Source organism: Sus scrofa, chromosome 8 (assembly GCF_000003025.6).
Source record: "Sus scrofa isolate TJ Tabasco breed Duroc chromosome 8, Sscrofa11.1, whole genome shotgun sequence".
In the NCBI taxonomy this organism is placed as follows: domain Eukaryota; kingdom Metazoa; phylum Chordata; class Mammalia; order Artiodactyla; family Suidae; genus Sus; species Sus scrofa.
The window spans coordinates 6,557,030-6,845,387 of NC_010450.4; the positions used below are offsets into that span (position 1 = coordinate 6,557,030).

Genomic DNA, 288,358 nt, shown 5'->3' on the forward strand with positions numbered 1-288,358 from the left:
CCGCCTAGGTTCCTGACAGACTGTGGACACAGCATGAATGAGAAACCAACATTTGTTCGGCTGACCAACTGAAGCTGCAAAACGAGTGACAAATCACCTCAAAAAGGCATGTGTGCAACCATTTCTTTAAAGGGTAGACAAACCTAGAACTAGAACAGCTTGATGGGCATCAATACAGAGCCTGGCACACAAGTGGCATTCCCTAAAGGTGAGTGAAACCGAGCCAGGGCTCCTCCGGTTTTAGAGTTACGCAGATAAATGAAATCCGCTCCTTCTCATCAAGAAGCCCAGACCAGTAAGCTAATGCCCACAATACGGTACTTTTTCCCTTGTCCTGTTCAATACACACTAGGCACATATGGGTCATGAACATGAAATATGACCAGGGTGACTGCAGAACTAAATTTTTAATTTAATCTTAAAAAAACAAAACAAAACAAAACAAAAAAAAAACAGAAGCAGGGGAAAGCCTTTCCACTGAACCCAACTTCCCAACTTGAGTGTTTTGGTAGGACTACATCTCATTTAACTGAAAATTTAGCATCAAAGTTGAAACATGCTTCAAGTTTAAAACAGCCACATTTCTGAACTCTTTAAAAAGGCCACATACTTCATCTAACATACACACACTGTTTATACACAGATGATATCTCAATAGATGTGATGCGGACTGAAAAATGCTTTAATCATCTTCTAGAATATATTGGGTCAGATAAAGCACTTGATCTCGGCTGCTTGCGCTCTTCTGCATGTGGCTACTCGGGAGTGAAGGTTCACAGACCACTAGTTCCGGACGGCTCTGCTCTAGAGCAGTCCGTGTGGCTCTCCTCCCACTGACAGCCGACACAGGAGGCAGTTCATGCTGGGTGTGACCCACGACAACAGACGGCTCCACGTACGGTAAAGCAAAAAGCCTTACTGACGCAAGGGGCCTATCCATTATTTCATTTGCCACACAAACCTAGTGAACCGGGCTATCCATCTTTATAAGCTAAAGTTTTCTTAATGATAAAAGGCAGATTAGACTGCCATCTTTTTTTTGGCTTTTTAGGGCCATACCTGCGGCACATGGATGCTCCCAGGCTAGGGGCTGAATCAATCAGAGCTGCAGCTACCAGCCTACGCCACAGGCACATTAGATCCAAGCCACATCTGTGACCCACACGGAAGCACATGGCAACGCTGGATCCTTAACCGATAGAGCAAGGCCAGGGATCGAACCCATGTCCTCATGGATGCTAGTCGGGTTCTTAGCCTTCTGAGCCACCATGGGAATTCCGCATCTCCGCACGTTTCGGCCATCAAGTTTCTGCCCCAGTTCCCTATTCCAGCCAGACTATGGCCACCCCTGATACAAAAGTCTTTAGGCTCCTGCTACCTTATCTCATCTCTACTCCCCTAAAAACAAAACCGTGCCAACTTATCAGACTAGAACGCTCGGATTACAGGGTGACTCAACTCAGATAATAAGCCAAATTGGTGAACTTCAGCAACTCACAGCTCTTCATTTTTTCCTGAGGGTTTGCCAGTATTCAACTCAGGTCTACTTCTCTTCTTTCTGACCCCCTGGGTGCTGGGATGAAATAAGGGAATGAGTTCCTTCTGCAAACATCCTCACAATCCTTCTTCCTAAATAGGTGTGGTGTTGGATGTCTATGACCCACTGTATTTGGACGGATGGCCCAGCAGGCTTGTGGGCTACCAGGGAACTCTCCCACCCAAGCCCCAGCCCTAGAGAGCCTACACATGGCGGGCAGGTCGTTTTCTGATGAGGACACTGACCACAGTACGAAAACTGCCACTGCTGCCCAAACCAGCATCTCTTGTGAACTTAAGCCAAAGCAAAACAGAACAGTAACTGGCCTCACTTCAGGGCACGCTTGGTTTACCAGCAGTGCACCCAATTCAATTTACACCCTCATGGAATTCAAAGCACCAGGGCTGTGCAGAAAGATGCCTTTATGTGGTTCAGAAATGCATCACCCAAGACAGGTGGTAGGATTCATAACCAACGTGCTTAACATGTGAAATGAAAGGACAGAGAAAATTTTATAGTTGCTTTATTTAACAAAATTTACGCCAACGTCTCTATCTATATACATACGTGTTTCAGAATCAGAGCAGCAGACACACAAACTGTTCACGCAGGACTTAGAATAATGCTTCTAACATTATGCAGTGTTTTCCGCTCATACTGACATTTACAGATTCAGAAATTATTCCCAAGGCTGAGCAGCATCACATCTTCATTTTCTGGGATGGCTTGTACAGTGTGTCCTAAAGAAAGAGGGATGGAACTTCGGAGGGTGAAAACGTTGTGTTTGGATTATTAGTTCACCAAAGAGCACTGGGCCTGTAAGAGGGGCTCCCAAAATGCTGTGGCCTGGGGATACAAATCTGAGTGAAACAGAATCCGAGTCTACCGTAAAAAAGATTGTTCACGCCGCCATACCGTAAGTATAACAAGATCGTCTCATTTCGGAGCCCCCAGAGGAAGAAAATCTACTTTAGAGAGTAAGTTGAAACGGATGTGAATAGTAAGTACTCTGAATGTGGGTAGAAGGCGTACAGATACTCAGGTCGGGTCTGCCCCCGCCTCCTCCCGTCTGGTTAGGAATGATGTGTTCGTTTCCTGACAGTAACCTACATGACACGCTCCTTTCTGAAGGTCTTTACAGATACAGGGAAGACGGATGGCCATTTTTGCCTTCTCGTGTTACGATTTCCAGGCGCCCTCAATTTCTTACAAGGTGCTGTGGGTCTGAAGATCTCCAAAAGCTCAGGTCCACAGCCTGTTCACGACATGTAGCTCTGCACAAGGACATGAGCCGAGTTTTGGGTAATACTTCAAAAAGAGTTGCTGCTGCTGCAAAGTGTAAATACGTCACTGGACACTCAACGCCGACCTGACTCTCGGTCACCTTTCCCGGCCCGACGGGAAAGCTGCTGCTGCGCAGTGAGGTAGAGAAGGAGGAGGAGAAAGCGTACACCTCAGCCCTTCCTCCTCCTCTCATCGGCTTAAGAGCCTTCTTTCATGCTGGGGCGGGGGGGGGCAAGAGGTCTAGGGACAGACCTCGAGAATGCCCTCCTTTCCGTCGTGAGGCCGGGCACACGGCCCATTTCCCCGCAGCGCCAACCAGAACTGCACGGGGACTAAGCACGGTACTGCGACAACCCGCAGCGGCTCCTGCTCCCACTTCTTCCCGTAAATCAGACCCCTCGCTTACTGTGCTTTCATTTTCTAAAAATGAGATCAGACCATTATAAAAACGTACTTCCAAAATAAATTATTTCTAGAGTATAAAAATGTTTTATATTTTTCCACCCCACAATTACAAGTTCATTATAAAATAGGAAATCAGAAAATTAGCTACTGTAGTTTTCATAGGGTAAAAAATATTTATATGTGTACACACACATACACATATAAAAAACCCCCAAGTTTTACATTTCCGTAAGGACTAACGAAATGTTAACGGTGATGGGCTGAACTACACACAAGCCGTAGTGATGATCTGTAATGAGAACCAACCACACAGAATTACAAGCTGAAGAACCAGGATAATCTGACTTTCTCAAGTGGAAAAAAAAACAACAACGAAAAACCAGGAATTCTCCATCTGACTCCCCAACACAGCAGAGAAGCTCACGCGTGCCTTTTTCAGCTGCAACAACCCCCGGCTTCTTTCAGGGCACTCAGTTCTGAGGAAGCAGGCCTGACAAGGAGGAAAACACGAGAGGTGGGGCTGCCCCTGCTGGGTGGGCAGGTGAGGGGTAAGGTCCAGCCAGCCACCTGCCCGAGATGTCGCCGCGGGGCAGAGCGCCCGCTTTCTCTACTGCACACAGAGGAGTGGCTCCCCAGGCGGGGTGTGCGGCAGGCAGGGAAGCTGAGGCAGGCAGAGGCTGAGATCAACTAGTGGCTGAAAACCAGGGACTGCCTTCCTCTAGCCTGAACAAAGAGGGTGGGAGGGCTACACTTTGCTCATTCCTGCCTCTTTTTAGGATTCGCACAAGGGAACACTTTAAGGGGCCTCAAGCAAAGAAAAGGGATGGGTGAGAGGGGACGCTGTCATTCCACAGGAGGGAGCAGGACTCGACCTGGGGCCGAGTCTGTGATGCGCTGGGACGGAAGCGGGGTGAGCGGCCTCTGCCGCGTCTGGGTAGAGTCCCACGTGGAAGCTGGCAGGTGCGCTAGAGCCACAGCTGCTTCGCAATCCTAGCCTGAACTGCCTCCCTGGACTTGACCATGTAGTCAGAAGCCTGTCCAGTTCATCTTAAAACTGGCTACTTCCTTGGCTTTTGCGTGAGCGGTGGGGGCACATGGAGACAATTTTAGATATTTTCCCTCTGTGACCATTTTTTTCTTTCCCTTTTCCCTTTCTTTTTTAGGCAGCTTCCCTCCCCAACTGTCATAAATCAAGATACTTAAAAAGAAAGCAAAAGCTTGAAAATGTTCCTTTCTTCCCCTAACACCTGCTGTTGTAGTACATTCAGACCGACCTTGGGACTCCTTCTTTAAAAGGGTCAACGAAAGCACAACCCCCCGTGCTACAGAGAGCATGGAGGAACACCGAAGGGTGGGTGAAGGATTTGTAAAAAACGGCCCCTTTTTTATAATGAAATTTAAGATAACCAACAAAGTAGAAAATATTTCCATTATGTACCAAATATTCAAAAGATGAGTTATTGCCAAAAAGAAGTGGATGTGCTCACCAGGACATGGGTTTAATTCTCCAGGAGCATTTGGTTATATAAGGAGCATGTGTAAACTGCTCTAAACCTGCTCCTCTGGATGGATTAGAAAAGATGTTTATTTACTCAGAAAAAGGGCGCTGGTCAAAGAAAAGTCTCAGCTCCCCACCGAAAATCTGCTCAGAGTTCCACTCCCCCCAGAGAAAGGCATGTCCGTGAACTTGTGCGTCGTCCTCAGGGGCTCAGACTCCTTCAGGGGCCTGGTCTCCAGGCTCAGGTTCAGCCGCTGGGCTGTCGACCTTCCCAGGAGGGACCTGCAGGCGGAAGCGTCCCCCGATCTCCCAGGTTGTGTTGCTCCTACAGAGTCAGGAAACAAAACCAAACAACCCAAACCAGAATACCCTAAAAGTAAGAAAACCAGTTTGCTTCGAAGACCGAGGTTTCCACTTATTTGCCCTTGGAGGAAAGGGCGTCCCAACCTCTGGTGGCCTCTATCAGATGCCGCTGGCCGTGACTCATCCACTCCTCCTGGTCTTCGTAGAGCCGCCCACAAAACCAGCACTTAAATATGCACTGCGACGAGTCATCCGGCAAGGAATCCACCACCTGGTAGTTGTTTTTATGAACCTTTTTGAGTTTCATCTTCAGCATCATCTGCCTCTTCACTTGATTGGCCTCCTCCGCGTTCTGGTAGGTCAGCCGCACGTGATGGCGCCTGATGCCTAACTGACACCTGGTCCTCTCCGACAGGACCACCTTGAGGACGTTGCCCTTGTACTTGTTGATGACCTTCATCACGTTGGACACTTCCGGGGAGTCAACATCAGGATGGTTTAGCACGATGACCGGCTGGTTCCGGCGGGGGCATTTAATCAGCTGGTCCGGTTTGGCTGCGATCAGCCGCAGCTGCCTGGCGACCTGAAAGATGGAAGGATCCCTGAAGTAGCGGCTGGGATCGGCCTGCATTTTGCTTTTCTTCTTGGATGAGTTTACGTGCCTGGGCTTACTTTTACTCACAGGAAGGCTTCTGGAAAACAGTCTCCCCTGCTTACTCACTTCGCCGCTCCCCTGGGGTCCGTGCGGAGGTCCGGGTCTTCTAGGCGCGCTGCCACCGTCGGCGCTCTCTCGCCTTGGTTTAGGCCGGGGAGCGAGGTCCAGGCCGGGGCACGTGTCCGCCAGCCCGCTCTCCCCTGGCAGCGCCCGTGACTCTGCGTCCGTCTGCTTCCCGGGGCGGAAGGGAACGGGTCTGGCCACGTGCGTCTCGCTGCCCGAGAGGCTGACGGGCGCCTCGCACGTGGCCTCGATGACGCGGGAGTCCTCGGAGGAATTGAGAAACCTCAACACGGCCCCTTTGGGGAGGAGCACGGGAGGAGCCCCCTGGGGCTTCCTGGCCCCCCTGCCTTCAGCTCTGCCACTGCCGCCTTCCACCACCTGCGGGTACACCTGCCGCGGGGCCGGCTGTCCGTCGCCGCCGGCACCGCCCTCGCCCTGAGGTCTGGGGACGGCCCCCGTGGGGAAGCCGGGGCCGGCGAATGACACGCTGATTTCCCGAATCCCGTCCGCGGCAGCTGCGGCGGCGCCCTTGGCTGCCTTCCCTACGGAACGACGGTGAGCGCCGCTGGCAGCGGGCGGCGAGGGCTTCCCGCAGGACTCAATCAGCTGCGCGATCTTTCGGCGCAGGAGCTCAATGGACTTTATTTTGGACGTCGAGCTGTTCCACTTCACACCCTCGGGGACGTTTTCGGATCCAGAGCTCAGGGAAAACACCGATGAGATGACCGGGCCGTCGAAGGGGTCCTGAGTCCTTTCGGGGTTCTTTAGTTCCAAGGGCTTCTCCCCCGGCTGCGGAGGTCGGAGCCGCTCTTCCCCCGTTATGTTTATGTGTAAATACTCACCTTTGGGCTGAGGGGAAACCGGGCCCACGTCGGAAACGGCCCTGGGGTCCTGGGCCTGGTTCTCCCTCGGCTTCCTGTTCGGAGGAACCATTTTTACAGGAATACTGATCGCGCCTCGAGCCTCCAAGTCGTTCTTTCTTGCGGGGGGCAAGTCCTTTTCTCCAGAGAAGGAGATGGCCGCGGATGCCGCGGCCAGAGGGAACAGGTGCCGGGAGTCACCGCGCACCCTCCTCCCGGCGTCGGGGAACGACACGGCGGCTTTGTAGGGGAAGGCGCTCGCGGCAGCTCCGAGACCACTCAGGAGGCTGCTTCTGACGAGGGATGACGGAGAATGGCCTCTGAAGGCCGCGGACGGGAGAGCGGTTCTATGTGGATACATGTACCTCCTTTTCTGCAACTCCTCGACGCCGCCGGGGTTCAGAAGCAACTCCCCGGCACCGTGCGTGCTGGAGTTCGACATGAAGAAATCGTAAGACCGCACCCATTTCACATTTTTAAGCTGTTTCTGAACTGACGCGTGCAGCTCATCGATGCCTGCGAGTCTTCCAACATCCCCCGCGACCGTCAGTGACTTGGTCTGGTCTCCTCCAGAAACCATCTCGTCGTGCTCCTTCGAGCCTCTCTCTCTAGCGGCACGTTGACAAGGCCCGCCGTCACCCCCACCGGCGTCAAGGCGACTGTTTTCCTCCAGAGGGAAGAGCTTCAGGACAAGCTGCTGCGTGCCGTTGACCACCTTCACGTCTATCAGCTGGGCCAGACAGTTGGCGGGGACCACCAGCTCCGCGGGCGCCACCACCGTCAGGGGCATCCCGGGCTGGACAGGCTCCTTGGCGGGGGACAGCACCTCCACCTCCACGCTCTTGTTCTCCAGCAGGCCCACGTCACTCGGCCCCGACGGGGTCGCTCTGTTCGGGACGCACACGACGTCTTTTTGGGGCTCCTTCGACTCAGGCAGCAACATGATGTTGTGGGTTCTGTCTTTGTGTGCGTGGAGGGAGAACCTTGAGAGCTGATCTGACAGCTTGTTCTGGAACGCAGTCCTCGGACCGGGAGCTTTGAACAGCTCGGGGTGTGGCTTTGCCGCGCCGACCCTTTTTGGCTCCAGCTTGGTGACGGTTTTGGGCAGCCGCTTCCCACCCGCCTTCTCGTGGACTCTCTTCCTGTGCTTGACAATGTAATCGTTCCTAATAGCACCGTAGTCGCAATACTCACACTGATACGGGAAAATGCCCGTGTGTTTCACCAAGTGCCTCTGGAACTCCCCTTTCGTGTACGAAATGTAGCTGCAGTGGGAACAAATGAATTTAATCTCTTCGTGCTGAAGCGTGTGCTTTTTGTACTGCAGAGGGTCCTTCGTGGAAAAGCGGCATTTATCACAATAGTACTTGCCTGGCTTAAAGTTCCTAACCTTGAATTTGTTACCGACAGAACTTGAGACGCTTTCCGTTCTATCTCCTACGTGAGCAGCACCGCGATTACTGTTCAAGAAATGGAACTGGGGCGGGGCTGCGCCGAGGCTGCACTTGAAACAAATGTATTTGTCCTCCTTCTGGCTCTGCCCAGCACCCTTCTTCAGCTCCTGAAGCGGGATCTCGTGCACACTCCTGCACTTGGCGCAGGTGGCAACAGTCACGGCCGCAGCCTCTGCCTCCGAGCCTTGGTACAAAACAGTCGGAGCGTCCTGTCCATCTGGTCGAGTTGCTCGATTAGCATTCGGCTGTTTGGGCGACATGGTCAAGGAGGTACGTCCGTCACTCACTTGGGGAGAGTACAACTGCTGGCCGATATCCTTCATCTTCTTTATCTGCATTTCTAAAAAGAGGCCACTGAAATCCAGGAAGGCGTCACATGACAAAATCCTTGGGCGCGTCCTTTAGTGCACCTGGCGGCTGGCAGAGAAGCAGCTGCATCCTGGGAACATATGTAACTATTTCATAAACCACCACGGGAGGTCATGACCCCCAAACAGGACTGTTTCCAACTGTCTGATTCTCCAGGCAACACTGAAAGGAAAAAAAGAAATCATAAAACATGATTAATACATGAACTTAAGGTGCAGCTAACCTATGTCCAAACTCACCCTATATTTTAATGACCTAGACGATTTTATGCCAAATCTTGACCCATATTCTTGAGACACATGTGGACAGTAATCCGTAATTACAACAGAACTGGCAAATAACAAGCCTGAACTAAAAACATGTTCAAACTCAGCTTCCTGGAACTCGTGACTTTAAACCGACTGTAAAGAGAGACGTGCCAGGGGCAAGGCAGGCACAGCAGTCACTGGGAACAGCCCTTGGTGAGTGAAAGTTCTCTTTAGGTGTCACTGAGGCCATTCTAGCCACTCCACAGTATAATCTTCTATTAGCCTCATGAACACCTCGTACAGGAGGCCGTTATTTCAGTTTCTAAACGCGACTACCAAGTCGGGCTCCGGCTCAGGTGTCCACCTGCTGCTACATTACAGTTCATCGCCTGCTTGGACCCCAGCTCTCTCATGCTCCCCCTTCGCCGTCACCAGTGGCAAGAAGCCAGTGACGCCCTGACGGTGTCAGCAGATCCGAACTCCTTCAATATCCTACTGAGTATCTACCACGTGCTGGGCCCTGCTCGTGCTCCAGGGCAGTGACCAAGAGCAAGTCCGTCCCTTCTCTCACGAGGGTACAGAGGGGAGACAGAGTCTGTATCTGCCAGGTGGATGGGGGAAACAAAGCATAAAACAAGGCAAGGGAGAGAGGGGCCTAACTACACGATAAGGTCGTAGGGCTGGGGCTTCGGGGCCTGGAGAGTGAGAAAGGCCCTGGGAAGCCAGCGCTGGGGCAGAGAGCTGAGGCGGCCTGGCAGAGGAGGCAAAGGTCTGTGGGAGGCGGGCCTGGAGCCAGCGCCTGAGCAACAGCATGGAGGCTGAGGCTGGAGGGCAGGGGGCAAGGCTGGGAGGGGGAGGGGAGACGGTAAATGGGGGGGGGGCGTCAAGGAAAGAGCTCCAATGCAGTCTCAAAAGGACATGGAGAGACCACAGCAGGGCAGACCCTGGCAGGATCTTTCATATTCCAACCAGAGCCCCTGTGCTGCAGGCACAGGAGCCTGTGAGGGCGACAGGGTGGCAGCAGGGGGCACAGGGGAGAGAGGAGGGCGCCTCACACTAGAGCCTGTTTTCCAAAACAAGTACAGCCACAAGCGTGATGCGGTGACCGAGTTTTACACTGAAGACTTCATCATCTTTACACACGCACTCTTTTTTCAGAGAGCACAGAACAAGGAGCCAAACAAAACCATTCTAGTTTGGGATCTGCTAAAAGCCTTTCTTCATGCCCTGCAAAAAAACCCACTTTCAACCTTTTGAGCCTCCATTTTTTCATCTGGCAAGCAGAAGTCAGGGCCCTTGCCCAGCTTTTTCCACAGGGCTGCCACGCTGACTAAAACGCCAAAGACGAGACAGCACTTCCGAGAGTGGAAGGTGCTCCTCTGAGCGTCAGGAGGCACATAGAGGCCTCCGTAAGTGTTTGCTCAGTGGCAGGCAGCGGTCTGACCAGGAGTTGGCAGCTTCCTCCTGGCACCTGCTAACGGGCCAAGAGCCACGGGAATTAGGTCGGAAGGGCTGATTTCGGGGAGCAGAAGTTCTCTGTGTAGGGTCGAGAGAAACAATTACTGCCTACTGGGATCTAGCAAACAGCCTGCCTTTAAAGCATTTGGGGCAGCACCGTAAGAACAGCACACATTGATAACAAGCTCTTTTCCTATTTTGATGTTGCAAAAGACAGTTGCCCCCCTTTCCAAAACAACTGCCAGTACACAATCAAGCATCCAGGGACAGTCAGACTGGCCCTCCCCTGAGTGTGTGTCATACTCACACACCAGGCTGGCCTGGGGGCTTGCAAGGGGCTATCTGCCCCCTTGATGTCCAGACACACACCTGGACAAGGGGACCGTGCACAGGACTGGACACGCGGAGGCTGCAAACCACAAACCGATAGGCGTGGGCAAAGACAAGGACGTTCACTTTCCGCTGCACTCCTGGTACAGCGAGTGGAGCTTCCAGAGGAGTCACTAGGAGAAGCCGATTCACTTTATCTTCCAGATTTGTAAACTGGCTTAGTGAAGGGAGACAAGTGACCCAACAACTTTTGCCACTTACTGAGTGGCTGCAAGCAAGCCACCCATTAGTACCCACTCACTCGTCTGTGCTCACCTAGACAACGCTGAGCCCTTGTTATCTGCTAAGACTTGTTATCAGCTAAGAATGCCACTACTGCCAACAGGCTCAAGCTGGCGTTTCCATCCTGTTACAGGAAGCAATGGCTACAACCAGAGCCTGAGAAAACCACTGGCCCAAGGGATGCAGAGGCTGACGAGGGGCTTTAAGGGGTCCTGGTCCAGAGGCTCCTGAATCTGGAGAAGCCACAGAATTGCAGCTACATACACTCTGGGCTTCGTCCCAAAGCTTGTCAGTCCAAATCTCAGGGGGAGAGGGAAGAAGGAGAGACATTTGTGGTTTACAAGAGCACAATGTGCGATTCTGATGAAAAGCCAGAAATCACTGGTTGAAACTTCCAGCAACACTCCACTCCTTTCAAACATCGTCACCAGCTGGAACTACAGTTTAATCCCCAATGGACCAGCCACCAATCTGCTCGTCTCTCATCTAGTCTCAATTTTGTCCAAAAGATGTGTATCTCTGATATACCAGCCTCATAATTCTGAGAGAGAGAGACAAAGAAGAAGAAAAGGAAGAGGACAAGGAGAGGGAGGGAGGGAGAGAGAGAGGAGAGAAAAAGAGCAAAAGTGGGGGAGGAAAGAAAAGAAAGCACCTGACCCTCTGCCACACCCCGCTGACCACTCTTTCCACGAACACCTTACACGAGTATGCTAAGAAATTCTGCAATAAGCCATGTGACAAGCTATCTCTGAAGAAGCATCCAAACTAGGACTCCATTTGTGCATTTTCAATGTTCCAGTACCATCCCCGGCTTCCGAGACTCTTAAAAAAAGAATCACAAAAGGCAGTTTTGAAATTTTTTTCTCCAAGTCTCTTAGCAAGAAGCAGAGAGCACCCTGGTAGAGGAGTCTCCAGAGAACTAACCAAGGAACTAATCAAGGCTGAGCAACGCAGAGAACTCCTGGCACTGCTTCTGCAAAACCATCTTGGCCGTTACTCTGAATTAAGAATCCACAGAAGCGAGTTCCCGTCGTGGCTCAGTGGTTAACGAATCCCACTAGGAACCATGAGGTTTCGGGTTCGATCCCTGGCCTTGCTCAGTGGGTTAAGGATCTGGCATTGCCGTGAGCTGTGGTGTAGGTTGCAGACACGGCTCGGATCCCGAGTTGTTGTGTCTCTGGAGTAGGCCGGCGGCTGCAGCTCCGATTCGACCCCTAGCCTGGGAACCTCCATGTGCCATGGGTACAGCCCTAAAAGGACAAACAAACAAACAAACAAAAAGAATCCACAGAAGCAAGGGCCAACAAGAAGCGTGAGGCTGTGATGAGCAAATGCAGTTTAACGGGGAGGCAAGACACCTAGGCTGAGGCTCAATCATCTCACCCGTTCAAAAACGCCTTGACTTTGAAACCATTCTCAAATGTCCAGGTGACACAGATGTCAAGCTCTTCCACTGCAACTGGTGGAGCTAGACATGGGGGCAAAAGATCCCGAGTGCAGCAGCACCCCTAGACCGAGCTACATGGACTCACTGGAAGAAGCCAGAGGGCTTTGATGATGGCACTGACACTTGGGCACTCCTGAGGCTGCACCAAGCACACCTGAGTAAGGGGCTCTGAAGGCCCGTTCCCTCCAGGAAACTTTCCCCACAGGTTCACGTTCAGGAACAAGCACCTGAGAAGCTGGATCCGCTCGGCAGGTTACTGCCCAGCATGCCGATGACGCAGGGTTACATAACATGCTGCAGGTAAAGGGCTGTGTGCACGCCAGACGCCGAGAGGACGCGCATCAATCACCACTGACACCACCTGGATCCAGGCTGACCTGCCTTCCAAACCCACCACACCTGTTACGAAACCTCTGCATTTGACCTTGAGGATTAGAAACAAACATATTTTAAAAGATCATTTAGGAGGGTTCCCCAAACACACCAAACAGTATTATTAATTTTGAACACAATAAATAAAATAGCTATTTATTGTTAAGTTGCCTGTTTTTAAACTGCAAAAAGTGAGCTTTTTAATGCAGAATCGCCTACAGCATCTGACAAAGTGACTTCCACACACCAAAGAAGGGCACAGCGTGTGACAAATGTGCTTTCTCTCGTCTTCCTGAGCAAAAGCCTGGGGCAGCCTCTGCGGGTGGTGGGTTTTCCTACTGACTCTGAGCTCACCCGACCTGGTTTCTTAAAAATTTATTACTGGGACAGATGGAGAAAAATGTTGAATTTGTTAGAAACCAGTTCCGTGACATTGAGGGCTATAAAAACCATGAAGGTCGTGTAAGTCTTTGTTAAAAAGGAAGCATCTGACTTCTAAATGCTGGAAACGTCAAGTGTGCAACATAATTAGAAGAGCAATCAGCCACCAAAGAGTATTTAAAGCCAAAGATTCCAAAGTCAGATGAGAGGGTCCCAAGTCCTAGTCCCACCACTTCCGAGGGTCTGATGGGGCAAACTGTGGGACCCTCATCCGTAAAACCGACAGTGACAGCCCTACCTCACAGGGCTGTCGCAAGGATTAGATGTGACTTTCACTACAAGTGCTTAGATAAGTTACCCACACGGAACTGTTAAGAAATATGATTTTTCCTTTTTTATGAAGAAAACACAAGAAATGATGCCTAGCCACTCATAAACAGTCAAAGGGGCTAAAATACAGGCTACTTTGCTGTCTGGCAATACACTGAATCTTATCTTATAATTTTAATTAGGGTTGCCTGACTGTACAGTCTAAAAGATAATTTATCTCTGGGGCCAAACCATCCGGCCTGCCTTTGTGGCAAAGGGGCTAAAAGGTGCTTATAATCACCACGGAAAAGATGCTTGACCTACAAGCATGCTCATTACAACGTAGGTTTACACAGCACCTAGTTACTGACCTTCTCCTCTCCAGCCCAGATGAACTGTGAATTAGCCCTGTAGCAAATGAGTTCCGCGCCAGATGTTAGCATAGAAGGTAGGAAAGACAAACAGCGGCTAGGACACTCCACCATGTATGTGCATGCCACATGGTCATCATAGGATATTCAACCATGTATTGGATGCTACACGGTCATCATAGGACATTCAACCACACACATGCTACATGGATCATCATACTTTCTTGTTCATGAGAGGCCCATCAAACTCAGTTAAGTTTTAATTGGCTATACCCTTTCTGGACAGAGAAGTGCACTTAGGAAGCTCTTCTGGAAATCCCTTCCTTGTGGCCTCTGCCAGCTCCATGGCTCGGGCAGGAATGAGCTGCTCTGCCCATGAGCACAGGGCGTGCAGTGGGCAGGTGTGCAGTTCAAACTCTGATTCTGTTCCTTACTTGCTGGGCCCTTGAGTAAGTGCTTTCTCTTATTGTCGGGCAAGGGAGCAAGCTTTACTATCATCACACCCAAAGGGCAATTAGGAGGGAACCAGAGTGAGGTGGGCAGAGCACGCGGCCCCGGGGGCACACACACTCCAACCTTATTCATCTGTCCTCCTGTCTATTTGGTCCCAGCGAGCCCAGGAAGGCTCCCCTAACAAATGCCTCCCGATAACTCAAATTTTGAAACATTCTATCCACAAGGGCATGTAAAGTGGTAACACTTGATCAGGGAAGCAATCCAACGCTGGGTATGTAAACTGCCAACATTTCCCCAGTAAGTTAGTGTTTAACAAGAAACCGTCGCCTCCCTCTGCAAGAACTTTTGCAGACAACTACAGAGAATCAGAATTGAACTGAATGGTAAATCGATCTAAACATGGAAAAATATCAATGAAGTATTTTCTTTCGGCTGATCTATCTTGCACTTGAGACTGAACTGAAAAAGTACTTGCACATGTTGCTGAAAAGGTACACCTTTGGGACCTTAGATTTCCTTCTGAAACCCAGGGTATTGCTTGGAGTGCAGAACAAGGCCAGAGGGCTGCACAGGAGCCCCTGCTCGATTCCTCTGCTTTCTAGGTAGAAAGTGTGCCACAGCAGGAAGAGAAACGACCTTGGGGTATCAGGAACAAGATCGGAAACCCAGGCTCTGGACTTGGTAGCTGCTCTTCTGGGTTCGATAACCTCTCTGAGCCTGGGGAGGACTCCTGACCCGCACAGCTGGGGTGAGGAAACAGTGTGTGCAGACAGCAAGGAGCCTGACACCTGGCGAACTACATGCTCTGTTGAGAAAGAAGTCAACATGTTTCTGTTTAAGAGTCCTTCAAACCGACAAGAGTCCAGTAACCTCAGAGCAGCAAAATCTTAGTTTAACAAACACGCCTCAGGAGACAAAGGTCTCTGGCTGAAGGGAGACCAAACCACCCCCCCCCCCCAAATACACAGGAGTTATCCTGGGCCAGATCCGATGCTGGTGAGCACATGAATTGAGAAACCACCAGAAGAGACAACATTTCTAAAGAAAGACTATGACTAGTGCTAAGGTTTTTAAGGTCTAAACTTAGAGTTCTATCTGTGGGAGGAACATGTTAAGAGGCAACTGTGTTCTTGCTAGTGTTTTAAAAAAGGTAAAAACAAGGTTAGTACTACAAGCGATCTTACAAAATTCCTTTACTAAACACACCTAGTGACTTCGGGTCTAAAGGTGATAAAATGAACAAATATATTTCTGTACTACCCCCTGTTTTTTGCCCTAAAATCAAAGTTTTGTTGACGAAAGGGAACAAAAGTTTAATAAAGACCAAGAATTCTCTCACTAAACCAGTGATTCCTAAACTCGGTTGCATTAGGATAATCAACTTGTCATAACATGGCCAGGATGTTAAATGTATTTAAAGAGGTTCCTGGGATGTTTCTGTTACCCTCCTGCACCCCAAGATTACCTGGGAGCTTCAAAAATAATGATGCCTGCCTGGGCCCCACTGTGTGTGTGTGTGTGTGTGTGTGTGTGTATTGGGGGCAGCCAGGGCGGGGGGGGGGGGTAGGTGTGGGAGTTTTAAAAGCTTCCCAGGTGATTTTAACATGCAGGCAAGATTGAGAACCACGGGACATTACAGGGGCAGAGATGCATACAGTGGAATGGTGACAGTCATATCAACACCTCTATGCGATCTTTCATATGCCAGCCCACCCAGGGGTGCCTGGAGGTGGGGCAAGATCACTGCCTTCAACTGTAATGATGTCATCAGTCAGGTAGACTCTGGGTCTGACCCCGGCTTATTAGCCATTTGACCTTGGAAATTCATCACTGATGCTCTCTGTCAAGTGTGCAAGGACAGACAGTAACCACTGTGTAGACTCCTGGGAACTTAAATGTGCCCGGCACAGTGTGGGCACAATGAGCACAAACCAGGGCTGCGATCTTTAAGGAGTAAGTAAACAGATGGTTTCAGTAAACCGGCAAATGCTACACCAGTGATGTGACCGGGACGCTTGGTGACTGGCTACGTCGTCAATCTGGGGGCACCGTGGCCCAAATCGGGTGGAAGGGGTGTGTGAGGAGGTGGAATCCTAATTCCCTCCATGAGTCCTCAAAGTACACCCTCAATTACCTGCTTCTTCTCAGCTGTGGAGAAACTGGTCAAACCGTGGTCATGGGGTTGGTCAATGGGGGTCTAAACTCAACTCTGCGTTTTCTGCTTCCCTGCTGAACTGCAGTCTCGGTCAGCACCTGCTGCCTCTCGGGCACCGTTCTTACTTCCTGCCTGAAGCCATCGAGCTGCTGAGTGAGTCAAAAGCATGGTGTGTCCCATGGGTTCTTCCTTCTCTTCTCGGGCACCGAGTCCCATCCGACCTCAACCTCAGGCCCTGGCATAGGCGTCTACATGCAGAACCCTGGGAGGCAGCAACACACTGCACGAAGGGCCCTGCAAAAGAAGCCAGACACTTGCGTTTAAGTTCTGGGCCCCATGCAGCCTTGGTTTTTCCAGGCACTTTCCTTTTAGAAAATAGCCCCCCGAGTGCTTCTCAAGCAAGGGAGCTTAAACTAAAACAGAAAAAAAAAAAAAAAAAGAAAGAAAAAGAAAAAGAAAAAAGGCTTCCCAGGACTCAGGCAAATGAATGAATCAAATGTGGTTTAAAATCCTTGCTGGGTGTTTCTGACGCCTCCTCACTGCCCAACCTATGAGAATGCCTGGATCAGATGGTGTCTAGCCACTTCCACGCCAAGGATGGATCCTGGAGACTGCAGTTGGCTGAGTCTGTACACATGAACAAAGAAAACGCAGTCGATGCCAGGCAGCTTGAGAACAATCGAGACAGGGAAAACCGCACTGGTGAGGACCCTGCTTTTATCACAGCCAACAGCGCAGGGCTTGGTCACAGAAGGCACTCAATAGGTGCTGGCCGAATGAATGAGTCAATGAATGAAAGAAATGTCAGCCTCCCGGGCCACAATAATAGCAATGTTCTTTGTTCTTCATCTTCCTTGAAAACTGGCCCAGATCCCCTTACTTAAAAGCAAATAGACCAGGAAAGACAATGTGTTTTTTCTTTTTTCTTTTTTTAATGTGCTTTACTGGATTTTTAAAAATCTACATTAGTTTGGCATAATACATCAAGGAGGAGGCCCAATAAATAAAATAATGCCTTCCTTTGTCTGTTTTCAAAAATGCACTTGCCATGACTGTTTATCAGCACAAGGAAACTGGATACAAACAAGTGTTATTTTTTTAAGATGGATGAAACAATTTTTTTTTCTTAAATGCATCCAAGCTTAAAGAAAACATTGATACAATTAAAAAAGCCAAACATGTGTATTCTGCATAAACGGACCATAGGACATTGGGATATAGGTCTTTAAACAACCATCTGCTAGGCCAATATCTCCTGCTGTGTACATACATTCTCGGCTGGAATGAACTTTGCATACCTGACTCAGAGATAAAGAAATACATTCCTGTCCTCTCTCTCTCTCTGCTCTTCTACAGCAAAGTACTACATGCTTCTGGACACCACAGTTTTATCTTGGTAACTTCAATTCTAAGCTTAAGGGAGAATGTTTAAGGGTTCTAACATATCATCACAGTTTAGCTGTGTAGACATTTATTTCTCATCAGGACACGGTGCTCAATATTTCACTTTATACTTTTTAATGTTAGGTTGATAAATTGTTCATCATCCCAGTTTTTAAAACCGGGGGTATTTTAACGCGATACACTGAATAACCAACGTACATAAAAGGACATCAGTGTTTTCTTTCACTCTCTCTTTTGGTTTTCCCTTTCCGATTAGGGCATTTTCTTTCTCTTGCACCCTGCGCTGTTTCCTGGCCTTAAGCTGCCCAACGACCCCAAGGCAACAAAATAAAAGGGCAGCTGGGGTGGGAATGGTCCCGCAAAAAGTAACACCAGCATTTAGAACCAGTCAAACCTTCATCATCTACCCTTCCCTTACCCCCCTCCAGCAAAAGATGCACAGGTTCTCAATGGACAAGCCCATCCCCGAGCACATGCCCCAAAACTCCCAAGGAAAGACAATGCCAGACTGGTTTTCAAGTTTATTGTTGGCACACTCACATCGACGGTACACATCGTCCAAGGCGAGTCCACATCCCACAGCGCGCCTCCTAGAAAGGGAAGGCGCGGGTACAATGGGATTACATCTTTGTCTCCCGGGGGACGTCCGTGCCCCTTCGAGGGGTGGCAGGGCTTTCTTCTAACTACTGAAACCCAAACCACGTCAACGCTGACCGCCGAGGCCCGCAGGAGGCTTTAAAAATGGCCTCCTGACGACACTTCCTGCTCCGAGCCGACCGGTAGGAACTCTCCCAGGAGATGCATCATTTAAAACGCTGGGGGCGGGCGGAGGAGGCCAGGCTCGGCGGCTCCACGCCAGCCGCCCCGCAGCCCGGACGCCGCCGCCCAGGGTCGCGACCCGGCGCGTTCGGGGCGAGCCTGCGGGGTCGCGGTGGCGGCACAAAGGCTGGCGAGCACAGGGCGCCGGACGCGCGCTCCCCGCCACCCCCGGCCCCCGGGGCTGTGCTCCCCAGCCCCTGCCCCAGCCCAGCCCGAGCCCCCGGCCCCCGCCGCCCCCATCCCCCGCCCCGGCCCGCCGCCCCCTCCTCCCACCCCCGGCCCGCCGCCCCCTCCTCCGCACCCAGCCCGGAGCCTGCGACCGCGTCCCGTCTGCCCCGGGGCCTCCTGCCACCACGTCGACCGGCGGCTCGGGCACGCGGGGCCGAGGCCCGCACCCCCCGGCCCCGGCTACCGGCTCTGGCTGACCGCCCCGGTGCGGCCTCGTCGGGCGCGGCCCCGGGTCACCCCTCCGCACCCCCACCCCGCCCGCCTCGCGCCCGCGGCCCCGGCGCCCTCCTGCTCGCGCTCGCTCACTCACCCGGCGGGCCGGTCCAGGTCCCGGGAAGGGGCGTCTACACCGCCGGCCACAGGCCGCCGCCGCCGCCGCTGCCGCCGCGCCCGCTGTAGGTCCCTACTCCGGGGGCGGAGCCCGGCGTCGCCGCGCGTGCGCAGTGCGGCGTGGAGGCTCGGCCGGAGCGCGCCCGGCGCCCGAGGTCCCTAAGGCTGCGCCCGCCCCCGCCGGGTCTCCTCGATGCGCGGAGCCGAGGACCCAGCCGAGCCCGGTCGTGGGCTTAGAGCTCGACCCAGCGCATCCACGTCCGCTGCGTGCAGTGTCCATGCTAAGCCTGCGTGTCCGCAAGCCCCGGGAGCCTCCCTGCATAAGGAGACGTCATTCTGCTTCAGTCGCTGGCCAAGCAGGCCGGTGGTGGGGCCCAGCTGTGTGCCCCTGCTGGGTCCAGGCGGCGGGCGCCCTGGCTTCTTGCCCCCATGGAGCTTAAAGTCCAGGAGCAGAAAAGGAGCGCTCAACATCCAAACTCTTTTGAAAGCAGCAGTGAAGGACACGGCCTTGAAGGCCCAGGTTCGAATCCCGGCTTTCCTGACTCCTTTACAGCCTAGCTGCGGGACCTTGGGCGAGGAAGTCCCCTGACTTCTTGGAGTCTCAATATTTTCATGTCTAAAGGTGGGGAAGATCAGACTTGAAGCCCAGGGTCTCATTTATCACGTGGGTTGTTTCGAGGGCCAGATAAGACAGTGGCTGTGGGAGAGCCTGGAGATGGAGTGAGCTTACTTAATGCCAGTGTTTTCCCTGTTTCTTGGACTCCAGTCCTCTTTGGGGGGCAGGCTGTGGCGAGGGGGCAGCGTCACCGGGAGGCGAAGTTTCTCCGGGAATAGCAGCCGAAAAGATTATTGCCAAGTTCCAGTTCCGGAAGGAGCAAGGCTGGTTCCCAACACCTTCCTTTTGGAGGCCAGAGGTCAAGGTGCATGGACATTCGGCCAGCTGCAGGAAGGAGACGCAGGGTTGAGACAACTCTTCAACATGGAAAACTGGAGTTCGGGAAGACCGTGCCAGCCCTCGGACCAGCAGCCGGCCGAAATGCCCACTACTGAAATAGCAAGAGCTGGGCAGAGAGAATGCCAACCCACAGATGGACCACAACGGCCGGTCTAACCCCTGCTGTGTGCTGCTGTGTTCATTGTTGATAAGGGAGCCCTCCTGGTCCTCTCTCTCTCAGGCCATAGAGAAGCTAGTGGACGTCTTCACGGAAAAACACATTTATGTCTGGTTCACATCAGAGAGAATGGAGCAGAGAGTTCAAAGTCTCCCTCAACAGTTGGGGTGGGTTTGGGAAGGGCATTTAGAGTTTAAACTGGCTACTGCCTGGAAATCTCTGATGCCAAAAGGAGCCAAATTAGGAAAAACTGTTAATTCTAAGTATCTGAGAACTTTTCCTGCCATTTAGCCCAAACCATGAGTAACTTAAACTCATGCATTACAGTTCTCCCTTCCCTTATTCTTTTCTTTCTTTTCTTTTCTTTTCTGCCACACCCATGGCATGCAGAAGTTCCAGGGCCAGGGCTCGACCCTGCAACGACCAGAGCCACAGCAGAGACAACCCTGGATCCTTAACGTGCTGAGCTACCAGGGAACTCCCAACAGTTCTGCCTTCTTGAGTCACTTAGAACTGATGAAAGACTACCTCCGGGTTTCCTGGAAATTTCTCTGGAGTTAGAGCTGGTTATACATCTCGGGCTCACACAGGCTATGAGCCAGCTCCCTAACTTGTCTGAAACTGGGTTTCTCCGGTAAAATTCCATGAATAGGACCTACCTCACAATCACTGAACCGGGAGAGGGAGGGTCAAGGCTTATTTATCCTCATCCCTGACAGATTTATATTCCTCAGGAGCCCAAATTCAGTCAGTGAGATCAAATGCTTTAAGGAGAGGGTCTGGAAACAGCCCGGAAAAGGGCCAAGGAGGGGTAGAAACCCTTGAAGTGTTGCCCCCTAAAAGTCTTTTGATACAGCAGAGTTTACCCGGAAATGTTATTTCTGGACAGTCAGGCAGCTCACATTTCCCACCCTTAAGGCTGTCCGTTTTGTCTTCCTCCTTAGCCTCCAGCTAGCTTTGCCTAAATCTGTGTTCTGTGGATCACCTTTGTTATAAAGTGGTATGTACCCTCTAAGGACAATAAAGCCCAGTGAATGTGAATAGGAATTCACACCTGTGAATGCCACCTTATTTGGAATTAGGGTCTTTGCAGAGGGGGGTTAAGGTGTGGTCATAACGTGGGTCATAATCAATCCAATATGATTGGTGTATTTAAAAGAAGACGGAGAAGAGATTTGGCGAGAAGGCACAAGGAGAAGAGGACCATGTGAAGACGAGCCGAGACTGGGATGCTGCCGTCACAAGGCAAGGGAGGCCTTGGGCTCTCAGATGCTGAAACAAAGCAAGGAAGGATCTTCTGCTATAGATGTCATAGGGAGCATGGCCTTGCTGACTGCTAGCTTCCAGAACTGTGGTAGAAGAAATTTCTCTTTGCTCCAGCAGCCCAAAGAAACGAATTCAAACTCCCAGATAGGACTGCTTGACATATAGGCGAGCGGAGGGAAGACATGTGAACAAGACCAGGCATTGAGTGTAAGGGCTGGGAACTGATGGTCATTCGTTTACTTATTCATTCAACAAACCTGTGTTGAGTGCCTATTTAGTGCAGGTGCAGGCTAGATCTGAGGTTAGAATGAAGAAGGCAGTCAGGCTCTGCTCTCATTTTGCTGGGGGTTATGGATCTCAAACAACTAATGGAATAGAATATATAATTAATATCAGGGAGTGCTCAAGGCTGGGGGGAAAATAAAACTGGGTAGGGTGATGGGGAGGGCAGTGCAAAGCAAGCAAAATGATCTGAAAGGGTCAATGAAGGGGACCCTGAAATTGAAATCTAAGTCATGCAGCATTAGAAGAGTTTTATACCAAGGGAAGACCGTGGACAAAGACTCTGCGATGGGTATGGGTTGGCCATGTTTGAGGAAGAAGGAAAGGCAGTGTAGATTTAGATCATTCTAGGCACCCACAAACTTCATGGTCTTAGGGCCCCATTGATCAGATTCTGCCGTAAGGACTCTGGGGTTCCTAGGAAGGTACTAGACCCCTCTGTGCCTCGGAAAACGGCCAGGTCCCTAACGGCCGGTCAGGAATTCCTGCTAATGTTTGGCGGGGGGTTGGGGTGTGGAGGAGCGGAGGTTGCCGCCAAAGACATGTAAATCCCAGGCACTTCAAGGCCATGGATAAACAGGAGCCCCATAAGCAGGGGACCCAAGGAAGCTGCTTGGTTTTTGAACGTCGTGAAATATGTCAAGAAAATGTCTGGTTAAGGTTGAGCCTTAGTTTTAGTTTGCTCAGCTATGAAAGGGAAAAAGGCCCCCTTGCCCTGGGTCCCCAAGCCTTGATACTCAAATTCCAGCGTATCCTCCCAATCCTAGGGCCCAGAGAGTGGAGGCTGCAGAGTCGGAACGGCCGTCCCATTACTCATCTATATCAGCTGTGTGGCCTTGGGCAAGTTACTGCCGGTCTCTGAGACGCTTTTCTCAACTGTAAGAAGGGAGTAACCTTTGGTGAAAGTTGTCAGGGAGGAAAAGGGCGCCCGGGGTTATATGCTAAGGCTCCAGACGCCCAGTTCCTCCCGGCGACACTGCCTACTTCTCCGGCGCTGCGGGCTCCGACGCCCCTGCTCGGTCGCCTCCCGAGCCGCGGGACACTGCGCTGGGTCCGCCTAGTAGCCGCGAGCAGCGCATCGGGCATGCGCGGCCCTGTAGAGCCCAGGGAGGCCGCCTGGACGTCGCCCCCGCCCGGCCCGCGAGCGCCGCGCGGTGCAGTACCGCGGGTGGCCTGTGGCGTCGCTGCGCGGCGGGCCCTGCGGCTCCGCCTGTGTAGAGCTCTACCCTGCGTCGGCGCCCGGCAGCCCGGCGCGCGCCAGGCCGTCGGGGCCGCCGCCCAGGCGCCCTTAGCCAGGGACACGCCCTCCCTACGACCCGGCTTCTGCGACCATCGTGCTGTTCTGCTTTGCTTTTGTTTCTTTTGTGTCGGGGGAGCCGGAGCGTCGGGGGCTGGACTCGCAGCGCAGGCGAGATCTCTGAGGATACGGCGTAGCTCTGGGCGTCCGCCTCTGTAGCGCTCCTGACCAATGTTTGCAACATTTGCAACGTTTGCATTTAAACAAATGCAAATGTCGCCCGGGAAGATCCGGAAGGCTTTGGGGTTAAAAGCGTTCTCGTTGAGTTCACAGCCCCCTACTACTCTCACTTTGTTAGACTTGCAAATAAGTGTGCGCCGCCTCCTCCGGGCGGGAAGTCTCCCCTGGAGACGCGCGTCATGGATATTTTGCTTGTTGTTGAGGCGCCAGGATAATGCACAGTACCAGCTACAGGACAGGCCCGGCTTCCAACACTTAGCTGGTCCTAGGCTAGATCAGCGCTAGGCAAAGCGTGGTGCAGAGGGGGGCCGGACCCCCGAGGAATGGGTTGGGTACAGAAAGGGAGAGGAACGTTTATAAACTTTCAAAGCGGACAGAACTGCGGCGTCCGAGCTAGGGGTCCGCGGATCAGGGTAAAGCAATTCTGGTGGAGTGTGCTCCAACCCAGCGGACGGTCGCTCGTGGCTCGGGCTGCGTTCTAGCCAGGCGCGGTAGACGCCCTTTTCAAAAAGGATTAGGGTGGAGGATAAGTCTGTCCTTCGTGGTAGATAGCCCTTAGCCTGCTGCGGGAGCCTCCTGTCTCCCTTCCTGCCTTCACGCGCCAGCACCCCCCAATCGTACTGCAGCATCCAGGGTGCTGCTTCCATGAAGCAGATGGGGTCGAATCATTCCCCAGCTCAAGGGTCCTTCCAGGACGCTCCAGTGCTGCACAGTCACCAACAGCATCTCTTACCGGCTCCCCAGCCTCTGCACTCCGCCACACGCTCCCTCCCTCTGCACCGCAGATGCACCCGCTTCTCCCGACTCAAGACACTTGCCCTGTCTCCTCTGCCTGGGGCGTCTCTCGTCTCTCATTTCAACGCAAAAACCACCTTCTTTCTATTTCATCTCACAGGACTGTCACCTCCCCTCACTCTGCCACATCTCCATGTCGTGCGTTCTTCATAATGAACCGAAATTATTTTACATTCGTTAACCTAAGCATTTTCATTCTCCTCCTCTGCAAAATAAGTTATCGTCTTGTTCACCCTTGAATTCCCAGGGGCCAGGGAGGAGAGCCTGGCACTTAGCAGACACCCATGATAGTTATCATTTTCATTTATTTTTGTTTTAGGGCTGCACCCGCTGCATATGGAGGTTCCCAGGCTAGGGGTCTAATCACAGCTACAGCTGCCAGCCTGCGCCACAGCCACAGCCACAGCAATGCCAGATCCAAGCCACAGCTGCGACCTGCAGCACAGCTCAGGGCAACGCCGGATCCTTATCCCACTGAGCGAGGCCAGGAATCGAACACACAACCTCAAACCTCATGGTTCCTAGTCGGATTCGTTTCAGCTGCGCCACTACGGGAACTCCAGTTGTCATTTATTAATGCAAGAAAAAAAAATACTAGTTTGAGTAACCAAAGTATGAAAGCAGACTTGAAATCCCCGAGTATTGACTTAACTATTAATCCACTCTTTCCTCTTTAAATTTTCTCATCTGGGAAAATGAGGGGAACAGAGGCATGTCCGTCCCTTCTTTTAAGAACACTTCTGGTTGTTCTGAGCTAATAATATTAGTTCTGCTTCATATGAGATGACTTAACTTTTATAAAAGACTTAGAATGATGCTCATATTGAAACACATAGAGGATGTGGCTATTGCATCAATTGGAATAAGCTAGGTTACACTCTAGTAATAACCCCGCAATCTCTGTGGCTTAAAAAGACAAAGGTTCATTTTTCACTTATACTATAAATATATGTATACATATGTGTGTGTGTGTGAAATATAAATCTTCAATTAGCTGACAACTTGCCTCCATGACATCTTTAGTCCAGAAACCAGGCCGGCCAACTGATGTGTTGTCAGTTGTCAAGGGGGGAGGAGAAGAGCTTGACTTCCTGAGCACTGACTCTTAAAATTTCCAACTGGAAGTGGCCAGTGACATTCATTCACATTTAATTGAACAAAGCAAGTCATGTGGGGGCCACACCTAACTGCAAGAGACAGAGAAGTGCTATTTTACCATGTGGCTCAGAGAACTGGAAATATTTCCTAGACAATAATGGCTATTGTTATTATTTGTTCTTAAAGTCTCTCTATGCTGTCTCTAAGGTCCATATGCGTTCTGAATGACAAAATTCTGGGAAGGCTCAGCTTACATCCACAAAGATTTTTTTTTTTTTCTTGTTCTTGGACACAGCCCCAAACTCTTGCTCTGTGTTGAAGAAATGGGTTGGTGACTGGTCTCCTGAGATCCACTTGTTCGCAAAATCTGGATAGTACCAGGTGGGATGGAAAGACCCATGAGAACAAACATCATTTATACTGTGCTCACTGTGGAATAGTGAGAATACGAGTATGGAGAGTATGGCCCCCAGAATTTATCTTTTCAATTTACCTGGGAACCCTGTAGAGAAAAATTTGGATCGTTCATTTGCTTAGCAAGCAAGCAGATTGGAAACACGACTTCAAGGGCTGGAACTAGACATCCTCTTGAGGAAAAGCTGTCTTTGTTAGGGAAAACAAAATTCCAGACCTTGACCTTGGGGTCCTCACTTTCCATTACCTAAAGCGGAGAGTTGATTTCTCATGCAGAATGATGCGGATGCGAGATTCTGTGCAGATTGGAGATTCTGAAGACTTGAGAGAAAAGATCAGAGAAGAGAGAAGGGGTGAGGCTGGGGGGTTCATCTTGAGGTGAAAGGTGCCCTGTGGTCACTTCCCAAGAGTTGGGGGTCACCTATTTCTAAGATTACAATCAACATTTTTCACTGTTGCATAGAAACATTGTCTGTTGCCCTGACTCTTTAGGAAGAGTTTAAGACAAACAATTTAGTTTTTTTTCATGGTTATGTTGGAAGATGCCGGGTTTCTTCCAATGCCTGCTGTCCTCTTCTTCCTTACAAGAAGTCTATCTTGAGCAAAGCACGTGGCCTTTTACAAGTTCCTTTCTGTAGGAGTATCTGTAAAATATTCATAGATGGCCCACTGGCACGTACATGGTTTAAGATGACAGTGGAAGAAGGGTTTTCTAGTTGTTCTCCCCCGCTTTTTTTCTCAGTAAATTTCTCTTCCAATTTCTTGCTGCTCAAAAGACATTAAATTTTCAAGTCTTGCTTGTGGCTAGTGATCATGCCACTGAATTCTAGACAATAAAAAGTAAGCAGACCTAGAATATACCTAACACTTCGAAGTGTCCTTAAAGGAAGGGACATGCACTTCTTGGCCCCTTTTTACACTCTATTGGCTTGAATAAAGGGATGGAGAAGCAATGGCTGGAGCTCAAACAGCCATTATGGACCACAGAAGTGAGTAAAACTTGCTGAGGATGGTGGAGCAACAAGGTGGAAGGAGCCTGGGTTCCAGATCCATCACGGAGCGACCAAACCTGCCATTGACTGACTACCTCCCTGGAAGATTTCTCCTCACACGTCTCCGAGGAACGGCATCCCTAGTTGTGTGAGATCAGGACCAGAGCTGGCTTCATGTACCAGTGACCAGGGTGTATAGTCACAGAGGACCCCATGGGCCCCAGGGTCTTACCCCTGGTGTAGTGCTCCACCTTCACCATTTCGAAATGTTGCGTAACTCTTGAATAACAAGACCCCGTTTTTATTTTGCACTGGACCCTGCAAATTCGGTAGCTTGCCCTCACCGGGACCGGCTCTTTGAACCTGAGAATAGAGCCACCCCTTGAAGGAAGTGACTGCATGTGGGAAGGTGGCTTCCTAACTATGACGACGACCACTTTCAGTAACGGTGTGACAGTGGGGCTTGGCGGGTTTGCACACAAGTGAGTTGACTGACAGCTCGGTTTTCAGTGTGAGTCATGATGCATGCAGAGCCTTAGTCAAGGGAAAGGATATGCTGGAACTGGAGAAAGCCAGTGTGGGGGGCTGGGACTGGACTTCCTTCCAGAAGCGGCTGCCAGGGCTCTTCTGTGGTCACATAGGATGGTTTCATCTTCAGATTGTGAACCACCCAAATATATGCCCTATGCTCTGGCCTTGGGATCAATAACATTTGCATTAAACATTACCCATGATTCTGGGGGGGGGTGTCTATCTAGAAGGGGGCAGAGCTTTCCTAGTTGTTCACCCTTGGCCGTAAGCATGGAAGGAACCATAAATCGTAAGATCTGTACCAGGAATAATAAAATCTACCTCATAGGCACCGCCCCAGTTATCTTCAGAGAGTGAATAAGATGGCATTGTATCTTATTTATTGAGCAAATAAGATGATAAAGCCACTTATATGTAGGAGTTCCCTAGTGGTTCGGTGGGTTAAGGATCCAGCATTGTCATTGCTATGGCGTTGGTTCGATCCCTGTCCTCAGAACTTCCACAGGCCATACCTGCGGCCAAAAACAAAACCAAAACCAAAAAATCCATTAGCATGTAACAAATGCTCACTCTGTGTTATTTTAATTTATTAAGATGAGTAATATTTGTTTTTCCACCTACAGACTTCAGTTTAAGCTATTATTTTAGATGTGGTTGTTTTCTTATAAAGAATTTGGACAATGCTTTCTAACTTCAGTTTCAAACTAAAGTCGAGTTTCTCCAAATTCATAATATTTACTCTTTAAAAATGCTTTAAAATGCCAAATATGTTACCAAAAGGGGAGAACCTAACAATTTAGGTTTCATAGTTTTCTTTTAAGAGAAGTTAAATTGGGGGATTTACATCGTATATAGACTTGAAAAGAGACTCAAGTGAAAACGGTGATTGCTTTTGCAAATATCATGAGAGAGTGCAGAGAGGTGTCAACTCTTAGTAAACCGAGAAAACACACAACACCGTTTTAGAGGGATGTATCATGAGGCTTGGTGTCAAAGACTCACTTTTTTTTTTTTTTCTTTTTTGTAACCAATCAAGATAATGTTCCTATTTTTCCAGGCTCCCTTCTATTTAGTCTTGTCCACATATGTAGTTGTACACATTTGCTGTTATATTAACAGAATTTTCTAGTTTACTCTTTGTCTTGCCCAATACCAGAGTATCTTTTATGTTGTACAATCTTTTTCTTCCCTCATCTGTCTCAAAACCATCTCTCCTTTCTCAAACCTGTCCCTATCCTACCTCCTATGGATTTTAAAAACCTAGTGCATTCTTATGTAACAGTAACATGAAAAATAGCCTGATACAACTTATGGATATAGTTTTTAGAAACATAGAGTAGTTCTATTTGTGTTTCTCTTCAAGATGCTTTCATCACTTACAAGCCATAAGGAATATTCTCATAGGAAAACTGATGCAGTGCTAAAGCATTTTTTTAAACAGTCGCATAGTATTTCATAACATGGATACCCTCTAGTTACTTTAACATTTTATTTTATTTTATTTATTTTATTCTAATTTGCTGCACCCATGGCATGCAGAGGCTCTCATGCCAGAGATCCAACTCACGCCACAGCAATGACCACAGCAGTAATAATGCCAGATCCTTAACCTGCTGAGCCCCCAGCGAACTCCCTAACCATCCTTTTATTAAAGAATTTAATTTCTCTTTGCTTTATTCCTTGGCAGACAATGTTTTAATTAGCACCCTTTATACATCCTGCTTCAGTAAATATACTTTTAATGCTATAGAATTTAATTCTATGGGATGACTTTCTAAAACTAGAATTGGTGAGTAGGATACACATATTTTTAACTTTAAAAGAGTTCGCCAAAGTAATTTTCAAAAAGCAGCAGTAATTCCAGACCCCATTGTTTATTTGTTTTTGTTTTTTGTCTTTTCAGGGCCACACCTGCAGCACATGGAGGTTCCCAGGCTAAGGGTCTAATCAGAGCTGTAACCACCAGCCTATACCAGAGCCACAGCAATGCTGGATCCAAGCTGCTTCTGCGAACTCACCGCAATGCCACTCCAGATCCTTAACCCACTGAGCGAGGCCAGGGATGGAACCCGCAAGCAACCTCATGGTTCCTAGTTGGATTCAGCTCCAATGCGCCCCGACAGGAACCCCCAGAGCCCACTGTTGGGAACGATGTACAGCCCCTCTGGCTTGCCCTTCCCATCCCCCTCATCTGCAAACCAGCACTGAGTATAACATTCTTTTGAACTCTTTGCCACCACTGGCAACTTGTTAACTCATTGCTACTTTGATTGGAATTTCCCTGCTGATTGTGAAGGTGAATTTCTTTTCCTGTGTTTCTGAGTATTAGGATTTCCCCACTTTTAAATTGATGGTTCTTACACTTTGACGATTTTTTCGTTGGGCTGTTTGTCCTTATGTTGTCAATTTATGGGAGTTATTTATATAGCATACATACATACAGAGGGGAGTTTCTGTTGTGGCTCAGGGGTAACGAAGCCAACTAGTGACCATGAGGATGTGGGTTTGATTCCTGGCCTCACTCCGTGGGTTAAGGATCTGGTGTTGTCCTGAGCTGCAGTGTAGATCACAGATACAGCTGTGGCGTTGCTGTGACTGTGGTGTAGGCTGGCAGCTATAGCTCCTATTCGACCCCTGGCCTAGGAACTTCCATATGCTGGGTGCGGCCCTAAAAAGACCAAAAAAAAAAAAAAAAAAAAAAAAGGAATACTTTATTTGAAATATGTGTTTTAAGAGTTTTCACAGTCTATTCTTTGTTTTCTGACTTTGCTTATTGTCTTTTTTGTCGTATTTTAAATATTTACACAGTCCAATGTTTCTTCATTTTCCTTCTTTTTTTGAGTTTCCTGTCTTGGGAAGCCCTCCTCCCCCAACACACATCACTGCCACACAAGCCAAGGGCATGCAAATGTTTTCATAGGCTTTCTTCTAAATGGTTATTGTTGTGTATTTTTATCTTTAAGTATTTCAAGCCTCATGGAAATTACTTATTTTTTTCTGTACGTGAAGGGAAGCATCCAGCTTTCCCTTCCTGTTTGACTGGCAATTGTTCCAGCAATCTTTATTTCAATGCACCACCCTTTTCCCACTGACTCGTATTTCGTATTTCCCTTTATCACATCCTAAGTTTCCTATTTGTGAATCTCTAGTATGTTTTAGCTCCAGTGGCTTAAAAAATGTTTTTAAAAAATCAGGTAAAGCAAGATTGCCTCCTCGCCTCCTCCCCACTATTTTTTTTCCCACTAGCGTTTTCTTAGATAGTGACATTTATCCTCCATATGAAATGTACTTTTTTCCCTTCACTGCTGGTCCTAAGGGGGATAGAATCGGACCAGTTTGATCAAGCATCCTCTGTAATGACTGGAGCATCGTCATCATGATATTCTTCCCTGCACTGCCAGGGAATGTGCTTGGTACAAGGTTGAGGCTATGAACGGGGCATTGGCACCTGCCGTCTGTCTCTACATGGATAGAACCCTGAGCCACTGCAACTGCGGAACCTCAACACCCCCTGAAAGAGCTCAGGGTGGAGATCAGGAGAGAGGCCCTTTGTGCTCTGGGAAAACCGGCAGAACAGGTCTCCAGAGAGTTAGATGTTTTCCGGAGAAGATTTAACGAGCCCAATTCTTACATCTCCTCGTATCTAGAAAAGCACTCAAATCCTTCATGGTGATGTCTGCTCCTCATGATCTGCAGCCCTCCGCAAGATGCTTGCTTGCATGTACTTCCCCGTCACCCAAACCACATATACACTGACACTTCCCCCTGCCTCTCTGGAGCTGTAGTTCAGAGCTCTCTGAAATGCTGTCTCCCCGGCCAGAGTCCTCCTGTGGCCCCAGTAAAACCTAACTCTCAACTTTCAGGTCGTGCATAATTTTTAGGTGGACATGGCACAAAAACTTCTGGGGCAGCAGGGAGGGCGTGGGGGTGAAATCTGGCCATGTTCTGACTTCTGATGGGTGTGTGTCACTAAGGGATCCTCTCTGAATGGTGCCTCCCAATTCACACAAAATCTCCCCATCAGCAGCAGTGGCCAAAACTTCCAGAGAACAGAGCTCACGCTTCAGTTTAAGCTACGAGGCCCAGTGGGTGGCCCTCAGCTCTTGGTTTCTCAGCAAACTGCTTGGTTTCAGCAGCTGGGTTGGCTCTGGACTCCAGCTTCCTGCAATGAATCAGTTTCTCTCTTACCGGCTCTCCTCACCTTCAAAATAGATGACCACGTTTTCCCCCCGCCCCTTAGCTGCATCCTGGCTGGGACAGCAACCTTGCTGTGCAGGGTGTTTCGGTGGCCTCCTAGCCCTTCCCGAAGTTCTGCCCTCATCCTTCTCCTGTCCATTCCCAGCTCGGCAGCCAGAGTGATCCTTTTAAAACTTGAGTCTTGTCCACTCTCTCCAGGGGCTGCCCATCCCCACTCAAAGTCAAAGCCAGTCTTTACTGAGGCTCCAATTCCACGTGATCCAGCTCTCAGGTCATCTCGGAGTTTGCTCCCATTCTTCTCCCTCTCAGCTAGTCATTCATTCATTCATCCTTTTCTACTGAGCACCTACCAGGTGCCAGGCACAGTTGTAGACACTTGGGACACTTGGGTACACACACAAGTGTGTGTGTGTGAGAAAGAGAGAGACAGGCAGGCAGACAGCTGACGCATGGGTCCCTTGGCTATTCTATGAACTTCTAGGCACATGCCTTGACTCAGGCCTCAACACCAGCTGGTCTCTGGGCCTGGCCTGCCCTTACCCCAGAAAGCCACATGCCTTAGGTCTTCCTCTTCTTCATGTTTCTGTTCAAGGTCACCTTCTAGCAAAGCCTTCCCCGACCACCCTATTTACAATTGCTAACTGTCCAGCCCTTCTTCCCCTCTCCCCTGATTCATTTCTCCACGACTCAGTTTCCTCCAACAGACTTTACAACTTATAATTGTAGACTGTCTCATTTATGTCTACCGTCTTTCTCCCACTCCGGAAGGCGAGCTGGGAGAGGGAATAATAACATCCCTGCTGTCATCTTACTGCCTGGAACAGTGCTTGGCACTGCATGAAACTCAACAAATATTTTCTGAATTAAGGAAAGGAGGAGTGGGGGATCTTGGAAGGGAGTTGGTCTTTCTGTGCTTCATTTTCATCCTCCAAAAATTAGAGGTTATAATGCCACTTACTCACAGGCTGGCTGAAAAGATTTAATGGTCTATCTTATGCACATAAAAGAGTATTTGACACATACTAGGGTTCTTGAAATACAGTTTATTGTTGTTTTCTCTTCCCAGTGTCGTTCCCTTGAATCCATAACATATAGGTAATAAGTCTACACATAATCCATGATTCATACTTTGTTTTTATATGTATCCATGAACAGTATGTATTATTGTTTTAAGTATTCTGAAAATTTACCGAGATAATATTAGATGTTTTTAAGACCGCTTTACTCTGAAATATAGCATCTATCTCTCTCCTCTTCACAGTTGTATAGTTTTCTGCCAAGAGAACACAATATTTTGCTGATATATACAATACTAAAGAGAATTATCTTGGGCATATCTTTTTGTGCAGGTCTTAACGCAAATGTGCAAGAACTTCTCAAGGGAGTATCTAGAAAGTGGGATCGATGATTTGCTGTTATCTGCCATTGGCTTTCTTCAACCTTGTAGTCTCCATCCTTATTTGGCTGCTCTATGTTGGGACGCTGATCCCTTCGGCTGCACTACCTACGCCTTCTCACTGGGTTTGGTCAATGGGAGGTGCTGGCAGGAGATCAGAGGGCAGAGAGAGGGGTTTGGATATTTGCCCCTCATTTCTTCTTTCAGTGTCAAATGAATGACAACAGCCCCGTTCCTCCTGGACCGAAGCTCCATCTGGGCAGCTCCCCTTCCCCTGTCCCAGCTCTCACCGGGCTCCATCACTGCTGTTTCCTCTCTTCATCCCATCAGCCCTTAGCACGGTAACAAGTTCCCACCATTCCTGGCTTCTGGGTATCTCACCATCCATTGTTTCCCTCACCCCGCTATTCCTCTCTAAGTATTCTCTTCATGAAAAGCTCTTGGTTAGAAGATCTGGGATAAATTTTGTTTCCTATGGGGACAAAAAATTAATGTTTACTTTAAAAAGTTACACACACACTCCCAGTTTTGAAAAGTCAAATGCTGCTAAAATGCTGCGATGGAGAGCAAGAGTCACTTTCCTTCTTCCTCATCTCTTTTCTCTAATTTGGCTTTCCAAAGGCAACCACACTTAACTGCTGTCATTTCCCTAATGACTAGTAATGTGAAGCATCTTTTCATATGTTTATTGGCCATTTTTAGATCTCGTTGTGTGAAATGTTCATTCGAATGTTTTTTATAATTGATTCGTATAAGTTCTTCATATCTTTAAATATAAAATATACATAAATATATGTAGTATTTTCTCTCAACCTGGGGCTTACCTCCTATTTTTTTAATAGTCTCTTTTGAAGAGCAGAGTTTTAATTTTGATGAAATCCAAGTTTTAAATTGAATCTAATTTATCGTTTTTCCTTTATGGGTGTTTGCTTTTGCTGTCATAAAAATATCATTGCCTGTCCAAGGTCAAAATGTATTCCTGTTTTCTTCTAGCACTTTTATTGTTTCAGCTTTTGCATTTATATCTGTGAAATTGAGGGTTTTTTTTTTTTTTTTTTTTTTTGTCCATATAGATATCTAGTTTTTCCAGCACCATTTATGGAAAGAACTATCCTTTCTTCATTTAGTAACTTTGGTGCTTTTGCCAAAAATCATTGACCATATATGTGAAACTGTTTATGGATTCTGGACTTATTTCAATTGATTGACTGATTTTTCTTCATGCTGATAGCACACTGCTCTAGCTACTATAGCTTTAATATAATGTCTTGTGTCATTAAATCAAGTAGTATAAGTCCTTCAGCTTTGTTCTTCTTTTTTAAAGATTATTTTAGCTAGACTTATATTCTTTGAAATTTCATATGAATTTTAGAACCTCCAATTCAATTTCAACAGAAGTCTGCTAGGATTTTTAGATAAATATGGGAAGGTGTGGCATGCTAACAACATAGAGCTTTCTTGTCCATGAGTATGGCAACTCTCCCCATTTACTTTGATCTTCTTTAATGTCTCTTGGCAATTATTTTAGTTTTTAGTGGAGAGATACTGTGGATTTTTTTATATATTAATGCTATTTATGATGGAATTAAAAATTGTTTTCTGGTCAATCGTTTCTAAGATTAGAAATACTTTTGTATGTTGACTTTCTGTCTTTTGGCTTTGCTAAGTTTATCATTCCAGTTGTTTGTTTTGTAGATTTATTAGGATTTTTTTTTTTTAATGGCCACACCTGCAGCATATAGAATAAGTTCCTGGGCCAGGGACTGAATCCAAGCCACAATTATGGCAGCACTGGATTCTTTAACCCACTGTGCCAGGCCAGGCATTGAACCCACATCTTCTCAGTGAACGGAGCTGCTGCAGTGGGAATCTTACCCACTGAGCCGCAGAGGGAACTCTAGGATTTTTTTAACATAGCATGTCATCTTTTACTAAAGGTATTTTTATCTTCTCCTTTCCTATTTTTATGCCTTCAATTTGTTATTTTTCTTGTCATATTGTGCTAGCTAGAACCTCTAGTACAATAGTAAGTAGAGGTAGTGAAGCAAACATTTTTACCTATTTCCGATTTTAGCGTGAATACATTTAAGATAACATAGAGATTAGATTATCAAAAAAGACACATACAAATCAGAGATATTAACTGGCATTAAGCTTTACAAATAATTTAAAGGCTAGAAGTAGTCAGAGAACATGGAGGCAGCAAGAACAGGTTTAGAACGATTAACAGAGCTCTTAGGTCCTTTCTTGCCACATCAGATTTCCTCTTGTGCTTTTTAATGAGTGCAGTTCACGTTATTTACACATAAATGAGCCATTTAAGTCTAGAAATGTCTCCATTTTATACTCAGATATTTATATGACATTTCCCAGGGAGCAATGCTCCATAGAGCCAATCCATCCTTCAAATGTATTCTATAGGTAAGGATTCTCCTGCCAGCAAATGCCTTTAAATTCTTTGTCAGGAGGCTTGTTATTTTATATTTATAAGGAAATTGAATCAGGTCGCCTGTCTTCTGTCTTTCCCAGGGTTTCTGCCAGGTAACAGGGAAGACTGGATTAAAGATGCCACTTAATCCTTTCCTTTTCAGTGTTTAATATTTATTTCATGAATAAGTATCATGTTAGTAAAAAGACTATGTTTTGGAAGATCTCCTTAATCAAACTCAGTAAATTTTCCATTTCTAGCTTGCTGGTAGTTTTATTATGAATTATTGGTGAATGCTTTTCAAATGCTCCCCCCTTCCCCCCACATTTGTCGATATGATCAAATAATGCTCTCGTTTAATTTGTTAATGTGGCAAGTCACATTGATTTTCAGATTCTCAATCAACAGTTCACTCCTAGAGTAAATCTTACTTGGTCATGAACGCCTCACTATATATATATGTACGTACCTATATCTGAATACACACACATTTTGCCAATTGCTTTTTTCATTTATTTAAAATTGTAGTAAATGCACATAACATGAAATTTACCATCTTAACCACTTTTAAGTGTACAGTACAGTGATGTTACTTATCTGCACATTTTTGTGCAACAGGTCTTTAGAATTTTTTCATTTTGTAAAACTGAAACTCAATACTCATGAAACAACAGCTCCCTATTTCCTCCTTCCTCTCAGCTCCTGTAACCACATTCTGCTTTCTGTTTCTATGAGTTTGACTACTTTAGATAAATCATGCAAGTGGAATCATGTATTATTTATATTTTATGACGACTGACATTTCACTTAGCACAAGTTTTCAAGGTTCATCCACGTCATATAGTATGATAGAATTTCATTCCTTTTTAAAGTTGAATAATATTCCATTGTATGGATATACCACATTTTCTCTATTTATGCATTGCTTGATGGACATTTAGATTGCTTCCACTCCTTGACTATTGTGAATAATGCTGCTATATACCAAGAAATGGGGTTGCTGGATCATATGGTAATTCTATTTTTAACTTTTTGAGCAAACTCCATACTGTTTCCACACCAGCCAAACCATTTTACATTCCCACAGTGTACAGAGTTTGAATTTCTCTGCATACTTGCCAGCACTTGCTGTGTTCTGTTTTGGTTTTTATTTTGATACAGATCATACTAATGGGTGAACAATTTTGATATGAATATCCCTGATGACCAGTGATATTGTTGATGGTTAGTGATGTTTTCATAGATTTGTTGATGATTTGTATATATTCTTTGGGGAAATGTCTATTCAAGTCCTTTTAAAATAAATTTGCAGAGTTCCTCTTGTGGCTCAGCAGGTTATGAACCTGGCTAGGATCCATGAGGATGCAGGTTCGATTCCTGGCCTCACTCAGTGGGTTAAGAATCCAGTGTTGCTGTGAGCTATGGTGTAGATTGCAGATGAGGCTCAGATCCCAAGTTGCTGTGTCTGTGGTGTAGCCCAGCAGCTGCAGCTTTGATTTGCCCCCTGGCCTGGGATCTTCCATATGCTGCATGTATGACTCTAAAAAGCAAAAATAAATAAATAAATAAAATCAGGTTATTTGTTTCTTGTTGGTGGTGTTATCAAGGTATAGGAGTTTTTTTAAAAAATATATAGTTTGTATATTTAATCCTTGTCAGATACACATGATTTGCAAATATTTTCTCCCATTCTCCAGGTTGCCCTTTCACCCTGTTGATTCTTAACTGCACAGAAGTTTTAAAGTTTGATGTAGTCACATTTGTCTATTTTTGCTTTTGTTGCTGCTTGTGGCGGCATATCCAAAAAACCATTGCTAAATCCAATGTCCTGAAGCTTTTCTTCTATGTTTTCTTCCAGAAATTTTACAGTTTTAGATATTATGTTTATTCTGTTCTGTAGTTTATTTTGAGTGGGTTTTTGTATATGGTCTAAGGTAAGGGTCCAATTTCATTCTTTTGCATGTGAATATCTAGTTTTTGCTGAAAAGACTGTCTTTTTCCCAAGGGTTGGTCATTCCCTTGTTAGTCTTAGTTCCCTTGCCAAAGATCATCTGGTTATTTATATAGGGCTTTATTTGTAGGCTCTCAGTTCTGTTCCATTGGTCTATACATTTGAGTTAATGTCTGTACCACACTGTCTTAATTACTATTGCTTTGTAGTATGTTTTGAAATCAAGAAGTAGGGGACCTCCAAATCTGTTCTTTTTGAAGTTGTTTTGACTATTTGAGGTTCTTTGAGATTCCTTATGAATTTCAGGATTTTTCTATTTCTTCAAAATCTCCACTGGGATTTTGATAGAGATTGCATCAGATCTGTAGCTCCCTTTGGGTAGTATGGCCACTAACAATATCAAGTCATCCAATCCATAAACATAAGATGTCTTGCCATTTATTTGTAACTTCTTTAATTTATTTTAGCAATATTTTGTAGTTTCCAATGTACAAATCTTTTACCTTCATAGTTAAGTTTTTTCTTAAGTATTTCATTCTTTTTGATATTATTGTAAATGGGGTCATTACCCTAACTTCCTTTTTGATTTTTTACATTGTAAGTGCATAGAAATAGAAAAGGATTCTTATGTGTTGATTTTGTATCCTGCCACTTTGCTGAAATCATTTATTAGTTTCAACAACTTTTTTGTGTGGAATCTTTAGGGTTATTTACATGTAAGCACAGGTTCATCTGGGAAGAGAGATAATATACTTCCTTTCCAGTGTGAATGATGCTCTGACCAGAACTTCCAGGACTATGTTAAATAACAGTGGCAAGAATGGGCATCCTTACTTTACTCCTGATCTTATAGGAAAAGCTTTCAGTCTTTCACAATTGAGTATGATGTTAGCTGTGGGCTTTTTTAGGGCTGGACCCTTGGCATATTGAAGTTCCAAGGCTAGGGGTCGAATCACAGGTATAGCTGCAAGCCTACACCAGAGCCACAGCAGCGTGGGATCCGAGCCGCGTCTGAAACATTCACTACAGTTCATGGCAACGCCAGATCCTTAACCCATTGAGCAAGGCCAGGGATCAAACCCACATCCTCATGGATGCTAGTCAGAATCGTTTCCACTGTGCCACAACAGGAGCTCCCAGCTGTGGGCTTTTTTTATACAGCTTTTAATATGTTGAGGAAATGTCCTTCAATTCCTACTATATTGAGTGTTTTTATCATAAAAGTGTGTTAAAGCTTTTTGTGCATCAGTTGAAATGATCGTATGGGTTTTGTCCTTCATTCTGTTAATGTGGTCTCTTAGAATCAATGATTTTCGTATATTGAACAGTTTTGCATTTGAGTATAAAAACTGTTTGCTTGGTAGTGTATAATCCTTTTAAAGTGCTGTTGAATCAGTTTGGTAGAATTTTGCTGAAGATTATTGCATCAAAATTCATAGGGCTCTTGGTCTGAGTGTTTTTTTTTTTTTCCTTTCACTTTTTCTTGTTGTGTCTTTGGTTTTGATATTAGAAAAAATCCTGGCCTCTTAGGTGAGTTTTGAAGTGCGTTTGTCTCTTCAATTCTTTGGAAAACTCTTACAAGTATTATTCCTTCTTGAAATGTTTGGGAGAATTCTCTAGTAAAGACATCTGATCTTGGGCTTTTCTTTGTCGAGAGAGGTTTTTGTTTTGTTTTGTTTTGGCTTTTTTCTGGTCACACCTATGGCATATGGAAATTCCCAGGCTAGGGGTCAAATTGGAGCTGTAGCCCCTGGCCTATGTCACAACCGCAACGCCAGATCCAAGTCGCATCTGCGACCTGACCTGCACCACAGCTTGCAGCAATTCCGGATCCTTAACCCCCTGAACAAGGCCAGGGATGGAACCCACATCCTCACGGATACTATGTTGGGTTCTGAAGACACTGAGCCACAATGGGGACTCCCCAAAAGACTTGAGGTTTTAAGTTTGCAATAAAATTGAGAGGACGATGCAGAAATTCCCCTATGCCTCCCGCCCCGACACACATTGTCTCACTTGTTATCAGCATCGCTCACCAGAAGGATATATACTTTTTTTCCTCTTTCTTTCTTTTTTACTTTTTACCCAAAGCTGAACCTATGTTGACACACCATAATCACTCAGAGTCTATAGTTTACCTTAGGGCTCACTCTTGGCCTTGTACATTTTAAAGTTGGAGAAATGTATATAATTACCTGCATTCACTATTATAATATTATTTAGGGTATATTCATCACCTAAAAATCCTCTTTTCTCTTCCAATTCCTCTCCCTCCGCACCTCCTCACACCCCCAACTCTGCGATCTTTTTATTGTCTCTATAGTTTTGCCTATTCCAGAATGTCATACAATAGGAATCATATGATAGGCAGCCTTTTCAGATTGGCTCCCTGTGCTTAGTAATATACCCTTAACATTCTTCCACGTATTTTCATGGTCTGATAGCTCAGTTCTTTTTAGTGCTGTATAATATTCCATTTCCCAGATGGACCCCAGTTCATTTACCCATTTACCAACTGATGGCCATCTTGGTCATTTACACATTTTGGAAATTATGATTGAAGCTGCTTTAAACATTTGTGTGCGAGGTTTGTGTGGACGTAAGTTTTCAGTTCCTTTGAGCAAATATCAAGGAGTGTGAGTGATGGATCATAGGGTAAGGGTAAGTTTAGTTTTATAAGAAACCGCCGACTGTCTTCCAAAGTGGCTGTACCATTTCGCATTCCTGCCAGCAGTGTATGAGAGTTCTTGTGGCTATATTTCTTCACCAGCCTTTGGTGTCATCAGTACTCCAGATTTTGGGCCATTCTAACAGGTTTGTAATGGTATCTCATTGTTTTAAATTGCTTTTCCCTTATGACATATGATGGGGAGCATCTGTTCACATGCTTATTTTTCAGCCAACTGTCTTCTTTCGTGAGGTATCTAAGAGTTTTGGTCCAGTTTTTAACAGGTTGTTTGTTGTCATAAGAAACGTTTGTTGAATTTTAAGAGTACTTTGTACATTTGGGATAACAATTCTTTATATCTTTTGCAAATATTTTCTCCCAGTCTGTGGTTTATCTTCTAATTCTCTGTGATTTTTGGTAAAGTTTGTTCTCTTTCTATTTCCCTGAGGTGTGAAGTTAGATTGTTGGTTTGTGTCCTTTCTTCTTTCAAAATATAATTGTTGGAGTTCCCGTCATGGCTCAGCAGTTAGTGAATCCAACTAGCATCCGTGAGGACTTGGGTTTGATCCCTGGCCTCACTCAGTGGGTTAAGGATCCGGTGTTGCCGAGAGCTGTGGTGTAGGTTGCAGACGTGGCTCAGATCCAGAGTTGCTGTGGCTGTGGCATAGGCCGGTGGCTACAGTTCCAATTCGACCCCTAGCCTGGGAACCTCCATATGCTGTGAGTGCAGCCTCTAAAAAGACAAAAAGACCAAAAAAAAAAAAAAAAAAAGGAAGTAATTGTTGATTGCTATAAATTTCATTCCTAGTGAATGCTTCTGCTGCATCCAGGTGTTTTAGTGTGTTGTGTTTCTCTTTTCACTTGTCTCCAGATATTTTCTGAATTTCCTTGTGATTTCTTCTTTGACTATTATTTGTTTAATAAGAGTGGGGTGTTTAATGTCCATATACTTGCGTATTTTTCTGTTTTCCCTCCGTTATTGATCTCTAGTTTCAACCATTGCGGTTAGAAAAGATACTTTGTATGATTTTAATTTTCTAGCTTTATTTTGTGGGCTAACATATACTTCATCTTAGAGAATGTTTTATGTGCCCTGAGATGAATATGCAGTCTTTTGATGTTGGGTGCACCGTTCTGCCTTTGTCTTCTGGGTACAACTGGTCTAGAGTGTTGTTTAAGTTCTCTGTTTTCTCAGTGATCATCTGTCTGGTTGTTTGATCCATAACTAAAAATTGATTATTGGCACATCTACTATTATTGCTATTGCTCTCTGTTCCTCCCTTCAATTCGGTCAATGTTTGTTTCATGCATTTGGGAGATCTATTAGGTATATACACAGATGTTTGTACGACATTAGACAGAACAGAGAATTCCCCTAGAACCCACTCCCAAATACGTCTGTTGTGAAGAACTTACATTAGTAAGACTGACATCTTACAAATGTATTCGTGCAATGAGTGAACCAATATCAATACATTATTATTAACTAAAGCCCATATCCACTTACATTTCTTTAGTTTTCGCCCCTTGTAATTTTTCTGTCCTAGTAACCAAGTCAGGATTCCTCATTGCACATATGTGTCGTGCCTTCTTAAGCTCTTAGAGACTGTGGCAGTTTCTCAGACTTCCCTTGTGTTTGATCTTCACCGTTTTGAGTACTGGCCAGGTCTTCGGAGGACTATTACTCACTTTGGGTTTGTCTGATACTTTCCTCATGATTAGACAGTGGCAATGGGGTTTGGGGAAAGACTGTCACAGAGACAAACTGCCGTCGGCATCATCTATCAAGGGTTCCTGCCATCCGAAGGACTTATCCCTGATGACACTCAGTTGGATCGTCTGGCTGGAGTAATGGCGCTCAGATTTCCTCACTGTAAACTTACTCACGTTTCCCCCTCTTTTCCACACAGTACTCTTCGGAAGGCAGTTACTATGTACAGTCCACGCTTAAGGCACGGGGGGCAGTGGTCCACCTCCTTGAGGGAGAAGCATCTACGTAAATTATTTGGAATTCTTCTGTATCATTTATTTCTATTGCTATAAACTTAATATTTATTTTATACTTTTGATCATAACCCAGTACAATAGTCTTTATTTTATTGCTCAGATTATGGCATTCAGGTGGATTCTGTGTCTTTTTGACATACCTCCATCATCGGACAGTTGTTTTGTGCACTTCTTTTCTAGCACTGCAAGATGCTATGGGCTCATCACATATGTTCCCTGCTCCAGCCCCACCATCAACCATGTGTCCAGGGAGCCCTGATTCTGGAGAATAGTATTTGAAATCAAGATCTGGGCACTGGGTGTGCTAATTCGTACAAGGGTGTCATTGCTTCCAGGCTTTCTGAGTGAACAGAGCTTGGAACTACGTGTGCATAGGTTAACATGTGTAGCATGTATGTCTAATTATTTCTGTATTTATCCATGTGTGTCTATAGTAAGAATCAAAATATGAATTCATGTTGATAACTCCACCTCTAATGAAATGTTACATGGCCTTGTCCTTTTGTTTATCTGTACTCTTCCACTTGAATAGTGAGAAGCCTGGCTCCCACCCACCACCTACCATCTATATACTTATTCATTCAATCCAGTGTGTATATATACATGTAACCACATAAGAAATAGTTTTGCCAGTTGGAGTACAATGCCGATGTACAATTCCTTTTGTTTGTAGTATTTTCGTCTCCACGCAGTTTCAAAATTACTTAGGTCAACAATTTTCTCCTCCCTGATTTGCTAATATTTTGCTAAGGAATTTTGTGTCTATGCTTGTGAGGCATATTAATCTGTCATTTTCTTTCTTTATATTATCTGAGGCAGGCTCATTTGCTTATTTGTTTGTTTATGATTGGGTTTATGGATTATAAAAATAGTTGAGAAGTGGTCCCTCTTCCTCTATTTTCTGAAAGAGTTTTTAAGTTTGGTCTTATTGCTTTTTAAAATTTTTCCTACATGAATCCACAATGGTCCATAGGTTTTGTTTTGTTTTGTTTCTTTTTAGGGCTTTGCCCATAGCAAATGGAAGATCCCAGGCTAGGGAGAGAAGGTCGAATCAGAGCTACAGCTGCTAGTCCTCGCCACAGCCATGGCAATGTGGGCTCCGAGCCGGGTCTGTTACCTATACCACAGCTCACGGCAATGCAGGATCCTTAACCCACTGAGCGAGGCCAGGGATCAAACCCACATCCTCATGGATACTAGTTGGGTTCGCTACAACTGAGCCATGACGGGAACTCCAGCAGAGTTTTGTTTTGTATGGGAAAGTTTCTGATTTCCTTTAAAAGAAGTGCTATTCGGATTTTTAATTTCCTTTTTGAATTTGTCTTTTATCTGTGGAGGTTTGTCTTAACTCTATTGGAACAAATTGCTTCTGATATTTCTTTAATATCCTTTCAATATCCGTAGGATCCAATGTGTTGTCTCTTCTTTTATTCTTTGATAGTAATTTGTGTGTTGTTTTACCTTTTAAAAATTATTTTAGCTAGACATTTATTAATTCTCTTAAATTTGAAAAAAGCCAGCTTTTGGCTTTGTTGGTTTTCTTTTCGTGTTTTTTGTTTCCTTGACTTCTGATATTATCTTTATTATTTCCTTCTCTCTACTTACTCTGGGCTTAATTCATGCTTTTTTTACAGCCTAAAGTGAAAATTAGGCACTTGATTATGCACCTTTCACTTCTAATATAAGCATTTACGTCTTTTAAGCTATATATGCTTATAGAAAACCATTATATTTAAAGGGTAGTTATATTCCTTAAATTTTGGCATGTTATGTTTCATTACCATTCATTTAGAAATATTTCTATATTTTTATTGTGTTTTCTTTTTTGGCCATGAGTGATTTAGAGATGTCTTGCTTAATTTCCAAATGTTTGGAGATTTTTCTAGATATCCTAGTGTTATATACTTCTAATTTAATTATTTTTACTTACTTTCTTGCTTGCTTGGTTGGTTGCTTTCTCTGTTCAGAAAAACCAATACTTTTCTAGTTCTTTAAAGAATATTAAAGTTGGAGGAGTTCCCGTCATGGCTCAGTGGTTAACGAATCTGACTAGCATCCATGAGGATGCAGGTTCGATCCCTGGCCTTGCTCAGTGGGCTAAGGATCCAGTGTTGCTGTGAGCTGTGGTGTATGTTGCAGATGTGGCTTGTCTGGCGTTGCTGTGGCTGTGGTGTAGACTGGCAGCTATAGCTTTGATTCGACCCCTAGCTTAGGGACCTCCATATGCCTCAGGTGCAGCCCTAAAACACAAACAAAACAAAACAAAAGAATATTAAAGTTGTTTTGGGTCCCAGGATAAGCAGGTCCCACAATGTGTCTTGTGAAATGCTTTGTAAATAACAATTAAGTCTAGTTGGTTGTTGATGTTGTTAACATCTTCTCTAGTTTTATTCTTTTGGCTGGCTTGCTTTATCAGTTTCTAATATTTTCTAATACAATAAAGCTTCTAATTCTGTATTAAAATTTCCAACTATCCCTCTGATTTTGTCTGTTTTTTTCCCTTTAGTGTCTCAATTTTTACTTCTTAAACTTTTACTTAAATAGCATCTATTCATATTTCATGGATCGGTGTCTTATCTCTCTGATCATATCAACTATATTTCTCTTTTCTTTTTCTTCAGCATCCAAGATTATATTTGTCCCGGTAAGTTTTGTTTTTTTCTCATTTGTAAGTTTTGTTTAATGTCTTTCATATCTCCTCCAAGGTTTTGACTTTTCATATTTAAGAGTGAGGTGCAAAAATGCCAGCTGGAACTTGTATGCTTAGGCGTGGCGACTCAGGAGAGAGTGGGGATCAGGCTCTCTTTTGGGGGACCAGCACATGGCAGTGTTTGTGGTAGAATTATTCTATCCTTTTGGATTGGGGGTTGTGATTCTCTCTGCTTCTCCTGAGAACCAAGTATTTAAAAAGGGTAAAGAGACCAAAAAAAATTAAATAAATAAATAAATAAAAATAAAAAGGCTATGCATTCTAAAAATCTGGAATGAAACTTTCACTTAAATCCTATTTTCCAGCACAGCACACACTTACCATGTTCTATATTGCTTGTATTTTCTGTTTTCTAAATATTTTCTGTAGGTGCATCTCTGGATGGCCACCAGGGTGAGAGAGGGAGAGCAGTCTGGCCGAGAAAGCCTCTGGTTTCCAGGGGGGGATGTTGACTAACACTTACAATGACCATCAGTAAATCCCCTCTTCACCCCAGCCCTTTACCAGCATTTGGGGGTAACGCAGGACTCCAGGCTCTGAGCCTTTCCAGATTTTGGTGATGACAACCAGATTGCTTCTTGCTGAGCTTCCTCGGGTAGGCTTACATTTTAGTTTTTATTTTATTTTATTTTATTTACTCAGCTACCATTTGTCCATTTAATTGCCTTCATCTGAAATTTTGTTGGCATCCTTCTTATTCTGTCATATTTTTTTTCTATTCTTTTTATCCTAAGTTCTTGCCTTTTCAATTCCCTTATTGTCACTATGGTGGAGTTTCCTGAGGGAGCAAAGATAAGTACATATTTAGTCGTGTTTTAATGGGAAGTCTCACTGCAGGGGGTACATGTACTTTGTATTTTGCTAACGATTATGAAATTGCTTTTCAAAATGCTGCACTGATTCATGTATGTTTTGAGTGGGTCTCAGCCTATCTATAGTGATGCTATTGGCTAGAAATGGCAGAGGGCACTCAACTGGGCTACTTCTAGTGAGCATCAGGGACATTTTCGAGCTAAAGCCACTGTGGAGGCTGGACCAGCCCTTGTGGTTCTTATAGTGGTGACAAAACACATCTCAGCAACAACCATCAAGGACCTTTGAAAAAACACGGTTTATTGCTCACAAATCCAGGAGGGATCCTCTCTCTGCCTTTATTGAGGTTGACAGTGGGAGGCCAGGGGTTTCGAGGTTGTGCTCTTTATTGGTGAAATTAAAACTTAAGAGCCGGAATTAAACCACAGGAAGGGAAGAGCAAGCGGTCCGTCGAACAGTTAGTTATCTAGGTCAACCAGAGCTTTCCAGAAAGGGGAACTCAAGGGGAAGGCAGCCTGGTTCTTTATCTAGTTGTGTAGCGTAGTGGTGTGTTTTTTCAGGACAGACGTCCTTGAAATGGACCCACACTTAATGTCAGGCACTCGCATTACAGTCAAGAAAGCCAGTGTCAGGTACACTCCAGCATCCCAACCAGTAGTTGAAATCTCCCCCAAACGACTTAATAAATCAACTGCCTTTTCCCAGAGATGCTGCCTCTATTGTGTTTGCTTATCCATTCACTGCTTCCCTAGGGAGGAGAATGACCTAGAACAGTGCCCTAAGATAAGAGTGCTCAGGAATAGACTGACAAGGTTTTTGTACTTGCAAAGCTTGTGGTCTAGCACCATCCTTTAACTTTGCTGCCATCTCCCCCGGCAGTGTTCCCTGACTGCACCCTCCCCACGCATCCCGTCCTACCAGTGCAAGGGTGGCACAAGGCAGAGGATGGCTAAATCTAGTCTTCTGCTTTGCATTGCGTGGGTGTCTCGCCTGCCACAAGGGATTGTCTCAGGGATTAGGTCTTTTTCACCTTTATCTCCGAAATGGAGCACGGAAGAGTACTCGTATGTCAAAATTGTTCTAGAATTTGTGTCATAAGTTTACTCTAAATGTGATTTCAAAAGGGCTTTGGGGATAGTGAAGCACAAATCAAACAAAATTAAACTATATTTTTGAGTTTATTTTAATATTCTGTAACAGATATATTATGAACTTTAATTACACGTCTGCTTTCATTTACGTTAGTACAGCTGTCATGTGTGTGCAAAAAAAAAAGAGTAAATGTTTTTAGCTAGAACAAATATTACTACTCAGGATAAAAAAGTACATGCACAAATATAGTGCTGATCATGTATTACACCGACTGTCTTATTAAAAATATGCACACGTCTTTGTCTTTCTGGCTCATTTCACTCAGTATGAGATTCTCTAGTTCCATCCATGTTGTTGCAAATGGCATTATGTCATTCTTTTTATGGCTGAGTAGTATTCCATTGTGTATATATAACATCTCCTCAGAAAAGAAAATCATGGACTTGGAGAAAAGACTTGTGGCTGCCTGATGGGAGGGGGAGGGAGTGGGAGGGATCGGGAGCTTGGGCTTATCAGACACAACTTAGAATAGATTTACAAGGAGATCCTGCTGAATAGCATTGAGAACTATGTCTAGATACTCATGTTGCAACAGAAGAAAGGGTGGGGGAAAAATGTAATTGTAATGTATACATGTAAGGATAACCTGACCCCCTTGCTGTACAGTGGGAAAATAAAAAAAAATTATTAAAAAATATGCGCACGTATACACACGACAATGAAATAAACTTGACAACAGGGTAAAATTTGACTCCTCTATAGCAATCTGCACAGAAGATTTAATTGATTTCAGCTATGACGTGGTTACTCAAACACATGTACAACACCCCAAAGAGGGGGCATTTTCCAAGTAAGTTGAGGAAATTTTTAAATTTTCTGGCTCAAAATTTTTAAAAGTCAATTCATATGAACTTCATCAAAATATCTAACATTGGCCTCGCTCACAAGCACTTGGTGATAAGTGTTAAGGAAATACAACCAAGTATGGGAAAGCAACTTCAGTTATCTTTTTTTTTTTTTCTTCTTTCTCTTTTTAGGGCCGCACCTGCAGCACATGGAGATTCCCAGGCTAGGGGCTGAATTGGAGCTATAGCCACTGGCCTACGCCATGACCACAGCAACGCCAGATCTGAGCGGCATCTGTGACCTACACCACAGCTCTCAGCAAGGCCCCATCCTTAACCAACTGAGCGAGGCCAGTGATCGAACCTGCATCCTCACGGACGCTAGTCAGCTTCATTTCCGCTGAGCCATGATGGGAATTCCCAACTTCAGTTATCTTATTTATTGTATACTTATTTGTTTTCTGTTTCTCCCACTGAAATCACTGCTATTATCCTAACATCTACAAGAATGCCTAGCAACGAATACATATGTAGTACACAAAAAGGTGCTTAAAATGAGATTTTATTAAATACAAGGAACATATAAACTGATCCAGAGCGGAAATTATATAGTCAAAAAGAAATATGAATGAAGAGGTGCTATAATCAGAAAGTTCCACTACTATATTGAGGCTAGCTTTTTTTTTTTTTTGTCTTTTTGCCTTTTCTAGGGCCATTCCTGCAGCATACGGAGATTCCCAGGCTAGGGGTCGAATCGGAGCTGTGGCCTCCAGCCTACACCACAGCCACAGCAACGCGGGATCTGAGCTGCATCTGCAACCTACAGCACAGCTCATGGCAACGCCAGATCCTTAACCCCTGAGCAAGGCCAGGGATTGAACCTACAACCTCATGGTTCCTAGTCGGATTTGTTAACCTCTGAGCCACGCAGGGAACTCCGAGGCTAGTTTTCAGGTGGTACTTTACAACTGAAAATGAAATAACAATTGAAGAAAGATTAAAGCTCTTTGGAATTCAGGCATGCCAAGCCCAAATAATTGAATTTTCAATTACAGATCCAATGATCATCTAGACACTCAATAGAAAAATTGCGTATGGAGACCTTAGCTCCAGCCCCAAGTATGTCACTCGAAGAATTTGGCCAAGGGGACATAGTTTCTTCAATTATAAAATGAGTTTAGAATACCTGCCCCCTGCATTCTTTACAGAACAGTTGTAAGAATCAAGTACAATTGAAATGTATATATCCCTATTCTTCAGGAATCTATTACAAGCAAAATGTCCTTCCTCCAATTAACACTGAAAATCAGAATGTCACTGTGGCAGGAACAGAGGGGGGTCCCTTGAGGTGGATCTCCCTTGGAAGAAGAACTTGCTGATCAAAAAATTATTTTTCAGCTTCCAGCTGCAGCATCTGTGGGGTCTCCCAGAGCATTTGAATGAAGGTCATGTTTTTTTCCTGGGCAGCCTTTGGCAGTGACTCAGCATGGCGATGTCCTAAGACCTGGCCATATTCCTACACAACACGAGGCTCTCCCTATGGGAAATCTTGGCTCTGGATCTTACCAGTGGGCTGGGGGCTGCCGGAGACCCTTCCAGAGCTGCATCTCCGTCTCTTGCATTTCCTGCTCATTCCTCCCTCCTTCCCGCTTCCTCTCACAGGTGTCAGACCAACATCATACCCTGAAGGCTCTCCCACTACTCCTGTTTCTTCTTCCCTTGATCTTTCTTAGGCACTGCTTCCCATAAATGTTTGCACTTTTTTTTTTTTTTTTTTTTTTTTTTTTTGATCTTTGTAGGGCTACACCTGCGGCAATAGGAAGTTCCCAGGCTCGGGGTCGAATCAGAGCTGTAGCTATCAGCCTACGTCACAGCCACAGCAACCCCACATCTGAGCCGAGTCTGTGACCTACGCCACATCTCATGACAACACGGGATCCTTAAACACACTGAGCGAGGCCAGGGATGGAACCTGCATTCTCATGGATCCTAGTCGGGTTCGTTACCCCAGAGTCACAGCAGGAAGTCCAATGTTTTCGCTTCTAACTCCTGTCTTGGCATTTGAGTTCTAGAAGACTCACCTAACATGGCCTGCAAATCCCAGTCCTCTGACGCAACCTCTGTCATTATTATCAATGTCATATTTCTTTCCAGAGATTTTCATATGTGTAATTATTGTGGGCATTTTATTCCAGGATGGCTCTATCTCTTCTTCCTTGTAGCATCGTCTCATGTGTTTATGAAGAAGAGGGAGGTGACAAAGTGTTTTTGGAAACATAAGCCTCATGCTGTGCTGACCACCAACTGATGACCATTGATTTTAACATCAACACTTGGGGAGACTCAAACATTTCTTGAGAACACAGCAATGGATGGCTCTGCCCCAGGGAGATGTGAATCCGAGTTACTTGGAATTTTTCAATAGCTTTCTAGGGGGAGGGTCAGAGTCTTCCTGCACACAAGCCTGTGTCCTCTCTGTGGAGTCTGTGTCCATGCTGGCCCCGGTTTGCTGAAGTCCATTTGATAGTGACCACTAACCATACTGCCTTCAGCTCTGAGCAGTGTGCTTCTCAGCAGTCAAGCTCCAATTTAGACACTTTTTTGGGGGTCTTTTTAGGGCTGCACCCACAGCATATGGAAGTTCCCAGGCTGGGGGTCCAAAGAGAGCTGCAGCTGCCGGCCCACACCACAGCCACAGCAATGCAAGATCTGAGCTGTGTCTTCGACCTGCACCACAACTCACAGCAATGCTGGATCCTTAACCACTGAGCAAGGCCAGGGGTGGAACCCATGCCCTAATGAATACTACAGGTTCGTTATGGCTGAGCCACAAGGGGAACTCCCAATTTAGACACTCTTGTCTCTTGGTTTCTATGTTTTCCTGCACAGGTGAGCTTTAAGATAGACTCAGGTGGGTGTGAAGAGTCCCAGCTTTACAAGGAGCTTGATCAAGCAGCCCTGATCTCATTTAGAGGCATCATTTCACAGTGACCCTGTATCTCACCTTCTAATTCTTTTCAGCTTTACCTCTGCATTAAAACAACAATTACATAAATACTCCATGTATTTCACATGGAAGCTTTGGTAACATTTGAGGTCATTGTGTACTATTAATTTCTATCAGGACTCGCTCTCTCTGTTTTTGGCCATGTCCATGACATGGAAGTTCCTGGGCCAGGGAATGAACCCACGTGCTTGTGCCACAACTGTGGCAACACAGGATCCTTAACCTGCTGAACCACAGGGGAACTTCGTTTTAAAAAAAATATTTGGAGTTCCTGCTGTGGCTCTGTGGGTTAAGAACCTGACATAGTGTCCGTGATGATTTGGGTTTGATCCCTGGCCTTGCTCAGTGGGTTAAGGATCTGGCATTGCCACAAGATGTGGCATAGGTCTAAGATGCAGCTCAGATCTGGTGTGGCTGTGGCTGTGGTATAGGCGGGTAGCTGCAGCTCTGATTCAACCCCTAGGCTGGGAACTTCCATATGCTGCAGGTACAGCCCTAAAAAGGAAAAAAAAAAAAAAATTTACCCCGCTTCAAGAGTTTATTTATTCATATATTTTAACATGGCTAAATCTGCATTTTCAAATTGTTTCTCTCTGTCTCTTTTAAACTTAGCTTTTCAACTTAATTACAAAATCCCCTAGGGCAGAAAATGTATGTGTGTGTGCTTGGATGTAACTAGGCAAAAAAATGGATAAAAATCTGGGGTCTCTTCTTATGCTGAGGAAGATCAATAAGGTCTTTGAGCCTGTTTCCTCATCTGTGCTGTAAAACAGGAATAAAATGTAATCCTCTTAGCTTTGAGAGGGAACAGTATCACTACCCATGCGATGTTCCTGCGAGATACCAGCACTAACTGGGGGGCAGTTCTTCTTTTCCTTTGAATGAAGTCCACAATTGGAATTAAAATATATATTATACATACATTCACTCAGACTTAAGGTCCCCTTACTATGGAGTCTTAGTATGAATTTGCTAAGATTCCTTACTTGCTAAGATTCCTTACTTCCTGTCTATGAATTTGCTAATCCCCTTGGGCTTAAAGCTACTCTAAACAGAGTAGGCTGGAGATGATCCGATGGCCATTTCACAACATATTAAAAGCTTTTTTTTTGGTCTTTTTGTCTTTTTTAGGGCCACACCCATGGCACATGGAGATTCCCAGGCTAGGGGTCTAATTGGAGCTGCAGCCGTCGGCCTACGCCAGAGACACAGCAACGCCGGATCCTTAACCCACTGAGCAAGGCCAGGGATCGAACCCACAACCTCATGGTTCCTAGTCAGATTCGCCAACCACTGAGCAATGATGGGAACTCCTCCTAAAAGCACTTTTGATTCCTGTCCTTCAAGTGATATTCACAAGGGATAGTCACAAGTGATCTGTTTTTCTATACTGCATCCTTCCCTATAATTGAATTTCCAGAATTACAAAAGGACTGCATCCTTCCCTATAATTGAATTTCCAGAATTACAAAAGGGCTAACATTCACCAACACCTTCAGCATAAGGAATCATGAAAACATTGTAAATTCCCAAGTCCAAATGGCTTTGAAATAAAGAAAGGCAGCAGCGGGTCCTATAAAGAGCAGAGATCTGGGACTCTGACTTGGACCTGCCATGTGCTGGCCGCAAACACTGAAGCAAAGGCTTCTTGTCAGTCTTGCAGCTCATCTGTAACATAAGCATCATGAACACGCTTATGGCTTTTTCTTTAGAAGATATGTTTTAAAAGCCAGCTTTAATTTTTACATCTGATAAATATTTCGTCTGCAGTCTGAGCTTTTGAAACCATGGTTGAAAGTTTTTTCCTTCTACGAAGTCAAAGCAGCAATCCCTTAAAGCCACAGAAAACAATCTTCTGAAATAAAGGAAAAAAATGATTGAGGCATTGGATCCACCGACCTGAAGATGAGACAAAGGCCAGGCTACCAAGGCGAAAAGTGTCTGTCGAGAGGGAGGGGCTGAGTCAGGTAACACTGTTCCCTGTGGATCCCGGTTTTATCTTTCCCGTCAACGAGTATGATAGGAAAATACTTGTAGTGTTCGATGATGTCCTCCACCGAATTAAACTTCTGAAACACAGAAAGTTAATGAAAATGTAGGTACCTTTGTGTCTGCAGGTTCAAGTACAGCTTGAGATGCTTCGTTTTACTTAGGGAAGAGGTGAACGCATTGGACATTTTAGGAGACTGTACAGATGTAACAGAAAGTGATTTTTTTTTTTTTTGCTTTTTAGGTCATGTGTGGCATATGGAAGTTTCCAGGCTAGGGGTGTAATTGGAGCTTGGACCTATACCACAGCTACAGCAACACTGGATCCGCGATGCAGCTGCAACCTACACCACAGCTCACGACAACCCCAGATCCTTAACCCACTGATTGAGGCCAGGGATTGAACCTGCATCCTCATGGATACTAGTTGGATTCGTTTCCACTGTACCACAACGGGAACTCCCAGAAAGTGATTTTTTAAAAAGGGTATGGCTGAGAAGCTCTTGAAAAGTGAGTGATAAGATTGATAAGATAACAGGGGCAACCCAAAGGGAGCCCTCTGCAGCTCTTGAAGCTTCCCACCCACTAGAAACAGGTCACAGGAATGAGTGTCAAAGACAGGTGTTAAGAACAGGTGGGCACAGACAGTAATTCTTCTTTTCTTTTTCTTTTCTTTTTCAAGCTCCACTCCGCAGTTACCGTAAGTTCCTACTTACCGTAAGCAGTTTAGGAGCATTCATCACATAGCAGTCAACCACGGAGAATCCCTGGTGCCACCCTTACCTTGCCCCCAACTGGGACAAACCAACATGTAGAGAAGGTCAAGGCCTGACCTTCACTTTGTAAACTGGTGGGAAAGACCCGAGGGAAACCTCCCTCCTGGACACCCCTTTGGTTCTAGCACATTCCAGGGTGAGCAGAAGGTGTGCTGATGACCACCAGGCTGCTGGTGGTTCTTAGCCAATGTAGCTTCCTTCCCTAAGCTTCTTATGAAATAACAGCAGATCCTTAGCCTTGGCTGTTTCTAGAGATGTGCAGATAAAGTGCTGGGTGATTTAATGGAAATAAGATGATTTCCACTGTAGGGGATACAGGAAGTGCCCTGTTGCAGATACAGACTTGAAATGGGCTACATATTCTGGGTGAGTCCAGTGAAGTGGACAGCTGGGTTTAAAGACACTAAGAGCACAGGAATGAGTGTCAAAGACAGGTGTTAAGAACAGGTGGGCACAGACAGTAATTCTTCTTTTCTTTTTCTTTCTAGGGCCGCACCTGTGGCCTACAGAAGTTCCCAGGCTAGGGGTCAAATTGGAACTTTGACGGCTGGCCTACACCACAGCTACCACATTGCTGGATCCCAGTTGCATCTGCCCCCTACATTGCAGCTTGCAACATCATTGGATCCTTAACCCACTGAGTGAGGCCAGGGATCGAACCTGCATCCTCATGGATACTAGGTCATGTGCTTAACCCACTGAGCCACAGTGGGAACTCCAGACAGTAATTCTGATTGGCTGAGTTCGGCTAGGTTCTGGAAAGGGGCTACTGGGAGATAATCAGGAAGAGAGAGTTTGCCAGATCTGTGTTTTGTAACTTAGGGCAGCATTTCAAGGTGAGCAGGGCAAGAAGAACGACCTTCCCTGAAGAGCCAAGGAAACTGCAGCTCAGAGTGGGTAGTGACTTACTCAGAGGTCACACAGCCGGGGGCAGCGCCAGGAACACCATCTGGTTTTTCTGGATGCCCATCAGTTTTTTCCTTGATGCAGCCTTGCCTGTGAGCCCAGTGTTCCCACAGAGCAGGGTCACGATGACGCAGCCTGAAGAAGGAGCTGCGGTGGGGACGACTTTGATCCTCTATAGTTCTGCACACTCCACCCTCTGCCCAGCACCCCCCAGCACAGCAGGGTTTGCAGGCATCAGGGATATTCACAGGGGATGAGACAGTCAAGGTCCCTGTCCTCACCGGATTCACACACTGGCTTCAGGTGGCGGCAGACACAAAATAAGTCCCTACCCAAAGAGACCATTTCATTGAGGGATAATGTGCTGTGGAAATCATCAATCTGGGGCTTGAGAACCTGGCCAAGACTCCCCGGGGGTTCCTGGATCTGCTCGACTCCTGTTCTTCCTGGGAACTGAGTCAACGATACTCTCCCTTAAGCTCAGTGAGTTGGGTTTTGTCTTTTCACAGAAAGAATCCTGATTAGCTGGATAAGTGACTTGCTCCTTAGAGCCTGTTACTGGATCTGTGGCAGAGTTTTCAATGAGATCACCTATCCATCCATCCCAAGCAGGTACACAGTCAACACTAGCCCCTACCTGATGACCAACAGGGAGAGTAATTGCTCTGCGACAGTAGCTGTAAGTGAAGCGCTACGGAGCCCAGATGCCTGAGATCCAAGGGGAGGTTATGCTCTCTGCCTCCATTTCTCTACGAACGGTGATGCTGATGTCAACTGGAGGTTGGCACCTGCCATCTGCCTCTGCATGGCTGGAATCTTGAGCCACTGCAGCTGCCGACCCTCCACAGCCCCTGGAAGGAGCGCAGGGTGGAGATCAGGTGTGGGGACTCTGTGCGCTGGGAAAACTGGCAAAGCAGGTCTTCAGATAGATCTTTTCAGGGGAAGATTTTATGAGCCCAGTGCTTGCATCTCCTCCTATTTACAAAAGCACGAAAATCCTTCACGGTGGAGTTCCCATTGTGGCTCAGCAGAAACGAATCTGATTAGCATCCATGAGGACGCAGGTTTAATCCCTGACCTCGCTCAGTGGGTTAAGGATCCTGCACTGCTGTGGCTGTGGTGTAGGCCAGCAGCTACAGCTCCAATTTGACCCTTAGCCCGGGAACGTCTGTATGCTGCTGGTGCAGCCCTAAAAAGCAGCAGGAACCTTCCATAAAATGTGTGCTTGGTTGCCTCTTCCTCCCCCTTCACCCAAATTCCAAGTATCCTGGCCTTCCTCCCTACCTCTCCGGAGCGGTTTCTCAGAGCTAGCTACCTCTGAAACGCTGCCTCCCAGCATTTCAGAGGACGCTGCTATCGTCCTCATTTTGCCTCAAATAAAACTTAACTGTCAACTCTTAGGTTGTGCATATTTTTTGATAGGCGACATAACATGAGGACCTACCTCTGAGGCCCCTTGTGAGGGTTAGTCGAGTTGACACATACACAACATTTAGAAGAAAGCTCTGTATACAGTGAGTGCTCAGAAGATGTCAGTCAGTGCCATGACCTCCTCCCTGCCAAGTTCACCAAGAACATGGTCCAAGAGCCAAAGTCGCTGGAGAAATGGATAGACTCTCATTGCAAAGCCTTTAGGGAGGAAGGCGTTTTTATATTTCACTTCCAGGCATAAACTAAGGACAGAGCTTTCTTTCTCCTTCGTCATACTTGACCCAACAAAAAGTGATTTACAAAAGAAACTTTCCAGGCAGAACGCTTTTAGAAACCCACGAGGCACAAAGGAAATCCTTTTTCCTGGATTAATCCTCAGAGGGAAAATGCTTGCTTTGCAATCTCGTTCCTCTTTTCTTTAGGGTGACCCCCAAATAATGAATTCAGTAATAATTGTCTTGATCATCTACTACATGGATGACATTTTATGTGAAATTGTAATTTTAACAAGTGGTAGAATGTGAGCAAGGCCAGAGCAACAAATCATTGTATCGTGTCTTATGATTGACTTGTAGTATAATTGATATATTACTCTAAATATACTTCTTTAAAAAGATTATAATTAAGTTCTTTTATTTTAAATTATTGTTTTCAGGAAGGCAGAAAATGCCATCCTCATTTTAGATCTTAAAGTTTCTTTAAACCTTTGGTGGTTGCCCGAAATACCAACTGTAGGCAATGTTTCATGGCTAGAAAGGTAAAGAAAAGAAAAGAGAGAAAAAAGAGGAAGAGAGATAGATGCAAAGAGAGAAGGAGAGAGAAGCACAGGGAAAGTGAGAAATAAACTCATTCGTTAATTGTCTCTGTCTCCTAGTCTTTAAACTTTATCAGGTAAAGGTCTATCATAATTTTCAGCATCTTATTACAAACATTTGCAGGACAAGGAGAAGTCTGATTGCAATCACTCCCTTCTATGAGCTAGCTGCCAAGGAAATGCTGACAGATGTGATTTCTGGAACTTGGAAGCTGGTGAAGCTTTGCAGGGTTAGTGGGCAGGTGCCTCGCTGACTGGTCCAGGGCTGGCATTCTATCAGGTGCTAAATATTCCCATCTCCTCCCTGCTTAGGTGCACGCATAGATGCGCACAGATAAACAGGGTCTCTCCTGTAGGACAGGACTCTACCTTACTCGTCTCTGTGACCCCAGAATGGAGCCCTGGATCTAGGATAAGGTAGGCACGAAATTAATGCTTGGCCCCAAATCGAGCAAATGAGAGATGTGGACTGAATGGTGGCCCCAGCCCAAATACGCCCTGTCCTCATTCCTGGAATCTGTGAATACCACCTTCCAAGCAAAAAAGCAAGTATGACTTTATGTGACAAAAGTAGAGATTAAGGAGTTCCTGTCGTGGCTCCATAGACATGAATCTGACTAGTATCTATGAGGATGCAGGTTTGATCCCTGGCCTTGCTCAGTGGGTTAAGGCTCCCGCATTGCTGTGAGCTGCAGTGTAGGTCACAGAAGCGGCTCGGATCCCGGATCTTGAGTGGCTGTGGCGTAGGCAGGCAGCTGTAGCCAGGTTCAACCCCTTAGCCTGGGAACTTCCATATGCTGTGCGTGCAAAAAAGTTGGAATTAAGTCTAGACTTGAAAAGAACATCTACATTTGAAGACACAAAAGCCCAGAGAAGTTAAGTGACTATCTTGAGCTTGGTATGTAGTGTAAGGCAAGGAATCTTGAACTCTCACTGCTTCTCTCCTACCCTCCCTCCCCCTCCCTCCCCCTCCCTCCCCCTCCCTCCCTCCTTAGGAGTTGAAAGCAGCCTCTCCTCGCCTCCGAGCCACCTGTGTGTTTCTAGCCATTTACTTAAGTTTCTAAGCTTGTTTCGCTACGTGGAAGGTAGGAACAGCTGTTACATCAAAGAGTGGTTGAGAGTCAAAATAATACCGATAGACCAATTCTAGCATAAACACAGCAAAAACCAATCTCCTTTCCCTTTTCTGATTTATTTATAAAGGAATTAACGAAAGCTTTGATTCACTCTTCCGCCTGGCCGCCTATCAGCAGATGCGGCCAGGAGGCGGGCATGCGCAGTGCAGCACTAGAGGCCGTGACTGAGCTCCCGTTCCACGTGGGGACAAACCCACCTACCGGCTCCTCACGCTAACAGATGTCCTCAGGAACTGCTGCTGCAGAGGGAGAGCTGCGCTGAGGAGGGAGGGAGGGTGGCAGTAACATAGGATTGGCTCAGTGGAGGCTTCTTCTATTTTTTTTGTCTTTTTTAGGGCCGTGCCCTTGGCATACGGAATTTCTCCGGCTAGGGGTTCAATCGGAGCTGCAGCAGCTGATCTACACCACAGCCACAGGGGCTTGGGATCTGGGCCACGTCTGTGACCTCTACCACAGCTCAGGGCAACCTGGATCCCAGACCCACTGAGCGAGGCCAGGGATGCTGGTTGGATTCGTTTCCGCTGCACCACAATGGGCACTCCCACTGAAGGCGTCTGGACAGGCAGAGCTTAGACGTGTTTTACAGAATGAGTTTTCTTTTCTTTTTTCCTGTTTATCTGTAAAATTTTATTTCTTTTAAAAAAAAGAGAGGGAGAAAGAGCAAGAAGGGATCTGAAGCAATTTTTTAAAGTTAGCTTTTGTTCATTTGGTGGGATGCACAGAAAAGATTTCTTGAACCGTCTCCTGTTATATCCCAGAATTTAAACATTATCTAGGAGTTCCTGTCATGGCTCAGTGGTTAATGAACCCGACTAGTATCCATGAGGATGCGGGTTCAATCCCTGGCCTTGCTCAGTGGGTTAAGGATCCGGTTAAGGCTGGCAGCTACAGCTCTGATTCGACCCCTAGCCTGGGAACCTCCATATGCCACAGGTGTGGCCCTAAAAAGACAAAAGACAAAAAATAAAATAAAATAATAAAAATTATCCATGGTATAACCCTTTAAATAGATCACTAATTAAGAATACAGCATGCCTCACTGAGAGATCAGGCAGAATTTTGTCCTACTATCTAGGACTGAATCCAATGTATCATTTAAGTACATAATTTATTTAGAGGCACTTCTCAGTTTATTTAACTGAGAGATATCATATTTCATTCATGCCCATATGTAAAAATAACTTTCAGTAAGAATGTGACGTTATCTGTCCTATAGTCTTTTACCCTACCATTTTAATTCTTAAGACAGCTCTTCTGAGGGCTCTTAGACCAGTCAAATGACAGAAGAGAAAAATAAGTGGTTCTTATAAACCCAGAAGACAACATCAACTGAAAGTCTTCTAAAGAAAAATTACCATATCATGACAGTCTTATTCCACACAACTGTCCACCTCCCATAAACGGAGTACAATGAAAAAAAAATTCACAAATCTCAAGATAACCCTGCTGTCCACCTGCCATAAATGGAATACAATAGGAAAACATTTCGCAATCTTGGGATAACCCTGCTGTCTACCTGCCACAGATGGAATAGACAATAGAAAAAACATCCACAAATCTCGAGATAACCCTGCTGTCCACCTGCCATAAATGGAATACAATAGGAAAAGCTTTCACAATCTTCAGATAACCCTGCTGACAAGGAATGAAACATTTAAAGGACAAATAATTGGCAAAACTATTTCTCGCATGTTGGCCATTCTTACCGCAGTAGTATTTTTAATGGAAGACATAAGGATTCAAAACAATGCCTCTCCTAGCTGATACAGAATGAGTTTTCTTGAAGGGGCAACGCAGAATAAGGGGTGCCTGCAAGGGTGAGAATTGGCTGCGGGTCCATGAGCCGCAGTGTAAGAAGGGAGGCCTGCAGAAGGGGCTGGAAGGATTAGGTCACATTCTCTACCAGCAGGGCGGCGCTTTTCTCCGGTCCCGCACTCTTGTGGGTATGGGGTGACTTGGCCGGCATCCCCCAAAGCTCCCCTATCCTTGTCCTTAGGAAGCCATTGGAAAAGTGAAGCTGTCGGGTTACACCCACCTCGTCTCCTCGGAGTCCGGTCCCCAGGGCAAACTGCTGATTCCTCTCCAGGAAGCGGATCTTCACATTGTAGACCTTGTTCCCGTGAAACACCACCAGCACGTAGGGCTCGGCCCGGGACTTGGTGGAACAGTCTCGGACCAAGAACGTGCCATCCTGAAGCAAGAGGCAGGACAGGGATGCTGTCAGGCATGATAATAATAATCCACCCTCCTCGACGTGAGCAGAGTGGCGCGTGTGTGCGTGGGATTCCCAAATGGCTTTTGGCTAAACCAGTGTTCTTTATTCGATTTTAATGCAGTAAGTGTTTATGGAGGGTTAGGATGTCTAAGGGTTCTTGTTATTTTCTGAGAAGTGCCCCAGCCAGATCACAGCACCCCCTTCTTCTAAATCTTCCAACATCCCCTGCTGTCCTCAGCGTCATGCCAACAACCGCAGCATGACACGCATGGATAAATGCACCGCCTCTCCTGTGGTTTTAGCCTGCGTCACTCTGGTGTCGTCTCCCAGCCCTGGATGGTGGCGCCGGTCAAGCCACCAGTCCTCAGCTTTTGCACAAGCCACCCCCTCGGCATGGAGCAGCCCCCCCCACTCCCTCGCTGGGGGGCTACCCTTCACCTGTGGGTGTTCACACATTTCCCGTTCTGTTGATGCTCAGCTTATTCTGGAGATCGTGGGAGCCCCCGCAGGCTTTGAGCAGAAGCTCTGATCATTCTAACTGGGTCAATACAGGACTAGGGGTCCCAAAAGAGATGGGGTACTTCAAGGTCATTGGTATCAAAGTGAGTGGAAAGACTGATGAGGGAGAAGAAAATCGAGCTGGGGCAGAGGTGAAAGGAAGCTAGGGCAAGGAAGAGACAGGAGGCCATGTCTCGGGGATAGACGGAGACCCAGAGGCATCAGGGTCACCGACGCCCAGGGGTGGACAGCGAGGGTTTCCAAAGGCAGGCCAACAGTGTGAAATGGTCTGAGGGCTGTGAGTGGGCAGACCGTAAGTCTAATACAAAATAATCAGGCACACTCTGGGGAGCGGCTCAGCATGGAGGTCTGGGCATAAAAGGCTAAGAAATGGAGCAATCCTTCTAACCATCAGCTCTCATACAAGGCTTGGTTTTGTGGCTACACGTGTCATTTATATGATGAAACAGACCGAACATCTGTAATTGCCTAGATTCTTGTATGGAGGGTTATAAATAATATATAAAGACTAGACCTGGGGATCCCTTCGTGGTGCAGTGGGTTAATGATCTGGTGGTGTCACTGAAGTGGCATAGGTTCAATCCCTGGCCTTGGAACTTCCACATGCCTCAGGCATGGGCAAAAAAAAAAAAAAAAAAAAAAAAAAAAAAAAAAGAGAATAGATTCATAGGGCACACAGGAAACTCAGGGAACACTACTCGGCCATTCTGTAATAATCTACGTGGGCTATATGGGAAAAGAATCTGAAAAAGAATGGATATGTGTATATGAACTGAATCTCTTTGCTGTACACCTGAAACTTACACAACATTGTAAATCAAATATACTTCAATATAAAATAAAAATGAAAGTAAAAAAAGAATAGATGTAATTAGGCATATGCAGCACTTACTAACTATATGCTTTATATAGGTATTATATGCAATCATTTATATTTATAATAACTATCATGTATCTCTATAGACTTTCATATATATGTAACTAATATTTATAGATATTTATAATAATGTTTATAGTACTCTGTACTACTATAAATATATTAAATGGATAACTACTGCTATAAAACTATAGTGATATTATGATGATGCTGGCAGCCAAGGTTTATTGAAAATTGCCCTCAAGATGTCAAGCATTTTTCCATACATTTCATTTGGTCTTCACATATAATTTGAGGAGGTATTTTATCCCAATTTTACAGGTAATGGAATTAGGGTCTCATTGTCTAAGTGGATTCCCTAATGGGTCACAGCTAATCAATGGATTACCTAAAAGTCAAGGCCAAATTCTTGCTCTAACTATACCAACCTCCAAGTACATAAAGTGGGATTGAGGAATTTTCTGGTATCTGTTCTGCCAGAAACATTTGGCTGTAATTAAAGCCTTAAGACTCAAGCACAGAACATTGGGGAGAAGCAGCCAAGACACAGGGCCAGTTTTGGGGTTTACCATCTGAAATGCTGCAAAGAGTGTTACAATGAATCTGGGCAGTCCCACCATTTGAATTAAATTATCTTAAGTAAATGGGAAACACGTTTTGACAAAACTGAGACAAGCGAAATAGGAAAACAGGAAGTCGTTCAACTGCGATTGTTTTCTCAATGCTGTTTTGGGAGGAGGCAGAGACACAGCAGGGGAGGGAAGGAGTGTTGAGAATGCCCCAGTGTTGCTGGAAGGACGTTGTGTGACACATACATGGCCCTTGTAGCACCATCCACTCAGGGGCTCCTGGAAGCAGGTCTTCCATGAGCCATTTATTCCACTGGGAAAGAGGCTCAGGGAGTGTGACCGCTGATTAGCCAAGAAGAGGCAGGAGTGGGGCTGGGCACCACTTTGCCACCCATCCAGCCCAGCAGAGATCAGCGTGGGTGGGAATCCCCAGGAAGAGGCAGGGCGCCACGCCCGCCACCTACGACTCCCCTTCTAGAATGTAAAGAGGCAGCTATAAGAGGCAGCTGTGAATTTGTGAAAAGAGCGTTGATCTTGAGTACAGGTTCTGCCACCTTCTCTACCTTGTGACTGAGACCTTGACTTAGCCTCAGTTTCCTCATCTGGAGAATGAGATGGTTTCATTAATTCCTAATCTGTTCATGATACTTTGTTAGCAACTGCATGGATTTCCCGCTGTTGCTATAACAGTTTCCTCTGAATTTTGTGGACTGAAACACACATTTACTCTCTTACAGTTCTAGGGGCTGAAGTCTGATGTGGGTCTTGCTGGGCTAAAATCAAGTTGTTGGCAGGGCTGTGTTCCTTCTAGAGATTCTAGGGGAAAATGCATTTCCTTGCCTTTTCCAGCCTCTAGAAGCCACCACCAGTGCTTACTTGTGCTCCTCTCTGTCTGACTCTGACTTATCTTATAGGGACCCTGGTGACTACACCACTAAACTCTCCCAGATAATCCAGAATCATTTCCCAATCTCAAGATTCCTAACTAAATCACACCTGCAAATTCCTTTTCCATATGAGGTGACATAGTCACAGGTTTAGGGGATTAGAATGTGGACATGCCATGGTGGGGGAGAAGCAACTTCCACATAAGTTACCTTATTTTGTTTTATTATTTTTATTTTTTTACCTTTTATTTATTTAATTTTTTTTTTTTTTTTTTTTTTTGGGGCCAAACCTGCGACATATGGAAGTTCCCAGGCTAGGGGTCGAATTGGAGCTGCAGCTGCCAGCCTATGCCACAGCCACAGCCAAGCTGGATCCGAGCTGCGTCGGCGACCTACACTGCAGCTTGCAGCAATGCCAGATCCTTAACCCACTGATCAAGACCAGAGATCAAACCTGCATCCACCATCCAACCAGCACAGAGACATACAGAGTGAGGCAGGAACTGCTACATCAAAGCACACTGCCTGTTATGCCTTGTGACCTATGGGCAGAAAAGCATCGGATGACTACAGAAACAGTGCCGCATGCCCGGTAGAAGCGTTACCTTGTTCTCCTTCAGTAAAGCCTCTTCTACTGCCTGGCGACTGTATTCTCCAATGTACCATTCATTGTGCGGGACATCCTGCGGTTGAAGTTAAATGGTGAATATTTTAGGGTCAAAGGGGAGGTCTAATGACAAATTAATTAATTTTACCATTTACGTTCATTCTACCCGTGCCACATGACTATTGGATTTATAGTAGATATGCGGTACCTACTTCCTGTCCCTGGATCTCAAGATGGACACAGCTTAGGAATTAGGAAATTGGCATCACAAGGTCTGCCTGTCATTAAAAGTAACCAGAAACTTTGCTCCGTCGATTAAGAAAGGCGCTTTGGCACCACACTCCGAATAGATAATAAACCCTCCATCTATCAACGCTTTCTGAACCTGTACCTGCTGAAGCTTTTTGAGGTGGGGGGTATATTTTTTATGATGCCTGCGAGCCTGAGTCATCATGAAAACGGCAGGGGAGGGGAAGACAGGTGCAGACGGAAAGCCTCTTTATGCCAACTGCCTAAAGTCACATATGGTAGGACTGGGATTTGAACCCGAGTCTGTTTGGGTTTCTCTCTGTGCCATGCCACCTTCTCTCTCTCTCTCTCTCTCTCTCTCTCTCTTTTAAAAGGCTGCACAGTGGGCGTATGGAAGTTCCCATGCCAGGGATTTAATCTGAGCTGTAGCTGCCGGCCTACACCACGACCACAGCAACACAGGATCTGAGCTGCGTCTGGGACCTACACCACAGCTCATGGCAATGCCAGATCCTTAACCCACTGAGTGAGGCCAGGGATTGAACCCACATCCTCATGGATACTAGTCAGATTCATTACTGTTGGAATTTCCCCTGCTACCTTCTTTATGCCAATGTATTTCTTTTGACTGTGAAATGCACCATAACAGAGAGAAGGGCGGTCAGAGAGAGGCACTATGGATCTGCCTCCCTTTACCGAGTTCCAACTATAACGATATGAGATAATCCTTTGCCTGAGTCCACCATCTCCAAGGCCCTCCCTCCCTCATCGTCCCAGTCCACGCCTGCGAAAATTCTGCGAGGAAGGCATCGTTAGGACATGGAGGTTCAGTAAGTCAACATTTGTCACACAGTTGGCAAGAACTAGGGATGTGACATCAGGGCTTTTGGTCTCTCAAAGCCCATGGTCCTCTGAGGACAAACTTGATCCTTTCAATGATGGAGGCACCAAACACGTGTGCTCCCCACCGGGAGGGGCATGAGCTGGCTTCCCAATAACTCTGCAGCCCCAGTTCCTGTGCCCAACACCCCTCCCCGCCCCCAGTCTGAGCACATGGGACTGGCCAGCCAGCGAGGCTCTCTGTTGTCCAGACACACACAGCTTTGGGGGTTGGGCATGACCTAGTCCTAAGGGGTGCCTGGAACCCCTCATGTTCCTCACCCTCTTCCCGGCTATGCCAGTCAAGTTCGAGATCAATGTCATCACTTATTTGAGGCCACCTTTGGAATGAATGCCTTTACCTAGTCCCTTCCTCCGGGGAACCCTTGATGCTGGGAAGGTCCAGACACAGGACTGGCTCTGTTCCTCTCCAGCAAAGCCAGGCAACAGGCTCCAGAAACAAAGGGTGCCTCAGAGCAGCCCCATCTCCCTGAAGACGTATGAGTTCTCTGAGCTCAGAGTGGTCTGATACTTCGGGGGGACCCTCTCAGCCCATCTGGGGGCTTGGCAGGGCACAGTCATATGGCGCATTGCATCTACTCAGATTTTATTCATGTGTTCAAGCTGGAAGCCACTTAGAGACTTTACCGTCCCGTGGTTCTCCAGCTGTGGTCACCTGTGCTGGTTGGTGAATGTAGGTGCTGCTCAAACACAGCATTAAATGACTCTGAATTACCTGGGGGCAAAAATGGTCCTCTTGCAGAGCTCTTTCTAGCCCTTTGGATAATTCAGGAGGAATGCTTCATTTTGGTTCTAGTTAATCTCTCCTTGGCATTGCTAGCTCTCCTTATACTGAGATCCGTTAACACGTGACAACGGTAGCATCCTGCTGCCATCTCTTAGCCCCGTTTCCTTCGAGCAACAATGACATTTTTAACAAAGGTAGTGAAATATACACACCACAAGGTGGACCATTTTGCATTATCAAGTGTACAGTGCAGTGGCGTTGAGCAACAGCCACACTGCTTTGCAGCCATCACCACTCTCCAGCTCCCAAACGTTTCATCATCCCAAACTGAAACTCTAGCCACAAAAAGCAACAACTCCTCCAACTCCTGGTAACCACCGTTGTACTTTCTGTCTCTCTGAATTTGCCTAAGCTGTCCTCATATAAGTAGAATCATGTGTTTGTCCTTTTGTGTCTGGCTTTTTTTCACTCAGTACCACGTTTTTACGGTTCATCTACATTGTACCATATGTCAGAATTTCATTATGTTTTCACAGCTGAGTAATATTACTATATTCTGTCTATGTATTTATTTGCTGATGGATTACTGAACAGCCAGTAAAGAGAAACCAGCACCCAAATATCTATATTTTTTGATTAATAAAAAAAATCACCTTTAGACTCTGGAAATATGCAAGCTGAAGAATCTAGTGAAGTGGCAATTTTAAATGCTATACAGCAAAATACTTAAAAAAATATTAAACCTCAATAATACATAGCCAGAAGGGGAAAACTCAGAGCCGATCTCTTTTTAAACGTAGTTCAGGAAAGCTCTCTTAGGAGTTCTCGTTGTGGCTCAGTGGTTAACGAATCTGACTAGGAACCATGAGGTTGAGGGTTTGATCCCTGGCCTTGCTCAGTGGGTTAAGGATCCGGCGTTGCCATGAGCTGTGGCGTAGGCCGGTGGCTACAGCTCCAATTAGACCCCTAGCCTGGTACCCTCCATATGCTGCGGGAGAGGCCCAAAAAAATGGCAAAAAGACAAAAAAAAAAAAAAAAAAAAGAAAGCTCTCTTAGATGCTAGGTTCATGGAGAAGGACGTTGCAGAGGCATGTTTGTTTTACCTTTTCATCAGACCTTGGAGAGGAAGGTTTTCTCCAGTTGCGGTTTTTACAATGTAGCGAATTTCGCTGGTGGCCCATGCTGGCTGGAGACTGACATCTCTGAGGAAGACAAGACTGCATGCTTTCTTTATGATCTGGGAAAGGGAAAGTACATTTCAATACAATTTCGTGGCGCTCTCGCTGTGTTACAGCGGGTTAAGAATCTGACCGCAGCGGCCTGGTCCCTGCAGACGGGTGGGTTCAGCCCCTGCCTGGATGCAGTGGGTTGAAGGATCTGGTGTTGTCATAGCTGCAGCTTGGATTCAATCTCTGGCCTGGGGGCAGCCATTAAAAACAAACAAACAAACAAAAACCCCAGAGAGCTAGAACCCAGCACGGCCCCTCTGTTTGTGACAACCTTGGTCTCCACCACCATCATCTCACCCAGGACAGCAGTCTCCTCTGGACTATTCTCCTGCATCCTCTTTTGCCCCGTCTCTCCGGGCAACCAGAGGCATCTTTAAAAAATGCAGTTCTGGGAGTTCCTGTTTGTGGCGCAGTGTATCCATGAGGATGTGAATTTGGTTCCTGGCCTTGCTCAGTGGGTTAAGGATCTGGGCCATGAGCTGCAGTGTAGCTCACCAATGTGGCTTGGGTCTGGCATTGCTGTGGCTCTGGCATAGGCTGGCAGCTGCAGCTCTGATTCCACTCCTAGCCTGGGATTGCCCATATGCCACAGGTGTGGCCCTAAGGAGACAATGAATAAATACATACATACATACATAAAGTAATTCTGCCTTTGCTACTCCCCTGGTACAAATCCTTCCATGATTTCCTTTACACCTGGAAAAAGCCCAAATGTTTTAACTTCTGTCGATAAGGCCCCGGATAACCTTTCTCTTCTTTTTTCTCCATCCGTTCCCCATCATCCACGCTGTTCGGGCCATGATGAACTCTGCTCAGTTTCTTAAACAAGCCAAGCCTGTTCCCAACTCAGGAAACACCATTCTTTAGTGTAAAAGCCTAACGTTTTGTTCTAATGAAACATCAGTTTTTTAACATGAAAGAATAATGGACAGACAATCTGTGGTTATTCAGACTTGGCCACTTGGCAGGTATTTTATTAAAAATGAACAAAGCCAGCCTGTCACTTCATGGAAAACAACTGGCAGTGTTTGTTGCCAATTTTAAAATTAGACTTTTCAAGTACAAATGGAATTTGGAAAAGCTTGTATCTGCCACTGTGACTTTGTAGCATATCCGCAGTTTAACTTTTCTGATGAGATTAGAGGTGTTTCTTGCAAATGTGATTTAAAAAAATATAGTGTAATGGAAATATGTTAACATCAGAAAGATCTGCTCAGGTCTGTGAATCACGATTTTCCAAGTGACTAATGTGTGATGCTAGAAAATCATCCTTAGGGGTAAAAGAGGCTTTAAAAGAGTAGGACAGACCAATGGATTTTAAAGTAACAGAACACAAAATGTTTTTTGAAGGGGTTTTATGCTGGGGTCACTATGCTGTACAGCAGAAATTGACACAATACTGTAAACCAACTAGACTTTAATCAAAATAAAAGAGTTTTGATTTCACATGGCATTTAAGCTAGCTTTAAGATACCACCACTTGTCAAGTTTAGATGTGATATTTTCTCGAGATACTTCAATAAAGTAACGTATTTCCAATATGTCATCCCCATAAACACCAGTAAAAGATGAATTTCAAGTAATTAAGGCCACGAGGAGTGAGATGTTAGAAGAAATATTTAGCAAAGATATTTATAAATATGTTAGTAATTTTAATAAAAGATTAATTGTATACAAATGATAAGGCCTTCGGGGTGTAAAAACAACACTGAAATACAACACTGGCCAATAATAACATGTAAAATGCAAAAGAAGTGATTAGGGTGAAGGCAGAATTAATTATAAGCTATTTAGTCTTAATTCAGTCTAGAAAACATAACCTAAGCTATAGTTCTGGTTAGTAGCTTAAAAAGAACTTAAAAAAATGGGATAGTTACAAGTCACATGGTATATTTTTGAGGCAAAATACTAAATCAAACATTAGCAAATATTTAGACGTCCGTTACTATAACACTTAAATTATACCTGCATTTATTCTGCTTTTTGTCATCAAAATGCCAAATTTCTCTCTAGGTTTACTAAAAGGAGTAAAGAATATTCCTGAAACATTGAAAGTTCTAGTTTAAGGGATCCAGGAATTGTGGCTTTTAGTGTGGCACCTAAGAATGTTAGAGGGAATTCTGTGTATTCAAATGGTTGTTCCAGAAAAGTGTTTGGTTTACTTCAAGTTTAAATTACATTCACCATAGTAAATTAATTTCACTCACCAACTTATGAAAAGTGGGACTAATGCTAAAGACATCTCTGCTTTTCAGATTTTGAGACGGAAAAGAGCTCTACCTTCAAACATGATGCAGAATCCATACCCTCAGCATGAAAGCATCCTAAGTGTTTTGTATTTTGGGGAAGAGGATATGAACGGCAGAGTTTTAAAATTCAAGCATGCTATTTATTTGTTAAACTAGATGCTCAAGGTAAGCCTTGGAAGAATAAAATTTGAATATATCACTTCCAAGAAAGAGAAGGAAAGGAGAATAAATTAGAGCTGAATCCAATATATGGCAGGAAATGAAACAAAAGTCAGTAAAAAGCAGGACAAAGGGGAGGTACAGCATATATACACAAGTATATGTAAAGGGATCCCAGAATATTAGTCATTATAATAAATATCAAAGGTGTAAACTTAGCATATAAAAATCAGATGCAGGTTGGTTTAACAAATTCCAGTTCTGTGCTAAGTACACAGTTAGTTGAAATATAATGACACAGGAGATCATGAATGAAAGAATGGAGAACCATATACTAGGCAAATCCTAACCAAGAGAAAGCTCAAAGAGAGATTGAGATTAAAAAAAAAAAGACTTTAACAACTTTATTTTAAGTTGCAGTGAAGCAATACACGGCCATAACTGTCTCTGCATTGTGTATTGAAACAGTAAGAACATACTTGACAGAAGAAAATCACCGTTATCAGCATTTTCTATCAATTTGTGTAGCACACTTAACAGCGTTTGGTGATTATGAATTTTTCATGATATTGGGGCATCTGATTTGTTATATTTCAACTCCGAGTGCCTTGTTTGTATATTTAAACATCCTGCTTGAAAAAGAGAATTTGGTAACAGCTATATGCATCTGTAGCCTATTCAGAGAAGAAATTAAAGAAAATGAAACAAACAAAGAAAAATAATTTTGCCCTGCAGTTTTCCCCTAAAGACCTGGATGGATCTTTGCTTAAAAAATGAATGAAATTCCCGGTATGAAATCCACAACAAGCATTCAATTGATTTTGTTCTAAAGTAATGGCAGCCATTCTGGAAGCTTTTCTTTATATAAAACATTGCATTCGGGTTTTATAACCCCAAGAAATAGGACTCTCCTACTACTTGGAGAATGGAGGGTTACATCAGCAAAGAGACTGACACAGAGGAAATGGAAGAACATTGGAAGAAGAATGGGTCTGTGGTGAATGAAATTATGGTAGCCCAGTAAAAACAGCACAGGTTGGAAAATCATACTGATATTAATAATTACTAATATTTTAAAATTCTTTTGTCTATAAAGCTCTTAGCACAGACCCATACTAGTCACTCAACAGATGCAACTGCTAGTGTTGCTGGATTATTCAAGAAAGAGTTCTAGACCTTTCTTTGGTAACTTAGAACCAAACCATTTTATTTCAAGCAGCCATCCATACCTATTTATTAGCAAACTTTACCTTTAGACTTAGAGAACATTTAAAAAAATAATTTTCTAAGGAAGGAGACATATATTTCAAAGAATACTTACAAAATGCAGATAAAAAAGGAAAACATTAGTGAACAAAAACTAAAATAAAGAAATCATCCACCATCCCAAACTGAGTAATGATACACTTTTATCACCAAAACTTTCTGCTTTCTCTTCTAATGTATCAAAATAATTCTTTTTTTAGGGCCGTGCCTGTGGCATATGGAAGTTCCCAGGCTAGGAGGCAAACTGGAGCTGCCACAGACATAGCAACGCAGGGTCCAAGCCACATCTGTGACCTGCAGGGCAGCCATCATATCCTTAACCTATGGAGCGAGGCCAGGCCTCAAACCCCCATCCTCAGGGACACTAGGTGGGGTTCTTAGCCCACTGAGCCATAACAGGAACTCCAAAATAATTTTCTTTTGGTCCTGTGGTCCATCTACTTAGGCTCCGAATAGCTTAGCTTGAATTCATTCATCAGAGAATTGAGTGACGTCTGTTGATCAAGCAGTAAATGAACTATCAAGAATAAGTGAGTGTTTTCAAAATCTTCTCTCATTTGTTAAATAAGGATGATGCTCTCTGCATTGGCAGAGAAGCTGACCTCACTAGTCTGTGCGAAGACTACTGGCTTCCTCACCTGGGGCATCAGCTTAAAACCAGTGAGCTGGAGTTCCCGTTGTGGCTCAGCAGAAACGAAACTGACTAGTATCCATGAGGTTCCTGACTAGGAACCATGAGGTTGCAGGTTCCATCCCTGGCCTCGCTCAGTGGGTTAAGGATCCAGCGTTGCCGTGAGCTGTGGTGTAGGTCACAGATGCAGCTTGGATCCCGCGTTGCTATGGCTGTGGTGTAGACCAGCAGCTGCAGCTCCGATTCAACCCCTGGCCTGGGAACTTCCATATGTCTCAGGTGTGGCCCTAAAAAGAAAAAAATACATACGTACATAAACAAATAAAACCAGTGAGATTTGGGGAGCCCACTAGACTCAGAACTCTTTGTGTGCCTGGACTGTATGCTGTTTTCCGTGCATCTCATTTCCGCCTGGCCACTGGTAACCCAAGGGGGATCTCTGACTCAGAAGAATGAACATGACTCACTAAGTTGTTGGAGAAGCATCACAGAGCTTGAGCCCGGGTGAAAGGACGAGGCTGTCTCAATTTGGTAACCTTAGGGCCCACCCCAATTGGGGGCATAAACCGTGTGCTGGGGGGACTAAAAGAGAAATTAATGGTTTGAAGGCATTGGAGGCCAAACCTGCCTCTTGCCCATAACAGGCTGTTTCTTCATGCAACCCTGTTAGTCCACTTTGCTAATGCTGCTGTTCCCTTCTTGTGCTTTATTTTTGCTCTGTGCAAGATTGTGTCTTTTGAATTAAGACTCTGGATTCCTCTTTAAGCTGTGATTCTACTTTGGCATCTCTGCAACATTTCCATGCTCAACCCTCACAGCCCTAAAGCCCCTTCTGGAGACGCCAAGGCTTTCCATTTTCATACACTAAGATCTGGCCTCCAGGACCACTGCTCCTGTCATTTAATTTCTAGGGATTGAGCCATTGGGTGAATTACAGCCCCTTTAGCCACTGTCCTTTAGAAAAGGAGTTTTTGCTTGGGAAACTATTATTAGCAATGTGTACATCACAGGAAATGAGTTTTCCATATTGGTTTTCCAATCTAACGCCCCAGATGGTATTAAAGCATGGGAGAAATAAAGACATGATGGAGTCCAGGGAGGAAACCCTTGGTCTCATGGGGTCAGTTATGTAGAGAATCCCTGGAGAAGGAAAGAGAATGCAAAAAAGAAGGAAAGGTGTTAAAATGTCAGTTGTCTATTATGCGCAAAGCAGAGGGCTGTGTGTGTGCGTGTGCGTGTGCGTGTGTGTGTGTGTGTGTGTGTGTATTAACCCTATGAGTTGGTATCATTATTTGAATTTTATGAATGGAGGGAGGAGCGAGAAGCTCCAAGAGGTAGAACTGGGAGCAAAGTCAGTAGAGCCCTGGACCCTTCCACTCTGTCCCATGGCATCTGCTTCCTCCAGCCCTAAGCCCTCTCTTGTGGCTCAGCAGAGGGAGCCTGTAGGGTTAGATCTGAACACACAGTCTCCATGGCATGGGAGTGAAGAAAGGAAGACAAAAGAACATGACAGATACAGTTTGGGCAAAACAATACTAAAAGTATCAAAGCCCATCACCAATAGTAACAGCACTATATTGACATGCTGCTTTCACTATCTCCACAGACATGGTATCCTTCTGGTTTTTATCTTTGCAATCAATTAGTAAGAGAGTTCAGTTTTAGTTTCCTCCATTTCACAGACTCTTATTCAGATAAATCTATTTTATACCCAATAGGTGACAAAAACTAAAAGTTTGTTAAGAGCAACCGTTGATGAGGATGGGAATGGTAGGCTCTCATGAGCTACAGATGAAACAAAATGATGTGTCTACTTTGGAAAATGCATCTAGCGCAGTTGAAGAGAGGAATATTCTGAGAGCTAGCAATTTCATGCTTAGCATGAGAACTTGTCATCATTAGGTATTTGGGATGTCACATACGCGGGAAGACATCTGCAATGTCCTTCACCACGAACCAGTGTTCGTAAGAGGACAAAACTAGAAACCAACTAAGGGATCGTATTTAATAATGGATACACATTATAGGATTGAATGCTGTGCAATGCTACCTATCCATGAAAACAAGGGAATTCCATCCATGTGCATCTGTTCAGAGACTCTGAGATTCACAGAGCTAAGCCGGGGGCAGGAATATTGCAGTGTGAGGACTTACCTGCCTATTTCACAGTTGTCGCGTAAAGGGTTCTTACCTCTGTTTTGCACGCCATGGTTGTGCATCATGAATGAAGAGCTAAAGGAAATGGCACAATGGAAAGAAGGTCAGTATTTTCCATGCTGGGTCAGTTCTCATGGCCTAAGTCACATTTATAGAGCATTTTGTTTTTTACTGGAGGAGCCAGAAGAATCTTCTGCTTTGTATGGTGATAAAAGCCTATTTTTTCCCTTTCTCAAGACAGACAAACATTAGACATGGGACAAACTGCCTGGCCCACATAAGTTCTTTCCATGTCATTTCAATGAGCACGTATCACAGTTCTTGACTTTTGGAAGCTGTGAATTTAGACTTATCTCATAGTTACAGTCACTATAGAAAATTCTTTGAGCTTGATTGGGGTTCCTACGCTATGATAATTGTTTACAAATTGGAGGAGAGTCAGTATTAGCAAGGAAGAAGGTAGAAATTATTTTATTCCTTCTTAAAATGTAAGCTAGGGAAGAAAACTGTGTGGATGATTACAAGGAAACCCATAAGGAAAAAGGACTATAAAAATATAATAAAAAACAATCAAACAATACAAATTTCTAAACACAGTAATGATGTTGTCAGGACTGTTTACCAGTATCTTTAGTTAGCACTTTGGTTAATGTTTAGCTTAGTTGTAACACTCAGCTGTAATTTTCTGGTTATCTCTGTATTGTGGTTGATGCCTTCCTTCTAAACCCTAGGTGCTACTGCAATTAAATCTCGTTACATGGAGCATGCTCTGTGCCATGTTTGTGCAATTGAATAAAGCCCATGGGTTAATTCAATGAAATCCGGCTCTTTTCCAGCACCATTGAAATCACTTGACCCACAGAAGCCTGGGGTCTTATCACTTGCTTTGCAGATAAAAGTGCTATTAGACATTGAACTACCACGCTTTGCTGTCATCGCTGCTCAGACCTCTACGGACATCCAAGCCTTCAATTTTGTTAAAACCAGAATCCCTTTCCAGGATCCCTTTCCAGAATCCCTTTCCTAACAATTTTGTTAACTGTCTAGGGGGAAAAGCATGGATAGCAACATTTCGCTTCCCTTACTTTTCAGAATGTTCAGAAAATGTTGAGAGAAAAGGAAACGCCTCTGAGGTTATTCTAGTCTCAAGTACAAATAGAGGCCATGGTTGCCTCACTTTACAAGCATGCATTGAGCACTTGTTAAGTCTGCGGTATGGGGTGTGTATCTAGGGAATAAGATCCGACCTCTCCCCAAAAGCAGCTTAACATGATTGGACCATAATTGCAATGTGAGCTAAACACCAGGATAGACGTGAGCTCAGCGGAAGAGCCTGTGGTAGCAGAAGGGGGCACTTAATCCAGACAAAATCGTGTTGGTTCTCAGGAAAGCTTTCCTGGGAGACACCCTAACTGAGCTGACCTCTGAAAGGTGAATAGAAGAGGGTGAGGAAGAAGGGTGTGTTCCAGGCAGAGGGAACAGCAGGTGCAAAGGCTCAGAGGCAAGAGCACACGGCTCATTCGGCAAGAGATCAGAAAGTAGTACCTTCTGGACGGAAAGTAAGGTATGAAGATGTTAGGTATCATTAGAAGGCTATTGGCATAGTTCAAACGAGGGTTGATGAGTTGATGGTGGCTGGTTTATGCTGGGAGTTGGGGAAATGGGTAGAAATGGGTAAACTCAAGATATATTTTGAGTTGAGATTTGAGAATTTGGGGAGTTGGAAATAGGATAGGAAGAGTGAAGGTGGGAAAGGTAGGAAGATAGTGTTGGTTTGGGAGTGAAATTGGAAATGAGGAGTTCCGTTTCCATCATTCTGAGTTTAAGATGCCTGTCACTGATTCAAGGAAAACCGCCCAATAGGTAACTGGATATGTGGGTCTGGAGCTGAGAAGGCTGTTAGGGCAGAAGATAGAGATGAGCAATTATCAGTATAGAGTTGATATTTGACATCTGACATGTGGGGGTGGATGAACTGCCTACGCTCTTACAGGCAGAAAAAAGAATGTTGGAAGGATCTGAGGAATACCAACACTGAGAGGTCAGTTTGGGCAAAAGCCTAAGAGGGAGACTTGGAAGAAGCAGCTAACTAAGAGAGGAAGAAAAACTGGGAGACATTGTTCAATTAAACAAACAAACAAACAAACAAAGCCAAACAACATTAAACACCAACTACTAAGAGGTGGGTCCAACTGAAAGCTCATTATCTTTGTACTACGGTGTGACGATTTTTGTTTTCCTGATAGAAAATTACGTATTCGTTGTATGGGCAAGTATTTTGTGTCAGATTGGGCCTTAAACAGAAAATGCCTTAATAAGGGTTATAAAGCCGCAGTCTTAAAGCCCAGAGACCAGAGTGAGAACCAAGTTATCGAAGGTGTGAAACGGGACAGGAAAATGAGAACGGGGAAGGGAATGGCGGAAGGAGACCATGCCCTGACTTCAGGGCCTGGCAATGGGGATGAGAGCTGACGGCCAGCGCGCAGGTAGAACAGGTGCTGCTCTCAGCTTCATGCGTGAGATGAGTGATGTTGCCCATGGCCACACAGTTTGTTAATGAGGGAGCCAGGCAGGCTGAGTCCATTGCTCAGTCCCTCCTAAGCGATATCTTCTTCCACCACAAACAGATTATACCGCCTGTAAATATGTATTAAACAATAGAGCATCATAACTGTGGGCTGGCACCAAGGAAAGTCGAGATTCATAGGCTGCATTGTTAGAATCAAGTCAGGATAGATGTGATGGGCTACTGAGGAGTGGAATTGAACCTGATTTCAATGGAAAGGGACTCAGCTGCCCTGCACCTCAATTAGTCCTTCTGGGAAATGGGTCAGAACTACCTCCTGGATTCAGTGTGGCTTTAAGCTGGGATCTATGAATAAAGAGGAGTTTTCCAAGTAGGGAGAGGGTGGAGAGAGGGAGATATGGGGGACGTGTTATGGGCAGAGGGATAACAGGTGCAGTGTCTGTCCTATGCTGAGCGGGGACAGTGAATGGGAAGCTGGAGACTGGTGTGAACTGAGGCTGGAGCCACCAGCCAGACTGGGGGCAGGAGGGCCTTCGAGCATGAACTCTGGAGACTCCGGATATTGTTTTTAGGAAGCTACTGCTAATTTACATGACCTTGGCTAGCAAATCACCAGCCTGGGCCTTGATAGCTTCCTCAATTTTTCTGTTGGAACGACACTTGTCACAATAACCTGACCAGACCAATATTGAACCAGATAATGACATTTTCAACCCCTGGTCATTTATAAAGTGTGATTCAATTCAAAAGTCAGTGTCGGCTTCTGTGTGGTCATTCACTGAGACTAGTTAGAAATACCGATTTTTCTTCCCAGGTTGATCAGCCCCCATTCCAGTTAATCCTATCTAGTTAAGATTCATGTCTTCGAATCTCCTGAGTGTCTCTAACACACAATCAGTCACTTAGAACAATGCTATTATCTTCAACAATAGCTTTGGTTCATCAATTTCCCTGGGGCCTCGTCACTGGGCTACAATACCAAAGGCCAGGGGATGTCTTTCTCAGGACAGTCATTATCCAAACACGTGGTCTGACCCATAAGCTGTGACCTGGCAAGGGATTCCTGGCTCCTTACCTGGCAGTGGCAAAAGGCATCTCTTGAGTGCTTTGGTTTTGTGACAGGGTAGATGATTCAGGCTTCATCTGGTGAAGAACTGTGTAAAGACATCCCATAATTTAGTCGGGTTGCAAAAGGAAAATGATTGGGGGCCATTAGAGGTCTATTGGAACAGCTATAATTTCATCCAGGTAATCTCTGATTATTGAGTTGGGTATTGGCGGTCAGTGGAAACAAACCCACTGCATTAACCCTGGCTCCTGGGAGTGGCTTTTCCAGAGGCTATAGAAATTGCTTTGAAGGTTGAATATTCAACAATATTATCAAAAATACTAAACCTGGAAATCATCATTCAACTTCCCCAAATAGAGAATATTACATTGGAAGGTGTTTTGTATTGAAAGGGCTTGACATGCAAATGGACTGCAGTTGAATTCTGCACGAAAATGAAAACTTACATAAACATAAATGAAAATGTTAAACTTAAGAACCATCCTGAGCAACATAACAGGTGGGGATGTGGGTGCTGGTCCCGAGGCACCTGAATTCTCCTCTCTCTCCTGTAATAGGGCAGAACTGCTCCCAGAATTCTGATGTGGACCAGTGGTTACCAACAGACATGCATTTTCTCAGATGTTCCCTTTTGATCTTCAAGTTTTGAAAACTTTTGCCAACTGTGGGAATTGGACTTATTCAGTGATTATATGTTTCATTGGTGCTGCCACTTTTACTTCCTTTTCACTGTGGATAGATTTTAATCAACCATTGGGAATTACGAGGGGCACAGTAATACGATGATAGGAAATCCCATAAGATACTCTTCCAGTTGCAGTGGTAAGTAACAAAGTTAAGGAAGCATAAACCCTGACATGTCTTAATTTTGGTAGTTACTCTGGGCTGTGTCCAAGGTTGATCACGAACTTGACACTTTGGACAGAAGGACTGTGATTACTTGAAATGTGATTGGAGTCAGTGACTGGTCCACTAGTCATACATCCCATAAAATCATTTCGGGTCATTGACAGCCACCACCACCCCCTGCTTTGCGAGCTAAACACCACTGCCCTGAAAATCACTCAAGTCTGAGGAAAAAAACCCCAAACATTTCATTATTGTGGAAAGGGGCATGGTTTCCTTAAGTTTCAAAGTTACTTAGAATTGCCAAACGACACACCCCCTCCCACTCCTCCATCAGAAACTCTTGGAAATCCACAAACCCAGGTTTAGCTCCTACCGAGTCTAAAAAGCGTGGCCTCGAGACTCACAGAGGCAGTGCAACTTGGCTAAAATGCCCAGAGAGCTGGTGGCGAGCCTCTGAAATCCAAACTCATGTTGCTTTGTCAAACTAGGCTATCTGTGTTAACACTTTCGGTCACAGCTCTGGGCCTCGGGCTCTGGACATAATTCATCATTCTCAGTAAAGGGTGAGCAGTATTTCAAAGTGGGCGTGAAGGTGTCACTGGATGGAGGGCTAGCGAGTGAGGGCTGGATGGCATGCTCAGCACAATCAGTAGGGTGCACCCGTGTGTATGCATGCACACATGAGGGTTTACATGTGTGTGCATGGGTGACATAAAAAGGGGAGACACTAAGAGCATCCCGGAGCAGTGGGCCAGCCACATCTTTCCAGAGTGGCAGGAGGGTGACAGTGTGTCTCCTGGTCAGCAGCCTGTGGCCTCTAGCCCACCTCCAATTTAAACCACCCTGTTTATACCACAGGACTCTTGAACAGACCCTGAGGTCCTGGACCCATCTTGATCATGTCATCATGCACACACACACATGCTCACACATTCTAGGCCCTAAAACGAGTAATCTTTTTTAAAAAAATGACTAATGGTATTAACCTGGAAACAGGATTTAACCTGGTGATAGCAAGGCAAGAAAACAATGTAAACTGTTCACCTTTTTCTGTTCCAAGGACCTGTATTGAATTAAAAAAATAAATATTGAGTGACTCAGTGATAGAGAATTTTATGTTATGCTATGTGTGTTTTTAGAGCAATTGGTTAGTAGAGTTTGGGCAACATTCTTGTTAGTATAGATTTTTTTAAAAAAATCTACAAATAATTCTCCAAAAGATTAAGCAAAAATCAACATTTAATACTCTGTGACATAACACGCAAAAAAAACAGTCTACTGATGGGACTACACATTGCTTAACCATAACAGTTAAGGGCCTCAGAAATACCCTTATTCCTGGAGTTCCCGTTGTGGTGCAGCAGAAACACATCCAACCAGGAATGATAAGGTTGCGAGTTTGATCCCTGGCCTCGCTCAGTGGGTTAAGGATCCGATGTTGCAGTGAACTGTGGTGTAGGTAACAGATGAGGCTCGGATCTGGCATTGCTGTGGCTGTGCTGTAGGCTGGCAACCCAGCTCCGATTTGACCCCTGGCCTGAGAACCTCCATATGCTGCAGGTGTGGTCCTAAAAAGATGAAAAAAAAAAAAAAGAAAAATACTCTTATCCTGATCCTAATAATTCCATTGATGAGTTTCTTTTTCTAAGACCACAACCTGAAATTTGGAACAGGTTCCACGTACTAACATGTCCAGTACATCATTTCTTATAATGTCAAAACACTGGAAACCATCTACCCGACCCTTTAAGCAGGAACTGTTAAGCAATTCTGGGTGCAACACTCACTACAAGTATTTAGGCAGAGTATGGAATCAGGTTATACTATAAACATGTGTAGAAGTGATATACAAAGTTCAGGATAAGAACTGGGCTCATGACATAGTTACAAGTAAGTGTGTGTGTGTGTGTGGGGGGGGGGATGGTTGTGTGTGTGTGTGTAGGGGGATGGTTGTGTGTGTGTGTGTGTAGGGGGATGGTTGTGTGTGTGTGTAGGGGGGATGGTTGTGTGTGTGTGTGTGTAGGGGGGATGGTTGTGTGTGTGTGTGTGTAGGGGGATGGTTGTGTGTGTGTGTGTGGGGATGGTTATGTGTGTGTGTGTAGGGGGGATGGTTGTGTGTGTGTGTGTGTGTGTAGGGGGATGGTTGTGTGTGTGTGTGTGTAGGGGGGATGGTTGTAGAGGAAAGGATTTGGAGAGATTTGATAAAATATTCATAGAGGTTGTATTCAAGTGATGAAAGCTATGGTTAACTTTTTCTATACTTGTTCTAGAATTTTTCTTTTCAAAAATTAGAATGGAAATAGTCACGTTATTCTTTTTAGATGTAGCCATTTATCTTCCCAACGATTTTCTTTCTCTTTCTTTCCTGACTGGTGGTCAAATTTCTGACCATTCTTCATCATGAAAATGTATGTGCTTATTGGACTTAACATCCCATCCTTGAGTCCTGTTTTTTCTCGAAGAATCAAAAGCCTTGAAAGCAGTATTTGCTAAGGTGTTTTCTTAATTGCAAATAATTTTCCAAAGTCCATCTTATGCATCAGGTGAGGTGGCCCATAGGTATTGTTTGGATAAGAGCTTCTTAACTTGGGGGCTGGAGGAAGTCCTTGGATGCTCTAGCGCGGTCCGTGAACTGTCTGAAATGGCAAAACTAAACGTTTTTTCCTCTATAAATATGTGCACTTTTTTCCATGGATGAGGAAGGTTTATTACACCTTTAATCAAAATTTCAAAGGGGTCTGAGGTTCACGAAAATTCAAAGCCAGTGGTTTGCAGCTGAGGTCCAAGAAGGGGGTGCTATTTACCCAGATTCCTGCAGTTGTCTTGAGGCTGAGCTGACCCTGGAACCCAGGTCTCCTGACTCACATTGGCGTCGTAGACAAGAAACCTTTATCAAGAAAGAGCTCAGAGGAGCATCGTATGTCTTGTCTGAAGCTAGCCAACAGACAAGCCCTGTTGTTTCAAAGAACTTGGCAATGCCCTAGGATCCTGGAACGCACATCTTCTTGGAGAGCCAATCAAGGCCAATCTGTAGGCTAAGTCAAAAGGGTAATGAATGAGTCCATTCTCACCAGAGGTTTGAAAGTCTCCCCACTGAGCCTTCCCTAGGACTTTGAACCTGGTAGTTCAAAGTACTCAATCAGTTGCGGTCAAGGTTCTCAGGCTGTCAAAGCGGGGTGGGGAAGCCTTGCTACAAATACAGCTGAGAAGCCTTCTGTCTGGAAGAATGCTGGTTTTATTTCATTGAGACCCAGCCAACATTTTTCGCTGGAGGGATCTGAATTTAAAACCAAAGGCAATGAGAAGAGTGGAGTGAAATCTCTTTGGTTTCCCTACTTTAACTTTTATTTTTAGTTAGAAGATTAGTACATTCCAGGTAAACAGTGATGCCTTCTTGTTTTCCCATTGGCCTGTCCTCCCATCCTTTTCCCCGTCCTTTCTTCCTGGTTTTTTTCCCATTTTCTCTCAGAGGTGTCCCTGAATTTTCTGGGGGCAGGGTCCTGATCCTGGGCAATAGATCAGGATTTGGGGGCTTTCAGGGTTGGCTTCGTCTTCTGCCACTTCTGGGAACCCCGGCAAGTCCTGCCACCTTGTTTTCTCTTAGGGTTTTCGAGAATGAAAGGAGACACGTTTCCACTTTCTTTGAAAACAATAAAGCACCATGTGCACTTGAACTGGGGCAAGTGGCACATCATTTCCACTGGAAGGGATTCTGGTCCCCAAGGAATAATTTGAACAAGCACATAACACTCACGCAAGCATGGCATGTGCCCTCTGGGATGGGCTTTTGGAAGGGAGACGTGGCCCTGACGCTCACTCCAAACAACAATGAGGAAGCGTCTTGGCAAAAGGTACCGAGGAAGGATGGGTTTTTCCACCAGGTCCTGTTGTTCTTTAGATAACATCAGCTTCTAGCAGAATGCCAGGCAAAGTTGCAAAAAGGACAAACATCCCTGCGTGAACCCGGCTGTCTACGGCTGACGTGTTCGTTTCCTCTTTGCTCGTTCACGACAGGAGGGCCTATTGTCCTTTCAGACTGCCTGGTGAGTTATGGATGTAGGTCATCTTGAGTGGCAACTTACTTGGGACCCATAAATCCGACCCACAGGAAGAAAGGGGTGGGGTCCCTTTAGATAGATGGGTTCCCCCAGAGGCAGAAGCTCACCCCAACTTTCTCCTGCCTGGTGGCCCTTGGAAAGTCCCACAACTCCCAGGAGGGGGTGAGCTGGGTGAGGTCTCAATGGAACCTCTCATTCTGCAGCCACGTATTATCCTTCTTGGGATGACTCTTATGTTTGGTTTTGGTTTTGCTTTGCTTTTTGGCTGCTCCCACAGCACATGGAAGTTCCCAGGTCAGGGATCAAACCCATGTCACAGCAGTGACCTGAGCCTCTGCAGTGGCAATGGTGGATCCTTAAACCACTGTGCCACAGAGGAGCCCTATGTGACTGTCTTATGGGTTGGAGGTAATAAGTATCTTGTTTGAAGGACAAGCAAACTTTTGATTTTTACCATTCTCACAGTGCCAAGAAGAAAGAAGCAAGAGAGTGTGTGAAAGAAAGAAGAGGGAAAAATGGAAAAATAAAGAAGGAAGGAAGGAAGGAAAGAAAAAGAAAGAAAGAAAAAGAAAAGAAAAGGAAAGAAAGAAAGAAAGAAAGAAGAGAAAAAGAAAATCAGTCTCCAGGGTGTGGATATCAGAGCATAGGTCAAATATTAAGACAAGAACTGAATCCTTTGGGAGGCCAGCAGGGGTGAGGTGAGGCTGGCTTCACTGTCTGGTTAAGGGCTTCTTTGGGGGCTTGAGGCAGTTAACATCTAAGGGGCTCTGAGACAGGTCCAGGCAGTTCCCTGGTGGTCTAGGGGTTAGGACTTGGTACTTTCACTGCCGAGGCCTGGGTTCAATTTCTGGTTTGGGAACTGAGGTCCCACATCAAGCCACTGCACACCGTGGCCAAAACCAAACCAAACCAAAACCCAAAAAGACAGCTCCTCTCCCTGGACCTTCCTGCCATTCACGGAGCCTCTGATGCTCACCTTTGCGTGGATTTACCTGCTTACTTTGACTTTGACCAACTTGGACGTTGTCACAGCAACTTTGCAAAGTGGAGCATAATCATCTTGATTTTTTGGCCAGGAAAACGGAGCAGAACAGGGGCGGCGTGGGGGTGGGGGTTGGAGGATTTGCACAGAGTGGTCCGTGGCAGCGTGGGAGTCTACCTCTGTTTCCTCTGTCTGTATCTCACCTTTCATCTACTTTGTGGTCCCGTCTCTCTTGTGAAGAACAAATGGCGAAAGAATTGTGCAATTTCCAGCATTTATTTCTATAAAATGCTGGAGACTGGAAGCCATGGGTGGGGGCTATGTCTTCCAGAGGTCATGGGCTAGCTCTTCTCATCATTGAACCAATAAACACTGAATCTGGGGGCAAAATAAGGACTTTGGTTTAAGAATCTCGAGCTTACCTTGTTTTGCTTTAGTTTTTATCACCTTTAAAATGGGGAATATTAATACCGTTGAGCACAGTTATTATGGTAACTAAATATCTGGCCCCTTGAAGACACTTAATGTACCCTTAAAGCTCCTTTCTTCGTTTTCTAGGACAAAATTGCTACTTACCTCACTTAAGTTCTTTAAGCTTATCTGTCTGCAAGAAAAAGAAATATGGTGTTACCAAAAATACTGTTTCATAATGATCAAGATAAAATCATTCCGAGCCTTTAAAAACCTTTGGTGACATTTTCATTGCCAAATTAATAGCCCATAGTCCGTGCGATATTTATCACTCTTCCATAAAATTAAAGCCAGGTCATTTTCCCCCATAATTTTCTAAGCAAAGGAGAAGTTACGAGCGAGCCAATATAAAAGGTGGTGACAGAAAGGACACAAATAAACTTGCCTCTCATTTGCGGAGAATTTAAGTAACATAATCATTTCTCCTGCCATTTGGTTTCCCAGTCAAGTTTCATTAGCACACAAGGACCTGCGCTTATTACTTTGATTTTAAAGCTCTTCATTTTTTTGCTTGGAGGAAGTATAGAGAGTTTTAAAGATGAATTTGTGGCAGAGTGGGAGGGAAGGTGTGTGTGAAAGAAGGGATGCTCATGCTTCAAGGAGATCTGAGACAGAGAAAAACAGGAAACCGAATGAGAGGAAAAGAAGTCCACCTGGAATCGATGATGTGGGTATTGGACCATTGGACAGGTCGCAGAAGAAACTCCAATGCGGTTACTTATGTGGACAGTGGAGTCAATGAGCCTCTCTAAACCTCATTCTTCTCACCTACGAAATGACCCCAAGGATATTCATCGTAGAGGGCTATTGAGAACATTGCTAGAATTCAAGGGGAAAATGCTGGACGTTCAATGGGCAGCACTGTTAGAATGTGGGCAAAACCAGGTGAGGAGCCTGTGAAGCGGGCGAGGGGGTGAAGGGCACGTCTGTCTACCTAGGTCTGTGGGTGAAAAGACGCTGGGAGATGAAGGCTGCTGATCTAGAGTCATAAAGGTCTGGTCTCCATCAGATAAGGTGACCCCGGCAGCACGCAGTGCTCAGATGCTGTATCCTGGGCTTAGATCTCCAAGCAAGAAGCAAATGTACCGAAATCCCACAGGTTTTAACCTGTTTCATCAGACCCCCTGAGATAATACCTCTGCACCCTGCTTCCCCCTTTTAAAGAGGCGATCGGAAAGTAAAGGGGTAGGATTAGAAGGCATCAAGTAGAGCACTCATCGTGTTAATTTTTGGGGGCTAAGCGGAGGCTCACCTCAGGGATTTTAATGTTTAAGAAGCTCCGGCACTGTGGCCATAGTGATTGGCTGCGTGCTTTCGATTTACAATGAAATTGGAGACAGTAACACCATCACTGTGTTGTCACTGACACCAGAGCCACTGTGATAGTGATAATGATAGTGATTATTATGTTGTCACTGCGAAAACAGTGATTGGCTGTGTGATGGATTTTAGACTTGTGACTTTAAGGGATAAGAGTCAAGCAGCGTTCAACTCCATTTGCACACCGTTTGAACTGTTTGAGGGAACTTGAAGTTTTTCTATATTTATGCATTCGCTTTACTGGCTTTATAAAAATTACATGTTAACGTCTGGCTTGTTAGGGTTTACACCTGCCCTGTCAGCCTTGGAAGTACGGCAACATCAGCTACGTGAAGCGAATAAAGGTATTTCAAAGGCTTAAGGAGATTTAACTGAGTGCCTGAGTGTCTCGTGGTCTTATCTAATGTGACAAGCAGAGTGACTGTCCTGTTTATGTCTTTATTTAATTTTTTAATCTGTATTTCTTTTCTTAGGGCCGCACCTGCAGCACATGGAAGTTCCCAGGCTAGGGGTCAAGTCCGAGCTACAGCTGCCGACCTACACCACAGCCACAGCAACTCTGGATTCGAGCCACATCTGTGACCTACGCCAGAGCTTGCAGCAACACCAGATCCTTAACCCACTGAGTGAAGCCAGGGATCCAACTGGTATCCTCATGGGTATTAGTCAGATTCTTAACTTGCTGAGCCACAACAGAAACTCCTGTTTTTCTGCTTAATAAGAGCTCTCCATTTTTTAAATAGAGCAAAACACTTTAGAGATGGAAATTTGAGGTTTCAGGACAGCTGGCCTTTGGAATTGGTAATTTTAAAAACATGGGTCTTTTACATGAGAACCCAGGTGATTGTAAGAAATCCTTTCTGTGCACAGCACTGTCCTTAGGCATCGAGGTGCCCATGGTGACAAGACCCCCACAAGGTGGTTGCTCCCCTCACACGTAAAATGAAGGCATCGACTTTGGTGGGGGAGGAGGGGTGTTTCTTCAGTGAGTTTATGAAGACAGAGAGACCTGCACAAAGTGACAGAGGGATGGCAGAGCAGGTGGACTCTGGCCTTCCCCCTGAGTGCCACACGGCCTCTCTGAGAGCCTCTTTCCTCTCTTAAGGCTTTCCAAGGCCAGCTGCGGGAGATGCCCAATAACTAAAGCATGGGAGCTCCCTGGTGGTCTAGTGGTTAGGAGTCAGCGCTTTCATAGCTATGGCCGGGTTCAGTCTCTGGTCTGGGAACTGAGATCCCACATCAAGCCACTGTACCTGGTGACCGAAAAATAAATAAAAAAATAAATTTAAATACAAATAAATAAAACACAATCTACATACAATATGTTTTCCATATCCTTTCCTCATTATAGGTGCTCTGTCTGTATTTGGGGATAATACCTTTTTCTATAAAAATAGCCCCTCTAGCATCTCCCTTAGTTTTCAGCTTAGTCTAAAATGAACTGGATTTGGATCCTTGCTCTGTCATCTCTGAGCTCCATCACACCCAGTGAGTGAAATTTCCTCTCTGAAGCTTCATTCTCCCACCTGTAAAATGGAAATATGTCCAGACAGAAACGAAGCGGGTTGAGGATGGCTCTCATGACACAGTATATGTGAAAGCTATTTGGAATAAAATCTGCAAGCACTTTTAACAGTCACACTTTCTTTTAACTGAAACTTTTTATTCTGAGCTAACTGCTGGTTTCGCTCAGTTGTAGGAAATAATACAGAGAGTTCCTCCCTGCTCTTAACCCAGCTTCCTCCAAAGGCTGTATATTACAAAACTGTAGTGATAATAAATTTTATACTTTATTTTATTTTTGTCATTTTTAGGGCTGCCCTGGCGGTGTATGGAGGTTCCCAGGCTAGGGGTTGAATCGGAGCTGTAGCTGCCAGCCTACGCCACAGCCACAGCAACGCTGGATCTGAGCCATGTCACACCACAGCTCATGGCAAATGCCGGATCCTTAACCCACTGAGTGACGCCAGGGATCGAACCCGCATCCTTGTGGATACTGGTCGGGTTCATTACCACTAAGCCGTGATGGGAACTCCAAGTTTGCACTTTATAATCAGAGTTCCCTTGTGGCACAGTGGGTTAAGTATCTGGCATTGTCACCACAGCAGCCCCGGTGGGGTTGCAGTTGTGGTACAGGTTTGATCCCTGGCCCGGGAACTTCCACACGCCATAGTTGCAACCAAAAAACAACAACAACAACAAAACAAACAAAAAAGCAATAGTTTCCATCATGAGTGTGAATTTGTATATCTCTGTGATCCATACTTTCTCCCTTTCTATGGTTTCTTGTATGTATAAAGATTTTTTTCATTTCCCAAATCATCAGAATGCACATTTTTGCCACTAGGATTGCTTGAACCGATACAACGTCAGACTGCTGGTTGAAAAGGTAAAAAAAACATAGGCAGATGGGTATTTTGTTTGTTAAATATCACACACTTCATTTGAATTACCCTTTGGCTGAGCCCTGCCCCTTGGGCCACTGAGTTTGCTGAAGCTTAAAGGAAATTTCCTGACTCAATGAAGTCTGCATTTCAGGGACCTCATCAGAAAACTGGGGATGGTCACACTGCTTTTTTGCACAGTGCTGAGGCCTGCAAAGTGGGCCGCGTGTCGCTGGAGCCACAGCCAATGGGATTCGCCCCATGATTTCTCAGGATGATTTTTAGGTGGTGCCTGTACCGTGATATTCAAATTATATCAATACTTAGTTGGAAATTGTTATTTTTTTTTCCCTTTCTAATTAGGTCAAGGAGAGGGTTTCTGTGTGGTGGTTCGTATTTCCTAAATACCACTTTAACTTAACTTCTCTTCCTTTTTTTTGAGGATTTTTTCCCCATTATAGTTGGTTTGCAGTGGTCTGTCAATTTTCTACTGTACAGCAAGGTGACCCAGTCACACATATGTTCTTTTTCTCACATTATCCTGCATCACGCTCCACCACCACAAGTGGCTAGATACAGTTCCCAGTGCTATACAGCAGGATCTCACTGCTTGTCCACTCCAAACGCAATAGTTTGCATCTATTAACCTCAGATTCCAGTCCCTCCCACCCCCTCTCCCTCCCCCTTGGCAACCACAAGTCTGTTCTCCAAGTCTGTGAGTTTCTTTTCTGCGGAAAGGTTCATTTGTGCCATATATTAGATTCCAGATATAAGTGATATCATACGGTATTTGTCTTTCTCTTTCTGACTTATTTCTCTTAGTATGAGAGTTTCTTGTTCCATCTCTGTGGCTGCAAATGGCATTATTTTGTGTATTTTTTATGGCTGGACTTCTCTTCCCTTTTAACAGACAAAACCTCCGCTAGGCTGAAAGTTTTGCTCTGAAACTGTGTTGCAGTTACTTACAGTAATGATATGTTTCCCTGCTAATACAACTATTTAAGATTAAAAAAAATGGGCAGAGCCAAAAATATTATGTATGTGGATATTGTAAAAATCATAACAGGAGCTGAGAATGTCTAACCAGCATCCCCTAAATGGCAGCGTTCCCTCCGCATGTAAGTTGTCAACGGAAAATGTAAACAACGTTTTCCTGAAGGGCTTCAATGCAGCAACTGTTTTGTGAAGCCAAGACTTGGCTATAAAATAGAGAAGGGCCGAGTGGGGGTGGGGGGGCTGAAACACAATAGCAGGGAAGCACCACTCCCACCCCCCCCACCTCCCTTGGGGCCAGCGCAGCCAGTTCTCAGGGCGATCGCTGTGGGTGGGGCGGCCTTCGTGGAGGCAGTTGGACGCCAGATGTAAGTCACAGCCTCCCTGGGGAAGGCCATTCACCCCAGGGGCCTAGGAAGCAGCTGGAAGGAAGGCAGTGGGCATTATTCTCCGGGCAGCGGGCACTCTTCTCCAGGCAGCGGGCACTCTTCCTCATGGGCCAAAGAAGCTCAGATCTCCAAGCATCCTCCTGCTTTCAGAGAAGGCGACCCTCACACCAGCCTCCTGTGGTTGTTCACTCGTGGTCCTTGGTCGTCCTGGCCTACCTAGAGGGGCCCAGCTAAAACTGGATGGGAGGGCTCGCTTCCTAAAGCAAACCTCTCTTATTCCTGGTGGTATTCCCAGTGTCTTGCACTGGGCTTTGTATGGTTTTGTCATGCAAATGGCTAAAGATCCAAGACAAGGGACACGACTGACACTAGGCTAGGCTGGTATGATTCAGAAGGGAGAAGGAGAGAAAGAAAGAAGGGGGGCCCTCATTTGGAGCTCAAGGGAGAGCGATTTCAGACGTTAGAAGCTCGGACACATGTCGGCACAAGCATCCTCAGTGCTTGAGGGGCAGAAATAACTCTAGAACCTGGGTTCCTCGGAGTGCTTAGCCTGGGCTGTACATCGCATTCACCTGGGCAGCCTTGAAAAAGAGCGATGCCCAATTAAAACAGATCCTGGGGGAGGGGGGGAAGCTCCTATGGTGGCTCAGCAGAAATGAACCCGATTAGTATCCAGGAGGACACGGGTTCAGTCCCAGGCCCCACTCAGTGGGTTAAGGATCTGGTGTGGCCACAAGCTGTGGTGTAGATCGCAGATGCGGCTCAGATTCCGTGTTGCAGCTCTGATTCCATATGCCAAGGTGTGGCCCTAAACAGCAAAAAAAAAAAAAAAAAAAAAAAAAAAAGAAAAGAAAAACATCCTGGTTCTTGGGGAAGAGTTCTTTTCAAAAAGCGTACCTATTTTCATGGAAAGCCAGGAGGAGAAACATTTTGCACTAAAATACATAGCTTCGATTTTGAGAAAAAAATAGGGTCATGGGAGCCTAATTCTGTTGGGCAGATGTTTAAATGTTCTTCGTTCTTCTCTCCTGCGCTGCGGCAGACAGTCTCCTGGTTCTTCAGGAAAATCGTGGCCCTTCTCGCCGCCCTTCTGGCTCATGGGGATGGTTATTTTCATTTACAAATAAGGACAGCAGACCGTTTGAGAGCTTTCTGAGGTTGTGCAGCCAGAAGGGCCTCACCTGGGACCCAAGCCCCATCCTGCAGGGTCCCCACATCCTGTTCATTCCGGCGTAAAGAAACCGAAGCTCAAAAGCCTCTCTTCTCCAAACTAAGGAACCTCACCATCTTTGATAGTTATTCCCCCTGTCTTCTATCTCCTTCTCTGAGTTTCGGCCTGTTCCTGCCGTAGGAGATGACGAGTTTTAGGAGGGCACCATTCCACATGTCCCGTTCTGAGGACTTTCTATTACTGTCCCTTCCCATCTCTCGCTCTTTGGACACAGAAACGAAAAGAGCACAAATCCGATGACGCCTCGTCTGCCTTGGCCTCTTGGGAAACTGCAGAAGGAAATAAGTGTGTATCGGACATTGGCTATGTATCCAGCACTGCGCTGGGCAATATACAAACTGCAATGAGTTACTCCCTCTTTTGGGGGTCGAAGGGACAGACTTGTATTCAAATATGTGATAGGAGGTGACAAAGGACCAACAGAAAAGGGCTCAAGATGGTAGACAAGACAAGTGCTGGTTATCAACATAAGCTAGGCAAGCACTGCTGAGCCCTGGATGGAAATCACATTTCATTCTCACATGAGCCCATGAGAGGAATGCGCTAGCACCCCTACGACCTTCATTTTATCGATGAGAAAACCCCGGGGTTTAGAGAAGTGAGTGTCATTTGCCCTGCGGTGGTTTCTCAACCTCTGCACGGCTGACCTTTGAGGTCGAAATCCTTTTTTTTTTTTTTAATGGCCAAACTTGTTGCATTTGGAAGTCCCTGGGCCAGGGATTGACTCCAAGCCACAGGTGTGACCTATGCCACAGCTGCAGCCACACCAGATCCTGGGCTAGAGGTTGCTCTTTGGTGGCACGAGCCGCTGCAGTTAGATGTTCAATCCACTGCGCCACTGCGGGAGCTCCAGAGCTCATTATTACTCTGTTGTGAGGCCCGCATGTCCTGCACACTATGGGATGTTCAGACGTGTTCCTGGCCCCTTCCAGGAGCCACCAGATGCCAGCAGCCTCCCCACCACCCAAGTGGTCCCAACAAAAATGTCTCCAGACACTGCTAACACCCTGAGGGGCAAAGTCGCCTTTTAGACTCTTTAATGTTCCCGCATCAGAACCAGAGATGAAATGGGTTTTCTGTAGAAGCTTGAAATATGCCGATGTTTGGAAATTCTGTAGGCACCAGAATTGCTTACCGACTTCATAATGCCTGTACCCCACCAGCTGATCCAGGCTCGCAGTGAGGAAGCATCACTCATTCTGTGCAGAAACTAGGGGGAAATGCCAATCTCTGTTCTGGCTTCTAAAATAAGGCAGTTTTGGAAATTTCAACTTTCTTGGGAAAAAAAATTGGCTCATTTGCCTTTGTCACATTTCGTGATCAGATCTGGCTGCCCGTTGCCCTACATGTTTGGGGCTGAGGCTCTGGCACCTGCACTTGGTACCAGAGGGGTGGGTTTTTAATATTTATTTGTCAAAGAGGCCATCATGTTTGTGACACGTGGGCTTTCATGCAGTTCTACGCCTCCAGCCTGGGGTCTGGGAAGCTGGGGGCTGATGCTGGTCCTCGAACCCTCTGAACCCACTAGCCGTTCTGGCATTTCTTGTTTCCTTTAATAACTAATTCACGTCGTAAATGGGCCATCCTTCCAATAACTCATTTTATTACAAAGAAAGTGTCTTTTTCCCTTAAGGAGTCAAATTACAGGTTTCTGCCATGATGTCCCACCCTGTTGGGGACGGGTTCCCAGAGGTTTGGCTGTCCTGGCGACCCTCCCCTCCCACCCACCCATCCCCAGTCACCTCACCTCCAGCAACAGCAAGCTTCTCACCTGGACCCTCTCTGGACTTCGGGAAAGGTATGTCTCTGGGGGAAGGCTGGCCTGGCTGCCGGCTCGGGGGGCAGGGGCTGGTACTTCTTTGGAAGAGTGATGGGCGGCCTGTGTGAAGAGTCAGGGGGGAATCTGAGACTTTGGTCACACAGCTGGCTCCTCAGACCTGGAATTCACACAACCCTGCCCTCTGTGTCCCCAGCTTTGGTCAGCCTGGTGGGGGGGAGTGCTGACTACAGGGAGTTTTGAGCATCAGAAGAGTCATACTTTTAATGAGCCCTAATCTCTCTCCCTGCAACTTGTTCTTCGGTATGATTCTGTTTTCTAGAGTGTGATGTAATTTTCTGTAGGTGTCATAGGTTTATCCATATGGCATCTACTGAAGTTTTAAGGAGGCCCTGGGTAAATATATGATTGTAGCCTCTCATCTACACTAGACTGGATGATAGGAGCATTTTTTCTTCTTTTTTCTTTTAAATTAAAAACAAAATTTCTTTTTCTTTTTTTGAGCCACACCTGTGGCATATGGAAGTTCTCAGGCTAGGGGTTGGATTGGAACTGCAGCTGCAGCCTATGCCACAGCCATGGCAACACTAGATTGGAGTTGTGTCTGTGACCTACACCACAGCTCATGGCAACGCTGGACCCTTAACCCATTGAGGAAGGCCAGGGATCGAACCTGCGTCCTCACAGATAGTAGTCAGGTTCGTTACTGCTGAGCCACAACGGGAACTCCCGTAGTAGCTTTTCAATGTCAGATGTTTGTGTTTCTCTTTTGCAAATTCTGGAACTAATCATTTAGGTAGACTGCAAAACAAATTCTATTTTAAGTGTCTTACCGAGGCGGTGGTAGAGGAGTCTGTAAAAGGAAAGAGAATCAGAAATTAAGGTTATCGTTCTTTGAGCTGGGCCAATGGTTCACAGTTTTGGGGTTTACAAACAGAGCTGACACATCCCATCCACATTTCTGGGATACGTTTTTCAAGTGCTTCCTATGCCTTCACATCGCCCACATTCCCACGTTTCTCAAAGAAAAGGTGCGTAACGAACGCCATGTAAATGCTTTTTCTTACCTCGTTTCCCTTGGTGGGTTTGTCCCCTGAAACATAAGAAGGAACAGCAGTGAGTTTAGGGAAAATGTCATTGGGCTATTTTTACATATGTTTTAAATGGAGATCATTTGAATAATCTTGCTGATAATGCCAGTTAACATTTGCTAAGATCTTATTAGATACCCAGCTCCCAGGAACATACTTCAACTGTGTGATCTTGATCAGTCCTTGCCTTGTTCTTCCTCTTTTTTTTAAATTAAAGTAGAGTTGATTTACAATGTTTCATCAGTTCTGTTATACAACAGAGTGACACAATCACACATATTTCCCTGTGCTGTACAGTAGGATCCCACTGCTCATCCATTCCAAATATAACAGTTTGCATACCACCCCCCCCATGCCCATCCCACCCACTCCCTTCCCTTGCCACCCCCCACTCGGGGAACTGCAAGTCTGCTCTTCTTGGCCATGATCTGTTTCTGTTTTTTATTTGCTTGTTTGTTTGTTATTTTTAGATCATCTGTTCCATATTTTAGATACCACAAATAAGTGATATTATATGGTATTTGTCTTTTGCTTTCTGGCTTACTTCACTTAGTATGAGAGTCTCTAGATCCATCCATGTTGCTGCAAATGGCATTGGTTTGTCTTTTTTGATGGCTGAGTAATATTCCATTATATATATGTACCTCATTTTCTTAATCCATTCATCTGTTGACATGGACATTTAGGTTGTTTTCATGTCTTGGCTATTGTGAATAGTGCTACTATGAACATGTATCTTTTTTTGATGAAAGTTTTGTCTGGATATATGCCCAGCAGTGGAATTGCTGGATTGTATGGTAGCTCTGTATTTAGTTTCCTGAGGTACCTCCATACTGTTTTCCATAATGGTTGTATCAATTTACATTCCCACCAACAGTGGAGAAGGGTACCTTTTTCTCCACACCCTTTCCCGAATTTGTTATCTGTTGACTTGTTAATCATGGCCATTCTGAGTAGTGTGAGGTGGTACGTCATTGTAGCTTTGATTTGCATTTCTCTAATAATTAGTGATGTGGAGCATTTTTTCATATGCCTGTTGGCTAAGCTCATTCTATGAGGCTGCCATCACTCTGCTACCCAAACCAAAGATACCACAAAAAAAGAAAATTACAGACCAATACCACCAATGAACATGGATGCAAAAACCCTCAACAAAATACTAGCAAACCGAATCCAAGTATATATTAAAAGGCTCATACACCATGATCAAGTAGGATTAATCCCAGGGGTGCAAGGATTCTTTGATATCCACAAATCTATCAATGTGATACATCATATCAATAGACACGAAGAATAGAAACCGTATGATCATCTCAATAGATGCAGAAAAGTCTTTTGACAAAATTCAACACCCATTTCTGATAAAAACTCTCCAGAGAGAGGGGGTAGAGGGAATCTACCTCAAAATAATAAAAAACACATACAAAAAACCCACAGCTAACATCATACCCAATTGTGAAAAATTGAAAACATTCCCACCAAGATCAGGAACAAGACAAGGATGTCCACTTTCACCACTATTATTCAACATAGTTTTGGAAGTTCTAGCCACATCAATCAGAGAAGACAAAGAAATAAAAGGGATCCAAATTGAAAAAGAAAAAGTAAAACTATCACTGTTTTCAGATGATGTGATACTATATTTAGAAAACCCTAAAGACAACACCAGAAAACTGTTAGAACTCATCAATGAATTTGGCAAAGTTGCAGGCTACAAAATTAATATACAGAAATCAATTGCATATCTTTATGCTAACAATGAAAGATCAGAAAGAGAAATCAGAGAAACCATCCCATTTACAATCACATTAAAATGAATAAAACACCTAGGAATAAACCCACCTAAAGAGACAAAAGACCTATACTCTGAAAACTATAAAACACTGATGAAAGAAATCAAAGATAACACAAACAGATGGAAAGATACACCATGCCGTTTGATTGGAAGAATCAATATTGTCAAAATGACTATATTACCCAAGGCAATCTACAGATTCAGTGCAATCCCTATTATATTACCAAAGACATTCTTCACAGAACTAGAACAGAACATTTTAAAATTTGTATGGAAACACAAGAGACCCTGAATAGCCAAAGCAAAAAGAAAAATGAAAATGGAGGAATCAAGCTTCCTGACTTTAGACAATACTACAAACCTACAGTCATCAAAACAATATGGTACTGGCACAAAAACAGAATATAAACCAGAGGAACAGGATAGAAAGCCCAGTTGTACCTATGGGCAACTAATTTATGATCAAAGAGGACAGGACATACAGTGGAAGAAAGATAGTCTCTTCAATGAATGGTGCTGGGAAAACTGGAAAGCTACATGTAAAAGAATGAAAGTGGAACACTAACGCCATATACAAAAATAAACTCAAAATGGATTAAAGACCTAAATATAAGGCCAGACACTATAAAACCCCTAGAGGTAAACACTGGGAACTTCCATGTGCTGTGGGTGTGGTCATTAAAAAAATAAGAGTGTGGGATGGCCGTTGATGACAAGTGCTATAAAGGGAAGTGAGTAGGATGAGAGGTGAGGGATGGGGCTACTGTTTTTCAGGCAGACCCCAAACGGCCTTTGTGGATATCAGTGATGATGAGAACAGAGGCTGGAAGAAAGTGAGGGAATCACCATTATCTGGGCAAGAGCCCTGATAGAGGGAACAGCAAGTGCAAAGGCCCTGAGGTAGGATGAGCAGGAGGGGGAGCCCCTGCCTTCGAAGTGGGCATAGGGAATGCTGAGATCACAGGTCTCGAAGGAGGTGGTGAGAACTTCGCCTTAATCCTGGTGCATCTTTTTGAGACACTGTCCATGAGTCATGTGACTTCGTTATAACACAAGGATTTTCCCTGACGTCAATTAGTATCCCCTGCATTTAAAAAATTTGTGAATGAGAGTTTCAGCTACATCAGCTATGCCTAATAGCAGTAATTTACACCATGGACTTCTCTTATTCGCTGCTTAGATAATGGAAACACTGCAAACAAGAGGTAGAAATGACCTTCATGGAATCTACAAGTGATGAAACCAGATCCAATATGTCATACTGTCATATAGCTTTGAAAATAACTCAGATAAAATGCAACCACCTTTTTTGGGGGGGGAGGCTTGCTTAATAAAATAATAACATCTCAGTTATTTGTCCTCATGGACAAGGATGAGATTTGGAGCTGAGCTTCTTGAGCTTGACGCTTATTATTGTTATTATTGCTTTTTATGGCTGTAGCTGCAGCATATGGAAGCTCCCAGGCGAGGGGTCGAATCAGAGCTGCAGCTGCTGACCTATACCTCTGCCACAGCAACACTGATCCTTAACCCACTGAGCGAGGCCAGGGATTGAACTCACATCCTTACAGATACTATGTTGTTTTTTTCCCATCTTTTTGCCTTTTCTAGGGCTGCTCCTGTGGCATATGGATGTTCCCAGGCTAGCGGTCTAATCGGAGCTGTGGCCACCAGCCTACGCCAGAGCCACAGCAATGTAGGATTTAAGCCGCATCTGCGACCTACACCACAGCTCACGGCAATGCCGGATCCTTAACCCACTGAGCAAGGCCAGGGATCGATCCCGCAACCTCATGGTTCCTAGTCGGAACCACCGAGCCACCACGGGAACTCCGATGTCAGGTTCTTAATATTGAGCCACAATAGGAACTCCCTTAGAGTTTGAATCTTAATTCTGCTGCTTGCTATGGTCAGGATCATAACAGGTGCTCAAAAACATTTATGAAACGAAGGGGTTGAGGAGCGGTTGAAATGTCTCACCCAGAAAAGTGAGAAATGGTTACTCAGACTTCATGGGAATTCACGTGCGGAGTAAGAGTTAATAATGCCCCTCAAGTACTGGCTTCGGATGCAGGTCCGCTGTTACCAGCAGCACTGTGTAATGGAGCATCAGAGGGACCACGGCAACCGGCCGTCTGTGTGAGGTACAGAAATATCCCCAGAGCTACGGAAAGTTCCCTGTCAGGTAAGACCCACAGTTGTTCTCTGAGGTCTTGCCCGTCTTGAAATTCAATGAAGCCATTTTTCCCCAGGAGGAGGCCGGAAGGCGCGCCATCTGGTGGCCGCATGTGTAATTAGCACCATCTGTCAAAACCGTGTCCTTATTTTGCTCTTCTGTCTACAAGATAAATTTCCCTTCCGCTGCAAAAAGTATCGCTCCTTGGGAGATCGTGTAGTGAGCTGAACACAGCATATGGCTATAGAATCTACTGGACACGGTTTGCCTATTACCTCCTAACCCATTAGCGTGGGATCATGACAAGGCTGTCAACCTCACAGCGTTTTGTGAAAGTTAAAGCAAAGCCTCCTGGAGATGAAGAAAATACTGTGAGACCCGTTTGTGGCCTTTCGAGGTGGGGGAGGGGGGTGAAGGGGGTGCAGGGCTGGGTGGCTGTGCCAGCTTACAGGAGCGGGTTGTTAAGTTTTCAAGATTTTGGAGTTCCTGTAGTGGCTCAGCGGTAAGAACCAGACTAGTATGCACATGAGGACACGGGTTTGGTACCTGGCCTCATTCAGTGGGTTAATGATCTTGCTGCGCTGTGGCTGTGGCAGATACAGCTCCCTTTCAACCCCTAGCCTGGCAACTTCCCTACCTCATGGGTGCGGCCCTAAAAAGACCAAAATAAATAAATAAATAAATAAATAAAACCTTGCAGGATTTCACAATGCAAGTGTTAAACCCAGTGTTTACTACAAAATAAATTATGTACACATAAATTATATCAAAAACAAAGAACGTGTGTTCAAAATGCATGACTTCCTAGTGATTCCACCCCATTCATCTATGCCGTTGAAGTTATTTCTTTACCTCTCTTGTGTTTATGGTGGCGATACTGAAAACTAGTGTCTCTCCCCACCGACATGCACAACCATCATGTTGGTAGCTTGAAATCTGCTCTAGGGGGAGTGTTTACACCATGGAGATGGGCAAATGCCGCAAATCAGGGTTCGACTGATTGTTTAGCTTGTCTTGGCCGTACGTTGTGCTGTTACGTGGTGTGAAGAGAGGAAAATCAAGGACTATTTTCTGTGTCTGACTCAGCTAAGTAGTTGCTCAGGTCATTACACCAATTGCACTCATCTTTTGGCTTCAGATACCCAAGTGTGGAAAATATTAGCAAAAGCACTCTGTGAAAATCAACTGGCTATGTGGGATTTATGGTGAAAAATGTATATTTTACCGTTATTTTATTTATTTATTTATTTTTACAGTTATTTTAAAATTGGCTGCTGACATCTTGTTATCAGTAAAATGTATGATACTGGCATATACACATGTGTATGCGTACCGTTATTTTGAGATATAGTAGTTTCCTAATATGTCTGTGGTTAGCATAATGACTTTAAAAAATACACTATTATTTTAGAGCAGTTTTAGGTTTACAACCAACAGAATTCATAGGAAGGTATGGAGACGTCCCACGTTATTCCTGCACAGCCTCTCTCTTTGTCCACATCACTCACCAAAATGTTATGTTCTTTACCAAGGATGAACCCATGTTGACACATCATAACCACCCAAAGTCTAGAGCGTATCTCAGGGCTCCCTCTTGGTATTGCACATTCTATAGATTTAGACAAATGTATAATGACGTGAAATTATAATGAACTTTTTACTGACATAAACTTTTTACTGCCTCCAGAGTTTTGTCTTTTCTACAAGGTCATATAGTTGGAATCGCATGGTACACAGCCTTTTCAGACTGGCTTCTTTTGCTTCGTAATTTGCCTTTAACTTTTCCCCCATGCATTTTTGCGTACCAGTAGCTCATTCCTTCTCTCCACTGTCTGGAGGTACTATAGTTTATGTATCCATTGACCTTCCAAGGTCATCTTGGTTGCCTCTAAGTTTTTGGTAATTACGGTAATTATGAATAAAGCTGCTCTAAACATCTGTATGAGGTTTTTGTGTGGACGTGTCTTCATATCTTGACTTTGAGCAGTGTCAGTTCTCCAAATTGGTCCACATACATTTTTTTTTTTTTTTCTCAGAGATTCTGAGGTTAAACAATTATCACTGCTCGTGGTCTGGTTGTGTCCCCAACATTCATGCAACCACATTTTAGCCGCTTCTGCATCTCAATGTTTAACTTCCCCTGTCTCACACCTGGGTCCAAGGTCCCTGCTCTGTGAATTCTTCCCAGGATTTAACAGTTTTTCTGCCATGCAGAATAAAGTGTGGATGCAGTTTTTGAGTCCCTCTAACGCTTAGTCTAGACCTGACCAGACTGTGGGCTCCTCATGGTCTAAGGGGTCTTCTGCGACTCGGTGCCCTGGCACAAAAGGATTTTGAATAAAGCGAACTTCTACCCTGGCAGTTATTACAGTGTTGTCCCCGCCTTGTTTTCAACTTTTCTATTGGTGGCTACTTTATGTCTCTCTATTGGGAAGTATATTGGCTACGTCGAGCAGTTACCAAACGCCTTGCCTTTCCTCTGTGTGGTGGTGAGACAAAATATCCTGTAGTTCCAATAATGAGTGATTTTATGATCTTTATAACATTGGCTTTGAAATGAGTATGGACACTGATTGTGTCCGAAATAAATTTAAATCTAAAATGGTAGGAGAATCATCATTATGTCTCGTTATTTCTAGGTTTGCGGCCTAAAGCTTTTTATTTTTCTTAAGGGTATGATCTATAGGAGACCAAACGCCATCATTTTCACGATCTTTTGTGTTGCCGCGTCCTGCCGCTAGGGGGCAGTGCCACCCATCAATTCATGTGTTCTGCACCGAACCTAGTACTGTTTGAAAGAGCTGGGAACCAGGAAACAGGATGGGAGTTAGAAGCAAAAAATGTAGATACCAGCAACCACAGTAAAACCCTGGAAGCACTGCCATAGTTGACGAACCCGGTTCTGCTCTAGGCTCGGGCTGCTTGCTGTGTAACCTTGGGCGAGTTCCTTCTCTCACTAGGCCTCTGGGCATAAAATGAGGGGGTTGGACCGGATTAACTCTAAATTTATCTCTGAGTCTAATTTCTTAGGCATCTAAATTCGCCTAAAGGCAAACTAGCAGAAAGGTCTTTTGATGGCATTATGTGGAAGTCTATTTTGCTTCTTTTCAACCAAGCTCGTGTTTCTGGATATACGTGTTCAGCCACCGGGCTTAATTCCCTCTCCCTTTTCATGGATAGTTTATTGCTTTTCGTTAGAAATTCATTCTTGTCCATGGTATTCCTTTCATTTCAAAGGTAACTGGTTTAGCGTTTGTGCTTGGTTCACATGTAGGGCAAACAGAAACTCATTTTGGCTTCCTTTATTCTTAGCATTAAGGAGCTAAGACACCAAGTTTAAATATATAATATTTAAATATTTAAGTATTACAGCTCTCCTCATCGGCAAAAAGGCAATTTCTTCTGGCTCTGTGGTTGATGCTAATTAATAGTTCCTCACAAACAACTTACACTGCATGGATACTTTGCTCTCAAACAAACTTTCACCCATCTTTAGGAATAAAAAAAAAAAAAAAAAAAAAAAAAAGAAAAAGAAAGAAAAGCCAAGCTTCAGGGGAGATTAAGTTCTTGCAATCTGACAGTTTCCAGATAATGTCAGAATATGATTGCAAGAAAAATAATATGAAATGTACATTAACATAAATCTATAACTGCTCAGCTTGATGAAAAATATCACCATAAAATTCTGCCATCACTGAATCACCCAATATGATTTTTTTCTATGACATTTTGTGAGAATGAATAAATTATCTGAGAATGCGTTTGCATCAGAAATAGAGAATTTTGTAATAAACACATAAATCACTCAAGCATTTTCCAGCAAGATGCCTGATCCAAAAAATGGGGGTATTCATATTACTTCGCCCCTTTCAGCTCCCTTCCCTGTGCTGTTCTTTAGAGCTCTGGGGGGAAATACAAAACCATCAATTCTGGAAGTGGAGGAAGGGAAGACAAAGGAAAAACCCTCATTGAAGACATTTTCCACACAACCTCCAAGCTCAACGTCTGGGAGACGTGCTCACTCTGAGCCCTTCTCTGCAATTACGGCTTCCGTTTACACTGGGGTCAACTTTTAAAAAACAGTCAGGAGTTCCCGTCATGGTGCAGTGGTTAACAAATCCAACTAGGAACCATGAGGTTGCGGGTTCGATCCCTGGCCTTGCTCAGTGGGTTAAGGATCCGGCGTCGCCGTGAGCTATGGTGTAGGTCTCGGATGTGGCTCGGATCCTGCGTTGCTGTGGCTCTGGCGTAGGCTGGCGGCTACAGCTCCGATTGGACCCCTAGCCTGGGACTCTCCATATGCCGCAAGTGCCGCCCTAGAAAAGGCAAAAAGACAAATAAAATAAAATAAAATAGAAAACAGTCATATTTTGTAGTCCTGGTACCTGTATATCAGCCGTCATCCCCCATAAAATGGACAGCATGAACTTAGCTCTGAAAGATGCATCCTGCTGCCCCCCCCCGAGGAATTGCTTCGCTCTTTTTCTCTTTGGGACAGTCAATGGCACATAAAAAAGCATGATCCTCTTTTTGCTTGGACTGCTGGGAAGCTCGAGGCAATATCATAGTTTAATTTTAATAGAATGTAGTAATGTGTACCTGAGGATCCCCAATTTTATTTTTACCTTAGTCTCCCCCCCCTTTTAAAGGCTGTACCCACAGCATATGGAAATTCCCAGGCTAGGGGATGAGTAGGAGCTGCAGCTGCCTGCCTACGGCCCAGCTACAGCAACACTGGATCCGAGCTGCATCTGTGACCTTTACCACAGCTCATGGCAATGCCAGATCCTTAACCCAGATCCCGTTTGAGGCCAGGGATCGAACCTGCATCTTCTTGGACACTCTGTTGGGTTCTTAGCCCACTGAGTGGCAGCAGGAACTCCTTTTATCGCAGTCTTATGGTTTGTCTAGATACATCCTAAGCTTTGAAGATTTGTTTTCTTCTATTTTTACCACGCATGTTTTTGTTGATGACTCCAATTATTTGCGAGCTGAGGCAACATGTAGGTAAATGTATGGATGAATAGTTGTTATATTGGGATTTATACCAAGAAATACGTATTTGGTCTTTGTCCCTATGTCTGGCACAGAGTTCCTAAATCCCTAAGTGACGAAAGCCATCAAGGTGTCTTTTGTTAGGTTAAAAAAGTGACTTATCGACCCCATCTAAGGATGGGGCTTGGTTGCCAGTGGAGCTGACCATGGATCAGACAGTTGGCACTTAGCGTGAATCTTCAGTGGCCGGTGATTTAATTATGTAAGGAAGCCTCTTATGAGCCCAACCTTTTGGAGTTCAAGAGCTTTTGGGTTGGTGAACACGTGGAGATTCAGGAAGCATGGACTCTCTGAGCCCTAACCCTACACCTCGCCTTACATGGCTCTCCCATCTGGCTGTTCCTGAGCTATATCCTTTTGTAATCAACCGGTAGTTTAGTAAGAACAATATTTCTCTAAGCCACTCAAATTACTCAAAACTAAGGCACGTGTGGTGAGACCCTCAATCTAAAGCTGGGCTGTCAGAAGCACAGGTGAGGATCTGGGCTTGTGACTGGCTTCTGAAGTGATAGTGGGGTGCAGTCTTGTAGGGCAGAGACCTTATCTTGTGCAAGCTGATGCTGTCTCTGAATAGGCAGTGTCAGAATGGGCTGAACAGAACTGGACACCCAGCTGGTGTCCAGAGAATTGCTTGATGGCGTGAAACTCCCCCACCATAGTGGAGCTGGATTAGAACCATCCTGATAGCCAAACAGAATGATTCATATATGTACCATAGCAGTCAAAGAAGATTCTACAATCAGAAGTGAAGCCAGATTCTACAGGGAACTATAAAAAAGAGAGCCACTGTGAACTCCATTTTTTGTCTGCTTTTCCCCCAGGACTCATTTCTTAATAAATGCCTATGAAGGGTCTATTATGACCCAGGACATTTATCCATCAAATGATGATGGTCTGATCTGGGATCCCCCCGAGCTTCTGCTTCTTCTTCTTCTTCTTTTTTTTTTTTTTTTGCTTTTTAGGGCTGCACTCGCAGCACATGGAGGTTCCCAGGCTAGGGGTCGAATTAGAGCTACAGCTGCCAGCCTACACCACAGCCACAGCAACATAGGATCCGAGCTACATCTGCGACCTACGCCACAGCTCATGGCAACGCCGGATCCTTAACCCACTGAACGAGGTCAGGGATCGAACCTGCAACGGCTGTGCCACAATGGGAATCCCCCCACCCCCGCCCCTTCTGATCCCCCTCTCTGTCAAGAGGTGTGAGAAAACTTCCTGTACATAATTCACGTGGTTTTCTAAGGACAAAAACTACCTGCATGGGTTAATGGAGAAGAGCTCTGACTCCAGTGCTGTGAACACCAAAGGCACAGCCGCGTTTAAGGACGAAAGCGGCACTGATGCGGAAGCTGTCCTATTTGGGAGTTTAGGAGCGGGGGTAGAGGGAAGCTAGACAGGGGTCTGACAGCCTGTGCAGGATGGAGAGGAGAGATGGACTCTGCTAATTTGGCTGAACTGAATAGTCATCGAAGCACTGCCCACTTCGCTGTTAAGGAAAAGGAAAGTAAGACGCAGAAAGGTTAAGTGCTTCACCTAAGGTCACACAGCCAGGGAGTGGTAGAGTCTGGGCTTTGGCTGACTGCTCCTTCCACCCGGCTTCTCTCTGTGGGTATCTTCCCTTTGCCCCTCCAGGTCCACCCCCACACCCTGTTCACCCTGCTCCATCCCGCTCTCCAACCGGGGGACCAACCAGCAGGTGCTGGCTGCCTTGCCCTGTGCCTTCTGGTTGGGTCCAGCTGTTGGGAAGTCCCAGCAGGAGATCTTGAGCTGGAGAGGCAGGTATTTTTCTTTTGACTCTCACCCTGTGAGGTCCAGTTGGGCACGTGATGCCCCTCAACCAATAGTCACTGCTCCTCTCAAGGTAGTTGCTCTTGGTTCACCCCTCTTCCCTCTGCACGTGGCGGTGTTGACAGCGCCACCTGCTGTTCGCCCAGCTCCTGCACCAACCTGCGTTCAACACCTCACACACCTTAGCAAATAGCGCCTTTGTAAATGAAGCTCCTTAAATTATCCTAAATTGGGTGTGCCATCTGTTTCCTGTTTGGACCCTAACTATGACTACACTTTCCCACGAAAGAAAATGTGATACAGTAATATGTTCTAAAATGTAGCATCAGCCACATAAATGATGAATTAATTCTGTACGTTTCAGTTATTGGGAAATGTGAACCTCAGGTTGTCCTCTTTTCCAACCGGACATTATGAGAGAAGATGGGGTGCTGGGGAATGATGAGAGGCGCCATAATGTATTGGATGGATGCAATTAAATTTCTTTGGCTGGCCTCCATCTATGCTTCCGGCACGACTGAAATTGATTATTTCCTTTCGGCTTCATACCTGTATCTTCATCTCCAAATTGAGTTGCTTTGCCTAAAGCTTTAAAATCTGTTTTCATATTAATTAATCAGCATTTTAAAATTAGACTTCTATCTCGCAGTGTTACGGCAAGGGGGTATGCTTAGAAAAATAACATATATTTGATGCAACTCATAGGTTTCAAAACAATTGCTTTCCCAAATTGCACAGCATGAAACATGACTTTCCACAGTCAGTTTCCTCGTCGATAAGGTAAGGTGATAAAAAGGCGTAAGATGTGAGAGAGTCTTTCCAAACTTATTTCATGAAGGTTAATTTGATAGATAACCCCGTTGAAGAAACTCCGTGCCCATAAAGAAAAATGCAAGGGGATCTTGGAAGCAAAGAAATTTGCAAACATAGTGATATTTCAAACTTGGAGATTTGGCTTTACCTTTAGCATGTTGGCTTCCGATATCCTTGGAAATGGGTTTTTCCACCTGTAGAAGACAATGTGGCACCATTACCTCTTAAATTGTGCCTCTGCCATCTCATGATTTGCCACTCACTATGGTCAGATTACCAAGGTAAAGGCGTAAGCCCCCATCATTCTTAGCGATCACTCTGTATACGGCTGGCACTCAGGCAGTATGTGCACATAATATGCCCGTACCACTGTGCCAGTGATGAGTGAGGTGGCCTCAGGGAGTTATTTGGCATAAAAATAGTTGGTTCGAGATCCAATCCTGCCTCTTATTGTTGTGAAACTTTGGAAAGGCATTTGCCTCATTATGAGCCTTAGATTTTTCTTTTTTTTTTTTCTTTTTACAGTTGCACCTGGGGCATATGGAAATTCCTGGGCTAGGGGTCGAATCAGAACTACAGTTGCATGGCTGTGTCACAGCCACAGCCAAGGCAACACCGGATCCGAGCCACATCTGTGACCTACACCACAGCTTGTGGCAATGTCGGATCCTTAACCCACTGAGTAAGGCCAGGAATTGACCTCACATCTTTATGGAGACTATGTCAGGGTTCTTTACCCACTGAGCCACAGCAGCAACCCCAATTTTTCACCTTTTTAATAGGGAAAATACTTAGTTTATGTGATTGAGTCATTGGGAAGATCAGCATACACAATCAAGTTCACGAAAGTGATCAAGCAGGCAGATCAGAGTGGGCCCTTGTGTGGATGCCCGTGCTGGGCTTTTACCTCCGTCACATGCTGGCTCTGAGAGCATGGCCAGACCCTCAACCTTCTAAGCCTCAGTCCCCTCATCTGTGAAATGGACTACGTGAGACAGGCAATGTGCCTGGAGCAGGAAATGACACCAGTCAAGCTGCAGAGTTAGCTGTCATTCTCAGTAGTATTAAAGGCATTGCCAAACAGTTAAGGGCTGGCTGTGCCCTCATTCTACATGGGGAGAAGAAATGATGGAGACACCGCAGTGACGACCCATGCCTCTGAAAGCCTATACATCTAGGTCAGTATGGGGTCAGCGATGGGTAGTTTTATGGGTCAAGTTGACAGGGTCCTGGGGTGTCCAGGTACTCCTTTGGTTAAACATTGTTTCTGGGTGTGTTGGTCAAAGTGATTCCAGATGAGTTAGAGTTTGGATCAGGAGACCAAATGGATTTCCCTTCACAGTGTGTGTGGGCCTCAGTCAGTCCATCGAGAGCCTGAACAGAGTGACAGGAGGAGAGGAGAGCTTGATCATGCTGCCTGACTGGTGACCTGGGACGTTGGTCTGCTCTGGTCCTCGATGGCTGACAACCACCAATTCTTTTGGTGCTCAGGCTTTTGGACGCAGGTGCTTCCACCTCTGGCTTTCTTGGGTCTCTAGCTTTTGGATGGCATATCAGCAAATGGAGACTCCATAATCGCTATTTTGTTTGTATGTGTTATGTGTTTATATGTGTGTGTGTGTGTGTGCATGTCTATATATGTCTCTCCGTCTCTATCTGTCTACCTACCTATCGCCTATGTTTCTAGAGAACCCTGACTGATACAGTCTTCATGTCACTCGTTATCGGCACCAAGTTGAAGTGGTCGAGGTGGACAAGGAGGAAGGTCATGGAGCTCCCTGTCACCTCGTACTTCCTGATGGTCAACGGCCACCTCTTTTCCTCTGTGGAACGTTGAACCACACTGTTTATGTCTGGAAAGGGTGTGACTCTTCTGCTGGTCCAGCTAATCAAGAGCTGAGTGTGGTTTGGGTTTTGGAAGGAAGCTCTGGCTTCCTCCATCACACCATCAGCTTCTAATTCCTCCAGGGTGACCCTACGCAGGCTGGTGTGCTGGAGGGTTCTTCCAAGTTCTTATCGCCTCCTCAGCTTTCAGCCTTCCCTGTGCACCTGCTCCACAGAGGGGGGTCTCTCCCATTGCTCTCGCCCACCTCCTATCGCTAGCCTGGAACTTCCTGCTCTTTTTTCCTTTCGTGGCCATATTCCATTTTGTGTCTTTGGACATTTCGCTCCCCTTGCATCTTTTTAAAAATTTCATGTTATATTTATTAACAAGCATTTATTAAGCTATTACTGTGCACTGCCAAGTCCAGAATCCTCAAGAAAGACTAAGACATTACTTTCCTACACTCGAAAGTCTCAGTCTGGTGGGGAAGGTAGCATGATAATGGAACAGAAACACAGGCACAGCCTGTATGGCTCTGGGGGGGGGAGAGGGGAGGAGGGAAAGCAATCTGTTCGGATCTCCTGATTGAGAGGGCGGTGCTCTCTGACGGCATTAGCATAGGATCCCAGCCCTAAGACTGTTTCCTGCCCCTCCCCCAGGGCTACTCTCAGTTAAAAAAATCAGATAAATATTTATTAGTGCCTCCTATATACCTGCATCATTGCTAGATTAGGAGTTAACAAAGAGGAGTAAGAACTGGGTTGCTAAAGGAAGACTCAGCCATGCATGCGGTTCCGAGTTTACAACATATTCTAACACAGCTTTAATGATAACAGACGTATTTCAACCCAGCACCATTGAGAATTGGAGTCCTATCATCCTGTGCGGTGGGGGATTGCCCTGCGCATTTGTAGTATACTCGGTGGCATTCCCGTCCTCCACCCACTAGAGGTCAGTAGCACACCCCAGTCCCGACCACCAAAAACGTCTCCAGGCATTGCCAAACGTCCACTAGGGGGCCACATGACCTTGGATGAGAACCACTGACTACACTGCAATGCATCACTAGCATCCGGGACTGATTTAACATCGCTTCCTCCGCAAGGCTTCTCAAAAGCAGCCTATTCCTATTCTTGGTACTCCGTGTGCCCTCTGTCTTAGCACTTTGTGTTACATCAGAACTGCAGTCTCCATTAGACTGTGGGCACTGGCTCACTTTTTTTTATCCCCATTGCTGAGCGTAGTGCTTCGTACACAGCAAGTGCTCAATAAATGAAAAGGTGAACAGTGGTTTCTTGTTTAAGGCAATTGTAACCATTCTAAGGAGCTGATGTAAGAACTGGCCCCTGTAAGGACTGTTGACGATCCGTTTCAGAGAGAGTTTAATCTCAACATAAATGTGCAAAACTAATTAGAATGAACTCCTGAGAATGAGGTTATAACTTTAAAAAAATCTGCTTACCATAAAAACTTGATTATTCACACATTGACTGCAGAAGTAAAACCCTCTTTATCTGAATTGAGGCCAAGTCCTTTTTTAATTAATTTATAAGACAACTTCCCTCCAGGCCAAAATTGGGCTCATGCTGCCCATATCCTTTTACTCACAAGATTTCTCTTAATATGTTGAAATTATCATTACACTGGCAAAGGGACCTGGCTAAAAGAAGTAATTATCAGAAAGCTACAAAGATCACGTGAAAGGATACAAAGTAATAAAAATGAAGATTTAAATTCTGGTATAGTTGTCTTTTAAAAAAATTGAATCAGAATTATTTTTTGGAAAAGCATTCTTCTCCTGAAGGTTTACTTACATGAACAGGGGGATTAGCAGTGATTTTAGGGAAAGAAAAGCTTAACTTTTTAGGTCAGGATTTTCTAGTCTTTATAACCAGACAAGAACTCGTGTCTTTACCCTCTGGCCCAGTTACTCTAAAATACCCAGTGTTCCCTGACTCTGTGTCATGTTTTAGGTACTCATTAGGGATGAGTGCCCCCAGATGTCCCTCTCCCTGCCAGATAGCTGGGGGGCTGCCCCAGTTGCACATGTTGGTGATGGTAGCAAATATTCACATGGAAACTCCGAAGGACAGACTGGAAAGGGTTCCATGTGAATAGAACGAACTGGGGGAAGGAGACCGGGTCTCTCTTCCTATCAGGATTTCAAGCTGCTCATATTTCAAGGCTCGGATCAAATGACTGAGAGTTTGTTCATTTCCATCCTTTTAACCCATGCCTGCTGAGAACTTTTTAGATAAAGGCACTGTGCCAGGTGCCGGGGCTGACGTGGTCCCTGTCTTCATGGTGATGTTATATATTATATATATACTGATTGCTTTGCGCCAGGCACTGTGCATGTCTGTCTGTGTATGTATATGTGAATATGTGTATATATGTGTGCATATGTATTTGAGATGCTGTGTATGCCTGTGTATATGTGTTTGCATGTGTATGTGTATGTATATATGTGTATATGTGTATGCACATATGTGCATGTGTATATGAGTGTTGTGTCTATATGTGTATATATGTGTATATGTATTTGAGATGCTGTGTATGCACATGTGTATATGCGTTTTCACCTGTATATGCATGTGTATATGTGTATATATGCATATGTGTATATGTTTGTGTATATGTTTATGCATGTATATGTGCATATCTGTGCATGTGTATGCATGTGTATATATGCATGTATGTGTATATATATGTGTATATGTATATGTATTTGAGATGCTGTGTGTGCATGTGTAAATGTGTTTGCATGTATATATGTGTATATATGTGTATGCATGTGTGTATGTATGGGTGTGTATGTGTGTACGTACATGTTGTGTATGCATGTTGTATATGTGTATGCATGCACATGTGTATGTTATGTGAATATGTGTATATACGTGTAAATGTGTGTATGTATATATTGTGCATACATGTGCATATGTGTATGTATGTGTATATACTATCATAAAAGCTGTGAGATTTGATGGCTAAGATAAAGGCTCAGAGAAGGTAAGTAACTGGCCTGAGGGATAGAGCTCATAAAGTTGAAACCATTAAAATGAGGATTTGAATATTAAGTTTGCAAGGTTATCTTAACGATTAAATGTCATTCATGCATTCATGTCATCTTCCCTCAGAAAGACCCTCCTTGACTGTCCTGCTTTCATTGTTTTATCAAAGTCCTCATCACTCGACATATTGTCTATATATCTATGATGTATCCATTTGTTGATCACAGGTCCCCTCCCACTGGGTGTGAGTGTCATGAGGGCCGTGGTGGTTGATTGATGCGGACCAGAGCCCATGACTGTGTCTGGCCCATGGAGGCATCCCACAGAGTTTTCGTGAAGGAATTTGCAGTGAATGATTAAAGCACTCAGCTTGGTGTCTGTGTCAAGAGAAAGTATGCGGTATTTCACCCCTCTTCTTGCTCTCCCAAGCTCTGTCGGCTGTCTTCTGTGTGAATGGAATCACTTGGTAAAATGCGTTGTTTCCTTTTCTCGTCAATATTTAACAGAAGCCCTCAGGTTAAACAGGTGAATAATTTGAACATAATGCACAAGGAAGAGTGTGTGATAAAGGGTCAAAAGCATGTTCACACTAATAAATGTGATACGAATTTTAAAAAAGAATAGCGAAATCTCTTTTTTTTTAAAACAAAATTGTGATTGAAAAGGTCATACCCAGTTTTGGCAAGAATTCTATGAGGTGGAAACTCCAACACAGACTTTCTGGGAGGGTAAATTAAAATGATTTTTCAGGAAGTAATTTTATAACATATGCCAAAACCCTTTAAAGTGTTTCCCCCGAATGGTTAAGTAAAATAATTTAAAAATCTAATGATGAGGAATGATATATCTATAAAGATTATGCTTATTAATGTTTCTTTTTTTTTTATCACATGGGAGATTGTTCTGTGACCAGAACTTAATGTAAAAAGGGAAGAAAAGCAGGTACATGCTATCCAACAAGCACGCCCTTGCGTGAAGTACATTTGCACAGAAAACATTGGCGTAAAATGCACCAAAATGGTCTGACTGATAGCACTGCAACCCCAGGCATGATTAATCTGTATTTTATGCAGTCCTGCCTTAAGAAAATTAAACATTTCCAAAAGGGTTACTAAAAATAAAATTCTATATGTGTTTAGAACACTTGCATTTACAAAATGTTTTCCCAAGGTTATCTTTTGTGGTCTCAACAGCTTTTTGAAGTACGCGTGGCAGGGATTTTTTTATTCCTGTTTTGTGGATGAATTTACAAATCTCAGAGAGGTTGTTTGATTTAGGGTCATCCATTGGTATCTGCAGGGGATTGGGTCCAGCACTCCCTGCAAATATCAAAATCCATGGATTCCCAGGGCCTTTACAGGAAATGGCATAGTCAGTCTTTGGAAAGAACCTACACACATCCTCCTGTGTACAGGTCCCTTGAATGGCATGGGTTTGAACTCTGCGGGTCTACTTAGATTTTTTTTCGCTAAGTACTACCTACTGACCACACAATCCTTGGCTGGTTGAATCCACAGATGCAGAATCGCATACAGGGAGGGCTGACATAAAGTTATATGCAGATTTTTCTCTTTTTAAAATTTTTTGTCTTTTTTGTCTTTTAGGGCTGCACCTGCGGCATATGTAGGTTACCAGGCTAGGGGTCCAATCAGAACTGTAGCCTTCGGCCTAGACCAGAGCCACAGCAACGCGGGATCTGTGCTGTGTCTGTGACCTACACTACGGCTCACGGCAATGCCAGATCCTTAACCCACTGAGTGAGGCCAGGGATTGAACCCATGTTCTCATGGATGCCAGTCGGGTTCTCTAATTGCTGAGCCACGACGGGAACTCCTATATGGAGATTACCAACTGCCCAGAGAGCTGGCACCCCTAACTCCAGGGTTGTGCAAGGGTCAGCTGTACTTTAGATAATTTCTGGATTACTTATGATACCTAATACAATGCAAATGCTATGTAAATAGTTGTAAATACAATGTAAATACTATGTAAATAGTTGCTGGCATGGGGCAAATTCAGCTTTTGCTTTTTGGGACTTTCTGGAATTTAAAAAAAATCCTCGGTTGCTTGAATATACATTTGGGGAACTGGCAGATACGCAGGGTTGACTGTACTTATTGCTACATAATTAGCAGTTGGAATCATGGGGCCTAAAGTCTAGGCAAAATGATATGTTATCAAAAAGATTGCATTCATTTAAATTCTGCTTCCGGAGAACAGGATGAGCCTCAGATGAAAGTCCTTAGGCAGGTAAAAGTCCTTAGCCTGATGCCTGACTCACAGAAAATCTTCAACGAATGTTAGTTAGTTCTTCTCCTTTCTAGATGCTTATTCTAAAGGATCGTGGTCCCATGAGCTGAATCCCTCTGTACCTCACTGAGCTTGCCCTGCTCATCACCTAATAAGATGCCTTGGGAACGAGAGGTGGAGAAGCTCCTGGCTGCTAGGAAGTGCCTTATACATGTTTGATCCACATGGTCAAGGATTTCCTCACCCTCTTTCATTTTTTTTCTTTCTTTTCTATGCACACACCAAATATTTGTTAACATTTACCAAATGCCAGACCAGAAGACAAGCCTCAACAAATCAGTGATAGGCATCATCACAATTAAGTTAGAAATTAATGACAAAGAAAAAAAAAGACTAGAAATTTTTCTTACATATGAATTTTCAAAAAAATATATAACGTCATGTGCCCAAACATACCATACCTATTAGCAAACTGAAACGAGCAAGGTATAAGGAAATAGCAAATAGAGCATGAATAAAGATTATCTTGAAATACAAAATTGGCTTAACATAAGAAAATCAGCTAATGAGTATCGCCAGAATAATAAATTCCATATTATAAAGTCAGTTATAATCTCAACAAATGCAAGGAATACGTCCTATAAAATTCAAGAAGCCTTTACTCACTTCTTCCAGCCTCGTCCATGTGTTCCATGTTTGCCCGTGTGTGGGGATAGAAGTCTTGGGGTCTAAGGAAAGGGGTGTGTCCATCATACCCTTAAAATAGCGTGTATCTGTGAAAAGGGAAAAATTTAAAGGCATACTTTACATGGACTCGGCACGTGACGATTTACAGAATACTTGCACATCTACAGATTCATTGAGTCATCACAATGTGGATAGGAGACAAGTCATTCTACTTCCACTTAGATGAAGAGGCGGAGGCTCAAAGTGGAGCCATCACTCCTCTTGGCTGATACCTGTAAACGCCAAAGTCTGGACCTGAACAGTCTTCATTCGCGTATTTGCTCAGGGAATCCTCATCATTCAAGGCGTGGGCTGTGTTAGGCCCTTTGAACATCTTCCTAGATCTCACCCCCACCCTGCCCCGCACACCACTCCTGGCTCTCCTTTCTGTATTATATACTTAATATATATAGTGTATTTAACCATATGCTTCACGTAATTATATACATTTTATACTTTACTTTTTCTGTCATACTTATTTGTTTGTCTGTTTCTGCCACTAGATCATGACCTTCCTGAGAACATGGGTTGTGCTTTGGGTGTCTTTACGTCACTTGACCAATCCGAGCATGGAAACTGGCACATAGTAGATGCTTGTTGAGTGAATGAGCAAAAGAGTAGAGTTATTATTTATAAGGTGCGTCTCCCCTCAATAGCTTCATCTCAGTAGGTCAGGTTCTCCGAAGTCACAAGTGATTTTTCGCTTCCCTTCCTTCCACGTGCTTTACTACAGGTTCAGGGAACTTACTGAAGCTGCCCAAGGCAGCTCTTTCCAGTTAGAAAGAGGCAAAGGTGGGATGAAATAAGATCTTCTTTCTCTTAAAAAGCTTGGCTTTGCTGCCTTACCCTAGTGCTAATCAATCATATGCGGGCTCCTGGAAGAACAAACCACTCGTGTTAGAAACTCGTTCCTTTTACTCTCCTCTGTGCAACTCTGTCTTAATAGGAATATTAACTGGCTTCCTGCCTGTCCATCATCTGCCTTGCTCAGCAGCTGTTTCTAGGATTCAAGATGACCATGATGGTAGTAATAACCAAAGGTCACAGAGCTCCGCCTCTGTCCCGAGTCCTCTGGTGAGAACTCAATATGCATCATGCATGTAATCTTCCAAAGAACTCTCCAGGGGTAAGTTCTATTATCATGAACCTGATTTTCAGGTAGAGGAACTCACTCTCAGATGCTTGCCTAAGGTCATATATTTAATAAGCCATGGAGGCAGGATTTTCACCTGTTTAATTCGGAATCTGCATCTTTAGTAGTGACTGCAATATTGCAGATGGACATGCATTTTCAGATTTCAGGCCCCAAACGTTACCTGCATATTCAGATTCCTTTATAGGCCTGGCTGGTAAAATTTTCATTGATTGCCATGCCTCTGCCACCTGAAGCTCTGGGTCTTCGTAGTCATCATCTTTATGGCCTTTTGCTCCATCCAGTTCTGCAGCAAAGTTCCTTTCCTAAGGAGGGAACATCTGAGTGAGTCAAGAGAAGGTACAGTAATAACAGAGATTATAGGCTACAGTGCTAGCTACGGCAGTGATGTAGACCTCTTAGCTCAGAGGTTAAGATTTAAGCATCTGGGATGGAGACAGTTAAATTCTTGTGGTGGGCAGAATTCTAACCATGTCTCCAGAGTGATGTCAGCATCTTGGTGGTAGAGATGTTTCTTCCCTTCATCTGCAATTAGTAAAACATAACTCAACAAAGCTTCCTTTGCCCAACACACCAGGACTCCAGAAAGATCCACATGTTTGCGCATCTGAAGGTGAGTAGACTGGAATACATAGAGGGGGTAGAACCAGGGGGGCAGTAGAGGTGGTGCCCATAATCATGGCCCCCAGAAAACCTGGCAGCAGCAGTAGAGGTGGTGCACATGGCTCTTATTTCCCTGGCTGCAGTGATGCCCTCAGCCATAAGGAACTGGCTTGCAGCAGCATCTTAGCCTGACCCTCATCCCTCTAGCCGTACCTGTGACTCTGGCACCCCCTGCCCTTGGCAGTAGGGCTTGCCACTCTAGCTCCCCGTCTCTTGCTACAGTGACCGTGTCCATTACTCAGGTGATGCTGGACACAAAGATGGCAGCGGCAGCAGTGACACTGGCAGAAGCAAGGCACCAGTGACCTCAGAGGCATAAGCATCAATGACAAGAGCACCGGTGACAATGCTGGTAGAGGCAGTGCAGGGTAGAAAGTGCTGATTCTCAAATATAACTAGAGGCAGCTCAGGCAACAAAACCCCAAAAACCATAGCAGAACCTACTGAAAAACAAAAGAAAGACCTCAAATTACCAATCTGTGGAATTTTTAGAATCAGAGTAAATAAATCTTTACCTAAACAAGAGAAGTGCTTACTACTTCAAAGGCACTGGTAGGGGAACAATTCACCAAGCACCATGAAAAACCGTGGTAACATAGTATCACAAAAAGGATGTAACACTTATCCAGAAATAAACATAAAGTTATAGCAGATTGTGATCCAACTGATAGAGAATTCAAAATAGGTGTCTTGAAGAAACTCAATGAGCTGTAATAAAACTCAGAAAGCAATTCAATAAGCTTAGGAATAAAACCAATGAACAGAAGGAATATTTTACCAAAGAGACCAAAACTCTAAAAAAAGAACCAAACAGGAATTCTGGAGCTTAAACAACTCAATAAATGAGATGAAAAATATATTAAAAAGCATTGGAAGGCGTTCCCATTATGGCTCAGTGCTAACGAACCCAACTAGTATCCATGAGGGTTGGGGTTCGACCTCTGGCCTTTCTCAGTGGGTTAAGGATCCAGTGTTGCCATGAGCTGTGGTGTAGGTTGCAGACGTGGCTCACATCTGGCATTGCTATGGCTGTGGGGTAGGCTAGCAGCTGCAGCTCTGATTTGACCCCTAGCTTGGGAACCTCCATATTCCACAGATGTGGCCCTAAAAAAAAGGAAAAAAGAAGATAGAAATTTAAAAATGATTCAGATAGAAGAGGAGGGAGAATGAGATTTAGAGAAATGAAGAAATTCTATGAGAACAACCTTACTCCATTGGAAAAAAAGCAACAGAAGAATAGCGGGTATTCTGGGAGGGGAAGCGAGAGAAGGGAGCAGAGAGCTTATTCAAAGAAATAATAGCTGAGAACTTCCCAAACCCGAGGAAGGAACTAGATATACAAGTCCATGAATCTAAGAGAACACTTAATTAATGTAAAAAGACCTTCTCCAAAACACATTATATCAAATCCATCAAAAGTCAATGACAAAGAATTTTCAAAGCAGTCAGGGAAAAAAAAGACAGTAAGCTACAAAGATATTCCCATTAGGCTATCAGCATATTTCTCAGCCAAAACTCTACAGGCAGGAGAGAAAGGAATGACATACTCAAAATACTAAAAGATAAAAACTATCAGCTAAAAATTGTCTGTCCAGAAAAGTTATCTTTCAGATATAAAGGGGAAATAAAGCCTTTCCTGGACGAACAAAAGCTGAGGGAGGCGGTCACCACTAGATCTGCCTTCCAATCAGTGTTGAAAGGAGCTCTTCTACCTGAAACAAAAAGCTAAAAGTACACAAAACTTTGAGTAAGTTTATAAATAGACAGAATCAGAAAACTGCAACTCTATGTCAGAAAAGGTTGTTAAGTAATTACAGCATAAAAGTTAAAGTGAAAACCATTGAAAATAACGATCGCTACTTAAATTCGGTTATGATCTCACAACGTAGAAAGGGATAATTTCTGGCAACAAAAATGAAGAGGGGGCAAAGAAAAGAATGCAACCTATAGAGACAAATGAACATGAGATGCTATCAGCAGAAAAAGGACCACTTTATCTATGAGACATTTGATACAAACCTCATGGTAACCACAAAAGAAAAATCTAGAGCAGAGACATGAAACATTAAAAAACGAGGAAACTGAGAAAAACATCATAGAAAACTGCCAAAATAAAATGGGAGACAGAAACACAAGAAAAAAGAAACAGTGGAGATAACCAGAAAAAAAAGATAAAACGGCAGGACGGAGTCCTCATATTCAATCATCACCCTAAATGTAAATGGATTGAATTCACCTGTTAAAAGACAGACTGGCTAGGTGGATTAAAAAAAAATAGACCCAGGTATAAAATAAAAGAGGAGAAATTGAAAAATACCACAGGGAGTGTGGGGTTAGTAGATGCAAACTATTATATTTGGAATCGATGAGCATGAGATCCTACTGTATAGCACAGGGAACTATATCCAGTCCTTGAGATAAAACATGATGGAAGATAAGATGAGAAAAAGAATGTATTTATATACATATGTATACACACACACACACACACACACACACACACACATATATATGAGGCTGAGTCACTTTGCTGTACAGCAGAAATTGGCACAGCCTTGTAAATCAACTACACTTTAACAAAAACAATAAAAGGAATACTACAGAAATACAAAAGATTATAAGACTAGTGTGACTATCTATAAGTCAATATATTGGATAACCAAGAAGAAATGGATATAAAATCTTAGAATTATACAACCTTCCAAGACTGAATCATGAAGAAACATAATGGAATCCCCTCAAGGAGATTGAAATAGTAATCAAAAAACCTTTCAAAATACAAAAGTCCAGGATCAGAGGAACCCACTGGTGAATTCTGCCTAACAAAGAAGATTTAATAAGAGCCTCCTCAAACTCTGCCAAAAAATCAAAGAGAAGGGCATACTTTCTAACTCATTTTACAAGGCTTGCATAGCTTTGATACCAAAACCAGGCACAGAGAACACACCCAAAAACAAAAATCACAGGCCCAAATCACTGATGAACATATATATACAAAAATCCTCAACAAAAAATTAGCAAGTCAAGTACAGCAATACATTAAAAGAATTGTACACTATAATCAAATGTAAATGGATTGAATTCACCAATTAAAAGACACAAAACGGTAAGATTTATTCCAGAGAGGCAAGGATGGGTGAATCTGCAAATCATTCAACACTATGCATCACAGTAACGAAATGAAGGATGAAAAATATCCCATGATGATTTCAATAGAGGCAGAAAGAGCATTGGATAAGATGCAACATCGCTTTATGATAAAAAACCTCAATAAAGTGGGTAGAGAAGGAACGTACCTGAACATAGACCTTAACACCATAAAGGCCATATTGACAAAGGCACAGCCAGCGTCCTACTCAAGCAGAAGTGTTTAACTACTGAGACAAGGAATGAAAAACTTTTAGGAAAATGTGTGCTGGTCAGCACTCAATAAATACTGGCTGTAAATGTGATGATGACTGCTACTGTAATAACAACTACGATTAAAGAAAGTCTGAGATAAGGGAGGGCCTTCTCTCCTCTTAAAGTCTGCCTAGCTTCTGTTAGGTACTTTATATGTGCGCAGTGCTTTAGGCACTCTTATTGTATAAGCAGAAAAAGTGAATAAAGCCGTGATTTTATTACAACGTAGGAACCTGGAATTATCAGATGGGGTTCAACTTAAATTCTAGGTCTGCATTATTCTCCTGCTCGAATATATTTAGACAAGCTGCTTACTAGTCCCAAGTGTATGACTTTTTCTATCATCACTCTGAAGTAGTTTGGTAAAAGCAAAGACTAGTTACCTTATGAGCCCAATTTCCAGCTAAGCAACAAATATGCTAGTTAAAATTATTCGAATTATGTACATATAATTTAATAACTAGATTTGTATAAGATATCTGATTTCATGTCATACATTTAAAATTTTCTTTAGTCATTAAAATTCTTTGTAGGTATTATTCATGGCATCATAATATGAATATATCATAATAGAGCCAAAGTTTCTCTACTGTTGACTATTTAGCATGATCCCAGCATGTTGCCCTTTAAAATATATTATTATAAAATGTGAGTGTTTAAATACTAGTCCAAATTTTAGATGAATTCTTTAAACTCCTCCCAACCACAGAATTGCAGGGCCAGAGAAAATGGACATTTTTATATTTCTTAGTTGATCTTATGCAATGGCTCTCCAAAGAGTGTCTCACAATTTAAAATTTCACCGTGAGTGACAGGAAGTACTTTTCTAACGCATCTTTGCCAGGACCATGTGTTGGTATTTTCACCTTATTCGGTCTTTGCAATGGTGATTGTGAGTTGATTTTATCTTCATTTTATAGCTGAGGAATTGAAACAGTATTTTTTACCTTTCTCGATATTAATGCCTTAGTCTTTATTTATTGATCAAGTTTTACTGAGAAATAATTGCCACATCACTGTCTAAATTTAAGGCATACAGTATGATGATTTGATTTACATGTCTTGTAGGAATATAGCTTTCTATCCAAGAATTGAAATTCTTTTTCTCTGCTGGGAAATTACATCATTGAGCAAAGTATATATATATTTTTTTTCCAATTCTCCAAGTACCTTGACAAAAGCCACTTACTTTGTAATATTAGAGACTGACAAAATAGGTCAAGAAAGCCGCCAACTTACATAATCGAGAAGAGGCTCATGAATCGTCCGGTACTGGCCTGCCAACAAAAACAGACCCAAATGTTATGGAAAAATATTGCAAAGACGACGGGGCCTTTGTTCTTCTCCAGAAATCTCGTGCTTATTTCGGTTAGTTTTTCTTTGACTGTAATTGCTCAGAATGCAGTGTATAATTCCATAGTTCGCATTCTCTCTGCTGCTCTTACATAACAGGGGCAGTGGGAAAGGGAGGAAGGAAATCAAATCCCAACCAAGAAGGCGCACTCTTTCTACAGCAGGTTCCCCTTCTCCATGAAAGAGACACAAGGTTGGAAGGAACCCCGCCCCCAATCGGTTGCACTCAAAGTGATGACTCTGGAGCCAGGTGCGCTTCCCCCCCCCCCCCCAGCACACAGTTACCTTTGCAATAACCTGGCCATATGATGTCTTCTTGAATAGACTCTATGTATTTTGAGAGAATGGGCCGTTCTAGTCATCTATCTATTCATCTCTTCCTGGGTTCAGGCCCCGGGGCCCAATATTGACCCAATGAGTTCTTGATGGGTGTTTGTTGCATAAACGTTGTTCAGATAAGGTTTCTCAACCCTCACCTCCCTCCTTTGGGCTTGTTTTACGAAAGAGTGCCTGAAGGTCATTTGTGCAGTCGGTGTTCTATGTTTTACATGTCACTCTCCAATTACAGAAAACCAGCAAAGAATTGCTCCCATGACCTGCAGGTTTTTTGCTTCCTCACAGGCTGAATTTTGCCAAGTTGCAGTATAGTTTTCATACTGTGAGTCAGCATTAGGAACATTATAGGCAGACAATGTTCTTCTCACATTCTCTTGTGTATTAGAATTAGCACATATGTGAGAAGTTTCCAGCAGGTCTCAGAACCAGAAGCTGCACACTTCATAGGAGCTGGCTTGCTTTGACTTAATGGAAAACATCAATCCCATAAGAGATCGTATTTCCCGTCTTCCTTTGGCTGCTAAGACTCTCAGGGCAAATTTCTGGCTTGTGTCCAAGTCATGGAGGGGACCATGGTGTGACAAGGATTTCTGTCCTTCGGTCTGGCTTCAATATACTCTTTTTCTTTTTTTTTTGTCTTTTTAGGGCTGCACCTGTGGCATTTGGAAGTTCCCAGGCTAGGGGTCAAATGGGAACTGCAGCTGCTGGCCTACGCCACAACCCGGCAATGCAGGATCTAAGCCACGTCTCTCTCCAACACCACAGCTCATGGCAATGGCAGATCCTTTAACCCACTGAGCAAGGCCAGGGATCGAACCTGCATCCTCATGGATACTAGTCGGGTTCATTACCGATGAGCCATGATGGGAACTCCTTGGCTTCAACATATTCTTAAACTTTGTTCTTTCACCCCGAATTCTCTTACCATACCAAAATACACAACTAACAGCTGTGATTTGGGGCCAACATGCCCAAGTCTTCTGCAGGGTGTAATGTGTAAGTTAATGAAAGTTTGGCTCAGTGGAAACGCGGTTCTCTGGAATCACGGCATGGGGGAATTGTTAAGTAGATAAGGAGCCAGAAGAAGCAGAATCCTGTCTGCACCTGCCACCAGCTCTAATCCATCCTGGTGGTAGGACTAGAGTGGCTGCTTCCTTTGGGCATGGATGACATCTTTCTGTCCCAGCACAGTTACACCCCTACCAAGATCCCCTGCAGAAAAACCCACAGGTCTTCTAGCCCTTTGGAGTAGAAATCTGTCCTCTCTCATGTGTTGCATTAAATGAATAAAGTCACCCATTAAAAACCAGCTGGTCGGAGTTCCCATTGTGACTCAGTGCGTTAAGAACCCAACATGGTGTCCATGAGGATGCAGGTTTGATTCCTGGCCTCACTCGGTGGGTTAAGGATCCTGCATTGCTGTAGCTGTGACTGTGGCTGGCAGCTGCAGCTCCAATTCAGCCCCTCACCTGGGAATTTCCACATGTCATGGGTGTGGCCGCTGGAAAACAAAAAACAAAACCCAAACAAAAACCAGCTAGTCTGGCAGGAGCCAATGAGCCCAGAATTACTGGGGATCTGCTTTGGCCACCATGATCTGGGAAAAGCAGTTCCACCTCATTCCACCTCATTCAGGGTTCAAGAGAATCTCATTTTAGGAGCTGGGCCGCGTTGAATGAAGTCATTATACCCACGTCCTCATGGGGAGCTGTGGGGGTCTCTTCTTTCACCAGCATCACAGGCTGACCCGCTTGGATTCGCCAAACAGGCTTCGTGCCACTTCTGGGTCTTTGCCTGGGTTGATTGTGCCTGGATCCCCGCCTCCTCCACTTTGGTTTCAAATGTGCTCATCAGCCTTTAAATCTTCCTGGGGCCTCCTCTTCTGACCCCATCCAGGTTACTTTCATCTCCCTGAACTGTCAGAACAGTTATTTTTGTCCCACTCACAGTGACACTTAAATAAAGAGGCAGCCCCCGATGACTTCTGCCTCGTGGATGTCCACTGTCCTGTGGGGAAGGGATTGTCTTTTATCTCTGCTTCCCTCAGTACCTATCTGGGTTATTAACAATGCAGAGTTCTGGAAATGTCATTTTAAGAGCATAGTTTTAAAACTGTAAATGAGTGTGTGGCACTCAAATGCGGTCCCGATTCCCGGCCGTGGCTCCCAGAGGCCAGCGCAGCCCAGCGCAGCCCAGTGCAGCTCTGCACAACCTGTCTCCTGCCTTGTCTCTGGTCACCTCTCTTTCCAGTTTCTTCCTCCTCTGAACACCAGCCCCAGCAGCCTCTTTTGAAGTTTTCTGGGACACCAAGCTCCTCTTCCCCCAGGGACTTTGCATGTGCGGTCCCTCCATCCAGAACATTCTTTCTTCAGCCCTGGATCCTTTTCATCCGTCACACTGTCTCTTAAATGTCATCTCCCTTAGGGGGACCGTCTCTGACTACCAATGTCAGGCAAAAATTAAGGAGCTCCCTCCAGCCCTGGATCTCACTTCTTCAGGCACCTGGCGTGGCAGTAAAAATGCTGCCATTTCCTCCTCCTGTGGGTGCTTGGCGTCCTTCCGGGTCCCAGCAGGCCTTGCCCTGGGTGGCCTCGGCCTGGCGCTCTGGCCCCTGGGACAAGGCCAAGGTGATGGATTCCGCCCCAAGCCGTCCCTCTTGACCCTCCATCTCCGATTTGTGCCCCCGGGGGGCTGGCCAGGGACAGAGGACCCCAATGTCCTCAGGGACAATGGCAGCCACTGGTAAATGGAGAGAGAATCCTGAATGAACACTGGGAAAAAAGACCTCTGTCCATTTGTCTTGGATTGTGACATGAGCAAGAAATAAACCTTTATTTTATGAAACTACTGACGTTCATAGTTCATACATTATAGATGTTAGTTTTCCTGGGTTAATACACCCCGTTCAGCTCCTCCACTGTGTGTATGGTACCCATGGCCATATTACACTCTTACAGACGGTGGCACCTGCCTCCCCCATAGGCCGTGAGATGCCAGGCTCCTGATCACTCCTGTGACCCTGTGTATGATAAGTGACAATAGATGCAGGGTCGGCTGTGGAGGAGAGTGAGGGGACAATGGAAACACCCAGAACCGGGAACCAGCCACAGGACTTCCAGGAGAACCTGACCGGCTCCCTTGTTGAGTGCACTTGAGCTTGGCACCCTCTTGCTGGGCCCAGACCCTCCCCAACGTGGCCTTCCTCCCAAATTCTCCCAGGTCTTTGAGCTTTCCTAGAACAGAAGGACAGGCTGGCTTCTCAGAGAGGGCCATTTTCCAGAAAGACGAGGGAAGCTGCCCAGTAGGTTGGGTTTCCACATACCACCCTGAGAGAGTGGTGCTCCTGCTGGGTCCGTGGAGGGTCCCACAGCACCCAGCAGCACCAAGAGGCTCCAGAGAACTCACTTCTGTGAGCCCCTTGAGGAAACGTCTTTTTACAAAAGACAGCGCTTCCCTAAAAGTCATTTTAAAGAAGGAAGAGAAGATGAATATGGCCATGGAAAGCTCAGGGGGCTTCCGGGCCGGCAGAGGGGGATTTCTCCAGACGTTAGCATCGGGGCGGGGGGGGGGGGGACAAAGCAATTGGTTTGCTCTGGGGTCCAAGTTTTGGTATTTTCTTATAAAGCACCCAAGATATATAATGGTCAGGGGACCTTGATTTGATGGGCATTGGCCATGTATGTACCTATGTCAGGGCTTTGCAGGCATGAGGTGTTCCCCCCCCCACCCGCCCCCCGATGCTAACATCTGCAGGAGAGGGGAAGGGAAGGAAAAGAAGGAATAAACCATACCATGCACCACACTTTCTCTTAAGAAAGTTTCCTGGAATTTTTTGTTTTGTTTTGTTCTGTTTGCTTTTTTTAGGGCTGTACCTACAGCATATGGCAGTTCCCAGACTAGGGTTGGAATCAAAGCTACAGCTGCCAGCCTACACCACAGCCACAGCAACACAGGATCTGAGCCATGTCTGTGACCTACACCACAGCTCACGGCAACACCAGATCCTTAACTCACTGAGCGAGGCCAGGGATCGAACACACGTCCTCATAGATTCTGGTCAGATTCATTTCCAGTGAGCCATGACAGGAACTCCCAGAAATTGTGAGTTGATTTTTCATCAACCAAAACTTGGACTCATGGCCCCGTGTAGCTGCAAGGACGACCAGGACATGAAACAAGGACTTACTCTCGGCAGTGTGTACCCAGCTACCCAGGAGGGGCTCTAGCACTGAGAAGCTCAGGGAAATGCGTGGGGGAGACCCCGCTGTCTCTGCTCTGACCGGCTTCCTGAGGGTAGCGGGGCTTCACCGACCTCTTGACTTTTACTATGGGTTTCGGAGGAGGTCCAGCTGGCCTCTCGAGTTGGGAACCCAAACCCTAATCATCCCTTTCTCCCCTGCATCACTCCCTCCAAAATCCTGTGACTGAGATGAAAACAGGAGCCGGGTGTGCTTGGGGAACGTGTCTGTTTGGAAATATCATCATCCGAAAGGCCCATTAACTGATTTCACTTCCTACAGAAACAGGAGGTTCTAGAACCCTGCAGGCTTCCGACGCCTCACAGCAGACAAGTGCAGTCTCTTCGGGGGTGGGGGGGGGCTGTTGGGAATGGTTTCAGCCCAGGATTTATCCCACGGCAATAGCATTTGGGGGCTCGGCCAGCTACCCTGTTCTTGCAAAGACACTAAATGGGGACACAGACAAGGGGCCAGCCTTGCACTCCAAGGGCTTAAGTTCATGGAAGTGCTTACAAGTGAAAATAGCCTGAGCACCTCTCTCTCTAACTTTACTTCACTTACATGGTCTCCCTGCTATTGGACCAGAGATGGAGCTTCTACGTCGGTAATTCTCAGATGTCTGAGAACAGAATAAATATCCCCTCCTGGTGTTGCCGTGAGCTGTGGTGTAGGTCACGGACACGGCTCGGATCCTACGTTGCTGTGGCTGTGGTGTAGGCTGGCAGCTGTATCTTTGATTCGAACCCTAGCCTGGGAACTGCCATATGCTGTAGGTACAGCCCTAAAAAAAGCAAACAGAACAAAACAAAACAAAAAATTCCAGGAAACTTTCTTAAGAGAAAGTGTGGTGCATGGTATGGTTTATTCCTTCTTTACCTTCCCTTCCCCTCTCCTGCAGCCCGGAGTGCAGGCGTTGCAATTTTAGGCATTGATATTGGGAGGGGGCGAGGCAGGAGGGGGCAGGGGCTCTGAGGGCTTCAAGGAGCAGAACTGCCAAACAGCCTTGACCTGCTTCCCCCTGGACTTGACTTAAATACAAAAATAAATAAGTAAACATTTGTCATGGTTAAGCCCCATGACTTCTTTTTTAAAGTATCTTGCAGCCTTACATTTTTTTAAATCAGCCTTGGTGTTCACCAGTAACGTAACGGAGCCTCTGGTCAAAGGCTTAGACATGTAGTTCATGGAAGCTGAAAAGAACTTGTAGGTTCAAATCCTGGCCAGGTCACTTTCTGGCCATGTGACCTCAGGCAAACTTGTAAGCCTAGTGGAAATAATAGTATCTACCCCCAACTGCTGTAAAAGAGCTTAAATAAATAACTCCCAGAGATCCTGCTGTGATGCAGTGGGTTAAGATCTGAATGAGCGGGTTTGATCCCCAGCCTGGCAAAGTGGTTTAAAGCACCCAGCATTGCCTCTGAGGTGTTAGGTTGCAGCTGCAGCTTGGATTCAATCCCTGGCCCAGGAACTTCCACATGCCACGAGTTTGGCTGTAAAAAATGAAATAAAACAAAACAAAAAACTCCCCCAAACTGGCTCAGTGCCTCACTAAGGAGCTGTTGTGTTCTAGGTTTCATGCCTTTTCAAGTTCAACTTCATGGGCAAATCTGTTTCACTCAATCCAGATTTTTGTATCTTTAGATCTGTAATAGGAACCTGTTCATTATTCAGTGCCCATTGTAAAACAAAACATGTGCCTTTTTTTTTTTTTTTTTTTTTTTTAAGGGCTGCGCTCACAACATATAGAAGTTCCCAGGCTAGGGGTCGAATTGGAGTTGCAGCTGCCAGCCTGAATCACAGCCACAGCAACATGGGATCCAAGCTGCCTCTGCGACCTACACTCCAGCTCACGGCAATGCCAGATCCTTAAGCCACTGAGCGAGGCCAGGGATCGAACCTGCATCCTCATGGATACTAGTCGGGTTCGTTATCACTGAAGCACAACGGGAACCCCAAAACATGTACCTTTTCCAACATTCAACTCTGTTGACAAGCACCTGTCAATTTTTCAGGCTCTCTGGGTCCCCAGAACCTTATTTCCCTTATTTCCCTTAAAACTTATTTCCCTTTTAAAAAACTCATCCCCAAAGTTAGTTGTAGTGTCTATCACATGCAGAAACTACCACACCTGATAGATTGAATGAAAGAAGTGTGAGGAATAAGGCAGCTGCCTCTCATCCCATTTCCTGAGGGACCTCCGGAAATTCAAACAAAATATTCTGAGAAAGTTCTCATTCAGGGAGTTGGCAGTCGCCTCTTGGTGGGGACAGTCTTGATGGTCTCCATTGATTTATCTGTATATTTTTTGCCAGCGATTCTCAAAAGGCTTTCCTAGGGCCACCTGAATTAGAAGTAGCCTGTTAAAGTTACAGATTCTCTGGCTTCACTGTAGCCCTGCCAAAGCATAAGCCTGGGCATGACCTTGATCATATGCATTTTTAAGTGCTGGGATTCTGATCCCGAATGTTGAAGACAGTTGTAAATCCTTGGACTTCTCATCAACCTTGAATGATTTGAAATCCGCTTTGTGCTTAAGAGAAATAGTTGAACACTTCTTCCCTGAAACGCAGCTGTTAACTTTGCAATTTGTTTCTGTTCACCAATTCCACTAACAGCTCAGGGAGAACCAGCCTCTGTGAAGTTGGTTCAGGTATTGCATTACCTAGAAATCGCCAGCAGGAGGCGTTGGACGCTCACATATTCCAAACCTGCCTTTCTTCCCTCTAGTTCTAAAATTCTTCTTAATTTTTCTTTTAGAAGTGGGAGAAAACAACCTTTAAGATTGATTTCCTGAGAAACAAAACAAGGGTGCCTGGATGAAATGAAACTTCCTGTCTGTTTAATTGTCAACCAGTATACATCTTTATTAGAGCTTTTAACCAAGTGTGGTGACTCAGGACAGAAAGACTTGCTGTCTAAATAGGGCCATCCTCTCCAATTTCATTCTTTATTTAGGGGAAGGAGAAAAATCTCCTGAGTTTATTTTATGGAAAAATATGACACTGCTCTCTATACGTCAGCTTCACAGAAGATGTTGGTATTGACAGATTGCCCAGGTTTGACAGTCTGACAGCCTTCTCCAGGCCTGGAAAATTTTTTTGATAGATTGTTTTTAGTATACAAAAATATATACCACTATAGAAAAAATGATAAGCAAAAAAGGAGAATAAAAGTCACTATAATGTCCCCATTCCAAGGTAACTACTACGAGTATTTGGACAAAAATCACTACCCCCCCAACACACACACGTGATGTAGCTGTGCATATATGATTATAGCGTGTGCACACTATTTTCTTGCTTACCCTTTTATATAACAGCATGCTCTAATGTACCCATGGGTGAACATGCCTCAACATCATATATTTTTTTCTCTTTTTAAGGCTGCATATGTGGATGTTCTGGGCTAAGGGTCAAATCAGAGCTGCAGCTGAGGACTGCACCACAGCCACGGCAACACCGGATCCAAGCTGCACATGTGACCTACACTGCAGCTTGCAGCAATGCCGAATCCTTAACCCACTGAGTGAGGCCAGGGCTGGAAACTGCATCCTCACAGAGATAACATCGGGTCCTTAACCAGCTGAGCCACAGTGGGAACTCCCAACACCATCATTTTTAATAGCTACATCGTGTTCTCTCATACAGATGCCCTACCATATTTTCAATGACTCTCGTGGTGAAAACCTGCAAACAACTTTAAAGTATCTGGGAATGTCATGAACATCATGACCAAGCATCTCTCATGTAAATTGTCACGTACGTCTTTAGTTATATCATTTTGTTATAGTTTAACAGACACCAGCAGTGGTGAAGAAGCTGGCATAGGCTAGGGTGGTGTGGTTTGCTGCTAAATGTTTTGTCAGGGTATAGATTTAAGTGCCGATGGATGGATCGGCCTGGACAGCTTTATCTCGGTCGGCTTTGGGGGGTTTGGATGTGTTTTCCTTCCCCAGCTTGTGTCTCTAGCATATTATTAATGACATCCATCGAATCCCACTGTCAGACTTTCTCTGCCTCAATGCAGGTGGAGAACAAGCCCCGCAGGGAGAGAGTGTGGGTCACATTCATAATTCACCAGCCGCTGCTTCTAAGGAGCAACCTCATTTCCGAGCACCAGCCCTTTCAGAATTTTCTACAGCCCCCCAAGATGCCAAGCAGCTGGTAGAAGGGGTAGAGGGGTGGCAAGCAGGTGGGGGTGGGTATTCGTGACCCCAAAGACTCGGCGGCTTTTGGAAGCACCTGCCTTGAGAGAGGGCAATGTTTCGTAGGACCCGACTGGCGAGCTTCAGAAAAACACCTTCTGTAAGAGCAATGAGAGCTGGGTGCTTGCTTCCTATTTATATTTATACCTGCGATGTTGATTTTGCTTTTTCTTCTACTGCTCCTGTGTGGGGCATGCGGGGTGTTGGTGATAGGCTCCCACATGCGCTGTAATGAATCTTTTGAATTTATTTGCTGATGACCTCATTCCCGCTGCCTCGATCACAGCTTTGCACACTTCCTCTGGTCTATTTCTCATTTTTCATGTCTCATTCCGGTCATCATTTCCAGCCACCAGCTTTCTAGGAAATTCTATGGGACGTTCCTTGGCATAACGCTCCAAGATGAATAAGTATATACTTTATTTAAACTTTAATGGGGTCCTATTAGGTGTCTGGTCACAGGAACTAGCCTCCGAAAAGAGATGCAGGAGACGCATGAAATGTCTCTGATCCATTCATTCGCTCAGCACACGTTTTGGCGGAAATCCCTTAACACTGTGTTTAGTTGAGCGAACACCAATGAGTAGCCCCAATACCGGTGCTCGGGGTGAGTTAGACCCATTTTGCAGATGAAGGAACTCAGGCCCCCAGGGATCTGTGTTTCATCCAAGGATATACAGCTAATGCGTGGAAAAATGTTCTAAAATTAGGTCATGATGATGGCTGTACAACTAGAAATATAATAAAAGATTCCCATTCCGACGGCCAGCTTCCAAAGCTGTGAAAGTCAGAGATTTCCAGCTTGGGAGCAACTAGAGGGGAAAGACCCTAAGGAGCTAATCTCACCTTGCGCAGGACAATAGTTTTATCCAAGGAAAAACAGAAAAGAATGAAGAGTGACAGGCTGAACTTCCCACCACGTAGGTGCCGGGGGGTGGGGGCGGTGGAGCCTGACTCACCTGTAGTACTTTGGATTCGCGGCCATGACCTAGGGCACAAGAGAGAACACAGGTAAGTGTCAGCTTCACGCCAGTCATCGTCCTCCCCCAAGGGCGGGTGGTCACCAAAGGCACCTCATGGGCCAATGGATGGAACAATGTCTTTATGTTTGTGCTGTTCTAGACCGAGACGACCGTCTCACCACAGCAAGTATCAAAAGAGAAACATGCACATGGAAGAAAAGTGCCCACCGCTCAAATTTTAGCGGGTCTCATGTATACATGTGCACGTGTGTATGAGGGTGTGTGCATGCATTTCAATATATAAATGTCTAATAATAACGTAAGAGTGTATAAGATCTTGATGTTAAAAATGCACTGCAGGGAGTTCCCACGTGGCTTAGCGATGATGAACCCAACTAGTATCTGTGAGGATGAGGGTTCGATCCCTGGTCTCACTCAGTGGATTAAGGATCCGGCATTGCCGTGAGCTGTGGTATAGGTGTCAGTTGTGGCTTGGATCCTGTGTTGCTATGACTGTGGCGTAGGCCAACAGCTACAGCTCCGATCTGACCCCTAGCCTGGGAACCTCCATATGCCATGGGTTCGGCCCTTGAAAAAAAAAAAAAAAAAAAAAAAGACTCAAATGCATTGCAAGAGTTCCCTGGTGGCCTAGGGGTTAGGGATTTGGCATTGTCACTGCTGTGGCTTGGGTTCTATCTGAGTGGGGGTGGCCAAAAAAATGCATTGTTTATCTTTGTTTTCACAAAGACATATTTATCGGCTGTGTGCTTTTTGGAAGTGGAAATTAGGTTCTTGCTCATTTTTACGAGTGTAAATCATGCTGCCACGTGCATCCCTGCTTGTGTGTTTAAGCTGACTCCATCGAGGGCAGTGCAGGTGCCTGATCATGATCACGTGGCTCTTCTGAGCCCCTGGATTCACATCGATGAGGTGCCTTCAGGATGCGTTGCATTCATTTATTTTCGTCTCCAAAGGGACCATGTCACCATATCTTACCACCCTTAAATCCGCAACCATTTAAGACAACTTTTCCTACTTGGTACTTGAGCCCTTATTTTATCTGTTTCACTTCCACGCTGCCTAGTGAGACTGACTTATTACTTATGTACTTATTTTTCACATTGTTTGGGGCCTTTGCTCTTCTCCAGGGGTCAGTGATCTGGAAAGCCCCATGAGGTCTTTTCCTGGCTGCCACCTTCCGCCTGGGCCAGCGTGTTTCTGGAAGCACCTTGTCCCTAGATTTCGAGCAAATCATCGGCAAAGCCCTGGGGTGATGGAAAGCGCTGAAGGAGGCGGCTTGTGTGAGCTGACTTGTTTGTGCCTTTAATAATCGCACCTATCCTCCGAGGCTCTCGAAGTGCGTCACAGGAGCAATTAATTGAACATCGCAACACAGCCCGGGTGTAAATATTTATGAGGCCTGCTTGGTGGCTGGGACACTGGGTATGGAAGAGTTAAGCGGGGAGATGTTAGGCACCAGGAGACCCCAGCCCACGAGTCCCACGTCCAGCTCAGCCTGTGGCCCTTTGCTTTGCCGGGTTAATTCTCAAAGCAATTCTGCTGGGGAGCTCCTCCTATCTCAGATTTATAGGGGAGGAAATGGGGGGGGGGTTCAGAGGGCTCCATAGCTTCCCCAGTTCCAGCGAGAGTGAGGGAGTTGACACCAGCCTGCTGGGGCCCCCGATGCTCGCTGCCTCTGCTCGCCTTGGCCTGTAGGCTGTAGCGAGCCATGCTTTGGAGGGACGGTGCAGCTGCTGCCTTGGATGCTTTGTGGTTAGCTCTCGGCCCTCTCTCAAGGTGCCTGCGATTCTGCAGAAATCACCAGTAAATCAGCCAGGGGGGAGCAGACCATTTATCGGGGGCCCGGGGGCTCTCTCTGGACCCTTTCAACACTCGGCCTCCTCCCTGACATCTTGGTCTTTGATCAAAGCCTCCGAAGGCTCCCCGGACTGGCTGGCAATGCCCGACGTGTGAAATGGAAATGATGTTTCTGCCACTGCGTACAGTGAGCTTGATGCGAGCGTGGCAGGCCAGGCCCTGGGCAGAAGGCAGCACGTCGGCCTGGGCAGGATGTGGTTCGGAGCCCAGGGGCTTTGAACATGAGGCTCTCTCTTCTGCCTAAGAGCAATCTCAGATTTTAAATTTAGGATTTCATTCTCTTTCTTTCTTTTTTATTACTTTTCTTTTTAGGGCCACACCTGTGCCATAGGGAAGTCCCCAGATGAGGAGATGAATTAGAGCTGAGGCTGAGGCCTACGCCACAGCCACAGCTATGCCAGATCCAAGCTGCATCTGCAACCTATGCTGGATCTGTACCCCACTGCGTTGAGGCCAGGGATCGAACCCGCGTTCTCATGGATACTAGGTGGGTTCTTCATCCACTGAGCCCCAACGGGATGTTCTCATTCTCCTTCTGACCTTGGTCTCACCTGATTTTTAGACTTGAAGACCACTAATGCATGTAGGAGATAATATGAACCAATTTGTGGTTCCAAGTTTCAGATTCCTGGAGGCAGGCCGGAGGTCTTTTGACAGCTAAGAAGAGTGGATCTGAAGGGTAAAAATGCCTGTCCAGGCACTGATCTAGACTCTGCTCTGGTTGGTGGGCTTTCCCCTCCTTAGCAGATGGAAGTAAAGCTCAGAAGGGGGAAGCGACTTGCCGAAAGTGGAACAGACAGCGATTGGCAGCGCCGGATTTGGCCCTGTTATTTCCCAGCCAAGGCAACAACTGAGCCTGCCGGGCTCCCTGCCTCTGGAAGCTTCCTCCCAATTGTGAGGCAGTCTGGAAGTGGTTTATCCGACACCTCCTCTTGGTGGGGCCCCAAAGCGATGGTGCTCATTCATATGTCATATCCTCTGGGGCTCTGCACCCCAGGGCCCTCCGTGCGTCAGTGCAAGCCAGATGAATTAGCAGAGGAAGCAGCAGCAAAGCAGGGAATGATGTTGTTATTCCAGCTGAGCCCTAAAGTGGGGGTGGGGGGGAAGGGCTGGAAGGAGGGGCCTGGGGAGGCATCCTGGACTCCACAGTCCTGTCGGGCTGGAGTGTAGACAGCAGCTGACAAACACTCTGTCTAAAGCTCCTGTGTTAACACTCTCTGCAGCCTGACAGCCCAGGGTGATTAATGAAAGATGCTGCTCGCAAACTTCCTGGAGGTTTGATGTGTTCTCTCCATGCTCAAGCGAGGCCCATGTGCTAGCAAGCTGCCTCTTGCCAGGGAATTACAAGGCTGCTCCCTGGCTTCCTTTCGTCAGCAGCATCAATAACACTGCCACGTGCCAACGGACCGCAGCTGGATGGTGTGTGGCTTTGGCAGCCACCCCTCTGCCCTCCCCACCCCTGCTCCTTTCCCGATTTGGACCTGAGCAAAGTGGGTCTCCCCTCCCTATCCCTGCTTGGACGGGCAGGAGTCCACGTGGTGGGCAGGGCAGTTCACAGGCTATGCAATGTACAAAGCTGGCCTCCAGAGATTTGCAGTTTTCAATATTTAAAGCTTATTACAAGGGAAGATGTTTAATTTCTGAATTATTTGGAGTTTTTAATTCTTCCTTTTTTATAGTTTTTTTGTTTGTTTTTTTAGGACCACACCTGTGGAGGTTCCCAGGCTAGGGCTCAAATAGCAGCTGTAGCCTCCGGCCTATGCCACAGCCACAGCCACGCCAGATCTGAGCCACGTCTGTGACCTACACCACAGCTCATGGCAACGCCAGATCCTTAACCCACTGAGGAAGGCCAGGGATCGAACCTGCGTCATGGTTGCTAGATTTGTTCTCGCTGACCCACGACAGAACTCCCAATGCTTCTTTACAACCTGCAAGGTTTAATAATTTTTAGTTTTTAGAGGGTACTAAATTAACCCCCTCTCTCCCTCGCCCACCGTTGCGGCCCCAGGAGAACTGGATCTGATGAAGTGGGCAGGGTGCACTTGTGTTCTCTTATCCATGGGAACAAAGTTTGGATGGTGTGTTTTTCCGGTCCCATAGAGACGGGACTTGGGTCCTGTCTCTAGGGTCAGGTTTCCAGCATGGAGACTAATTCCTATCGCCCCCCTGCCCCCTCGAGAGTGTGGTGTGCATGGTCCCCTCTGGGTCTCCCCAGGCACCTACTGCTGGTCCAGGATGCGACAGCAAAACCCTGGAGAAACTGTTGGGTGACTTCATCCCCCTCTCCCAACCCTCCAGGCTGAACTGCTCAGCTCCACCCCTTCCTGAAGCACTACCCCTGAAAGGAAAAGACTGCCTGAAAATAAAATTCTTTAATTTGGGGGAAGGTGGGGATCGATCTTTTTCAGAATCACGCCACTCATTTTTCCTATAAACCAGAAGGAAATGAAGACGGATGTCAAGTTTCTAAATTCATCCCCTGCTTCCCGCTCTTGGAATATCTATCTGCACCGTGTTGGGAAGAGTGCACTTTACAGAAATTAGTTCAGCCACACTTCCCAGCAATTCTGGCTGGACAGTATCTCTGTCTCGGTCTTAGCTATTATGGGATGTTGGTGCCGGACGGGACCAGAAACTGGCCCTTTCATTTTGCAGATGGATTGAGGGAAGCCCACGTTAGCCTCATGGGGGAGCCCGTGGTGTCCTATTTCCCACCCAGCCTCCCTCTCCACCTCTCTGAGGGAGGGGGAGGGTTTGCATCAGGGAGCCATGGGAACTAAGGTTTCAAAATGCGCAGAGAGTAGGGGGCCTGAAGGATGGGCTAGGACCGTGTCAGTCTCCAGGCAGTGTGGGGATTTGCAGAGCAGAGGATAAAGGATGCTCAGAGCCACATCTCAGGAGGGCGATTGCAGGAGCGCATGTGATGGAGAGGGAAGGGCTGGGATGTACCCTCTGGTAAGAGGCAGTGCCAGGCCTTCGCTGTGGGTGCTTTCCTGGCTCCTCCCTGGCCACCAAAGCCCCCCTCTGGTCATCTGACCTCCAGCGGGTGGAGCTTACACTGGTATCACCAGAACAGAGTACAGCTCCATTTCTCACACTGCCTACAGCTCCTAAAAGGGAGACCAGATACCTATCGCAGTGCCTGGAACAGGGCTCGTACACAAAAATGTGTCACCGTGGGAGTGTGGATGAGCATGAAGAAGCCGCTGAGGGCAGTGTGCGCAGGCGCGGGAAGCTCGGCGAAGAGGGCGCCCCAGGCGTAAAAGAGCCGAGAGCCGCACCACCGCCCGAGCCGGGGGTCTGTCCGCGGACTTCTCCCCCCACGGCTTGGTAGACAGAGGACTTCGTACGGAAGCACCCCCGCCCCGCCCCCGCGGGAATAGCTTCTCGGTTATCCTTACAGATCCGATGATGGAGAACATCTCCTGACTATTACTTTGAAGCAGATGAAATTCACACCCAGGTGGCATCAGATCAGGGCTCATATTTAATACGTGCATAATGGGCTCATTCTTGTGAAAAGCATCCTTGAGTAGGTCAAGACATCTCCTCTTTTCTATTTTATTTTTACAAAAAAAAAAAAAAAAAATTTGACAGTAGGCAACTCCCTGAAGTGATCCGGAGGAAAACCTGGCCTGTGTTGGGTTGGCCCAGCCCCTCCCCCATCTCCTCAGTACCCACCTCCCCCCATTCCTCTCCTCCACCCCATCAGAGCCCACAACTCTTTCTCCCTCTGAGCTCCCAGGGCCCCTCGGGCTCTTAAAAGCATACTTATTTTGTTAAAAGGCAATGTAGAATAATTAATTTCTTAAAATTTTACTTAGTTTTTTTTTCTTTTCTCAACTAGATGTTAAGTTCTCTGAGGACAGAAAGCATGTCTCGTAAGCCATAATCGCTCTCATGTATGCTATATCCCTGCCAAATACTGAAAGATGAAAATGGAATGATTTGGCAGTCTGATGGGCAGACAAGGAAGGCCTGGGCTGGCTGTCTGGCCATGCTTGATTTAGCTCCAGGGGGCAGAGCAGCTCCTGCATCCACCATCCCCTCCCCACCTATTGTCTTCTCTCTTCTTTCTTCCATCCTCTGGCTCTGTTAAAAGTGTCCTTTAGCTTCTAATGAAAGGTCTAGTCTATGCCAGGCCCTGGGAGCAGTACAAGCTCCCAGCATCCGAGAGCATCCTCCTGAGTCCTGACTTTACTCTTCCTCCTTCCCACCTTCCTTCCTCCCTTGCCTTCGGCAATGTTTATGGAGCATCTCCTATGTAGGAGCTCCTTGTGGACAGGAACCGTGAGCCAGGAGACACCGTGCTAGTCCACGCATCCTCTGAAAGCATGTTGGACCTTCTGTAAAGCTCTTAGCTGGCGAGATCTTTTGGGAAGATACTTTCTGCACAGTGTAGGGGTCCAGAGGGAGCAGAAAGGATTCTTAGGGCTCCTTTGGTGCCACAGATGCCCAGGGCGGCTGGAGAACAGGTGTGACAAACCCGAGAAGTCAGGAGCAGACCAGCCGCTGAAGCTACCCGTCCTGTCTCCTGAGGCCTCAGGTGTGCCAGGCCGGCAGGGGGCCTCCCAGTGCAGGGAGTAGAACCCGGAGGCTGTCTCCTCGAGGACTGGCCCTGAGAAATGAAAGCCACCCGCCCCTAGTCCTCTGGAGTTAACGATCGCTGCAGGTGTTAGTGGCATGGGGGAAAAATCAATAGTCAACGAGGTGATGAATTGAGAAGGATCCACACGGGGCAAGTGCGAGTGATACTCTTAGGAACAGCCCTGTCGGGAATGGGGAAAGAAAAAAACCCTTGCACTTGGAGTATGAATACGGGGCAATGGTTCCGAACCTTGGCTCTGCTACTTGCTGGAAAGTGAACCTGAGGAAGCCCTCAGCCTCCCGATCCTGGGTCTCCCCTGAGCATCCTTAGGGCCGGCATCTGCTTCTGTCACTGCAGGTGGTGCAGTATCTGTGATCTGTCACACATGCCTTTTTATGTCTGTCTCCACCACAGACTGAGCCTCCTGATGGCAGGGGCTATATCTTCATCTTTGACTTTCCTGGTCCCCAAAGCAGTGGTGTCTCCCAGGTGGGAACAATATCTTCTCCCTGGTCCTTCTCTCATATTTTCTCCTACCCCTTTTACATGGTAGGTGTGGCCGGGGGTCTCACACTCCAGCTCCAAGGCTTGCACTCTTGGTAATGATGCTTCATGCCGAGGTTCTCAAACCTCGGGCCTCACGTCACTGGCAGGCCTTGTTCAAACCCAGGAGCTTGGACTCCAGTGCCTGAGTTTCTGATTCAGTAGGTGGGGCCTGAGAATCTACATCTCTCAGCAGCTCCTAGGCGATGCTGACACCGTTGGCCCAGGGACCAGCTCTGAGATTCACCCACAAGAGGCACCATAATTGTGAATGCAGATGCTCCTCTGAGGAGTTTAATGCATGTGCCCCTTCTTCATAGGGGAGAGTCTTGACATGAGTGGATTTGGAATAGAAAACAAAATTCATATGACACAACTCAGAACCCAGAAGTAGCTCCTCTCGATTTGAAGTCAGACTCTGAATCCAGATCCAGCTGTTACCAGTTACCAGCTCTGTGACTGTGACCAAAATGTGTCACCTCTCTCAGGTTCTCTTTCCTTGTCTGTTAAATGGGAATAATAATCCCAACTTCAGAGAATGACTGTGAAGATTAAATGCCCAAGTTCCTTTCATGGCATCAGGTACTTGTTTGGCATCCAACTATTGATATAAATTTGGACTTGATTGGAAAACCCCTCAATCCCTAATCTTCTGTTTCTGCCCACGTGGGGACAGGGTACAGCATAGAAGTGGGCATTGGGCATTTAGCTACATAGGTTCCCCAGGGGCGTTCTAGGGAACCTCCCTCTCAACACTGTAGACATGTCATGAGTATTGGATGTGCCTGTGATCCGTGTTTTTCTGGGATGGTCTCTGGGGCTGTATGTTCTGGGTGAAACCCCACCACTTAGCTTTGTGTTTTACTTTGTATGTTCCCAGGTGGTTCATGCATGTTTGAGTTTGGGGGTGGACAGCCCTTCTGCACCTGTTGGGAGAGTTGCATCCTATATCTAACTAAGGGATGGCAGTAGGGAGGGCAGGGGCTTGGAGATCAGAAATAATAGTCATGTCTGCTGTGTTCTATGTAACACCGCCAGCCACTCCGCCTCGGCAAGGCATTCACCCTCTCTCCAACTTGCCTCCTTCCCTCCTATGAGAGGAAAACTAGTCACACTGTGATCACTGGCATCCAGTGCTCCACGACTTCTGAAGCCCTTAAAACAGCACCTAGCCCATGGTGCACCCTCAGTGACGGGGAGCCTTTGTAATTCCTTGAGCACCTACTATGTTCCAGGAATGCTACAGACGTCACACATTTTTTTATTCCCTAAACACAGGAACTGCTTTGGGTACAGGGGATCCGTGGTGAGCGAGACAGTCTACGCTTGCTTTTCAAATTCTATTTCTAAAATACAAGAAGCAGCAAAATGGAAAGGCACCTGTCTGAGCGAGGTTGCCTGGCTAGTGAGCAGCAGGTCAGCTAGATTTCAGTCTGGAGCCTGTGGGTCCCTCCTGCTCCGCAGCCCCGCCCATCTGCAGCATATCCCTCCCTTCATCATTATCAAAGGCTGATGATTACAATTTGTGTGGAGAATGAAAACATCGGTTTAATAGTCATTAGAGTAAGATAGTGGACCCAAATATGTAGTTTTCTGACATTTTAATTCGATTTATAGATCTCAGAAACGAATTTATATTCATATAATACTTTCATTATAAAATATGCAGTGGTACAGAGATTTGTATGTATATGGGATTTTTTTCTCTTTAATTTGGGTTTATAAATGGTTGGAACAGGTTTCAGAAACATCGTCTGTTGCTCTTTTTAATATATCTCGAGCATGCTATGACACATCCTTAAATAATTTGCTTTGGAAAAAAGCATTGCTCTCTCTCTCCAAATCTAACTGTAAATATTACTTTGATGTATGTAATTGCTGCAACCATCTCCATCTGAAGGAAGACTTCTAACCCTTCCATCTCCCATCTCTTCCTATTGTCAAGAAATAAGAAAAACTGACTTAAAATGCATTATTCAAATGTGTTTAATGTAAACATGGAAGAAGTCTGAGAGCAGCCACAAATTTCCCTTTGCTTAATGCAATCTTGAAAATATTTCAAGTACTCTATTTTATAGGCATGCATTCACTCTGCTTAGGGAAAATATTTCTTCAAGCACATCTTAGAATGCCAAGAATGCTTCCCATGCCTGGAACTTAGTAGGAACGGAATGGATGTTTGGCGATTGACTTGCGATGCATGGAGACCCTTGGGTACTCTTAGGTACAGAAGTGGCTCTGGCAGGGCTTGGTGAGGTGGTTCTGGCTGGGCGAAGGGAGGCAATCTCCCTGAGCACTGGGGTGTTACCCAGGATAAGACTCCGGTTAAAGGCAGAGCTGGATCTGGCTTCAGGATTGGTCCCTTGTCAGTCATTTCATCAAGTTAGCCCTCCCTCTGCGCTTTGAGATTTGGCTGTGAGCCCCATGGAGAGAACATTGCCTCTCATCTCTGCATTTTCAAGAGCCCTTTCAAGCCATAATGCCATAATTGCTTAGTAAATGGGCCATGGTTCCCCCTAGTTTCCTAGCTTGCTTCTCAGACCTGGTAGTGAACTCATGACCTAATGCATCCATGATTCATCACTTAGATCATTCAGCAGCTGCAGAATGCAAGCTTCCTCCTCCATGGCTCTCACTTGGGCTGTTTAGAGACCTGGGTGGGTGGTGGAAATAGCCCTGGTTTGAAATGCTGTGGACACCTGGGGGCTTCTTAACTTGCGTCACATTTACGCTGGTGGTTCAGTCTGAGTCAAGTCCTTTCTTGTTCTGGACCTTAGTGTCTATGGAACGTTTAAGGTCACTGACAGCAACATAATTCTATCACGTGAACACTGTATGTGTGTGAGTGTGTGTGTATGTGTGTGTGCGGGTCAGCTAATTTGCCACAGCATCAAAAATTTTACTGCTCTATTAATAAACACGTAAATATTCTGACCTATTTTTCAGCAGATCGAAGTTCTGGAATTTCAAATCACTGGATCCTTCTTTCGTTGTTTTTGTGTTGCCCCTGTGATGAAAGAAAATAGGTTATAGTAAGGAAATAGCAAGAAGTGAATTAAGTTCCTTCATTCATAGGAATAACCACCCAGTCAGATGTAAGTAATTAACATCTCACACATAATTCCAAATCTCTCCTTGGATTTCCACTGAGGTTAAACAAAATCTGAGTTTCAAATAATCCAATTACTTAAAAAAATTACGTATATGTTTGTAGTAAATGCTAGAGAGGGTGTGGAGAAAAGGGAACCCTCTTACGATGTTGGTGGGAAGGTAAATTGGTACAACCACTATGGAAAACAATACAGAGGCTCCTCTGAAAATTAAATAAAGAACTACCATTTGAGCCAACAATCGCACTCCTGGGCATCTATCCAGACAAAACTAACTCTGAATTCAAAAAATACATGCACCAATATGTTCATCCAGCACTATAGCCAAGGCATGGAAAAAACCTAAATGTTCATTGAAAGATGAGTGGATTAAGACATGGTACATAGACACAATGGAATACTACTCAGCCATAAAAAGAACAAAATAATGCCTTTTGCAGCAACATGGATGGAACTAGAGATTCTCATACTAAGTGAAGTAAGTCAGAAAGACAAGGACAGGTAAAGACATGATATCACCTGTATGTGGAATCTAAAATATGGCACAAATCACCTATCTACAGAACCAAAACAGACTCACAGACATGGAGAACAGACTGTGGTTGCCAAAGGGGTTGGGGGGGGAGGGAGTGGGATGGACTGGGGAGTCTGGGGTTAGTAGATGCAAACTATTGCATTTAAAATGTGGTCCTGCTGTACGGTGACAGGGAACTCTATCCAATCCCTTGGGATAGAACATGATGAAATGTAATATGAAAAAAAGAATGTATATATATAAAACTGGGTCCCTTTGCTGTACCGCAGAAATTGACAGAACATTGTAAATCAACTATAATAAAAATAAATATTTTTTAATGTAAGAGCCTTATTTTACAAGAAGTGGTAGCATGGGGCAGAATAGGTGCCCTGGTCAGGATGACGATGTGGGCAGGGTCCCTGTGGTGACTCTCCTTAAGCTGAGTGCCCCTAACATTGTACAGTGAAGGGCTTCACACCTGGGCTGCATGCTTGACGGGAGGCTGTCAAACAAGGACATTGCCTGTGGGCCAAGGAAGGTGCTAGATGCTTTCCTGTGTTCGTAGAATTTGGCCCCTAACTAGCAAACATCATCCCGTCATAGGGAGGCAGATTATTTAGGAATAGCAACTTGGATTCAGATAATATTTATTGAACTCCTGTAAAATTTAGGTGCTTTGCTAGGGCTTTTTCTATGAAGAGATTAACATCTTTTCAATGGAGTTAATTTGTTGAAATTCAGTAAGGCTTTCTCTGTCATAAACCATCCCTAGTTCATCTCATGAGCCAAGTCAAATGTGCTTTCATTTCCTGTGCAGGCACTTTGTGAGCTCTATCAGAACTTTATGAGTGATGCTTTCCTTTCTACACGTGCGTCTTGGCGGCTACCTGGGTAGCATCTTTGGCTTTTTTGCCCTCCTGGTTCTCTCCACCTGGGGAACACCTACTTCTTCTTTGTCCTTAGACTTTCCTCCCTGCCCCCACGCTCTTCCAGGGACTAGTCCCTCTTTTTCAAACACCTATTATTTTCCTTCTTCTGCATCTAACTCATGCTTCTTTTTTTATTAAATTGTTTTTTATTAATGTATTTTTAATTAAAGTACAGTTGACTTACAGTGTTGTGCCAATTTCTGCTGTACAGCAAAGTGACCCAGCCATATATAGATATATGTATAACATATTCTTTTTCTTGTATTATCTGCCATCATGATCTATCCCAGGAGATTGGATAGAGTTTCGTGTGCTGTACAGTAGGACCTCGCTGCTTATCCATTCTAAATGTAACAGTTTGCATCTACCAACCCCAAACTTACTCATGCTTTTGAGTTCAGCTCAAGTGTCACTATCTCAGCGAAATCTTTCTTCCTGCCTGAGACGGACCCCTTCACAGCGCTTGTATGAGTTTATCTGTCCATTTTTTTCTTTTTCTTTTTTTTGGCCATTCTGTGGCGTATGGAGTTCCCAAGGCCAGGGATCAGATCTGAGCCACAGTTGTGACCTACACCACAGCTATGGCAATGCTGGATCCCTAACCCACTGTGCAGGGCCAGTGATTGAACTTGTGTCCCAGAGCTCCAGTAATGCTGCAGGTCCCATTGCACCACAGTGGGGACTCCTGTCCTTTGGTTTTAACATGTAGCTTTGTATTCACATCTGCTAAGCTTCCAACTACTATCTCCCTGAGGGCATGAATGGCTGCGCTCTGCAGCCCCAGGGCCTGGCTGAGTGCCTGGCCCTCAGTACCTGGGCAGCTGTAGATGCCTGAAGAAAGGATTCCAGGAAATGCAGAAAGATGACTTGAGACTCTGTCTCTATCTAGGATTTCGTGTGTGGCCTATCAACTGTAACATGATAAATAAAGAAATGAGCAAGTTGTTTGGATGTACGATGTTACTGTGTCAACTGATCATCTAGAAAGAGGATGGCTTATCTCAGTCTTTCATTTTTTGGTTATTTTGTGGTTACAAAGTTATTTCATTATTACATTGTTTCACATTTTTTATTATTTCCTTGCTTTTGGTTTTAAAATCTGGGGTAAACCATGATTCATAAATTTTTATCTGCACTCCACCTTCACTTCTAAGTTCTAGATGGAATATCTTTCTATTTGGGGGTCTTTTCTAACTGGTCAACCTCAAGCAGATCCAGGCCTTGTGAATGAAAAACACTGCCCACTCTCTCAGTAAACAAAGGATGTTGTAGCCATCAAGTCATCCCCTTACAGCTACCCCCAAGGTGAGGGGGGACTCAGGGAGGAAATAAGGAATGCCCCCCACCTAGCAGTCACCAGACTGCCCCCACCCCAGCTCCCACCATACTTGGATCCCCACCCCCACCCACTCCTACCCTCCATCCCATCCCCCTCCCACCCCAGGACGTGCACCCTGAGGAAACTCAGGATGGGAAAACACAGGACACTGGCCCCAGAGAGCCAAGGTGCATATCCCAGGAATGACTTCAGTGACCTCTTGCGTCTTCCCATACATAGAAAAGCACTAAATCTCTTAACTGGAGGTTTCTGGTTTTCTTTAATTAACAGTAAACTTTTTTCGTTTCGCTTATTTTTAGGGCCGCAGCTACAGCATACGGAAGTTCCCAGCCTAGCAGTCGAACCGGAGCTGTTGATGCTGGCTGCAGCCACAACAACACCAGATGTGAGCCACGTCTGTGACCTACACCACGGCTCATGCCAACGCCAGATCCTTGACGACTGAGCGAAGCCAGGGATCGAACCTAGAACCTCAAGGATACCTGAAACCTCAAGTTGGATTCATTACTTCTGAGACACCACAGGAACTCCAATTAACAGGAAACTTTTGATGTCCCAACGACACGGTCTTTGCTGTAAAACTCCTATACAGCCTGGCTTCCGCTTTTCCTCTTTGGAGCCATCCCTCAGAGCAATTTGAGATGCTGTGTTTGGGCTTAAGTCTTCAGTTTTGACCACTGAATAAAACATAACTCTCCCCTTTTAGGTTGTATATATATAAGTTTTTTTCAGTTGACAGCCCTTTTCCTAGTGAGCAGCCCCCTTACTCCTGTGGTTTCCTAGCAGCAGCCTGGGCCCTCGCCTTGAGTCTTTTCCTTCTCTCTCTCATCCTCATATCTCGATAACGTGTTACCAGGTCCTAAGAACCCTCTCTCTTCGCTCCCATAAGTGATACTCCATCTTAGTTCTGCTCTCATGCTCTCCAGCCTGGACTCTGGTGTTGGCCCCCTGTTCCAATCCATCCACCAAACTGCAGTAAGAACAACCACCTTTCTGATATTACCAAGTCATGCCTACTGTGTTGATGACTTTAGTACTTCTTTTGCGGTGTTTCCGCAGCAGCCCCACAGCATCTTTGTTTATTGCTGGAGGAGCTATCAACCCAGGGCAGATCTGAGTTCAAATACCCCTTTCTTTTTTTCCTCCCTGATTGTTAACAGATCTGGGAGCAAAACAGGAGAAAAGATCCAAAATTTCCTTGGGATCTACAGCATGACTGTGAAGGAATGACACGCTATGGGCTTTACCTCCCTGGGATCGCCTGACTCGAAAAGCCTCACCGTGGCTCCATTTCTGCACGACCGAGACCGCAATCTTTACCGTGATGACTCAGAGCCCTGTCTCAGTGGCCTCGAATGCAATTTCTGTTGTTTGTGTCCTCATTTCCTGCCACCCTCTCTCTCTGCCAGGCTCCCACACTGTCCCCTCTTGGGGTCATGCTTTTGTATGCTCCCAGGTCATGGACTAGATTATTCTTTTTGTCCTCCTCTGGAGCTGTCTGGTCAAAGACTTCATCCTTCATGGTTTCGTTCAAAGGTCTGTTCCCCTGTGAGTTTTTCTGTGCTGCTTCCTCTTTGAGCCCTTTTAGTGTTTTTTTGCTGCATCTCTGTTTTACTCTTCATTCATTTGTTCACAAATCCATTCATTCCTTCACTCCACAAGTAGATATTTTGTAGCAGGCTGTATGCCAGGCAATGGGATACCGTCCTTAAAGTAGAAACGGGAAGCCTGCCTCGTGAATTGTTTATTACTGTTGGGAGACAGGCCATAAACAAGTAAAGAAACAATGGTATTTTCATCATATTGCCTTGTATGTGTCTATTTATGTGCTCTGGTTGCCCTGGAGTGGGGGGTTTTTGAGAGACGAGATGTAACCTGGGAACATTTTCTCTCCCAGTGTACAGACTAAGTGACCTTGGGTGTGACCTTAGGGATATTTGCAAGATATGAAATGATGCACTGATGGCGAATAGGTAGACAGGCTGCCCATCTGGGCTCACACACTAGAGCGATGCATGCACTCAGTTGGTGGGGGAGGGTCTATGAGACAAGAGAGTATGATCAGTCCCTGCCCCGAGAAGGAGGCCCTGGCTTCCACCCTACCCCTGGGTGTGGGCAGTGTTTCTGAGCTCTGACGTGGCTCTGAGCAGTTCACTTTTAGGAGGATGGAGGGGTTCTGAGAATTTCCTCAACCTCTTCCTAGGTGCCTCAAGAACCCAACAGCCTGGGAGCTACCTCTGATCTTTCTGAGAATCTGCTTTGGCCTTTTTATCTTGAAAAAGAGAGTTTGAGGAGTTCCCTGGTGGCCTAGCAGCTAAGGACTTGGCATTGTCACTGTTGTGGCTTGGGTTCGATCCCTGGCTGGGGAACTTCGGCCTGCCACAGAGATGGCCAAAAAAAGAGGAGAGTTTAACTCAAGCTCTTTTTCTTTCATTTTCATAGAAATCCTCCGTAGCAAATGGGTGAGGGTCGGTCCTTCTCAGCTTCGTGCTGTAGATGAGGAGGCAGGGGCCCTGCGAATGGAGGGGATTTGGTTCAAGGTAACCGGGATGGCTGATGGCCTGGTCAGTGCTCCATGCCAGGTCTGAAATCTCCAGCCAGATGCACTGGGGGGGGCCAGCATGTGCTGCTCCTGGTGCTCTGGCCCAGTCCCCTCTGAGGAAGAGGCAGGAACAGGAGAGAGGATGGATGGGAGGGGGCAGGGAGCGTGGGAACAGGGAGGGGTGCTCTTCTTCCTACAATGAGTTATTTAAGAAAAGCAGTAACGAAGAAGACAGCAAGGAAATAGCCATCTACCTGGGCAGTAAGTAGTTAAAATGTATTTGTTTTTAAAACACATAAAAAGCACAGAGAACCTTAGAAAGATTAGAAATAGAAGTGGCTCCCTTGTTGCTCGCCCTCCCCCCACAGCCTCCCGTCATTTGAGTTTGAGTTTCGTTTGCTAATCACAAGGCAAACCAAAGTGTCCAACCCTATAGTTCTTCTTTCTGCCTTAAATCATTCCTTAGGGTTCCAAGTTTTAGGAACACATTTTAAAACATTGTACTATGCTGAAAGAATGATAACGTCTCGGTCTCTCACAGAAATTATTATTCAAGAACATCAATCATAAAAGGTCAAGATTGTTTGCTTTGCATTAAATTGCTGCCTGACCTTGGAAGGAGATGGTCAACATTCCCACGTGAGCCTGGGAGAGACAGTTCTGTCGACCTCAAGAGTGTAAGCAGACACACAGGGTGTTCAAGGCCACCAGCATCTGATGCCAGCTGTCCTTCCTGCGGGTCCCTTGGCCCATCTCACCCACACAGTAAAATAAATCCAATGAGCACCTGTAAACTGCCGCTCTACTTCTTATCACGGATCCTGATCAAGTGCCCCCAATGAAGCAACACAGGCTAATTTATAGCACAGAGAACCCAGTGCATTCTGAAAAAGTGGGATGTGCCCCAGGCTTGTGGGGAAACTTAGGCATGGAGAGTCAGTGGGGGAGGCAATTAATTGTTCTTGCCACCACCTCCTACTCCTCTGAGAAAGAGTACATCACCTCCCAGGAGCCTGCATCTCTTAGCCATCCACCCAGCACTTCTGGTTCTAGGCTTTTGGGCTATTTCTGATTTCCTTTTTCTCGTGGGCACCTCTGTCCTGTACGGTCAGTTGACAAAACCCACCTAGTGCTCCTTCACATGTTTTCTCGCTCCATCCCCTTCTTACAGCCCCTCCGAGTCTGCCTTCTCCAGACTGCATTACTTCTCAGGTAGGTCTAACAGCAGCCAGCTCTGCATAGTCGCATCAATATATACATAATGACAGTTGTGTGTTGAAGGGTGTCTGCAAAGAGATGTGTCTATCTAGAAATTGTGAACTGTTTTGGAAAGAGGTTCTTTGTAATTAAGGCAGGATCTTGAGATGAGATGGTCCTGGATTAGGGTGGCCCTATATCCAAAGCAGGTATTCTTACTTCTAAGAATAAGGTAAGAGGAGGAGACCTGGGGAGAAGGGCATGTGACAGCCCCGGTGAAGATGGAGGCAGAAAGTGGCCATGATGCAGCCACAGGTCAAGGAACATCTGGACCCACCAGAGCTGGAAGAGGCAGGAAGGATTCTTCCCTACGGCCTTCAGAGGCCGGAAAGCCCCTGGAATCGATTTCAGACTTCCGGCCTCCAGAACTGTGGAGGAATAGATTTCTGATGGTTTAAGCCACCTGAATGACGATAATTTGTTACGACAGCTCTAGGAAACCATCACACAGAACCTCTAGCCTGTCCCAAGTTATGGAGAATGAATCAGACCCGAATCCTAAATAGGGTGATAACATAGGTGCAATGATAAAAAAAATACTTATGGTCTAGAAAGAAAAAGAAAGAAATGGGTTATATGATAAGTGAGAGGGTTCGTCAAGGTAGGCTTCCACAGAGTGATGGAGGAGGACATGTGGGGGTTTGCCGTATCGATGACGTGGGGAGCTGGGATGTGGGGAGTGGGGCAGGGCCACCTATTTCAAGAGTGAAAGATGACTGCGCCAACCTGTCCTAGTCATTTCTCTTTAATTTCTCACCTTTACCTCTACTCCCAGGTGCACCCAACATGGCTGGTACAGTCTGACCAGCACAGAAAGAGAACAACCATTTCTTTTGAAACTCCACTTCTCTTAATGAACTTTCAGATCAAGTTCAGCGTTTCCCAGAAGCTTCCCTATACATGCCCAGGGAGTTTGCAGGCTTCTGAGAAATCACACAAATTGCTCTTAAACCATAATTCTCTTTCAAGGATCCTGTGTAGCTGGGTAGCTGACTCCAAGGTCATGAATAATAATAATAATGTATACTACAGTTTTAAAGTTACAGTTATAAAGAATGATAATAACAGTAACTTGAAACTTAGATGAGATTTACAACTTCCGTGGCCACTGTTTGCCAGTTCACACACTGGCATCCATCAAATCCTTACAAGCACCCTCTGAGGCCAGTCCTAGCCCAACCTCAGCCTTGTTGGAGTTCTTCGTCTCGTGTTCAGCACATGCTCCATATCCTTAGGAATTGCCTCCTATGAGGCTCCGGAGGAAATACTCTAACTAAGGAGATGATGGCACAGGAAGTCTGTTAGGATGGGCTCCTGCGAGGGAAGGGAAGGCAGCCTGATTGGGCAGGGGCATATTTGGGTTGTGCTCTGAGGTGGTCCTTTAGAAGTGTCCCAAGTTGTGGTGGGGGGTCAGGCTTTTGTACTCGGGTGGACCAGTTAGTGGATGTGGGCTCCCCAGGTGAGACAACTCCATTCAACTGAGCCAATTCCCAAAGAAGGTGGAGAGGGGCAGACTCCCGGAGTCTACTGCAGCATCTTGCTGGATTCTGAAACTTTAGAGGGTCTGAGACTCCAAGGTCAAAATAGGTACTGGCTGTATTATTATTATTTTTTTTTTGGTCTTTTTAGGGCCTCACCCATGGCATATGGAAGTTCCCCAGGCTAGGAGGTTGAATTGGAGCAGTAGTTGTCAGCATACCCCATAGCCACAGCAACATGAGATCTGAGCTATGTCTGTGAACTTCACCACAGCTCATGGCAATGCCGGATCCTAAATTCACTGAGCTGAGTGAGGCCAGGGATCTAACCCACATTCTCATGGATACCAATCAGATTCATTTCCACTGTGCCATAACAGGCACTCCCTTGGCTGTATTTTTCATTGGGAGAGAATGATAGGGAATGGAAGGAGGGAAGAAGGGAAGATAGGGCGAAGCACAGGATGGTCCTGAGGGCAGGTGGGCCTCTAGGAAGGAGGGGATAATCCAGCTGGAGAGATATTAGTCTCCATGGAATGTGATGCGGTGTGGACACAGAGGTTAAGAGCACACACGCTTGTACTGATCTGCTTTTGAACGTGCTTCTGCCAACTGAATAAGTCACAGATTTATCACCTCATCCCCACTCACACACAAGGAAGGCCAGAATTAGAGGAACTCTCTCACATACCGATTGCATGTTAAGTGATCATTTTTATTATCTAGGACCTGATTCTTACTCAAAAGAGTTAAGGAATACTAGAGGCAGAGAACATGTGGACTGCGAAGGGCAGCTGATAATGAGAGTATTTCACCCAAGCCAAAAGTGTGGATTATTATCTCATAGGTTTTGTGGGTCAGGAAGCTAGGTGTGACTTTGCTGGGTCCTCTGTTTTATGGCCTCTGTTGAAGCTGCAAAGTGTCAGCCAGAGTTGGGGTCTCATTTGAAAGCTCAACCAGGAAAGGATTTGGTTTTAAGCACATGCAACTGTTGGTGGGGTTCAGTTTCTTATGACCCATTGTCCTGGGAGCCCCACTTCCTTGATGTATGTTGCTTGAAGGGTGCCCTCAGCTCTTGCCCACATGGCCTCCCTGATACAGCCTCTTGCTTTATCAAAACGTGCAAACCAAGGAGACAAAAGGAAAACTCCAATCTTATGAAATGTAATCTCATCCATTTTGCCATAGCCTATTGCCTAGAAGCAGTCACAGGCCTTGGTCACAATTAAGGAGGGTGGGTTATGGAGGAGGGGGCTGAGTAGCAGGAGAAGGGAAAATTGAGGGCCACTTGTGTCTGCCACATACCTTTGCTCACTAAGTGTGGAAGTGTGAGCAGAGACAGCGCAGCAGTGACATCCAGAAGGTGTTCGGCAAGCCTACAAACCAGATCCGCTAGAATCTTTCTGTAGCCTGTTTTCGAACCTTCCATGACTCCTGAAAATGTTAGGCCAGTTTTCAAAAGTTTTTCAGCTAATTTCAGAAAACTCCAGCACATGCCAGAACAAAATTGGTTCTCCAACTCCTTACCCTTGCTCACGAGAGGTCATTATAATCACTTTTGCCGCAGGATGCTGTACTCCTAACTCACTTGAAACCATCACTGCCTTAGTGGTTACAAACAATTTCTCCAAGAGATGGGTACCTATTTTGTTCATTCCATTTGGTCCTTAAGCTGTACTGATGGTATGTTCAAACTTCCCTCAAGGTGTGTATTCCTGTACACAGCTTCTTTTTTTCCCTATAAAATTCTCTTTTTTGGCTTTTAATTTAATGAATTTTGTTATATTTTTATAGCTGTACAATCATCATCACAGCCCAATTTTACTGCATTTCCATCCTGAACCCCCAGCCCATCCCTCCGACCCCACCCCCCTAACCTGTCTCCTTTGGAAACACAGCTTCTCATAAACCTAGGAAATGTTTAATTTCCTTCCTAAGCAGACGAGAAAAGCCCAGGAATTTGGGGATTTGCTGTACCAGAGCCTTGGTGTTTGATGTCTTTTACACACTTGCACCATTGAGCCCAGAAGTGTTGAAGGACACATGCAACCTTCTTGCAACACAGATTTTTTTAAAAAAGTTTGCATTTGAATACATTTAGATAGGGACGATTTTCTTAATCTTAGAAAGCCTCCCCCTTCATTCCCTACTATCTTGCATTTTTATATTGCTTGACTGGGCCCTGAAGATTTCAGCTGGTTCTTTTCTTAAAAGAACTTGAGAGGAACATCCGCTCATCAAGGAACTGATCACAAGGAGATGTTTGAATGGCTCTCTCTCACCTACCCATGACTTTGCAATGGTAAATTTTATGTGCCAACGTGGTGACTCCCTGGCATCCAGCTGTTTGGTCAAATGCCAGTCTAAATGTTGCTGAGAGGACTTGTCTTAGATGTGATTGACATTGAAATCAGTGGACTTAGAGTGAAGCAGATGAGTCTCCAGTGTGGGTGGGCCTCACCCAATCAGTTGAAGGCCTGTGGATTGCTACCTGGCCAGGAGGTAGCTCTGACCTTCAGGCCCCTGGGACCCACTTGGGCTCTGCTTCCCTCTTCCAATTCTCTGGGATCTCTGATGAAGAGAATGAGACTTCAATTTTCAGGGGTTGCTGCCCGTGTGGTTATCATCAGGGTCTACACCCCCATCGGAACCCTGAATTCCCATCAGTCCCCTCACGTGCATTTGAAGAAACATTTGTGCATGAAAGAATCCGTAGACACAGGAATCTCTTGAGGGAATTACTATTTCTTGTTTATTAAGGCAAAAGTGGACCCAAAATATTCCAGAATAGACTGGCTCTGCCTATAGGTTGCAGGTCCAGAGTGGATGGTGGTATGTGAATGTCGCTCTTGGCTTTTCCAGAGTTATAGCCTCAGAGAGTCCTGGAGCCTGGGGCTTGATGGGAAGATAGGGAAATCTGCTCGAACCTGGGATTATTGTTATTATTATTTTTGGCAGTGCTTGCAGCATGCAGAAGTTCCTAGGCCAGGGATCGAGCCCGAGCCACTGCAATGACAACGCCAGATCCTTAACTTCCTAAGCTGCAAGGGAACTCCTGAACTTGTGAATTTTATAGATCAGAAAACTTGGACCCAGACAAGTGAAAGAACTTGCCCACCCTAGCCAGAAGCCAACACAGAAGGTTCTGGCTCAGCTCCTGGGTCCGTGTGTGGTGCTCGAGGTCCTTTCTCTTTGGCCTTGACTTCCCCAGTGCTTATCTTCTAATTAAGCCTCTTTGGGTGCCTTCTAAATAAATTCCTTTTTTCTTTCTAATCTCCTTGAGGACAGAAAGACAAAAGAAAGATAACCTAATTTAGAAAACAAGAAAGTAATCCTGACTCCTTTTATGTTCAGGTTTCAAGAAACCCCATAAAATCCTTTTTTCCTGGCTTTATTTATTTATAATTTTTGGTTATTGTTTAAATTTTGATTCAGCAACAGGAAACAAATGAACCAAAAAAAACAGAAGCTTTATGTATCATCTATTCAAATGCTTTTTTTTTCTCCTTTTTCCCTCTCTCTGTCTTGACTATTAGGGGATGTGGCTTCTAACAGGCCATCAGTGTTTGTAATATGCACATACAATAACCACAGTGAATCACCCTTTTATGGGCTCATAGATGTAGTCATAGTGGAATTTAATTTACAGGTGGCCATGCCTGAAAGATTCTGGACGCGTGATAGAAAAAAATAACATGAAAAAGGCAGTATGTTTATCTTTTAAAAACCCTCCAAACAAAAACTTGGTGTGTGCCTCATTAGCACACATTCCATAAAAACCCAAGAGTAAAAGGGACCTAATGGGCCTTCCTCGGTGGCCTGCAGGAGCACCAGGAAGGACCTAGTGCTTAGAATATAGGGAACGAGGGCGGTCCTGTCCTGGCTCCGCAGAAACGAATCTAACTGGTATCCATGAGGACATGGGTTCACTCGGTGGGTTAAGGACCCCGTGTCGCCCTGAGCTGTGGTGTAGGTTGCAGATGCACCTTGGATCCGGCGTTGCTGTGGCTGTGGTTGTGGCCTGCAGGTGTAGCTCTGATTCAACCCCTAGCCTGGGAACTTCCACATGCTGTGGGTGTGGCCCTAAAAAGATAGAGGAAATGAATCTCCTCAGTTCCATATCCTGCCTCCATCTCCTGGTCCCACACTTCTCAGACTCCAGAAGGTCCAAGTAAGGAAGGGACATTGAGGTAGGGAAAGGAAGAGGGATGAGAAAGGGGAAGGTTCTCTAATGTGCCAGTCCCTGGGCTTGGCACCACCTCTCTGCTCTGGAGTCTGCAGCACCTTCTCAGTAATCTCTCCCCTTCCGGTTACATCACTTATCACTTTCTTCCTTCTATCCACCATGTTGCAGCCAGGGTCCTCATTCTTTTTTTTTTTTTTTTGGTCTTTTTGCCTTTTCTTGGGCCACTCCTGCGGCATATGGAGGTTCCCAGGCTAGGGGTCTAATCGGAGCTGTAGCCACCGGCCTACGCCAGAGCCACAGCAACACAGGATCTCTAATGTGCCAGTGACCACAGCTCACGGCAATGCCGGATCCTTAACCCACTGAGCAAAGCTGGGGATCGAACCTGCAACCTCATGGTTCCTAGTTGGATTCGTTAACCACTGCGCCATGACGGGAACTCACAAGAGTCCTCATTCTAATAGCTGCTGTTTCCACCACCTATGAACATGGCACATAGGCCTTCCACGGTCTGGTCTCACATTCTCTCCACAGCCCACGTTTGGCACCCTGATGGCCATCTTCGTGAACCCTTGACCTGTACCTGAATGGGCCTGATCTCCCAGACTTCTGTAGGCAGAGAAAGTAGCATAAATAACTTCTCCAACTTCCTAGAAGAGGTCCACAGATCAACACTTAATGCAAGGTCTCTTGTTCCAGGTACGTCTTGTTTATCCTCTCAGCAACTGAGTATTGAGTGAACTTAGGGAACCTGCTAACATCTCTTAGTGAAAGATGGCGTTCCTGAATTTCAGTAGTTTTGGCTCCTAGTACAGAGCCCCACCCACAGCCAGGGTTCAACACAGCTTGGAGTGAGTGACAAAGCTGCGTTTTAATACCAGATCTGTCCAACACTGTGGTCTTGATGAGAAAGCTTGGATTTGAAATCAGGGATAATAGACCAATGGACCTAAAACATTACTGAATGTGCCAAGACTTTTCTCAGGTCTTCCTGTTGATACAATATTGATGGGACAAAAGAAGTCCAGAGAGGCCAAACACACTACCTGTGGCTACACAGCTATGTGTGCCCAAGCTGGGATTCAATATCAAGCCTGTCTGGCTGGAAGACCGCTTCTTTCTATGGCAGTCTTTCTACTGCCGTCTTCCTTCCATGGATTCAAGGAAACGGGGAGTGACCAGGACCTCAGGTTTACCCTGGGGCTCATACACCATCCTTTGTGCCCGGTTTCTTCCCCAACTTGATGATCTCTGAGCCCCAGTAGAACTATCTTAACCTGTTGTCTGGTGACATTTGTTTTCAAAGCACTTATCAAAAGATAACCAAACCTGGAAAATCCAGCATTGAATCTAATGATTATAATATATCCTCTTATCTGTGCTTTCCAGGGACTCTTTAATGGCATCATTTGGCACTGGGGAGTGTTTAGATTTTGCTTGATTTTGAGAACACCGTGAGAATTAAATGAGATAATGCATGTAAAATACTTAGAACAATGATTGAATATAACACATCCTCAGTAAATATTTGAGCTGCAAATCTTTCTCAAAATCAATTCAGTAATACTTTTTTTCCCCTCTTAGTGCAGCGTATGGGCCAGGGCTTGTTCTTGGTGTTGGGATATATCAATGAACAAAATAAAAATTCCTATCTCCCATGTAACAAAACAAAAAAGGATCTGGACCCTGGCAGGAGAGAAAGCCGACAATTAGGATAAACAGAAAGATGCTGGGCAGGTGTGACTATTCCATGGGGCAGTTAAGGTGGGCCTCCCTGAGGAGGTGTGAGTGGGGAGAAGGCACTGTGGGGTCAGATATGGGCTATGTGAAAGAAGAACATCCAGTCCCAGGGACGGCTGGGACAAGAACCTGAGGGTAGAAGCCCAGCAGGGCAGCTGGGTCAAGATGTGGAGGCCAGCATGGCTGGACAGTAATGAGTCGGGGATGGAGTGGGAAAACCATTCAGGGGTTTCTGGTAAGTGAGGGCAGATGGGGTGAGGCCTGCGATGGTGGGGATGGCAGGGGGTGGGGGGCCAGGGGAGGTGTTATTACCGGAGTAGCAATGGCTAAAACTCCATGACCCTCTCCTACATCACCTGGCCCAGCTTGCCCCACAGGACTCCTCTCTCCTAATGTTGGTTTCCCTGGAAACCATGAAAAAAGCAAGTCTCCCAATGTTTTGTGTTTGCCTCCATTCCATCTTGCATTGTTCACCTGATGACTTGGCTTTGTCTATGACAGTCTGTTAGAGATATTCTGAGCCACCTGGAGCACAGACCAATCAGTGCTTAGGATTCCAGAGGAAGCAGAGAGCTGGGGGCTGGCCAGGTGCCGTGAATACCCAGGCTACTCTTGGTGGCTGGTGACTGACACACTTACTGGAGAATGACAGGGCAAGGCTAGTGGTTTTTATCAAGCCTCTACCTCATGATGTGTTTGCCATATCTTGACCTTAATTTCTCCATCCGTGGAGTGAGAATTAAGATTAGTGAGCATGGAGGTTCTTTGGGCTCTAACTTCAATGTATTCAGAGGTTAACTTTTCTCTCCAGTAGATACCTGGGTGAGATGTCTGCAGTGGCTTGGTGGTAGGGAATTTTTGTGGGCTATTAGACATCCTGGGTGGATGGTATATAGCACCTTGTTGAGTGGTGCAAATAATGGTAAATACTATCCTTATGAAAAATGCAGGTACCTAGGGTATGTGGGGCTTATTCATATAGGGTCCTGGAGTTGGGTTTTCTTCTCTGTTTTGCAGACATTTCTAAGACCGTGGTGTCCCCAGAAGTCCCTGTCAGAAGACTCCTGCTTGGCACAGAGCTCTTACTTTCCAGAAAGTTGGATATCATGGGGATAAGCATGTGAGCTTTGGAATCAGCTAAGTTGGCAGTGTCTGCTTTTCAGCCTTGCAGTCCCATTCTCCCTAGTCAATATGTGGTCCTGGATCAGCAGCATCACTGGAGAGCTGGCTAGAAATGCTGAACCCCAGACGCCACTCTAGCCCTACAGAGTCAGAACCAGAATCTGCATTGTAGCAAGAGGCCTTGGGATCCGTGTGGACTTCAAGTGGGATAGGCTTAATGCGACCTTGGTTAAGTGACTTGATTTTCCCCATCTGCCAAATGAAGCCAGTAAAAACTTCCCTCATAGACCTGTCCCGAGAATCAAATGAGTTAGTCCATGAATAGCATTGTTACCTACTATTGTGTGCTGTGTGTATGCATTCTCCTGATCAGAAAGGTCATGTGGTCACTTTTAGATCCAGGGCCAGAAATTGGAAATGATAATGACAGAAATGGGAAGAGTGGAACAGCCCTCTGTGCACCTGCACTGGTCTGAAGGGGCAGATCGGGTGGGAACTCCTCGTTATCGAGCAGGTGTATTGTCTTGTCACAATGTTGGTTGTGGGACTTCAAGACCCTTTCAAAAAGATAGAACTCAAAGTCTCTGGGCAAGACAAGAATCACCAGATGCTTATTATCTTTCCACCTGTCTCACTGTAAAGCCCCCTGCCCTGTGGAGGAAACTTGCCTATACCTTCCTACCCTTTACTAAGAAAGAAATGTGGCCCCTCATGTGCCCTCAACCAACCACCAAGTATATCATAAGATCCCTCTTTCCCTAACCAATCAGCAGGTCAGCAGGTGTATTGTAAGACCTCTCCTCTATCCCAGGGCTATAAAAGCCAACAGGACTACGGGCTTGGGGTTGGCGCTCCCTGATCGTCAGGAATTCGTCCCACTGCATTAGCAGCGTCTCGTCTCTCAATAAACTCTTCTTTCTTTTCACCCCACCACGAATCTGGAAAATTCCTTTTCCAACCTGCATGCCCAGACCACAGCACTGATCAGCTTATTAATCCTCACAGTGATCCTATGAGGAAGGTCTGACCATTCCCACTTTACAATGAAACGAATGAATCTCAAGGTCAAACAAGCCTCCCAAGGTCAACTAGGAACTGTCAGCGTTCAGAGCAAGTCTCAAGACTTTAAACAGAAAGTTAGCATGGAGACCTTCAGCATCAGACCTGCACTGGGAGGGGGAAAGGGAACTGGGTTTCCCTGGGTTATCAGTGATGTGCTGAAGCCAGCCCAGACTCCACTGAATGTCATCATTAAAATGTCAGGAGGTTTGAGAGTCAGTTGTTAACCACAGTCTTTTTAAAGAATTAAATAAAATTACAATAGAATACAAATCATAAAAACAAAGGTAAGAAATACTCAAAACGTACCACTTCCTAATCATTCTGCCACATTCTACTGCTACCTGTACTCTTGGTGCTTTTTTCTTTCATCTCTTTATGATGGAAATAAGATGTGCATTTTATGACTCACATTGGCATTGATGTTGGCCAGTGTGGAAGCATTTACAGCACAGTCATTGGCATAGGCTATAGACAAGGGTATAGTTTATTGCTTTCTTGGTAGACTAACTTAAGAAACTGATGGAAGAAATGCAATAAAATGGATTTAATTGAAAAGTGAGTTGTGTCTGTGGTTGTACTATTGTGACTAGCACAAAAACCCAAGAAGATATTTTCCAGTTTTCAAAACTGTTTTCCAATTTAGTAAAGAAGCTGCTCACATCACTGAGAAACCAATGATGTTCTGGCATCCTTCTTTGTGGTTTCACTTCTGCTTTACTCATTCACGTAAAGGAACATATTAATCAATATTGATGTCAGAACTGTCCTCCTTTGTCAATTGCAACCAGAAGTGCACTAGGGATAGACGTTCAGCAAAGATCAATAAAATCATTCTACGAGAATCCATTGGCTGTACAGAATTCATGATAAAGAATACTGTACATTTCATTATTATTTGCGAATTGCATATTGTGCATCTTTATATCAGTAAAATTTATAACAAACTTGCATAGATTTTTTTCTTTTTCTCCAGGGAGCTGTTTGACAAACATTTGCTAAGATTTACCAGAACACCACTGGCTAACCCAGCCTGAACCATCACCATTTTCAGTGTCCTAAGGCCGAATGAGCTCAGTTTAAGTGCCAGAAATAGCTGGTGTATGGCGTATTTGTGATTAGACCCTGGGTTTCAGCCCAAGGCATTGATTTTACTGCTCTGAGCCACATGTTTCTCATCTCTAAAGTGGGAACACTAACAATGTCTTGGCAGATGGGATGTGAAGCTGGGTGCCCGGGAAAAAGTTAATTCTATTCTCCTTTCAAGTGCAAGAACACAAAAGGAACAAAATCCCATAGAATTATGCTGCCTTCCTCCCCTCCTTGGACCCAAAATGAATGTAAATTATGCTGCCTTCCTCCCCTCCTTGGACCCAAAATGAATGTAAATATCCCTTCCGTAATATGCTAATAGCTTCAACACTTGTTTTGTTGTCTTCCAGATCAGCCCCTAGCACTTTGTTTATCACGGGAGGAGCGCTAAACTCAGGGCAGGTCTAAGTTCAAATATCTTTGTCTTTTTTCCTCCCTAAAAAAACTTTGTTGATATAGATTTGGGAGCAAAACAGGAGAACAGAGCCAAAATTCCCTTATGATCTAGAGTCTGATTACAAAGGAATTGAAAGATACGGGCATCCCATTCCTGGGACCATAACCTGTTGAAGGGGAAAGGCTGCTCATTTGAGATTTCTCTGTCAGTTTCATCTTTTTCTGTGCTAGGCACTGAGGAGGTACCCACAACTCTCCAGGAAATTAAATTCTAATTAGATAACAGTTTTGCTCAGAACATTAAAAATAAAAAAAAAAAAACTTTAGGGAGTTCCCATCATGGCTCAGTGGTAACAAACCCAACTAGGATCCATAAAGATGCGGTTCCATCCCTGGCCTCGCTCAGTGGGTTAAGGATCCGGCGTTGTCCTGAACTGTGGTGTAGGTCAAAGACACGGCTCACATCCTGTGTTGCTGTGGCTGTGGTGTAGGCTGGCAGCTGTGGCTCTGATTCGACCCCTAGCCTGGGAACTTCCATATGCCATGGGTGCAGACTTAAAAAGAAACAAAACAAAACAAAACAACAACAACAAACTTTAGTGATTCAAGAGCCAAGCCAACATTTTGAAACATAAAGTTTGATTTCCCAGTGATTTCTAAAACGTGTTTCCACCCCCGCCCCCAACCGCACCCCCTGCACCATGTAGGCAGAAAAAAGAGAGTGAGAGAACATAGACTTTACACTTCTCTGGTAGGATCACTTTGCGGTTAGAACCTTTCTCATCTTTACCACTATGTGTCCAGCCGGGAGAGAGAAGAGCTTTTGTTTTTATTTTTAATCCTGGGCTGTAATGAGAGGTGTAAGCAGAGAGAAAGGGTGAGCAGGGTACCTTCCTCCTGGTAGAATTACTAGCCTTTTAGTCATGAAGGAGAAATTAAAGGAGTTTATGCAAGAGAATCAAGACTCTCAAGAGAGTTTCTTAAACATGTAAGCACAGATTCATGAGAGCCAGCAATTCCGCACTTAGGTATCTACTCAAGTGAGATATCCACCCAAAGTCTTGCACACAAATGTTCTTAGCAATATTTTTCATAAGGGCCAAAAATGGAAAAAAAAAAAAAAAAAAAGGAGTTCCCATTGTGGCTCAGCAGTAACGAACCTGACTAGTATCCATGAGGATGCAGGTTTGATCCTTGGCCTTGCCTTGCTCAGTGGGTTAAGGATCTGGCGTTGCTGTGAGCTGTGGTGTAGGTCACAGATGCAGTTCGAATCTTGAATTGCGGTGGCTGTGGCCTAGGCCAGCAGCTGTAGCTCCCATTTGACCCCTAACCTGGGAACTTCCACATGCCAAGGGTGTGGCCCTAAAAAGCCAAAAAAAAAAAAAAAAAAAAAAAAAAAGGAAAAAATAACCACTAAGCATTCACAAATAGGTGAATGGATAGATAAACCAGAGTATAGTCATGCAATGGAATAATGATTAGCAATAGACAGGAATGAACTACAGATGCTACAACTCGCATGGACCTCAAATCATATTAAGTGAAACAAGATTCAAGAGATTCAACGAGATGCAGGAAGAGATTATAGATAGCATGATACCATTTACATGAAATATGCAGAAAATCTATTAGATATAGGAAGTAGATTAGAGAGTGCCTGGGGTGGAGGCAGGGGATTGGGAGACTAGGATTAATAGCAAAGGGGGATGAGAATCTTTTGTGGACGATGGACACATTAGGAAACTCTTTTATGGTGATGGTTATACAACCTGGTAAACTTACTAAAAAAAAAAAATCACTGAATTTTATACTTGAAATGGGTGAATTATGTGATACTGTACATGTTTAAAATTATAAATTTTTAAAAAGTAAATTTATTCTAAAAGAAGGTTTAGGAGAAAATGACATATTGCCAGCATCCTTAAGCTTTGATCATTCATCAGAGAATATGCCAGTTCTGTCCTGGTCCACAGAAGATACTCGCGAGGAGGCACCTGCTCTGCACCACCTGAGCGGAAACTCCCTAAGGGCTTAGTCTCTAGCACTGTATCTGCAGGTGGGCCAACACCCTTGGACCAAGCTCTATAATTCAATTCATTCCAACAATGCCTGACTATCTCTGAAGGCAATCACCTGGCCTCTTCTTGCTAAATTAGAGTTCAGCATAGTAATTACCTGTTAGGAAAATGTACTTGCTCTGCTTTTAGAAGCTTTGTGCCTCTGACTGCTGCCAGCAAACCTGGGCTAGGAATCAATGGGGGAGAGATGGACTCTAGGACTGTACTTGGCTTATAATGATGTGGTCAACACCTTGCTGGCATAACTCTCAGTGTTCTGGGCCACCCTCCTTCTCAGAGCCCCTTGACTGCTCTCTGTGTGCTGGTGACTTCACTGATTAATTACTAGAACTGGCTTCATTTCTGCAGGAAGACACAGACGTGTGTGTGTGTGTGTGAGTGTGTGTGTGTGAGCGCACGTGTCTGGAAGCAGGTAATGACGGGAAAGGAAAAGAAAGGCAAGGAAGGACACGAAAGTGAAAGGAAAAAGGACATTCAGGGTTATAAATGGGTTGGAATAGATCTTTACGATGCCAAAAAATGACCCGCAAACATCAAAACAAAAACAGATAAAAAGATGCTTAACAGCGTTTGCTGCGGTTACAGGGACTCAGGGAGTGCCCCCAGAGGAAACTGGTGTTCTTCCCCCATTTCGCAGATGAAGAAACTGAGGTCTGGGGCGGGCAACACCCCCCGCACAGGGATGAGGGGCAGCTGCCAGCCAGACTTATTCCTGTTGGCTCTAGGCCCTGGATTCTTTCCACCAGGCCCTGTCTTAATAGTCACTGTGGGATTCTAAGGGGTACAAAAAGAAGGAGCCTAAATCACCAGCCCTGATTTTCTCTGCACCCAGGAATGTGGGAAATCTGCAACCGAGACATTCCTTCTTCCCCTTTGGTCTTCACGGCCGAGTAGGAAGTTCTGTGCATACAGGGAAGGGAACTCAGCACGCATCCAGCCTCTTATATCCATTCCCCCTGCTCCCCACCCCAGGTCACAACTCCTCACTGTAAAAATCATATACCCAACTGCAGGGTTAGGCCACAGCTGGTGCCACCTCCATGCCCGAGGGCGCCATTTTTCTAGGAGTCTGTGCCCTTTCTGGGGGAGAAAGGGACCAACTGCTTTATCCTGTTCAGTGGGGTTTTTGTACCCAGAGGATCCATGTTAACACGGATGCCAGAAAGCCAGGTGTCATGAAGTCACCTCACTCGGACCCTGACGTAACCGTTCCAGAGCTCCGCTGTCTCTGGAGCTGCTCAGTGGCTCTCTCTAACCGCAAGGTCCACCCCCTCTCATTTCCCCACGACGGTGCCGTGCCCTCCATCCACGGAACACGGCCTCTCACACCCATAGCGTTTCTCCTGCCCGGGTTGTAAGGCAGCCAGCTGACTCCAAGTTTCAAGTCTTTCAAAACGGAGATCCAGCTCTGCCCCCTTTGGCCCACCCTGTCAGGTGGTCTTCCCCCAGGATCTCACGGTCTGTGCTTGATTCCCTCATGATGTTTCTCATATTGTAACTACCGGCTTGCTTGTCTGTCAGTCCCCGGAGAGGAAGGAGAAACATCTTGGAGAGGGCAGAATAGAAGCATTACATCTGAGATAGGAGGATTTTCCGAGTGGGGACTCTACCTCATTTGGTTTCGAATTCCTAGTCCCAAGCACAGTTACTGGCAGAGAACTGATATTTATTAAACATTTGTGGAATAAGGAGTGGACGAATAAGTCTATAGCTTGATATAAGAAGGATAAGTGTCACTGGGGTCTTTCCATTAAGGGATCCTTTCGGTCAAGGGCATGAGCTTTCTGCAACAGTGTTGCTACCAGAACCTCGACTCGTGTCTCTCTGAACCACATCCAGTGAAGGCCCACAAGTATTAATCCCTGGAATCTCCACCCTTGAGTTCATTCTACCCTTAGATTCCCCAAACCACTGTCAGATTCATTGTTATTATTCTGTCCTCTCCGGGAAGACATTAAGAACCAAATGCCAAGAGAAGCCTGATGCACATATTGAAAAATGGACCACTTGCTTTGCACACGGGGCCTGGCGCCCATGGCTGCTCAGTGAACTGCCTCTGTGTGCAGAGAATAATTTCCCAACTACAGCCTCTTGTTCTGTGATTAGATGCTGGGGCTCCATGGGTAAGAGATGAACAATTCTAAGGGTAATTGAACACTCCCGCAGATTTTCACAGTGGATCAGCACTGAGCCACTTAGCCCAGGTTTTTCTGTGATTGCGATGCTGAGAAATGTACACCATGAATGGTTCTCCTCTGAGCCAAACAGGACTTGGTGTTTGTGTCTAGGTCATCAGAGCAAGTGGTTTGGGAACAATGGCTGCTTAGAGACTAGAAAAAAATAAGTTTTTGTTAGGAAATCTGAGTCCTTCAATTCTAGGCCTCAGAAGATCCAGTGAAGGCCCACAAGGGGGAGGGGAAGTGACCGCCAACATCTCCAGTCCAGCTGGTGGCCAGCCCAGGCTGGACTCAAGACTTCCTTAGTCCCAATTCACTGATTCCTGGGTGGGGAGATGGAGACGTCCTTCTGGGTAGTTTCCAAGAAGAACGAAGGAAGTGCAGTGGTTTTGCTGGACAGTGGAAGAACAGCCCTCATAATCGTGAACGTGAATGAGTCTTTCATCCCAGAAGCCCCAGGCTCACCAAGAACACAGAGGCCTTGTGCTCTAAGAGGTCTTTGACATGGAACTCTCCTGTCGCTCTGGACGTAAAACCACCCCAAACCTTTAACAGACCAATCAGGCCAGCCTTGGGGGTGGTGCTAGGATTTGAGGGTCCCTATTCCAGAGAGACTGTAGCCTACATAATTGAAGCTTTCTAGGCATAAAGGAGAGAGTGGAGGCAGACCTGAAAGGCTGACCCCATCACGAGGTCATGTTAACAAGTCATGTTTGCTTTGCTCACTGCTTCTACACAGAACATGGCTCTTCTGGACTCATCTTTCTCCTTCCAATTGACTGTTTCCTTTAGACTTGGTGAGATCTTATGCGAACCTTGGCAATGAAGAGAGAGAGTTGAGTTGGGATTGTTTTCTGTCCTTTTGCTCCCAGCCTGCCGATGTCTTTTGAATGAGCTCACCTTCATGTAGTGCTGGAGGGTTGACTCCTTATTAGACACATATTTATTCCTTTTTGGAGTCTGTGACCATTTGGTGAGATAAGCCGAGAGGTGCTCTCATGACCTTTAAAATGTGGAGGAGAAAACGAAGATCACAGACTCCCAGGGATTGGCCCAAGCTCTCACAGGTAGCACCTGGCAGGGCTGGGATGCCAACCTGCCTCTGTTCATCCATTTATGTCCCCCATTTCCTCTCACTCCATAGAGCCCAGCGCTCTGTGTTGTGGATTTAGAAGTTACGAAGACACTCTTTCTCCCAAAAGACTGTGAACTCTAAGAAGGGAAGAGCCAATAACATTACTTATAGCAACACAGTTTGAGTGGGAAAGTTTATCTTTCATTGCTCTAGTATATTTTATTCTTATTTCTCACACAATCTTAGAGACTGGGCTGAGTATCCTTCCTTTTCATTAATTAATTAATTAATTCATCTATTTATGCATCCTTTCATTCATTCATAAATTCATATGCTTCTTTAGTAATTACACCAATAAATCATTATGTATGGGGAGGCTACCACAAACTAGGCAATATGTATTGTTCTATATATGGCATTGTGGGCAGCCCCCTGAAAATAGGTCAGCAGAATTGGGGGTGATATTTGCCCCATGCATGTTTATCTCCATGCATATTCGCTGAGTAAATAGATGGGCAAATGAATAAAGGCTCAAATGAAGGTATTTACAGAATGCATGGAAGAGAATCACAAAAGGAGATGCCCTCTCTCTGCTGTGATAGCACGTCAATCTTGTCCAAGGCCAGAGCCACTTTGGGGAATCAGCCTTTCCTGATCCACTCTCACTTCCCATCACAGCCTAATAGAAGCCTTCTCTTCTGGCCTTGCATTTCCCTCCTGCTCCTGTCTACTCATCTTTGGGTCAACATGATGAGGTCAGATCCTGAAAAACTCTGAAGGATGTAAGTACTGTCTGAGTGACCCCTGTCCAGAGCATATTGATTGAAAAGCCTTTCCAAGCTGTCTAAGGTACCCATCGTCTCTCATAAAGGCTGAGTTCCAGCTGCCTTCTGCAGGAAGTCATTTAATTGTGTTCTGTTCTAGGATGGGTAGTAGTGGTTAAAGCAGAAGATTGGAGACCAGACACAGGTGGGAAAGGATATAGATGCTGCCTGTGACTCAGATGCTCAGATGGAGAAAGAGAAATTGAAATGGATGGAGAGGAAAGATCGCAATTATCAGGAGCTAGAGAATTCAGATCATTGTGTTGTTGGACAGTAAGTGAGAACACTTGGTAAATCAATATTTATATCATCTAAATATGTAGATCTGTATAGTCCTTCCCCCCCCCCCCCCCGCCACACACACCCTATCTGTCTCCCTCTGAAGTAGTTAGGAGGTTGGGGTGAAGCAAATAACTTTTTTAACATTATACTTCAGTTTCAATGATCTTTAATTACATATCTGATGGTAATTTACTCCAGCCCCATCACCAAGTAATAGGACAATAGGGGAAATAAAGAGAAATTGAAAAGTGAAAGGGGAAAGTATAGTGTCTGTTGATAAGAAAGTCTCTATTTCTTTTCATTCTCAAAGTCACTTGGTGATATATGAATTATTTCTACATTTTAGTGAGGCTCCAAAACACAAAAGGATTTCCCCAGTTGTCCTTTAGATGTCACACAGCTAATGACAATGGGATAGAAACTCCAGTGTGTCTGCTTCTGAGATCTTTTATTTGAAACCCTAACCTCTTTTTCTGCATAGAGGGCTCGAGGGGTATGTCACTTGATTCACAGATTGAGCTGCAATATTAAAGGTGGCTGGTGGCACGGACAGCCTATGTGTAGGGTGGCTGCCTGATATCTACAATGAAATGCCTGTCAAGCATCTAAAAATCAAAACAGCCAAAATGTAACCCCTATCTTTCAAATGCCCATCTCTGCAGGCTTCCTTGGTTCTGTAAATGGTACCTCCTTTCACCCAGCTGTGCAGTAGCAGAATCCAGGAATCATCCTTGACTGTCTCGTACCCCAGACTGCGCCATCACCATTCTTGGAGATTTTCCTTCCAAACCACCTCCTGGATCTATCTACTTCTCTCTGTCTGACCCCGTCCACACCCACCATCCTCTTCGCTGGTCTCCTGGTCCATGAAGTGTCCATGACACCCTTAGCCCTTATCAGAGCTTCTTGCAAAGGAAAACATAAAAGAGGGTGGGGGACCTCTAGTTTGTCCTGGTGCTTGGCGGACCATTGCGTACATGTCACAACACACAACTTTCATCCAGCACATCTGACCTCTGTGTGACCATTCGTGAAACATGAGTTTCTTCCACCATATTATAACGTCACAAGAGCGTGGGGGGCTCTCAGTGTCCCATGTATCCTATTGCCAGACCCAGTCCAGCCCAGTGTCTGGCAATCAGTCTCCTGATAAATGCTGTTTCTGCACCTTGACTGAACTTTTCAAACACAACAGATTCATAGTTTCTCTCCCAGAATCCTACTATTGAAAGAATCATGGCACATAAACCATATGATGTTCACCATTTTTACTGAGTTTTTTTTTTTTTTTTTTTTTTTTTTTTTTTTTTTTTTTTTTAATGGCAGCACCCATAGCATATGGAAGTTCCTGGGCCAGGGATTGAATCTGAGCTGCAGCTGTGGCAATGCCAGATCCTTTAACCCACTGTGCCAGGTGAGGGATCCAATCCCCATCTCCATAGTGACCTAAGCCACTGCAGTTGGATTCTTAACCTACTGCACCACAGCGGGAACTCCTCTTATTCACATCTCTCATAAAAAATTCTCAATTTTTATTTCCTCCTCTCTCAGTGCTCTCACTACTTCTGCATTCATCACATATCATGAACTAAATAAATATTTTAAAATACCCCAGACTTAGACCAGAGAAGCAAACACAGCATGTCAACTCACAACAGAAGCATTTTGGATCTGGAATTTATTTTTCATCTATAGAATGAAAGCTAAGGGAAACATTCTTAAGTTGAAGCAAGCCTGCACATCATCTCAGGTTGAGCTCATCCATTTGCGCTGTGAACTATGGTGACATCCTCACCATTGCTGTTAGCGGCTGTGGCTTTCTGAGAGGAGCGGATGAGAGCAAGTGTTTACTTAGTACTTACTCTGTGCAGGGTGTGTAACACTCCCTCTGCATTCTCTCCTTTAATTCTCATTGGTTGTGATCCTGGTTTGTATGTGTGGGAAAGGAGAGGAGCAATTTGATGGAGATGGCAACCTGACCCAGGATTATCTGACCCTAGAGTTAATGCCCCTTCCTCTTGACTGTGATGCTGTACAAGCCCTCTGCAGACCAAGAATTTTGTTGTCTTTCTATTCCAAGCTTTGGTAACTGTTCCACACCATACTGAACAGTACGAATGAAACTGGGCTGAAAGACATATATAAAGGAAGCTGACGTAATTATAGTAAGACTGGCAATGACAACATAAGAAGTGCTAGACACTGTTATGCACCTTCACGTGCACTATCTCATTTCCTCCTTCCGTGAGCCCCTTTGGGCTGGATGAAATGGGACAGGTTAGAAATGGTGGGTGCTCCGTCATTAAAGGTCATAGCCATGTGTTGTGTTTGCATATCCCCATTATACTTAGGTTGGAATTAGAACTTCCATTTTACAGTTGAGGAAAGTGAAACCCAGGGTGGTTAAGCTGCCTTCTAAGATCACACAGGTATGACTAGGTCCAAAGTGATGGTCTCACCTTGATCTCTGCCCCCTTAATCCTTATGTGACATCCCCTCTCCTTGGCCAACACTTGGGTCTTGAAGGTGCCAGAGTTCAGAGAAGGGGGACAGAAACCAGTGGGGATTTCAGGAAAGACTTCTGAGAAAAGAGGAGACACTGAAGAAAGGCAAAAGGGGGAGAATGAATCTTTGTCTCAAAAAAGTGTCCCACAGGAAGCTTTAGATATAAAAGGAGACTCCTGGGCAGTCCTTTTGGGAGGCATCTACAAGTTACCCTGGATCAGCAGGGAGGCGGAGACACCCCACTCTTCCCCTGTTAGTTTGTTGTGCACACTCGGCCCTTGGTAACCTGGGAATGAAGCTAAAGTTAATTAGTTCTATTTACTGCATTTGCCTGTCATTTCCCCTGCAACTCAAGCTTCACGCCTCCACATTTGATCTAATGGAAAAGAAAATAATGCTGCAGCCCTATTTCTGCCTACTGGGCTTACCTTGCTCTCCAAAAGCCTGTGCATTTTGAGTGCTAATTGCTTTCAGGGCATTCTGTTGCCCCCCTGCTATTCAGATGCACCTCTGTGCTTCCAGCGTTCCCAGTCAAACTTTGCTGTTTTGAAATACCTGTCACTGCTCAGCCTTCTGAAGCTCGTTGGCTTTACCTTCCTGCACAGAGCTCGGGAGAACAATTTGACTTTTCCCTTCAGGTTCATTCAGATTCATGGAAGTCACAGAAGCGAGGAAAGACCAGAGAATGTAATTGCTGGAAGGAATTTTGGTAAAACGCACAGCTGGACTGGACATTCTTTAGGGAAGAATGAACTCCTTTTGTGGCTTAAGCTGGTTTGGTTGGGTTGTTACTCCTCTTAAAGATGAAGAAACTGAAAGGGTAGGTTAAATAGCTTCCTCCAAGTCACATGGCTAGGAGGGGGCAGAATTGGAGCTCAAAAGAGTATGTGTCTCCAAAGCTCACATTCTTTCTTCTAGAGAAGGCTGCTCTGGACAGCAACAGGCATTATGACAGATGCAGCTGGAAGGAGGCAAAGGGTGCAAAAGACATCATCCCTGTTTACAAAGTGAGAAAGAGAGGTGTGCAAACTGGTAACTCCCACACTGGAATAATCACCATCTTCATAGTGTATGGCATATGACCCATGAGAACAGAGGTGGAAGAGAGCAGTTCTGCTCAAGGGCACCTGGGGAGGCTTCTCCAGCAGTGACATGGGTTGAATTGTGTCTCCAAATAGATATGTTGAGGTTCTAGCCCCTGGTACCTGTGATTGTGACCTTATTTAGAAATAGGGTCTTTGCAGATGTTATTAAGATGTAAGTTGAGTTCATACTAATGTAGGGTGGGCTCTTAAGGCAATATGACTCATGTCCTTATAAGAAGGAAGAGAAGGACAGAGTCAGACACACAGAGAGGTGAACACCATGTGAAGACTCAGACTCACAGAGGGAGGATGGCCAGGTAATGATGGAGGCAGAGATTGGAGTGATGCAGCTAAGAATTAAGGGATTCCAAGAATTGTGAACAACTACCAGAAGCTAGGAGAGAGAACGTCATCCTGCAGACAACCTTGATTTTAGAATTCTGACCTCTAAAATTGTTAGAGGGTAAATTTCTGTGGCTTTAAGGCATCTCCATTTGTGGCCATTTGTTATAGCAGCCCTAGAAAACTGATATAAGCAGATACCACATGGATGGACCTTAGGGCCTGAGTGGTGTTGGGAAGAGGAGCAGGGAGGAGATATGGCAGGAGGGGACAATAGCATACCAAAGCATGGGGACAACTGCCCTGCCATGCACTGAGAGTTTGTCTGGAGCTCGGGCGTGCAGGCAGGAGGTTGTATGTTGTGAATGCTAGATTGAGACTGAATTTCAAAGGCTGGGGTCTATCAGGTGACCCAGTTCCTCGGCAGGGGCATGCACCTAGTCCTGATCAGTGGAGTGGGAACAGAAGAGATGTGTGGTATCATGGTCCAGCTCCCTCTCCCCCATCGGACATGCCTGCTCCAGGTGGCAAAACTGCAAGATGTGAGGCTGAATCCCTGAATCACTTCATGGAAGGGATCTGCCCTAGAACTGCTAGGCTCACAACACACTTGGTGTGAACAAAATGATGAACTTTACTGTGATAAGCAACTGATCTTTCTAGACCTGTGATGTTTTTCCCCCAAATATCTGAGCTCTGCATCTGTTAGTTTGTTAGAGTTGGCACTTTCTAGAATCATCTGGGAAGATGGATCAAATGAATGCATGCTCTGCCTCCATAGATTCAACCAACCATGGATTGAAAATATTTGGGAAAAAAAATCCTGAAAGTTCCAAAAAGCAAAACTTGAATTTGCTGCTCACTAGCAATTATTTACATAGCATCTACATTGTATTTGCAACTACTTACATAGCATTTACATTCTGCTAGGATTATAAATAATCTAAGGTGATTTAAAGTATACAGTAGGGTGTGTGGAGGCTGTATGCAAATACTACACCATTTTATACAAAAGATCTGAATATTGGTGGGCTTAGTATCTGCAGGGGTCCTGGAACAAATCCCCTGTGGATACCAAGGGATGATTGGGTAAGTTTGCTTGGATTGGTGTTCCAATTTTTATTGGAGCTCTTTGTCTGTATTTCTCCTTTTATACTAGCCATACTGGATTAGGCTCCACTCTATGACTTCATTTTACCTTAATTACCTCTTGAAAGAGTTTATCTCCAAATACAGTGACATTCTGAGGTGATGCGGGTTAGGATTCAATGCATGAATTCGGCGGGTGTAGGTGAATTCAATATATGAATATATATATGAATTTGGCATCCACGCTTTAGCCCGTAATCGATGCCTCCCCCCACTAGAAATGGCAGTGTGGATCGAGATTAAAACCCACTGTATTGAAGCGATTTTAAGAATACACTTGATCTTGTGAGCGAGAGACATTTCCGGCTAATGCAAAGCATCGTCTAAAATAAAAATTTAAGCCCTTTCTTGCACTGCTGAGTGAGGCTGTGTGAAACTGACTGAATGACTCTGAGCCTTTTACCCAGCCAGCCCTCTCCTGTTGGTGATGGGAAACAATTCAGACAGAATGTCTTAGCACTGACACAATGAATAATACTGTGTCAGTGGCTCTGGCTCATTGTGCAAAACACTCTCTCTGCTCAGGCTGTGCCTGACTGGCCTCAGGGCTTGTGTGTGCCTGCTAGGCTGGGTGGGTGGGGCTCTTTAGAGCTCCCCAGCTTAGGAGACAGCTAATGGCGTGAGTTGCCCGTGTAAGATTTTAGCAGGGTCTCCTTTGAGATTCAATTTCCTCATCGATAAAATGAGAACAGAGTTTCTGCATCCTATGAGCCACAAAGTTGTCATGGAGGACAAATAAGGTCATGGATGTGTACTTAGCATTCATGAAAGAGAATCAGTTTCTCAGTTGCACTAGTCACATTTTAAATTTTCGATAGTTTCCTGGAGAAAATGGCTACCCTGCTGGAGAGCCTGCAGTTAGAACATTACCACCATCGCAGAAAGTTCTACTGGATGCCATCACTCTAGGAGCTCTACACGGCGCTCCTCACGACGGACGCTGTTACCAGCTCACAGCACAACACCTGAGGAGCAGCGGCGTTAAGCTCTTCTTCAACGGCACACACACAAAGTGGGATGACAGAGACTCAACTCCAGAACTGCCCAACATCCAGACTCTCGGGGGGTTTCTTTCACTACCTCCTATTTTCAGCTCAATGAATTATTTTTCTTCAATGATCAGCATCAACAACCAAGTGGTCTAGCTTGAAAGGCAATGGGTGAGCTTTTGGTTTCTGGAATTTCTGTCAAGGGGGTGTTCCAGGGCACTGCTACTTCAGGCAGGGGCTGGACTGACATTTTTGGGAGAGGTCTTCCAAATCTCTCTGCCTCTTTGTCTCTATTCCTGTCTCTCTCATTCTTTGCCTCTCTCTGCAACACACACACACACATCCCCACAGCCCTCCTGTATCATAATTCTTCCTCTGGTGCTAACTGCTGTGCAACCTTAAATAAGCTGCATAATCGTTCTTCACTTCCACTCCTAAATAAAACAGCAATCCTATTGTTGGGCCATTAGCTCTTATCAGGAGACTTAAGATGCAAACCGCACCGAGCTGTACAAGGATGAGCTGTTACTATTGTTCTTCCTCTTCCATCCTCAGGCTTCTGCTTTCTCCCAAGCGCAGCAGGCGATTGCTCCCCTACCCAAGAACTGTCCTTGTAGCAAGGACTATAAACAGTAACGGGAAACCGACTTATAGGCAGATGAAAGGCAGATGCTTGAAGCCAGCAGGCAGTGCCCGCCTGGGAGCCTGTGCTTCAAGCTTCAGAGGCGGACCTTTGCTGCAGCTGGAAGTGAAGCCACAGCTAAGAGGGGCTCCGGGCAGCTGCCTCTGAAAGCCTGCCTATCCTTCAGCCTCTGAGCATGGTTGGGGTATTTTTCATGTGAAAAAAAATCGAGTATTAGATCAGAATGTATGATTCTTGCCCTGAGTGTCTTAAAGCTGTCAGGGAATAAGATTGGGCTTTGAAGCCTGATTTAGACGCCTAAGTGGAGAGGACTCGGCTTCCTGAGGGACAGCTGGGTGTGTGGCAGGGCTCACCCAGTGGGGTTTCTCAGGCCCCCTGGAGAGGAGGGCTGGCATGGAGGGATGGGCTGGCATGCAGAGGCGTTACCACAATTATGCCGGTTGGAGCAGAAGGCTCAGGGGAGGCAGAAACCGTCAAATGGTTCCAGCAGTCGGGGTCATTAATAAAATCTGGGTTTGTACCAAGAGCTCAGGATGACTTCAGCAGAAAATAAGAGTTTACACGGAGTGAAGGGTAAACTGCAGGTGCTCTTCTTCCTCCACCAAATATGCTATTGTACTTGGGATAGAGTCCAAACCACGGTGAGAGTCTCTGTAGTGGACAGTGTCATGTGCACCCACATCATCCTGTGGGACTGAGGGAGTGCCCCCCACCTCCCGCCACCGCACCAGCTGATGCTTGCAGACCATGGTCAGACCTCCTCATCTGAATGGATGAACACGTGACTGAAGGAAGAAAGTGCCTCCTTCAAATCCATCATCTACTAATTTGGCATGCTCAGGAGTACAACTACAGTCACGGAGACATGAAGACCATTTTTTAGAGGCAATTTCAGAAAAAAAGCAAAGTATACCTAAGAATAAAAATAAACAAATCTGACATATACAAGCCCTTTGCATTTTCAGCCCCCCCCCACCATATGCATTCAGACTTCAAGTTCAGCGCCATATACCTGACAATGTCCCAGAGGTGCTTTGTGATATGATGGCCAAGACATTGCACTTGCCTTCAGGGAGCTTTTGACTGAGATGCAAAGGCAAAAGGAGCAGAGCAAAGTCAGAGTGAACAGGTGCAGAGAGGATGTTCAGTGAGGGCTAATGGAATAAGGGACACACTTTTGCTGGACAGTCATTTGATTTACATCGTGAAGGTGGGCTCATGGGGAAGGAGAGGTCGTCCCAGAAAGAGTGGGTCACTGGGACAGAGGCAGGAAGGCAGGAATGAGGAAGGAGAAGGCAGGCAACATGGATTAAAAAAAAACCACAAAACAATGGAGTTCCCATTGTGGCACAGTGGAAACAAATCTGACTAATATCCATGAAGTTGCAGGTTTGATCCCTGGCCTCCCTCAGTGGGTTAAGGATCTGGCATTGCTGTTTGCTGTAGTGTAGGTCGTGGACGCGGCCCAGATATGGCATTGCTGTGACTGGCATAGGCTGGCAGCTGCAGCTTCGATTGGACCCCTAGCCTGGGAACCTCCATATGCTGCAGGTGCAGCCCTAAAAAAACCAAACCAAACCAAACCAAAACAAAAACCCAAAGAACAAGTCTTGTGACTTTGCTACTCTGAGTGTTGGTATTGCCGTCAATGAGACCTGTATGAATTTGAGTGAGTCATGGAATCTTTGAGCTTCAGTTTTTCCATCTATTTGACAGAAAGGGGAAACATAAATAAAACAAAGCAAAATCCACAACTTGTCTCACTGGGTTGTACCGTCATTTAACTGGAAAGTCACCTAACTTTTTAAGTTAGTTGTTTTAATCCTCAAATGGGAATAACTGTATGGGCCTTGAAATTCTCAAGAGAACTCCTGAGAAGACTATATAAAACAGTGGACACCAAAGGACATTCAAAATGTTAAGTGCTGCAATGCTCTAAGTCACAGTTGAAAAATTTATTTCAGTATGTATCTTGAAAATCCACATTGATGGATAGCGAATGGATCTATCAAGGACAAAACAGGAAGGCAGAGAGCTAGACAGCCATGATATTTAAAATCAGAAGGTCCAACTGTAGCATGTACATTTTTAGGATCTTGGCTATTACCATGGTTTTCTTTGCTGACTGTATTTCTAACCTGGGCCACCTGGAGAAAAATGATTCTTCCTGAAAGAGGTAAATGCCTTTTCCTATTTTCTCCTCCCTGGCATGGCTGCAGAGGCAGGAGCTCATGTGACTACAGCCATGAGATTCCATCTTTAGGTCCCTTTCATCTTTCAAGCAATTGCTCTGGCTCTAAATCCATCCACAGATGTCTACTGAAAGACTTCTCTGTGTCAAGGTCTGTGCTACTCACTGAAGACCTAGCCGTGATCCAGAGACATCGTCCTCATCTTGATGGTACCTACCACCCAGAAGCAAGAAAATACCCTTTTAAGGCCACCCAAAGGACTGCTTTCCTTTGTCTTACCTATTGCTACCATCTCCAAATTTCCTGCTGCCACCAGGACAGATGCTGAAGTAACAGGAGATACTAGGAAAAGATACATGGCCACGCACAGGCATGTAATAGCAGAGGGTGGTTGTGGAGGTGGGGGTGGCTACACCAGTATCCCCACAACCTCCACTTTCTAATAGGTCCCCAACCAGCTTTCAAAATTAGATCCTAACATTCCACAGTAACAAGACAATTGTAAACTCTCCGTGTCCCAAAAGAATGTCCAAAGGTCCCAGAGGGAAACTCCACTGTGATATTTCTGGACATCAACCACATCAAATATCTTGTAGATCCTCAATTCTTTGATACTCTTTTGTTCACAGCTGTAATTCCCTAGACCGCAGTGTGTGGAAATCCCCTTTTTCCTCTGTTGTCAACCTCAATGACAACCTCGAGCTCAGTACAATGCTACGGTTTGCATTGAATCCGAGTGTTCACTTCCACTTATGTTGGTGTACACTCTACTCCTACTTACAAAGTGGGGAGGGGGCTTTACGTAGCACTTCATCCTTCATAAGTCAAACATATTCTGTTTCTGGGATGTTCTTTTTAGGCATTAAAAACTTCAAAATTAGGGAGCTCCCGTTGTGGCTCAGGGGAAACGAACCCAACTAGTATTCATGAGGACACTGTTTCCATCCCTGGCCCCACTCAGTGGGTTAAGGATCGATCCAGCATTGCCATGAGCTGTGGTGTAAGTCACAGACACGGTTGGGATCCTGCCTTGCTGTGGCTGTGGTGTAGGCCAGCATCTGTAGCTGTGATTCGACTCCTAGCCTGTGAACTTAACATATGTTGAGGGTGCGGCCCTAAAAATGAAAACAAAACAAAACAAAACCTTCAAAATTAAACAAAAATGAGCTACAGACAGCAGGCCTGAGACTGGTTTTGTGTGCTGAGGAAATAGTCCTTTTGAGTTACAGCAGAGGCATTTTACAGTTTTGATAACCTGCTGACATCCATAGTCTGAACATTCAGATAAGGACCTGAACTTAGGGTTCCTGCTGCAAATTCCTGCTTTGCTCTGCCCAGGGCACCTTCTAAAACATCCACTTAAAGTGGATCACGTGACCGCCACCCCAACCACATTATAGGAAACAAGGGCTTACTATCTTGCTTTCCACCTCCTGCCCTCTCCTGACCTGGGACAGGGGGCTGCCTTTCCCCCAGTTCAGTGCGCCCTGCTCTTGGATCTGTAAGCAATCAATCTGGTGCCTCTACTGCCTTTGTGTGAGTGTGTTGCAACTCTGCCTTCAATCCAAATCCCTCTGGGGTTTTCACTTCCCAGAGTAGGAGCTCTGATGCTAGGAGCTCCCTGCCCACCCTGGGCAGGTGGTCTGTGCCTCCTCCTTTAGCAGGTTGTCATCTGCATGTTCTTAACATGCCAGCTTCAGGGTTCCTAGTACAGGAAGAAGGAATGGGAGAAGCTCAATGCATTCTGCATAATACAGACATGACTTTGGGCCACACAGGAGCAAGAGGAGGAGAAGGAAGCTGAAGAGAGGGCAGAAAGAGGAGTTAGGAGGATGTTAAGAAACTGAGAAACAGGAGGGGTGGAGTGGTGGGGACAATGGCTCCAGGAATGGATGTTTATGATGAGAGATTAAGTTAGTGTGGTATAAAAGTATGGTGCTTCTATTCCACGTCACTCCTAAATCTTTAGCCACAAGCTCTGCCTTGCACACCAGGCTTGTCTTGGCCGTTGCTATGGTGAGGAGTGGGGACAAAAGAGCAGCTGGGAGTCTTAGGATGACAATTGCTCACATTGCATATGTGCCGTCATTAGAACTTAATACTGTTTTCCAGGTGACTGACCTTCTATCACATGCCGTGCATTAACTCAGTTAAACTTGCAACTCAATCAGAGAGGCTCTTACTATCTCCACCTCACAGATGGGGACACTGAGGCCCAGGGGGGTTTCATCCCTGCGAGCAGGAAGCAGAGCCCAGGTTGGGGTCTACACCCTGCAGCTCACAATAGAGTAGAGACTCAGAATGGAGACCAGGGGGAAACAGGAGAGGCATTCGCCAGAAAGACTCAGTAATAAAGGTTAGCATTCTTTTAGTGCAATTAAAAAAATAGTGCAAAACCCCATCATGAAAAATATCAAATTTCAAAATAAAGGCAGGATCAATATTTCCGATTTTTATTTTCCCACTGGCTCCAATATGGCTCAGCACGATCTTAAGTGGAGTCAGACTTTTCTGCTGGTAATTAATTCTTGTTCTCTGTTCTAAGCCAAAGAGAGCTCTGAGCAGGTTCTTGGGCTGGGATTTGCAAAATTCTTAGGTAGGGCTTTACATGTCTACAAAGCATGGGAATGGTGTTCGTGCTGATCCTTGCTAGATCTCAAGGGGTAGAAGACGTCAGTTAGCTGGGTATCTTCTTGCATTTGCACGTACTGATGGCTTGGCTGTGACTCCTAAATTGAATTAAAAAATTTTTTTTCTCTTTTTATGGCCCCACCCATGGCATGTGGAAACTCCCAAGCTAGGGGTCCAATTGGAGCTGCAGCTTCTGGCCTATGCCACAGCCATAGCAATGCCAGATCTGAGTCACCTCTGTGACCTACCCCACAGTTCACAACTATGCTGGATCCTTAACCCCCTGAGTGAGGCCAGGGATTGAACCTGCATCCTCACAGAGACAATGTCATGTCCTTAACCAGCTGAGCCACAGTGGGAACTCCTAATTTTTTTTTTTTATTTGATTGTGGTAAGTACCTGAGCTCTGTACTCCCAACAAGTTTTTAAGTGCACAGTACTGTTAACTAAGTACAATGTTGTACAACAAATTTCTAGAACATATTCATCTTGCTTAATTGAAATTTTATGCCCATGGATTAGTAACTGCCCACTTCCTCCACTGTCCAGCCCCTGGACACCACCATTCCACACTCTGATTCTATGAATTTGACTGTTTCTGATACTTCATATAACTGGACTCCTGCAGTATGTCTTTCTGTGACTGGCTGAATTCATTTAGCATGATGTCCTCCAGGTTCATCATGCTGTTGCATAATGCAAAATTTCCTTCTTGCTTTCTTAGGCTCCATGATCTTCTGTTGTATGTATATATCACATTTTCATTATCCATTCATCCATCGGTAGACATTCAGGTAGTTTCCACATCTTGGCTATTGTGAATAGTGCTGCAAGACCTCTGGCCATAAAAGGCAGTAGGGTGAACAGTAAAACAAAAACTTCCCCTCAAAGACCTTCCCTGGTGTCTCTGGGGTCCTGCTCCAGCCTGAGGTAGGGGGTTCTCTCCTAGATGCCAAGCATCCTGTGCTTTCCTCTGTCATAGCATTGATCATGAAGCTAAATGACTGTGACTATTCTAAAAAGAGATTAGGTGAAGACACACCTGGAGAGATGATTGACAATGTGTTTGTGTCACTGCCCCCAGTGTTTAGTTGTTGGGGACACCCTATAATAGAGAGCTCGCTAGATGCCCGAAAACTGAATACATACGCTTCAAGGAAACATGTAACTCTATTGTTCTAAGATTCTATATGCCTTTTGAAATACCAATCCCTCTCGTTTTGAGGGTAAGAACCTTATAAATCAGCATGGCTAAGTAGGTGTAACACAGTGCCTCAATCAGATAGACTTCCGTTTGCAAACTTAACTATCTAGCCTACCTTTGGAGACAACAGTACCTATAATACTCATTTAATCTGCAGGATGACCCTACGACATGATGTTTGTGTCAGGTACATATTGGGGAGTTTGGAAATGGCACACAAGTGTACACATACATGCACACATACCAACACACACGTATTGAAGGCATATGTATAGATATCCATTTTGAAATTTTCAAATTCTAACTGCAGTTCCGCTAACATTAATTCTTCTTTAAACAAAGCACAACCAAAAGTGAAGCCGAGGCTGAACTTTCCAAGGTTAGGATTTATTTTTAAACCCACAGAGCTTTGGAAGAAGAGACAGTCTATGTCACCAATGTGTCAGCTCAGGAAATAGACCCAAGACTTGAGGTGCAAAGTGAATGGTCCAATGATGGGTTCTAGGAAATGCTATCAGCTTTGGAGCAGATGAGGCCAAGCAAATCTATTTTGTCAGGGAGAAATTTCCCACTGCCAGTGAACCTGGCCTGTGGAAGACAGTTGGGGAGACAGAAGTCGGCCACCAAACTGTGTGCTTCTTGGCAGAGAGCGTGGCTTCCTGGCCACAAACTTTGATAAAAGCCCCGTTTCCTTTGAGCCATGCTAATGTGATGGAGGCAGGCTTGTCTCCTCTTAACTGCTTCTTTCTTTTTCTTATCTGTGAAACTTTGAGTAGTTTTATGACTAAATGAAACCTTCTATGACTCACAGGAACCCAAACAGTCAGCATTCAAACCATTATTCCTAACTATTGCCTGCTAAGACCAACTTTATGCAGACGTGTCTATAGGAACAGGGTTGATCCTGCATCATTTTCAAGGCTATGGACTTGGTAATATGGAAAAATTGCTGAATTAAGATTCTTGTTGTAATATGACACTGAAGAAAATGTTCCCCAGGCAGCCTTTCTGGACCTTCCTCCCTATCCTCAGGCAGCTTTTTTTTTTTGTCCTAGGGCCGCTCCCACGGCATATGGAGATTCCCAGGCTAGGGGTTCAATTGGAGCTGGAGCTGCCGGCCTACGCCAGAGTCACAGCAACATGGGATCCGAGCCGTGTCTGCGACCTACACCACAGCTCATGGCAACGCCCGCTCCTTAACCCACTGAGCAAGGCCAGGGATCAAACCTGCAACCTCACGGTTCCTAGTCGGATTCGTTAACCACTGTGCCACGACGGGAACTCCAGCTTTTTCTAGTTCTTTGGTTACCATCACTGAACACTGCATAACTCTGATCCCAGGGATCCCCGTAGAGTGCGGTCATTTTTGTACCTCCCAGCCTTTTCATACCCTGTCTGCCCCTTGGCCCAGGTGCTTGGGTCTCACTTCATCAGCACCTACTAGGTGGGTCCAGGTTCTGTGTGATGCACAGGAGACATGGCTTATCCTGGGCTTCCCTGGCGGTCCATGAAGAAATCATCCCTTTCTCAACCACTTCCTTCTGAGACACTTTGGTAAAAAGTGGGGGCTTAGCTGCTGCTTTTACTGTCTCAGGATTGTTGGGGAGCTTTCAAAGTCTTCTACTCCTTTCTCTTATTTACTGTTTTATATGAGGCTTCTGAGCTGATGGATTCTGAGTTTGAATGTTTTTAGGGACGGGAAATAGCTGGACATTTTTCTTCTTTTGATTTTGAGTATTATTACCAGGAACTGTTTTCCTTTGCTTGTTATCATTAATTTCAATGAAGAAGAAGAAGAAGGCAATTTAAGACAGAATGTTCTGGAAGTTTTAAGGACACATAGTTTGTGGACATACTACTGAACTCTCTGGCAGGACTTGTAGGAAAAGGCCATATTAAATCCACCTGCAACACAGAGGTGAGCTTCTTATCAGCGGTATAGGGGGAGAAGTGCTTTATATCAAACACTTACTACGTCTAGGTGAGGCCTTTCCTGTCTATCCCAGTAATTCTGACAGCTATTATAATAACCATTTCAGTTATTATTTATAGATAACTATAAAACATGCTTCGTTTATGCACTCAGCCAACTCAGACAGGATGCTGTTCTAGGTGATGGAGATGTAAGAATGGATACAGACATGTCACCCGTCCTAAAGCTCATAGATACCCTCTGATCCTCAAAAGCTCAGTATGGATCAGACTCTGAAGAGAAGTTTGGGTTTCTGGATTCTAAGTCAGTGCCCATTTCATTACACCCAGTTATACAGAATCCTCTTCTGTCTTAACCTCTCTCTGGACCCTAGATCCTGGCAGTTCACATTCTTTCTGCTTAGATCAGAAACCAGGAAAAACATCACCATGTTTCATACCTCACTAGCATCCTTGGGTTACAGGACAGAGCTCTCACCTTGCTACTCATCTCAGCAATACATCTCATTGTACAAATTACCTGGTAATGAGTTGTCACACCCTCTTGGTGTCATTGAACTGATTAAGATTTTCCCTATGTATTACCTCAGGTGACATCATGGGACCGAAATCTCTGCTTTATAGATGACCTAACTGGGAATTTTATCTAGTCTGAAATGTCATTAAATGTTTGAGCTGTTACCATCTTATGCCTCCAAGTTCAAAGGACGAATGATTAGGAGGCACTTGATGCTGGGCATTTCCCATGTGCCTTACATACATCATACCATGTAACCCTTGTCTAGCAAAGATTGGAACGATGGTGTGGTTGATTTCACGGCTTAATCTCTTTTCACATAATCTCTTTTTACAATAGTCACAGCCATTAACTCCATGATCAAATATGCTGCCATTTCAAGGATCTGGCATAGTAAAGGTGGTGGAGAAAATTGATGCTATTATATTCCTTTTTTAGATAAGGAAGGCTCAGGCCCATAGAATAAAGATTCTGCCTGGGTTCAAAGAGCTTGTGGGTGGCAGAGAGAGGATGAAGGCTCAAGCTCTGGTTCTGAGTCGCTGGTTGTTCTATTGTTCCAATCTCCTAGACCTTAGTGCCCAAAGCTTGAGAAAGCAAAGTGGCTCAGTTTTATTTAATAACGATTCATTTAACAACCCAGCTAATGCCCTTACTTTCATTCCTCAAACAAGAGAGTTCTGGATTTCCTGGGAGGATGGAATCAGTGGTCTTCGTAGAAGGAAGCATGTTTCCCAGACCTTACTAAGCCTACATTTTTTATTTGAAAAAAATTTTATTGTAGTCTATTTGCAATGTTCTGTCAATTTCTGCTGCACAGCAGCATGACCCAGTTAGACATATATACACATCCTTTTTTTCACATTATCCTCCATCATGTTCCATCACAAGGGATCAGATATAGCTCCTTGGGCTATATAACAGAATCTCATTGCTCATGCATTTCAAACGCTAAACGCAATAGCTTGCATCGACTAACCCCAAATTTCCAGTCCCTCCCACTCCCTTCCCCTCCCTCTTGGAAACCACAAGTCTGTTCTCCATGTCCATGAATTTTGGAGGTACCTCAGAGAACAAAATATGGAACTACCATATGATCCAGCAATTCCACTCCTGGGCACGTGTCCAGACAAAGCATTCAATGAAAAAGATACATGCATTCCCTAAGTTCATGGAATAAACCATAGCCAAGACATGGAAAAAACCTAAATGTCCAAAAACAGATGAATGGATTAAGAAGATATAGTACATATACACAATGGAATACTACTCAGCCATAAAAAGAACAAACTAATGCCTTTTGCAGCAACATGGATGGATCTAGAGACCCTCATACTAAATGAAGTCAGAAGAAGAAAGACAGATGGCATATGATCTCACTTCTATTTGGAATCTACTGTAAGGCACAAATGAACCTGTTTACCCTATTTACAGAAAAGAAACAAACTCATGGACATGAAGAACAGACTCGTGGTAGCCTTCTCATCTTAGGAATGAATTTTCCTGCCATGTGTTCCCGGCAAACTCCTACTTTGTCTTCCACACAAACTCTGAAGACAACTTCCTGTGATTCTCACGTGATCTTCTGCACCTCGCACCTACCACTCCTACCTGGGTGGCTGCAGGGGCTCCCATTTCTGCATCCTTGCCTTTCCCTGCACTTTCCGCTGGCACTTAACAACATCACTATTTGGAAACTCCTTGCTTAGTGATCCATTGCTCTCCTGGATCCACTGATGGCTAAATTTGGTACTAAGATGTCATCATCTGCTTATTCCCAGCAACCACATGGAGCCTTGCCCATGGGATATAAATGGTGAATGGAGGCACGAATGAATAGGTGCTGGATGGGATTAGTTTATGGATGAATAAAGAGGTGAATACAGGACTGAATCAACTAAAGTCTTAATCGAGACACTGCTAACTGGCCCTATGTCAATGACTGAAAAGGGACGTGGATTGGCCTTCAGATTGTACCAGCTTAGCTCGCGTTGTTAACCAAATGTTGCAGGTTCTGAAAATAAAAACAACCTTGAATCCAAAGAAAAATTTAAAAAAGAGACAATCGGATGTATCTACATATGCCTAGATTGCTTGAATATTTATACCAACACTATGTACCCACATAAAGTATAAAATCACCCTGATCCTGGGAGTTCCCACCGTGGCACAGTGGGTTAAGAATCTGACGGCAGTTGGGTCAGGTCGCTGTGGAGGTAAGGGTTGGATCTCTGTCCGAGTAATTTCTGTATGCCTTGGGTGTGGCCACAGAAAGAAAAAACCCACCCATGTCCTACGTACAGGGACTATACATCCTAGAATTTCTGCAGCTAAAATGTTAACAGTGACCTTTAACGTCAGCACTGTTTTTTTACTCTTTTTTCCTGTACCTTTCCGATTTATCTTTGTGTTTTACACCAAGGTGTTCCTATTTTACAATCAGAGGAAACAAGTTAAAAAATATTTCTTATATTAAAAAGGTTGGTGTGATTTAAGGCTTCTCTTAAATTGAGACCACAGAAACTACTGAGAAAAGCGAAACTCTACGAAGAATTACCATATTCAAAATAGTGTTCTAAGCATTCTATGTATATTAAGTCATTTACTAGTCAGAAAACCTTAATAAAATTATTATTATTATCTACACTTTAAGAAATTGAGGCCCACAGAGGTTTAGTAACCTGCTCAAAGTCATACAGCTGACATGTTATCAAAGATAACTGGATGGATTAAGAGGAACGAGAGCCTTAACACTAGTGGTTTTTGGGTGCCTTATCCTATTTAATCCCTTTTTATCACATTAGGTGAAGTATTGACATCTCCTTACTGATCCAAGAGACGGTGGTAAGAGAGTGACAGTAGTAATCCAGTCTTGTATTTTGTTTGTGTTTTGTTCATACCTACGGCTTTTGGAAGTTCCCTGGCCAGGGATCAAACCCATGCCACAACAGTGACAATGCTTCATCCTTAACCTGCTGAGCCACCAGGGAACTCTCCACTCTTCTAGTCTTAGGAACTGGCAGATCAGGCCCCAGCTAGTGACAGCTTATCAAAGGGGCAGTGAGGGGCGTGCCCCACTGCTGGTTACCCTGGTAACTAATGAACCAACCTGATGCAGTGATTCCCCTGAAACTGGCAATCCCCCACTGCAATCTCCCCACCACCTGGGAGCAAAGATTGCCTCCACATCCTGCTGCCCTATGCTGCACAGGGTGTGGTGTCCCTCCAGGACCTTGCTTCAGACTTGACATGTAAGCGCCCCCACGCATTAAACCATTGATGTCTCTGTTGCTGACTCCAACCTCTTTCTTTGGTCTTACTCTGGGCAAGCACAGGGCAGGTAGGCCTGTGGGTGCAGCCTAACCTTGACCTAGTACAGACTTCTGAATTTCAGAACTGTGAAATAATAAACTTGTGCTGTTTTAAACCACTGGCGAGGGGGAAAAAAGATTTGGCAAAACTGGTATTAGGGCCCAAACTCTATACTCATTCCATAACAGCATTAAGATGGTTCATGTTTTATTTTTTTATTTTATTTTATTTTATTTATGTCTTTTTAGGGCCACATCCATGGCATATGGAAGTTCCCAGGCTAGGGGTTGAATTGAAGCTGTAGCCGCCAACCTACACCACAGCCACAGTGATGTGGGATCCAAGCCGCTGACCTACACCACAGGTCATAACAAGGCCGGATCCTTTAACCCACTGAGTGAGGCCAGGGATCAAACCCACACCCTCATGAACACTAGTCGGATTCATTACCGCTGAGCCACAACAGAAACTCCAAGACTGTTCGTGTATTTTAGATATATTTTAAGTTATTTACTTACTTGTTCCTTCATATAAACAAAGATTAATTGACAGTACATATATGGACCTGTTAATAATGCTAGGCACATAAAACCCTAAGATCTTTGCACAGACTACTATCTGATACTGTTTTCCCATTTTAATATATAGGGCAGCTCTAGAATCCTTTACCTCTGATGATTAAATGTAATGAGATAATGCATACAAATATGAACAGCACAAAGTCTGGCACATAGTTGGAGCTTAATTCGTGTTCATTGAATGAGCGTTTGCAAAACCGTGATGAATCATATTAAGAACACACCAGTCTCAGAGATGTATTACCTTATATAAAAATCAGAATATCATGGATGAAACTGAAAACATAGAAATACAGTTTTATTCTATTTTTAATTAAAATTTTATCAGAATATAATTTAAAAAATGGAATTCCATAGGGAGGATGTCTTTTATTTCTTGCAGCATAATGAATTAGATACCCTGAAACGTTCATGGAAAATGGTTTGTAAAAAATAGCTTGTTTTTGCAATCATTGCTGGTGGAAGTAAGAACTGCTGAAAGAGAGCCCCCAATTTAAATGAAGTGAGAACTCAGAGATGGAACAGAACTCTGAGAGCAGCAGTCCTGGATGGCATGGCTAAAAGAGAGGGAAATGGCCTTTGATTTTCATGGCCCCATGGACCCCAGAGGACTTGGAATAGAGCTCAGATAGTCTATGCTCAGGGTCTGCCAGGAGGCTCCGCCATACAGAACTGCACTGTAAAGGCCTATGGTCTCAGCACAAGAGTGGACCAGAGCTAAGCCGACCTTCCCACCCACAAACAGTGGTGCAGAGTGATGGGGACAATTTTTTTCCCTTGAGAGTCTGTAAATACTTATGGGTTTTCTGCCTAGATTGTCTAAAACCCTCCAATCTGAGACTTTAGGGTAAATCAGACCTGCTTTGTGGTTCCTTCAAACCCCTAACAAAAGCAAACGTAAATCCTCCCTGGAGGAGCTCACCTTCAACCCATGCCTCAAAGAATTCCCACAGATTAATTTCTAAGAAAGATGAGCATACAGACAAAATTCAGAAAACCCTTAAAATAATAAGGCACCAAAGTAAGAAATGGAAGAAACATCAGACAACAGAACCAGCTGCTTATTCTTTTGGTGTTAAAGTTATCAGACAAATTACATAAACCAAGTTTGAGTATTATATTTAAATAAAACAGAAAAGGCTTTAATATACATTTCTTTCCAGAAATGGTGAAAAACATAAAAAAAAAAGGGAATCAGGATGGCCAGTGTAACCAAAGCAGGATAGATTAGTTTCTCTAAGCATATCATAGTGAAAGTGCAGAAAACCAAAGACAAAGAGGAGACCCTAAAAGCATCCAGATGGAAAAGAAACATCACCAGCAAAAAAGGACAATTGTATTGATTTTTCAATCATAACAGTGGTTGGGAAAAGACTGTAGAAAAATAACTCTATGGTTTAGAGAGAAAATAACTGCCAACATGGAATTATATGTCTAATGAAGTTATCATTTTGAGAATGAGGGAAAAATAAAGGTATTTTGTTTTCTTATAAGGGGACTTTATACTAAAGAAAATTCCCAATTGTGTTCTTCATACTGAAAGAAAGAGATCTTCAATAGATGGTTTGAGATATTAAAAAGGTGACTAAAATTTATGTTAAATACTTGGGTAGAGATTCAAAAGCATTGACTGTTTAAAATAATATTACTAAGTCAAAATAACATTACAGTTTAAAGTAATATTACTAAAGTCTTAAGGGGTTAACAAATAACATAATTAAAATACATGATTACATTAGCATACAAATTGTGAATGGATGATGAGAAAAAAATATTGAAAAATTCATGTATTGTTCCAAAAGAGGGTTAAATAACCTTAGATGTTGATAATTAAATTATACCTTAAAATATCTAAGGAAATCACAAAAATAGAATTTGAAGGCATAACTAATAAACGGTAGAGATATAATAGAGTGAAAAAAATACATACACACAGGCATGCACATAAGCACATCAAACCAGAAGAAGGAAAATAGAAGACCAAAAAGAGAAAAAGAAAGAAAGAAACAACAAAAAAAAATACAGTTAATAGAAAGCCCAAATAAAGTGTGGAAGCAAATTTAAGTAGTTCAGTAATTGCAATAATTGTAAATTAGTTAACTCTTCATTTAAAGACGTTTTACTCTAGTGTATCATGTAATTCACAATCATCATACACTTTTTTAATTTTTTATGGCACATGCCTAAAACATAAATATATGAAATATTGAGTATAAAATGATGCAAAAGATGTACTGTTAAAATACTAACTAAAAGAAAGTCGTCTTGGCTATTTTAATACTAGAAAAAATTAGGTTTTTAGGAAAAAAGGATTTTTTCTAAGAGAGTAACTACATAAAGACAAAATAATTATTTCACCAGAAGTATAACATTATGAAAATGCTATGTTCTAATTACAATATATTTGCAATAACTATCAGGAAAAAGACAAATTTACCATCCTATGAAATATTTTTAATATCAATCTTGTAACTGATAAGATAGAAATATAAAATAGCTATTAGAATAAAGAAGATTTAAATAATATAATTAGTAAAACTGTTCTTACAGATAGTTTTAAGACATTGTGTTCAAATTCTGTGACATTTACCTTCTTTTCAAGGACACCTAAAACATTGCAAAAAATTGCCTTATATTTGAGCATTAAGCAAGTTCTCAAAAATTTTTACAAAACAGTATCATGTAGACTATTTTCCATGACCCTCATATAGTTAGGCTAGAAATTAGTGACAAAAAGGTAATTAAAAAATCCAACTTTATTTGGAAATGTCATCAGACATCAAAGAATAAATGATAATGGGAATAAAAATATTTAAATCTTCACAACATTGTAGAAATACATAACTGAAATACTTATACTAGAAAGAAAGAAAAGCTAAAATTTAATTACTAAAACACCGAACTTCGGAGGCCAGTGAAATTAAAAAAGCATAGTGCCAACCAAGAACACAGAAGGAAATAATGAAGGTAAAAACAGAAGTTACCAAAATAGGACATAAAATTGTAAGGAAAAGACTAATGAAATTTATCACTTCTGGCAAGCTTGATTGAAAATGAAAGGGAAGTCACCACCAGACAAAATTAGAAATAAAAAAAGAGTAGTCTTAACTGTAGGCACAACAGAGGTTAAAATGATAAGAAAACATCATGGAATAAATGAATACTTAGAAAAATATATAACAACAGAAATTATTCATGAAGAAATAGTAAAAACTGTATCTTGCTATAACCAAAAATGACACTGAATCAATAGTTAAAAATAATCCCCAAAGAAATATCAGTCTAAGATTTTTATTGGTAAAGGAAAAAATTATTACCATTACCCCAGCCTCACTTTTTTTTTTTTTTTGGCTGCACTTGAGGCATGCACAAGTTCCCTGGCCAGGGATCCAACCAGCACCAGAGCAGTAACTCAAGCCACAGCAGTGGCTATGCTGGATCCTTAACCTGCTAGGCTGCCAGGGAACTCCCAGTCTCTTGCTGAGAAGAGAAAATTAGGAAATATTCTCTAACTCATTTGATGAAGCTAGCACAAATCTGAACCAATATCTATCAAGGAAAGTAGGAGAACAAAAAATTATAGGGCATTTTCACTAATATTCACTAATGATCCATTGTACCAATGTACTAAAAATTAATACGGCATGATCAAGTTGTATTTACCCCAGAAATTAAAGTTTTGTTCAACATTAGAAAAGCCGTTATTTTAGATCTTGCATTACCGATGAGAAAGGAAAATATGTAATCATCTCGATAAACACAGAAAAATATCAATTAAATTTAATACTTATTTGTAATTAAAAAAAAAAAAGACTCTTGGCAACCTAGAGTCTTTAACCTGATAGTCAAACCTGTCAAAATCTAAAAGCAAGACATATGCCTTGTGCAGAAATACAGATCAATGGAAACAAAGTCCAGAAATAAACCCAAGCACCTATGGTCAGCTAATCTATGACAAAGGAGGCAAGAACTTACGATGGAGGAAAGAAGTCTCTTTAATAAGCGGTGCTAGGGAAACTGGACAGCTACATGTAAAAGGATGAAATTGGAACATTTCTAACAGCATACACAAAAATAAACTCAAACGGATTAAAGACCTGAACATAAGGCCAGATACTATAAAACACTTGGAGGAAAACATAGGCAGAATGCACTTTGACATAAATTGCAGCAACATCTTGTTTGAACCACCTCTTGGAATAATGACAATAAAAACAAAAGTAAACCAATGGGACCAAATTAGACTCAAAAGCTTTTGCATAGCAAAGGAAACCATAAAAAAAATACCAGTATGTATTTTCTCCCATGTAGTATGGGAGAAAATCTTTGCAAATGATGCAGTTGACAATGGCTTAATCTCCAAAATATACCAACAACACATACAACTCAACAACAAAACCCAGAAAAACCCAATAGAAAAATGGGTAGAAAACCTACATGGATACCTCTCTAAAGAAAATATACAAATGGCCAATAGGCACATGAAAAGATGCTCAACATCACTGATTTCTGGAGAAATGCAAGTCAAAACTACAATGAGGTACCACCTCACACCAGTCAGAATAGCCATCAAGTCCACAAAAAACAAATGCTGGAGAGGGTGTGGAGAAAAGGAAGCCCTCCTACACTGATGGTGGAAATATAAGTTAGTACAACCACTATGGAAAACAGTACGGAGGTTCCTCAGAAAATTAAATATAAAACTACCATATGATACAGCAATCCCACTCCTGGGCATTTATCTGGACAAACCTTTCATTCAAAAAGATACATGCACCCCTATGTTCACTGCAGCACTATTCACAATAGCCAAGAAATAGAAACAACCCAAATGTCCATCAACAGATGAGTAGATTTAATATATACATAACAGAATACTACTCAGCCATAAAAAAGAATAAAATAATGCCATCTGCAGCAACAAGGATGCAACTAGAGATTCTCATATTAGGTGAAGTAAGGCATAAAGAGAAAAATACCATATGATATCACATATGTGGAATCTAAAATATGGCGCAAATGAACCTATCTACCAAAAAGAAACAGACTCACAGACATAGAGAGCAGACTTATGGTTGCCAAGGGGGAGGAGAGAGGGAGTGGGATGGACTGGGAGTTTGGGGTTGGTAGATACAAACTATTACATTTAGAATGGATAAGCAATGAGGTCCTACTGTATTGCATACGGAGATATAGCCAATCTCTTGGGGTAGAACATGATGGAAGATAACATGAGAAAAAGAATGTATTTATATGTATGATAAATACATACATCACTTGGCTGTGCAGCAGAGATTGGTACAACATTGTAAATCAACTGTACTTTGATAGCAAAAATATTTAAATTAAAAAAGTAATGTTTTGTGCTGAAGTATTGAAGGTGTACCCATTTGCAGCAACATGGATTGACCTTGAAACTATCATACTAAGTGAATTTAGTCAGTGAATTTTATCAAGTGACATCACATGGTATCACTTATAAGTGGAACCTAGTAAAAAGGATATGAATGAACAATTTAAAGAACAGAAATATACTCACAGATTTTGAAAACAAACTTATGGTTCCCAGAGGGGACATATTGGGGGCGGGGTGTAGGGAGGGATGGACAGGGGATTTGGGATTGGCATATGCACCCTGAGGTATATGGAACGATTCACCAATGGGATCTGCTATACAGCACAGAGGACTCTACCCAGTATTCTGTGATAATCTATGTGGGACAAAATTCTGAAAGAGAATGGGTATGTGTACACTTTGTCATACAGCAGAAATTACTACAACCTTGTAAATCAACTATACTTCAGTAAAACTTTTAAAAAATTAAAAAAAAATGAAAAAGAAAAAGTGTGCTTACTCTCACCTCCTTAATTTATCGTTGTTTAGAGATCCTATCAGTACTATCAGGCAAAAAAGTGTAAAAAAATGGAAAGGAAACAACAAGATTCAATTATTTACAGATACCATTATCATCTACACAGAAAAACCAAAAGAATAAACTGAAATTGATAAAACATTTTGCAAGCACATTTTATAAATGATCTATAAAAATATAAACACTAGCCACAACATGAACACACAAAATTGTGATATTTTAACCTTTATAATATCACTAAGATATTTAAAGTGCCTAGAAACAAGTCTTCCAAAAGATTTTAAAGTCCAGTCCTTTGGGGGAGAAAATTATAAAACACTTAGTAACATTGAAGAAGTTTTCTCTCTCTCTTTCTCTGGTGAAAAATATTATGTCCATGGACAGGAAAACTCAGTGTCCTAAAGATGCCATTTCTTTTCAAAGTTATCTCTAGATTCAGAGGAATTACAATCAAAGCCGTGAAAGGCTGTATGTGTGGATATACTGACAGGCAGATTTTAACATTTACATTAACAAATAAATACTCAAGAGCCAGTTCATTGATAAAGTACAAACTAGGAGGTGTAAGTTCCTAGACACCACGAATTACCACAAAGTCAAACTAATTAGAACTTGTGTAGCTGACATGGTGTGGATGCATTAATCTTGACACAGTAGAGAATGCCCAGAAAAAGATCTACCTGCATAAGAAAATTTGATATGACGGAGTTGGCATTGCAGATCGGTGTAGAAAGGATAGGCTTTTTAATACATGATGTTGAGTAAGTCATATGTGTGAAAAAAAAAAAAGATCCTCCTCTACTTCATTTTACCCACAGATTAATCAACTCCAGGCTGATTAAAGACCCACAAGTGAGAGACAAATTTTATGACGTCTGGTATTCAATAAAAGAGACTATCTCACGGATCTCAGGGTAAGCGAAGTTTCTTTAAACAATACACAAATTCCACAAATTAAAAGAAAAAAAAAAAGGGAGTTCCTCTTGTGGCTCAGCAGGTTAAGAACCCGACTAGTATCCATGAGGACGCAGGTTTGATCCTCAGCCTTGCTGAGTGGGTTCAGGACCTGGTGTTGCCGTGAGCTGTGGTGTAGGCTGGCAGCTGCAGCTCCCATCCGACCCCTGACCTTTAGCCCAGAAACTTCCACATGCTGTGGGCATGTCCATAAAGAAAAAAAACTGCAAAGAAAAAAAAAGTTATGCTCAACTGCCTGAAAATTATCATCACCAAAAGAAAACATTTAAAGAGAATGAAAATTCAAGTCGCCAACTGGGAAAAGTGTGCAGAATAAATCAATGACTCACACAAATCAATCTGAAAAGTAAGACAGAAACGTGCTGACAGAAAAGTGAGCAAAAGATTTGAATTAGCACTGTGCACAGATGAGAAAAACATAAAGACTAATGAATATCTGAAAAAAATGCTTAACCCCATCTACAGTTAACAGAAGACCACCCATCAGTTTGGCCAACATGAAAACTGCCAGTATGGAGGGGTGGAGAGGTAGGAAGCAGGTAACCTCCCACACTTGCGGGAGGGTCAAATGGCCTGCTGACTTTGGAAATGGCAGCATTGTCTGGGAAATGAAAGCTGTGGGTATCCTGGGCCCCAGAGATTTCCATCCTGAGAATATAGCTTTACATGCAGATACTCTTGAATATATACTCCAAAACACAAACTAGAATGTTCTTAGCAGCATCGATGTAAAGCAAAATCTGGAAAACAATCCAAATGTCTATTGACTGGATAGTGATAACTAAATAGTATTGTATGCACATAAGGAACTCTTATACAGCCATGAAATAGAAGGAATTATGGTTATCCACAGTAGCAGGGGTTGTGTTTGTTTAAAATGTAAATTGGGCAGTTATAAAACAGCTTATAAACTGATATGAGCTAATATGTGTAGAACCCACACCATGCTCCATTTGGATCTAAATGTCTCATATAAATTAGCTCTTTTAATGGTCACAAAACCACTACAAAAGAAGCACCGTTATTATTTGCACTTGGCAGTTGAGAAAACAGACACAGCAATGTTTACTAACTTGCTCAGAATCTCACAGTGGAACCCGTGGTCTAAAACCAGGTAGCCTGGGTACAACACAGACCCCAGTATGATCTTTTTTTTTTACCCTAAAGTTCAAAAACGAGCAAAACAAAAAACAACTTATTCTTAACAATACAACCATATGTTGTAAAATTAAAAATAACAGTGAATGATTATCACAAAATTCAGGACAGTTTTTCCCTGTGGGGCTGGTGGTGGTGAGGAGTTGTGATCACAGAAAAGTAAATGAAAATGGCAAAAATAATAGTAATTTTTAAAAACCGAGAATGAGTGCACAAATCTGAGTGTTTTATTGTTCTTTAAACCTCATGCATATTTGATGACTATTCTTTTGTTTCTATTCAATATTTAAACAATTGCAGAAAACGAAGGAAGAAAATGAAAGCTTGCTGAAATGGCAGAGAAAGACTTGGTGTTTCCTCCTCATAAAATTGCTTGGTTCCCAGCGGATAGGATCCTTAGAAAAGTCCATAGAAACCGACCTGGATGTAGAATTTTCATTATTCAAAGGATTTTTGTTGAAACTACAGCAATGGTACCAAGTAACAGGACAAATGCCTCTAGTTGCAGCCTATCCAAAAGACAACATGGCCGGGCAACAAAAATCCATCCCACTAATAGGAGATTTTAAACAGTGCAACCCAGATTCAGGCCTTTATCCTTCTTCTGGTAATGGATTGAAGCTCCTTTTCCCTGCCTATTAAGAGAGATGGAAAGAGAATTTCATTACCCATTGTAAGTCCAGAAATTCTCTCTCCAATTAGATTCAGTTTTAAAGCAACAAAATTCACATTGTCAGTCAATTGAATGTTCCTCTCTATAAGATTAAATCCTGATCGAGCTTTTCCAGCTGTAGTAATTCCTTAAGAAAGTTTATCTCTGTTCTCTCTTCCATTTGCTACAGTAACACTCCACATTCTCCAAACTCAGCTCGACTGACTCCCCTCCTCTGAGGATGTCTCTTCAAATATCACCATGGTCCCCTCCAAAATTTGCCCCTGCACAGAATAAGCAGACACTGCTCTGGGTCCCCTTAGCACTTTGCATACCCTGGGAACAAAGGACCTTTTATTAGCGTACTGCTCCCCCCTATTAATTAGTTGTTGGTTTATTGTCATTTTCATCTAGAATGGACGTTCTTCAAGATGGGATATTAAGTCCTACAAATCTCTAAGTGACTCCTGAATACCTAACCCCAAAGTGTTTTGTGTAAGGTAATAACTGCGATGATGCTGTCTGTGTCTCTTCATCTCTTGCTGCATCATGACCACTCCAAAGCGATGGCTTAGAAAACCATCTATTTTTCTCTCTCCTGGTTCTCAGCTGGATGGCTTCCTCTGAGGTCCTGACATGCTGCTGCATGGTAACCTCAAAGCTGGACTGAGCTGAATTCCCAAGCTGGCTTCTGACTCTTACGTCCAGGGCCCCAGTGCCTGGTGTCCCTCAGCCTCCCTGTCTCTCCGTGGGGCTGTCTCCACATGGCTGGAGCTGCCCACAGCAGGGCGGTGACAGCATGTGACGGATGAAAGTGGACTTCCAAAGGCTTTAAGCAGAGCTGCCTGGCTGTTAAAGCCTCTGCCCAGACTTAGCACAGGGTCCCTTCTGTCATATTGCATTGGTCAGCACTGCCCCAGGCCCTCACAAGTTAAAGGAGGTGGAGAAACAGATTCACCTCCGAATGGGACTGTCCAAACAGCATTGCTCTAGAGCCTACGGGGTGGGAGATATCGCCGCCACGTTTAGAAAGTCCACCTGTTAGGTGCCGCCTATGGACTGCTCCCCGCGTGCCAGACACAGTGCAAAACAAACTGCACATGTTAAGTCACTTAATCATCTCAGCAACCCTCGTACATGGTTACTATCACTATTTTCATTTAACAGATAAAGAGAATGAGGCTCGGAGAGACTACATGACTGCCTAAAATGGCACAGCGCATAAGCGGCACCGCTGACATTCCCGTTAAATTGCTACACGCGCACCTTCTTTAAAAAAAATTTTTTTTTTTTCTTTTTAGGGCTGCACCTGCAGCGTATGGAAATGCCCAGGTTAGGGGTCGAACTGAAGCTGTAGATACTGGCCTACACCACAGCCACAGCAACACCAGATCCCAGCCGCATCTGTGACCTACTGCACAGCTCATGGCAATGCTGGATCCTTAACCCACTGAGCGAGGCCAGGGATCGAACCTGTGTCCTCATGGATACTAGTCAGGTTCATTACCACTGAGCCACAATGGAACTCCCTATTTAGATTTTTTTTTAACCCTCACCTTCTTAATTTGGCCTCCTCACCATGGGAGCCAAGTAAGTGTTGGACTTTAATACCTCTGTTTTTTTGGATTAATTCAACAGAATTATTTTTAAGTTTCTAAAATACATACCTTAAAAGTACATCCCCTCCCCAAAATAATAATAGGGAAGACCTGAAGTTGAGAACAGAGAATCAAGCAGGAGATGCTCAGACTTTTCTACTTGATATTTAGCCTTTAAGAAAGCTCCTTTGCCCTAGTTTGCAACCTGGATGCCTTTCTCCGGGAATTCTGAACTTCCCAGCCAGCCAGGCTTTCAAGAAATCTCTTTCTCTCTTTCCACGGGATTCATCTTCCAGAAAGTCCTGATATTGGCCTCAAATCATATCCATCCCAAACTTTTGGAAGTATTTTCACCTTTTTGGTTATCAGGTGCAGTTGGATATAAACAAAGGTTTTCATGAAGTTGACTTTTCTCTCTTTCCATATCTTATTTGTGGGGAGATGTCAGGTATGCGTAAACTAGAATATGCAGGCCACTGCTAATCTGGCCTTTCTGGAGGATCCGACCATAAGGCTGGGTCTTATTTCCAATTTCACCGCATGATTTACATGATGATTATAAACTGGCATTGGGGGTCAGCTTCTCCGAACACTGGGCTGACTCAAAACTCCCTGTGCTGATTGGTTTTGCTCATTACCAGGTCACAAAACAGAGCGTCTCCACATTTGGACATGGTTAGATGAAGAGAGATTTTCAAACTCGTTCATCGGCTGTGTTATTTTCCAGCAGTGGCAGACTCTAAATATGAGCTGCCTAAATGGTAGAAGATTGCATAGCTATAAAAACGACGTTAGTACACTGGACAATACTTCTGATGTGTTAAATTTCAAAACCAAGATAGGATGCACACTTTTATAAGAAAGCTCACAAGCTAATACCCAGTACTGTTGACCACTTTGCAGTGCTTTGAATGGTATTTTTTCATATATATATATATATGAAATATATATATATATATTTGCATTTAAAAATTTTTCTACAATGACTATACATTACTTGAATGATGACAATAAACTCATGTTTAAATACGTTACAACCTTCTCTATTCTTTGTGATATTTTTAGAGGCCGTAAGTATGAAAAGTCCAGCCTTGTGGCTAGTTAGCAGGAGACTAAGTTTGTTCAGCTGGAAGTTAGCCAAGTGGTGGTAGGTAAGTCAGCTAGTTCCATCCCCAGCTGGCAATATTGCCATTAAGAGAGAAGAAAGCCTATCTTAAAACCCTCTGTTCCCCCATCACCACCCATCTTCGTGAGTCTCAGGGCCAACCACACCTGCTGCTCCTGCAAAGGTACCCCTGGCCATGTCTGCAACCTTGAGTCAACTCTCACCATATCTCAGCTATGTTCTCTCACAGCTGGTAACTTTTTAATTGCCAGCCAACAACGAAGCTGGATCGTAGTGATGCGACTTTGAGAGCACCAGTGGACAAGTCTGGTTGGCCTGAGAGTTGGTTCATAATTACCGGGTAACTGGGAAGCCAGCCATACTGACTACTCTGCTGGGTGCAAGACTCTGATCTCAGGATACTAAAATTGCTGCTTCTCATTTCCCCAAGAGCCAGTGGGATTTACACTTATTAATGCCTGCAAATCAAAATTCAGTTGCTCCCTGAGGTCAAAGGCAGGGGTGTTCGCATAAATCATAACGGAAAATAGTGAGCTGGGGTTTACACAGAGTCTTATCAAGCATACATGTAAAGGGGAATATTATTTATTGGGCATTTTCTGTGTACCAGACCTTGAACTGGGCCCTTTCAAGAGGAGCCAATAGCCATTGCCACCTGGTGATGGGGTGAATTTCATCAGGCAAGTTTTCAAAGAGAAAATATGCCCCTCATGAGCAGAACAGCCATTCGGATGGAAAATGTGTCCCTGATGAGGAATGTACAAGGATGGTTTTCCTAATCATGGCGAAACTGTTCAATATGGCACAAAGATCGTAGTTTTTGGAGTCAGAGAGATGTGGCTTTAACTGACTCGGAACTGGAAAGGCTGTTACCTCAAGGTGGGGGGTCTTATTTGGCAACAAAGGAAGGGCGTGTTAGTGCCCAGTCGCCGGAGAGCATGGCACAGAGCCTCATGCAAAATGACTAGCAGAGTGCCTGGCCTGTGGGCACTACTGGCCTCTGGAATTTTTCATTCTTTCTACCTTTCATTCTCATAACGGGATGCTAGATTCAAGTGAGAAAAGTATTGCAGCAAATACTGCGATTTTGCTTAATGATTAACAATTGACATTGGCTTGAAGCTGGCTGTGTTGACGTCAGTGCAAAGCAGCCCTTTCTCACACTTGTACAAGTCACTGTTCCCGTGAGCCTTCATCCTAAGACTATTTGAGAAGAGTCTTTAAACAGTAAAAGGTTTCTTTTTGGGTTGCTGTTTTGACATCTGATATGTATATGGATTACATGGATGTGTCACTGATTTACTTTGGAGTACCTCTGAAATTGACACAACTTTGTAATCAACCATATTCCAATAAAATTAAAAAAATGTTCAGACGTCAGATATGAGACTTGTATCTATAACACATAAAGAATATGAAAATACTAAAATGGATTGTGGGTGATGGTTGCACAGTTCTATGAATATACCAAAAACCACTGTACACTTAAAAAAAAAAAAACCATCATGTGGGAACAACCCAACAAGTTACTTATATTCTATTTCTCTATAGAGCATAATCACCTAAAAACATATTTTCATGGGGTTCCTGCTATGGTGCAGTGCGTTAAGAATCTGACTGCAGCAGCTCAGGTTGCTGCAGAAGTGTGGGTTCAATTCCTGGCCTGGTGCAGTGGGTTAAAGGTTCTGGTGTTGCTGCAGCTGTGGCATAGGTTGCAGCTGTGACTCAGATTTGATCCCTGGCCCACGAATTTCCATGTGGCATGGGCATGGTCATAAAATTAAATGCTTAAAAAATCAACAAAAACCAAAAGGCATGTTTTCAGGACAGGAGTGGGTAGAAAATTTTGATAGTAAAACAATATTGTGTTACAAAGTTGGAATAGGTTTGGTAGTTGGTTGAACTGCAGTATAAATTTCCTTATAAAAATTATATATGCATGCTGGAAAAAAAAAGAAGAGTCTTAATTCTAGCTCTCAGAGCTATTGCTAATGGAGTTACAACCATATGTGGAAGCTTGAAAACCTCTAAGACTCTCTCTCTCTCTCTCTCTCTTTTTTTTTTTTGGCCACACCCACAGCATACACAAGTTCCTGGAACAGAGATCTAATCCCAGCCACAGCTTCAGCTATACCTCAGCTGAGGCAAGGCCAGATTCTTAACCCACTGTGCTGGGCCAGGGATCGAACTTACACTGCTATAGAGATAACACCAAATCCTTAACCTGCTGCACCACGGAAACTCCTCTAAGACTCTTTTTTGAGACAGATTCTATTTTTTTTTTTAACATCAAACTCTTTCCAAAATAGACATGAAATACAAGTTTCCTGAAGAAAATAAATACTAGGTTATTGTTAGATCATTTGATTGAACCTGTGTTCCTATGTACTACTCAACTACCACAGAATAATTGGGTTACATGTGACAGGATATAGCATTGCATGCTAGGAACCATGGTGATACAGCCTATTCTAATACTTCTAGAGTATAAAGTATTAAGTTAAATCTTGGCAATAAAACTGCCTCATAAAACTTTATAGGTAGCTACTGAAATGTCCAATACCAAGGTCAGGATAAAATAAACCAGCAGATAAAATACTGATCCACCATTTGTTATCCAAAGCCCTTAGGCCTAGGGATTCAGAATATTTTGGATTTTAGAAAAGTAATATTGTGCATGTATTGACTACTATGTAAGATGCCCAGTAAGCTCTGTAGCAACACGTGCTCATTAAATACGTTAATATTTCTGCATCAAAACAGTGTGTATTTACACTAAGTGAAATAAATGAAGAAACTATATAACCTCACCTCACTGTAGGTCAAGTTTTGTCCTCAAATTAGTTACAAAAGAATTTCAGTTTTTTGAAGCCTCTTGCCTTTGGTATTATGGATAAAGGATCGTGAACCTGATTAAACGCTAGCCTTAAGACCCTCTGCTTTTGTTTTGTTTTGTCTTTCTAGGGCCGCACCAGTGGCATATGGAGATTCCCAGGCTGGGGGTTCAAGTGGAACTGTAGCCGCCGGCCTACACCACAGCCACAGCAACTCCAGATTCGAGCCTCATCTGCCACCTATACCACAGCTCACAGCAACGCCCGATCCTGAACCCATTGAGCAAGGCCAGGGGTCGAACCCTGGTCCTCATGGGTACTAGTCAAGTTCGTTAACCGCTGGAACTCCAAATTACACTGCTTTTGAAGAGGACTTATGACTGCGGGACACTGGTCACAGTATAAAACAGTACTATTGAATACATAACTGAAAACAATATAAGTTTTAAAAGTAGGCACCCTGGAATTTCGAAATATTACACAAAGAGGCAGAAAAAAAGCAGAGCCAGGTTTAAAATCCACTGTCTTGAATTAACTGGGCTAATGAGTTTCTCAGAGAAGGGGATGCTCCCCAAAGGCATAGCAGAAGAAAAACCTGTGTGTGTATGTGCGTGTATTTGTGTGTCTGTGTATGCGTGGTGGGGCAGGGCAGCAAATTTCCATTTTATGCTTCTGCAACATCCGATATGTAAATACCTTCTCTGAGTCATAGCTTGACCAATATTGGAGACATGTGTGGGGAGAGAGCTCTGGGAACTACTGTTCTATTGTCAGATGCTTCTCAGACTTTAATGTGGCTGTAAATCAATTTGGGATCTTGTGAAAGTACAGATTTTGGTTCAGCATCCTTAGAGGAGACAACAAGTGTTTATGAAATTATGGTTGGGTCTGTTTCCTCGTCTACATGTTGGTGGCCTCTTATCTGATATGACTCTAAAGCTGAACTCAAAGAATTGCCCTTAAAGAAGCTCAGTGAGACTGTGTCAGGGAGCCACAGCCTGGCTGAAAGACAAAGCTACCTAAAGTCATGAAAAGGAGATGCCTTTTCTCTTTATGAAGGAGACTGTTGGCCCAGGTAGAATGACAGAAATAAAAGCAAGGGCTGAAGGGTAGGGATTCATGACTTCAAAGCCAGATGGAAACTCATAGCAAATATTGCTGAGAATGTGTGTTTTGTTCTTTTTCTGTCTTTTTTAGGGCCGCACCTGTGGCACATGGAAGTTCCCAGGCTAGGGATCAAATTGGAGCTGTAGCTGCTGGCCTCCACCGCAGCCACAGCTGATCCTTTAACCCACTGAGCGAGGCCAGGGATTGAATCTGTGTCCTCATGGATACTAGCTGGGTTCGTCACCACTGAGCCATGATGGAACTCTCAGAGATTGTTAAAGTAACCTCACTTTGCCCGCAAATAGGGATGTGAGTCTGATGCTGGGGCTACTGCCTCTCTATCAGCCTGGACACCAACCATGTGCCCAGGGCCCACCTGTGAGACTCTGGCCTCAGCTGGTTATTCTGGGCTGCCCGCCAGGCTCCCTCTAGGATGGAGAGATCCACCCAGAAACCAGGCAGTCCTCCTCCCCAGGCCGGATCCTATTTTTCAGAGGGCGGGTTAAGGGACTTCTCAAATATCCTGGGAGTTCGGTAAACGTTCTGAATATCACCCAGCTATAAAATGATGGGCCAACGCAAAGGATTTACACTAGGTCTGCTTGAGTCTGAAGCGCGTGTTTCTTTCTCCCACAAGGGCTGCTCGTTTCACACACAGGAGAAAAACCATGCCAGCTTTCCCCCTGGCAAAAGAAAGCAAATAAGTAGAGGAGAGATTGAGTTTAAAATTAGGGCACTCACTTTTCTCAAGTTAAAGATCTTTTGTGTTTCATCATCCGCATTTCTTATAAATGGAGCCCTGCTCTCTTTTCATTATAATCACAGACATCTGCAATGGGATGAATTTTTGCCGATTCGGATACACATTCGGATCTTCTAAACTGACACATCACCCCTCTGGATATCGCGCGGAAAGAAAGCGGGGTTCCAGGCTCTCTGCAGTGGGAGTAAGGGTGCAAACTGCTGTAGTCTCACTTCACACCGGGTGTGAGGTGAGGGATGGCATTTCCGGGTGCTCCCCTTGGGTCTCTGCCCGACCCCACGCCTGCACATCTCTGCTGGGCGAGAACAGGGGGCCTGCCCACAAAAATCGCTGTTAGCGGGACGCTGACCACATCCTGACCACGCACACATCCTTCAGCCGGCCTTTCCTTGAGGACACCCTGGATCCTTCCTCAGTGTCCCCTCCGGATCTGACTCCGGTGGCCACTGGGAGACGGGACTTTCGCGCTCACAGCGACATCGCGGTACTTACTGCCTGTGCATCTTTCTTGGCGCCCGGCAAAGGAGAGGGATCTTCAACTCAGCCTGTGGAAACAAAAGTAAGCTCATTACGGGGCCTTACCCATCATGTTTTAATTCTGGTGAACATGCTGCCGTCGCTTCCTGTTAAAACGGGATACAGGTGGCAGCTTAGAGGAAACGGCAGGAAGAGAATCAATCCAGGTCGATAATTGGTTTATTCCTGGAGCTGGGTGGGGGAGGGGGCTTCTTCCCTGACATGCTGACATGCTGTCCTCTTTCTGTCAGCATGCATCCCATCTGCCTCCCAGGAGCTGAGTAGACCTAGCTTGGGAGAGCCTGGTTTTCCCTAGGGTGCAATTGTGTACTTCCCCTGGGCACCCAGGCAGGTTAGTCTGGGCTCCGCTCAGGGGAGCCCACGTGCATGCAGGGGAAGGGCTGTTTTTCTTTCAAAGTGTGACTTTGCCAATGAAATATTCATTGGAAGTTACGTGTATATACAGCTTCACATAGGAGGGAACATTTCATTTGAGGCTTGCAGGAGAGATCGTTAGCCCCACTTACCATATAAATTAGAAGCAGAGACCCCAGGAATATTCACTAGGGGCTTTACAATGGTCATCACATTTAATCCGCCCAGAGATGGTGGGAGGTATAAAGGATATTACCCAGGGGATCAGCTGTGGTTCCAGCAAGAAACAGATGGCACCCTCAAATTGGATAATTTGAGATTGGTTTAAAAGAGAGACTGTTTAAAAGATGTAGGCAGGACTTAGGGACTCCATAAAGGACAGTGAAGGGCCTGAGGGGGCTGTTACCTTTCATGGTCCTGGAGGAGGAAGGGGAGCTGGTGGGTGAGCACCCAGAAATAGGGCTGGTGGAAAAAGAACTGTAGCTTCTAGTTGAGGGACCCACAGGGGGGAGCTATGGTGGGTGGAGTAAAAATCTGCGTCTCACACCCCTCCTGTCTTGACTATCCTGCTGCTACTATCTGTCATTGGCCAAAGTCAAAAGGATGCCAAGTGTGAGGAGCCACTGGCATGGTTTCTATCCATCAGCTTCCTGGGGCTCCCAGCTGAGTGTAGTCGGGTAGAGAGTGGGTCTCACTGTTAAAGAGAATGAGCCTCAGAGAGGTTGAATGATGTGCCCATGATTACTCATCTTCAAGAAGAGCCCAGATTCATAGGATTCAAACATTCCATGTCCTAGCCCATCGCCAAATTGCCCATTGAGCTTTAGGCATTTCTAAGTCAGTCTGCCACCCACCTGTCTGCCCATCTATCTGTTCATCTATCCAAGCGCCATTTACTGAAAACTAACTTTGTTCAAATACTGTGCCCAATGAGACGCATTCCCTGCCCGTCAGGCATGCCTAAAATCCAGGATAATATAGATTCTGCCTTCCCTTATGGTGATTCTTATCAAAATGCTTTATAAAAACAGATGCAAAGAAAACAAAACAAATCCTAACTTTGCCTTGGATAGCCAGGGGATTCTTCATAAAAGAGTTAATACTTGAGCTGGATCTTGCAGAAGAAGCCAGCATCTTCTTGACTTAGAATTAGGGAAGGTGTTCTGGGAAAATGGGATGCCATTTGCAAGGGTACGAAGATGATAGAATGAATGCAAAGTGTGATATAGAGGCTTTGTACAGCGTGGTGGGACCACAGAGGCCAGCAGCTTGGATGTTGTAGCATGTGGAAAAGAGCTTGGGAAGGTCCACTGGGTTTTGATTGTCAAGGACCATGCTTGACAAAGGATGGGGTTTGGACTTGAGCTGTGTGATCCTGGACCACTGACTGCAGAAAAGTTACTGAAGAACTAGGACTCCAGGTCCTCTGATACCCTATGTTCTCTCCAACAGGCACATCTCTCACTTGTGCTTCTAGGTCAATGAATGACACGGGAAATGGGATATGGCTGTTAAATAGTCATTCACTGACAGTTCTCTCTGGATGGTATGTGGATTAACTCATTCAAGGCCTCTTTGGAAGTTGTCCAATTCACGGTAGTGGGAAAAAGGACTCTAATGTAGTAGAAATAAGGGACATCTACTACTAGAAGTGCCCTGGACTGGAAGGTCAAGAACTCGGTTCTATTCCAGTGCTGTTATCAACTAGTCAGTGTGTAACTTTGTAGCAACACTTGGTCTCTCCTCCTTTATAACTGGCAACGCCCACATCATCCTTTTCCAACTCTGTTTTAAGTGTGAAATAATCTCTCTTATAAGCTATAAATGTCATGGAAATATGGGTCTGCAGTTACTTGAATAACAAAGAAAAGTGCACAAGCTTCTCCAACACTGGTCATGTTATAGTCAGGTACGTAGGCTTATCGATTTTGATTTGGGGGTATTAAATTTTTTTTTTTTTTGGTTTTTAGGGCCATACCTAAGGCATAATGAAGTTCCCAGGCTAGGGGTCGAATTTGAGCTACAGCTGTCAGCCTATGCCACACTCACAGCAACGTGGGATCCGAGTGTGTCTGTGACCTACACCACAGCTCATGGCAATGCTGGATCCTTAACCCACTGAGAGAGGCCACAGATTGAACCCACATCCTTGTGGATATAAGTCAAATTCATTTCTGCTGCACCATCTGAGTATTAATGTTTACAGGAATTAAATTACTTGATAACAATAATACAGGTCCAAGGTGTAAGCCCTTCCCCACTTTAGGAATATCTATGACTTATATCCCTTGCTTATGAAGTCATTTCATTCCTTTGGGTGCACTGACCAGCAGTGCTAAAGGAGATAAAATAAGTCCGTCTTTACTGTGGGCTCCCATGTGCCTGGCTGTTGGCTAGCACCTACACGCAGAGTGATGGAATTACAGGACCTCTTCCTCCAAGGCTTACTGGTTTGGATCAAAGGCTTTGGAAGGTGGCCAAGGAAGCCAATTTCCAGCCCTACTCCTGCCATCCTCAGTGTAGCTTTGAACAAAGCACTGGAATCTTCTGGGCCTCAATTTTTCCACACGAGAAACGAATGGTGGGGTCCAATTGGTCTCTTCCAGCTCAAAGATTCCATAAAGAAATTCCATTTAAAAACCGTCCATACTTGGTGACAAAAAATGGCTTGAAAAAGTTGGAAGCATGATTAGGTTTCTCGTGTTTTATTGTCTTCTCTGAAATACAGCTTCTTTGTCAAATATTTTGACAAAGTGCTGCCACTGAGGGCATCAGTGATGGACAGGGAAGAGTCTGGAGAAGGAATTTTCAGCTTGGGTTTATACTTAAACATTTGCAGATTAGCTGATCTGTAACATCAGCGCTTACTAAATTTGTATTTTAAAATTTTAATGAAAGTTCAAAAGAGATATTTTACTGGCAGCTTTGGAGACATGTGAGCAGTCTACTTTACCAAGAGTATTTGAAAAGGTCGCCAAGAGAGTCCAGCTTTCCTGGCATTTAATAAGCAGAATTGGGGGTCTTAGTGACCGGTATCAGAGCGTGAGTCAGCCCAGGGGTGTCATGCGCAAGACAGAGGGGATGGCAACCCCACAGGCAGACATCTCTTGGCTCTACTCAGAAGGTCTCAGCCCTGTCTGAGCGCGCCAAGGGCTTATCTGATCTTAGTCATTCTGTAAAGGATGTGGTGAGATGGGATGTGGCAAGTCAGATAGACCTTCATGTCCACAGGTTTTACGAACACATATTGTAGAAAAGACAAGGCCCTTCCCCCTTCCTTCCTGATGTCTGTATTAAAAAAAAAATTGCAGTGAAATTTCAACACCTGTGATGTGTCCCCCGCTTCCACTGCAGTGACCCCACATGATCTGAATTATCATCTTCACTTTCTAAAAAACCAAACTGAACATTCACAGGCATGAGGTAGCCTGCTCTATGGGCTGGTATTGCAAACCACTGGCTTTAAATGTTTTGGTTATGCGTTGGGACACTTATCTATCTGTTCTGAGCCTCAGATTGCTAATCTGTAAAATAGGGGTAACACGCCAGCTACCTGTAGGGCTCTTGTGAGGACTGAGTGAGAACGTACGGTATCGAAGACATGGAGAAATGGTCATTAACATTCACTTGAACTTCAAGATTAATTAAATGCCTTTTATCACTTTTGGGGTTTAGTCTCCAGAAATGAGAAGTGCCTATCTGCAATTCCTGGCCCCCAGGGGAGGTAAGACTGGATTCTCCTACCTGTCTACCCATCAGAATGACCTGGGAAGCTTTAAAAAATACTGATGCCCTTCAGCCCCCCAAGTTTGAGTCAGTTCTTCTGGGCCCAGGTATTGATAGTTTTGTTTTGTTTTATTTTATTTTATTTTTTTGAGGCCTCACCTCACCTTACCTATATGTAAATTCCTGGGCTAGGGGTCGAATCAGAGCTGCAGTTGCCACCTTATGCCACAGCCATGGCCACACCGGATCCTTAACCCACTGAGCGATGAAGGGAACTCCAAGGTATGGTTATTTTCACTACCCAGAGGAAGAGGAATGCAAGAAAGGCAGCCACTCATTTCCATCTGCCCAACCTCATCACTCACTGACGCTCCTCATGCTCATGGAAGTCACCATATAATCACACTTCCACCCTCCTTGCTGTTCTAACCTCATCCTAAATGGGAATACAGGAACTGCTGCCCCTCATCAAGAATCCTCCCTACTGGGAATTCCTGCTGTGGTGCAGTGGAAATGAATCCGACTAGTATCCATAAGGAGGCAGGTTTGATCCCTGGCCTCCCTCAGTGGGTGGGGGATCCAGCATTGCCATGAGTTGTGGTGTAGGTTCAGATCCTGTGCTGCTGTAGCTGTGGTATAGGCTGGCAAATGCAGCTGAGATTCAACCCCTAGCCTGGGAACTTCCATATGCTGCAAATGGAAGCATAAAAAGCAAAAAAAAAAAAAAAAAAAAAAAGAATCCTCCTACATTTAGAATTCTTTCTAGGTTAATTTCAGTGAAATCTGTAAGTGAAATCTACTGCGCCCCAACATTTAGGTGAAGGTGGGAAGGCCACCCAACAGCTATTTCTCTGTCGGGCCTTGTCTGCAGGTAAAGGGTCATTAAACCCTGTCCCACACAACTGTGGTACAAGGTAGAATTCGTTCATGTATTTGGCCAACATTTATTGGGTCTGGGATGTGCTGGGCACAGTCCAGATACTAGGGATTAGAGACCTCAGAGCAAGGCTTTGCCCTCTTATCTCCTGTCTGTTTTCTCCATTGTGCTGTAAATAATTGCAACGGAGTGAGATTCAACATGTATCTATCAATTATAGAGGAACATAGGAACCCGGAGGAAGACGTGCCAAAGGGGTCCCTGCATCTCCCTATGGGGTCATAAGTTTCCTCCCAACTTCTCTACAACCCTCCTTAGAAGGGACCCTGACCCCTACCAAGGGGAAGGGACTTCCAGGCTGAGGCATCCCCCAGATCAATAGGTCTTTCTCCAGAAGCTTCAGGATCTAGAGCTGATCTGAGATAAAGAGCATTGGCTGATGCTTGCTTGCATTTCTTGCTTTCCCTTGGGGACCCTGACAGGCTCCCGTGCCCTAGAAATGGGGAAATATCATCATGTTTTTGTACTTTCATTTTCTACAGGAACCGAGGCACCAGTTTCAGTTTCTCTTCCTTGTCAGCCACAGAAATAAAGCTTGAGCATGGCTTTTGATGTCAAAGAGAAGTGATGCTCAGGTGCCATCTGTCAGTCCCCACAGGGCACTTACTGCAAGTGAGACTAACAAGTCCAGAGTTGGCTCTGCTGTGAGGATGCTGCCTGCATCCTGCCTGAACCCAGAGACCACACCTGCCCACAAGTTCCCATGGTGGGGGAGGGACTGGGCAGGAAGAGAGCTTCAGCCTTTGGGGAGTCCACAGGAGGACACAACCTGCTTTCATGACGCCTGTTTACTTCTCCAGCAGGGTGAAACAGTGACTGCATAAAAGCTAGAATCCAGTGCACATCTAATCACAAATGCCAAGCTGAGTGAGGGCTAGAATCACCTGACTCTACTCCAGGCTGCAAAATCCTGAGCAAAGGAGCTGGAAAGTGCTCATAATTAATTTTATTTTATCTTAGAAACCTATCTTTCATTTAAATAATGGAGTTTTCATGGGATTCACAGACCTCTAGGTGTCTGGAGCTCCTTGGGGGTCCAAAAAAACCCCCAGTTTGAGAAACACTGCTCCATCCTCTGTGGCCTCAGTCTAAGGCTCCTTCATCACCCTCCCCCACACCGCCCCCCAGGTATAAAAAGCGCCATGTCAAAGACAGGTGGAGGAGTTCCTGAGAGTAAAGGAGTTCCTACCCCAACCATCCATTTTAGCCAAATAATCCCACCATTTCAGAGATGATTCCAAAGATGATATTTGATTAGCTCACTTGCTAAGTGGAAAAGCATTTTGTAAAGGTAATGGATTTGATGGTTAAAGCACGTCTATATGTTTAAGAAAACTGAAATGAAGGGAATGAGATTCTACAGACTTGGAACATACTTAAGGTTTCCAAAGAATGTACATTAAATTTGGCAGTTCAAAAAAGAATGGCTACTTCTGAGCTTCTAACCCACCCAGGGTCTCTGTGCATATGATAAGGAAGGAAAGACTTGTTTCATACATAGATTGGATTTGGGGGAGGATCTTAATCTGAAAATAATTAGTACCCTTATTTAAACATAAGCAGTTTAAACACTTGGAAACATGTAAAGCAACAAATCACATTTCCTTGTTATCCCGGAGAACTCGTGCTGTCCATGGGGAATTCACCAATGCTACCAAACTGAGCTTGCGAAGAGACATTTTTGTCATCAATCTTTCTGCTGCATCTCAACCTGATCTGAAATTAATATTTCATGAAGGGAAAACAATGCTTTTACAGTAAATTTTTTTTTCTCTCAAACATTTCTTATTCCTCAAAGATAAAACCTACAAAAATACGGGCCTCTGTTGATTGCAAAGTTTAAGAAACATTGTTCTGAGGATGACAATGCACCTAAATACATACAGGAAATGACCAGAAGCAATGTATGAATTGCTGAAGAGGATATTAGAGTCAGTCAGAGAGCCAAGATACAGCTGTGCAGCTAAAACTGGGTCAAGGCTAGAGGAGAAGGTCTAAATGAAGGGTTGATGTTTTTTTCTCATTAAAACAGGAAAACAAGAAAAGAACTGAATACAAAATACATGCAATACACACCTGATTCTCTACACAATCACACCCAACATATCTAATGGATGTCGTTTGGAGTGGAAGGAGCAAGTGATATGTATATTTGGGGAAACGGGCCAGGAAATGTGTGTGTGTGTGTGTGTGTGTGTGTGTGTATGTGCGTGTGTGCGCGTGTGCACATGTGTGCATGGGTGCAAGAATTTTGAGCAAACATATTGAAACCAGGATTTCTCAGATGTAGATATTTATTAATTTGGTCACAATTATATGTCATTTCCCTCTATTTTCATGTCACAAACAAGAAGGTTACATTGTAGAGATACTCATACTTAGAGAAAGATATACGCTGATTGGATTTCTAATTCTAAACCCTGGTCAGAGCAATTGGCTACATTTAATTAAATATAACATTTAATTTTATTGGATTTCCAATGAATGGAGGCATTTGGAGTCAAATGGATTGTTATTATAGATTTTTTTTGAGGAATACAGGAGATTGCTTTCCTAGTTTTTCTGCTATTAAGTATGGGCATATTTTTTAAAAAAAGATTCTGCAACTGTCTTGGCAACAAGTAAGTTCCCTTAAATATCCCAAGGCCATGTGCACAGGCATCCATTTTTTATTTTAAATGATTTTGAAAACGCCCTTAATGAACTGATACGATCCATCATTTTGGAATTTGTTACTCTTGGTGCTTTCTGTTTTCAAAAGCCATTTCCTTTTCTCTCTGCAGAAAGGTTTCCCTTTCCCCAGTAGTGATATTTTTTCTCCCCTGCCCCCAATTTTGTAGTAAATAGCCTCTATCTTTATGTCCTTCTTTCCTCATTCACTCATTTTGTTTTCTCACATTCCTTTCTTCCCTCGGTCTTCCCTTCCTGCTTTCTTAATTCTCTCTTCCTTTTCATTTCCTCCATCCTTCCTCTTTCTGCCCTCACATCATAGAAATTCTTTCGGATAAAAGGAGACTGTAGCAAAATGGAATGTAGATTGTCAAGAGCTTAGTCAGATGTTTTCTTACTTTTTTTTTTTGTGAAAGTTTACCTGTTTACTTCGCCCCTATTTTCATTTGGCTCATAAATGCTGTCAGAAGCACATTGACTGGGGGGTAGGTACTTCCAGTCCTGGATTAATCAGAACAGTCTCAGCTGGGATGGCTTCACCATTGACCCATTAATGCCCTGGGGCAGAACTGAAGGGCAATTTTAGGAAAATGAAAAATATAAGAAAATGAGCTGAAATTCAGGGATGGATCTATCTGTTTATCAGCTGTAACTTACAGTCTGACCTACTTCCCATGAACATCTCAAGCACTGCCATTCTTTAAGGAATCATTTCCTAAACACCTGCTGTAAGCTAGGCATTTCTGAGGACCTGTTTCACCATAAGAAGGACCTCAAAGGAGTTAGTGGGAGACCTAACATGCAGAGAAGAGGTATGAAAAGCCAGGACCAAGAGTAAAGTGATTTATAATAATAATAATAGCAACAGTAATAATGAAGGTGACAGTGATGATGATGGCACCATTTGCAGAATGCCAGAGCCCTATGTAGGGCGTCCTGTTTAATTTAGATTCCATTGTAAGGCAATAATCCAAGTGACCCAGATTTTTCAGTATTGAACAATTCTGTCATTTTGTTCTGAGAGAGTCCTCTTGAGCCAAATCTGTCTAGCGAACAAATGCACAGTATGGATTCAGATGAGATCATCGTTTAATTTGTAACTTCAAGCATATTTAGAACTTAACACCTGAAGTGAACTTCCTCCACATAATTAACTCTTTCTTTATCCCGTCTTCTATTCAGGATCACTCTCCTAGCAAGATGTGAGGCAGGTCTTTAAGCCCATGTATGATGAATTGAGACTCAAGATCTCTAATCTGAAAAATGGGGATATAAACCCTCATGCTCCTTTGCTCAGAGGATGATTCTGAAGACCAAATGAGATTGTGGAAGTGAAAGTATTTTGTAAACTATAAACTGTTAGGTGAGTCTAAACAGCAGGTAATTATTGAGCGGTTTCCATGTATTTATACCATGAAGGACACTGAGGATATGAAATTGTCAAAGAAAGTATTCCAAGGGAATTTCTATCATTTTTCATTAAATCTTTGTGTTTTAGGGGAGCAGGAAGATACTACCAAGGTTTTGATAGATGACTGACTAAGGTAAATGCAAAAATGATGAGATTAGCTTTCTGTAGAAATCACCTCAAAATTGGTGATCACGAAATCAGAGCTGTGTCCTTCTACTAGCTGGATTTGCCCAGCTACTGACGGTTTGATGTCTTGATGGACATCTGCCTGGGAGCCAGTCTGCTCCATGACTGCTTACGAATATTCTCCAGGTCAAAATTATTATTATTTTTGTCTTTTTAGGGCTGCACCCGCGGCATATGGAGGTTCCCAGGCTAGGGGTCCAATCAGAGCTACAGCTGCCAGCCTACGCCAGAGCCACAGCAATGCCAGATCCAAGCTGTGTCTGCGACCTACACCACAGCACAGCTTATAGCAACGCCGGATCCCCAACCCAACTGAGTGAGGCCAGGGATCAAACCCGCAACCTCATGGTTCCTAGTCGAATTCGTTTCTGCTGTGCCATGCTGGGAAATCCCCAAAATTCTTAGAAACAGACAAAAAACACTCACAGATTCTATTGATGGTTTGTCCGAACATAAACTCGTAACAACTGTGCTAAAATGATAATATAGCCACTATTGTTTAGTTTGCACTTAGTAATTGCTAGATATTATAATATGTAACTTTTACGTATCGCATCTCATTTCTCCCCACAAATTCGAAAGGTAGGTATTGCAATTCCAGTTTATAAATGAGAATCTAAGTTTCCAAGAAGTTAAATAACTTGTCTAAAATCATCCTGCTAGGAAGTAATGGTATGAATTCCAACCCAGGTTATCGATTTCTCAACCAATGGCTGGGGTGGTTAGTAGAGAGAGCTTGGGAACAGAAGTAGGAATTTGGGCTAAAGAGAGTGTGGACGCGGGAAGTGTTCTCTTGGAAAGCCCAGAGAGATGGAACTGGTCAGGAGGTCCCTGGATTTTACCGGAAGTGAGAGTGACCTGCGCTATGAATATTCATAAGCAGTCATGGAGCAGACTGGCTCCCAGGCAGATGTCCATCAAGACATCAAACCATCAGTAGCTGGGCAAATCCAGCTAGTAGAAGGACACAGCTCCGATTTCGTGCTCACCAAGCTACCCCTTGACAGTCACTTGATATCCTGTTTGGATCTGCCTCCTGGGAGGGACCTTACAACTTGAGTACACTCTTAATACTTGAACAAAGTCACAGAAGATGGATTGTATGGGCCAGAACACCAGAATGAGACAGTGTCCTTAAGTCCCATCAACTGAGTGCCTTGCATAACATTAGTCTTCTGAATCTGCAAAGTTGATGATAAAATGCAGGTCTCGGGTACTCCACAAAGGCGCTACCCTCTTAGAGGTTGGGCTTCGGCTACTGGCCGCCCTTCATCTTTGTCTCATGTGGAATTCAATAGAGAAGACACTGCAATTAAGGGCTATGCCCCCAAACACTTGGATATTGAATTTCCATGTTGTGTCCAGAACTTTTGGTTCAGTTTGTATGGCAAATGGCTATGCACAGAGCCATTTAAACATGGTGAGGAGTTCCCGTTATGGCTCAGCGGTAATGAACCCGACTAGAATCTGTGAGGACGTGGGTTCAATCCCTGACCTCGCTCCTTGGGTTAAGGATCCAACATTAATGTGAACTGTGGTGTAGGTCACAGACATGGCTCGGATCCTGCATGGCTGTAGCTGTGGCATAGGCCAGCAGCTATAGCTCTGATTGGACCCCTATGCAGGTATGGCCCTAAAAAGCAAAAAATAAAAAATAAAAAATTTAAATTAAAAAAAAACACATGGTGGAATTTCACTTCCCATGCTTCGGTGTTTGGGAAGGTGTTTCAGTTTGCATCACCAATGAAATACAAAGAACAAACTCACATGCTTATTTTACTACTGCTTATGGTATATCTGGTAGTCCTGGTTAGTTTGGAGGAAGTGATGCTGTGATCACCACCCTGATACAGCCCACCGTGCACTGATAGAGCACAGTGTGAGGAGCAGGAACTTGCGTTTTCAATAGGCCTGGCTCCTCTTTCTGGTGTGAAATGAACAGGGTGTGCTGTCTCTCTGAAGCTCAGTATCCTCTTTCGTAGAATAAGAATAAATATACCTACTGAAAGATTGAGAAATGAATACTCATTGCCCAGCACGTAGCAGGCGCTCAAACGGCAAGCTATTGGTCACTGCTATTTGGAGGACAAGATTAAAACTCTGCTGAATAAGCATGGTGATGATTCGCCAAGTATTCTGTCCACGAAAGTAACAAGAAGAAACAAACATCACAGAAAATTCCTAGGACAGTTGTTTCCCACAATTCTGTTCTTCATGTTTATTTTTCCTTATTAAGCTACTCAGATCTAACCTATATAACCTGATTTTCTCAGTCTTCTTGAAAACTTCCCCAAATCACTGAAAATGTACTCAATCTGTTAAAAATCTTAAATATACCTTAGATCCAATTACTTTTCTCTGTTTAGTAACTTAACCACTCTGAACACTCTATCTTTCTCATGCTGGGATGGGTAGGCGTGGCTTGGAGCAACTGCCCAGAGTTCAGGTTTTGGTGAGCCTTGGCCATGCCTGGGGTGGTGACTCTAACTGCTTTATGTAGTGGCACTCATAAAGGGGTACTTCTAGATCTAGCTCCATTCCTCACTGTGACCTTGGCAACAACTGCTGCACAGCTGCCATTTATCCATTTCCCGAATGTCTCCTCTATGGCAAACACTATATACACATTTGCTTTCATCCGCATCGCAACCCGTAATGTGTGCTAACCTACCCCGTTTCAAACCACAAAACACCAATGACAGCTAACCTAAGCTCAGAGAGGTCAAGCCACTTATTCCCAAACACATAAACTCACCACATTCATACTCAGTTTTGACTGATCTCAAAGCCTCCTCTCTTTATCACCAGGCTCTTCATCCTCATCAACTTCCTGAAACTCAGTTTTAACTTGTAATATTGCTCTGCCTACTTTACTAAGATCATTAAATTTAAAAAAGTGTCCAAAGGCTCTGTGGACTGTACAAAGCTATGTCATTTATGGTGTGTGTGTGTGTGTGTGTATATATATGTGTATCTGTATATACACATATGTGTGTATATATATGGTTAAAGTATAGTTGATTTACAATGTTTCTTTAATTTCTGTTGTACAGCAAGGTGACCAACCACATGCAATTCCCTGTGATGTACAGTAGGACCCCATTGCCCATCCATTCCAAATATTACAGTATGGTGTATATTTAATATTTAGCATGTACTCAATAAAAGTTAGTTCTTTCTCCATTACTTTCCTTTCCTCACCCCACATAAGCTCTAGTCTTATTCCTAAAGCATGCTTGTAATCAGCATGGAATTTACTAATACAGATAAATTTATGAATGTTTTATTTAATAATCTCCTTAGAGAATAGTTATATACCACAGTTACACTACAATGGGCTACCACCTCACACCGGTCAGAATGGCCATCGTTAATAAGTCTACGAATAACAAATGCTGGAGAGTTTGTGGGGAAAAGGGAACCCTCTTACGATGTTGGTGGGAATGGAAATTGGTACAATCATTATGAAGAACAGGGTGGAGGTTCCTTAGAAAATTAAATATAGAACTCCTATATGATCTAGCGTATGATCCAGCAATCCCACTCCTGGGCATATATCCAGACAAAACTGCAATTCGAAAAGATACATGCAGCCCAAGTTCATCGCAGCACCATTCACAACAGCCAAGACTTGGAAACAACCTAAAAGCCTGTTGACAGATGAGTGGATTAAGAAGATGTAGTACATATATACAATGGACTTAGCAGTATTAAAACTACTAAGCTATCATAAAGAACACAATAATGCCATTCACAGCAACATGGATGCAACTAGAGATTCTCATATCAAGTGAAGTAAGTTAGAAAGAGAAAGACAAATACTGTATAATATCAGTTCCATGTGGAATCTAAACTATGGCACAAACGAAACTGCAAAACGGAAACAGATTCACAGACATGGAGAACAGACTTGTGCTTACCAAGGGGAATGGGGGAGAGAGTGGGATGGGCTGGGAGTTTTGGGTTAGAGGATGCAAACTATTCCATTTAGAATGGATAAACGACAAGGTCCTACTGTATAGCACAGGAAGCCATATCCAGTCTCCTGGGATAGACCATGATGGAAAAGAATATTAAAAACAGAATGTGTTTATATATATACACATATATCAATTTTCTGTGCAGCAGAAATTGGCACAACATGGTAAATCGACTATATTTCGTTAAAATAAGTACAAAATAAAAAATAAATATATGCCATATGTCACTTAATATAAATATTATATCATTGAAGCTACAGTTGTCAATACAAGTGATGCTATTTTGCTCTATTATAAAGGTGCAAGAATGGAGGACTGGAGGGAACAAACTAATATATCTGGTCAAGCTGCAGAGTTTGGATCCTGGCCAGCTTAGTCAGATGTGAAATCCTACAGTTTTTCCAAGACAGCACCTGATTCCTGGCAAAGTGAGTGAAAGACAAGGTCTTGGGTGTTAAGCTGGAGTGGGCCGGATGGTACAGGAAACTCTAACCTTTGGTTTTAGAATAATGGTCTTGTTCATAGACTCATCGGAGAGGGCTCCTTGGAGAAAAGAAAGACATGTCACCATTAAGAGGGCTGGTGGCAAAGACTCCAGAAATGGACTCAAACTGAGCTCTAGAAAGCTGCAAAGGAAGTGACCACCGTTCATATCATTCGTAATGAGGTGCAAATCAGTGTAGCGTTGAATTCTCTCACTGACATTTGTGGGGGCACAACCTTGAGTGTTGACTTGGGCCACTCAGAGTCTTCATCTGTATCCCAGGGAAAAAACATCTAGTGCTCAAGATTGGGTATAAGGATAAAATGAGTTAATGCATATTGTCTGGTAAGCAAAAAATGGTTAAATAAAGACCAGCTGCCCTTCTTGCTTCTCTAGGGCATATTTTATTTTAAATGTATCAGAGGGTTCCTGAAGCTTTGTTGTTTCTCAGCTGACCTCCAATTAGCCTGGCCCACAATTGACTTCCTGACTTTTGAAAGGACTGTTCCCTGTGGTTTGGGTGGTCCTTGGGAATCCAAAGGAACAGCATCATTGAATGGCAATGCTTCAATGAGCTTGATATATTTTAGCGATTTGTACCAAGAAATGAACAAACTAATATGGAGAGAAATAAACAGTACAGAGAGATCATTATAAGCACTGCTGGTACCTTGTAATAACATCAGTACTGATAAAGATCAGCTACACCAGTGTCTTTTAAAGCAGAGGTACTTTCTTGACACTTCTCTTTTCAGACTTACTCCAGTTTAGTATTTGTTTTCTCCAAGAAGAAGAGGCATCTGGAAGAGATGCTTACTGGTACCCCTAGAGGCTGGGCATTTTACCCCAGCTCCACTCTCCCTCTCGGGCCCTGTGAAAGGTCAGCATGATTGCAACTCCTCCACACCAACACAGAAATACAGTCGTTTCAATTTATAAGATTAAAAAAATACACACCTGCACAATCTCCAAGAGTGAACGTCTACTTTCAACAGCCTACTTTGAGTCGGGGCTGCCTTTCTAGGTGGCTGTTGCAATGAAGGTCAGCCAAGGAAGCCAGCAACACGCCTGGGCTTTCGATTTTCGTAGCCAACGGTTAGGCAGTTCAAGTTAGAGGAAGAGAAGATTGAAAACATTTAATCTTTTAATTTTTTATGGGTAGGTATCTTGATTCCTTCTTGCAGCAGAATGAAAGGATATTTAAAAAGGATTAAGGGATCTGGGTTTCTTTATGCCTGTTTAATGCTTAATAGGAAGCCCAGAAATCCATGTTAGAAAAGCCTTTTATTCTTGGTGCTAGCTCTTTCCTAATGATCCTTTATGCTAGTGAGATGACCACTCAGACGGGGCTGGCCTGTGTAGTTTACCTGAGCAGCGTGGGGAGCGAAAATGGCCCTGTGTTGAGATGTCCCTTGTGCGGGGGTGTCCGTGGCAGCATCGCGGAGAACTCCAGAAGGCGGTGATCCAAGGGGCAGGGGGTTGAATTATTCTCAATGTCGGGCACTGTCCTTTAGCAGAAAGCTCCTCCTAGGTCCGTTTTAGGTTTGGTTTCCTGTGAGATGCAGCCACAGACCTTGGGTGGTGTGACCTGAGTGCGGGTGGGACTTCCTCTTCTTGAGTTCAAGTGCCATATACGAAGCCGTAGGAGGTGGAGGTTGCCTAACACGAAGGGTATCCTTAAAGACACCCCGTGTCCTCATATGGCACTTCGAAATTACCAGAACAGATTGCTAAGCAACATGCAAGCATCTGGGTTTTGCTATCTTATTTCACATGCGCAGGGGAAACTGAACATCTTGTGATTTGATGTTGCCAGTGGCTTCCTGAGGACTGCCCACCCCCTGCAAGGTACATGGACTTGGGAACTGGGATGAGAAATGGCTGTCTCTACTTCCTGCTGTACTAAACATTCGTTATGTGATTTGGGGCAAGTTGCAGTTTATTTCTCACCTGGTTTCCAACCTATAACTGAAGGATAGTGATATTTGTATTTTAGAGATAATATCAAGAAATGAACAAACTAATGTAAATCAAGACGTGGCGCATATGAGACACTCAGGCTATTTTAATTTTGCTCCATCTTCACCATGGTTCATTTAAACTGGCGGCAAGTCCTGGCCTGCTGTTCTCTTGGTACCCGCCACTTGATACTCTAGTTTTATATAAACTGATATTTTTATCAAATAATGCTGAATTCCAATATTATTTCAAACATCACCAAAGGTAGAAGTTTATATTTTCGTGGGTACAGAGGTCTGATTTTGACTTAGTATCCATTGCAAAGGTAACACTAAAATAAGCTTTCATTTAAAGTTGCTTAAATGCCAGGTACTGTGCTGGGCAATTTGAGAGCATTATTCTACTAAATCTTACTGATCATCATGAGAGGAAAATATGGTGAAATCCCCTTTGTAATTGTGAAAACTGAAGTCTAGGGAGATTCCGCAATTTACCTACTTCATCACGTAGCTTTTGCTGCATTAGCCGCTAAAGCAATAACCATGTTACCTAGTTTGCCGTTGGGTAGGTCGTTTGGTCTGGATCTGTGTTAGTTTCCTGGGGCTGCGATGACAAAGATCCACAAAGCGAGTGGCTAAACAACAGAAATGTGTTGCAGGCTAGAAATCTGAACCAGCGTTGGCAGGTCTGGTTCCTCTTGAGGGCCATGAGGGAAGAATAAACGGCTGTCTTCAACTTTGTAAAGCATGCTCCCCTGAGTCCCCTTTTTTCTTCTGTTAAGCACATCAGTCACATTGGGTTAGGGCCCATCCTCATCACCTCACTTTAACTATTTTTCTTTTTACATCTGCATCTGCTGGGTATGGAAGTTCCCGGGCTAGGGGTCAAGTCGGAACCTAGAAAAGCAAAAGGCGCCTGGAAAGCCAAAAACACAGACACAGCTAGAGAGACAGGCGGCCTCCTGTCCGCGTCTGAGCCCGGCCGCCCCACAAGTGCCAGCCCGTGTCTTCCTCTTTCCTGCTGCCTGTGCTGCAGTCATCTATTTGCATTGACAATTGCTTTTGTGTTAATTGCTTCACGGCTCCTTATCTCTTGCCCACCACACTCTTTCCCCACCAGAGTTTGCTGGGTTCGGGGATGCTGAGTCACATTAGGGGGTATTGGGAAAATCCAGAGGTGTTTGGGTCTTGAGAGCCAGATCAAAATTACCCAGATAGATTCCTAAGAGGCTACCTTGTGGCGGGCAAAGCACTTGACCATGATGGGTCTCACATGTAAAATGGGCGTGATCAGGCTCACTCTGAGGGTGAGTGTGCCAGACTATACCTGGCTCTGATTAACAGCTGCTGTCTTGGTTTCCCTGGAGCCTCTCACAGATCTTCTAAGGCATCGCCCAGAAATACTAATAGATCAGTGATCCCCCACATGTGTGAGTAAAGGATGCAGAATGCAGGATGTGTCTAGAGGTGCCTGTGAGTCTGAATAGGATTTTTTTTTTTTCTTTTTAGGGCTGCACCTGCAGCATATGGAAGTTCCCAGGCTAGGGGTTGAATTGGAGGTGCAACTGGGGCTTATACCACAGCCGTGGCAACGCCGGATCTGAGCCACATCTGTGACCTGTGTGGCAACGTTGGATCCTTAACCCACTGATCAAGGCCAGGGATCTAACCCATGTCCTCACAGAGACAGTGTTGGGTCCTTAACCAGCTGAGCCATAATGGGAACTCCTGAATAGAACATTCTTGTGCTAATGCTCTCCGTGGCAAGTTTATCCATGATGAGTTTATTTAGTTTTTACTTTCTGAGTAGCCCACCCAGGGTTTGAAGCCCTTGGGTAAAGTATATGGAAGAAAGACAGGAAAAAAACTAAGACCAAACAAAGCCCCAAAGCAGGAATTGTAATGCCCAATCATGTTCAAGTAGGACCGTGGTTCTCAGGATGGAGAGAAAGAAAGTCTTCACTGGCTCTTGCAAGACCTGCTTAGGAGGCAGAGCAGCAAGATTGTCAGGCTTTGGAGTTACCCTGGCTTAGTTCAGATCCCTTCTGGCTCCATTAATTGAATGATTTTTCAGTAAGTTAACTGATTTTCTCACCTTTAAAAAGGAATGTGACCCTACTAACCTTATAGCATTTTTCAACACACGGAATATGAAATTCTCACACATACAGGCAGATAAGAAAACATGTCAGCAAGGTGGGATCCCTTTAAATGGATCTTTAAATATTTTTCTCAACTTCTAGGAATTTAATATTCATGAGGAGAAATGGAAGGTGTTTGTTATTCTTGAAAAACTTCTTCTTATTAAACTTCTTATGTTGTTATAATTGTAGAATAGTATAGAGAGGTCTCAAGAGGTACCCATCACATACTTTTTTCTAGAGAAACTGATTTCTTTTTTTTTTTCATGCTCAGTCTCATTTAGAGTGAGGAAAATGGAAATTAAATCGGAATGAGATACTATTTTATAGCCCCCAAATCAAAAAAACCTTTTAATTTATTTTTTAAATTAAATTATTTATTTCTTTACTGACATTTGTCTAGAGAAACTGATTTCTTTTTTTTATGCTCAGTCTTATTTATAATGAAGAATATGGAAATTAAACCAGAATGAGATACTATTTGACAGCCCCCAAATCAAGAAAACCTTTTAATTTATTTTTTAAAAATTAAATTCTTTATTTATTTTATTTATTATTTATTTTGTCTTTTGTCTTTTTAGGGGCCACATCTGCAGTATATGGCTAGGGGTCCAATCAGAGCTACAGCTGCTGGCCTACACCACAGCCACAGCAATGCCAGATCCGAGCTGCATCTGCGACCTACACCACAGCTCACGGCAATGCCGGATCCTTAACCCACTGAGTGAGGCCAGGGGTTGAACCTGCGTCCTCATGGATACTAGTTGGGTTTGTTAACCACTGAGCCACGACGGAAACTCCTATTTATTTATTTTTGAAAGCAATTTTTATGTATTTTTGACTCTCTGACATATGGTTACATTTTAATGTACATTTGATCCCCAAAGCAAATTTGATGCCTAGCTTCATTTGAGAACTTGATTCCTTATGAAGAACCATTCTAGGCAGAAACAGATTTAACTCTTGATTCCCTTTCTCTCTCTAATGCCAAGACAATGTGTCGGAGGAGAAAAAAAAAAACAAAAAACAAAAAAAACTAAAGCCTGACCTACCTCTACCACTTTTCTCTTAGTCTTGGTATCTCCAGTTTTCTTTTGCAATTTTTTTGAACAAGACAAATTTAGGTGATACAAAATTTCCAGGTCCTGTGCAAGCATCCTTATCCCGTGTGGTGTCGGATTTCTTCCTTGCAGCAGGTGGTGACTGCCAAGTTCAGGTTCCTGTCACACAGTTGGTTTTGGGCTGGTGTCAAGCCTGGGGTTGCACCGTGCAACTTACACATGCAGACATACCCCAAACCCAAGAGAAAGTTCAACACCATCTCAGTAGGTGTGTTTATTTTATAAACTCCTAGTTAAGGATACCTGTTTACTGCAGTGGATAAAACTCTGTGTTTTTGGAGTTCCCACTGTGGGGCATTGGGATTAGCGTCTTCTCAACAATGCTGGGATGCCAGTTCTATTCCCAGCCTGGCACAATGCATTAAAGGATCTGGCGTTGCAGCAGCTGTGGCAGAGATGACAGGGATATGATCTCTGGCGGGGATACTCCATATGCCATAGGGTGGACAAAAAGAAAAAAGGAAAAAGAAATCTTTGTATTTTTTTTTTTTACCAATCATATGGGAACTCCCGTGTTGAACCTTAGTTAATTAGCACCAGCATTTCTGACTCATTATAGTTTAGCACCTGCTTACGTGGGGGCCTCAGGCAGTCTCACCCTGGACCCCTGAGGGGCTCACTCCACGTCCGTCGATCACCTTTCTCCTCTCATCTCTCCTACTAACTCCTCCAGGACACACCCCACGAGCCCCTACATAGCTGTGCTCTCCCTTTTGCATCATGCTGGTGTTTTTGGAGGGGAAGAACCATAGCCATGTTCTCTGTTGGATTTCAGACACACTCTGTTTCACCTGGATCTGTGTTGCCTGTTGGACAATTTTCCTGGCTACTAAGAGGTGGCTTCCTGGGGAAAATCTCAAACATAAATGCAACTGACATTCAAACATCTGGTTATATCTGGGGAGCTGAAGCAGGTGGGGCTGTTCCCATAGAAGTCTGTTCTTTCCAGAAGGGGTCTTAAGAAGGTCTCTGCTTCCTGGCCCAACCACCCTGATATATCCCGCAAGGAGGCAAACCCAAACACAGGGAAATCCAAAACTCAGTGTCGTAGTTCATGGGTCAGAGTTAGGGTTAGGGTTAGGGTTAGGGTTGGTTAGGAACATAATGTGGTTCCTACCCTTTGGATTTATCTCCGAGCCTAATTTCATTGCATCCATGCCCAAGTTCTTTAGAAATCGCAGAGGTGGAGTGGTAAGTAAATGCAAAAAGAACTTTTCCCTAAAATCTCAGCCCGGGTTCCTTAGACTCCTTAATTCATTATTCACAGAAATGATAGGTGGTTTATCAATTAATGAATCCCCATGAAATATGAATTCATTGCTTAGATCACATTACTTTTCCCTGGGAGGGCCTCATGGGGCTAACATGAAAAATTAAGCCCTCTTCCATACTAGACATGGTTCTAAGCTCTTTGCATAAATGCATAACCTAAGCACCACATTGATGCCTCCATGTTGGTGTCATTATTGCTCTGACCCATTTGAAAAAATAGCAGAATCTCAGAATCACCAAGTTATTACCACCCTGGCAATAGATTCATTTAAATGTCCCCACTGTTTCCAGGGGTCCCTTCCCTGCTTTGGCACCATAATGGGTCCAAAACATTAGTGGTTTTTTTCCTACCAAGGCTATGGTATAGGTGATGGCAGAGGCTATTATACCTGGTGACATGCCAGTGATTAAAAATATGTAGGTGAAAGTGTAGTGTTATGAAGGAATTATACCTGATAAGAGGAGAGAGAGTGGTCTGAGATACATGGAGTTGGGGTTTCTTTATATAAGGTGGTCTGGGCTTGAGTCTTTGCAGAAGTGACATTGCAGCTGAGGCCTGAGTGGTGAAAAGAACCCAGCCAAGTATAGCTTTGGAGAGCAGAGTTTCCTGAGTGGAAGGAACCAAGGGATGAGCTTTGGGGGTATATATGTGTTAATAAAGGATATGCTTCTTGAAAGAGACTAGCTATTTCTCATCTGGGAATCCATCACAATGCCAAGAACCTGCCTTGCAGCAAGAGTTGAAGTGAACTGGCCAGAGACCCACCTCTCATTTTTGTTCATGTATGCTACTTTTTTAATTCTAATTTTTCTGAAACAGCAAAGTCTGACTCTTTCATCATTCTTTGCATATATCTTTCTCTGAATAAACTGGAAATATCTATTTTTATAACAGTTATAACATTAAAATTCATTTATGGGCAAAATTAGGAGCCAAGTTGCCAAACTTGAGGCCCTTTCAGCTATGTTATAGCTCAAGGTTCTGGATATTATAAGATGTTTCAGCCAAAGTTATTACTTGTTGATGTGTTTTACCTTTTCTTACCATGTATAGGAAGGTAAGACTTCTCCACAGTTTTGGAGGAAATGACTAGGGTTGAAGAGATCAATGATTATACCATAATCAAACTGGAGAGAGTTCCCTTCGTGGTTCAGCAGTTAACAAACCCAACTAGGATCCCTGAGGATGCGAGTTTGATCCCTGGCCTTGCTCAGGGGGTTAAGGATCCAGTGCTGCCATGAGCCATGGTGTATGTCGAAGACGTGGCTTGGATCCTTAATTGCTGTGGCTGTGGTATAGGCTGGTAGCTGCAGCTCTGATTTGACTCCTGGCCTGGGAGCTTCCATGTGCTGCAGGTGCGGCCCTAAAAAGCAAAGCAAAAAAGGAAAAAAAAAAAATCAAACCAGAATGTGGAATAAAGAGACAAGAGTAACTTTTCTTCCGATTTTCTGTTGGTCCCACTTTGCCTCCTGTAAAATGAAAAGGCCCAGATGTACTTCAACCCTGTTTATACTCTATGGAAACTTTTAATATATGTTACGTACTGACAGTGCTATAAACCTTTTACGCCATGGACAAATGTGAAGAATTTAAAGCACTGCAGTTCTGTCAAACACCTCTCATTTCAAAAGGAGGAAGTGGAGTCCTCTTGAGGTGAAGTCACCAACCACTATGGTGAGTTGGGGGAAGAACCAAAACAGTGGTCCAGGCTCCAGTCTCTGAGCCAAATCTCTTGCCAGACCAGCATAGTTACATCCCCTAATTCTACATTTAAATGTGGGCCATTTGTCTTGAGCAGAACCTTGTTGAGCCAAATCTGGCTCAGGATGTGACATCATCCACACACACACACACACACACACACACACACACACAAATCTGCTATAGGTTGTTTGCCAAACACTTTTCCCAGAGGTTAAATACACTGTCGTATTTTTAGACCATGTGGGCAAAATCGCTCCCTCTCCCCTCAGGGCCTGAATCACTGCCAGGGTCGCTAAATTGGCAGGGCCACGGGCCTCATGCCATCTGTCTTCGCATGGGTTGAATTTAGGTCTTGAGGCAAGAATCAGATGAAGAAAAAAGAAAATAGCGTGACCATCACTGTGGGACCCTGGATGGGCTTCACTTAGCCTGTGTGATTAATGGTCTCTTGGGGGGGGGGGACAGAGGGACAAGGCAGGGCTCAGAGTGGAAGAGAGAAAAGAAGCCAAGGGCAACATCTGAAAGGAAGTTGGACCTTTGGCTTTTAAGCTGGAACAGGACATTTTTCTTAAATTGAAGCATAGTTGATTTATGTTGTGTTAATTTCTGCTATACAACAAAGTTTCATCTGTATATATACATGCATACATACACCTATATACGTATATACATACAAACACACACGTTTTTATATTTCTTTCCATTATGATTTATCAGAGGACATTGAATAGAGTTCTCTGTGCTGTAGAGCAGGACCTCGCCATTTATTGCCTCCGCATATAATAGCTCAAATCTGCTAACCCCACCCTCCCACTCCATCCTTACCCCAGCCCCCCTCCTTTGGCAACCACAAGTCTGTTCTCCTTGGGACAGGGTTTCTAATCTCTTTAATTCTCTCTCTCTCTCTTTCTGTTTTAAATATCTTCTTTTCTAGAAGGAAGGAGGAAGAAACCAGAATTACTCTGCTCTCTCAGGCAAATAAGAATACTAATAGCTGATATATGTAGAGTAGCTACCATTTTCAGACTCTCTTCCTAAACCTTGTTTTCCTTCCTTTGCATCTTAGTCCATGGTGCTTCTGCTCCTCAGCATAAATTTTGAGACTCAAAGAGGTTCGATTATAAGCCTTGCCTGCAATCACAGTTGGTAAACCACTGAGAAAGAACAAGCTTAGATCTCTAAACAGTAGTGTTTCCATCTTTGAAAGGAGGAAACAGAAGCACAGTGAAGGATAAAGTCGGGACTGAGGGCACAATTGGCAGCTGCAAAGCTGGTGGCTCAGTGACTCCGTTCCTGATGCCAGACGTGTTTGCGCAGTCGATCTGCTAACCCTGTGGTTGTAAGCTTCCACCTCTCTGGGATTTTCTGAGAGGCAGTAGGAACAGAGATCCTTAATGATCTCTTGTGGAAAATCCTAGAGATATATTATAGCAGCCAGAAGAAGTCTAGAGTCTTAGCTCAGCTGCTGTAACAAAGTTCCACAGACTGGGGCTCCTGATCGACAGTAGACGTTTCTTTTTTTCTCACAATCCTGGAGGCTGGAAGTTCAAGATCAGGGGACCAGCATGGTTAGGCTCTGCGGAACACCCTCTTCCAGGGTGCAGATTGGCGACTTTCCATTTCATTCGCACGGCGTGGGGAGCAGAGGAAGGAAGCAAGCTCTCTGGTCATTCTTCTAAGGGTGTGACACCTTTCATGAGGTTTCATGACCTCGTGTGGTCACAATGATCTCCCCAAAGCCCCACAGACACATACCATCGCATTGGGGAGCAGGATTTCAACATATAAATTTTGAGAAATCCATGACTACTAGAATACTAAGAGGAAGGTTATAAAAATACAAAAGGCGGAGGGAAGAATTCTAAGACACTTTAAGGAAAGAAGAAGGAAAAGCTCTTGAAATGCATGCATCAGGCAGATGGCCTGTTGTCCCTCTTGGAATCTGCCATAGAGAACAGCCCCTGACACATAGTAGGTGCTCAATGAATATTAACTAAGGACTGATACAAGCTCCTTGAGGCCTGGACTTGATCTGTCTTGTTCATGCTCTGTTCCTGGAACAGCACTTGCTCAGGTTTATAGATTAGCAGATGGAAAAGAGATATTAAAGTGTTACATAGATTCCTCAATTTACGACAAATGATTTGAATATTAAGCATCTATATCATCAATACCAGGGCTTAGATGAAGCCATGGCTCCTGTACTGAGAGACTGCACACTATGAATTGAGTACATTCTAATCAATTCGCTAGAGAACATGCTTCACATTATAGGTCTAATGTATATGCAATAGAACGTCAGATAGGAAGTATCAGCAATTCTGGTGCATCAGGGAAGCTGTTGGGCTTGCAAAACTGCTGCTTTATTTGGGTTTCCTTTTTTTTTTTTTTAAAGATTTTTATCTTTTTCCATTATAACTGGTTTACTGTGTTCCATCAATTTTCTACCTGTATAGCAGGGTGACCCAGTCACACATACATATATACATTCTTTTTTCTCACATTATCATGCTCCATCATAAGTGACTATAGTTCCCAGTGCTATATAGCAGGATCTCACTGCTTATCCATTCCAAAGGCAATAGTTTGCATCTATTAACCCCGAATTCCCAGTCCACCTCACTCCCTCCCCCTCCCCCTTGGCAACCGAAATCTGTCCTCCATGTCCATGAGTTTCCTTTCTATAGAAAGGCTCATTTGTGTTGTATATTAGATTCCAGATATAAGTGATATCATATGGTATTTGTCTTTCTCTTTCTGACTTACTTCATTTAGTATGAGAATCTCTAGTTCCATCCATGTTGCTGCAAATGGCATTATTTTGCTCTTTTGATGGTTGAGTAGTATTCCATTGTGTATATACACCACATAGTCTTAATCCATTCATCTGTCACTGAACATTTAGGTTGTTTCCACGTCTTGGCTATTGTGAATAGTGCCACAACGAACATGTGAGTGCATGTGTCTTTTTCAAGGAAAGTTTTGTCCGGATATATGCCCAAGAGTGGGATTGCTGGGTCATATGGTAGTTCTATACATAGTTTTTGGAGGTACCTCCATACTGTTTTCCATAGTGATTGTTCCAATTTACATGGGTTTCCTTTTTAAAAATTAATTAATATTTGTTTTTTAATTGAAGTATAGTTGATTTATAATGTGTTAGTTTTAAGGTACATTGCAAAGCAATTCAGTTATATATATACACACACACACACACACATATATATATTATATATAGTGATTTAAATTCTTTTCCATAAGTGTTATTGCAAGATATTGAATACATTTCCCTGTGCTATACAGTAGGTCCTTGTTGTCTATCTATTTTATTTTTAGTAGTATGTATCTGTTAATCCCAAACTCCTAAGTTATCCTTCCTTTCCCTTTTCCCCTTTGGTAACTGTAAATTTGTTTTCTATGTCTGTGAGTCTACCTCTGTTTTGTAAATGAGTTCATTTGTATATATTTTTTAGATTCCATATACAAGAATTACTATATGATATTTGTCTTTGTATGACTTATTTCACTTAGTGTGACATTTCTAGGTCCATCCATGTTGCTGTAAATGGCATTATTTCATTCTTTTTTATGGCTGAGTAATTTTCCATTATCTATCTATCTAGATGTATATAGATGCATCTATCTACCTATCTATCTGGTGCTGCTTGAGTCTGGTATATCATAACGATGGGTATAATCAGGATGAGAACGTGTAAGAAGCAACGTGACTGATGGTGTTGATGGGAGAAAAGACTTAGGAGCAAATGTATATTAAATTAAATGGTAAAATTAGAGACTAGATTTGTACAGTGATGTTTTGGCTTTGAAGCCTGTAATGGATTGAATAAACTAACCAAGAGATGTGTAGAAGCCCTAATCTGCGGTACATCAGAATGGGAGCTTATTCAAATATAGGGTCTTTGCAGATACAATCAAGTTGAAATGAGGTCATGGAGGTGACCCCAAGCCAAAATGACTGATGTTCTTAAAAGAAGAGAGAGACACACAGAAGGAGGGCACCTCGGGAAGACACGTAGACACACACAGGGAGAACATCGTCACAGAAGATGGAAGCAGAGATTGAGGTTCTGCTGCCATAAGTCCAGGAATGTCTGGGTTACCAAGAGCCGGAAGAAGCAAGGAAGGGGTCTGCACAAGAGGCTTTGGAGGAAGCCCGGCACAGCCGACACCTTCATTCAGGACTTCCAGTTTCCAGAACTATGTTCTATGTTTCTGTCATTGCAAGCCACATCGTTTGTGGTACTTGTTGCAGAGCTAGGCTACAAATTCAGAACCATACATTTATAACTCTGAAATACCATTATTTTGGAAATTCTCATAGAAAAACAATTTTCCTACTGCAAGACTATAAATCTCCAGCCCCAAATACATTTTTTATCCTCATCAAAACAATGTGTTTATAATGTAATTTTAAATAAACTATCTGAGATTTTTGGGGAATGCAAATATGATAGACCATAACCTTGTGCTGTAGAGGGGAGCTTTAAATCATTCTGTAGCCCTGGTGGTCAGAGATCCTATGAAAAGCAGCTGTAATCTCTGTTGAAATAGCGCTTGAGATAATGCATTCAAATATTCCAGGCCTTTCAGCACAAGGGCTGCCCTGTCTTCCTGACACAGTGCCCAGCTTTCTCAGATTTTGTTATTGGTTGTGATAGAGGTGAGGGGACCATTTCTTGGGTCCATCCCTGAATCATCCCCCAGGACCCTGAATTTCAATGTCAGCTTTTTGAGCATCATAAGCACCCGTGGTATAAGCACAGCCCAATGCATCCCCTTTGTTTGCTGACTCATACAAGATCTCCAAATTCTATTTAATATCTGTTCAACTAGGTGGGACCACTTTCACATTTAGACTACATCTTGGGCCAGAAGGTATGGAATGAAGTCACTCAGACCAGTGGAGCACCTGTGCCATCCCAGGTATTAGGCATAAGTGTGTGAGCATAACTCCCTATTTTAAAAGAAGGAGGTTGGAATTTGAGAGTTTAAGTGTCACAAAGTCAGAAAGTGGCTGGGTCTGGCCTTGACTTAACTCATGCCTGGCCAACTCCAAGGCCTGTCTCTGCTCCACTCTTCCTCCCAGACTAAGTCAGTAGCCTGCTTTTTACCTGTCTCTTTTTATGTTCATCCTGGCTCTGCAAGGCCTTCTGGATGTTGTCAGAGATAAGAGATCCAAAAGGAAAATAAAGCCCTCTCCCCAAGTAACTTCTCAAGGCTCACTTTCTTCTTCCCCCAGACTGGTCCAGGTCAGCTTTCAAGGCAGGTGGTTCAGTCATTCTTGTCCAAAACAGAGATGCATGTGAAGAGAGAAGAGAGGGCTTTCCAGTTTAGAGTTTCCTATTTCAGTCCACAGGTTTGCCTCTGACTCCGTTTTGTTCCCAGCCACTATCAGAGTTGCTTTCTCCCTCCCTTCCTTCCTTCTTTCCTTTCTTTTTTTTTTTCTTTTTTGGCCCCCTCTGTGGCATATGGAGTTCCCTGGCCAGGGATAAGATCCTAGCTGCAGCTGCGACCTAAGCCACACCTGCAGCAACACAGAATGGTTTTAACTCACTGTGCTGGCCTGGGACTGAACCTGCATTCTGGAGCTGTAGAAATGCTGCAGATTCCATTACACCACGTCAGGAACTCCTAGAGTTTCTTCTTCAGGATGGAGTGAAGAGGTTGACCTTGGACTCTGTATCAGATGGCTTTCAAGTACCACTTCTGGTCCTATTGGCCAGGCCGTTTGTGGTTTGGGTGTTTTTTTTTTTTTTGGTTTTGTTTTTATTTTTGTTTTTTTGCTTTCTAGGGCCACACTCACAGCATATGGAAATTTCCAGGCTAGGAGTGGAATTGGATCTACAGCTGCTGGCCTACACCACAGCCACAACAATGCAGGATCCAAGCCGCATCTGTGACCTATATCATAGCTCTCTGCAATGCTGGATCCTTAACACACTGAGTGAGGCCAGGGATTGAACCTGCATCCTCATGAACCCTAGTCAGGTTTGTTGCTGCTGAGCCACGACGGGAACTCCCAGGCAATTTCTTTAGACCCAGGTCTGTCTAGAGTCACACTGTACAGGAGCTTCCTTGGCCGGGTCTACTCCACATCTGCCTCCCAGTCTGCCAGCCCACAGCCTGAGAACCACACCTGCAGCCTCGTACCTCTAATGCCGAGTGGTTGCTGCTGAAGCATGAGATGCAGCAGGACTCACCTGGGCCCAGGCAGAACAACTGGAAATAGAGTTGGAACCCTTGGGGGTTTCCTTTGACATTGGGGAATGGGAGCTGGCAGATAAGCTCTTCCCCTTCTTCCCCCACCCCCACCCCAAGAGGCTGTCCAGAACACAGTGGCTTCTGAAGACCTTAGAAAGGTAATACCATGAGAGAGTGAGATGGAATAATTACTTGAGTTTGACATAAACTGCTCAGCCAGGTCAGTGCCCTCTCGTATGAGGAGTCTCTCCTAGCCTGGCATATTCCCCTTTGCTGTCATCCCAGCATCCCTAGGACCAAATTCTCTAATAAAGTAGTCAACCGTTAGTGCCTTAAGCTCTGATTTATGGCAAACAGTGTTAATACAGGTTCCCTTTATGGTTGGTTTTTACAGTGTTTTCACTGGATCACGTTAAAATGCAGATTCCAAGGCCCCACTCAAGACCTGTGATTTAGAGTCTCTGGGCTTCAGGTATCGGCATGTGCATTCTAAACAAATTCTCCTGATGCTTCTTGTGCACCGTGTAGTCTGGGAGCCAGTGCTCTAGTCTAGGGTAAACCAAGGAAGAAGGGCAGATTATGTGATGAACAGTGGGCATCTTATTTGCCTGGAACAACTGAGAAAAATCTACTGTGATTTGCACACCTACCCTCAACACTCCCTGCCACAGGCGAGTGGTTCCAGATGCATGCGACTGCAAGAGAAATCTTAAGTAAAGCCCATTCAGGAGAAGCCAGTAGAATCACCAGAGTCTACCACCCAAGTTCAGGACAGCAATCTTACTGCCGTTGGCCCCATGCCTGCTTTCACCCCAATGTTACCCGCGAGGAATTGCTGAGCTTTTGCATAGTTCATTTAACATCTGAAGTCTGGGGACATGGATGCTTAAACAGGTAGACTTCTTAAGAACTAAGACAGCCCTATAAAAGTCTGCACAGCTGACTTAATTAGGAAGACTCCCTGCAGAATTAGCCTTGGGGTAGCCAAGAATTGTCAGCCACTCATCTTTCTCAGTACACAAAAGAAGTGACTGGTGGTATTTACCAGTGCAGTGAAAACAAAATTATTCCAGTGAATAAACTTGTGAGGGAATATATAATGATTGCCTCTTTTCTTCCAAATAATTCACTCTCAAATTCAAGGGTTCAACAAAATCTTCTCACACTTTTACACATTCTTTATGTAGTTATAGCAGGACCACTGTATGTGTACAGGATAAATTTACTTTTGATTTTTTTTTTAAAGATAAAAAAGAATAGTTGATTTGCAATGTTCCTTTAATTTCTGCTGTACAGAAAAGTGACCCAGTCATATATTTATTTTCTTTTTTTCATGCCATCTTCCAGTACTTTTATCTTCTTTCTGTTGGCTACTTTGGGGCAAAGCTACCTAATATGGCAGGTGGAGAAGGGGCTAGAAGTCACATAGAAAAGGTTTCAAAACCCAACTTGGTACTTCACTCTCTTGGGGACGTTGAGAAAGTTACTGCCTGTGTCTCAATTTTGGTCTACTCATTTGGACAAGAAACACTTTATTTCAGCTTTTGTGGGTTGAGAAAATAAAATGAGGCTAATTGTGTTACAGAAATTAAAAAAAAATATCCTAGCGAAGTACCATCATCATCTTCACAATTGCAATCGTCAAGCCCGGCCAAGAAGACGGGGTCTGCAGAAGGGTTGATTGTTGTGTGTTGATTTCTGTGATATAAATAGAACCGCAGGGGTAAAAGCTAAAAGAGACAGGTTTTTGCTCAGAACTCAAAACTTATCTGAGCTAAACAACAATGGAATGAATTTTAACCAGGTGGTGGGTAAAGTAGATGGCCTTTCCCAAGGTGGGTGAGCCTTCTCTAATCATTTGAAGACCTGGATGAGTACCGAAAGGCTGAACAGGAGGGAGCCCTTTTTGCCTGACTGTTTGAGCTGGGCCATTGGACTTGTCCATCATCTGGACTTGCACTGAAACACTGGCTCTTCTAGGGGCATGAGCCTGCCAGCTTTCAAACTATAACCTACACCATATTCTCTCCTGGGTCTCAGGCCTTTGGACTCAGATGGGAACGACCCCTTGACTCTCCCAGGTCTCCCTGTTGCTGGCAGCAGAGCTTGGCTTCATTAATTTTATACCCTCCACAATTTTATGAGCTGATTCCTTATTATCTTTATTTCTCTATATCTATCTATCTATCTATCTATCTATCTATCTATCTATCTATCTATCATCTCTCATGTATCTATCTATCTTTGGAGAACCCTGACTAATACACCCATGTATAAAGTATTTGGCCTTTCAATAGGGATTAGAGAAGAAAGAAGTTTTTAGCAAAGGGAAAAAAAAATCTACTTTCAGGATTAAAGGCATGAGATAGAGATGAAGGTGCTGATTTGGGGGTAAAGAAAGTGGAATTGCAATGGTGATTAAATGAGGTAGTCTATATAATGCATTCAACACTAGAATTATTCAGTAAATGCTATGAGATTAATAGGATTATTCTACAGGAAACAGAAGGCCAGTGTGATTTAAAAAGATTTCCTGGTATGTGGAGCTGGAGAAGGAATCCAAGCCTAACTTAGATGCCAGATAAATGCCCATGGCGACTTTGCGGAGACCCTAGAATGATCCATTATTTTGCATCAGGGACTTAGGTGGGTTCCTGTTAGGCATTCACATTGCTTCACGGTCTCCAAAAAATTTAACACTCATTACCTCATTCAAACCTCAGAACCCAACTTGTGATGTAGGTCCTATTTTTAATTGTACCAGTAAGGAAGCATGAGACTTTAAGAAGAGACGTGAGTTGTTAATCATGCAGCTTGAATGCAGTGGTCACGCTAGAGCTCAGACCTCCTGACTCCAAGGCAAGCGCTTCGTCTCTATTTGGTGGAGTTGGCTTTTAAAGGAATTTATTTATTTATTGATTGATTGATTTATCACCTAAACCAAGCAAGATGTGCATCCTAAACTCTACATGACTTTGAGTCAGGTCCTGACTCTGGCTTTGGTTGAGATCTTAATCCTCTCAAGCCATTTCTTTGACGAACAGAATTCCTCTCAGCAAAAAAAAAAAAAAAAAAAAAAAAAAAAAAGAAAAGCCTGGGCCTGTTTCCCAAGAGTTTTCAATGCTTCTCCAAAGCACACACGTTAGTGGTTAATGAGCAAATACCCCTTCATTTCTCATTCATTCATCCATTCCTTCATTCAGCAAATACTGAAGACCGGTTGTGCCCCGTGAACTGAGCCAGGGTCTGGAAAGACAGTGACGCTGATGATGGTAACAGTGATAACAGTATTATAAAACAATATAATAATTATAATAAGAGCTACCATTTGTTGGTTTGCACTTATTTGATAAATATTTCAATTCATAATAATTTATTTAGTACCTTCTATGTTCTAGTCATTGTTGATACCAAATATTGATCTAGAGTCATCCAGTCCTTGCCGGCGTGGATTTTACAAGGGGAAAGGGGAGCAGAAATGACAGCTATTGAACAAGTGATCCTGTTGGATCCCAACAACAGCTTTTTGAATTGGAGTTTTTTAACCTCAGTGCTATGGACATTTGGGGTTGGATCATTCTTTGCTCTGTGTGTGTGTGTGTGTGTGTGTGTGTGTGTGTGTTGGGAGGAGCTGCTCTGTGTACTGAGGGATATTTAGCAATATTCCTGGCTCCTACCCACTAGGCATCAGTAGCAACAACCTCCTCTCCCTCTAGTTCCTCAGTTGTGACAACCAAAAACTGTCTCTAGACATTGCCAAATGTCCCTGGGGGACACATATCGCTTGTGGTTGAGCATGACTTTTTCAACAGATCAGGAAGTAGAGACTCAGGGCAGGTTATAAAACTTCCTTAAGGTTGTACCACTGGCAAGCAGGGCTCATACCCTGGTCGTTCTGATTCCAAAGTCCATGGGCCTAACCATTACAGTGTGAAACCGTTTCCTAGGCAACAGATGCCTGTAGGTTTGGATGGCTAAGACCTCATTAGCTCATTTTGCAAGATGGAAGCCATGTGTGCTAGTACGGATCCTCCGAGAAGCAGATGCCAAGATGGGCATCGGCTTGCAGGAGATTTGCTTAGAATTTACCTATTTATGCCTTTGGAGGATAAAGAGGAAGGGAGTGGGGGTAGGCAGGAGACTGTGCAGACTGTGATGCTGGTCTGATACCTTGGAAGGAGAGGGGGAAGGAAGTGCCCTGGACAGCGGCACATTCTAAGAGTTTTGGCTATGCTGAAGGGGGCTCCCCAGCCACAGTCAGCTATAAGAGGAATTCTAGGTTGGGAAGCAGGGATGCTACACTAGCCCTCCCACTGTGCTCTGTCATTGGCCGCGAGCAGCCTGGGAGGTATGGCCTCAGTATGAACTTGGTGGACCCAGAGGGGTGGGAGTCAGGAATTTAGATTCTTATACTGGTTGGTAAGCCAACAAGCATGGGATATTTAGCAATATTAGAAAACTACCTACAAAAATTTCCATGTCCTTCATAAAGTAAAAGAAATGCAGTTTTGTGTAGACCATAAAAATATGAATATGCAAATACTAGAGCAGAATATGTACATCATTGTATATTTACCCAGAGGCTTCCTATTGAGACATTAAGTCATTTAACTGGTTTACTGCTTAAAACACTTTAGAAAATTATAGTGATTTCAACTGACTGAAAAATGGTGATCACTTGTTGTGTCTATAAACTGTTTTGCCAGCTTTAACCTTTGCCTAGTCAAAATTTCTTTAAGCCCTCAATTAATTCTTCCATTTCTTCCGTAAAGATATCCATGAGGCTACCACCATCCAACTTTCCTGGCCATGAGTAAGATATATTTGTTTCATTTCTTTTTCAATACTTTGACAAGGAAATGCTTCAAGTCAGACATTGTAATCAGACATTGTCTCCTTCAGGCTTGGCTGCATCTCTTGCCCCTGGACATAAACCAAAATTCTCTCCTTGAGAATATTTCCTCCCTTGCCTCTGTCCTAATCGGTGTGGTTAAATGTCCTACATCAAATGTGTGTCTCCCAGACCCTCTTTACCAGGTTGAGAACACAGAGGAAAACAGGTATTATTTGCTACTACATATGCCTTTACTAAACCCTGGGTCTTTGCCAAGTCTTGTGTTAGAGGCTAGAAGGGCAAATAAAACCCAGTCCTTGCTCTCAAGGAACTTGATGTGAGGTAAGAGACTGAAAATAGATGAGGTTGTTTGGTTTATGAGCAAATAGGGAGATGAAAGTTTGGGTATGAACCGGGTAATATATGGGAATTGATCATATTAAAAATTTACACAGCACCTGCCATGGGCCACCTTAATAATGGCTTCACATATAGTCGCTCACTTGGTCCTTATAATAACTCTGTAAGTTACTATAATTTCCATCTTATAGATGGGGAAACTGAGGCACGGGAAGGTGAGTAACATGAAGTCATACTGCAGGTTTATAACCTGAGATTTGAATCCAGGTAGACTGGTTCAGGAGTCCACACACTTACCTGCTGTCCCACACCCTCACCTAGTGGTCAGCAGGGGAGGAAATGGTTAACCAGTCCATTGCATGTAGAGAGAGCTACCTACTTAGGGGAAAAGGGGACCAAGAAGACAAGGCAGGGCTGGAAACCTACAGCTTGGGGTGCCTGTGACAAACAGGCAGAAGACACCAATGCCAAGGAGGGAGGCAAGACATTTCAGCATATTTATTTTGCCCCTTCCAGGCAAAGGTCCCTGCCTCATTAACAAGCCGCCACTGAATAACTGTATATAAAGGAGTGGCATAATTTGAACTCCTTTATCCATGAGGTCATTTAGAGGTGATGTGAAGGAGAGTCTCTGTATCTAGAGAAGAAAGTGGGGACCCAAAGCAAAGAGACCACTGAGGAGACTCTGACAACTGTCCAGGTGCCAAGGACCAGAAAGAAGGTGCAGGTGGGAAGAGCAAGATGGATGGAGAAACTGAATTGTATTTGATGGGCCAGGCAGGGGAAGAAGAGGAAGATGCCCAGGATCATGGCCAGGTTAGATGGGTCTCCGTGAACATGTATGATGGAACAGAGAGGAGGAAGACAGTCCTATGTGGGATGTTTAGGGCTGCAGGTACTTGAGAGCTCTGCCTGGGATGACACATGCACACCATGGATGGGTGCAGCAGATTCAGCATCTGGGGGGTGATGACTGGGGGCTTTTACAGCTGTATTTATAGAGTAGTGATCCAGACAACTGTCCGTTTCTCCAGGAAAGATGTGCTGGAGGTTTATGGGGCAGCCAGAGCCTCCTACCATCATTTCTTTGCACCATCATTTCTTGGATGTGAATCTGGAATTCTGCCACCAGCCAAGGCTTAATCCTATATTGTAAGGTAGTAGTCCCAAATGAATTATTATTTATAAAGCACCTAAAATAGCGCCTGGAACTCAGTCATTGCTGTAGTAGTGCTCGTTAAGCAGAATAAATAAATGAACCTGCATCTAGAGGGTGGCTGATCTTTGTTTTCTCACTGGATACCCGCTGGCCTCAGGCAGGAACACAGAGAGAAGAGGCTGAGCAGAACCAGCATCTTAGAAATGGGTGAAGAAAACAGAAGAAGGACCAGCCAGAGATGATGAAGAACCACCCTAGCAGAAGCTCACGTCGTGTCAGGTGTGCTTCCCCATAGGAAGTCATGTCAACGGGAGCCAAACCAGTCCAGAAAACAATAAAGCTGAAGATGTAGGCAGCTCCATTAGATTTGGAATCCAAGCCAAGGATGAGAGTTGGTGTGTGCTTCTCAGGATGGTTGGTGGTAATAGTCTAAATATTTATCTTTTAGACCTGCTGGGTTCAGCTTTGAACCCAAAGCCACAGCCATTAACTACACCACTAACCCCCATGTCAGACATAGAATACTTTCTGTTTCTTAAGAGTTTCAATAATCATTCATTGAGCATCTAATATGTGCCCAAACTGGTGAAAGGATGGGTGACATACCTAGAGTAAACAGAACCATGTTGGGTAGGAGAGATGTAGGTTTAGGTGTTTGTTTAATGTGTGAACACAGTCCCCTGCTCTGTGCTCTCACGGTTCTTGCCTTAGGACATTTGCCTTTTGGAATTCTCCTCTTGGGCATCTATCCAGACAAAACTCTACTTAAAAGAGACACGTGCACCCGCATGTTCATTGCAGCACTATTCACAATAGCCAAGACATGGAAACAACCCAAATGTCCATCGACAGATGATTGGATTCGGAATTCTGCATTTCTTAGTATAACTGATTGAAAGAGACAAAGAAACTTTGTTGTTCCCCTTATTAAACTGTAAACCCTGAGAGAGCAGGGTCCTGCCTGGGTCTCCACTTCGCACGTCCCAAGTGCCTGGCATGTGGACACATGCATGGCAATGACACAATACATCATGAGAACATATATCCATACATAATAATGAGCACACTTTCTGGAAAATGGCAACAAAGAAACAGTACGATATTCTTTGAGTGTGTATAATAGAGGGAATCTCATTGAAAATGAGGGGGTGACCAGAAAGCCCTCTGAGGAGGTGATGGCTTAAATAAGATTTGCGGCAAGAACAAGGAGTTAGCTTTAGAGGAGAGAGACTCTTCCAGAGAGAGAGCACGAGAGCGCCCCCGATTGAACGGAATTGGTTGCCTTCCATCTTTCTCATGGCAAACCATGGTTTCCTTTCAGCCTCTGTAAAATGCCATTTCAGGAAATCATGTTTTCTGTTTTGTAAAATGGCTCACGTCTAAGAGCTATTTTGTTGTCATTGGCATTAAAGATAAATTCAGAATAAAATAACTTGGAACCGTTTTTATTTTCATTCTCGATTTTTTTTATATGAAATGATGGAATTTTAAGTTTAATTTTTCTTAAGCTGTTTTAAAGACAGATTTTTGTTTTCTTACTGGCTGATGTCAGCTAGCTAGCTGGAGCCCTGGGCTTGTTCCCCCTCCAGCTCCCTCCCCTCCTTCCTCCTGGATCAACCATATGCTGGAGGCGGTCCATGCCTGCCACCCCCATCCCTCAGGTTGGGCAGGACCTGCCTCTGTACCCAGGGTACAGCATCTCTGCCCAGGGCAGCTGGAACAGGCGGAGACTTCCTGGGCCTGACTTTCCAGGCAGGCTGCTTCCTGGCAGTAAGACTGGGGCCCAGTTAACTCTCTGAGGCCCAGAGCCCTGAACTGAGAAAAATAAATGATGCAATTATAGAAAGTGTGCCAGGCATTTTACATATCAATCAAAGCAGACCTGGTCCCTGCTGGCTTTCTTTCTTGTCTTCAATTCAGCCTTAGATGGATCCATTTGGATCTGAAACACCTTAGTCCATGTAGAAGAGAGGGGACTCCCAGTAAATTCATCCAGATGGACATGGGGTCAGGCCTATACACTTGATCTACAGAAGTGTTTCTGGGGTCAGCAAGCAGGGCTTCCTAAATTGGATGGTATTTAGTTTTGGACATGAGTGTGTCGGGGGCTGGGTGAGAGATTTATGGAGGAGGAGCTGGGCTCCAGTGGATGAAGACCTGGTGGAACTATGTCTCCCTGGGGTGCATCAAGGACTCCGCAGCCTCTGCAGGACCACTGCGCTCCCAGTGGCATCTGAGTGATAGTTTGGTCTGAGAACAGAGTTTGGGTGCCAGGCAGTGCCTTCATAAGCAAGGAAGGCAGGGGTGGCCTTTGGAATGGGCAGCAGTAAAGGGTAGAAGAGAATAGGAAGGCTCTGTCTGGGCCTCATCATAAGCATTTATGTACAAGTTTACATAAAGCATCCTGAGGAATGACCACTAGGAATGAGATGGACTGCACAGAATCTGGAGGCGGACATTCCCTCTGCAGTAAGTGGAGCGAAAGAATAAACAAAGTATCCATTTGTGTTGTTAGGAGTCATTATTCTTCCCCAGCTTTGTGACCTTGGGAGACAACTAGTTACACGTAGACACTGTATTACTTTCTTATTTGCTGCTCTGACCAATTACCAAAAACTTAGTGGTTTAAACAATGCAATTTGTTTTTTTTTTTTCTTTTTTCTAGGGCTGTGCCCACGGCATATGGAGGTCCCCAGGCTAGGGTTCTAATCGGAGCTGCAGCTGCCAGCCTATGCCACAGCCACAGCAACACAGGATCCGAGCCGAGTCTGCGACCTACACCACAGCTCATAGCAATGCTGGATCCTTAACCCACCGAGTGAGGCCAGGGATTGAACCTGCAACCTCATGGTTTCTAGTCGGATTCGTTAACCCCTGAGCCAAGAGAGGAACTCCATAAACAATGCAATTTTTTATCTAATAGTTCTGGAGGTCACAAGTGCAAACTGGGTCTCACTGAGGTAAAATTCATGGATGGGCAGGGCTGTGATCCCTTCTAGAGGCTCTGGGGAAGATGCATTTCCTGGCCTTTTGAGCCTCTAGAGGCCACCTGCATTCTGTGGCTTTTGTGGTCCTTCCTGCGTCAAATCCAGCAGAACTGAATGGAGTCATTTTCTTGTTGCATTGCTCTGGCCCTCTCTCCTTTCTCCCGCTTTTCCATTTAGGGCCCTTTGTGATTATATGGGGCCCACCCAGATAATCCAGGATAATCTCTCTATTTTAAGGTCAACTGATTAACAACCGTAATTCCACTTGCACCTTTAATTTTCTCTTGCCATGTGACATAACATATTTATAGGCTCTAGGAATTAGGGCAAAACCATCTTTGGGGGCCGTTGTTCTGCCTTCCACAGGCACTGTTTCTCAAAATCAAACATGCTGTTTACCTTGGGGGAGGGGCATGAAAAAAGTGTAAGGTGCTGGCCGAGGACTCTGACTTCAGCATCCCTTGTTCACGAGCCCATGTGATCTGCTAATAAATTTTATTTGATGTTTCCCTGTTTCTTCACTTACGTATCAGCAGCTCTGTTTGGAGACCGGGTGAATGTCATACAGGGGGAAGCAGGAAGAGGGTGAGTCTGTATGGGTCTTGCTCTATTTCTCTAGCTGGGGTAAACTACTTGCATGTTTACAAAGATATTCCAGACGTAAATATCCAGAGGGATACTTGTTATCCTTCAAAAGGAAAGAAACTGGGAGACAGGTACAGTGGAAAGTCCACCTAAGAATCTCAAAATTCTAGGCCAAGTGTGTCTTTGGACAATTCACTCCCTTTCTGCTTCTCAAGTTGACCTTCTCTATGAGGGGTCATCAAGAGATTGAACTCCCTGACCCTCTGGTGACCTGGCAAGGGCTGCGATTCTCTCACTGTAAGAGCAAGGCTAACGTGATCACGGCTATGATAACCGTTAGATTTATGACCTAGGCTGGAAATTTCTGAAAAGGAAAGGAGGAGTTATTAATAACCACCCCAGGATAATGAGCAAAGGAGAGCTAACCCAGGTCTCCCCAGACCCTGGCTATTTGTGCACGTCTCCCTTGGAGGTCATGGGCTGTCCCACTTTTCCTCATTTGATCCTTTCTCCAAATCTTTTTTTTCCCTTTTTTTTTTTTAGGTCTGTACCCACGACATTTGAAAGTTCCCAGGCTAGGGGTCAATTGGAGCTACAACTGCCAGCTTACGCCACAGCAACGAGGGATCTAAGCTATGTCTGCGACCTACACCACAGCTTACAGCAGCATTGGGTCCCCGACCCACCAAGCAAGGCCAGGGATGAGCCCACATCCTCATGGATACTAGCTGGATTCCTTTCTGCTGAGCCACAACAGGAACTCTCTCCCTCCAAATCTTTAAAAGTCTATAGGAGGTATGCTATGATGGCTTTTTTTGCAGATAAAGAAAGTGGAGCCCAGGTCACCCAAATGGCCGGTGATCAGGCCAAAGTACCACTTACCTCTTTTTCTTAGGTGAAATCTCCGAGCTACTTCTTCTAATGCCTGGGGTCATAGGCTTTCTTAGGACACAACTAGGGTTCCTTTATTCATTCATTTAGGGGCCAGGGGGATAGATAAGACCAGGTTGCCATCCTCAAGCCTCTCATAGCACAGAGGTAGGGACTGGTGGTGATATAATGGGGGAAACACAATGTAGGTTTAGACCCAAAGGAGTCACTTGGGCCAATGTGGAGAGGGTTAGAAGTCTCCTAGGGAGGAAATGATACTTGAGCTAAATGCTGGAGACCTTCCCTGGACCGCGATGGGATGTGGGGTTTCCAGACAATGGAATAGATGTGAAAGGTGCCTTGGCTCTTTCAGAGATGAGCGGGTGGTTCCCTCTGATGGAAGGAGGTCACAGGAGGAAATAGCTTTTCAGACAGTATTCAATGCTGATGTCAGAGAGACCTAGGCTCAAATCCTGTCTGTGTCAGTGTCACTTACTGCTGCTATTTAATCTTTCTGTTCACGAAGTTTATAGATCTGGAAGTAGAATTACATGTATCTCCCTCATTTCATGTCTGTTATCTCAGATAATGTAAGGTAGGTAAGAGAGCTAACGTAGTTATTATTTCCAGACATCATTGCAAGGGCTTTACACCTGTTAATTCTTCAATCTTCTCAACTCTTTATTTTAGACACAATTCCTCCCCTGTTTCATAGATGAGGAATAGAAATGCAAAAAATATAAGTAACTTGTTCAAAGTCACATTCTAGTTAACAGCAGAGCCAGAATTCAGATGCAGCCACGCTCTTAACCAGTGGCATCAGTAGCATATGTAACATACGATAAGCATAGGACAGGGTAGTGGGGGCACTGGTGAGCAGTGGAGGTGGGCAGAGACCAGATCTTGAAGAGCTCTGATCATCTTTTATTTTTTTTTTGGCTGCCCCAAGGTATACGGCATTCCCAGGCCAGGGATCGGATCCGAGCCTCAGTCGTGACCTACATCGGCCACAGTTACAGCAACAGTGTGGCAACGCTAGGTCCATAGCCCACTCTACTGGGCTGGTGATTGAACCCGTGTTCCAGCGCTCCAGAGACACTGCCGGTCCTATTTTTCCACAGCAGGAACTCCTCTGTCTTTTCTTTTTTTTTTTTTTTCTCTTTTTGTCCTCTTTAGGGCCACACCCTCGGCACATGGAAGTTCCCAGGCTAGAGGTCTAATCGGAGTTACAGCTGCTGGCCTACACCACAGCCACAGAAACGCCAGATCTGAGCTGCATCTGCAACCTACACCACAGCTCATGGCAACACCGGATCCTTAACCCACTGAGAGAGGCCAGAGATTGAACCTGAAACCTCGTGGTTCCTAGTCGGATTCGTTTCCTCTGTGCCATGATGGGAACTCCCTTTCTGATTGACTTTTATCTGGTAGACCATTAACAGCCCCAGGAAGATGGCACATGACATGGTTGATTTTCCTTTTAGGATGATCATGCTTGTGGCCAAGGTTTGGAGTAATCAAGGCAGCATGTTGTCTTTGTAGGATTTTGAAGGACATTAGGACATTTTAGGTTTGTTGAAAGAGATTAAAAACCCCCTCATTTACAGCCTTTATGGCATCACAAAGAGAGGACAGACAGTATGTAAAGGAAGAGAGAGTGCCAGAATGCTATGGAGACTGCTCCTATGATTACGTAATAATCCTGTCTTTCCACAGTTTTTCTTTTTCTATTGGAAAGCCTGGCTTAACCAGTCAATTTGGATGAACATACAAAGCAGCATTAAAATTAGTAGAATGCACACTATTACATTTAGAATGGATAAGCAATGAGGTCCTACTATGTAGAACAGGGAACAATATCTAATCACTTGTGATGGAACACGATAGAAGATAATATGAGAAAAAGAATGTCTATATATATATATATATGACTGGGTCCCTATGCTGTACAGCAGAAATTGACACAACACTGTAAGTCAACAATACTTAAATTAAAAAAATACTCCACTTAAGCAAGGCTGCTCAGTTAGTGCTTTCAGCGAGTAAGCTTCATATTAATGATTCCATTTCTCACGGATAGCGGTATGTACGGTGTTAGTCAGGAATCAGGGGCTTTGAACTTGAAGCTTATACTGACTCTGTGTCTCCATTTGTAAAATATAACACTTAAATACTATTTTTTTTTTTTTTTTTTTACTGGAAGGGCCTTTACAAAGAATATTTATAAAGATGATGTTTGTTGAGTGCCTACTATAAATATGTCCTGGCACCCAGGTCTACCCCTCTCTTGGAAGGTAACTCAGGAAAGTAACACACCTTTTGGATTTCTGAGCAGGGGTGAGGCATTGGATTTTTGATGTTCGTTAGACTGAGGCTGAGGGAGGGACAGGAATCAGTGAGACTGACCAGGGCTGAGCTGGCCTTCCAGCTTCCTTGGAGTTGGCGGGGGAGTGGGGCATGAAGCTGGTCACAAGCAAAAGTGGAGGGAAAATAAGGGGGTTAATAAACATTCAAAAGAAACTGAAAGACACCAGCCTTCTCTGTGGGTTTATTTTTTGTCATGTGTTTCCCATCAAAGTCCTTTCTAACAATAAGAGCTAATGTTTGTCAGGCACTACTTGTGGGAAGGACCATATTCCAGCTAATCTGAATGTATGAACTCCATCCTCAAACCACCTTGGGTGGCTTGCAGCTCAAGGTGTGAAATCTTTGAGGCAGGCACTGCCTTTGTCCACATTTTATGGAGGAAACAGCTGATGTGGAGAGGAAGACTCTTGGCTGAGGAAGGGACGTCACTGCATCTTTGGCAACAGCTGTGATGTTTTCAACCCCAAGTCCATGTGTCTGTCTCTCACCTAGACACTCGGAGTGATTTGTATCAGAGGGCTGTGCTGCTGCCCTTAGTTATCTGTGTCTCCCTTTACACTGGCACCTCCCAAAACCTAGGGTCTGTCTTATTAATGAGACAGACAATTATTAACATAGGACCTGCTTGATAAAAGCCACATGAATAATTTGATGAGAGAGCATCACACAATAGATGGGTAGGGCAGCCTCTTTGCTTTGAATGTGAAACCAGATGCAGGAAGAAGGTTTCCACTCCAAGGTCTTTGACGATGAGAATAAGAGGAGTGATATTTAGGGTCCAAGGGTCCAGCTTGGCCTCCTGGGTGGTTTCCAGCTCCACGTGTGAAAGTTGCCTCCCCTCATCAAAGAGGAAGATCTGCAGGCTAATATAATAGGTTTGGAGCAGCCAGCAATCATTTTACTCATTTTTCTCTAAAGATGTGAGCTGGTGGCCAACTGCAGGTCTGGAACACTAAAGCACCCCTGTTCTGAACTGCTTTGTGGTATCCACATTTGGGGTTTTGTGGGCAGGGAGGGCACCAAGCTTCTTGAGTGCAATGTAGAACCTGGTGTCCAACACAACCATAACCACTGGTTTCTCTTAGCAAAACCAAGAGCGCTCTGATTTTTGTCCTTAATCTCACAGAAACCCTTCCAGCCTAATACTTCTGGATCACAGAACATTCTCTCCCAAGAATAGCTGCCAAATAATTTTGAGATTATAAAAACGTATACTTAATCCATAAAACAAAATATCTCAGAGAATACTGGAACAGAGCATCTTGGAAATGCATATTGCTCACATTTTCTTCACCAAGTCTTTTCATTTTGATAGTCTGGTTTAGTTCTTTAAATGTAATATAAAAGAAAGATTTTTTTATTCAAATATTGAAACCTCTGTCTCTTTCCTTGCCCTCGAAGGAGTCTACCACTCAGGGCAGCTGCCCTCATTGCAGCTACTCAGAACCTGGGTGACTGCCCCCCCCCAGTTATCTTTCTGGGCCCCAGATCATCAACTTTCTCTGTCTGACTTAACTTCACTTAGTATGATAATCTCTAGGTCCATCCATGTTGCTGCAAATGGTATTATTTTGTTCTTTTTTATGACTGAGTAACAGTCTATTGTATATATGTACCACATCTTCTTTATCCATTCCTCTGTTGATGGACATTTATGTTGCTTCCATGTCTTGGCTATTGTAAATAGTGCTACAGTAAACATTGGGGTGGATGTGACTTTTCGAATCATGGTTTTCTCTAGATATATGACCATGAATGGGATAGCTAGGTCATATGGTAGTTCTCCATTTAGTTTTTAAGGACACTCCATACTATTCTCTGTAGTGGTTGCACCAATTTACCTTCCCACCAACAGTGTATGAGGGTTCCTTTTTTTTCCACACCATCCCCAGCATATTCTGACTTGTTTGAGGTGATACCTCATTGCAGTTTTAATTTGCATTTCTCTAAGAATTAGTGATGTTGAGCATCTTTTCATGTGCTTTTTGGCCATTTGTAAGAAGATATGAAGCTGGAAGAAATTTCAGAAACACTCTTGGAGATTCCACAGGTCCATTAGCATATTCAACAGAATGTTGGCTGCAGCACCAGGAGACAATGGACACCTTTCAAAGGAGGTGCCAGATCATACATAGAAAGTTCAAAGCAGACGATCAAAAACGAGTTAGATGTCTCGCTCTCATCCAGGATATCACTCTCATCTCACTCTCATCCAGGATATCAAAAGGGAGCAGAGTGGAGAGTGAGGACAATTCTTTGAATATGTATTTTTGAGAAATATACTTATGTGCTATGAGACCCTCCCACCTCAGGAAAGAGGGGAGATGCCTGTTTTTGCCTAAAGCCAGATGAGGGGAAGGTTTTCAGTGTTCTGGAATCTGAGTCTTTTCTCACAAATCTAAAGAGCAAGAGATAAACTGACCAGTTCGTGTGGATGAACTGGGTGGGATGGGGCTGTTGTCTCTGTTAGAGATCCTGCACTCCACATTTCTCTGTGAAAAAGGGGTGTGAGCGAATGTTTTCCGTTGACAAAATGGGTGCCTTGAGCGAGAAAGAGCTCCGTGTGGAGTCATTTTAGTGCTGAATCAAAACAGCACCAGCAACAGTGACAGACTCCGAGTCCCTGTCTTAGACCTTTGGAGTTTGAATTCCTGCGTCCACGAGAGTTTGAGAAGCACTCTTGTAGATGGACGTGCTATATTTATCGTGGGCTTTATCCACTGTGTGCATAACTAGATCCGGGACTGCCACAGCCACACCACCATTGTGTGGGTGTGATGCACACACAATGTGCATCGCAGAACGGGGCTTAATCCAGCTACTTTGCGTGCAAGGTGTGTGACCTTAGGCTGTCAATTCACTTAACTTCCCAGCCCCAGGTCTATCCTTTAAAAAATGTGGAATCTAAAATATGACACAAATGAAGCTACCTACAAAACAGAAACAGACTCAGACGTAGAGAACAGCAGACTTGTGGTTGCCAAGGGGAAAGGAGGAGGGAGAGGGATGAATGGGGATTTGGGGGCTACCAGATGCAAACTATTAGATTTAGAATGAATAAGCCATGAGGTGCTACTGTAGAGCACAGGGGGTATGTCTAATTTCTTGGGATAGAACATGATGAAAGATGATATGAGAAAAAGAATGTAGGTATATATACACATACGACTGGGTCACTGTGCTGTACAGCGGAAATAGATACAACACTGCAAATCAACTATACGCTAATAAAAAACAAATTTCACTTAAAAATGTGGACATTATTCTTTATCATGACTCTGCAAAGTAGGACATAGTGAAAATAATAGTAACTATAATGGAGCCAGTGTACAACCCAGTTCATCCTAACCCTCCAGAGACTTATTTCCAACAGGATAATCGCATACCCACCATTGTCAAAACAACATAGTGTCCCTTCCTTCCTTCCTCCCTTCCTTCCTCCCTCCCTTCCTTCCTTCCTTCCTTCCTCCTTCTTCCTTCCTTTCTTTCTCCTTCTTCTCCATCTTCTTCTTTTAACATCTGCTTGTTTGGCAATCTCAGCCAATAAGTAATATTGGTTTAAGTTTACATTTCTTCAGTGGCACTAAATTACTATAAAACCCACCATGCATCAGTTCCCTGCTTGTTCTTTGATAGGTGAGGCCCTGTGTCCTTAGCTCAAGTATTTGATTTTTTTTTTTTTTTTTTTAGGGACACGCCTGTGGCGTATAGAAGTTTCTGGGCTAGGGGTCAAATTGGAGCTGCAGCTGCAGGCCTATGTTGTAGACAGCCATGGTGACACCGGATCCAAGTCATATCTGGAACCTACACTACAGCTTGCAGCAATGCTGGATTCTTAACCCTCTGAACGAGGCCAGGGATTGAACCTGCATCCTCACAGAGACTATGTCGGGTTCTTAACCCAAAGAGCCACAACGGGAACTCCAAGTATTTCATTTTAAGCCTACCCACAACTCTATCAGGAATGGTTATCTCGTTCCAATTCCCTAGAACATTATGAGGAGGAATTACGGATGTGAGGACTGACAGCTGCGGAAAAGTGCATTAAGAACTGGCAGTTGCCCGGAAGAAAGAAAGCAAAGCTGCCTTGGCAAGTTGGATTAGGGTCTGAGTCATCAAGAAGAGAGGAATTATTTTCCCGAGTCTCTACTGTGTGAAAAGGTAGGGAAGGTTTTAATAATATCTAACCAAGAGTTGAGCATGCAAGATTATTTTTAAAATTGGGATTTCTGAGTGAATGCCATAGAATCAAGGTTTCAGCAATATTAAATAAAAAATAAGCAGTTTCTACCTGAATTAATTCTCAAGGGCTTTCTTCTTTATAAATGGCAACATTAGGACTCTCTGGATGAGGAAAAATTTCTTTAACATTGTTTTCCTCCCTTTTAATTTCACTTTTTGGGGGGTTTTGAGGTTTAGAATTCTGATAAAGTTAAGTAAATAGGTTAATAAGAAATATATAAATGTCTCAGTTGAGGACAGGTATATGAGCAAGTTAATATTTTTATAGGAGAACCGCAAAGAACACCTTGAGACTTCTGTTTTGGGGAAGATGAAGTAGATACACTTTGACCTGTTCTTTCCACTAAGTCCAATTAAACACCCTAGGTGTTAACATTAAGAAAAATGTAAGGAAACTCTGAAACATGTGAAGATAATGGACTGGTTAGGGACTTTTAGACCCAAAGAGAAACCAGGTAATGAGCTCCCTGAGTTTTCTTTCTGCTTCACATATCTCAAACTTGTAACTGAAGAAGGCGGCCACCCAGAGAGGCCAACAGGCACAGATAAACACAAATGAAATCTTTACAAAAGCCTGCCCTCTCTACCCAGAGGAACAGGAAAGGGGCAGGCTAGCAGAACAGAAACCTTCTAGGAAATAACCACTTGATAGTAGCCAAACGCGGCAGGAAGAACTGGCCCAGCCACATCAACAAAGGCTGAGTTACAAGCCTAGATTTCCACCTTGTGGGTGTAAAAAGGGGCCCCAAGCTCCTGCTGGGGTAGTGTCAGAGGAGGCCAAATAGGAGCTGGAATTTTCATCCCTGCCAGGCAGTAAGGAGCTCCCTCTCCGTCACAGTGTGTGTGCAGGTGTTGCGGAGAACCTGGACTTCCTACATTATTGGGCAGTCATGAGGGGTTTCTTCTCTCTACCCCACACTGGGGTGGAGCCAGAGAAAGCCTGTTGGGGAATCATGAGACACTTCTCCCACCAAACAAAGAGGTATGAGTGAGGTCTGGTGGGAGGAGACCTCCCATCCCTGTCTAGCAGTAGCAAGGGCACCCCCTTGGGTACCATGGAGGTCAGGTGGGGTATCTAGAATTCTACCGCCACAGTGATTCTGGGATTAAGATGCAATAGCTTACCTTCTTTTCTCAGAGTGGTGTCAGGAGGCCATTTAAAACATAAGGTTTGAACAAGATTTAGAGTCAACATAATATCTAGAATGTAAAATTTCAACTAAAAGTCACTCATTATCTCCAAAATCAGAACCTTCTGGCTTATGAGAAAAAAGACAGTCAACAGCAAGATGAATAGAAATTTTAGAATCATCTGACAAAGATTTTAAAAAGCCATCATGCATCGTTCCCATTGTGGCTCAGTGGGTTAAGGACCCGATGTTTTCTCTGTGAGGATGCAGAATTGATCCCTAGCCTCACTTGGGTTAAGGATCTGGCATTTCTGTCAGCTGCAGTGTAGGTCACAGATGTGGCTTGGATCTGGTGTTGCCATGGTTGTTACCTAGGTGCCAACCATAGCTCTGATTCTATCCCTAGCCTGGGAACTTCCACATGCTGCAAATGAAGCCATAGAAAGTAAACGAATAAAATGAAATAAAAAGCCATCACAAAATTTTTCAATGAGTAATTAAAAATAGGATGGACAGAAATTTAAAAAATACAAAAAGGCATAGACATGCAAATTCTCAGCAAAGTGAAGACATGAAGAATCAAATAAAAAAAGTAAAAATATAATAACCATAAAATAAAAAACTGGATGGATGGGCTCCATAGCAGAATGGAAAGGGAGGGGAAAGAATCAATGAACTGGACATAAACAGCAGAAATTCCCCAATCTGAGCCACATGGAGAAAGAGACTAAAGAAACAAAACAGGGAGTTCCCGTCATGGCGCAGTGGTTAACGAATCCGACTAGGAACAATGAGGTTGCGGGTTCGGTCCCTGACCTTGCTCAGTGGGTTAAGGATCCCGCGTTGCCGTGAGCTGTGGTGTAGGTTGCAGACGCGGCTCGGATCCCGAGTTGCTGTGGCTCTGGCGTAGGCCGGTGGCTACAGCTCCGATTGGACCCCTAGCCTGGGAACCTCCATATGCCGCGGGAGCGGCCCAAGAAATAGCAACAACAACAACAACAACAAAAAGACAAAAAATAAAAAAAAATAAAAATTAAAAAAAAAAAGAAACAAAACAGAATACCACCAGCAACAACATCAAAAAGGACAAAGGGAGACTCAGAGACCTGTGGGTATGACAAAGGTCTAACACTTGTGTATGGGAGTCCCAGAAAAACAGAAGAAAAAGGGTAGGGTTGAAAAAATACTCAAAGAAAAATAATTATTGACAAGTTCCCAATTTTGTAAAAGCCATGAACCTACATATTACACAAGGTGAATGAATTCCAAATAGGATAAACCAAAGAAATCCACACCAAGGCACGACACAGTCAACCTTCTATAAATTAAAGACAACAAAAATATCCTGAACGTAGCAAGAGAGAAATTATGTATTACCTTACGCAAGGGGAAAAAACAATTTAAATAGTAGTGGATTTCTTATCAGAAATTATGGAGACAAGGAAAAAAAATCAGAAGTAACCACAAAGCCAAAATACCATGTCTGTCTGCTTATCATCTACCTATCATATATCTTTTACCTAATCTATCATCTATCTATCTATCTATCTATCATCTATCTATCTATCTATCTATCTATCTATCTATCTATCTATCTATCTATCATCTATCTATCTATCATCTATCATCTATCTAATAGCCTTCATGAATGAAGGGGAAATTAATACATTCTTAGATAAAGAAACACTGAGGGAACTTGACATTATCATACCTACCCTGACAAATTGCTAAAATAAGTTCTCTAAACAGAAAGGAAATGTTGAAAGAAGAAAATTTGGAACTTCAGAAGAATAAAAAACAAAGTAAGTTAAAACATAGATAAGCAACAATATACGTTCCTTTTGCTCTCGAGTCTTCTACACTATGTATGATGGTTGAAGCAAAAATTATAACACTTTTTTTTTGTAGAATATGTAAGACAATTAGAAATGAGAAAGGACAAAGGTTTGTAAAGGAAGGGAAGATTTTTACACTTTACTTGACACGGTAAAAGGACAATACTAGTAGACTGCAAGTTTCAATATATAATGGTAATATCTAAAGCAATCACTTAAAAAGCTATTCAAAATATATACCCGAATATACTATAGATAAATCAAAATGTAATTGAAAAATGTTCAAAAACCCACTGGAAGATAAGAAAAAAGAAGACAAATGCAAACAGAAAGAACAAATAGAAAGCAAAAAATTAAATGGACATTTTAAGCCTTAACATCCAAATAATTACGTTATTTACATTTAATCTAGACAGATATTGGCAGAGTGAATTAAAACAGCTCGATTAAATGTTCTCTAAAAGAAACTTATTTCAAGTATAATGATATAGGCAGGTTGAAAGGAAAATGATGGACAGCAATATTAACCTTTTAATTTTAATTAATTTTCAATATTAATCAAAGGGAAGTAGGAGTGATTACATTAATATGAAATAAAGTAGACTTCTGGGAAAAGAACTCCCAGACAGAAAGGGATATTATATGAACAGAGGATCAACCTGCCAAGAAGACATAGTAATTCTCAATGTGTATACACCAAAATTTTCGAAAAAAAATTGAAATAAGAAATAGGCAAATCCACAATTGTAGTTGGAAACTTCAATACCCTTCTCTCAACAATTAACAGAATGAGACAGAAAACCCTCAAGGTTGTAGAAGAACTTGACAGTACCATCAAATAAGAAGGTCTAATCATCTTTTATAAAATACTCAGTAGTAGCAGAATATACATTATTTTAAAGCGCCAGCGAAACATATATCAACGTAGTCCACTTCTGGGCCATAAAAAAAATCAAAACAAATTTAAAATAATTTAAATATAAGGCATGCATGCTCAGACAAACATGGCATCAACTGAAAATTATTAACAAAGATAACAAAAAATCTCTAAGTTTTTGAAAACTAAACAGCACACTTCCAAATAATCCATGAATTAAAGTGGATGATTGAAGGAAAATTTAAAAAAACACATTGAGCTGAATGAAAATAACAATACAATATATGGAAACTTGTGGGATATGACTAAAAAATGCCAAGAAGAAATTTTATTGCATTAACTAAATATATTATAAATACAGAAAATCTCAGATCAATAACCTACATTTCTACCTTAAATAGCTAAAAAAACTGGAGTTTCCATTGTGGCTCAGTGGTAATGCACCCAACTGGTATCCATGAGGATTCAGGTTTGATCCCTGGCCTTGCTCAGTAGGTTAAGGATCCAGCATCGCCATGAGCTGTGGCAAAGTTTACAGATGTGGCTCATGTCCAGTGTTACTGTGGCTGTGGTGTAGGCAGCTTCTATTTGACCCCTAGCCTGGGAACTTCCATATGCTGCAGGTGTGGCCCTAAAAAGAGATTAGAAAAAATAAAAATAAAATAATAGAGGAACAAAGTAAACTCCATGCAAGCAGAGGAAGAAAACCATAAAGATAAGAATGGAAATCAATGAAATCAAAAGCAAAGTCATTAGAGAAAATGGATAAAATACTAGTCTCTATAGCTTTTAGATAATGTAAGCTCTTTGAGGTCACATCTGAATTATATTTTCCTGGTATTCACTTCTTGCTCATTAAACCTTGAACTGTAAGTACAGTGCTAAAATTTTTCCAAAAAAAAAAAAAAAGGAATTCATTTAAAATTACTGCCCCCCTGTCCCTTCCGCCCATGGTAGTTACTTGACCATATTTCATTCGATGTTTAATGTGTAGGAAAGTATACATTGGAAGTAGGGAAGATTAGATACATACATCTGAAAGATGCATATTGGAAATTTATCAGATAGTTTTTACATGCAGTCCCAAGCCAATACTTTCACTGCCACTGGCTTTTCAAAAAGAAATGGATTTGAAATATAGACCATTATTAATATGATTCAAACCTCTAAGTTTATCCAAGTAAACCCGAGAATGCTGATCTTCAATGTGAATTGAAGAGCAGAAGCCAACATATAGGGCCAGATGGTTCACAGGCAGTGGCTGGGCGACCCTAATCATGCTACATTACTGTGGGTTTTTCTGGAGGCAAGGTTTCTAAGTGAGGTGTGTATAGGCACCAGCTATGGCCATCCTTGCTCTAAGGGAGTCTGACTTATTTCACTGTACCACTGAACTCATAGTACACAGACTTTACCGCTGTACCAATGCGCTACAGTTTTTTTCACTAAATGATACCGCCATTGCCTTAGGTACTCTGCCTAGCCATATGAGAGTCATTTAAGACTCCTCTGATTCCCTCACTCTCAATATCAGCTTATCAACAAGTCTCATTGATGATGCAACCTCCAAAATGTGTCTTAAACTCTGCCCACCCTTCTCTCCTTGTTCCTCATTAAACTCCGCCTCCATTAGTTCTTGGCGGATGAGTGTAATGGTATTGGCCTTGAACTGAAGTGGTGCATTGTGTTTTTATTTAATTAATTTTTTATTGGCGTGTAATTGATATACAACATTATACGTTATAGGTGTACGGAATAGCGACTCACAATTTTAAAGCTACACTCTATTTATAATTATTATAAAGTATTGGCCATATTCTCTGTGTTGTACAAAATTTTATACATACTAGTTTGTCCCTCTCAATCCTCTACCCCTATCATGCCCCTCCCCTCTTCCCTCTCCCTACTGGCAACTATTAGTTTGTTTTCTATATCTGTGAGATTGTTTCCTTTTTGCTATATTCACTCACTTATGGTATTTTTTAGATTCCACATGTAGTTGATGTCCTATACTATTTGTTTTTTTCTTTGACTTATTTCACGTTGCTTAATACCTTCCAAGCCCATTTATGTTGCTGCGAACGGCACAGTTTCATCCTTTTTTATGGCTGAGTAGTAGTCCATTATGTATCTACCACATTGAAGTGATGCATTTTTAATCTTGCATTTGAATACAGGTCTGACTTTTTCCAACCTTTCCCCTTCCTCTTCCTTAAAGGGGACTTTCAACCACAAATGACGTGTTTTCTGTTCTCTAGGTTTAGAAACAGGACCCTTACTGAAATCAATGTTTCCCAGTCTTCTAGGACCTTAAGATCTGAGGAAAAACAACAACAACAAACAACCCCACACCGTCTATGCTTCATGAACTGGAAGTCTACAGCTGCCAAGGAGACGTCCCTAAATTCCCAGGGGCTCTTGATTAGGATCACCTCTAGTTCTCACCTCCTGCATATGTTTAATCATTTCAGTTTATGAGTGATCTTGCCATCACATGCCAATCGAATTGCGGCATCAATTCGAGAACAGAATATAGCCCTTCCCTTAACATACACTCATGTGCACACACTCAACACCTGTGTGTGGAGCAGACTTCGTGATCTATAGTTAGAGAGGAAGCCGGGCGTGATCTACATTAAGTCAACAAAACCTCAAGTAAAATATCAGACATCCTTTTGTGTAAACACCCTCTGGCTCCCCAACCACAGGGGATTTCTCGTGGCTCCTAGTCCTCTAACCTCTGCTACCGCTACCCCTTCTTCTCCTCTCAGGCAAAGGGTTCAGCCACACCCTTTGTGCCTTATCTCCTGCTCACAAGTCCCAGGCATTCCTTTTAACCTCAGATAGCTCATCAATGTTACTTCAAAAGAAGACAGTTTCTTCCTGAGAGAAACTCTCATTCATGAAGATAATACCTTATTATTCTCTTTTAAAAGGGTCTGATGATTTCAACTCAAAGGTTTCTAATCATTTGATTTTCACGCCACAGTTATTTACTGAGAACGTCTCAGGAACTTGGCACCACCTTGTCGTGGGGGCATCAGAGTAGTGTGCAAAGCCCAGCAAGAATTCTGCTCTCAGAGAGTGCAGATTTTACCTGCCTAGTAGTGCCATTTGCTGTTATGGTACAATTGTAGAAACGGAAGACTTTGCAAGAGAGGAATTCAGTCCTGTGATATCACGTAAGAATCTGACCTAGACAGGAGATCCAGAAAGGCCTCTCTGGATGTGAGGGTGGAGGCGGTCTTGAAGCAGTGGTGTGTTGCTAAAAGTTTAACAACCGGCTGTCTGTAAGACTAGGAGGAGAAAGAGCCCTGGTGTGTAGGATTTATGTTCTTTCTATGTCTTTCAGACTCTCAATGTGGTATGTCTGCCTGTGGAGCTAGAAAGGCAGGTACAAGAATGGCCATCATATAGCATTTGGACCACACAGAATTGACCTTAAGAGCACAGACACTGTGTGATATCACTTACATGTGAAATCTAAAAAAGCCGAACCAGGAAGTTCCATCGTGGCTCAGCAGTAACGAACCCGACTGTATCTGTGAGAATGTGGATTTGATCCCTGGCCTTGCTCAGTGGATGAAGGATCTGGCATTGCTGTGAGCTGTGGTATAGGTCACAGATATGGCTCAGATCCTGCATGGCCATGGCTGTTGCATAGGCTGATAGCTGCAGCTCTGATTCAGCCCCTGGCCTGGGAACTTCCATGTGATGCACCTGTGGCTTTTTAGCAAAATAAATAAATAAAATGAAAAAAATGAAAACAATAAAAAGCTGAACTATGAAAACAGAGAGTTGAATAGTGGTTGCCTGGGAAAATGTTCATCAAAGGATATAGGCTTCCAGTTTGCTTGTTTGTTTGTTTGTTTTTGGCTACCCAGAGGCATAAAGCATTCCCAGGCCCTGCAGGGGTCCAACCTGGGTGCTGGAGCTGCAGAGAAGCCACTGATGCCATTGTGCCATAGCAGGAACTCCCTCCCACACTTCCAGTTTCAAGATGAGTAAGTTCTGGATATGGGAAGTACAGTATGGTGATTATAACTAATAATATTCTATTGCATAACTGAAAGCCACTGAGAGAGTAGATATTAAATGTTCTCATCACAAAGAAGAAACGGTAATTCTGTGATGGAATGGAGATACTAGCTGACACTACGGTGTCGTCATTTCACAGTAGAAATGCATCCCGTCAACACGTTGTGCACCTTAAACTACACAATACGCATTTCAATTGTATCTCAATAAAGCTGAAAAAAGGAGAGTTTTCAGATTCATTGAAACAGTAGAAGTATTGAAGTAGCAGAAAGTAGGCAGAGGAGTAAAATCATCAGGAAGTGAACAACTTTGAATTTTTTACTTTTTTAAATGTAAAAAGGTAAATTACATATTATAATGTAAATGTATTTAAAAATGAAATTATATAAAATGTATGTAATTTCATCTTAAAGCAATACGTCTGTTTAACAACCGGCATGAACCATTCCTGGAACTTTGATGGTCAATGCTTGTGAGTCCATGCAAGCTGCATCCAGCGTAGCATTGATGTTTGAGTGAACTGGACCAAGCATGGGGAGTACACAGAAGGAGCAGCGTGTGCAAAAGCCCTGCGATAAGAAGGAGCTCAGGAAGGTCACTAAGTCTTTTTGCTCTGTCCTAATAATAGATGAAGCCCTTGAACGTTTATAGATTGTACTTGGGGAATGCCGGTTGTGGGAGGCGTGTGCCAGGGGGAGGGTCCCACAGTCACTGAGTGGTTTGGGTTGAATTTGGGTAAACACACAGAGAGAAGGACTCAAGCTCTGAGTAGGGGCAAGGTGCCCTTAAATGCCTTTCAATGCTGAAATGCCATGACAATCAAAAACAGACTGAAGTTTTTGAGGACAAACAGAAGAGGTAAGAACTGATGAATTAAGAACCAGAAAATGGTGTCTTGCACATTCTAAGTAGATATAAAAATATGCCAGTAACTCGAGGCAAACAACAACAACAACACCAAAAAAAAAAAAAAAAAAAAAAACCAGAAAAAACAACCACACACACACAACTGCTATCTTTAAAATAAATAGCCACAGGAAATAAGGGGTGTCAGGTGTTTTTTCCCTCCCTACCTCTCTCTTCATGGGCTCCTATTTTTGAAACATCACTTCCCCAAAGTGTCAGACAATTATATCTGCTAATATATTTTCACCAACCTGAGCCTAAAAAGGATAATGTGAATATTTATGCCATTCCCTCCTATCGGGAATAGGACAGTAAACCCTGCAACATTTTATTTTAGGAAGTTCCTTGTGCAGGAGAGTTCAGAGGGCACAACCCAAGATTAGGAAAAACTGATGAAGAGCCTCAAGTTGAAGAAAAAATAATCTGGCAGAGATCCCCCCTTTACTTACAGCAGGGGCGATGGCATGGCCTTCTACAACCCTTTCTGCCCTCCAGGTTTTAGCCACAGCTTCCTGACTCCACAACTACCGATATTGGGGGTTCCTCTCCCGCATCTTCTCTACTGTCCCCCAGGCAGGACCCTGGAAGTCTGCACATCCCCTGTGTCTGTCTCTGGACCCTGTGTCACAAGCCACCCCCTGGGTACCATCCCCTTCAGGCCACTGCCACTGGCCATTCCAGACAACAGCCCACCTTCTCCCCTTCATGGTCTGTTCAGAGGTGAAGTCCCCATCAGTCATGGCGGGAGGATAGATAGCCTTAAGAAAAACGGCTTTGAAGACAGTCAAATTCTTGCTTCATTGTGTATTAATTATGTGACACTGGGTCAGCTAGGGAAATTCTCTGGGCTTCAGTTTTCTTCTACGTCAAAGAGGGCCTAGAATACTTATTTTTTCCCCCATGGTAGGTGTAAAGGAAGTAAGTATACCAAAAAACCTAGCACTACCAATGAATGAAAACATGTTACCTTCTATGTGATTAATTTTTTTTCAGTGCAGCACCTGCGGCATATGGAAGTTCCCAGGCTAGGGGTCAAATTGGAGCTGCACCACACCACACCTACACCACAGCCACAGCAAAGCTGCATCTGAGCTGCGTCTGTGACATATGCCATAGCTTGTGTCAATGACAGATGCTTAACCCACTGAGTGAGGCTGGGGATCAAACCCTCATCCTTACAAACACTACATCAGGTTCTTAACCTGCTGGGCCACAGCAGGAACTCCCTATGTTATTTTTATCTGCTACCCGCTTTACCCTGCATCTGTGTTTTTCAAAGGCCTGTTAACTTATCCATCTAAGTGTCTGCTATGTGCCAGGCACTGTGCTGTCCATTGTTCCTTGCCGGCCCCATGATTTATAAGAGCTGCTTACCGGATGCCTGTTCTATTTTGTGCAGAGGTGCCATCATGACTTTTCAGACTATTAGCCTTGTGTTACTGCTGAGCTAACAGATCTACCAGAGAATGAATAGAGGTGCCTTAGGCCCCAAAGTGTTGCCATTCTTGCAGGGCCACCACATGTCAGTGCTTCGACCTTAATGGCTCTGGATGCAGGCAAGTTGCCCATGCTCACTTCCTAAAAGTGTGTTTTTAAAGTTAGCCATGGCTTTTACCACTGCCCATTTAACATTCTTTTTCATTTTTAAAGGAGTGTTAATAAGGAGACACACTACTACTCAATAAGCATCTACTATATGCCTGCACTGCTGTGGAATTTTATCTTTTTTTTTTTTTTTTTTGACCACACCTGTGGCATATGGAAGCTCCCAGGCTAAGGCTAGGGGTTGAAGCAGAGCTATAGTTGCTGGCTGACACCATAGCCACAGCAACACCAGATCTGAGCCACGTCTGTGACTTACACCACAGCTCAAGGCAACGCTGGATCCTTAACCCACTGAGTGAGGGCAGGGATTGAACCTGCATGCTCATGGACACTAATCAGGTGTGTTACCGCTGAACCATGATGGGAACTCTTGCACTGGGATCTTAGAGGCATTATTTCATTTCTTCCCAACCACCACCATGTGGAGAGACATCCTTCACCTGGTTTTGTCTCTAAGTTAGATCAAGCTGAGAGTAACGAAGGAACTTGCCCTCAATTCCAGGACTTGCAAAGCCTGAACATCAAAGCCTGACATCAAAGCACGACCATTTTGCAGCCTGCAGGGCTATCAATCTATCAATAGGCTTAGCTCTGCCACTCTGGCTTTGGACCGAGACTCCTCACCTCTCAGAACGTGAGAGCAACAGCATTGCCCTGTCAGGTGGGATCCTGACATTCTCGGCTCAGTCTTTCCCTCCTCTTTACTCAAATTCTCTACTGTCAGGGCCAGTTTGTGGACAATTTATATCAAGGTTGAGGGAAACTTAACAAAAGAAAAGTTTAATAGACTCACCATTGAAGGCACAGAAATTGAGCAAAAAACACGTCTGGATGACTTGCAACTGCATTCACTATGCGTCTTCTAGATTATGACCAAATTCTGGCTGCCATAACAAACAGAATCATCAAATTTTCTTCACTGTCAAAATGTTTTGTGTCAGTGCTTGTTTGGAAGTCTCTTCCCTTTCTGGATCCCCTGTAAGGATCTTGGTCTGTAAATAGATTAGTCAATTTGATGGGTGCAGCGGTCAAGGAGAACTGAATCAGGGTGCAATCACAAAGTTGCTGGCCGGAGCCTGGTGGCTTTGGAACAAAGCAGGTGAGCAGTGCTGAGGTGGGGCCACAAGCCTGATGCACAGCTGTGTTGACATCAAACAGTTGCATGATCCCGTGGCGTTCTTGCCTTATGAACAGTCTCCCCCACCCAGACCAGAAATCTTCCTCTCTAAAGGCAGCAAATGTGCCATTTCTCTTTCTTTACTTGTCAGCATTCTATATAAGATCTGGATTCTGATCTTTTGTTATGTATATTGCAAATATCTTCTCCAGGATGAGGGTTGCCTTTTTTCTGTTTTGATGAGCTGAGACTCACCCTCCATTCCATATTGATTGGTGGTGCTGGCCAGGAGCATTACTTTACAAAGGATTTTTGAGACCATGGGCAGCTCAGTAGGGAAGAGCACCATTATCTATTAAGGATGTCCGCCAACCATGGGGGTCCCCAGGACTGTCATTTTATACCCTGGAATAAGCTAGCTAAAGAGTCAAACAGATTTCAGGTCATGTTTCTGTCAATGCACCCACCGGATGGAACTCTGAGGACAGGTGAAGGGGAAGATAAAAATCATGAAAGGAGTAGGGATAGCACAGGCTATCAATAGGTAGTGGAAATACACACATCCTCTCTCCTATGGAGACAGGCAGATTTTGCCTTCTTCGAGGTTACATGAACTCTAGATTGGAAGGGTGAATAGAAGTTTACCCAGTAGGAAAAAGAATATCTCAAGACATGTAAAGGGGTATGAGATGAATAAATGGTATGTTCAGGGAAGTCCAAGCAGTTCAGTGGTCCTGTGTCAACACAGGTGTAGCAGATGATGGAGAGAAATGATGCTGGGTAGGATTCTGGTTCACATCGTCGTCATGGACATACTCTGTATGCTAAACAATTGAGACTTTGTTCTGCAGGTTGTGGTAGTGTCAGTTCTTGACACTAGTTTTAGTTAGCACTAGAGGCAAAATGTGTGAGATAATAAAACAAGGCTTGAGTGAAGGAATAATAGAAACATGGGACCAGGAAATACTTAGACATGAGCAGGTGATAAGATAGTAGCATCAGCTAGGTCTTGAATCAAGGCTATGGGCTCGTGTTTCATGTCTTGTTTTAGCAGAGGCTTCTACCTGAGGATGGAAGGGCAAGTTTGGGACTTAGTCTTTGAAAAAGTGGGGATAATGAGAGTAAAGGGTAATTAGTGGGAACTCGGACCCAGGAGTTGTGGTAGAAATCTAGTTATCAATCTTGGAGTACAGAGAGATAAAAAGAGACTAGGACTCAGGGCTGGTACAGGCTGTTGGTGTGGGCAGTTGGTCTCACGGGTGACAAGGAAGCTCTCGTTTCAGACCTGAGGCAGAAGATCAGATGCCACCGGAGTGAAACTGACCTGACATTCAGAACTTTCAGTGAATGCGTTGCTTGAAGCCTCGGCAGAGCAGAGAGCGCAGGCTGTGCCACTTCTGAGCCTGAGTTTATATCCCCTCCAGGCCCTACATGTCTACAGGATCTTGAACAAAACTGGCTCTTCTCTGAGAGGTTGAGCACCTTGACATGTCAAACAAGACTAGGGCAGTGCCGGGCAAAGATGAAGGAACAGTCCTTCTAGCTGCAGGGTCAGGACTGGCTCCTCTTGTCACTTCTGCCTGCTTCCTGCCCTCTGTCTCCCCCTCTCCCCACATCCAAGACTCCTAGAGTTGGACCAGGAAAGAGGCATTTCGGCAGTTCCAGAATGACTCTTAGATTTGTCAATTTTGTGAGCCAGACTCTGAGCTCCAGTTTTGATTAACACAGCTTCTACCGCACCTCCTCCCTGCATCATGCCTCTGTTCTCACTGGAAGGGTCTCAGGCACTGCCCAGCTGAGTGACCTTGATCAAATGTAGGCTACCTACTTCCTTATCTCTGAGCTCCTACTTCCTCATCTGCAAAGCAAAGAGAATAATCTCACCTTCATAGAGTTGAAATGAGGTTTTCTTATGAGTATTGGGGAAATGCACATACCACACGTTCACCATCTTTGCTAAATGCTCCACAAACTCCACGGTCCCTATGATGCGATCATGATGGCCTCTTGGGCTCGGTGAGTCATACCTTGACAGTCTCACCAGCTCACCAGCTCCAGAGAGACCAGAGCAGGTGTATGGGTGTGAGGAGGAGCAAGGCAAATGGAAATGAAGAGGGCAGAGCAGAACAGGAGAAACTCAGCAAGAGAGATAGCCAAAATAAGTAGATTTTAATTTACATATTCAATGGTTAATTTGTGGTTTCAGAAGAAAGGTAATTATGTGATTCTTATGCAAAGATGGTATGCAAATGAAGAACATGCAAATAAAGGAACTATTAGAGAGATCTTGCACCAGCCCAGTAGCCCAAAGGATTAATGCCATTTCATGACCTATAAGACCTTCCAGAGTTCCTGTCTTGGTGCAGCAGAAAGGAATCCAACTAGGAACCACGAGGTTGTGGGTTCGATCCCTGGCCTCGCTCAGTGGGTTAAGGATCCGGCGTTGCTGTGAGCTGTGGCATAGGCCGGCAGCAACTCTGATTAGACCCCTAGCCTGGGAACCTCCATATACCGTGAGTGTGGCCCTAAAAGGACAAAAGACAAAAAAAAAAGAAAGACCTTCCATGTTTTGTGTAGGAGTAGAGACCTTCCTGTCCTCTTCCACCAAGGCTGTGTTTCTTTATCTTTATCTTTGTATAGATCGTGGAGACTTTTCATGTGCTGATTTTCATTATAATTTTCTATTTATCATTTTGCCCACCAGATAGTGAACTTTTGGGGGGTGAGGGCTACTTTACCTTTGTTACCTGGCCACAATGGGTAAAGTGAGTCTCTGTGTTTGTGAAAAGGATGAAAGCTGACCGTAGTGAAACCTCAGCAACATAGGATCTGTAAACAGTTCTCAAAGGACACACATGAAAATGCAGTTTCTTGTCAAAGGGATACACAGAAAAGAGTCAAATAAACTGAGATTGTGTGTAGCTAGGAAAACTGTGCAAGCACTGCCAATAACATTGGTTGGATGAATAAGAAAACCTTCCAACCAACAATGTATGAGCAGAAGCATAGAAACAGGAGCAAAAGGGATCCCTCAAGGAATAATGGAAACTGCCAGAAAGACAAGACTGCCCAAGGCTAAGTTATTGAACCGCTATTTTTAAAACTGCCTTTGAAAAGCAGCTTGAATGAAAGAAAAAGAATTCGTGCAATTAGAATGTATTTTTCTTTTTGTGTTCTTATCTGCTTCTCTCATAAGCTATTTTTGGTAAGTTTGCATTAACTTTCTAACAAAATGCCAATTAAAGCAACTTTTAATAGGCTGTGTTTAAAAGACCGAATCCAAAGAGAAAAGAGTGCTACATCAGTGCGTCGATGAAGAAACCAGATTCTTAATCCTACTTGGATAATAAGCGAAATTCTCAGTTGTTTTCACCTGGGAGAGCAACATATTAAATGGAAAAGCAAACTCTCCAAGTGGCGATAGAGAATACAGGCATCTAGTGCTGGGCTTTCTTCCTTTTTTTTTTTTTCCTTTTAAATTATCTTTCCTTTTTTCTTCCCCGCACCAGTTCCTCTCTTCACAGGAACTTGTTCTCCAGATAGTGTCAAATGACACCCAGCATTCATGTTTATAACCTAAACTGACAATACATTCAACCTGTGTTGCTAGTCTGGATGTTTACGTGACATCGGTGTTCACCTATTTCCAGAAAGATGAGTTAAGCCAAGCTGCCATGTTTACATTTGGATTGCAGGTGCTCTGGGCAGAGTTCCAGTTACACTCATGATGCTTGTTGAAAAACAGCTTCAAAGTGGAACCAAAGATTTAGCTTGGCCCTACACGCACCTTTCCAGAGTGACCAGATTCATCTCCTCTTTCGTGTCTCTATAATCTGGTGTGTCCTGTTCTCTTTGCTTTCTCTTCCTCCTCCCTTTCCTGACTGTGGAATTCCGACCGTTCATGGAGACTCCTTCAGGCATCACCCCTCCTAGTCTGCAGAGAGCCTGTACTAACCTCACTGGTAGCATTTATCCCACTCAAGTGTCACTGCCGTCACTTGTCAGACGCTCATCACCTACTTTGTAAACTGAGGGCAGGTCTTTATTGATTACAACAGCCTTTCTCATAGAGGGAATTGCATATATCATATGTATCCAATGTATGTCTGTAAAATGAAAACTTAAAAATAAGAATAGAAATATAGGTGGATAGACACCTGCATCCATAGTTTAGAGAGAGAGAACAGATGCCTGGTGATTCGAGGTAAGGATAGGATCATGGATAGCAGGGTAAATAGACAGATGGATACACAGGTAGATAACAGGGCTAAAGGAAAAATGATGCAAGGATGACGGCAAATGGTCTCATCTATCACAATTTTTCTTTCATGACCTTTCCGTTAAATTTTTAGGGATATTCTAAGGATTATTCTTCCTTTCTTCCTTCCTTCCTTCCTTCCTTCCTTCCTTCCTTCCTTCCTTCCTTCCTTCCTTTCTTTTTCTTTCTTTCTCTCTCTCTTTCTTTCTTTCCTGTTTTAATGGATTATAGTTGACTTACAAAGTTATGTTGTTTTCAGGTATACAGCAGTGTGAATCAGTTATACATATATATATCCATTCCTTTTCAGATTCTTTTGCCATATAGATCATTACAGAGTATTGAGTAGATTTCCCTGTGCTACACAGCAGGCCCCTTTTACTGATCTGTTTTATAGATAGTATTGTGTATATGCTAAGATTTCAAAACCAAACTGATGACTACTAAACGGGCAATGTTGGTGGGAGGGATAAATTAGGAGGTTGGGGTTAACGTCTTATTTATTTCGAATTCTTTAGTCCCCTCTCTATTCCCTCCCTGAAAAGGCAGAAAGTAAACTAATATTTTTGTTGTTGTTGAATCTGATCAGCGCTTAATTTTGAAAAGTCACTTACAACTGACTTGGTTTCCTTTGCGCTAGTATGAAAAAACAAAATGTTTTTGCCAATTATATCTGATAAGACAAGTATTAATTGTTTCTGTGGCAGGAATCCATTTCCTACACAAATATGAAGGGCTGCATCAGTGGGCATCACCTTTAATCACAGTGGGGAAGAAAGGGGTGGCTGCCCCTTTGCCCTGAGGTCTCTTCTGCTAAGTTGAACGCAGACTGATGGACAAAAGGTGTCGCCAAGAGGAAGCGCTCTGACGTCCTGCTTGTGCTTGTATATTGTATGATCAGCACGAAGGACTCATTACTCTATTAAAGTCTGGCTTCTATAGAGAAATCTGGGGTAGTCACATCTGCTAGGAAAAATCCCCAGCCCACAAAGGTGAACACATCACCTAGAGCCTGAAGGAAGTCCTGTTTTCGTTCAGAGTGAAATATGGGGTTTTGATGGATGGCTGACACGGAAAATCTGTCTCTCTTCACATGGTGGCTACATTGGTGATCAGATATGAATTTCAGAGTTGGACAATGATCTAGACCCCAGGATGAGACTGGAGTCGCAGAGGTTGGTATAGCCTAAGACTCTTCATGAATTCTCTGCAGCACCAGGACTCATGTTTGGTCCCCAGCCTAGCACTGTGGGTTAAAGGACCCTGTTGCTGTGGCTGTGGTGTAGGCCGGCAGCTACAGCTCCAGTGCGACCCCTAGACCTGGGAACTTCCATATACCGCAGGTTACAGCAGTAAAATAAATAAAAATTAAAATTAAAAAAAATTTACAAATTACCAAAATAACTAACTAAAAAAAAAAGGGGGGGAGCCAGTGTTGCTATGGGGCAGTGTAGGTTGCTGCTGTGGCTCTTAGATCTGATCCCTGGGCAGCCATAAAAGAAAAAAGGGGAAAAAAAAAGTCTTCAGTTTTGGGCAAAGCTATTTTCGGCTCCTGGGAGGGGAAGAATAAGGAGTAATATCTCACTGAATTTCACTCCGAGTAACTGTTCTGGATGCTCGTAAGAATCCTGTGAAGGAAACAATGTATTTAAATGTTTTGTCTTACCTTAAAAACTCTGATTTTTATGACCATTCTGGGGGGGTTAATATCACAAAGCCTGAACTAAGGAATGTAGGTCTTGCATTCTTCTACGTTTCCTCACGTGTCTCAGTTGACTCACTGTACTTCCACTTCCCCCCGCAACCCCTAACCGGGCTTTCGGTTTATACGTTACAGAGAAATTATTAGCTTATCCAGCATAAGCAATTCTTTAGGAATTGTTCATAAAACCCAGGTTAAGCACCATGGCTGTCAATATTTATTCTAGTGTACGGTGACATTAAAAAAAAATTACTAATGTCCTTTTAAATAAAATATAGTAAATTAATAGTTAATATTTATAAAATATTTTAAATGGAATTAATATTTATTAAGTAAATATTTAAATAATATGTAGTAATATTTATTAAAGAAATATTTTAATAATAAATATGAATGAAAATAGGCTTCAGCTCTCCTAACCTGGTACCTGGGGCTAAGTCGTCCAACTTCTCCTCGTCTCAGGTTCCACATCTGTGAAGTCAAGGTGAGCACCTTACTGCTTGAGTTTTTATAAAGATTCAAAAGATCATCTGAGGGGAGTTCCCATCATGGGGCAGTGGTTAACGAATCTGACTAGGAACCACGAGGCTGCGGGTTCGATCCCTGGCCTTGCTCAGTGGGTTAAGGATCCAGCATTGCCGTGAGCTGTGGTGTAGGATGCAGATGCGGCTCAGATCCTGCGTTGCTATGGCTCTGGCGTAGGCCGGTGGCTACAGCTCCGATTAGACCCCTAGCCTGGGAACCTCCATATGGGAGCGGCCCTAGAAAAGGCAAAAAGACAAAAAAAAAAAATCATCTGAGGAAAGCATGTATCACATTGTTTAACATATAGGAAATGCTCAAAGATGCTTGCTCTCATTAAGACAAAGTTGTCTGGAATGCATCTTACCTGCCCCAGGATTGGTGGTATCCTTGCTAGTTTAGAGTTTCTTTGGTTTCCTGTGTCACCTCATCAGATACACTTTTAAAAAATCTGAAAGTCATCGGAGCTCATATTTTTCATAGAACAGGAAGACTGGTGAGGCAGGACACAAGAGCATTGTATCATGTATTAGGTAGAGTGTCTTCCTCCAACCCCTTGACTGCCGGGGGTCCAAGCCCACGGTGGCCAGCATGGCAGCCAAGACCACTTCTGATCTGCTTTCTCCAGCCTCCATGCTCACTGCTTCTCTATGCAAACATTGATGTTAAGAAGATTACTCAGCAAAAAAAGAAAAAAAAAATGACAGTAGCAGCAACACGGATGGACCTAGAGATGGTCATCTTAAGTGAACTAAGTCACACAGAGAAAGTCAAATATCATATGAGACCACTTACAGGTGGAATCTAATTAAAATGATATAAAAACTTATTTCTAAAACAGAAACTAACTTACAGATTTCAAAATCAAACTTAGAGCTACCAAAGGGGAAACCATAGGGTTGGGGGATAAATTATCAGGTTGAGATTAGTATATACACACTATTATATATATTGTATAAACTAGATAACCAACCAGGATCTACTGAATAGCACAGGGAGGTTGTCTCCACAGACTGTAGTAAAGTACATGGGAAAAGAAGAACAGATATCACTTTGCTGTAAACCTGAAGCTAATACAACATTGTAAATAAATGAAATTAAATCGAAAACTAAATAAAAGTTAAAGAAATTTAAATTTAAATAAAAATTTAAAAATTATAAATTAAAAAAATAAAATTAACAATCAAATTTTTTTAAAAAAGATTGTTCCTCCAGCACACCTGGTTACCTGCTCATTGACGGCTTGATCCAAGGAATCTTCAACAGAAGACTCACAGGGTCAACATGGGGGTCTTCTGAATTTTCTGTTTTAAAGTCGGAGCCTCTACTCTGTAGGGAGAACCTGGCTTCAGCTCCCCATTGGGTCTCGCCTCCCAGATTTTTCCTTTTCGCTTGTTCTACTCCCACGGTACAGATCTCCTTGCTTTCCTCAAACTAGAGAATCCTCTATCTCAGAGTCTTTGCAAAGTTTTATTAAAGTTTTTATGCGACTTTAAAGGTTACTTTCCATTTACAGTTATGACAAAATGTTGGCTGCATTTTCAGGGTTGTACAATACATCCTTGAGCCTCTCTGATGCCCATGAGTTTGTGTCTCTCTCTGTCCCCCACACTGCCCCCCTCTTACTGTTAACTGTCCTCGGTACCTGAGAGTCTGCGTCTTTTTTGTTATATTCACTAGTTGGTTGTCTTTTTTTGTAGATTCCACATATAGGTGATATCATAGAGTATTTGCCTTTGGTTTTCTGTTCCTTCTTCCTGGAAATACCTCAACCCCCTGGAAATAGGCTCCCTCCTCTTCTTCCTTTGGGCCCCTGGTGAAAGTTCCCCTCAGAGAGGCTGTTGCCTTCAGACACTATGTAAAATAGCAACATCTCCTTTGTCCTTTTCTATCCTCCTTTACAACTTTTTCATAGCACATTTCCCTTCTGGACAAGCATTCTTTGTTAATTTTTCAATTTATATATTCTCTAAGGTCCAAGAGAGCATGACGTTTGTCTCTTTTTCAGGTTGACTTCCCAGACTAGTGCACTGAGCACTATTTATCATTATCATCTCATTTATTTTTTGTCTTTTTTAGGGCCACACCCAAGGCATAGAGAGGTTCCCAGGCTAGGGGTTGAATCAGAGCTGCAGCTGCCAGCCTACATCACAGCCACAGCCATGTAGGATCCGAGGTGAGTCTTCAACCTACACCAGAACTCAATGGCAATGCTAGATCCTGGCCCACTGAGCAAGGCCAGGGATTGCACGTGCATCCTCATGGATACTAGTCAGATTCATGTCCACTGAGCCACGATAAGGACTCTACCCATCCTTCCCTCTTGCCTAGACCTCCCTTCCTCTGTCTTTAAATTTGGCTTAGTTTTCTGTAGCCAACTCAAATCTAAACTCTTTGAGTCCTTCAATGAACATCCCAGCCTAAAGAGGTCACCTGCTCCTTAAAATGCTTGGAGAAATAAAAAGGCTTCCTTGTTGGGGGTCCTACGTGGCCTGTGTGTGCCCTGAATGAAGCGACTGCGTTCTGGAGTCAGCTTGTCTGGGATAAATCCTGGCTCAGCTGTGGACGAGTTGAATGACCTTGTACAAGGTACTCAGCCCACCTGCGTGTCATCCCCTCTCCTGATGGCAGGGCCCATCGCATGAGCTGGCTACTGGGATGAAATGAGTTCCATTCAGCACTGCACCGTGCCTGGCACATAGTACGTGCTCAGTTAGTGTTTTCACTTATTTTTATCACCTGAATACATGGTGCCCCGTTAGATCAAGAGCTCTGTTCTCCATACACCCCATAACATATGGCAGAGACTTTCACACAGCCGGCGCTCAATAACTCTGTTGACTTTTGGTGAAATTATTTCCCCAAAGAAATGTCAGAAGAAATGCTTAGAAAAATGATGCCGCAACAGTCGTGTTTGTAAAACCGTTTGGGGACTCAGGAGGGGAAAAGGAGAGTCTCAAAAGACAGTTCCCTGGCATGCTCGTTTGAAAAACATTTTCTAAGCATTTATTACGGGCCAGACAATATACTGGATGCTCTGGGGAAGCAGCAGTGAAAAAGACGTGATTTCCTTCTTAGGGGGCTTATGGGGACAGTTACGTGGCCTGAGAGCTGTAAGGCACGTGAGAAAGGTTGAAAGGCAGAGGTACCCAAAGTAGGATGGTGTCACTGGGGTCGCTCCTGAATGAGGATGTAGAGGGCAGTCACTTTTTCAGATTGACTCAGGTAGCCTCCGTTTCTATAGCTCTGTCTTGTCGCATGAGTGATCTCAAAAACGAGACCAGTATTAAAATTGAAAATGGAATAAGGTCCTTGAGGGATAGGAGCAGAAGTGGTTTGGGGAGAATACAGCCAAACTGTGTAAAATAAGAAACTCAGATGGAACAAAAGACGCCGATTTCTTTAGGTTTCACTACAATCTAAAAACACCGTCTTGAGGATCACACATTGAAAAAGACTTAGGATTTTTTAGGATTTTTCCGCATTATTTTTCTAGGGTGCTGCTAATGAAAAAAGGTATTTCAGTGCTCAGTGCTCTTTTATCATGAGTGTAAAAATGGCATAAAACGGGAGGGTGGCTGCTGGAGCCCAGCAGAGCCAAGGCTGCTCTAGCCTCTAGATTCATCTTCACACCATTGCTGTCACCTGCCTGCTCCTACCCATCCATGCTTCAGACTTCTCAGTCCCCTGGCAATGTCTTTCACAGAGAAAAGCAAAATTAATTTTCTGGTAAGTACTGGCTTAAAATGTAACTCTTTAAAACATTTTTTTTTATTAAACTTGATTTACAACGTTCTGTCAATTTCTGCTGTACAGTAATAAAATGTAATTCTAACAATGCTTTTAGGAGAGTAAACACACACACACACACACACATCCCACTTGGCATCTTTTCCTTGTGAATTTATCTGATTGTAATTCCACTCTTCTATCCACCATTGCACATATGTAGCTGGTGTGCCCGCCATATGCTTAAATCCATACAAGACCCATATACAAAAATCAATTGCATTTCTATAGGCTAGTCATGAATAACTTGCAAGTGAAATTTAAAAAAATGATTCTATTTACAGTAGGGTCAAAAATGTTAACATACTGAAGAGGAAATTTAACAAAATAACTGAAAGATTTGTAAAATTATACAGCATGGTGGAAAAAAATTAAAGAACTAAATAAATGGAAAGATAGTCTATGTTTTTCGTATCAGAAGACAATATTGTCAAGATGGCAACACCCAAAACTGATCTACATACTCAGTACGGCCCCTATCAAAGTTCTAGCAGATGCCTTTTGGAGAAATGATAAGCTGATAATGAGATCTAAATAGAAATGCAAAGGACCCAGATTAGCCCAAATAAGACTCAGAAAGACCAACAGTCTTGGAGAATGCACATGTCTTGATTTCAAAGCACTGCAAAGCTATAGTAATTGAGACCGTAGGGCACTTCCACATAAATGGTCATTTCGAATGATGGAATAGAATTGAGTAGAAAATAAGACCTTCCTTGTATCATTGATTGATTTTTTTTTTCTTTTTTGTCTCTTTAGGGCCGTACTTGTGGCATATGGAGGTTCCCAGGCTAGGGGTTGAATCAGAGTGGTAGCTACCAGACTGCAGCGTAGCCACAGCAACTCAGATCTGAGTCGCATCTGAGACCTACCCCACAGTTCACAGCAACACCAGATCCTTAACGCACTGAGCGAGGTCAGGGATCGAACCTGCGTCCTCATGGATGCCAGTCAGATTTGTTTCCCCCCAACCACAGTGGGAACCCTGCCAACTGATTTTTTAACAAGACAATTCAATGAAGAATGAATAATCTTTTCAATGGATGTTCTGGGGCAACTGTATATGCACATGCAGAAGAAGGGAATTTGAGTCTCTACTTTATACCTACATAAAAAAAGTTAACTCAAATGCATTATAGATCTAAAAGTAACTGCTAAAATTATACAACTCTTGGAATAAACCATAAGAATACCTATCTGACCCTGGGTTAGGCCATGCTTTTCCTAGATATCGAAAGCATAAGCCATAAAAGTAAAACAAATTTGACTTCTGTCAAAATTAAAATATTTGCTGTTCAAAAGAAAGATACCAGCAAGGATGTGAACAGATACATCACAAAGTGCTATAAAATATTTGCGAATTATATATCTCATAGAGAGTTTATATCCAGAATACATAAACAATTCCTAGATCAATAACAACAACAACAAACAACCAAAAATTGGCAAAGGATCTGAATAGATGTTTCTCCAAAGATAGACAAATGGCCAATTAGTACAGGAAAATCATGCTCAATATCATTAGGCAATAGGGAAATGTCAAGTGCAGTCACACTGAAGGACCATTTCACACCCACCAGGATGACTAAAATCAAAAAGACAAGTCTTTTTGCAGGATATGGGGAAGACACTAAACAGAATTACCCTATGAAATTTCAGTTCCAGTAGTATATTCAGGAGAAATGAAAACCTATTTCCGCATAAACACTTGAGTACCACTGTTTATAGCAGCATTATTCATCATAGACAAAAAGTGGAAACCACCAAAATGTCCATCGGCTGATGAGTAAACAAAATGCAGTACATCCATACAGTGGAAAAGTATTTGATCATCAAAAGCACACTGATCCAGGCCGAAACACGGATAAATCAGAAAATGTCATGCGAGGTGCAAGAAGCCAGTCACAATGGACCAAAGATCTCATTTATGGGAAATTTCCAAAAGAGTCAAAGCCGTAGACAGAAGGTGGATTGATGATGATCAGGGAGATGGAGTAGGGGGGTGGGGGGTGTGATCGCTAATGAGGACAGGAGTTTTTAGGGGTGATGAAGAGGTTCTAAAAGGACCTGGTAGCGGGAGTTCCCGTCATGGCTCAGTGGTTAATGAATCCGACTGGGAACCATGAGGCTGCGGGTTCGATCCCTGGCTTCGCTCAGTGGGTTAAGGATCCAGCATTGCCGTGAGCTGTGGTGTAGGTCACAGACACAGCTCGGATCCCGTGTTGCTGTGGTCTGGCATAGGCGCTGTGGTCTGGCGTAGGCCGGCGGCTACAGCTCTGATTAGACCCCTAGCCCGGGAACCTCCATATGCCGCAAGGGCATCCCTAGAAAGATAAAAAAATCCAATAAAATAAAAGGACATGGTAGCAATGGTTGCACAACTTTGCGGGTTTACTAAACTCCACCAAACTGTACACTTTAACAGGGTGAATTTTATGATATGTGAATTATATCTCAATAAAGTTGTATTTAAAGCACTGCAACAACAAACTTGAAAACAGCAGCAGCAGGTAGTACCCACTGTGGCGCAGTGGAAACTAATCTGACTAATATCCATGAGGATGTGGGTTTGATCTCTGGCCTTGCTCAGTGAGCTAAGGATCCGGCATTGCTGTTATCTGTGCTGTGGGTCACAGATGCGGCTGGGATCCTGTGTTTCTATGGCTGTGGTGCAGGCCGGCAACTGCAGCTTTAATTCAACTCCTAGCCTGGGATCTTGCATATGCCACAGGTGCAGCCCTAAAAAAAAAAAAAAAAAAAAAAAAAAAAGAAAAAGGAAAACAGCAGCAACGAAAAACCTGTTTTAGATGATGGTAATATTGGAAATTTAGGCTCTTGAGGTCTGAATGAATCTTGGAAATCTCCTAGAACAATGATCTTGTTTTGCTTGAATCCCCCGGCACCTCCGAAAGTAGTTATTTCTGTATTAGCCTCGCATCAATGGCCAGGAATTATTACCACTCTGGCTTTCAATGACTCTCTTTGCATGTTGGGGAATCATAATAGCTGCTATTATTATTATATTTTTACATTCTATTTTTTACATTACATTCTATTTTATTATGTTTTTATGAGCCAGGCATAGAGTGTTTGATATCACTATGCATTTTATATCTATGCCGTAAATTGGCCATAAGGATTACGATTGGCTACATTTTTTTAGAAATGAAACTGAGACTTAGGAAGTGAGGAAGGTTTCCCAAGGTCGCAGAGCTCACGAACGAACCGGGCTCTGTCTGACTCCCCAGCCCACTTTTAATTAGTATTCCATGTTGGCCAAATTCTAAACTTAAGTCTGTCTCCCATCATTGTGAATCCCTGGGGTTTTCTTCATTTTTAAAATTTCTCCTCAGGGTCACTTACACAAGTCTAATCCTTTTCCTACCTAACAGCCCTTCACTTATTTGAAGATTTTAAAATGGTTTTCACATCCCCTTAAAGCATCTTGGTTTCTATCAACCTATCTTAGTGTTTTGTTTTGTTTTCTTGTTTTGGGGGTTGTTTTTTTTAGGGCTGCACATGCAGCATATGGAAGTTCCTAGGCTAGGAGTTGAATTGGAGCTGCAGCTGTCAGCCTGCACCACAGCCACAGCAACACAGGATCCGAGCCGCATCTTCGTCCTACACCACAGCTCACAGCAAGCCGTATCCTTAACCCACTGAGAGAGGGCAGGGATCAAACCCGAGTCCTCATGGATACTAGTCAGCTTCATTATTGCTGAGCCACAATGGGAACTCCCAACTTTTTTTTTCTTAGGTTTTTAAGTTATGACCCTGACTTCTTTCCTTATCTGTCTTAAAGTATGGTGTCCAGAGATGACAGAATAAGATCACTACCAGACACATTGTCGTAGGCACTTTGAAAAGAGAGTCTTACCTGCATGTCCCGACCAGTCTTTTTTTTTTTTTTTTTTTTTTTGTCTTTTTGCCATTTCTTGGGCCACTCCTGCGGCATATGGAGGTTCCCAGGCTAGGAGTCAAATCAGAGCTGTAGCCACCGGCCTACACCAGAGCCACAGCAACATGGGACCCCAGCCGAGTCCGCAACCTACACCACACTCACGGCAACGCCGGATCCTTAACCTGATGATGGAGGCCAGGGACCGAACCTGCAACCTCATGGTTCCTAGTCGGATTCATTAACCACTGCGCCACGGGAACTCCCTGACCAGTCTTCAAAGTTAGGCAAGCCTTTGCACATTTTTCAAACGGCAACCTTGAGGTCAGAGAGGCAAAGATCTGGCCCCAGCTCACAGCTGTGAACTAAGAGATCCAGGATTTGGAACTGGGTCTAGTTTTATTTGTCACTTACTTACCTGAATTATTTAATAGACTAAAAATCTCCCAATTCCTCAATGCTGTCGACAAAGAAGAACTGACCACAGGAGCAGGAAGGACCCGAGTGAAGACCTGAAATTCTCTAAGCAGCAGGAAGTTGTATTAATCTAAGGGATGGATGTGTGTCTAAGCCAAGCTCATTTGTCGTAATTAGGAGGGCTTACCGCTTCCGAAGCGCGCTTTGTTTGCTGAGCTGGCGATTCTTTCTCACGAGTGAGAGGCAAATCTTTCATTTCATTTTAGTTTGCTCTGTTTAGTGTCTGGGTGAGGACATTCCTTTGCTTCTTGTTCCTTCTCTCCGAGCACCCTTTGCACAGAATGACTTTTAACTGTGGCATTGAAAAAACACTTGGCAGCTATTTTGATTAGAGCATGAAATTTGCCTTTTAGGCTGAAAGATACTTTTTTCCCCCCCAAAAATTTCTCAAGCAATTGTACCGCTTGGCAGTGGTTGAGAATGGGTGACGTGTACCTGCCCTTGGTGTGGAGGCTTGTCCCCTCTGATGGCAAGGCCTGGCCACATGCAAGGCGTGACCAGCAGCCTTTTCAGATGCCAGGGCCTTGGCTATTGAAGGCAGAAAGTGGGGCTTTATTTAATGAGACAGCTGGTCCCAAGGCTGCGGCAAGTCAAGTTGTGCCAACCAACAAGACCATGGGAGACAGTCAACACACTTCAGCCCCCGTCCAAGGACTTCTGGGACTTCTCTGGGAGGTGCATCTGCCTCCTGCTGTCAACAAAGGAGACAGAACCAAGGGGCTCCCCTGGGAGACAGCTTTTGCTTCTCTTTTTTACTTTCAAAATGAAAAGTGAGGAACTGAGGCTTTAGTAAAGAATCACGAAGGCAGGTCTGAGCAGCAATATTTCACTTCTCCATGATGCAGCCCCCCTGCTGGAAGTGGAAGCAGACCCAACTAGCAAGCAGAGGGAGGGCTCAACTCTCCCCAACTTTACATACATCTTCCTTCAGAATAACCTTTTGTGGTACTTAATCATAAATTTATATATGCACCACGCATGCATGAATATATATATGAATATATGAAAAAATGTATTTTTAGGTTCAAATTCCAGGTCTACTTCTTCATATGTGAATATATATTTAACATATTAAGTATATAAATACATATTGATTATATATAATATGGGAATAATATGCACATGTGCATAGAGATATTCAAAAATTTTATATATAAAAAGGTTGAATATCGAGAACCTGCTGTGGTGCAGTGGGTTAAGAATCCGATTGCCGCAGCTCAGGTCACTGCTTTGCTGTGGAGATGAAGGTTTGATGTGCTCAGCGCAGTGGGTTAAAGAATCGGACATTGCCATGTGTGTGTGCAGCATAGGTCAATGTGGTTTGGATTCAGTCCCTGGCTAGGGAACTTCCAAATTCCATGGGTGGGGCCGTAAAAAAAGTTTAAAAAGACTAACCAGTCCAGTGATCTTTGGCAAAAATTGCCAACTCCAACTCACCGCATAGTTATGCATAACATGCAAAAGGCAACATCAACCTTGGAGGGATTTGGGGAAAATTCAGTGAAATAATGTGCATGCAAATGCTTTAGCACCATGCCTGGTACTTTCAGACACTCAGTAAATTGTATTTCCTTCCATCAAATAAATGAACAGATGAAGTGAAGGCATGTCAAACAATAAATCATAACAGAATATATTTTCTGAAAATTTTATTTAAACAATGGAAAATCTGGGAAAAAAATATTTGAAATCTTTTCCACCACAAAGCTAGGAGCAATGGGCATCTTTTTTTTTTTTTTTTCCTTTCCTTTTTTTTTTTTGGCTATGCCATGGCATGCAGAAGTCCCCAGGTCAAGGACTGAACCTGAGCCATGGCAGTAACCCAAGTCGGGTCCTTAGCCACTAGGCCACCAGGGAACTCCTGGGGGTTTTCTTATTTATTTCAGTTCCCCACAGACTTTTGCTTCACACCATCCTCTGACTCCTTCTGTACTCATTCTCAGAAAACATCCTTATCTCCAAGCAGACTCACTCATTGATGCTGGCCTGGGGTGGCTTTTGAGGAATAAGACCTTTCACGACACTCAAGGTCTTTGTAGATGGTGGGAACACACTGAGGATAATGTTATGAAGAATTGCAATACAACTATCCATGCACTGGAGATTGTATGAAAATGCAGGGGTCTACTTTCTGAGTATCATATTTCCAAAACCCAATTTTGGTCAATGTGTCAAGATCATCCCTAGCCTAGAAGCTGTTGAGGACTGTCTGCAGCTTTCAGGCCATAATCCATTCTGTCTCACAAAGCCCGTCCCCACTTGCTTTTCAGCACAGGATTCTCTAATAATTCCCATTCACTTTTCCTTGACAGAGTTGAGATGCACAGAACCTTGGACTTCTGTTTTCTCCCTGCCATACCTGGATGTCTGCTTTATTACAGCAGCGGGAAGGTGGAGGATGATTATAGAACTAGATGTCTAGGTCCCTGCACTGGATGTTAGCTCTCGGATTGCAGAGAAGTTGCCTCTCTCATAATTCATCTTGGAATCCAGAGTCTCGTACATTGACTAGAATTTGGCAGCCAAGCCAACTGTGTTTGTTGAATCAATGTTTGCCTTATATAGGATGATATAAACCCTAAGTGTGGCTTTATCATTACTCTACTGACATCTGATCTTGTTCTGGATATAACATTTTAAGGAAATTCCTGAAAATGATCTTTCTTTGTTTTCATTAACTCCATTTATTCTTTTCTTCTATATAATTCAAATAAATGTGGCCGTCTGTTTTCTCAATCCAAGGAGGATTAAAAACTAATTTAGAACTTGGCCTTCTTGGAGTTCCTGTCATGGCTTAGCGGTAACGAACAAGACTAGTATCCATGAGGATGTGGGTTCAATTCCTGGCCTCAGACAGTGGGTTAAGGATCTGGCATTGCCGTGAACTGTGGTGTAGGTCACAGCCACAGCTTGGACCTTGCTTTGCTGTGGCTACGGTGTAGGCTGGCAGCCGCAGCTCCAATTCAACTCCTAGCCTGGGAACTTCCAAATGCCATGAGTGTAGCTTGAAAAAGACAAAAAAAAAAAAAAAGGAACTTGGCATTCTTTAGAATGGAAAGCTTGAGCACGGAAGCTTGCTTTTACTTCCCTTCTGGGGAAGGTGAGAAGGAGGGATCTCAACTTTCTTAATCACATTCTTCCTGGCAGATACTACACAAGGTGTTTGATGCAGCTACGGCCTGTGAGATTCCTCTTAGATGAGGAAAGTGAAGCCGTGAGTGCCCAGCTCGGGTATGACAGAACTAGGGTGTGAGCCCTACATGGGGTTTTAAAGTCTGCGTGTTTGTGTTACATGTGTGTTTTACCCATGATGCTGTAAAAGAAAATGACATGGGAAATTCAGAAGACAGATGTTTCTGAGTCTAGAGAATCGTATTTGATCGTGTATTTTATGAAATCCTAGATTTCAAAAAAATGGTTATGAGGGTTCTCTGGGGACTTAGGTACCTTTGTTCAATTCCTGAGCTTTTAGAAAAAAAGAGCCCATATAGACGATGGTTTCTCAACCTAGTTCTCATCCCTTATCTCTAAAATACACTTCATCCTGGCTGTGCATCGCAGGTTAGTCCACAGGCACAATGAGAAGCCAAAAAAGAAAGCAAACAGTAGGGCTTTGCCTCAAAAAGTCCTGCCTTTCTTTTATTCCTTCATAGCAAAAAAGTAGGAAAGGTCCTAATGCAGAAAAAATTCTGCTGTACTGCTCACTGTTTAATCAGACCATAGCATTGTTATTTCATTTCAATTCTTGATATCAATAGCATTCTTTAAAATAGAAAATTGTAAATTCCAAGCTATAAAATCGATGGAGTTTTCTGCTATTTCTTTCAGTTAGCATTCGATAATGGCCCTTAGAAAACCACCAACGTATGATTGAATTCAACCCACACGGTTGACAAATTGGAAGTATAATCTACTTGGCAGGTTAAAAAAAAGAGTCAACTTTCATTGTGTAGTTACATCATTTTCTCCTGAAAGAGGTGGGGTAGGGAGTTGAGTGCAGGTTTTTTGCGTCAGCACTATTTTTGAGCGCTATGCTAAACCTGGGGCGGGGGGAGGGTTATTGAAGCAAATAATACCTTAAATGGCTTATAGTGTGGAAAGGGAGACAGGCATTTATATATACAAATGCAATATCTTATTACATATAAATACAACCACAGTTGTTTGAAGGATATTATCAATAAGAGGAGGGATGCATAAATTCTGCCTGAAGATTCATTGAAGGTTTTGCTGAAAGAGGATGGCATAGCAACATTTTGAAGGATGCGTAGGCATTTTCAGGTGCCTAAGAACATAGAAAGGGTGTTCAGTTTTAAGCAAAGGGAATGAGAGTGGCAAACGTATGTGACCATGAACTGGAGAAGTCTTGAGGGAAGGTATGAGGCATTGAGCAGTGGCTAAATTTGATGTACAAGGGGAGAAAAAGGAGGATGATACTGGGCTGCTAAACAAGGGATGTGATGGGAAGAAAGGAGTTAATTAACAGCCATTAAGGTGGGATAGAACTAGACACTACAAAAGACTCAAATGCCTAAGATTTATGTGAAAGCTTGGCTTACACAAGTTCATTCCTTCAGAGTGATTTAACTAAATAACCTATTAAAAAATCTTAAAACATTTTTAATTAATTTCAAAAGGCAGAGTGAATGCACTCCCATACTCCCCATCCAAATATTAATCCCCACTCATTGTTGCTAAGTCCCAGAATAAATACGGATACTTTAAATCATGGATTGCTGAAGTTCACATTCTTTCTTAGAAGAAGGAAAAAAAAAATGTAAAAAACTCAGCACTCTTAAATCCTGCCACTAATTAAAATTAGGAGGGGATTTAAATTAATATCCAGAAATAAGCCAACAGCTTAAAGAAATGAATACAAATGGTAGAAAATAATTATATTTTCCAGCAAATATCACTAATGCTTTCTAAACACATCTGCTTCAGACTGGAGTTGATGAAGCAAAAAGTAACTTTTTTAGTGTCTTAGGAAGGAGACTGAGAAAAGATACTTGAATTCTGGGGACTTAAAAAAGAAAAAGTATAGTTGATCTAAAAAGTTGTGCCACAATTTCTGCTATACAGCAAAGCGACTCTGTGGACTTTATTTCAAAATCTCTTCTGAAGATAGATTAAATGCATGGCCTCAGAGATATTCCTCAACCTCCTCTTTGTGTGTGAAAAGGCCTCTTTTAAAGAGCATTCCAGGAGTTCCCATTGTGGCTCAACAGTAACGAATCCAACTAGTATCTGTAGGGGTTCAATTCTTGGCCTCACTCAGTGGGTTAAGGATCCGACGTTGCCATGAGCTGTGGTGTAGGTCACAGACGCCGCTCAGATCTGGTGTTGCTGTGGCTATGATGTAGGCCAGCAGCTGCAGCTCCGATTCCACCCCCAGCCTGGGCACCTCTATATGCTGCAGGTGCAGCCCAAAAAGCAACATAAATAAATAAATAAATAAAAAGCGTTGGAGATCTTCACCAACCTGGCAGGAATCCTAGGGACAACGTATGATTTCTGCCATTGAGACCTGCTTCCTTTGCAGACTTTGGGTCCACAGGCTGACCTGGATTGACAGATTGTAATTGGGACCAAGAAGTCCTGATTTGAGCCCCAGGATGAGATGTTTCCTCTTTCCAGTCTTCCCATCTGTACAGTAGAAATAGAACACGACTGGATGTGGCTTCTAAGTACACGTTATAAGATTGGGCTCTCTCTCACGCGACCACCTACGGGACGACCTACTCAGCTGCCCAGGAGGAATCTTCACAGGCCCCTCCCACTTCCCTTGGACTCACGTTACTTCCCTAAGCTGGCCTTCCTCGCCATGCAGCCCTACTCTAGGTCCTTCTACACCTTGCAGAACTATTAGTGTAAATAAATATCCTAATACACCCTACCTTTGGTCAAAATCCTTCACTGACTCCCTATTGATTGTAGGATAAATTAAGTGTTTTTGCTCTGTTTTCATGACAGAACCCAGCACAACTTTCCAAAAATGGGTTACCGGGGCCACCAGACCATGACAAACTATGTCCCTCCTCTGTGCCTTTGGGTATTCTTGTTGCCTAAACTCGGCCTCTATCTGCTGGTGCCCAATAGAAACACAGAGATAGAGTTTTGGGTGAAGGAGAGAAAGATAGCATTATTGCTTTGCCAGGCAAAGGAAAGTCACAGCAGGCGAAGGCCCTAAAGACTGTGCCCCCTTGGGAGAGATTGGGAAGTGGTTTTATAATTTGGGGAGTGGAAAATAGGGCCAGAGAGAAGGATCAGGGGAGAGGCAAGCTTGCACTGTTTCTCAAAGCGAGTGTGTAGTGGCCCCAGGACTGGTTCTGGAGCTGCTCCTTTCTGGAGTGAAGAATGCTCCATCACGTAGTTAACATCTTCCATTTGTTGGGGGTTTTGGTTCTGCAGAAGTGCTCGAAGATAAGGTCATGTATATTCCTTGGGGAGGAACCAGGACCCTGCCCCAAGGCTGCGCTATTGTCCCTTGACTGCTTCTCCCTGGTCTCTGCCTCCTATCTCCCTCCCTGATTAGCAACTGTTTGAACTCCAGGAAGGTCAATGAGGCTGAATGAGGCCTCTTTCCTGAAAAGCAATGAGGGGCATAGGCTTTTGTGCCCAGGAGCCCCACCAGGACCTGTTAGGTTACATTTTTGCTCCCTGGTCTGATGTGTCACTCAGCTATTTCTTACTCAGGCAAAGCAAGCAGAACATTTTTTGCAGAGACCCTCCCCAGGATTCTCAGGCTGTTGGGACCCCTTTCCTTTCCTCCTGCCTGTGACCCTCCCCCAGGTGCCTATGGAATCCTTGAGAAAGGACCCCTGCTCTATCCTTCTTTATCTTCAGAGCTGCCCTTAGAGCCATGTTGGAATTTCCATTCGGTAAATGATGGTTGGTCCCACCACCTGCCCAGACAAGTCATCAGTGGTTCTGAGATATACATGTGCAGCCTCTCCTCTCCCCTTCGCAACTCTGAGCACTTAACCCAGCTCAGCAGGGGGTGGATCCAGTTAATTTTGTTTCAGGGTCTGCAGGCCTGTGATAGAGGGTGGCAAGACCACACTTGTTCAGAGAAAGTGCCTTAGACTCAGAGCATGAAGCAGAGGCTGGAATCAGGGACGGTCCCACAGGCCAATCCCACAGGCCCTGGGGATTTTCTCCTGGGGAGCTGAGAGTCTCTGTGGCAACCACATTTCCCAAAGCTCCTTTGAGGGGAGAGAAACTATTTTGGGTGAGTAGACTTTGGTCATGCTTCAAACATCCTATTCTAAGGGAGAATAAAAATCAGAGGCCTTTTCCTGAAAGACTTCCCCATTCTTCTCTCTCTCTGCCCTCAATCCAGTGCTTCTCTGCCTAAAGAGGCTGCGGGGATCAGGACACCTCACTTTTTAACACCCTACTGTGCTCCCAGTTGCCTGTGGTGTGGAAATACATCAGACCTCCTCACCTCACATCCAAAGCCAACCACCTCTTGGCTTTAGGTGACATAAGCACCCTTCGCCCTCCAGGCCAAGTCCAAAGTTACCACTCCTGGCTCTGCAGAGCTGTTACCCTAATGTTCTCCCTACTGTCTAATCCGTAGCAATAGCATCATAAAGGAAGAACATGCAAGCACTAAAATTAATGTTGCTTGAGCCAGGAATTGTCTTGAAACTTTTTAAAACCTGTAAGGCAGGCTCACTTTACTTGATTTTACAAGAGAGGAAACTGAGTCTCAAAGGATAAGTAGCTTCCTCATTTCTCCTGTGTTGTGAAGGCACAGACCAGCTTTACCTGGATCTCTCTCTTTCCACCATAACTGCAATACCTTTGGTCTTTTTTTTTTTTTTTTTTTTTTTTTTGTCTTTTGTCTTTTTAGGGCTGCACCCACAGCATATGGAGGTTCCCAGGCTAGGGGTCTAATTGGAGCTGTTGATACTGGCCCACGCCAGAGCCACAAAAATGCCAGATCGAAACTGCATCTGCAACCTACACCACAGCTCAGGCAACACGGATCCTTAACCCTCTGAGTGGGGCCGGGAATCGAACCCTCAACCTCATCTTTCCTAGTCATATTCATTTCCCCTGTGCCAAGATGGGAACTCCCTTTGGTCCATTCTTGAAGTGACCCCCAAGTTGCTCCTGTTTCAAGAAGACATAATCAATTACAAATGTAAGTCAAAGCCTGGAAAAAAGAATGTGTGGTAAAGAAGCAATTTAAAGCTCAGTGACAAGTTGTTGTTTCTCTGCCATTCCGATTTATCATGCTTTCAGCTTTTCTTGGGTTATTTCTGCTTAGCGAAACATCAATATCTTTATGCTCCACTATTTTATTAAGTATATTAAACAGGGGAATTGAATTCACAAAATGTACTTTGAAAAGTACAAATGCTGTGCAAACAGAGGCAGTATTAGAATTATTATCATTGTTATGAGTTTTTCTCTTGCTATAGTTTGTGGCTTTGTTGGTTCATCTAATTCTGACTGTTTTATTGCGTACATAGATTTGCTGGAGCCTGCTAATTGCTTTCCCGATATCTATTTTCCCTTCCTTCCTTATTAAGGAAACTTTGGGTGTTTGTCCTATGGCAATATTCCCAGCTAAAAACTGCATTTTCCATTTTCTCTAGTGACTGGGCACCCTCACATGGGACATTTGGGACGACTTTCAGACAAGCAGAAGTCACTGGATGGACTCTTACGCATGATCCTTAAAAAGTGGACTTGGCTGGCCAGTATCTACTTTTCCACCTTCCATTACTTAGTTGCTTGTCCAGAATGAAGAGATAATGGTTGGGTTTGGAGTTACCTTGGATAACAGGTAACAGGGTTTGGAGTTACAAGGATAACAGCAAGATGCCCACAAAAACTTTATCCCCAACATCCCTTGAGCCAATAAACCAAAGCCAAAAACAGACTTGAATTGTTTTATTTAATTTATTCTTTTTGTCTTTTTGCCTTTTCTAGGGCCACACCTGCGTCATATGGAGATTCCCAGGCTAGGGGTCTAATTGGAGCTGTAGGCACCAGCCTACGCCAGAGCTACAGCAACGTGGGATCCAAGCCATGCCTGCAAGCTACACCACTGCTCATGGAAATGCCGGATCCTTAACACACTGAGCAAGGCCAGGGATCAAACCCGCAACCTCTTGGTTCCTAGTCGGATTTGTTAACCACTGTGCCATGACGGGAACTCCCTGACTTGAATTTCTAGTTAAGAAAGGAAAAACAGCAAATCCCCAACTTGTTTGAGTGACCATTATATGGATTTTCTGCTGTGCACTGCTAAATCCCTAAGTGACACAGTCAGCAAAAGGAAACAAAGTATATTGTAAAAGCCCAGAACCAGACGTCTAAGACCCCTGAACTGGTCTCTGGCTGCAGTTCTTCCTGGCTAGGTCTCCGCATTTCAGCCAGAGTGGGCTTTCCTTTGCCTTGTTTGAGATCCTTCAACATCATCTCTTTCAGTTTTTTGTTTGTTGTTTGTTTACTTGACAAAACATTATAAATCAACTATACTTTGATAATAATAATAATAATAAAAAAATCCTTTGACAGATTATCATTGCCCTGCGGGTAAATTCACCAACCCTTTTTGGAAGTCAAAGTCCCTCCTGGATCTGACCTCTGCCGTCCCCCCATCCTTATCGCTCATCTCATTGCCTTTCTTTCCCCTGCAGCCACATTAATCTTCTTGCTGCTCCAAGGCACCTGTGGTTTCACCTTCTGATTTGCTGTTCCCCCTGCTTACAGCATTCTCCCCTAGCTTGACTCCTTCTTTAAACATCGAAATAAATGAAACACTACAGAAAATCCCTTCCAGAGTGGCTTCTTTCATGCCACTGTGATGACTTGCAATTACTTTCTCAATGTCTTGTCCACTCAACTGTAGATTTAATGAAAGTAGGTGCCTGTCTGTCTCATTTAGCGTTAGTGCTCCGACATCTAGTGATCAGCATAGAGCAGGCACTCAGCCCACGATATGAGTGTAAACTTGAGCAAATCATGTATCTTCTCTCAGAGTTTTCTTTTGGGGGAAACCAAAATTAAGTTTCCAAGTGCAAATAGTTTGTTTGGAAGAAGATCCCAGGAAAAAAAAATTGGGGGAGTGGGAAAGTGAAAAAAAGAAGGGAAGGAAGCTAATAAGTGATTTTGATTGTGGTGCTGTGGACAAGAGCTTATTATACTGAGAGATTCTGAGAGACAGTGTGGAACACTTCTCCGAGTTATCTTGCCAGAGAAGTGAGGGAGCTGGAGCACCAAGCCATGGGCTTCCACCATCCAGGTATTGTGCGAGGGTGGTTGGATGGGGGTGGAGCGGTGGTAACTCTCTGCCCAAGAAAACCAGGGTTTCAGGGAGAGAGCCTGGATGCTGGCAACTGAAGTGAGGCAGAGCTCCTGGATGGTAAGGGCTGAAGGGGTAAGAGCGAAGAGTGGGCACCCATGGTGTCTGCCACATCTCCACACCTCTCTCAACCAAGGCTCTTCATTGATAGAGTGGACATGACAGCCAGCTGGGATATTTCCACAGAGTGAATGAATTGCTGACTGTATTGGGAGTGCTACTCTTCTGATAAATCATTCATCAAACAATATTGTTCTACACGGTTCTACAGGGGGAGCATCTGTTTCTTCTTAGGTTAAATTGTATCCTCATTTTTATCATGAATCAAGTGGAGCCCTGCCTGGGGAGAAGACTTGGTGGGGATTCTCAGCATCACTTTGTTCACTAGTTAATAGTTGTAACAAGTGGGGAAAAGGTCCAGCTCAAACCTTGTGCTGAGAGCTGGAGGGCATGCTGGGCAGAGGTGAGGCTTTCTAATTAGGCAGATAAAGCACCTCTTCTTCCCAGATTAAATTTGGGGAAATCTAGATAGGTAATTGACCTCTCCTCATTTATAAAATAGGGATGATAATTCCTATCCTGCATGATCATAAAGAAGGTTAATTTGGCAGGTAGCAAAGATTAGAGGATTAATATATGTAAGACAGTATAGAAACTGAGGTTCTGAGGTCAGATCATCTGGGTTCCCCTTTCAGCTACCCCACATTCGAACATCTCCAAATCTAAGCTTCAGTTCCCTCAGCTGTTTAATAGGCATGATAATGCTATCGTGTTATTATTTTGTCTTAAGGATGAATGAAATACATACAAAAAGTTCCTGGAATTGAGAAAATACGCATAAAAGTTGCTTGCAATTATTTCTGCTAGCATATCAGCATTCATATTATTTTTCAAACAATGATTTCTATATGGTTTTCAGTAGCCTTGAAACTTCATTCTCATGATGGTTACAAAAAGCAAGCACATCTTTTTTTTGTCTTTTTGTCGTTTTAGGGCCACAATCGTTGCATTTAGAGGTTCTCAGGCTAGGGGTCTAATCGGAGCTGTGGTTGCCAGCCTATGCCAGGGCCACAGCAATGCCAGATCTGAACCCTGTCTGCAACCTACACCACAGCTCATGGCAATGCCGGATCCTTAACCCACTGAGCAAGGCCAGGGATCGAACCTGAGTCCTCATGGATGCTAGTTGGGTTCATTAACCACTGAGCCACGACAGGAACTTCCCATTGATTTATTATTTTTTTCCCATTGACTTGTTTTTAATCACCTCCCTAATTATTACATCTAAAGGAATGCAACTAAGGCTTTTGATGAAAGTAAATATTGAAAGACATATCAATATACATCTAATAAAGTGCACCAGAACAAGCAAAGCTGGGTTTTATTATAACTACATTAATTTAAAGTAATAATAACGTCTACACATTTAAAATGTTATAATTTTTTACCAGAATTTTAAGCCTGAAATGGTCTATGATGTTTGAAAAACCTCAAAGTTGGACAATAGGACCAATTTTTAAGAAAATAGAAGCAATCTCTTATCAGTGATATTCTTTTCTCATAAGTACATAAAACTTAATGGGTCCCAAACTACTCTCCTGACCTGGCTCACCCCACCCCTAAATCTCTAGTTTTCCCTGTCTCGGTTGATGGTTCTGTCTTTCATCAGGAGCTTACACTAGAAACACGGAATACATCTTTGATACATCTTTGATACACCTGTGTCCCTACACATCTAAAGAATATTGAATTCTGACCATGTGATTCCCAAATTATACCCTAAGTCATTTCAAACCTCTCCAACTCAACTCACCCATATAAGGCAACCTTAGGTTCACCAACAAACTCTTCTTTGCACAAGTAGTTTACTTGGCTTGAAACACTTCTTTCCACGTTTTGTTTGCCCATCTGTCTATATCCCATCATTCAGACCTCTGCTTAAATATCTCTTCTTCAGAGTTGTATTCCCTGATCACAGTCTAAACTTGGTTCCTCCCATTTCCTCCAAATTTTTTAAGGGGCTAGCTGGGTAGCCCATCAGTGCTCTGCCCCAGGCAACAATGTACTCTCAGGTTGGCTGCAATGCTGGCCTTCCCTTTCTACTTGTCACTGAGATAACTACTGTTGACAGTGTCCCTTGGGATGGAACATCTCATGTGCTCCACTCCTAGCCCCGGTAGAAGTTCAGTGCCAAGGGACTGGCAGTGGAGTAGCCTCTGTGTGCCATAGTTTAGATTCTTCATGTAAGTGATATCATATGGTATTTGTCTTTCTCTTTCTGACTTACCTAGGATGATAATCTCTAGTTGCATCCATGTTTCTGTGAATGGCACTATTCTGTTCTTTTTTTTTTAAGTCTGAGCAGTATTCCATTGTATATACATATCACTTCATCTTTATCCACTCCTCTGTTGATGGACATTTAGGTTGTTTCCCTGTCTTGGCTATTGTGAATATTTCTGCAATGAGTATAAGGTTCATGTATCTTTTTAAATTATAGTTTTATCCAGATATTTGTCCAGGAATGGGGTTGCTGGATCATATGGTAGTTCTATATTTAGTTTTCTGTGGTACCTCCATACTGTTTTTCCACAGTGGATGTACCAATTTACATTCCCACCAACAGTGTGGGAGGGTTCGCTTTTCGCCACACCCTCTCCAGCATTTGTTATTTGTACACTTATTAATGATGGACATTCTGACTGGTGTGAGGTGGTACCTCACTGTAGTTTTGATTTGCATTTTTCTAATAATTAGTGATATTGAGCATTTTTTCAAGTGCATGTTGTTTGGTGTCCATGTTGTCTGTTTTTTCTCATTTCTTTTCCTAGTTTCTTGCTAGTTTCTTATTATTGTGGTCAGAGAAGATGCTTGAAATAATTTCTATGCTCTTAAATTTGTTGAGGTTAGTTTTATGCCCCAGTATGTAATCAATCCTTGAGAATGTTCATGGGCACTTGAAAAGAGTGTATATGTGTGTGTGTGTATATATATATATATATATATATATATATATATATGTATTTGTATATATGTATATATATATATGATGTATACACTTGAAAAGAGTGTATATGTGTATATATATGTATATATATGTATGTGTATGTGTGTGTATATATGTATGATGTAATGTCCTCAAAATACCAATTAAGTCTAACAGTTCTGTTGTGTCATTTAGGATCTCTGTTGATTTTCTATATAGAGGATTGGTCCATTGATGGGAGTGGGGTGTTAAAGTCTCCTACTATTATGGTATTCCCATCATTTTCTCCTTTTATGTCTATTAGAGTTTGTTTTATGTATGTGAGTGATCCTACATTAGGTGCATGTATGTTGATGAGTGTAATAGCCTCTTCTTGAATTGATCCTTTTATCATTAAATGATATCCTTCTTTATCTTTCTTAATGGCCTTTGTTTTAACGTCTATTTTGTCTGATATGATAGTGTGACATCCTCTTTCCTGTCATTTCCGCTGGGATTTCTAATCGGTTGGCAATTTAGAAGGGTACCCAGGGCTTCAAATGATCCGTACAGAGAGAGAATATTCAATAACCTGCGGTCGGGTTCTACCTCCCACTCATCCCAGATCTTCTCCTCTTCTTTCACCATCACTCTCTTGCTGGCAGCTGCATCTAAACGAAGCATTGCCGTAAATCATACTGGCTAAATAGGAGTCATCATTTCTCTGTTGAGGGCCAAGTCACTAAATGGTAAAAATGATAATAATCCTTGTTGGCCTCACCCGAATCACTTCTCAAACTCCTATAAGTGTGGGTCCAGCACATTTACACATTACCCTGAGATGCCTCTCAGTTACTTTAGCCTTAAGGTGCAGAGCTGACATATTAAAAAGAATGCCTTTTACATTTAGGCTATCAGAAATCTCCTTTCAACCATGACTTTAATTGCCCATTACAGATGGAAGTCAAGTTTTCAGGAAGCGGAACATTCATGCATATGAAGGGCCAAAAGTTCAATGCATTTTCTATGGGGAGCAGAGTGTTACTTTTAAAGATCAAACTCTGCTCAGATTTGTCATGGCATTTTAGAACTTGAAGGGATCTAAGGGGTCTCCTAGTTATACTGCTTTCTTTTACATCAGGCTCCAAGAAGTCATCTAATTGCCCAAGGTCTTATAGAGCAGCACTTCTCAAACTTTAATAAAAATAAGAATCACCTGAAGGGTTCTTGTTACAATGCGCATTCTGACTGAGCAGGTCTGAGGTGGGTTCTGAGAGTCTGCATTTCTGACAACTACTGCTGGTCCATGGACTACTCTGTGAGTAGCAAGGATATTCCAAGAGGGAAATACGAAGTCAGGATTTCTTGATACCCTATTTACTGTTTTATTTCACCACCTGGATTATCCTTGAGAACCACAAAGATTTTGAATGATGATCATTTATCACTTGGGGAGGAATGGTATAATTTTTAATTAACGAGAGCCTGACTTTGCAAACTGTTCAAGTAAATTGTCAACAAATAGATTGAGTAGACAATTTAAATGTGATCAAAATGCCAAAGTATTCTGTGGTGGGTATTATGTGTTTCACACAGAATTATAACATTTAGGACAAAAGAATGAAATCCTAAAGTTATAGGAGTGGCACCAATAGACATTGCTCAGCTTTTAGTCCCCTATAAAAATGATTTCAGCTCAGGAGAGCCTCATTATCCAAGACCATGCCTCTTCCCAGAAGGTCCTCCCTGCAATGACTTACCCATGTACACAAAAGGTGGCTACTTTTTCTGGTCCCCGTTAAGTCATGAGTAGATTTCTCTTACGTGTTAAGATGTAACTCCTTCAAATTCATATGTTGAAGTCCTCAGATGTAACTCTATTTGGAGATAAGGCCTTTAAACAAGTAATTAAGGTAAAATTAGGTCATTAGGATAGGCTAATCCAATATGACTAGTGTCCTTGTAAGAAGAGAGATTAGAACACAGATATACAGAGGGAGAATAATATGAAAACTCAAGAAGGTAATATATTTGCAAGCCAAGGAAAGAGGACTTAACCCTGTTGACATTTTCATCTCAAATTTTTAGCTTCCAGAACTATTAAAAAAAAAAACAACCCCACATTTCTATTGTTTAAGTCACCAAGTCTGTGGTACTTTGCTACACAGCCCAAGCAAACTAATCCGATATTCTTGGTAGTTCTTACAGCTTCCATATTGATCCCTGTCTTGTGAAATAAGAGCTTTTTTAATGGGAAATTCCAAGTGGAAGTCTCTGAAATTGAAATTGTCTGCTCCTCAGCTGAAGCAGCATGTAGAAAATAACGTTGCCTACCAGGAGAGACTCTGTATCACCCTTGAATACCTAGAAGAGGTGGGGATGATGGTCCTTACTATTTTGCAATCTAATTATCCAGACTGTTTCCCAGAACATTTATATTTAGCCACAAAAGACCCTCCCTGAACAGCCACAGCAATATTGAGAAAAAATAACAAAGTAGGAGGTATCACACGCCCTGTCTTCAGACTACAATTCAAAGCTATAGTAATCAAAACAGTACAGTCCTGGTGCCACACACCACACACACACACACAAAACATACCTATAGATCAATGCAACAGAATAGAGAGGCCAGAAATAAGTCCACACACTTATGGTCAATTAATCTACAACAAAGAAGGCTAGACTATACAATGGAGAAAAAAGCCCCTTTAATAAGCAGTTCTGGGAAAACTGGAAAATATATAAAAGAGTGAAATTAGAACATTTTCACACATTATATACAAAAATAAACTACAAATGGATTAAATAGCTAAATGCAAGACCTGAAATAAAGCTCCTAGAAGAAAACATGTGCAGCTCACTCTTTGGCATAGGTTTTTGCAATGTTTTTTTTTTTTAGATATGTCTTCTCAGGCAAGGGAAACAAAAGCAAAAGTAAATAAATGGGATCATATCAAACAAAATCTTTTGCACAGTGAAGGAAACCATCAACGAAATAAAAAGGCAATCTACTGACTAGGAGAAGATATGTGCAAATAGTATATCTGATAAAGGGTTAATGTCCATAACACATAAAGAACTGAAACACATCAATATTAAAAAAACAAACAAACAATCAACCCAATTTAAAAACAGGATGAAACCCATCTGGACTGTGAGTAACCTATGGACTGGGAGAAAACATTTGCAAAGAATATGACTGACAAGAGCTTAATTTCCAAAATATACAAATAGCTCATAAGACATTAACAAAAAGCAAACAACCCAATAAAAAAATGGCAGAAGACGTAAATAGACATTTCTCCAAAGAAAACATTCTGGTGGCCAACACAGACATAAAAAATGCTCAACATCATTAATTATCAGAGAAACACAAATCAAAACTACAATGAGGTAACACCTCACACTGGTCAGAATGGCCATCTAAAAATCTACAAGCAATAAATCCTGGAGAGGGTTTGCAGAAAAGGGAACCCTAGTACACTGTTGGTGGGAATGTAAATTAGTGCAGCCACTGTGGAAAACAGTATGGCAGTTCCTTAAAGAACTAAAAATGTAGTTATCATATGACCCAGGAATACCACATCAGAGCATTTATCTGGAAAAGAAAAAAACTCTAATTCAAGATGATACATGCATCCCATGCAAAGCAATGAAACTAGAACACACCCTCACACCATGCACAAAAATAAACTCAAAATGGCTGAAAGACTTAAATATACGACAGGACACCATCAAACTCCTAGAAAAAAACATAGGCAAAACACTCTCTGACATCAACATTATGAATATTTTCTCAGGTCAGTCTCCCAAAGCAATAGAAATTAGAGCAAAAATAAACCCATGGGACCTCATCAAACTGAAAAGCTTTTGCACAGCAAAGGAAACCAAAAAGAAAACAAAAAGATAACTTACAGAATGGGAGAAAATAGTTTCAAATGATGCAACGGACAAGGGCTTAATCTCTAGAATATATAAACAACTTATACAACCCAACAGCAAAAAAGCCAATCAAGCAATGGAAAAACGGGCAAAAGACCTGAATAGACATTTCTCCAAAGAAGATATACAGATGGCCAACAAACACATGAAAAAATGCTCAACATCGCTGATTATAAGAGAAATGCAAATCAAAACTACCATGAGATACCACCTCACACCAGTCAGAATGGCCATCATTAATAAATCCACAAATAACAAGTGCTGGAGGGGCTGTGGAGAAAAGGGAACCCTCCTGCCCTGTTGGTGGGAATGTAAGCTGGTACAGCCACTATGGAGAACAGTTTGGAGATACCTTAGAAATCTATATATAGAACTTCCATATGACCCCGCAATCCCACTCTTGGGCATATATCTGGACAAAACTCTACTTAAAAGAGACACATGCACCCGCATGTTCATAGTAGCACTATTCACAATAGCCAGGACATGGAAACAACCCAAATGTCCATCGACAGATGATTGGATTCAGAAGATGTGGTATATATACACAATGGAATACTACTCAGCCATAAAAAAGAATGACATAATGCCATTTGCAGCAACATGGATGGAACTAGAGACTCTCATACTGAGTGAAATGAGCCAGAAAGACAAAGACAAATACCATATGATATCACTTATAACTGGAATCTAATATCCAGCACAAATGAACATCTCCTCAGAAAAGAAAATCATGGACTTGGAGAAGAGACTTGTGGCTGCCTGATGGGAGGGGGAGGGAGTGGGAGGGATCGGGAGCTTGGGCTTATCAGACACAACTTAGAATAGATTTACAAGGAGATCCTGCTGAATAGCATTGAGAACTATGTCTAGATACTCATGTTGAACAGAAGAAAGGGTGGGGGAAAACTGTAATTGCAATGTATACATGTAAGGATAATCTGACCCCCTTGCTGTACAGTGGGAAAATAAAAAAAATATTAAAAAAATAAAAAAAAATAAAAAATAAACAAAATGATACATGCATCCCAATATTCATAGCAGCACTGTTTATAATAGCCAAGACATGGAGGCAGCCTAAATGTCCATAGGCAGATGAATGGATAAAGAATATGTGGTTCTGTCCATGGGCAGAAAGAAGATGAATAAAAAGGCAGGGATGGTGATCCCTACTGTTTCACAATTTAATTGCCCAGACTGGTTCCTACAAAAACCTGGACAAATTCTGGAAAGTGATAGTAGATTACTGCTATCTCATTCAAGTGGTAGCCTCAATTTCAGCTGCTGGGCAACCTGCGGGATCTTTACTAGCGTGGCTTAGCATTTCTCCAGGTACATGGCATGTGACCATCAATTTGGCAAGTCCATTCTCATCCCTATCAGAAAGAGGGTCAGAAAGGGTTACGTTTACCTGGACTAAGTGTACATTTGTTGACCTTCTCCAGGGCTATACTAACTCCTTCTTCTCTGTTGTAGTACATGGTCTAGTTTGAAGAGTCCAGGACCAGCTGGACGTTCTGCAGAACATCACCCTGCTCCACAACGTTGATAGGTCATCTTAATCAGACCGAATGATCAAGATGTGGTTAATACACTAGAAAACTTGCTAAGATATATGGCTTCAGTGAGAAGGAAATATATTCTTCAAAGATTCAAGACTGCCATTCCTCAGACATTCCTTTCCAGTCAAGACATGGAAAACATGCATATACGTTGAGAGCTCTTATCCCTACAGCAATCCTCCCATCAAGGAATGAAAGAATGACCTATTTTATTTTAATGTCTGTCTTCTCATGGACCTTAAAACCATATGGAAACCTGAGCAACCATGGTTAAGTTGGACACTAGCATTTTCTTCCTGATACAGAGATAAATGTTTGATTTTTTTTTCTTTTTTCTTTTTGCCTTTTCTAGGGCTGCTCCCTGGGCACATGGAGATTCCTAGGCTAGGGGTCTAATCGGAGCTTTAGCTGCTGGCCTACGCCAGAGCCAGAGCAACGTGGGATCCGAGCCATGTCTGCAACCCACACCACAGCTCACGGCAATGCTGGATCCCCAACCCACTGAGCAAGGCCAGGGACCAACCTGCAACCTCATGTAGTTAACCACTGCGCCACGGAGGGAACTCCAGATAGATGTTTGATTTTGATAATGATGTGAAGTGATACATGGGAGGCACGTTAGTAACTGTTAGGTAAC

The 288,358-nt window shown here is 43.8% G+C and overlaps 2 protein-coding genes across 6 annotated transcripts; both read right to left on the reverse strand.

Moving 5' to 3' along the window:
* ZNF518B (zinc finger protein 518B) lies at window positions 2,045-19,128 on the reverse strand. 3 transcript variants are annotated; one of them, XM_021101015.1, is made up of 4 exons: window positions 18,999-19,083; window positions 18,182-18,231; window positions 16,217-16,531; window positions 2,045-8,590 (listed from the first exon to the last, which is right to left on the reverse strand). In XM_021101015.1, exon 4 carries the CDS (start codon window positions 8,395-8,397, stop codon window positions 5,140-5,142), a length of 3,258 nt encoding a protein of 1,085 aa, XP_020956674.1. In that variant the 5' UTR covers window positions 8,398-8,590; window positions 16,217-16,531; window positions 18,182-18,231; window positions 18,999-19,083; the 3' UTR covers window positions 2,045-5,139. The 3 variants fall into 3 exon arrangements, with proteins under 3 accessions (XP_020956674.1, XP_020956673.1, XP_020956672.1); XM_021101014.1 differs by lacking the exon at window positions 18,182-18,231; XM_021101013.1 differs by lacking the exons at window positions 16,217-16,531; window positions 18,182-18,231 and having other exon boundaries at window positions 18,999-19,128.
* On the reverse strand, window positions 47,946-212,740 carry CLNK (cytokine dependent hematopoietic cell linker). 3 transcript variants are annotated; one of them, XM_021101017.1, is made up of 20 exons: window positions 212,316-212,740; window positions 197,156-197,208; window positions 137,234-137,305; window positions 127,284-127,312; window positions 117,433-117,470; window positions 112,292-112,433; window positions 110,916-111,022; window positions 103,312-103,357; window positions 91,510-91,535; window positions 91,276-91,295; window positions 90,437-90,544; window positions 82,454-82,481; window positions 77,882-77,900; window positions 75,995-76,073; window positions 72,427-72,467; window positions 65,805-65,938; window positions 62,824-62,901; window positions 59,187-59,342; window positions 51,999-52,168; window positions 47,946-48,060 (listed from the first exon to the last, which is right to left on the reverse strand). In XM_021101017.1, the coding sequence occupies exons 2-19, from the start codon at window positions 197,164-197,166 to the stop codon at window positions 52,022-52,024; spliced, it is 1,281 nt and encodes a 426-aa protein (XP_020956676.1). In that variant the 5' UTR covers window positions 197,167-197,208; window positions 212,316-212,740; the 3' UTR covers window positions 47,946-48,060; window positions 51,999-52,021. The 3 variants fall into 3 exon arrangements, with proteins under 3 accessions (XP_020956676.1, XP_020956675.1, XP_020956677.1); XM_021101016.1 differs by lacking the exon at window positions 47,946-48,060 and having other exon boundaries at window positions 51,807-52,168; window positions 212,316-212,739; XM_021101018.1 differs by lacking the exons at window positions 47,946-48,060; window positions 212,316-212,740 and adding an exon at window positions 211,906-212,309 and having other exon boundaries at window positions 51,807-52,168.

Bases quoted from the DNA above. Each gene is read 5' to 3' on its own strand.
- ZNF518B (XM_021101013.1), bottom strand. From the start codon at position 8,397: ATGCAGATAAAGAAGATGAAGGATATCGGCCAGCAGTTGTACTCTCCC.
- CLNK (XM_021101017.1), bottom strand. The intron at 103,358-110,915 runs GTGAGTAAAGGC...TGTCTTCTACAG, and splicing joins CATGGACGAGGCTGGAAGAA to GTGGAAAAACCCATTTCCAA. The intron at 90,545-91,275 runs GTAAGACACTTA...CTCTTCACACAG, and splicing joins ACTCCTCTACCACCGCCTCG to GCCGCCCATCACTCTTCCAA.